We start from the raw sequence: 243,793 nt of genomic DNA, 5'->3' as shown, positions 1-243,793 counted from the left end.
GGGAGGGCACAAGGGAGGGGACAACCATTGTGTCTCCATGTTCTTTAGCTACCTTGTAAAACCCAAACTTTGGGCCAGAGAGATGGCTCAGCCGGTAAGGCGCCTGCTGCCAAGCCTGATGACTTGATTTTGACCTTTGGAACCTACATAGTAGGAGAGAACTGACTGCTACAAGCTCTTCTCTGACCTCCACACGTGCACTGTGCCCATTACCCAAAACAGGCAACTATAATAAGTAAATTAAAAATTACAGAAAACAAACAAACCATAAAAAATAGTGCTAGCAAATGTACAAAGGTAGCCACTTATTAATTTACTTATTTATTGTTTTTTGTGGGAAGAGGGCATTGAGACAGGATTTTTTAAAAAAGATTTATTTATTTATTATTACTTATACAGTGCTCTGCCTGCATGTACATCTGCAGGCCAGAAGAGGGCATCAGATCACATTATTGATGATTGTGAGCCACCACGTGGTTGCTGGGAATTGAACTCAGGACCTCTGGAGGAGCAGTCAGTGCCCTTAACCTCTGAGCCATCTCTCCAGCCCCAGGATTTTTCTGTGTAGCTTTGGCTGTCCTGGACTCGATTTGTAGACCAGGCTAGCCTCCAAGTCACAGAGATCCGCCTGCCTCTGCCTCCCGGGGTGCTGGGATTACAGGCACGCGCCACTGTGCCCAGCTTTGTATTTTTGTGTGTACAGCATGCATGTGTGTGTGTGCATGTTTGCATGTGTAGGTGTGTCTGCATGTATGTACATATGCGTGGAGGCTTGAGATGGAAGCTGGGTATTTTTCTCATTTGCTTTCCACTTTGTTTACTGGGGCAGGGTCTCTTGGTGAACCAGGGGCTTGCCAATTTAACCAGTCTAGCTAGACTGCTTGCCCTGGGGAATCTACTATTTCTGCCTCCCAAATGCTGGGATTGCAAGTGGGCCAGTAGGCATGCCCATCTCTTTTTATGTGCATACTCCCCACGCACACCACCAACCGAGCCACCTGCCCAGCCTGCAATCTTACTATTACCATACTGAGTCCTGGGGTTGGAACCTGCAGCCTCACAGGCTAGGCAAGCACTCCCCATCTGAGCTTGAATCTGTAATTTTAGCTGGGCCTGGAAGGAACTGTTCATTTCCACCAGGTTGAATTTTTTTTTTTTTTTTTTTTTTTTTTTTAAGATTTATTCACTTATTATATATACATCGCTTCAACTGCATGTACACCTGTGCGCCAGAAGAGGGCACCAGATCTCATTATAGATGGTTGTGAGCCACCACCGTGTGGTTGCTGGGAATTGAACTCAGGATCTTTGGAAGAGCAGACAGTTGTCTGAACCTCTGAGTCATCTCTTCAGCTCCAGACCGAAATCTTAAAACACATACATCTAGCAAATTGTTACTAGCTGGCGGTTGCAAACTAAGGCAAATGGCTGGCCAGGTTGGCTCCCGTCCACAGGGGCTTCTCCACGGAGATGCTGGATGCACGGGGCTGTAGAGCTTGGTGGCCAGGCTCCAGCAGCAAGAACCCAATCAGCTCCGCGGCACTCGCTGAACACTCTCACGGTGTTGTGCTGGCAGCAGCCTCACCCAGTTCCGTGGCATCTTCTTCACCCCAAAGGAAACTCATAACCTGACCTGCTCCTCCCCAGCCCCTTGTACTGCCCCCTGCTGCTCCCGTTTCTCTGGGAATGTCTCTTCTAGACAGTCTGTATAGCTCCTACTGTGTGCACTCTGTCTACTTTCCCATAGCATAGTGTGGCTCTGGGGCTGTTCACTGGGTTATAGCTCCTCTTAGCTTGCTTTCCATTGCTCTGACAAACACTACGATCAAAAGCAATTTGGTGATGGCACGGTTTAGTCTATTCGTCTTAGAGTTTACAGGCTGTCGGGAAGGAGAGTCAGGGCAGGAACTTAACGAAGAAACATGGAGGCAGAAGCTGAAGTGGACGCCATGGAGGAGTGCTGCTTCCTGACTCCCTGTAGCTCACTCAGCCTGTTTTCTCATTCAACCAGGACCACCTGGCCAGAGGTGGCATGGTCAACAAAGGACTGGGCCCTCCCACGTCAATCATTAATTGAGAAAAGGCCCCACAATCTTGCCTGTAGACCAGTCTGATGGAGGCATTTTCTCAACTGACATTCCCTCCTCTCAGATCATTCTAGCTTGTATGAAGCGTGTAAGAACCAGCACAGAGCATGCGCTGTATTTTTTATGGCTCGACATCGGCCCGTTATACATCATAACTTGCTTATCCATCCATCCATTGGTGGGTGGTTGAAAATATTGACTCTGGCAGTTTTATTTGAATTTTTAGCATTTCAGGGGACTGAGGGATGGGTCATTGCATCTACTTTTGCTGGCAAGGACCATCAATCTTACACATATAGTCATATGTATATATATATATATATATATATACTGATTGCATTATATTAACATTTCTCTACTTATGTCCTGACTATCTGAACTTATTGTTTAGTAGATTATTAAAATATTTCCTAATATGATAGTTAACCCAGAGATAGCAGTGCCCACCTATAATCCCAGCACTATGGGATAAGTGACAGGAAGACAAGACAAGTAGTGCAAAGTTAATTATACTATGAATTGAAGGGTAGTCTGAGATGCGAGCGACCATGTCTCTCATATATATATATATATAAAATGTAAGCGTACAAAACCTTTGCACATTGATATTCTTAAGTATTTGTGTGGGAGTGAAGGGCGGTGCTGGGGATTGCCCCTATTGCTCCATACATGCACTCTACCACAGAGTGAACGCCCAGTTCTAGGTGGTGCTTTGCATAATAAGTCATTTGGCTGGATATTAAATCATATAGTGATTTCTTTATACTATGTATGGCATGCTGCTGTCTTTTGGCATAATGTGTGGTGTATAAAAATTTCAACAATTCAATTTCTTTGCCTTAAAATCATCAGACACTTCAAAGCATTCCTCTTTCTTTCTTTCTTTCCTTAAGTAATAGATTTGGAAGATACTTCTCAGTTTGGCTTTTCTAGTGGCTCAATTTCACCAGCTACACAGGGGTGCCTTTCTGCTATGTGACTTCAAGTGTTACATCTCAGTAAAATATCATTGAATTACCATTTTGGTGTTTGTTCTTCCTTGGTTTTCTTCTTTGGTCACTCATGTAATATTGATGATGATCTCTTTACTTGGCTCTGTATTTAATACTTAATTTTTCCTTTTTTATGAGATTCCCTTAATTTTATTCTATTGCATCTCTCTCTTCTGCTGTTGCACCATATTTGATCTTCATCTTAAAATTTTTGTTTTGTTTTCTCTGTGTAGCTTTGGCTGTCCTGGGCTCACTTTGTAGACTAGGCTGGCCTTGAACTCAGAGATCCACCTGCCTCTGCCTCTGCCCTCTACATGTGCTGTGGCATAAACGGTGTGTGCGTGTACGCACACACACATATACACACACACGTGTAGAAACTGTCAAATTCTGTTGTTGTGATAAAACTGGCACACTTTTGGTTTGGCTCTCTTCTGGTTTTACTTGAAAATCTTAGAAGGCAATCCACTCTTGGGGGCCAATCCTTAGTACCACTGAGTATGGTATGGAGAAAGCAAACTATTAAATAGTAACGGAGCCAAACAGACACACTTGAACGACATTAAAGTCCATTAATGTATCACCTTTGACCATTAAACAGAGAATGACAACAAGTAGTATAGAATGTTATGAACTTAAAATTTATTTAGGATGCCAGCCAGGCACACCTGTAATCCCAGCATTCAGGGAGGCAGAGGCAGGCCGACCACTGTGAATTCAAAGCCAGCCTGGTCTACAATAGAATCTAAGACAGCCAAGAAAAAACCAAATAAAAATATTTAGGGTAAATGTGGCAACAGCAGGTAGATGAGATGAAGTAAGAAGGCAGGGGAGATGGGAAAGTGGAAGTGACATTAAATGAACGGAAATCAAAAGAGGAATTGAGAAGAATGTTGTGGAAGGGAAAAGAGAAAGATTAAATAGAAAAAAAATAAATAATAATAAAAATGCCAGATTTTCCCAATTATGATAAAGTTCAAAAACAAAATTAGCTAAGTGTTAAGAAGTCCGTCTGGGCATGGTGAGACCACCTGCCAGCATCCTGGAGGCAGATCTCTGGTTCAAGGCCGGCTTGGTCTGCATAGGGCTAAATAGAGAGGCCCTGTCCCAACCTTCCCTCTCAAAAAAAGGGAGGACAAAAAGCGTGAGTTTCTAAACCAACAACAAACCAAAGACTTTACCAAGTAAAACAAAGTCAAATACTTCTGAAAGTTTAGTTCAGAGGAACAAAAGAAGAAACAAGGAGGGGAAAAAAGATTGCCTAATAGTGAAAAAAATGTATAATCAAAAGTAGATGATTCCATAAGGAGCTGAACAGACTAAAGTAAAAGACTATAAGCCGAGCAAAAAGTAAATACAGGGGAGGGCCACGTTAAAAAAAGGACAGTGTGTGTGTGTGTGTGTGTGTGTGTGTGTGTGTGTGTGTGTGTGTGTGTATGTGTTGTGTTGAGGGTGGGGGGCGTTCAGGGTCAGAGAACTGGAGCCTGACATGCATGTGTGGGGATGAGGGCTATTAAACCCCAGGGCTCTTTTCTAGGTTAAACCTGTAGGGCAAGTGTCAGGTGTCCACAGGACCTGGCTCCACTCTAGCAGCGTCCCTTGTGTAGTAGGGCCCTCTACCGGCCACACTTAGCATTGCAGTCTTTGGATTGGACAGTCTCTCACTGCTGACACTCCCAGAACCTATCCTCAGGAGTGGCTAAGGTGAAGCCTTCCAAGGGCACTGGGACTGTGGAAGCAACGAAACCATCACGTTCTTTCTCTGTACTTTTACTGTCTTGCTGGGAGGATGCAGCTGTGGGAGCTGGCCTGCCGGAGCCCCACTCTCTAGGCTCAGTAGTACTGCTACCTAGGCAGCATCAGTGGCTGGTCCACGTGCAGGGTTCCACATTTGCTCTCCATTGATGTGACCAGGAACCAGGGCAGGGCTTTTTTTTTCCTGTGCACTGTTAGCTGTCAGCAATGTAAGCCTCGCACTCCCCAAAATCACCTCCCAAGGTGTGTCTGTCCTGGAACCTCGGCTGACTGAACTTCGGCTCAACATCACATGGTGCTCCTCCATTCTCCGGCTCCCAGTGTAGCTCGGTGTCTCCGCAGGTGGTGCCTGGACACTGCCTTCTGAACCACGCGGTAACACACGGGATTCCTCTCTACTGCAGACTTATCTGCTGGTGGAATCAGTCTCATCAAAGCCCACAAAATGGGGCTTCCCCGAAGGTAGGGCTGACTGTCCGGCAAACCTGACACAAGCCGTCACCATTGCGTCAAGAGCCTGCGCACGGCTGGGATAATCCGCGCCTCCCTAGACTGTTTCTCCACACTTTTTGACCTCTGTGGATCTCTGAACCGCTTCCCGTCGCTCTCACTTTAGAATGCACACTACTTTTCTCATTCTCTGGTCTGCTGAGTCACAAAGGCAGCTTTGGATTTACCACGTGACCTGGAAGCCTTCTGTGAACTTGCCTGGCTTTGCTTTAGTTCAGCATTGTCAGGGTAATGGTTCCCACTCGTTTTTCGATTGTAGCTGGAGGATAAACTGCATGATTTAAAATTTTCTTTTCCTTTGCGTATTATCACCAGGCAGTCTCAACCCCATAGGGGCCCAAGCAACGACACGGAAACTTTTTATTATTAATGTATGAAAGCTTGGCTTTAGGCTTGTTTCCAACTAGTTCACATAACTTAACCCATTCATTCTAATCTAAGATCTGCCACGTGGTTCAGTACCTTTCCTCAGTCTCAGCATCCCCCATGCTTGATTCTTTCCCAGAGTCCCTCTCTCTGGCCAAAGCTCCTCTCTTGCCTGCTTTAGGCCATTCAGCTCTTTATTAAACCAATCAGAAGGCAATGGCGATGTGTACAAAACACCTAGACAGACAAGTGATGCTTCAGAAAAAATAACAATGCCAAGTCCGTCTGTTCTCGACTCTGCCTGTACAGAAGTCAGCATCTGAATAACATAAAGACAACCTTTATACAGCGCACAAGGAGATCATCCCCCCAGTGCATGTCTACGTCTGACTCCATGCGTGCAGGTGCCTGCCGAGGCCACCAGAGCGCGAGAGCCAAAGTTACAGGTAGTTGTGAGCTCCCACCTGATACGGGTGCTAGGAACCGAACTTGGGTCCTTGTAAGAGCAGTGTGTGTGCTCTTAGCCACTGAGCCACCTCTAGACCCCTGCTCAAACTTCTTGTTTCTTGCTTTTGTAGTTGGTCTTACTAGGGATTTTCCTACTTTTATAAATTTATCAGTATACATATGTATGTATGTTTTGTCTGCACCTATGTAAATACCATGTGCGTCTGGTGCCCTCAGAGGCCAGAGGAAGGCATTAGAGTCCCCAGAACCGGAACTAGTGGGTGGCTGTGACCCTCCATATCGATGCTAGGAATCAAACCCCAGTGCTCCTAACTGCTGAGCCATCCCCCCAGCTCCTTTCTGCTTGTTCTACTTACTGTTCTTTCCTGTTTAGATGGTTTTCAAACCCCAAGTCACCTCTAGTTCAGCTCACCTGTATTTCCTGTGCTGTGTGTGTATGCTCACTGACAACTTGCAGCAATTACTTCTCCCCTTCCACCGGTGGGTCCTGGAGTTGGACTTGAACTCAGGTCCTCAGGTTTTGTGGCAAGCGCCTTTGTACACTGAGCCGTCTCACTAGATAACATTACACTCACTCTGCTTACCAAGAGGTTCTTATTAGTTCACGCTAAGTACAAGATCTACCACTGAGCTACACCCTTACCTCTAGAGTTTTTTTTTTTTTTAATCTTTTTGTTTGCTGTATGCTGTTACCAAATACCATAGTTTTCAGACTTATACTTTTAATAATTTTCACTTATGCTAAAATTGTTTTACTGAGCAGCCAATGGAGTGCCTTATGCTGCTACTCCAAAAGTGTTGTTACTTTTTAACGCATGTCTCAGCACGCAAGCAATGAGGCAGTGTGCTCAGAGCTGAGTCTCACTGGTCCAACACGCCGCATCCGGAGTACACGGGCAAGTCTTTAATAGTTCCTGAAGCACATTCTATGAATGAAGTGAGGGTTCACTGACAGTGCATGTGACCCAACCTGTTGTAGAGACAGCACTCGAGCCCTGGAGCAGTTGGTTAAATTTCTATTTCTAATGCAATAGATTAAAAACACAAGCGTGACTGGTATAAAGATAGAAGAATTACGTTATGATAAAATCAATCAGAAAAATAGAGAATCCAGACCCTTCCCAGGTAATTTAAAATATCTGTTTCTCTCAAGTTACACATGATAGCCACAGACAAATCATAAGAATGTCCTTCCACATGGTGAACAGTGTACGCGCTGGGTTAGAGTATCAGATGGTGAATGGGCTGAAACCAGTAGAATTTAAAAAACACACTTAACGCTGAAGGAAACACACAGACGGTTTACAAAGTATGGCACAGTCTAATCATCATCAGAATCAGAATCATATTTCTTTCCTCGGATAGTTTTCTTTTCCAGCTTTGTGAAGTTTGTCCCAAATTTCTTTTGGCTCTGAAATGGTGGCTCCATTAAATTTCCACTAAAAGTGAAACAAAGTTTAAAAGCATTTTATTCTTTATGACTTAATACACTCAGGATGCTATTCTGTAAAAAGCATTAATATCAATGGTTGATGTTCATACCTCATCTGACTTTAGCACATCAAAGGTGATTTTGTGATCATGATCATTATTATAAACATCTTTTAGGGTGATGGAGATGGAATCCTGGTGATCTGCACTGAGGCAGGGAGGAGTCTGGGACACCTGAGCCTGTGCCTAGCCCATGTTAATGACTGGCAGCACTGCTAAGCTCCTGAGGTCCTGCCCTGACTCTTCTTGTGCAGCACCCAGTGTTTACATTCCCACACATTAGCAGAACTCACGGAATGCACCATCATCAGCTGGAATTGGTAAAACGATGCCAGAGAAATAAATGATATGAGGCAGTTTTGTGTGTGTGTTTAGGGAGTGTCCCTGGCACCCAGGATGCAGGTTTTGGAACATCATTTGCAGGCAGGCACGGTGGCCACATGCCTGTAACTCCAGTGGCCAGCAGGCTGAAGGAGACGGACTATGAGTTCTAGGACCATATGGGTTATATAGTGAGAGACTGTTCTAAATAAGCGGTTAAAAAAATCAAATGAAAAAAAGGAGAAATGCCAGGTGTGACGGCACACGCCTTTAATCCCAGCACTCAGGATGCAGAGGCAGGTGGATTCCTGTGAGTTTGAGGCCAGCCTGGACTACAAAGTGGGTCCAGGACAGGCAGGGATACACACAGAGAAACCCTGTCTCAAAAAACAAAACCAAAACCAAACTGCCACTGAAAGGAAGCATAACTTCTTAGAAACACAGCTAACTGTAGGCAGAGTGCAGAGCAAGCTTTCCTAGAGCAGCTGTCTGGTTCCTCCTGGGAGGCTTCAGAGGATGGTGTTTATAGACTAACCCTGAGAGAAACCACCACAGCCCAGACCAGTCACTAAATGGACAAGAAAGCACACGCAAGCGATGCAAAAGTTCCTTGTCAAATTACCATGGGGTTCGATGGTGCTCTAGCACTAAACAGAGACAAGCCATCCGATGACATCAGCACTAAGAATGACGTGTGACATCCGATGACATCAGCACTAAGAATGATGTGTGACATCCAATGACATCAGCACTAAGAATGACGTGTGACCTCCGATGACATCAGCACTAAGAATGATGTGTGACATCCGATGACATCAGCACTAAGAATGACGTGTGACCGTGTGACATCCGATGACATCAGCACTAAGAATGACATGTGACATCCACCTGTAGCAACTAACCCTGACAGGAGACTAGAGTCTGATGCTGAGAAAGACAAACTCCAATCTTGGGAACATCTGAGAAATTAACTAGCTTATACTTCTCAGAACTGCCAGTCTTGGAAATTAAGTTACAAGTTGTCACAGAAGCTAACTGAACGTGACACACTTTCCAGACATGGTGAACACTAAAGGGTGGCGGTACCTTGAATAGGTTCTATAAAATACAGCACTGCTGTTCAGTGCCTGCACTGGGGGAGGCAAGAAACAAACATCGCTAAAACTACCACCTAGAAATGGTTAAGCAATATTTTTTGTTTGTTTTTGCTCAAGGTTACCTGTAATTGATAACATCAGAACAACCAAGTCTCCATTCTAAAGTTTCCGTAGTGAAGTCATCTGTATTTCCTAGGTCGGTGAACCCAACAACGTAGTCTTGCGTCTTGCCGTCCCTCAGCAGTGCCAGCGTTGGGAGGACTTTGACCCGCAGCCTCTCGCAGAGGAACGGCGCCTTTTCCACATTCAGCTTCAAAAACTTGGTTTCAAGATGCTTTTTGGACAGAATTGCCAAATGTCTGTCTAGTATTTTACACCTGTAAGAGCAGAAAATCAAAAGCTAAAGGAAGCATCAGTGTGCACCGAATTTTACAGCTTTTCTGTTTGCGCCTATAATTTCATAAATTGTAATATTTAGGATAAAAACCAAAAAACAAGGTCTTTGTTTCCATACGCATGCCTGTTTCCTGGTGTCTTCGTAAGGACAGAGGAGGACAGATCTGAAGCAGAAGGAATTCACAAGAGGCAAAAACCCAGCTGCTGTCACATGTGGGATTTAGGACTAAAACTGGGAGTCACCAAAAGCTCCTGCCTGAAGCTCCTCAGTTGAAGCCCACTCTGTACACACAACCCAACCAACTGCACCTCCAGCTCTGCAGTTATTTTGTGTGTTTGTTTTTTTGAGACAGGGTTTCTTTGTATAGTCCTGCCTGTCCTGCACTCGCTTTGTAGACCAGGCTGTTCTCGAACTCAGAGATCCGCCTGCCTCTGCCTCCCAGTGCTGGGATTAAGGGTGCGTGCCATCATGCCTGGCATCTGCAGTCATTTTTAATTAAACCTTCTACTGAAAAGTGACATTTTCTTTAAATTAAAAATTTTCTCCCCCCCCCCCTTTGTTCTTTTTGAGAGAGGGCTTCTCTGTGTATTCTTGGCTGTCCTAGATTCACTTTATAGACCAGGCTGGCCTCGAACTCATAGAGATCCACCTGCCTCTGCCCCCCAACTTCTGGGATTAAGGCCGTGCGCCACCATGCCCCCAGTTTAAAATCTATTTTAAACAAACCAAGCTCCTAGTGTTTTTGAAACCAACTACCAATCTTTTAGGCTCAGTAGTTTTTATTTATTTGTTTTTTGAGACAGGATTCTTCTATGTAGGCCTGGCTGTCTTGGAACTGACTCTAGAACAGGCTGGCCTCCAAGTCAGACATCCACTCCCTTCTGCCTCCTGAATGCTGGGATTACAGAAGTGTACCACCGTGCCTGGTTTTTAATAGTTCACTTTTTTTGTTGTTGTTTGTTTTCGGTTTTTTCGAGACAGGGTTTCTCTGTGTAGTCCCGGATTCTGTTTGTAGACCAGGCTGGCCTTCATCTCACATCAACCCGCCTGCCTCTGCCTCCTGAGTGCTGGGATTAAAGATGTGTGCCACCACGCCAGGCAAAATCTGGCTAATTCTTAAACTGTCAATTTTTAAAGGTTGGTAACTAATCCATTTTGAAGGCATGTGTGGACAGAGTCCTCTGTCTTGAAGACACAGCCTATGGGGCTGAGGCTGGCGATCACTTAGTTGTGGAGCAGTTGCCTACAGCAGAAGAGTTGTAGACCAGCAGCACATATATGTCCTTAGTTCTCTCTCCCTCTCAAAATATATAACCTGGTAGCTGGGTGCAGTGGCGCACGCCTTTAATCCCAGCACTGGGAGGCAGAGACAGGTGGAGCTCTGTGAGTTCAAGACCAGCCTGGTCTACAAATTGAGTCCAGGATAGTCAAGGCTACACAGAGAAACCCTGTCTTGAACAAAAAACCAAAAACAAACAAACCCCCCCCAAAAAACAAAAACCTGGGGGAGGGATGCTACTTTAGCTTTTAGGGACCCCACTAAGACTCACACATTGGGAAATTACTTCTAGCCAGCGTGGCAGTTCCAACTACGGTTCTGAAAGGCTTGGTCAAGTCACTGTCCCCTTACCAAGAGGACAAAGGCTGAATGGATAAACAGCAGTTGTGAGAGCTGCTGGCCTCCAAGTCCCAGCATCCTGAGAACACAGCATCGCTTTGGTGAGACCTGTAAGCATGAACTTTAGGATATCTTTAGTTACATGGTGAAACACCCGAGGACAATGACCACTTACCCAGAAACACCGACTCTCAGGAAGGCCGGCTTATCTGTCTGCATGTGGCTGCTTTTAAGGTAATCTTCATAGTAAGGAAAACACTGTGATGACATCACCATGAGACAACCAGGGCAGCTGTTCCTTTCAGCATCCTCAATTGTTCTAGGTCAGTAGTGTGTCTCTATGCAAATGTCTCACCACAGTGGAGACCAATCAACAGAAGCAATCTTACCTGAACGTGGTGTCTCTGTAGAAATGGCAAACCACTTTCTCACTCTCCTTGACTTCTTGAAAGAAGTCTCTCTCGCTGACAATTTCTCTGTACTCTCCATGTCCCTTAGAAAGCCATTCCTAAGTTCAAGAGAAGCAAGATTAGACCCAGCTGAAATGTCTTTGAGTGCTTCTTGGTATTGTTGATGTCTTAATCACTAAATAATCTGTAATGAAATCAATTCTATCGCATAGCAGAAAGCAGTCCTTTTAGCAATGAGCTTTCCTATAATTCTAGTGGCCATTGGTGCAAAACTATCCTGCGGGCAGGAGTGACTCCCTATCACATGGGCTGAATTAAGACAATTTCCTGTCTTGGAAATTTACTTGTGTCATCAGAAGTTTCACAGTAAGAATTTAGGTTTGAGAGACAGAAAATGAAAATACCCATTTAACTTTCGTGTGTGTGCTCTTTAAACTCTTAAAATTCATTTGATCCAAATTATTACAAAAGTGTTTTTCTGTTTATTTTTGTGATGTTAAGGACAGATCCAGGAAAAACAGCAGGCTAGGCAAGAGCTGTACATTGAGACACACACACACGCGCGCGCAGCTCTACACTTACAAACATAATGTTCTTACAGGCAACTGAGGAATGCTGACCCAACACTAAATGGTTAGTTGTGAAAATGTACATACAAGTAACATTACAGACTGAGCAGGTTATATTTAATAATATGTATGTATATGCACACACATACAAGTATATGAGAGAGGCCATGAACTTGAGAGAGAGGAAGGACATTGTATGGAGAACTGACGTCATTATAATCTCAAAAGTAAGAACTAAACAGACAAGACAGAAGAAAGCACCTCAGGAAACAGACCCATCAACCCGGAGGACAGTGCAGTTACAGCAGCTCAGGAGCTTAGGAACCATCTGCTTCTGATGACAATCGCAAACTCCAGCCAACAGGAAGCAGAGTCCTCACAAGGACAGGTATCCTGCCCACGTGGTGTCCAGAAGAGCCAGGGAGAACCTCTCATACATCTAATTCAGGCTCCCCAGCCCAGGCAGGGCCCTTAACAACCAAGCCTGGGAAACCCTTCCAGCGCCTTCCACCTTTCCTGTGGCAGAAAGGATGTCACCTCAATTGATGCTCTCCCTTTCAGGCAGTTGATTAAAAAAAAAAGGGGGGGGGGGCTGGAGAGATGGCTCAGAGGGTAAGAGCACTGTCTGCTCTTCCAGAGGTCCTGAGTTCAATTCCCAGCAACCACATGGTGGCTCACAACCATCTATACTGGGATCTGATGCCCTCTTCTGGCCTGCAGGTGTACATGCAGATAGAGCACACACGCATAAAATAAATAAATAAAATATTTTTTAAAAAGCAACAAGGATGACAGAAGTTGTAATGCTCTTCCCACCATTTACTGAATTAGGGTTTATTGGTCTTTCTGAGCCTTCGTTTGCGACAGAGCAACCATCTCACCGAGCATTCATGACAATGACAAGACAGAACTGGGTATGGTGGCGCATGCCTTTGATCCCAGCACTTTGGAGGTAGAAGGAGAGGGATGTCTGTGAGTTCTAGGCTAGACATGGCTACACTGTCAGATCCTAACTCCCCATCGCCCCTGAAAGGACAAGACAATCTAATAAAAATGTACACAAGCACCAGGCGTGGTGGCACACGCCTTTAATCCCACCAGGGAGGCAGAGGCAGGGGAATCGCTGTGAGTTCAAGGCCAGCCTGATCTATAAAGTGAGTCCAGGACAGCCAGGACTACACAGAGAAACCCTGTCTCAGAAAACCAACCAACCACACAAGCTTAACACTTAGCAATATCTTCTCACATGGAACCACGGTATGTCTTCAATTTTGACATGTGGGCCCTAAGCTTGGTCTAAGAGGCAAGTTTTAATCTCTTTTTTGCACCCCAGTGCCTCAATCAAATGCTACATCTTGCCTAAGTCTCCCCTTGATGTTTCACTCCTGGGAAAATACGTAACAGAGGCGGGGACTTGGATTCAGAGCACCCTGCCCCTGAGGAGCTAAAGCACCGAGGCGGCAGCGCATGTGCAGTCAGGAGCGTGGTGCTACCGCGCTGTCAGGGTGCAGGCGCGGGATATTACTTGTTTCTGTTGCTGTGCCTTCCTGAGGGCCGCCAGTCTCCTCTCTTTGAGGAGTTCTAGTTCATCTTCACCGATCTGGTCCAGTTTCTGGATTTCAGAGTCTAAGTGGCTCTCCACCAGCTTGGCAGCCTGGAGGAACTGGTTCTCTAGGACTTCTGAGAGCATGTCGACGGATCCGTTACCTTCCATTCTCCTAAACGGCTCGGTGCTGGGAGGGTCACAAAAAATAAGCATTAAGTTCACACTTTTGGGGTTTTGTTGTTGTTTTTTAAAAGACAGGGCTTCTGTAACAGGGCCGGAGACCTTAACCCTACAGACGCTATGTCAGAGACACCATTTAACCTCAGAGCCCAGCACACAGGCCCCAACACCTGCCAAAACAGTAATAAAAGGCGTAAACCATCTAAGACCTCATCCACAGTTCCAGGATCCAGTGACGCCCCTAAATGCACTAACGTGCTTTTTGCCTTCTGTAAAAGCCTGCCCCCTTCGCCCTGGCCTCCCCCCCCCACCCCCCCCCCATGCACGCTGCCTTAAGGAGTTTCACTTCCATACTTGCTCAGAAATATCTCTACAAGAACAACATTACAAATGCAGGTTACACTCCTGCACTTCAAGGACTTAAGGCAGGAACTTGAAGCAGAAGACATTCCATCCAGTCATAAGCAGAGAGAAATGAAGACACACACGCAACCTCCTTACGACACTTAGTCTAGGATTCAAGTTCAAGCAACAGAATGGTGCTTTGATAATGGGTGGGGCTCCTCAACTTAATTAAAGCAATCAAGACAATCCCAACACCCGAGCCATGCTCACAGGCCAACCTGAGCTAGCCAATCTCTCATTGGGTCTCTCTGCCCAGGCAATTCAGACTGTATCAAATTGACAGCTAAAACAAACCATCTCACAAGCAAAATCAGCCTGGGCATGGTGGCTTATGACTGTAACCTTGGTTATCAAGGGCAATGGCACAAGGACCATCCCTGGATACATATAGAGCTATAGGGGCTAGCCTGGGCTACGTAAGACCTTTTTTTTTTTTTTTTAAATTTAATCCTAAACCGTCTAAATTCCAACTGTAAGCTCCTCATCGATTCTATACAGCTGAAACGAAGCCGTATTTCTACGATCCCTTACCCCCTGCAAGAGAAATCTGCCATTATCTGGGCATAGCGTTCGCTTATCCCTGGCGTTTTCACAGGACACCTTTAAATTTAAATTCAGAGTTTCGTGAGAACACAGGCGACCAACAAGAGCTGCGCTGGGTTAGGTGGTGGTGGTCACTCTCTTTAGACTTGACTTTGTACTTACTGAACCAGCTCGAATATTATTACTCTTACCGAGGAACTGGAGGGCCGACACCTATTTAATTCCCCTACAAACAACCATCCGAAGCCCATGTACCTGTCAGTAGATTCTTTGCCACTCCCTGATCTCGAAGGACTGGTGGAGCAGTTCCGAGGGGGAGAAGACGCGATCTCGCACTACCTGGGGCGCATGCGCCACAGCCTCTCCGGCCGCAAACCCGGGGCCCTCCCTCCCTCCCTCCCAGCCGCCGCCCGCCACACCCCGCCCCGCCCCGCCGCAGCCGGATGTGCAGCCGTGATATGTTCTTCGTCCCACACTGCAACGAGCCGAATCCTTTGCCGCACCTGGACTGTGGGCGACGCCTACGGAGAGAGGGAGCTGCACATCAGAAACACCGACCAGGCTCACGCAGGTTTCGGCCTCACAGTAGTAGCTAAGGGCGACGGCGGAGCTGTCACTCCCGCTTTTTTCATTGGCCACAGCCCTCTCGCGACACAGTATGAGAAGGGGCGGTGACGGATGACGGAAGCCTCGGCGAGTGCGCCACCCGGAACTACTGGATTCGGCGTCAACGCTTCGAGTGGGCGGATGGCTGGTGGAATGGTCGCTGAGGACGCTGGGAATTGTAGCCTTTCTGGCGCACGGGCTGCGCGTCAGGCCTCGCAAAGCTGTTGCTCTTGAGTGACCGAGGGGCTTCATTTCCGTTGTGTTTAATAGTTTCTAAAGCGTACCTTACAGTGTATTGTAAATTTGTTCATAGATGACGTCAATAACATCACGCAAAAACAGATGGAGGATAACTAAACAACGCCAGGGTTTTCCCTCCTGACTTTCTTAAACAGATGAATTTTTAGAACTTGCTCATATGAAGATTCATATTAGGGGATCGGCTCGCTGTACCTCTGTGTCTTTTTCCCTTTAATAAATATACACAGTTGATAATTCATGAGTGCTATTTTACGTCCTGGGTGTATCTCCCTAACGAACTCTGGAAGGCTCATCACTGGCTCCTTGTGGTCCCGTACTGGACTCCCTGCGGCTGAGGCCATATAAAGGCAGGAGGGAGAGTTTTCGGTCCCTCTTCTGCATCGAATGCCAGCCCCCGGGGGACAGGAAGGGTGTCTCGATTGTCGCTCCCCAGGTTCTAGAATCCCGGAGCCGCCGGGCGTCGGTGCGCGGCGGCCGCTGGCCGCTAGGGGGCGCTCGGGTTCCCACCTGGCCGGCGGCTCAACTGAAGACGCTCTATCCGCAGTGCCGCTCTCGATGAGCCGCGCCCTGCGTCCCCACGCCGAGGCGGCGGGGCGATGCGCTTGCGTGCTGAGGGCTCACACCATATGTGCCCTGTCCCGGCGCGCGCGTCTGTGGAGGAGAAGCCGGGTGCGAGAGGCGGCGGCGCGAGGGGGACCGAACCGAGCGGGCATTGGAGTCAGCGGGGAGGCAGTGGGTCTGTGAGACGCCGAACCGAGGGGCCGGCTCTACGAGCGCCGCTGACAAGCCATGGGGAAGAAACAGAAAAACAAGAGCGAAGACAGGTATAGGCAGCCGGGCTCGGGCCGGGGGGGGGGGGTGGGGGGTCCTCGGGGAGTCGCGCGGGGCTCGGGGTCCTGGGTGGGCGAGCCTCGACGGGGCGGGTCCCGCGGCCGGGGCTCGGGCTGTCGCCGGCGTCTCGGTGCCGGAGGGGAGGCTCGGCAGTCGTTTGGGCGCCCCGGGCTCTGCTCGCTCAGGCCTACGGGCCCAGGTGGGTGCGAGCCGGGCGGGCCCTGCGAGCTCGGGTGGGGCGGCCCGGGGAGCCCCGTGAACGCCTCCCGGGGCTCTGCTCGGGAACTTCGCAGTCGCGGAGAGGTAGCCCAGCGGCCCCTCCTCCTGTGTGCCAACTTGGAGAGACTTCCGAGGGCTATTTAAAGTGCGGGTTGCCCGGACTCCAAGCCTTCTGGCTTTCCATCTTCCGGCCTCCCTTAAGGACGGAGGAGGGAAGAAACCAGTCGGGGACGCTGCTTTCTAGTCTTTTCAAAAGCCTTTTTTTTTTTTTTTTTTTTTTTTTTTTTTTTTAAAGGGGAGGGAGTGTGTTATAACTCGGGCGGAGACTTGGGAAGCATGTCTGTGTCACGTTCGATTACATTCTTTCACCCTTTTCAGTTGAGTTTACTTCCTGGGAGTCTTGCGACCATCTGTTCCTTTTCATCTTTGCGCAGGAGCCATTTAACTTAGGTTAAAACCCTAGAGGTAGACTGAACTCAGAACCAAGCCCGGGACGCTTCATCGTCGTGGCTCACGCAGACGTGGTTTTGAAGTTAAAGTGATTAACTGTACTTTGGAATGCTAAGGCTGTTTAACTCACAGCTGGCTAGCTGACGAGTAGAATTAAAAGACAAGCCTCGTATTTTTGGTTGTCGGTCTGTTGGAGACTAGAACTTGGGCTTCTTTGTGACATAGTTGTAGTTTGTGAAGAATAGATTGTTATTACAGATTTAAGTATGGCCATTAATCTGGACAGAGCAGAGAGGAAGCTGGACAGGAAGTTACTGTTGGTCAAATCAAAAGAATAGAGATAAACAGGAGTTTATGAACATTTTTATAAGATTTTGGGATACAGGAGCTACATTTTATGTCAGTCACCTGTCTTCACTCTGTATTGTAAGTCGCAGTGTTAAAGCTTCACAAAGCTCTTACGTGTCTGCAAATGTTGCCCTCACGTTGCCAGTTCTAAATTACCCACTTGTTGGATATGCTGAACCAAATCTGCGAGCCCTTTCATTTGTCACCTCATCAGGTGTATCTGAAAGATAAACGTTTGGGCTGGGGCCCCCTGGAAATGAGACGGAACACAACCACCCTTTGGATAGGAGTGAGGAGTAGGAACTAGTTTCTTACTTATCCAGCTGGTAAAGTTGTTAAACAGTATCGCACACAACTCTCTGTGGCCAAGGGGGATACCTTGAACCGCCCGATTCCCAATCACCTCCTAAATTCTGAAGTTAGGGGGATGGTTTTTATTCTTTTCAAGAAATTTTTTTTTTTTCAGTTTATTTATTGGGTTCAGGATTATACCATGCTTGAATTTAAAAATATTTATTTATGTTATTCAGTTTCCAGTTTTGACTTACTTGTGAGGCTCTTTAGCGGTGGAGGAGGGGAGATAGTAATTTTTGTCTATAATTTAGTCAAGGGGTCAGTTTGTTGGTATACAAAGAGTGGAGCTGGAGCCCCCTCCCCTGCAAGTAGTCTGTGCTTTACTTTGCCTCATCTGAAGGGAAATGATAAGAGCAATTTCAAAACATTAATTTCCTCTTGTACCAGTGTGCAGCTTATGATGTATTGCTTTTACCAGCTCTTTGCTTAGGTTCCTTTCAGCTTGTACTTAAAAATATGATGCTTTGTCCTCATGACTAAAATTGCCTGAATTTTGATATCTCATAGGAGGTATTAGGTTGGGGAAGGGACTTCACAGCTTTGTGAGTTTGTTTGTTTGCTTTTTTTCTTTTCGTATATTTAAATTATATATATTATATGTATATATATTTAAAACCTATTATAAAATTTTTTTTTTAAGGGATAGGAACAAGTGTAGGAAGAAAGTATAAAATGAATATGCCCCTTTTGGGAGTGGTCTTTTATAAAACGACACCTTTCTGGTCTTATGTTGTCCTCTGAGGCTCACTGGTCTGGAGATGTTTTTCTGCTGTCACACTTCTGGCTTCCAGGCGCTGTCAAGCCAGCACATTCTGTCCAGGTGGAAGTGGGTGAGAAGTCGGCAGCTCCTTGGAGGGGGAAAGATGAGGTCGGGAGACAATGTCTAATTCTTGCAGAGAACACAGCTTACCTGATTGGTCTTGTCCATGACCTACATTTAATCCTTATTTTAACTTTTAAGCCTTTCAGTATTGGGTTCTAATTAATTTTACCTGCCCGGTTTTCACATGGATGGCATTTGCTCTATTGTATGAGTAGCTGAGACAGTTAGACTGTTTCATCTGTAGTTTAGAACTCTGGAATTCGATTTAATCTTTTACAGTCCTGAGAATGAGCTTTCCCATCAGCTGTGTAGCAAGTTTCTTCGTTTTTTGTTTGTTTTGTGTTTTTTTTTTTGACTGAGGAAGTGTGCTGAGGTAGAAGGTAGGATTCTGTATATGCCAGTGAAGCAAAATATGAGGCAGTATTTTCATTTATTCCCATAGCCTTCCCTGTCTCCAGTTTGCACTTTGTTAGTGTATGGGGTGGTGCGTACTTTAATGATAACCTGCTGTTTCTGTGTGCAGTACACTGGACGGCCACTCACTGATTACAGGCAAGGGGAACGAGGGTCCAGAGCACCCATTTTTTACTTTCATTCATCTTTTCTCCCCAAGTCTATTTCAAGGTAATAGCTAAGTATTGTGGATCTTTTACTTTAGAAGAATCTTGTCTGTACCTTAATTAATGGAATCAAAACAACCTCTTCCCAAATACAACCCCTCCCAAATACAGGGGGAAAGAAAAAAATTCTCCCATTTATCTGGAAAACATCTATCCCGGAAGTTAGGTGTTTGGGAGCCAGCGTGTTAAGCAGCCATTCTTTGCTTTTAACTACAGATGTTGCTCTGTAATTATCGACAGATTTCTCCCTGTGGGTGCTCTGCCTATCGTGCAGAGTGTCTAACGTAGATGATGCTTTAGTGCCAGCCGTTTATTCAGCCAGTATAATCAGGTTAACAAGCTATGTGGTAGAAAGTGTGATTTGTGCAGCTGGAGAGATGGCTCAGTGGTTAGTTAAGAAGAGCCTACTGTTTGGCCGACAGCCCTAGTTCAGTTCCCAGTGCTTATGACTAGGTGGCTTACCATTGCCTGTAACTCCAGCTCCCGGGGATCAAACCCACTGCTGACTCCCTGGGGCAAGGCACTTCACTCATGTGCATGTAACACGCATGCGCACGCGCACACATGCATGCACTTACACCTGTATAAAACTAAAAGTAAAATAAAGCAAGAAATGTGAATTGTAAGCAGTTTGTTCGAGGAAGACTGTGGCTGTGAAGCATTGTTGGTACAACGCCTCCTCCAAAAGAAGCTGGAAGATTCAAGTTGAATATCTTTAAATGGAAAAAAACCTGAAATCCCAGGTACTTAAAAAATCCAAAGTTTTCAGTACCAGCATACCACAGGTAGAAAGTTCCACACTTGGTCTTATGTAATGTGTTATAGTCAAAATGAAAGTGTGGCTAAAACAGTATATAAAGTTGTGTTCATGCTGTTTGTTTAAGATACACTGAAACAGCTGGATGGTGGTGGAACACCATATTTAATCCCAGCATTCAGGAGGCAGAGGCAGGTGGATCTGCGATCAAGGCCAGCCAGGTCTATAGAAGTAGTGCTGGGGCAACACAGAGAAACCTTGTGTCAAAACCAAACAAAACAAGACAATATATATGAAACATTACTGGCTTTGGTGTTTAGATTTGTGTTGCCCCCCCCCGCCCCTTTGAGCATATTCAGATATTGTAAAATCTGAAATTTAAAATATTTCTGGCCCCTAGTGTTTTGGATAAAGAGACGAGTAGCCCCCGTAATCAAATTCACAATCTAGTCTCACTTGCATATATTTGAACTGGTTTTTAATCATTTATATTTGTTTAGATGGTAATAAGGAAAACATGCATAATCTAATAATTCTCTTGGCTTTGCTTTACATTTTTTTTCTCCATGGGTGCGTGAGTGAGAATGTGCACCTCAGAGGACAGTGCATTGGATGTACTGAAAGTTGGAATTACAGGTGCTTGTGATCTGCCTGACTTTTGTGCTAGGAAGTGAATTCTGGACCTCTGCAAGAGCAGCAAGCTCTCTTAAACCCTGAGCCACCTTGCTAGCCTCTCAAGTATTTAGTGACATGCAAAGGATCTAACTTGTGCCTTGTAACAGATAGGTTCTTTTAAGAGATTACAGTAAAGATGTCTGGCCCGGTGCCTTATGCCTTTAATCCTAGCATTTGAGACAGGGCAGGCTGTTGTAGGCTGAGATTAAAACTTTATTTAGGGTTCTTCCACATTCAACTTCACTTCTAGAATGTTAGTAGGAAAAAGGGGTGGTGGGCCTGTTTAGTATAGTATAGTCCAGTCCAGTAGCCAACACCAAGCACACGAATCCGTAGAGGTGGCACAATCCAGCAGAAACTGCAAGGCTCCGCTGAGTCGGCACGTTTCTCTTGAAACGAAGTGTTGCATGGCGTAGAAATGCTGAAAGCCTCACCTCACTGTCCATGGTTCTTTTTATACTGCTTCCCACCTCCACACACCTCTCATGTGCTCCCAACAAAACATCACATGCCCTCTTACAAGACATCTTCCAGAAAAATAGCACATGACACAACTGAGTCTTTAAAGAAATCAGAAACTTCCACTTCACTCCTGGTCTACATAGTAGATTCCAGGCCAGTTAGAACTACAGTTGAGACCCTGTCTACAAAAGAATAGTAAATAAAAATAATAAAAGATTATAGTTAAAAAAATATACTGGATTTTATTAAGCAGTGTCTACTGAAATCAGCCCTTACTATTTGCCTTAGTATAATTTTAATAACACACTCAATGTAGAACCTATGCTGTAAATAGAAAGAGATAAGTAGGTGTAAGAGCTGAACCATCTCTTGCCCTCCTTTTGTGGTGCTAGGGCTTGAACCTAGGACCTGGCCGTACTAGGTAAGTGCTCTACCACTGATCCTTAGCTCTATTTTTTTGATACTATCCCTTGTAACAGAAAAGTGGGGCATGGCATGCGTCATGTTGGAGTAGTAGATGAGAGCTTACATGTTAAGAACCCCAGATGTGGAGAGAGACAGAGACACACACACACACAGACAGACATGGATCTGGTGTAAAACCTCAAAGTCCACTGCCAGTGACACACCACATCCAAGACGGCCACGCCTCTGACAGAGCCTAATGTGAAACCACCAAGTCCACTCCTGACACATCTCCATCAAGGCCACACCTCCAAATCCTTCCCAAACAGTTCCACCAACTGGTGACCAACCCTTCAAATCTGTGAGCCTGTGGGGGCCGTGCTCATTCAGACCACCTCACTGATGAACACATCTTTTACTTTTAACCTTTATATAGTTTGCTTAACTCTGTCATTTGGTAAATAAAGTTGGATTAAAAAATATTTTTGACATTGTGTCTCTGTTGTTACTGTTTGTTTTGAGATAGGCTCTTCCTACTTAGGGCTAGCCAGGTACTGCTGTGCAGCTCAAGCCTGACTAATTTGCAGGAGTCCTCTTGCCTCAGCTCTGGGCTGCTGGGATGTAGACCTGCATCGCCATGTCCAGCCGACAACTCTAGAGTGTATAGTCACTTAGTGCCACTTGTGGCAGATGATAGGAAGTCATGAGTCCTTGCATTTTGACCAGCAGTGTACTTAACTGCATATACAACTGTGGTCCTTTAAAATCGCAACAGGACAGAAAAGTTCTTTTCTCTCAAGAGCTCTTAATATGGTGCCTTATATGATACCTCAGAATGTCTTATATGGTACCTAATGTGGCACTCTTAATATGTGCTTATAAATACCACTGGTGAGCGCTACAGTGCTGCCAGTCATACAAAGAGCATGTACAGTGTGTACTATTGTGTGATAAATGCTCTATGTACATGTGGATTCCATCCAGTGGCGGGCATTCTTTTGGTTATTGTACATAATGTTGCTGTGAGCATTTGGTTATAGATGCTTCTCTGAACACCTGTTTTTAGGTTGAATATGAACTTTATAGGTTTAATGATAATTTTTTCAGTCTCCAGTTGCTTTCTTAGCACTTGTACCATCAACAGCTATGTGTAAGAGTTCCAGTTTTTTTAATATCCTGACAGAGATCCGCCTGCCTCTGCCTTCTGCAAACTGAGATTAAAAATGTGTGCCATCACCCGGCTCTGAATTTCTTATTCTTCCTCCTCTTCCTCCTCCTTCTCCCTTTTGTGTAAAGGCCAGACGTGGTGTCTGTTGCCTCTTCTCCATAGTTTGCAACAAAATGGAAAAAAAATGGGAGGAGGCAGGTGGAGCATATTTTAATATATCATATAGACATATATGCATAGACACTGGGATCTTCTGTTAAGCATGGGAATCAAATCCCTGATTTCAATTATGCATTTAAAGTTGTTAAATATCTTAAAAATAACAAGTAATTAAAATTTGCCGTCACGAGTGCGTACTAGATTAGAAGACAAGGAGCACGTGTGTTCCCACCCCCTGAGTGCTAAGGGACGGTGATAAAGAATGCCTAAAGCTTTCAGTTGCTACTGCATTGCCAGTAATTCTGTGAACAGCTCCAGCCAGGCCTGCGTGATGCTGGTGGCTTGATGAGCTGGTTGTTCAGAAACATCCTCTCCTGACACTGAAGTGTCTGCATCAAACGTTTTGCTGCTGTCTATTTTGCCTATTCAGAGTTTGTTTTATTCTTATCCCTCACCCTTTCTCTCACCTGCTTGTTTCTAATGAGAAAGAAAGGGTATGGATTTGGGGAGGATCTCGAAGGAGTTGAGGGAGGGGAAACCTTAATCAGGATATATTGTATGAAAAAATGTATTTTCAGCCAGGCCTGGTGGCACAAACCTTTAATCCCAGCACTTGGGAGGCACAAGCAAGTGGATTGCTGTGAGTTCGAGGCCAGCCTGGTCTACAAAGTGAGTCCAGGACAGCTAAGGCTACACAGAGAAACCCTGGCTTGAAAAACAAAACAAACCCCAAAAGCAAAATTAAAAGAAAATGTATTTTCAGTTAAAAAAATAAAGTAAAATAAAAAATTACTAACATTTATTTGGTTATACTTGGCAGTATACGACGTAATTTAGGTGGTGGTAATGACAAGGACAGTGACCGTCCATTAGCAGTAAGCACCAGCTCAATGCTGTGAGCTACAAAGACACTGAGCTTACTTTTCAATGAGCACTTAACAAAGGTGGCCGGTTATTTCAGGACATAAGATGCATTGCTTATTCATTTACTATTTTTCATTTAGTTTTGTTTTTTTGAGACTGGGTTTCTCTGTGTAGCCTTGGCTGTCCTGGTCTACTCGCTTTGTAGACCAAGCAGTCCTTGAACTCCCAGTGATCTGTCTGCCTCTGCCTCCCTGAGTGCTTAATTACTTTTCTTTTTTTCTGACAGTCTTACTGTGTTGCCCAAGCCAGAATGTCATCTAGGGATTAAGTGTTCTCCCTGCCTCAGCCTTCTGCTTATCTGGAGCTATAGGTGTGTGTCATCATAGCCTGCCTTAAAATGCTGTTTCAGATACTAGCAGATAGATATATGGACTCCATGGGGACATACACTCAAACAGATAAATATACATACAAACAAAACTTTAAAAATTAAAAATATGTAATAAAAAGAGTTAAGTTTGTTTTGTGCAGGGAATAAGGATACTTTCTCTGCATTGCACTGTACATTGTAATGGTGATGGGGTTTCTGATTCTTATAAAAGGTGTCAAGGACATTGTTAAGTTGGGAGAGAGTGTGCGTGTGTGCGTGTGTGTGTGTAAACTCTAGCATTACTTCTGTCATGTTCTGTTGGTAATCAATCAGCAAACTTTTACCTCATAGCGTGGATCAGCTACTGTCCCATCGCTGTGAACAGACAGCACAGCGAAGGCAACTTTTATAACAGAAAGCATACTTGGGGGCTTGTTTATAGCTTCAGAGGGTTAGTCCATTAGCATCATGGTGGGAAGCAGACAGATAGGGCACTGGAGCGGTAGTTGGGAGATTTATATTCTGACCCACAAGCAGTAGGAGCGAGACAGACAGACAGACAGACAGACAGACAGACAGACAAAGAAGGCTGGGCATGGGCTTTTGAAACCTGAAAGCCTACTCACAGTGACACCTCTTTCAAAAGGCCACACCTCTTCCAACAGGGCTACATCTCCTAACCTTTACCAAGCAGTTCACCTAACTGGGAGTAAGCATTCAAATATATGAGCCTATGGGGTCATTCTTGTTCAAACCACCATAGAGCATCAGAAAAAAATTGAGCATTGTTGTCCTTTTGGTTTTGAACTCCAAAATTGTTCCAAGTGCTAGGATAAGAGATGTATACTACTGTGCCTTGCTTTTGAACCAGATTTTAAAACATCTGCAGTGTACACAGCAGTAGCAGAGAAGAGGGGCTGAGGTGAGAGTCTTAGAAATTGTAGGAGTTTGGATAAAGTTGAGAATTTGTAAATTGCATCTCTTGTGTCTTGTATAGCTTCACATTCATTAGGCAATAGGTCAGTATAAAGTGCACATCATAAAATGAATTAAATACCAAGTTTGGAATTGGCAGAAGACATAGATGAAGTTATTTTGCTTTTACTACTTTGCATTAAATATTATTTGTAATGTTTGTGTTTAAAAAGCTTTATACCAGGCTAGGTGTGGTGGTGCACACCTTTAATTCTATCATTCAGGAGGCAGAAGCAGGCAGTCTCTGAAACTTTCAGGTCAGCCAGTGAGACCTTGGTTCCATAAAAGAGGAAGATTTTATATTATACAAGTCTCTAAATGTGATATATGTCTTAATTGCAATATTGTTATATTATTATTATTACTAGTACTTTTGCTTATTAGTAATAGCTCCTATGGAGACTTATAATGAAAAAGATCAAGCAGGCCAAAGAGAAATACCAAATACCAAAGTTGGGTGCATACTTGAACACATTATTAAGAAATATCATATATTGGGGCTGGAGAGATGCCTCAGCAGTTAAGAGCATTGTCTGCTCTTCCAGAGGATCCAGGTTTGATTCCTAGCACCCACTTGGAAGCTCACACCTGTCTCTAACTCCAGTTTGAGGACATCTGGCATCCTCACACAGACAGACATGCAAGTGATAGACATAAAATTAAAATAAATTATAATTTTATCTTAAAAAAGTTTTCATAGTAACATGATTTTAACTACATATTACATTGTTAATGCAAAAGATAAGGTATTAAAATAACTTACAGACGTGGATCTATCGTTCTTAGGCTTATAATTATAGTTTTTACTGTTTTAAATAAATTGAGCATACATTTTTTGAGGTATAAGTGACATGAAATGCACAAATATCAAATGTACAATCAGTGGGTTAAGTATATGTCCTTTTGAGTAAAATAGACCATTTCTGTTGCCCAAATCATTGTCTTAGACCCTTTGGTAGGTGATCATTTCTCCCTACAAAAGACTTGCCTAGGAGTCACTGTAGTTTTTGTTGTTTATCTCAAGTCCTAGGAATCACAGTTGGAGCCCCACACGTGCCCGTGCTCCTCTCACTGAGCTGCTCCTGTGAGTTTACTGTCATCATAGTTTTACCTTTCTAGAGATGCATGTAAGTCGAGTGATACTTTGTAGGCTGTATTACCTGACTAGGTTTTATTATTATAGTGACTTTGAGATACTTCTATGTTAGAGCACATAAATCATTCTTGCCCCCCTTTCAGTATTCAGTTGTGCAGTTGTGTGTGTGTGTGTCTTGGTTTTCCGAGACAGGGTTTTCTGTGTAGCCTTGGCTGTCTTGGACTTGCTTTGTAGACCAGGCTAGTCTGGAACTCAAAGAAATCCGACGGCCTCTGCCTCCCTGAGTGCTGGGATTAAAGGCGTATGCTACCATGCCCAGCATATTGGTTGCTTTTAAACTATCTTATAGACCCTTGGATTGTTGGCACCTTTTCATGATTATGAATAAAATTGCTCTAAACATTTGAGTACATGTCTTGGTATGGAAATAAGTTATTTCTCTGAGGTGAATACCTAGGAGTAAGTTTGCTTGGTCATGTGGTAAGGGGTGGGGAGGGGAGGAAGACATCTTGGAAGGGACGGTGAGAGAGGAGAGTGTGTGCTTGCTTGCATGTAACTTTAAGAGGTTACCAAACTGTTTCTTCTGTGACTGTGTCACTCACTGTGCCACGCTGCTTTGCCTATGGGGACATGTGGATTGCAGTTGCTCCCTATCCTCTCAGTGCTTGGTTTTCCCAGTCCTCAACTTTTCTTAGTTACTCTAGTAGCTAGGCAGTGAAACCTCAATGTAGTTTTAGTTTATATGTCATTATTTAGTAATCTTGTCATTGTTATCTTTTTTTTTATTTTTTCCAAGACAGGGTTTCTCTGTGTATCCTTGACTATTCTGGACTTGCTTTGTAGACCAGGCTGGCCTCGAACTCACAGCGATCTACCTGCCTCTGCCTCTCAAATGCTGGGATTAAAGGCGTGTGCCACCACCACCTGGCCAATTTTGCATCTTAATGGTTGTATCTCTTCAGATTTTCTCACTTAATTGTGTTGCTTCTTGATAAAGGCTTGTGGGAAGCTCAGTTATTCTAGGGCAATCCTTCATGTACTTACGCTGCAAATAATTTTTTTAGACTTTCATTTTGTTAGTAGTGTTAATCCTTTTTAAGAATTAATCTCTTATTTGGAGATTGTTACAGTCATGTACACTTGTAAGAAATAATAGAATGAATCTGTCTGTAAGCTCGGTAGTAATTTTAAACTGAACTGCAATGCCATGACTCAGACGTTGATACTGATTAAAGCTATTGGTCATAATCATACATGCTTGGCTGCATTTACACTCTTGCGTGTGTGTACTGTCATATGCATTATCATTACACCTGTAGCTGTGGTAATGGGTACAAATGCTAATGTATACAGTTCAGAGAGTGATGTGCTACCTTAAAATGCCGCAGGTTGAAATCTCAAGCCTGCCCCCACTGACATGCCTCCTCCAGCAATGCCTAGTCTTTGCCAAACAGTTCTGTTAATTGGGGACCAGGTATTCAAAGAAGTGTGTAGTGGAAGTTTTGGTTTCCTTAAAATCTCAGTTATGTTATGTAAACAGGTTTTTGTTTTAATCCCAAGTGTGGGATATGGGACTGCCTTAGTTTGTCCACAGCTGTTAACAGCCTCACGTTGCTCCAAGAAGAGTGTGGTCCTTGCCAGCTGCAGTGAGTTTAATTCTGAGGACTCTGAGAAGGTGTAACTATCAGAGCACACAGAGAGAAAGGACTCTGAGAGAGACAGGGAGGCTTTGAGGGGACAGACAAAGAAGAAGCCTACTGGTTCTGCTGGGCTGCTGGATATCCTGACAGCTGAGATTTAACCAGCTGGAGCTAAGTCTAAAAAGACCTACATCCCCTGTCCCTTCTAACCTTCTTTCTCTCCTACCTACGGTTGGGGGGTTGGAAGGGAGGCAGAGGCTTAAGGAACGCCAAATAAAATAGTCAAAAGTAGTGCTTGCATATGTGAGTCTTTGGGGCCCTTCTCATTCAAACCACACACTCCATTAACATATCAGCGTGATATACTTGTTACATTTCAGAAACTGGTATGAATTAATTCTAATGCTGAATTTGTTTAGATTTCTTTTGATTTTACTAACTGTATTAAATCTGTACCACATGTTTGTGGTAATAGGCTTATTTTATCTGTGATAATTGATCAGCTCTCACAGTGTCTTGTTGATGTTGGTGATTGACTGAGGCCATGTTTATCAGGCCTCTCCTCTGTGGAGTCCTATTGTCCTTCCCACATTTAGTCTTTGGAAGGCTGTCACTGTGCACAGCCCACAGTATCAGGAGTGGGAAATTGTGCTCTACCTGTGGAATGTGGAGTTTTGTATACTTTATTTAGCCTTTGCTTTTTACTCATTTGCCCTTTTGCTTATCTCTCAGCATGAACTAGTGACTATTATTTTATTACTTTGTCTTGTAAGTCAGGTTTCTTTACTGTTTTGTAGTTCCGGGCATCAAATGTAAGGGCAAGCATGCTAGCAACCACTGAACTATCCCACCTCCCTTGACTTATAATTTAATACCGTGTTTAACTCATTGCTCCAATTAACGGATGTACTATTTTTATTGGACATTGGAATTTGAGGCCAGCCTGAACTATACACAGCAAATCCAAAGTCTTAAGAGTACAAATAATGCTGGCGATGCATGGCATTATGTTTAATCTTCATTATACGCTCAAAGAACACTTTAAAAAACATTCAAGTTAAGGCTTATCATATTATACTTGGTGGATGGATGTGGCTGTGTTTGAGTTTACTAAAAAGTCAGAAGCGAAGTGATTTCCTATTACATCAGCGTTACGAGCGATGTGCGCTTTAGTCACGTAGCCTTTTGTTGCTCCATTCTATGCTTCACTTCCTAACATTGTTAGTAGTGTTGAGAGAGTGTCTATCAGTGGGCACCACAGTGCTTGACTTGGTAAGCATTCAGCAACTCTCAGCTTTTTGTTACTAGCCAGAAGTATTTCAGACTTGATATCATGCAAATGCAGTCATGTGTTCTATGATTGTCGGCTATTTGTTGCTGAATACAAAGACGACCCCTCACCGTCTTCTGATGAGACAAGTACAGTTTATGTGAGGGGCGGCGTGCCAGACTTCAACCTCCTCTTCTCTTAGTTTTCAGAAACTGTTTTAGTATAAGATTTTGGCAGGGATTCCCTTAGAGCTGCTCTTGGTTGGTCCGAGGCTGGCCTTAGGATCTTATTATCTGATGTGACCTAAACATCTTTGGTTATTCCCTATTCCTTTTTGTATAGGTCTGTTTTAAGTGCTGCTGATTTGGTGCCCCTACGTTTATCTGACACAACTCTTCATCCTGCTTGTGTGGGTTCAAGTCAGGTGCCCATTGTGTTCTTACCACAGTTACAGATTCTCCCTCACTGGGCCCTGCTTCCTGGTACTCAGAACCGTGCTGTACCATCCATTCTTTCTACCACATTAATACCTTTCCCCACTGTACTGCTTGTTTTCAACCTGCTTTACCAGGAAGCTTTTCACTTCCCCATTTTATAAGTATTTAGTGGGACATAGTTTAATTCTGTTTAACTCTTCATAAAAGTATTAAGTTCCTTTATTTCTTGATTTACACACACACACACACACTTAAACACACACGTGTTTTTATTTAGTGAACCATACTTAACTCACGTAGATTTATGGGTATAGTCATGCTTTCCTCAAGGCATTCAGATCTTATGTGTTCCAGTTTTCTCAACTCGTAAAATTAGGTAATAGATTAGTTTCTAAAGTTCTTCCAAACTCTCTAATTTTTGATGTTTTAAGTGAAAAAAGTTTAAAGTTACAAATATTTAGGTGTTGTAACTGATAGCTTGTTTGATACTTTGATTCTTTTGTGTTTTATAAAAATAACTCCATTTAGGTGTGCAAGCACACATACACACACACACACACACACACACACACTTATTATCTACATAAGTTATTTCTTTCCCTTCACAAACAGCCTAGGCTGTGTGCTTGGTATTTTAGAGCTAGGGCTCCTGATTCACACCTTTCTGGTTTTGCTATCAGTGACCTTTACAAAAGAAGACAGAGATCTGGTAAGTATGTGCCGTGCTGTCGTGAGAGCTGGCTGAGCTTTCTCTGTGCGGCCAACATGTCTGCTGTGTGCGTGAACTGTAGATTGCTGGCTTTTGAGTAACTTTTTGGTCTTTGTTTTAAGTACCAAGGATGATATCGATGTTGGCGCCTTGGCTGCAGAAATAGAAGGAGCTGGTGCTGCCAAGGAGCAGGAGCCTCAGAAGTCAAAGGGGAAGAAGAAAAAGAAGCCAGAGTTTGAGTACGTTTTAAAAGCATTCAGTGTCTCCTAGCTTGAGTATTGGAGTCATCTAATGATTCGAGTGCTTCAAAATGTATTTTACTTGTTTTGTAGTGAGAACGATATTCTGAAAGAATTGGAAGAGCTGTCCCTGGAAGCCCAGGGCATCAGAGCTGACAGAGAAGCTGCTACGGTCAAGGTGAAAGAGGCACCTGCAGTCTCCTGCTGACCCTTCTTCTAGTGATGCTTTGGCAGCTGCCTGGTTTGCAGCCCTGTGGTTGTAGATATGTAGAGAGCTTCTATAAAACAGGTTAAAGGGAGGAACCAAGCTTTTAGAAAAAGCAATATTCTTTGAAGCCTTTGACAAATAGAGAATCTAGAGGTTCTTAATGTTGTGTTGCCTGTTCATAAAATCGGTACATTTGGGGCCAACGATGAAATTTCCCAATTCCACCTTCAATTGTGTATGTATTTTTTTCATTATTGTTTTGATTTTGAGATGTATGGTAAACGTGAGTTGTACACCTAGTGTCTTTTGTGGGGTTGGATTTTTTTTCCTTTTTTAAAAAATATTTTATCTTACGTGTATGAGCATTTTGGCTGCATATATGTGTTGTACACCATGTGTGCCTAGTGCTCACAGAGGTCAGAAGAGAGGGCATTAGATCCCGTGGAGCTGAACTTACAGATGGTTGTAAACTGACCTGTGGGTGCAGGAACCAAACCTGAGTTCTGTGCAAGAGCAGCCATTGCTCCGGCTACCAGCTGTCTTTCCACCCCATCCCCACACTTCTTACAGTGTGTGAAACAAGGCTAAAGAAATCATGCTTGCATGAAAGGTGCTGAGTAGTGTGCACTGCCAAAAGCACCTGCCCCTGAAGAGGCCCCCTTACTTGTAAGGGGCGACAGCCTATTGGTAGCTCTAACAAGGGATGCTTTTCAGTCTACAGAGAACAATGAGGAGGAGTCTGCCTCAAAACAAGATAAAAAGAAGAAAGGACAAAAAGGCAAAAAAACAAGTTTTGATGACAATGATAGCGAAGAATTGGAAGATAAAGATTCAAAATCAAAGAAGAGTGCAAAACCTAAAGTAGAAATATTCTCTGGGAGTGATGATGATAATGATTCTAACAAACTGTCTAAAAAAGCCAAAAAGGCTCAGAAGTCAGTTAAGAAACGGGATGGGTCCGAAGAGGATGAAGACAACAGCAAAAGAAGTAAAGAGCGCTCTAGAGCAGACTCTTCTGGTGAAAGTGGCGCTGAGTCGGATGAATTTTTGCAGTCCAGAAAAGGACAGAAAAAACCCCAGAAAACCAAGTCGGTTCCTAACATAGAGAGTGGGAATGAAGATGACTCCTCCTTCAAAATCAAGACAGTGGCCCAGAAGAAGGCAGAAAAGAAAGAGCGGGAGAAAAAAAAGAGAGACGAAGAAAAAGCAAAATTGCGGAAGCTGAAAGAGAAGGAAGAGCTAGAGAAAGGCAAGAAGGATCAGAGTAAACAGAAGGAGCCTCAGAAGAAGGCCGAGGAGGAAGCTGGGAAATCCAAGGCCACTCCTGATGCCGGCGCTGCCTCTGAAGAAAGAGGAGACATTCCTACAGCTGTGGAAGGTTGGTGAGCACCACAAGTCTCTGGCTCATATCTGCTCTAAGTTGTGATTCTCATGTTGTTGTATTGTTCTGTGGTTTGTCCTTATGTGCATGCATGTGTGTGTACACTCTCCTGTGCACATGTGTGTGTGTGCATTCTTCTGTACACATGCGTGTGGGTGTACTCTCCTGTGCTCATGTGTGTGGGTGGGTGCACTCTCCTGTGCATATGTGTGTGTGGGTGCACTCTCTTGTGCATATGCATGTGTGTGTACACTTTCCTGTACATATATGTGTGTGTACACTCTCCTGTGCACATGCGTGTATGGGTACACTCTCCTGTGTACATGCGTGTGTGGGTGTACTCCCCTGTGCATATGCATGTGTGGGTGTACTCCTGTGCATTTGCGTGTGTGGGTGTACTCTCCTGTGCACATGCGTATATAGGTGTACTCTCCTGTGTACATGCGTATGTGGGTGTACTCTCCTGTACACATGCATATATGGGTGTACTCTCCTGTGTACATGCATGTGTGGGTGTACTCTCCTGTGCACATTCGTGTATAGGTACACTCTCCTGTGTACATGCGTGCATGGGTGTACTCTCCTGTGCATATGCGTGTGTGGGTATACTCTCCTGTGCACATGCGTATGTGGGTGTACTCTCCTGTGTACATGCGTATGTGGGTGTACTCTCCTGTGCACATGCATGTGTGGGTGTACTCTCCTGTGCACATGCGTATGTGGGTGTACTCTCCTGTGCATATGCATGTGTGGGTATACTCTCCTGTGCACATGCGTATATGGGTGTACTCTCCTGTGTACATGCGTGTGTGGGTGTACTCTCCTGTGCACATGCATGTGTGGGTGTACTCTCCTGTGCACATGCGTGTGTGGGTGTACTCTCCTGTGCACATGCGTATGTGGGTGTACTCTCTGTGCATATGCGTATGTGTGTACTCTCCTGTGCACATGCGTGTATGGGTACACTCTCCTGTGTACATGTGTGTGTGTGGGTGTACTCTCCTGTGCATATGCATGTGTGGGTGTACTCTCCTGTGCACATGCGTGTGTGGGTGTACTCTCCTGTGCACATGCGTATGTGGGTGTACTCTCCTGTGTACATGCGTGTGTGGGTGTACTCTCCTGTGCACATGCGTGTATGGGTACACTCTCCTGTGTACATGCGTGTGTGGGTGCACTTTTCTGTGCACATGCATATGTGGGTGTACTCTCTGTGCATATGCATGCGTTGGTGTACTCTCCTGTGCACATGCGTGTATGGGTACACTCTCCTATGCATATGCGTATGTGGGCACACTCTCCTGTGTACATGCCTGTGTGGGTGTACTCTCCTGTGCACATGCGTATGTGGGTGTACTCTCCTGTGCATATGCATGTGTGGGTGTACTCTCCTGTGCACATGCGTATATGGGTGTACTCTCCTGTGCATATGCTTGTGTGGGCACACTCTCCTGTGCGTGTGTGTGTGTGTGTGTGCGCGCGGCTCTTGTGCTTATGGATATGGAGGCTGATTTAGGTCTCTACTGCCATCACTCTCCATCTTACATTAAAAAAATATTTTTTTATTTTTTGATATTATAATATCACATCATTTCTCCATTCCCTTTCCTGTTTTCAAACCTTCCTATACACCCCTCTTTGCTCTCTTTCAAGTTCATGGCCTCGTTTTTACCATTAATTACTGGGAGACTCCCAGCAATGTCAGAAACTACACTCCTAAAGTCTCACCAAGATGACTGTCTAATGTGAGTTGAATAGGGACGGCTGCAGACCGACATACTGAAGTGGACAGGACAGGCCCAGGCCTCAGCCTGCACAGCACAGGGCAGGCTCTTATGGAGCATAGGTTTACTGATACCACCAGGCTGGCTGGTCAGTCAGCGCCAGGATCGCTGCCTCTCTCTCCTCCCCTGTATCAGATTACAAATGTGTCTTGCCATGTCTGGCTTTCTGTGTGGTTGCTGGGGATATGATTGAATTCCCCATGTTTGCATGGCAAAGCACTTTACTCATGAAGCCATTTCTCCAAGCTATTTACTGTTACATTACAAATTTAATAAAATTTTATTACGACTACTAGTTTTGTTATTAATGATGATGAAGTGGCCAAAGGAAAAAAATTCCCTCCCAAAATTCACATCAGATGATAACTCTTAACTTCTTATCTTTCAGTTAAAAAAAAAACAAACAAAAAACAAACCTAGCTTAACCTGAGAAATATTAAAGTAAAAAGTAAATTAAGAGACTTAAATTAGTTAAATCACTTAAATGACAATGAAGATGTTTTTGTTTCTCATTTAAAAAAAAAAAAAGCAAATTTATTTCATTTGTTTTTATGTGTGGACATGTGTGTGCCATCATGTGGGTAGAGGTCAGAGGACCTTCAGGAATCAGTCCTCTATTTACCGTGCCAGTTTCAGGGATCAGGCATGGTATCTTTCACCTTCCCCTGCTGAGTCATATTACTGGCCCCTGTTGTTCTTTTTGGTAATTGAAACCAAAAAATTGAAATAAATTGATCAGTAATTGAAATCTGAAGTATGCTAGCTGATTGCTTTCTCAGAAAAAAAATAAGGTTTTCTTTAGACTAGAAAGCTTTTAGTTAAAAAAAAATTGACCTACATTTTTAACCACTGAACTTTTATTATCTGAATTTTGAGGAGGGACACCATCCCAGGAGTATCACAGATTTTTATGTCCTCATATCCTCATATCATTTTCATCACCCTCATCTGACAGAATGGAATGGCTGTAATGGGCATAAGCTAATTGGAGCCTTTAGGATTTCAGACATGTGCTGTGGTTTCCAGACAGAGACACCTGACATGCAGTGCTGACAGCGCCTGTTTGTCATCTTGTGTTCATCAGGATGACTCAAACCAATACTAGCGTTGGCAAGTGCCCCAGGGGCCAACCGTGATGTCTGGTGAGGTGTTGTAGGTGCCTGGGTGTCAGGGTGCCATGATACATGACATTCTAGAGAGCTGGTGACAGAAGCCTGTCCCACAGTGGTCCTTGAATTCTGGCTAGCATTTATTCATTGTCATAGAAATCAACTTGAGTGCTTTGGTTTTATTCTTTTTGGTAGATGACAATGAAGGAGACAAAAAGAAGAAAGATAAGAAGAAAAAGAAAACAGAAAAAGATGAAAAAGAGAAAGAGAAAAAGAAAGGCCCTAGCAAGTCCACTGTTAAAGCTATACAGGAAGCTTTGGCTAAGCTTAAAGAGGAGGAGGAGAGACAGAAGAGAGAAGAGGAAGAGAGGATTAAGCGGCTTGAAGAACTAGAAGCCAAACGAAAAGAAGAGGTATGTTTTCATGAAATTGCAGATACAGACGGTGCGTTTTACCTGAACCCTGTTCCCTGTAAAAAGTCTCTAATGTACATCTAAAAAATGAATAGTTACACGGGCATTTTAGCTATACTAACTACACTGATGTAAATAAGATAGAAGAGGTACAGGAAAGCCTTGCTTACCTCCCTCCCATGCAGACGCTAAGTTAGGCATGTGTTCTGGCCCTAGGGCTAGTTAAGAACAGTGCCCAACGTTTAAACTTTCTCGTTTGTAACCGTCCAACATATTTTGCATGCATTTTAAAATTTGTGTTGCTTATTTTAAATTTTATGGTTCATTCAGCTAGTATGTTTTTTATATGCCATATTCTCTTGCTTAGGAACGATTAGAACAAGAAAAAAGAGAAAGGAAAAAGCAAAAAGAAAAAGAAAGAAAAGAGCGCTTAAAAAAAGAAGGGAAACTGTTAACCAAGTCCCAGAGAGAAGCCCGAGCCAGAGCTGAAGTGACCCTTAGACACCTCCAAGCTCAGGGTAAGTAAGTAGAGCCCTTACACTGACCCGCTCGCAGCTTCTCGCAGGCGCTTAGACCTCTGGTGCAGGAGCTTTGTAGTACAGGGCTGTGGGGTTGAATCTGGGAAGCTGGGAAAAACTGTAAGGAATAGGTGTTAAGTGCCATTTTTTAGGAGAAGGATTTCAGTACTGTGATGGAATTTGTGTGCAAATAACATATTTCTGTGAATTAAACCAAAAGTGAGAACTTGTAACCAGTTCCAACCCTTTTTCATTTTTTTTTTAAACCCCTTTATCTTCTGATCATTTTTTTCCTGGGATTCTTTGAAGTGAGTCATAGATACCTTTTTTTCCTCCCAGGTTATTTGTATATCTAGCAAATAAGATTATTATAATTAACATAAGTAGAATATATATATTTTGTAGATGCATGTGTTTGTGTATGCACATGGAGGTCAGAGGTCAACACTGAATGTCTCAATTGCTTTTCCACCTTGTGTTTTTGAAACAGCATCTTTGCCTGAACTTGGAGTGTAGTGGTTGACTGGGGTGGGTGTGCTGTTGCTGGCATTTTTGTTTGCTTGCTTTTCACTGTGGGTGCTGGGGCCTGAGTACACATCCTCATGATTGCCCGGCTGCAGTCTGTTTACCTAGTGAGCCAAGTGCTTAGCTCATGAGTTACTTTATTTTTGATTTCTTTGAGTTTTCAATATTTTCCTCTGTCTTGAAGTCCGATTTAAATGGGCTGGCTTAAATATGGATCCAGATGTGAGCCACAGATTGCATTTGGTTGGTAGGTTTCTCTTTCAGTAGTTCCACCGTGTGGCAGTGTCAGGGTTGATGAGCAGCCCTGCTTACCGTAAATAAAGACTCCCCCCAACCCAGCTTTCTTAAAGGAATCTCAAGCTAAGTGCTTACTTCTTTTCCCCTCCCAACATTTCAAAATACTCAGTGTCTGACAACCTTCAAAGGTGTCCCTTGAGCTTAGTTTGGGTTTTTTGTTTTTGTGAATGTATTAATTAAATTTAGTGGACATAGTTGATTTTATCTCTTGAAGCCATAGTGCATTTGATACTCATTATATCATCTCCTCCACCCCAAGTGGAAGTGCCCAGTGTTAATTGATTTCTTCCTTCCAGGTTTACTCATGTTTTTGTTGTAGGTTTGGAGTCAGCTATTTATTCAGAGAGCCTTGGTTCCTGTCCTAGTTGATGGTGTTTAAAGATGGCAAATTGGTCAATTGTGTTTCTAATTGATAAGACTAAAAGTAGTGTTTTTGCTCTATTGAGAAGACTTCTTTCTGGGTGGTCCCTTAATTTCTTCCTTATATGCCTTAAACTTTTATGTAGTAGTCCTGTAAGAGATTTAGTTAGAATTATATCAGTAGTTACTGATGCTATGCTGACCTTTGACAACGCTTTCCCCCACAGAAATCTTATCCTTTGAATCCTGTCAGACAGGAAATAGTGATACATTGAGCTTAAGCATTATGCTGAACATTCAGAATTTAAATTTTTTAAATGAACTCTTTATTATGTTTGTTCCTAGATTTTAGAAAATATATCATTAGCTGAGGATATAGCTTTAAAACCGGTGGTGTTAGAGGGTATATTTGCACATCAAAAATGAGATGTTACTGGTGGTTATCTAGAAAGCTGAAGGCCCTTAGAAGATATTTAAGTGGAACAGGAAGAGAATAATTTTCCAGACTCAGAAATGGTGTTTTATTGGAGTAGCTAGAGATGTAATTAGATGGAAATTAAGGTTTTAATCTAATGATGTGAATCTTTGCAATAAAAGACCCATCAGTGTTGTCTCACCATATTCTTGAAAGGCAGCTCGCTAATAGAGATGAGTCGCCACACCCATTACCCAGAACAATACAGAACTCATTAAATCAGAATGTGCTCTTGGATATCTGTGGGGAGTGGGGTCAGGTGTGTTCTGATAATATCTATGAAAATTGCTCCAGGTTGTGAGTCAACTGCTGAGCTCACATAGGAAAGAACTCTTGGAGAGCTTGTGTGTGATGTCTTGGTTTGGTGGCACAGCTGAGTGCATAGAAGATCTGGGTTGATCACAAGTGTAGTAATTAAAAGCCCTATCTAAAGAGCAGTCAGTTCAGTAAGTCTAGGGTGGTATTGCACCTGCAGTTTTCTCCTTTGGCCTAAGCTGTTTACCTGGTGTATACGGGCTGCTAGGCAGGAAGGCTGTACTATGTACTTTATGTGGTCTCTTCTTTGTTATCAGGGTTTCAACACTAATCTTTGCAATCCTAGCCTGTATCAGTACCTACATATGTAAACATAGTCATACTTTTTTTTTTCTTTTTCTTTTTTGAGACAGGATTTCTCTATGAGACAGGCTTTCCTGGACTCGTTTAGTGGATTAGGCTGCCCTCAAACTCACAGAGATCCACCTGCCTCCCGAGTGCTGGAATTAAAAGGCACAGTGCCACCGCGCGAGGCTACATATTCATGCTTTGAAAGTTAAAAACATTGTTACTTTTGTATTTTTATTTCATTCAAAATCTATGCTATACAATCCTGCTGCTGTTTGTATCATAAAACTCTGAGAGGGATACTGTCTGTTTTACAGGAGTAGAGAAGAGACTTGTAACATGGAAGCATTTGTAGGTCTGTACCAGTAATTGTAAACTGAGAGGGGTGTATTCCCTCATGTAATGTTACAAATGAGATTTGCCTGTGGTCTCAACTTAACAGTACGTCTTTACTTCCTTTATTTGGGAGGCAACATTAGAACAATACAAATGATAACCACAGCAGTCCTGCTCTAATCTTCTGGCTGCTTCTCTTTCTGTGGCTCGTTCATCTTCACCTGAGCTCTCTCTATTACTGTCCTGGTAAAACTGCCTCCTCTCTCTGAAAAACTGCCTCTTAAGTAGCTTTGTTTTCGACTGTCTTCTTGTAAGAGTTGGGTGTATCCTATTTTGTCAAGACATCTCTGATTTGTTACTTTTTCTGCTATTCAATTAGATATCACTTTCAAACATGAATGATTCCTTCTACCAACTAACTTTACCTTTATTTGGGTATCACCATCCCTGGATCCAAGCTTTCCTTTACCTGATACTTGCTCTATACCATGCTGTCCTTGAACCTCAGGTGTGTTTGCCTCTGTCTCCTGGATTGAAGGGGTGTTTGTGTTCCAGCTGGATCACAGAGACCTAGAAGGTCTTTGGATGTGATCTTTTGCCAGAACAGCCATGTTCTGAATTAATATTCCTCTACACCTCCACGTGTGTCCTGTGGCATTGTAGACACCTACATACATACAAATTAATATAAAGGAACCCATAAAAGGAAGGAGAATTCACAAACACCTTCCTCTCTTCATATTTTATAAAAACCATTCAAGTTATATAAAGATCTCTTATTTAGCAGTTGGAAGCATATTCCTTTTTAACAATAAATTGTAAATAGGAAAAGAATTCCCAGTCTAAGTCCACTTGAGAGAGCAACTGACAGTTTTAAACAAAATTAAGCACATACTTAACTTCTGTCTCATTCAAGAGAAATAACTCAGGAAGAAGCCTGTGGGAGATATTTACCTCTGTGTGGGTAGTGAGCCGGTACAGTACAGGAACCTGGCAATTAAAAGGTGGAATGCTGGGCCATGGTTGGTGGCAGTCACTTTAAGCCCCAGCAGTCTTGAGGCAGAGGTTGTTGATCTTTGTGAGTAGGCTAGCCTGGCCTACTCAGTGTAAAACCCTGTGTAAAATAGAATAAATTAAAAAGATGAAGTGCTAACGATTCACATATCCGTGCTGATGACAAGAGCCAGACTGAAGATGTTACTTATTATTTGACATTTTGGGAAAAGCTGAGCAGGATGGTTTAGAGCAGATGAGTGAGCTGAGGCTGAGGAGGTCTGACTGAGACAGTGCACGGTGCCAGAGCTGTGTTGTCCCTTCATGGCAATGCTGTTTGCAAGGCCTGTGCTCTGGTTGGCTCTTAGTGTGTTTAAATGTGAATATGCAGACACCCTATGCAGAATCCAGGTTTGTCTAGGATGCTCTTTTGTAGTCGAACGTGTGTGTCTTTGAATTTAATAAAATAATGTCTTTTAAAATCCTTTCCTTTTGGAAGTGCTGAGATAAACCAGGGTCTCACCATGAGGTCCACGTTGACCTTGCACACAACAGGTGGGGTCCTTCCCCTCCCAGGTGCTGCCTTGCCTCCTACTTTATATACTGTCCCTCCAGTATCAAGTAAAACGTAACAGTGCAAACCTTACATTTTCCTCTTTTTACTCCCTCAGGCGTTGAAGTGCCATCAAAAGACTCATTGCCAAAGAAAAGGCCAATTTATGAAGATAAAAAGAAGAGGAAAACACAACAGCCAGAAAATAAAGAAGGTTTGTATATGAACTAGCCTTTGTTTTAGAAAAGATTACATATGCCTTTTCCTCACAGCTTTCAACATTAACTATCATGCATATATGTAGGGTGCTAGGGACCGAGGCCAGCACCGTGCTGAGCCAAAGGGGCTCTGTTACTTGGCTTTATTCCCAGCCCTGGAACTACATTTTCCTGCCTGCTGTTTGTTACCATCTTATCATTCTCACTTGATTCTTATGAGAGACAAAAGAAAAGGCACTTTAAAGGTTAGAGAAGAGGGCTCAGTAGCTAGCTGTAAGAGTACTTGCTGCCTCCTCATGAGGACCACAGTTGGCATCCTAACACTGGGCAGCCACGCTGGGAACCCCACAGATGCTCATAACCCCAGCTCCCAGGGATCCGGTGCCTTCTCTGGCCCACACATGGGTGTGCATTGTTACTCACACACATCAGCTAGATCTTCAAAAAATACTGCAGGCTTTGTTTTTTTAGTTTTTTTGTTTTTTTTAAAGACAAGGTTTCTCTTTGTAGCCTTTGGCTGTCCGAGACTGGCTTTGCAGACTCAGTTGGCCTTGAACTCCCAGAGATTTGCCTTCCTCTCTCTTCTCAAGTGCTGGGGTTGATTACAGGCCTGGACTACCGTGCCCGGCTTGTCTATGTCTTATTATGTGAGTAGGTACTGTTGAATCTGAAGAACAAAGTATAAATTATTTTTCTTCTTGCTCTGTGATTCTACTTTCTGCTTGAGCTGAAACTGATTTCCTTTATAAGTGCTATCAAATGTTTCCCAGACTTAGGAAGACACATCAGGGAGTCTTACACTGTACAGAGTAGAATATTCGAAGAGAAATTACAGACTACACTTTCTGCTCCTATTTAGCATCTGAAGCTTTGGAAGTAAGTGCTCCTGTGGAAGCTGTGGAACAAGGAGTACCAGACAAAGAGGAGACACCACCTCCTGTTGAAGCAGGCCAGTAGCATCAGGTTTTCATTAATTCCTATTAGACAGCGCTCTTGTCTTATAAGTTGTCGTCACTGAGTAGTTTGGAGCCAACTAAATTACTTGCTTAAGTGGTTTTCTTTGTCAATCATTTTTTGAGTCCATTTCTTTTCATTTCTACTTTGACAAAATATCCAAGCAATACTTGAGTCAGTTTGGTTTCTTTTTAGTAGTGTCAGTAAAATGTCTGTAAAAGACAATGAAGGGTTTTGAGATTTCTTTAATTTATGGATCAAATATCTCTTAAGCCTTAAGTTTTTATATTTATTCTTTAAAACAAATTGGAAGTACCTTAGAACACTTTAAGAACCACAAAAAAATACATTTTGAAACCCTGGCGGTTGGTTCCTACTTATTAATCTAAATGTGTTCAGCTTATTCATTTGCATGTGTGTGTTTATGTTCATGTGTACATACAGCTTGTACAGGCTGGCAAATTTTTTTTGGCATTTTTCTTTTTTAGCTAAATATTGTTGACGTTTCTAATTTAATTTATTCAAATATAAAATGTGGTTTAAAATTAATAATGCATATTGATACTATATTAAAAATAGTAAAATGGGGCTGGAGAGATGGCTCAGCAGCTAAGAGCACTGTCTGCTCTTCCAAAGGTCCTGAATTCAATTGCCAGCAACCACATGGTGGCTCACAACCATCTACAATGTGATCTGATGCCCTCTTCTGGTCTGCAGGGGTACAAACAGGCAGAGTACTGTATACATAATAAATAAATCTCTTATAAATAGTAAAATGTTGAGTCATAGTCAGTTACAGCATACTAGGTATATTGAAATGATAATGCCAAATAAAACAGTCAGATAACCTTTTTTCATAATTGAACACTCCTGAAAGCAGCTGCTTGCTTTCCAGCCCTCTCTTGTCTGAAATAGCAACTTGTACTTACAGAGGAAGAAGAAGAAACTGAGGATCCTGGGTTAGATGACTGGGAAGCGATGGCCAGCGACGAGGAGCGAGAGAAAGGTAGCTCATGAGTTCATATTAATAGGCCCACTGATCACACACCATGCGTGTCCTGAGTTCTGAATGCATGTTGAGAAGGCCATCTCTAAGGGGGTAACTGCCGAGAACACACCCGACAGTGTAGTGTGAGTGCCGTGTCACCAGAGCTCAGCGACACAGCCAGCAACACAGGCGCACATTGCCGCGGTTCCTGTTCAACGCTGAGTAAGATGTGAACTGTTGTCTTCTATGACTAAAGCCCCCCTCCCTTTTTTTTAAACTAAAATTTTTAGTTAACCACGGTCTTCAAAGTCTGTTAAGTTTTGATATTAATATATTTTAGTTTCCAGTATTATATATTATATATTTTACCAAATTTATTTATTGTGTTTTTTAACCTGTAGAATGTGGTGACCAGAGAATACCCACGATTGACTGATTGTGCCCCCCGTGTCCCCCCCCCCCCCCCCGTGTATGTGTGTGTGTGTGTGTGTGTGTGTACACGTGCCTGCATGTGTGTGCATTGAACTCAGGGCTTTGCATTAACTAGGAGTTCTCCTACCACTGAGTTAGTTCTCTATAGAACACGGTGCTTGTGCTTTACAAGCCAATGTACCCTTATATATTTTGTTTTCAAATGTGATAAGAAGCCAGTCTGTAGAAGTTTGTTGTCTTGGTTTTTGTATTGATATTAATAGTTGCTGATTATTTTGCTCAAGACTTTATTATTCTGAGAGTTTTTGTGTTTAAGTATGAGCACACACATGCATGCATGCTCTCCTGCTACCCTACGTGTTGAAAGGGCTCCCGTAGTGAGTATAGATGGTCTGCTTTCAGAGTTAATTTTTACTTTATGTATTTTGATTCTGTTTTCAGGTGAATACAGTCTTAGATTTTTCTGATGGATTGGGCCTTCTATTAATATTTCCAAGTAGTGGCTATTGCCATCTGAAGTATGTGAGCTAAGCCACTCTCAACTTACATAACTGTTTTCTGTCTGTAGTATTCTCCTTATGGCTTTAAATGGCTTTGCCCTAGTACATTATTATGACTTATCAAAAATAGAGGTGTATTTCCCAGGTTTGGAATCTGAGAATTCAAGATCATGGAACTGACAGTGGTGGTGGCATGGAGGGCCCTCTTCTCTCCAGGGAGGTGCTGTATTGTTGCCCCCTTCAGGGGGAGGAGCACTGCTGTCACTTGGTGGGAGAGTTGAGTAAAGTGTTTGCATTAGTCACCTCAGCAGTACAGAGCGCTGATGACTTTGCTTTCCCTCTCAATAGCACTGCATTTAGCCCATAGCTAGCACAGTTTCTCAGTACAGTTTACCTGACTGACTATGTTGCAGCGGTGCCATTAACACTTGTAATTAAAGAAGTACATTGGCCTTTAAGCTTTTCATTTTCATTCCTGCATCTGTTTCTAACAAAGTAGTTTTATAACCATCTTGTGGATTGCTGGATTTTGTTATTCCTCCTAGTTCATTCCCAGCTCCTGTGCTTTTCTAATTCTCTGTTTTACACAACTTTTGAGATGCAATCCTATTATCCACGTCAGGTGTTCTAGAACTTGCTGTGAGCCAAGGTCTTTCTGCTTCTACTTCTCAGGGCATAAATTTTTCATTAAAATTTTTTTTTAGACAGAATCTGTACCTAGTCTGGCCTCAAATGTGAGATTCCTTCCCTCTGCCTTGGCCTCTGAACGCTGGGATTATAGGAGTGTGCTATCCTGACTGGCTTAATTTTAAAAAATATGCTATTAGAGGTTTAAAAAAAAGATTTATTTATATATATGAGTGCTCTATCTGCATGTATGCATGTATGCTAGAAGAGGGCGTTAGATCCTGGTATAGGTGGTTGTGAGCTATCGTGTGGTTGCTGGGAACTGAACTCAGGACCTTTAGAAGAGCAAACAATGCTCTTAGCCACTGAGCCATCTCCGCAGCTGCTATTAGAGACTTTCAACTTGCACATTTCAACTAACAGTGCCACCTTCTTTCCATACAACTTTAGAGTACTTGAGCATTTATGCGACTACCAATATGTATACCATTGCTTTTTTTCTTTCCAAATTCTGTTGTTGTTGTTGTTTTTAACCTGTTATTTGTTCTTCCTCTTTATGACATAGTAGATTATTTCTCTGGCTAGAAGAAACGTTTATTGTCTTTTCATTTTTCTTCCTGCTCCTTTAATATCACCCTTTAATTTTGCATCGTTTTTCCTTTTTGACACAGGATCTTAGGTGTTTCTGGTTTGTCTTGAACCATAGAAAACTGAGGCCCTGTGTCAAAAGGGCCAATTTCAGATGTGGAGATTCTCAAATTAAGGGTACTCAGTCTGTACACCAGCATTCTGTATAACAAATGCATGGGCTCATTTCATTTTAGATGATCAGTCAGTGGGCAGTATGTTTATATTTTACTCACTGTTACTTCTAAGGTATAGGATTTTATCCCACAGTAACAGCATTAGAACCCAGTGTTGGCCACTTAACCCTTCCTCTCCCTCCCCACTTCAGTCTTGGCAGGTCTGGACTTCTAATGTCTGGCTGTTAGCACTGCAGCAACTCCAGATTTTTTTTTAATCAATTAAACTTTTTATTTTTTACATATACATTTATATTATTATACATATATACAATAAACTACCTATAGCAAGAAGAACCATGACACAATAGGAACTATATAAATGTTACATTCTTAGGGTTTTGGCTCTTTGTATTTGGCAACTCCAGATTTTAGCTGCTGCCTCCAGATTCATCAAAGCAGCCCAAGGAGAAAGCAGTGGTCAGCACTGTACTCAGCTGTGCATGGTGTCCTGCTGTGGGTCCTGGCATATTGCTGCCTCAGACTTCATTATAGTAAAGATAAATATTTGGTATTTATGATATACGAAGCGTATGTAAGGCAACTGCTGTAATTAGTGTCTTTTCACTTATTTTTCCTCATACGTAGTCTCTCTTCTTTTGATATAAATCTGATGTTAACTTTCATTTATTTTGAAATCAATTTATTTTTCTCAAAGAAGGAAATACGATTCACATAGAAGTAAAAGAAAACCCTGAAGAAGAGGAGGAGGAAGATGAAGAAGAGGAGGAGGAAGAGAGTGAGGAAGAGGAAGAGGAAGGAGAAAGTGAAGGCAGTGAAGGTGATGAGGAAGAAGAAAAGATGTCAGATGAAAAAGATTCAGGGAAAACGTTAGATAAAAAGCCAAGCAAAGATGTCAGCTCAGAATCTGAATATGACTCTGATGACGACCGAACTAAAGAAGAGCGGGCTTATGACAAAGCGAAACGGAGAATTGAGGTGCTTGTCTCTGCTCTCTTCCCCTTCAGTCCTCTGTGGTCATTGGGTTGTAGCTGAAGGCTCTGAGTCAGTGCTTTAAGAAAGTACCAGTATCTCTAGTTCTGTAATGTTGGACCAAGGTGTGTTTTTGACGTTGGTCTAACCCAGGAGCTTCCCTTCCTTACTTAGGCAAGATGTAGCGTGTTTCATCAAAATCGTTTTCATTTATTCCAAATGTCAATGTCCTGTGTGCGTGGTTGCTTACAGATGCTTGGTGTCTTGAGTATTGCCGTCCTATCAGGCAGATGCTTGCCTGGAGTGTCTAGCTGGTCAGTGTAAGCAGCTGATCTCAGTTGTTGAAATCTGGAGTGCTGATGAAGCTTCTTTGCTTAGTTGGTTTTTTGTTGTTGTTGTTGTTGTTGTTGTTGTTTTACTTTTTCGTTCTTTGAAGACAGGGACTTGCTAGGTAGCCTAGCCTTCTGAGTGTGAGGATTACAGGATATGCCATCACATCCAGTGTAGCTTCTGTTTAGAAAAGTACATGTGCCTAGTTAGCCTTTTGTATTTTTTTCTAGTTAATACAGGGACTGGAGATGTGATTTAGTAGGTTAGGTGCTTGCTGCACAGACGTAGGATTGAATTCCACTCTCCTCCCCTGAGTGAAGTCGGGGCACAGTGGAATGCACCCGTAGTGTAGTGCTCCGGTGCTTAGAGGGTCGTGAACTCAGGTCACCTTCCACTGCACAGCAAGGTCGAGGTCAGTCTGGGCTTGTAGGAGCCCTGTCTCTCAAAAAGAGACAGATCAGTAAAAAGCAGTTTTGTGTGGTCTATAACCAGAGTGCAGGGATAGAATAGCCTGTAACATCTTTGAGCCACAGGAAAGTAGAAGAGATGAGCCTAGGGGAGGACTTGAAGCAAGATGTAATTTGTGATTTCCTCCCACTTCTAGAAACGACGACTTGAACATAGTAAAAATGTAAATACAGAAAAGTTAAGAGCCCCCATCATCTGTGTGCTTGGACATGTAGACACAGGGAAGACAAAAATTCTAGATAAGGTAAGAAAATATGTTCATTAATATTACTTGAAAAATCAGTAGTGCCCTGAAAAGCTTTAATGTCACAGAGCACGGAGGGCCTATAAATCTGCTCTCTGTTTCCTTGCATGTCAGAGGGATTAGGAAATAGAAGTTGATATAGGAAAATGGCTTATAGATCTCTACAAGTTGGCCAAATGGGATCATGGGGAGGAAAATGGGGGCCATTTTTGAAAGAGGGAAGTGGTTTTGTGTGATGCCATGTAATTCCCACTTTTTTCCAGGCCTTGAAAAGTTCTTTGTTCCTGGCCTCTTCCTTTGATAGGTACAGATTGGGGAGCCTTGTGTTCTTTTAAGGTCAGCTTCAAGGTCAGAGACAGGAGGGCCACACATGTTCTCTTCTCTCAGAGCTTTGGTCACTGGAATACAAGAACTGTCTACAAAGAATGAGTTGCCAGTTCCTTACTCATTGTCCTTTCATCTTCTTCCATGCCAAAATACCAATCTCAGTTTGTTGTCTTCTCATAGCTCCGTCACACGCATGTCCAAGATGGTGAAGCGGGTGGTATTACACAGCAGATTGGTGCCACCAATGTTCCTCTTGAAGCTATTAATGAACAAACTAAGATGATTAAAAATGTGAGTTGCTTTACATGTTATTGTTTTGTTGACATAAGAAACAGCTCTCACTTCAAAAAGCACAAGATAGTTTATTTTGAAACCGATTCTTAGTGAGCATGGCCCAGGAACACAGCTTCAGGTTACACTGAATGTCAGGTTCCAGCTCGGTCGCATTTAATGAAGTTTTTATAGTAATCGAATGAAGTCATGAATCAAATGCTTTTCAAATACACTGGTAGAAGAACTATGTATGAGAAACGCCTCCTATAAACCCCAGGCTCTCTGATGACTTTGGAAGCTTTGGGCACATTCCCAAAGGATTTACTTAATAGTCAACTTTGAGCCCCCTCTGTTGGCCATTCTCACCTAGATCCCGCACTGCCCCTTCTCACCTAGATCCCGCACTGCCCCTTCTCACCTAGATCCCGCACTGCCCCTTCTCACCTAGATCCCGCACTGCCCCCTTCTCACCTAGATCCCGCACTGCCCCCGTCTCACCTAGATCCCGCATTGCCCCTTCTCGTCTAGATCCCGCACTGCCCCTTCTCGTCTAGATCCCGCACTGCCCCTTCTCACCTAGATCCCGCACTGCCCCTTCTCACCTAGATCCCGCACTGCCCCTTCTCACCTAGATCCCCGCACTGCCCCCGTCTCACCTAGATCCCGCACTGCCCCTTCTCACCTAGATCCCACACTGCCCCCGTCTCACCTAGATCCCGCACTGCCCCTTCTCACCTAGATCCCGCACTGCCTCTTCTCACCTAGATCCCGCACTGCCCCTTCTCACCTAGATCCCGCACTGCCCCCGTCTCACCTAGATCCCGCACTGCCCCTTCTCACCTAGATCCCGCACTGCCCCTTCTCACCTAGATCCCGCACTGCCCCTTCTCACCTAGATCCCGCACTACCCCTTCTCACCTAGATCCCGCACTGCCCCTTCTCACCTAGATCCCTCACTGCCCCTTCTCACCTAGATCCCGCACTGCCTCTTCTCACCTAGATCCCACACTGCCCCTTCTCACCTAGATCCCACACTGCCCCCTTCTCACCTAGATCCCGCACTGCCCCCGCCTCACCTAGATCCCGCACTGCCCCTTCTCACCTAGATCCCGCACTGCCCCTGTCTCACCTAGATCCCGCACTGCCCCTTCTCACCTAGATCCCGCACTGCCCCTTCTCACCTAGATCCCGCACTGCCCCGTCTCACCTAGATCCCGCACTGCCCCCATCTCAGGGCACCATTGTTCTGAAGTCACTGTGTCCTGCCCTTGCACGGGATCCTCATAGTTAAAAGCTGATCTCTACACATATGTGAAAGGGCTTAAGGGGACTGCTGAGGTAGATCTTTTTAAATAGAAGATATGTAAGAAGAGTCATGGCTACATAGAGAGGCCCTGTTTGAGGAACCAAGGGTGCTCAGTGAGGGGCGCAAAGATCTGGTTTCAGTTATCTAAGGCTCAAAACCAAAAGATTGTAAATAAACACGGAAATAAATAAAAGCTGAAGAAACAGCAGCATATAGTACGTGCAGGATTTATAATCCTAATATTTTGATGTCTGAGTCAGGAGGATTACTGCTCGTTGAAACTGACCCTGTGTGTCCAGGGCCAGCTCACCACCTACCACTGTAGAGTGAGTGAGTCAATCAATGGATACTTATATTCAGGTACATTGTCCAGGTAATCAAATGCTTATGTTTAAAGCAGGATGTACATTTATTTACAGTTTTTATCCATTTGGTTAATATTATTAAAATACTATTTTGAGATAGTTTTGGTACTTTAGATTTGCTTAAAAATGGACTAGATTTTTTTTTTTAAATGTGTGTCTGTATGCAGGTGTGCTGCACATGCCATGTGGGGACAACTTTCAGTTGATCTGGTGGTCAAAGTCAGTAGTTCAACAGGCTTGTGTTGCAAATGCCTCTAGCCGCTAAACCATCCAGCCCCAGATAAATTCTGTAGATTCTGAGTCTTTTTGTTATTGTTGTTTGTGATAGGGTTTTCCTGTGTAGCTATCCTGGAACTCACTCTGTGGACCAGGCTGTCCTTGACCTCAGAGACCTGCCTAAGTGTTGGGATTAAAGGCATGCGCCACCATCGCCTGGCTAAGTCAGCTTTTGTAGATACTGCAGGTGCCGGCTGCACTCTGCCGTTTGTATCAGATTTTCTTAAGCTACTTAGACTTACATACAACTTCCAACAAAAATTATTTTCTTTTCTGTGAACCCTATTTTACTATGTATGTGCATTTGTATGTATATGGCTGCCCATGGAGGCTGAAGGGCCCTGGGTCCTCTGGAGCTGCTGCCACAGGGGTGTGAGTTGTGTGGTGTGACTGCTGGGGTCAAACTGGAATTTTCTGCATCAGCGAGTGATCTAAAGACTGTGCTGTCTCCATCCCTACTAACCACTGTGCTGTTTGGGTCTCTTTTAAGATTATTCCTTTGGAAGAAGGAAGTCGTAATGCTTTCAAGTTTTGGGAATTGTTTTGTAAAGAAGCTTTCATTGTTTTGACTTTCTTTAAACTCTACATTTTTCTCTACCTTTTTAGTTTGACAGAGAGAATGTCCGGATCCCAGGAATGCTGATTATTGACACTCCAGGCCATGAGTCTTTCAGGTAGGATGTGACACACCTTTTGTTAACACAGACACTACATCGCCAGTGACCCTAAACATTAACTTTGAATAGTTCCTTCGTATCTGTAGTGTCATCATTAACCTTTTCATCATCATTGATTTTATAGTGTTTCATGTGTTTTCTTGGCTTTTACAAAAGAAAATGTTTTATAGTTAGTGTCCCTTTTTGTGAATTCCTGCTCTAATTTCTGCAGACCACTACAAAGGGTATGTTGTTTTCACTTCATTATGTACATACGTAAGTACACACACAGACACACACACAGACACACACACACATACCCGACACAAACCCCTCTCTCAGATGAATTTATAGCACTAATTTATCCCAGCAGACTCAGTTTTTGTATCTGTCAGGTGAGTGTTGGGCAAATTAAGGAATGATGCATCTCTCTATAATGCACACACGCTGGCCGCATCTCCTGGCCCGCATCTCCTGGCCTGCATCTCCTGGCCCGCATCTCCTGGCCCGCATCTCCTGGCCCGCATCTCCGGGGATAGATGAGGAAGATCGGGTTCATGCCAGGTATAGCCAGACTCTCCCGTGCTCGTCACCTTTGACAGTGTGGTATAGCAGCTGCTCACAGAGCACTCACACTGCTGGTGTTCCAGTGAGTCACCTTTCCTGGTGTGCCTGACAGTGGTCATCTGTTACATTTCCATGTACTTTCCAGTTAAACATTCTAAAAGTCTGAGGTTCAAAATGTCCCAAATCTGAAACTTATGGTGAGCATCATATCTGCTCTTAGAAGGGTTTGATTTGGCTTTTTAGGTCAGAGATGGTTGTCCTGTGTATATATCCTAGAAGTGATGCTGTGTGTCCAAGAGGATTGTGTGACCTGCATTGCCAATGCTGTGCTGTTCTCTGCGGCCAGACCGTCCTCAGTTCTGCACTGTGTGGTGCTCACAGTCAGCCACTCCCCTGCAGAGCCAGAGGCTGTGCTGCTTCTCTTCTGTCTCCTTAGGATTTACACGGAATTTAAACTTAATTTTAAGGAAAATCTTGCACGGATCTCCACTCACCTGCCTTTTTCTTTTCTGACAGTAACCTGAGGAACAGAGGAAGCTCCCTTTGTGACATTGCCATTTTAGTTGTTGACATCATGCATGGGCTAGAGCCCCAGACAATTGAATCTATCAGCCTCCTCAAATCTAAAAAATGTCCCTTCATTGTTGCACTTAATAAGGTAAACCCTCATTTGAAAATAATTTTTTCTAAGGTTTTATTTTTAATTAGAGTGTGTGTCTGTGTGTGCGTTTGTACGTATGTGAATGCTGGTGTCCAAGGGTTCCAGACAAGAGTGACTCCCGTGGGGCTGGAGTCGCAGGTGATCGTGACTTACCTGACATGGCTGCTGGGGACTGTGTTGGTTCCTCTTGCAAGGCAGTGAGCTTTTAACTGCTGAGCCATCTCTATCCCATGTTCTGACTAGAAAGATCTAAAAGAACATTTCATATTACGTATCTGCCCACTCATATTTATCACAGAACTATTTGTAGCCATCCATGGATGAATAGATAAATAAAATACGCCATATGTACAAAATGGAATATTGCTCAGTCACGAGGAAGAATGAACTGGCGATGGAGCTCGATGGTAGAATGCTTGCATGACATACATAGCCACCCCATCACTCAGTGCTAAGAATGAAAAGATTCCATTTTCAGGAGAATGGATTAGAGTGATAGAGCTGAATAGTATCATGTTAGGAAGACAGACCCATAGAAATGCTACTTTTTTTTTTCGTTTACAGATTCTAGATTATTCATTTATTCATTTAATGTAATTTTTATTTTTGGTTTTTCAAGACAGAGTTTCTCTGTGTAGCCCAGGCTGTCCTGGAACTCACTTGGTAGATCAGGCTGGCCTTGAACTCCCGAGTCCCACCTGCCTCCTGGGTGCTAGGATTAATGGCATGTACCACTACCACCCTGCTTAGATTTAATTATGAAAAAGCAAAAATAGAAGAGGAACTGTTTAGGAAAAAGAATAGAATCAAGTGAGAAGAGAGACGACAAGGACATAGGGAATGGAGAATTTGTTTAAAGTATATTATATACTTGTATGAAAATAAGATACTCATTGTATGCATTAAGACTTAATTCTCGTTAATATATGCTATTTTTAAAAACAAGATAGAAATCTAGCATAACATGTAAGAAATGCTGACTTAAAAAAAACCCTTGTGTCTGTACCAGCTTTGACAGGACTGCAGTGTGTGGTGTGTGGTCTTCTTGGTTGTTAGTTTATTGTTCCATTAGTACAGCTGCCCCCTCCCCCATGGTGTTAGCTGGGCTATAACTTTGGTTTTAAAAAAAAGTTTGTTTTTTTTTTTTTTACTCAGGATAATAGGGTCATATTCTATTATCTGGCAATACCACACTTGATCAGTTACTACTGTAGCATGTATGGCTTCTCGTTCCCAGTTACTTATTAGTGAGGTAGATATGGTCATTTGTGTATAGTCATTTATTTTTGTTTTAAGTAAATACTTAGGAATAGAATTGCTGCATCATACATATGGATGGATGTTCAATCTGTGAGAAACCAGTTCTTCCAAACAGTATCATTTTGCATTTCAACAGGGTTGTATCTGCTCTAGAGTCTCTAGACAGCCTGCTGGCAGCGCTGTGGGGCTGCTTGTGGGTTTTGCCTGTTTTGAGATATGATCTCATCTGAGTTTGTGACTCTTCTGTCTCAGCCTCAGCGTGTCATCACATCTTGCTGTCAGTTTGTGAATTTGTGCCTCTCAGAGAACTACCTTTTAAAAAAACAACCCCCCACACCTTTAAAGATTTAGTGTGAGGTGTGTGAGTGTACCCGAGTACAGGAATCCTAAGGCACTGGCTACTCTGGAGCTGCATGTACTGGCACTTGTGAGCTGGGAACTGAACTCAGGTTCTGCAAGAGCAATAGGTGCTCCTTACATCTGAGGAGTCCCCCTCCCCCTTTCTTTTTTTAAGATAAAATTTCCCTTCAGTAGCCCCAGGCGCTTTGTGCGCAAGTGCTGCTATGCCCAACTTCCACAGTAAGCGATGCTGGTATGATGTTGTTACTTTCATTTGGGAAAAGAAAATACTAATTTATTCATCTTGTGTTTGTCCTTGATCTGCTCATTATACAGAAGAATGTTGTTGAACATGTGTGTGGGACATGTGTGTGGGGATTTCCCAGATCCTATTGAATTGCCTTTGATCAGAGGACACGCACAGTAGAAGGAGCCATTATTCTGGCTCTGTCAGTGTTCTCCTGTGGCTGGCTTTGATGCGCACTGTTACATTTGACCATCATTTCTCTGTTGTCACTGATCTGTGGGACTGTTGCAGGGGGCCTTCCATTTGTCTCCTAAAGTTCTGTGCATTTTCACTTAGTGTATTTTGAAGGTATCTAAGGTACAAATAAGATTATTGAGTCTTGGTAACATGTTGCTTTTATGCTTTTATGAGGTCTTTTACCCTCAAGTCTTTTGTAATAGTAGTGTGGCTACTTCCCTTTCCTTAGGATTGCATGCATAAATCTTTATTGCCTTCCTTGTTTTACATTTGAGATGCCTTCTTTGTACACAGCGTGTTTGTCTTACTTGTCCAAAGTAGTAATCTTTCCCTCTAAGTATCTCAGTCGTCTGCATCCATTGCACCTGTCGGCACAGTGCTATCTCACATGAGCTTGTTTTCTTTTCCACATTTCCTCCCCTTTAAACATTTGACTGTTTCTTAGTATCATATCTTATTGTCAACACTGGGATACCAAGCTCTTTGTGTAGTTTGCCACAAAGTTGCCTTAGGCTTGCTTTTTAAACTTGACTGCTGGTCTACATTCCTTTTGAGGTTGTAAAAACCTTACAGCCCTTCCCTTTTTCCTGTCCTTTTTGCTGTTGCTTTTTTTTTTTTTTTTTTTTTTTTCTCTCTTGAGACAGAATTTCTCTGTGTAGCCTTGGCTGTCCTGGACTAACTTTGTAGACCAGGCTGGCCTCGAACTCACAGTGATCCACCCGCTTGCCTCTGCCTCCTTGAGTGCTGGGATCACAGGTATGCACCACTCTGTAGCTCCTTTTTTATTTACTGTAAACCCACAATTTATTATTTTCAATTTAATTGCTCAGTTCAGTCTTTTAAAATTGCAAAACAGGGCCTCAAGAGATGACCAAGTAGTTGGTCTCTTGCACAGGACCCAAGTTCGGCTGCCAGCACCTGTAGTCCCAGCTCCAGGGGTTCTGTGAAAACCTCTGCCCTCCTCAGGCCCTTGCATTCATGCGCACACCCCCTCACAGACAGACACAATAAGAGTAAATGTTAAGACAATAGAACAACAGACTCAGTCTTGATGTTTAATACCCACAGTTACTGCGGGGCTGTTTTAAGATATTCTTCCATATCTCAGTTTCCTGCCATGTCATTTGGTGTTTCCCCCTTACTGTATTTTAAGCTTTAAACATTGTAACTCACTGATAACAAGTTCTGTTACCATTCTTTTTTTAATGTGTTATTTCAGATATTCTCCGCTGAATTTTCTTGATTCTGTTCCTTTAATTATTTGGTATTCTAGGACAATCCTGGTATGTCAGCTACTTTTCTTAATCTTGTCATATGACAAGCCTTCTAAAGTGATGAGAGTATTTTTCTCCCCTCTCCCATCATATTTTTCTGTATACTTCAGTTTTGCTAGCTCTTAATGGTCTTCAAGGTCATTAATCCTCCTCCTCCTCCTTCAATAAAATGGGGTTTAAGCTCATCCCATGGCTTTCCTTTCAGCTCTACAATCATTACAACTTGTTCTGTTTTTCAAGGTTAGAACTTGATGTTGAGTATATTTTTAGAAATTATTTTAAAAGCATCAAGCAGTAACTCGATCCTACTGATCATCTCAGGTGTGTTCCTCCTTACTGGGTTTTCTCTTAGTAACAGACGAATCTGTCTCTTCACATCGTCAACATAGGCTGAGCTCAGGTGCCAACATTGTCAATGATTTGGTGATTATTTTATTGTGCTTACCACTCATGGAGAAGATAAAGATTATGAAAAATTAGTATCTTTTAAACTGATGCATAACTGGATAGGTTATGGGGTTCGGTGTATTTTGATACTGTTTGTAACTAGCATTTCCTTCACCTGAAACATCCACAGGTTGACAACCGCGGGAAAATGGTCTCTTATTATTACCTGACCACTTATTCCTAGTTTGCGCAAGAAAATAATTGTTATGTAATCTTCCTGACAGTGGCACTTGCTGTAGTTTTAGTCCTTGCCTATCTGATAGCTTACCAACTCATTTTGGAATTTTCAAACAGTACATGTTAATGGTCACAGGATAATTCTAGAACCTTCCGTTTGCAAAGAGCAGTTTTATACAAACTCATTAGACAGCATGTCACTTCAGCACTTCTCATTCAAGAACTCATTTGCACAGTCTCTGATGGGGCCTTTTGTACAATAAAATGGCTGAGTACATTCCACTGTGTGTGAGAGACGAAGAGAAACATTAGGAATTTTTTGGACCTTATACCCTTTAATGTTGTTGATTTTTGAAATATTTCTGACACCTGTTTTTCAGATTGACAGGTTATATGACTGGAAGAAGAGTCCTGATTCAGATGTGGCTGTTACGTTAAAAAAGCAGAAGAAGAATACAAAGGATGAGTTTGAGGAGCGTGCAAAGGCCATTATTGTAGAATTTGCCCAGCAGGTAGGGAGAATTTTATTTTATTTTTCCTTTTTTGTTGTTTTTTTTGTTTTTTCCAAGACAGGTTTTCTCTGTGTAGCCCTGGCTGTCCTGGACTCGCTTTGTGGCCTCAAACTAAGAGATCCTCTTGCCTCTGCCTCGAGTGCTGGGATTAGATGTGCAGGTGTGCAGGAGGATTTCTTTCTGAAGAACCCATCAGAATGTTTTGTTGTCTGTTCGTTGAGGTCACTATTTTCATTAATGCAGATTTGTTTCCCGTGCACCTGGGCAATTTTTTCATGCATTATTTTGGTGTTTTGTTGTTGGTTACTCTAAGATGGTATAAAACTCCAGGGCTTTTGATCTTCTTTTCCTCGGCCTCCTATCTGACAGGGTAGTGTGTGTACAACTCTGTGCTCATCCCATTTTAACATCAGAAACTGGTGCTTGACAGCTCTCTGTAGCCTGAGCATTCTGATAAACTGTATTGACTTAGAAACTGCTCCCCCCCCCCTCACCAAACATCTATACAATTATCTCTAAATTGTGCATATTCAGGAATTGTTTGTTTTTAATGCTGTGCATGGGAGATAGGGTCTCATGTCTGCTTAGGTCAGCACTTTACCTCAGTTCTCTGGGTGTCTTTGTGGAGTTTCAAAATGGCCAGTCATCTGCCTTCTGTTAAGTTAACCCTCTTCCAGGTGCCTCTCCTTACACAGCGTTTTGGGCTGACTTTGCTTCTAGGGCTTGAATGCTGCTCTGTTTTATGAGAATAAAGATCCCCGCACTTTTGTGTCCCTGGTACCTACCTCTGCACATACTGGCGATGGCATGGGAAGTCTTATCTACCTTCTTGTGGAGTTGACTCAGACCATGCTGAGCAAGAGGCTTGCACACTGTGAAGAGCTGAGAGCACAAGTCATGGAGGTAACCACCAGGCCTCCCTCTTTGCCCTGCTTCTCGCGCACCCCTTAACAGTGCTTTGGGTTGTGGGTGCATCCTGCTCTATATTTAGTGGTATGTATATGTTTTGTTCCATTTGAAAACATGTGTGTTAGGTGAAAGCTCTCCCAGGAATGGGCACCACAATAGATGTCATACTGATCAATGGACGTTTGAAGGAAGGGGACACAATCATTGTCCCTGGAGTAGAAGGGCCCATTGTCACTCAGATCCGAGGCCTCCTTTTACCACCTCCTATGAAGGAACTACGTGTGAAGGTAAGCCAACATAATGTGTGTGGACAGAGGACTTCACAGTGTTTATTTCTGCTGATTTTCTGAGGGGTTATTAGGATTTGTTATGGACAGCCAGCCTTGGTGCTTTGCGGGTGGTCATGATTAACAGAGTTTCACCGTGGACAGTATGAAAGTGGAGCCGTCCTTGGCACTTGCCCTTGCACCTGGCCCTTCTGAACTGAAAAACACTTCAGATTGACATTACACTGTGTCACTGTGTTGTGCTGCCCATTGCTCTGGGCGTGAATGTGTGTGCTGTCAGGCTGTGGCGTTGGCTTCCCTTTTGCACCTTCTGCTGAACTTGAGCCCATGTTCCCAGCGTGTGTAGGACCCGCTTCACCGTTGCCTCGGCAGTTCTAAGCCACACTCTCTCGCACCTTCACCCTTTCACATCGCTGCCTGCACTGTGGCGCCATTGCGGTGAAACCCTTCCATTCTAGTTGACGGCTGTGGCTTACACGTGCCTGTATGCTGTAGCCGTGGCTTTGTGTCCGTGCCCCCCCCCCATTATCCCTGTTTTCACAGATTTCACTGCTCTGAGTGCTGCCTGTTTCTGCTTTATGTGTTGCAGTGTCTTCTGTTCTGACCTGTTTTGCTGTGTTATTTTGAGAAGCATAAAGACTTGAGCTGAGTGTTGAATTTACTGATTGCTCTAAAGTTGTCGGTCTTGTTTTGTGCAGGGTTTGAGAACTGCCTTCCCATTCTGAGGTCATAAAATAGAGCAGTGCTACCACTATTGAGACACATTCAGTGGAAATTTTTTTATCTCTAGAACCAATATGAAAAGCATAAAGAAGTGGAAGCAGCTCAGGGAGTGAAGATTCTCGGGAAAGACCTTGAGAAAACCCTGGCCGGTTTGCCTCTCCTGGTGGCCTACAAGGACGATGAAGTCCCCGTTCTCAAGGTAAGGTCATTAGCTTAGATTAGTTTCTTTTCCTTCCAGTGCTATTGGACTACCCAGTGCCCACACGACCCTTGAACTCATGATTTTCCTGCTTCAGCCTTCATCTATTTTTCTCATTTACTATGTTTTTTATTTTAATTAAGATATTACATCCCTTCCTTTTCCTCCCTCTAGGCCACTCCATGTCCTGCCCCCTAACCTTCCTACACAGCTCTCCCCCTTCACCCCCTCATGTTGATGGGCTTTATTTCACATGTGCATACATGCGTGCGCACACACACGCATAAACACATATAAATACAACCTTCTGAATCCACTTAATGTTGGTTGTATATATGATCTCAGGACTGACCATTTTGTGTTGGATAACCAGTGTGGGGCTTGTCCCTAGAGGAGTCTAATCCCCCTTCTCGGCTGTCATTAGTTCGCTGTCTAGAGGTAGGAACCCTTGAGTTTGCCCCCTTCCTTGTTAACAAGTCTTTGATATTGGGGTTGTTCAGGTTCTTACGCAGCCATACTATTGAGATATCGTGGGTATAACTTCCTGTCATTTATAGGAGACACAGCAGATTTCCTGGTCCCCTTACTCTTGCCCTTGTCCCGTGATGTTCCCAGTGCTCGGGTGTAGGCAGGAACTATGTGTAGATGTATCTATCCATTGAGGCTGGGCACCCCATGACCCCTGATTTCTCAGTTATGACTGACTGCTTTTCTGTTTACTATAAAATTGTGAACATATGCTCTAGTATGCTGTTAGGGTATCTGGTACCAGGCCTGAGCTCCCTACCAGGCCTTAAGTCTACCTAGACAGCATTTGTTTGCCATCAATTTGTGAACATCACATATCATCATGCTGGTCTCTGTCGGTTGCTTCCCGCTCTTGGCAGCTTGCATAGCACCCTCCGTACCATGAAAGCTAGACCTCATGGAGGCTCTTCCGTTAGATTCAGCTCAACTTTTCCACGTCCTGGGTCATAAGTGTATGGTCCCTTCAGCAATAATGGCTCACCCTCAGCCCTTGGTCGACAACAAAGCATATACTGTTCAGGGAGCTTCTTGTACCATCTTGACTAGCAACTCAAACACAAGCTTCTCCAGCCTCAGACTAGAGCTTTGTTAGTCTGTGCTCTTGTGGGGAGTGTTGTCAGCCCATGGGGCATAATTTCATGTGTGTGATTACTGTGAGGGTCATGTTTAGGTAGTCATACTGTTCAGGTATCATGAGTGTGACCTGATTATGCCACTAAAGGTGGCCTAGAGGGCTTTAGGAGGGATGGTTTGTTGGCTTATGAGCTCTTGCAGAGGACCCAGGTTTGATTTTCAACACCCATGTGGTGGCTCAGAACCATCTATAACTCTAGTTCCAGGGATCTGACCCCTTTCTTCTTACCTCCAAGGGCATCACGCATTTAAAGGTATATATACTTACATGTATGATATAGGTCAATATGAAATATTCCTTGAGGCTTTATGCAACTTCTGCATGCCCCCTCCTGTTGTTTTGACCTCCCTCCTGATTCCTAACTACAGTCCACGCCCATTTCCCCAGCTCTTCAGATCACCTGTGCCCTGCTGTTCTCCTTTTCTCCGTATGGCCCACATACTTTAGGGATGCTCACTAAATGGGCACCTTGTAAAAGGCATCATCTCCTGTCCTAGTTCAGGAAATAGTTGCTTTCAAATGACTTGTGATATCATATGAAGTTGTATAAATGTATATGCCTGATTCCAAATGTTCATTTTATCCTAATAATAAAAAGGCCAATGACTCAGCTAGTGTACGTGCACACAGGAAGCTGTCAGTGGGATCTTAGCACTATATAGAAACAAGTAGAGGGGTGCATGGAAGACCCAGACCTAGCAGGTGGAGGAAGTTAGATCAGAGGCTCATGGCTGTCACTGGTAGTTCAAGGTAACCTCAGGCTTCATAGAATCCTGTTTCAAAAATGGGCGGAAAGGAGGCCACAAATCCTTTAAAAGTAAAATGGTTTGGAGAGATGGCTTAGCAGTTAGGGGCACACTGGATCCAAGCATCCACATCTGGTAGCTCTAGGAGGACCCACTGCCTCTGCCCTCCATGGGTACCAGCACTTACATGTATGTATCCAAATACAGGCATACACATGCTTTTTTGGAGGCGGGGCATGTTTAATTTTTGCATTATAAGTCTTGCTATGTCTTGAAAGTTTGGTTTCCTTCCCTCAACCTTGTATGTGCTAGGGACATGCCACTGGCTGTTCTTAATTTAGATATCTTAACACAGGCATCTTTCTTTGGTACCAGGAGTCATTTTTAAAGCCTATTTATCTGATGGGAAGATCAGTTGGCCCATATCCAGTGAAAAGCAGGCTTTAGTCATAGCTTTTTTTGCTCCCAAAGAGAAAGGAGAACTGCTGCTGCTAGCCAGGCAGGCAGAATCGGGCCACATCATGAGCGAATACACTACCTCAGGTAGGACAGGACAGGCCCAAGTGTGGAGTGGATCTGCCTTTAGAAAGGTGATGATTTGGATAATTTCAGTTAAGCCTTACGGCTGCCGCTCATATGTGTGGTCCTCACAAAGGATGACATTCTGCTCTGTAGAAATGTAGCTTAAGGCAGAGAGGTGCAGTGGTTAGTACAGAGCGAGGTAGGCTACAGCCATAGACTCTCTTCTAGAACAGACTGTCATGCTTTAATTCCGCATTTTAAGGTGAATGTTTAGCCAGAGGGAAAAGTTAATTCTAGGTTGCTGAAACTCGAGGTGTGCCTTGTCACATTTGATTTCTTTTCAAGGATGAATTGATCCACGAGTTAAAGCAGACACTAAATGCTATCAAATTAGAAGAAAAAGGAGTTTATGTCCAGGCTTCTACATTGGGCTCTTTGGAAGCTCTTCTTGAATTTCTGAAAACATCAGAGGTGCCAGTAAGTAACTAACTACCCAGTTTTGTAAGCGTGGTGGTCATGTGCTACCATTACCTGCTGCATGCACGTGAACCTGGACACTTTCCTTTACAGTATGCAGGGATTAACATTGGCCCAGTCCATAAAAAGGACGTCATGAAGGCCTCCGTGATGCTGGAACATGATCCTCAGTAAGTACTTGGCTCCTGATTGTCTCAGGCTGGTCAGTGTGACTCTAACCTAGCGCTGAGTGACTTTGATGTTTCTGTGTTTCAGGTATGCAGTAATTTTGGCCTTTGATGTAAGAATTGAACGGGATGCACAAGAGATGGCTGATAGTTTGGGAGTTAGAATTTTTAGTGCAGAAATTATTTATCATTTATTTGATTCCTTTACAAAATACAGACAAGACTACAAGAAACAGAAACAGGAAGAATTTAAGTAAGTTGACCTTTCTGTTTGAGTCTTTGGTGGTGGATTTCAAAATACTGACAAAGAAAGCAAGACAACAAAAAAGTGTGGCATTTGTGTCCTCAGATGCTGCATCCTTTAGTGTTATGTTATAACCCAGGAACTGCAGTCTGTCTGGGCAAACACCCCAGTGTGCGAGTGCATGTGTCTGATTGGGGCAGGGTAAGATAACAAGCAGGTCCTCTCTGGGACCTCAGTTTATTAAGTTTCAATTTGGCAGGCTCAGGTTGCCTCTGTGTAAACTGGGAAGTGGGCCAAAGGATTCTGAGGGAGACGAAGCCCTTCCTGTACAGACCTTCCAAGTTGGTTGTGTCTGCGTGGCCTCCCCATGAGTGAGAGCAGAGAAGAGTGCTCTGAAGCAGATGCAGAAAATGCACTGCCCCTAGCGTAGCAGTCTGAAGCTGACTGAGTCTTCAGGAGTGTGAGGTGCACAACGACACAGGGCTCTCATATCGTAAGAATAACCTCATTAGGCCACAAGAGAGATGGAAATTTTGGAGGCTTATTTTTCCTTTTTTCCCCTGCCAAGCTGTGCAGTAGCAATTACATTTGTGGGGCGGGGGGCGGGGGGGGGGGGGGGGGGGCACGGTTACTCAAGTTACATGGACCTGGGTGGTTTAGGGAGTCAGTGGCAGGAATCTACGAAAGAGATTATCATCAGCGTTGCCTAGGGGATGCTAACTCATGTGCTTCCAGCATGTGACTGACAAGGACACTAGGAATATGATGAAGAAAATCAGATTATTACTTGTGACAGACATATCAGCAAGTTCTGCCCATGTTCCAAACATCAGGATATGGCTGGCAAAATGTCATCTTTGGGGACGGGGCACCCGTCATTTACTTTGAGCAAAATGTTCCTTAACGTAGCTTTGAACTGGGTTAGAGCTTTGTAGTGATCATCTAGCAAACCTCACGCCCATCTACATATGCTTTCTGTTCAATAAATTTGTGAGCTTGAGATGTTTGCTTTCTCTTTACTTTCAGGCACATAGCAGTGTTTCCCTGCAAGATGAAAATCCTCCCTCAGTACGTTTTCAATTCTCGAGATCCAATAGTAATAGGGGTCATTGTGGAAGCTGGTCAAGTGAAGCAAGGAACACCTCTGTGCGTACCGAGCAAAAATGTAAGTTCCAGTTCTTATCTTAGGTACCTGCCTGTTGATCCTGTGTCTTGTCTTCCCTTGACAGTGCCAACTCAGTAATGCCTATTTACAGTCGTCTCTGGTTTGCTCACTGTACTCCTGGGCGGAGAGTCCAGCTCAAACATGTTACTGACTTATTCCTTTGGGTTTGTCTGTTCCTTCAACAGACAGACTTACTGAGAAGAAGTCTACAAGGGGCTCTTAATACTTGGATATCATGTAAACATTGTCTCTATGTAAATAGATGGCTACAAACGTGTTCTCCTCCTACCTCCCAGTCTTGCTGCAGAGCGTTCTCACAGCCCTTGGAAGGCACATCATATTTAACGCTTAGTGCTCAGCTTGCCCAGTTTGGCCAGTGGGTCATGTGTTACCTGTTGTTGAGACATGGCTTCCTTAAGCACTGGCAGTCAGTGGCTCTGTAAATCAAATGCCTCCTGTGCCTTCCGTAAGGCAGCCAAGCTTCCACCTTTTTTGTCTGTTCAAAGCTTATTTTCAAACTCCATCGTTACCTTTCTGACTTGTTGATTTGTATGACTAGGATCACAAAATGATACCAGGTCAACAGATGTCTTCAGAACATGAAGGATCTTTGCCACCATTAACCCTGCAGTGTCCACAGTAGAATTTCTCAGCATCACCCAAGTTCAGCTGTCATGGGGGCCTATGGAGAGCATGACTCCCTGACACTCATCTTTCTCTTACAGTTTGTTGACATTGGGATAGTAACAAGCATTGAAATAAACCACAAGCAGGTGGATGTTGCAAAAAAAGGTCAAGAGGTCTGTGTCAAAATAGAACCCATCCCTGGGGAGTCTCCCAAAATGTTCGGGAGACATTTTGAAGCTACGGACATCCTTGTCAGCAAGGTAAGTATTTTAGCAATACTGCCTACCATATTTCAGAAACTTTAGTCCTTTTACCCACCTGGATACCTCCTTTATCAGTAGCTTAGAACTGAAATGTGGCTCCGGGAACATCTGGTGGTTAGTGCTGCTGACAGTTCCTGGGACTCCAGGGCCACAGCTCCCTGGAGGAGCTTTCTGGGGCCACTGGCTTTCACTGGCTCACCCTGTCTGTGCCTGGGCTATTGCAGATCAGCCGGCAGTCCATCGATGCACTCAAAGACTGGTTCCGAGATGAGATGCAGAAGAGCGACTGGCAGCTTATTGTGGAGCTGAAGAAAGTATTTGAAATCATCTAATTTTTCCACATGGGACAGAATTTGGAGTAAATGTAATATTATGTTGTGATATTACCAACGGAACAGACATATTTGGACGCTGATGGACTTAGGTGTATAAAATGTTTTCCATGAGAAACCAAGCAACTTACACTGGTTTGACAGTGGTCACTTCCCCACCCAACAGTCCAGCGTGCCTGCACTCACCCTCCCTTCCCTCAAGACTTGGCTGCTGTTTTAAAGTTTGCCCTTCCTCAAATTTGGATTTTTATTACAAATCTAAATCTCTTTCAATTTTATACTGATTAAATCAGTCCTGCAGTATTTGATTAACCAAGCTTCTACAGATTTTGTGATTCTTTGGACTTTTTTGATGTAAGAAATATCTTTATGGGTATTCTTTCCACGGTGACTTCTGCACTCCCATCCTTAGCATTCTTTTGCCGTACACTTTGGGATTTCTCTGAGTAGAAAACTTAGGCATTCTACTATTTCCTTATCTGCTTTTGTGTGCAGCCTCAGTGGCTGCTGTTTACTGCTTGTACTAGTCATGAGAGCTCATTGTAACCAAGCTGCCAATAAAGACGAGACACTGCAGTCCAGTAAGCTCTGCTAGGCTTCCGTGTTAGTGTAGCTCTCACCTCAGCACCTGATAACACTTACCCTAGGAGGGGCCTTTTTTTGTTTTAGTACATTCCATCATTTTGTGTTAAAGTGGCAGTAAGTTATTGGAGGTCACTGCTTCCTCACAGTGATTTATTCACATGTCTCCAGACTATACCTCGCTGTAGTGAGCCATGAGGAACGTGGGTCTAAATGAGCCACCAACATCCTTTGAGAAAACCTGTTGTAGAAAAACTTGAAGTTCAGAGTATTCAATTTAAAGTGTCATGACATAACACATGAGGAGTCTGTATATTTAAGCATAAATAACATACGTACATGTATGTATGCTTGAAAAACTTATTTTAGCTATTTAAGTTTCTCAACACTGTCTTGGACATAGGTTGTTAGTATCTGGGCCTGCACTCCAGGTAATAAATCTCAGGTCAGAATTTTAATAGTCTTCCTGGTTTGGACAACTAGTAAAATCCTGGCCTGGGGTTGCTCAGCAATTTCAAAGCTTTTGTACATAGAGCCTGTGGCAGGCTGGCTCCTACAGCTGAGTTTTTTAAGGATTCACAAAAAAAGCCTGTACAAAATATACATACAGTTCTTTATTAAACAACTGTAAACACTTCACTGTAAAAATCCATAGAACTTTATAAACAGACGTTTTGTAAATAGAATCTATGCTACAAGTAAAAGAATTAACACATTATTTACATGCAATACTGACAAATTTGGCACTTTTTGAAAAGAAATGTACAAAAACACTTGCTTAAAAAGAAACCTGAAATTATAAAAACTCAGAGCATCACTATCATGCACTTTGCAAATACCTCACAAGCACTGCTGGCAGAGGGCACCAGGCTCTCTGGACACTTAGGTAACTTTGAGTGTGCTTCCATAAGTTTGTTGTAAAACCACCTGAACATTGTCAAGAATAAAGTCGAATGCCATGTTCCATACTGACTCCACCGACTGCTGCATCAACCTGAAGGTGAGAAAGAAGAACCATTAAAAACAAAGAGCTCCAACACACATATTTTTTCCCCCTTCAGACCTTGCTGGGTGTAAAAATAAACCAAACCCAACTAACTCTGACCTCAAGGCCAGCCTTGGCTACCAAGTAAAACTGAGTCTTAGGACAATAAACCTGGTATTGGGACATGCTTTATTTACTTTTAGTGAAAATAGTTAATAAACTTACCTTTTCATGTATTTTATAACTAGATCCAACTTTTCCAGATCTTTTTCTTCTATAAGGTCAGTGCAGTATTTCACAACTTGCAGAATGTCTTCTTCCATTGGGTCTAGGAAGGAAGAAAACCTAAAATGAGGGCCCCAGTGTCCTTCAGGAGAACGTCTGAAGCTAGCTACACCCCTGGTTTACAGCTCTCAAAGCAAGTCTTACGACTTAAGAGAGAAGTGGGCTAAATCTGCTGTCACCAGGTCACGGTCCTGACGCACTCAATACCATGCCAACCTGAGATGGTGGTTATCCATTCCTTGAGCAAGGTCTTCACATCACCGAACTCCACAGCTCCAGCTAAATTGGGTGCTGCTGGTCTAACACAACTGGCATGGCTGGGCTGCAAACTAGAGGGGTTCTGCACACCAGGGGTGGAAGTGGAGAAATCTTCCTGTTTAAAGTAGAGCAAAAATGCTGTATTCAGACAGGGCCAACTACATTAAAATCTAATAAAGGCCAGTCTTCCCCCCATAGTTACCAGGGGTCTCTCAGAAGCCATTCCTTCCTGTTTTAGAAAACCGTCCATTAGCTTTTGGGGGCTCCCACAGGCCCCTGGCAGAGGTTTTGCAGGGCTGCTCAGCAGCTTATTTTTCAAAGGACTCTGGATCTTTCTGGGAGAACCAATGGGGTTTTTCTTCTTGTTTCTCTTGTCTTTCACTGCTGGTGGCTTTAGCTGAAGTAAGGGATTCCTCGACACTAAAAGAGAAGAGGTACGAGATCCTCAAGTGAATCTAGACAACACCATAGGCTCTTTGTCCTCCCAGTACACCCTACCGCCAAGAGCGGGAGGTCAGGAATTTCAGCTTAAGCCTCGGCTCTGTCTACACTGCCTCCAGCTCAGCTGCAGACTCAGTACTCTGGATGTGTACTGGAGTGGCTCTAAGAAGTAAAGGAAACCTTGAGCAAGTACTCCGGCTTTGAAAACGTGTGTTCAGAGACCCATGCCCAGAAGCTTCCAGATTTCACGCTCTGAACCCACCTTTCAGAGAAGTCTCAAAGGACAGCTAGCTGGACACAGCCCCACAATACTGTGAGAGCTGAGATCAGCACAAGCACTAACCGGCAAGGACCAAGCAACACTCACTGCTGGTTTGACTCGATCTCTTGAGATACTCTCTAGAATGAAGAGTTAGAACTAACACAATGATGCTATCACCAGTCGTCCTTTGTGACATGTCAGTTCTCTGTCTTACCAGATGTGCTGGCTGGCTGCTGATGAGCAGTGTCCTCTCCCTGCTTTTGTCTTTGATCATATGCTGCTTTCAGCTCCTTCTGAAGCTCAGCAGGAAGGGCAGCGAAGACATCAGGGTCCACCTAATAGGAAGAACAGTCACACCTAAGTTATTCTACATGGTAGCTAGACTGTTCTGAAATGACTCTTAATAGCAAGCTAGGACAAAACCGTCCTAGAGACCGTGGAAATGAGCAACCAGGAGCAGGCACCCAGGTCAGGTTCCTGTCGCTTGTGCATCTTCACCCTCCCCCTCCTCAGGTGGTCCAGTGAGCTGCATGCCCTGTTTCCCACTTCTCTTCCCACTGGTGCTGACTTGCCTCCTTTCCAACAGGTTCGAGTGGCCAACCAGTGCCCGCAGGTGTTCTTGGTATATACAGTGCAGGGGGGCTCAAGAGCTGGGTGGGTACAGGGGTGGAAAGTGAGGACGGAGCTGAAAGTAGGACAGGAGAGAAGACTATGACAGGTCCCTGGCATTAACTTACTTGCGAAAATGCGGGAAGGGCTATGACATTGATTCCTGTGTCACTATTAGGTTCGTGAGACTCTGGTATTTGCAACAAAACTGTGCCGACAGGTTGAGGCAATGCCCCTGAACTGCAGCCATTTATTGGTTCTTTCTTCTTGGTGCCACGTGGTTCTCCTTGTTGAGCAGCATAAACTTGTTCTATTTGTTCCCGGAGATCAGGGGGGAGTGCTTCTAAAACAGACTGATCAATCTGTAAGACACCAAGGTTTGAGGAACAACAAAAGTAGAGCACCAAGCCTTCAAAAACCTTGGCCCTGCTCTCCTGACTGCTGCTGAAGTCTGAAGGTGAGTGTACTTTAGGAGCCAGCATGGCCACATAAGCGAGTCCACATACACTCACATAATACCTTGCAGTAAGAACTCACCCATGGAAAGGGAACATAAAAATTAACTTTTGGACGGGAGATTTCCCCCCAATTATAATTATGCTACAAGATAAAAGGTGACTACAGAAGCACTAGGCAACTCCTCGCTCTTGGCCTGTCCTTCCCTCCTTGTCACCAACAAGGAGCTCTAACTCGCGCATGAGTGAGAGCTGCCCCTTTCCCTAGATCTGGGGGCAGCATCTGCATCTCCATTTAGCTTTTCTCTGTGTGAAGAGCAGAGGTAGAAAAGGTGATGGGATACACATGAAAAGCACAAAGCAGCAGGACTAACAAGCAGACGATGGGCATAAGCGAGAACAGTGTATGGCACACGAGATGACTTTGTATGCCAACCTACAAAATAAAAAACAAGAGTTTTCCTTAAGCCAGCTTTGCACTTAGTACCAAAACACATACCTGGGATGGTGATGGGACCTCTATACTCAGGTTAAGTCTTGACTGTCCACTGATGGGAGAGTGCAGACCATTCCATTTCCTTGAGCACTCGCCTCTGTTTGTGTCAGGACTGACACTCGCTGCCAGATGTGCAGGAAAGGGTGACCGTAAACTACAAGTTTTAGAGGCAGAGGACACTTCCAGATCCATGGCAGCCAGAAGTACTACAATTTTAGAAAAAATAAAAATCAAATACCCTCTCTTTAGCTAATCTGAAGGGGAAAAAGCCACTGACCCGCCCCACCCTCATCACTGAATTCTCTGGTCCTTGCACATAGTTTTAGATTCTTAATTTAGAATGTAATTTTTACTTCTTAAAAACAAAAAGATTTAAAATGGAACTTCTTACTCCCAAAGGCCTTAGTGGGACAGAGACAAGTGCACATTAATGGCTACCCACCTTCCTTGTGCTCCTCTCCAGCGGGTTTCTTAGCTTTCTGGACTTGGAAGAGGTCACGGACAGAGTGTGGCCGACCAGGGAAGAGGCTTGACTGAACTGATGGGCGACTTGAACATGTGGAAGGATTTGGATTAGTAGGAACCAATTGATTCACTTGAATACCAACCTAGAGCCAAAATAAAGAGAATGCTTCTAAAAAATCAAAAGTGAAAGTAAGAATTCAACTAGACAAATTTCTTAGTCTGTCTTTTGGTGCTACAACCACAGAAAGATGAAGATGGCACACAAAGTCATCTCGTGTGTGTCATACACTGTTCTCACTCGTGCCCCTCATCTGCTAGTTAGTCCTGCTGCTTTGTCACGTGCATCCTCTCACCTTTTCTACTCTTTATTCTAGATCGTGTTTCTAGAATCAAGAGGGGGAATGAAACTCTGCAAACCAACAGTTTATGAGTTATCCCACAAATGAGCTTCTTTGTCTTCAGAGTATTGGGTTGTACCCAAACATGACAAGACTTTTAAAATTAGATATTCAAACAAGTGGATTTTGGTATTCCATAGGTTTTCTGGTTGGCTAAGGCTTTATTCCATTTATTAGAAGGGAGAGGATGGTACAGTGCACGTGTGGAGGTCCTGTGACAACTGGGCTTGGTGGCAAAGTCCTTGCACCTGCTGCCCTAGCCCAACTAAGGCTTGATATGGTCTAATTATTATTAGGGCCGTATAACAGCTGTTATATTAACTAAAGCCATTACCTGGGACAAGACAGATATTACCTTGTAAGCTACTACTGTCCAATAACTCCCAGTCTCTATCCCAGTCCATCTGCTTCTAACAATTTCTGTTTGTGCATTTTCCCCATCCATAATCCCAAAATACTTGCTATTGTTCGTTTTGGCTATCTCTTGCCATGAGAATTTCAGAGTCTCTTTTCTGGACACATCTGGGTCTTTTTCTATCCCATGGTGATTCCCTCCTTCCTCTTCCTTGGACCCATCTCCTCTCCTTCCCAAGATTCTCTCTGTGGGAAGCCCACAGAACCTTCACTCTGCCCCTTCTTTCTGCCTTGCCCAGGTATATTTATTCAGCCAGTCAGGAAGGCAAGGTTCAGGGCAGTAACAATATCTTGGGAGCCAGCAATTAGCATCAGAATCCATCAGACCAATCTCGAACACATGATCAGGGTGTGGAGTTTAACTTCTCCATACACTGTATGGTAATTACAGAGCTGAACAATAGCTCGGTGTTAAGAGTGCTTGTCCATTGCTGGGGATGTGGAGGGCAGGGGGAAAAATTCTATGCAGAGAAAAAAAATTCTAATAAATACAACCTCTCAAAACTAAGATGATCAGGCATCAGAAGACGCCCTGCCTCCCTCCTTGGACTGCACTGAAGAAGCTAAAGACCTGCACATACACTTGCTCCGCATCAGGACCCAAGCTCAGAGGAAGCCCAGGCCTCACACTACAGACAGGCGGCTCCAGTTGTAACACTCACCCCTCTCATATCCGATATATTCAGTTTCATTGTGTGGAACATGTTTAGAGTAGCTTTTCCAATTACTTTTGCACTATCTGTTGCCTGGTCCAGAGTTACAGTCCTGTAAGTATTAGAATTGCTTTCTTAAGCATACACGTACATTCTACATATATTCACTAAAAGACCAAAGAAGCATTGCAAAGAGTTATTGAGCTTACAAGTGAATGGAACAATAAGCCAGTAACACCACAAGCACAGAAAACATACACAGCACTGATAATTTAAACAGCCATGAAGACTTGATAAACCAAAAGCAGACAAATTTAGGAAAAGGAAACTATTAGTTAATGCACATAAAAATATACAACGTTGCAATTAAAACACTGCATGTTGGAAAGCCAGAATAGTTGGATTCCAAGGGAAGTTTTACTTCAAAAAAAGATACTGAGGTTACAATATTCAGAGGAGAAATGAATTAACTTGTTTTTAAAGATTTGTGGCTAAAGAAATGGTTCAGTGGTTAGAACCCATCACAAGGATTTGAGATCTGAGGACCTCTTTTTCTTGGAAACTCTCTTGCAGGCATCTGATGGAGTGTTGGAATTCATTTTACCAGTTCCCAGGGAATCACCCTCTTCTGGCCTCAGCAGCACCTGTATTCATGTGTGCGCATCCACCATTATGAATGTAATTGGCTCTTAACCCGTACACCATCTCTCCAGACCTCTGGTTTTTTGACTCTCCATTATATTAAAAGGAAAGCCACTGAATAGTTCCTACATCTACATATCATCACTCCAATGTTACTTTCTCTACGAATGTTTATAAATTCATTAAAAAAAACAAAAAACCCATGTAGTTCCTATGACAAAGACTGTTATAGCCTGGCCTAAAAGCTCTGAGGGACCTGTCATGCAGCAGCACCCTGACACCTTCGGGGCCACTGTGGTTCTTTTGCATTGGGCACACTGGCCCAGCGCAAACAGAATTATGGTGTCACTCCTAGTTCTTCCCAGAGACACACATCAACTGGACCTGGTTCTTGCCTCCCTCTCACTGCAGACAACTGCAGTTTGCTGAATACAAGATGCCTTTTAAAACGTGTTTTCATGTTGGTCACAAACCACACACGAATTCTAACACTGAGTGACTTACAAATCAAACATCAACATTTCTAAAAATTTGTTTTTATTTTATGTGCATTGCTGTTTTGCCTCCATGTATGTCTGTGTGAGGTCGTCAGATCTTGGGAGTTATAGTCAGTTGTGAGCTGCCATGTGGGTGCTTGGGAAGAGCAATCAGCACTCTTAACTACTGAGCCATCTTTCTAGTCCCAAACATGAAGGTTTTTAAAGGAAAAGCTTTCTGCAGCGTCCAGAGACAATTCTGATTGCTCTGCATGATTTACTGAGGGAGTCTGGAACATCTCAGTCAATCTTTCACAAACCGTATCAGTCTCCTTTGCCTGCTAACATGCAGCCCTTTTCCTTTCTACACACTCCAGTTAACCTGGAAAGCCCCCGAGGAGCCTAAGCTGCCACCTGGCTGTGACTTGGTGTGGTCTGTTTACACAGTCACATTGGGAGCCTGGTACTCAGTGTGGTGGTGGTGGTGGTGGTGGTGATTTGGACCTAAAGCGGCAGGGACAGGAACTGACTGGATCACTGCTCTAGGAAACAACTGGTGGTGGTGTCACTTGGTTAGAGAAGGTGGTTATGCAGAGAAAGCCTGGCCCTTGACACCCGCTTAGCCTCCGGTCTTACCTTGTGACTGTTATCTGGGCTATGTTCCTGCCACTGTGATGCCATTGGCTGATAGACAGTTGAGAGGGTTCAGAATAGTACCAGCCTCCTGAATAGCCGGAAGTTGAAACTAATACATTTTTTTCTTTAAAAATACCCATCAGCCTCCGGTATTTTGCAGTAGTTATTAAACCTAATAACTACTATGGGATATGGCCTGACTCTACAGGATATTTAAAAACACCAGGATAGGTAAGTTTTAACTAAAACTACTGCTACTGATTTTATTTTGTATGGCTCATCATAACTTGCACAGAATATAACTACTGACTTTTTAAGAAAAAGTTTACCTGGCAATGTTATCACAAATTCCATGGCCTCCAAACTTTGCAGTTTCTACGGGGGCCCCTGGCTTCCGTACCATGATTTTCAGAGTCAGGCGTTTGCCCTTCATGCTAGCAGCTTCAAGTCGTCTTTGAATTTCTTCTGAAAGACTCAGAAGGAAAGTTTCTGCCTCCTTTGGCTACAGAGAGACAAAGATGAAAAGACACTCCCATATTATCAACCTGATAGGCCATCTCAAGGGTCACAGCTCTTGACAACGAACCTATCTCATCTCATCGTAAGCACTGACCCACGCGAGCACTGTGCACACCCTGACCCGTGTGTGCGCTAACGTCAGAGCTCATGCTCGAGTGCACAGAGTGCTCTGTGAGCACTGACCCATGAGAGCGCTATGTAATTCTTAAAATCCCTGAGAAAATGAATTCCAACACTCTTACCAGATTCCTACAAGACAGCTCCAACAATAAGAACTTATCAGATTTCAAGTCCTCATCATGTGCAGTGTTTATGGAACTAAATTCCAGAGATGTACCCAAATCCAAGTGTCTGTTAAGGTAAGCCAATACCAGTTCCACCTGCACTACCACCATCCAGAGCAGTGGTTCTTAACCTGTGGGTCGCGACCCTCTGGGGCTGAACAACTCTTTTACAGGGGTCACCTAATACTACCCCAAACCACAGATTTATAACTGCAGCAAAATTAGTTATGACATACAAATGAAAATCATTTTATGACCTGGAGTGGTGGCGCACACCTTTAATCTCAGCACTCAGGAGGCAGAGACAGGCGGATTGCTGTGTGTTTGAGGCCAGCCTGGTCTATGAAGTGAGTTCCAGGACAGCCAAGGCTATACAGAAAAACTCTGTCAAAAGAAAGAAAGAAAGACAGAAAGAAAGAAAGAAAGAAAGAAAGAAAGAAAGAAAGAAAGAAAGAGAGAAAGAGAGAAAGAAAGGCTTTACGGTTGGGGGTCACCAAAACATGAAAAACTGTATTGCCGGGCTGCAGCCCTAGGAAGATGGAGAAGCACTGCTGCAGGGCATCAGGACTGAAGTAAAGGAGACCTGCCTCTGACTACAGTTTAAAAACATCCCCAAACCAAACATGTTTGTCATCTGACTCCAAAGCAGAGTTTTGTGTCTTCCTTAAGACCTGGGTTTTAGATTCAGGTTCTACCTTAACAGTCACCAAGGGCCTGCGAATACCAACAGTCTTAACGTCTATTTCAATCACCAAGAGCTCTGGAGCTCAGAAACAGGACATGTAAAGACACGTTACCTGGGTGAACCTTATTCCATAGTTGATCTCAGCGGAGACAGACTTCCTCTCCTTCTCTGTTCTAACTGGTCTATCGTCCAAGCCACGGCAGAACCTATACAGCATCTGACCTGTTTTGGGGCCAAATTCTTTCTGGAGTTTTGCCATGGTCATACACTGCAAATCTCCGCAAGTTCTAATTCCCAAAGATGCTAGCTTAGATTCCATTGAACGTCCAACTCCTAGAAAAAGGAATGCATACACAGCTGTTGGCAAACTATTAAAACTCTTGGTCATTTATTTATGCATGTATAAAACAAAACAAAACTTAATTTATACAAAAATTTCACAAATCATAATCAAGATTACAATCTTATCCACAAATCAGTAAGTAACAGGCTCTTGTTTTAAGAATTTTTTGGTCTGAACCTACAGACAGGGTACAACTGTGCTGTGAGGCTGATGATTACAGCTACCCCTGACTCTGGACTGGAACAACAAGAGGAACTGATGACAGACCTTGATCTCAAAGGAACAGAAGTAGTGTAGTAACAGTGCTTAGGGACTGAGGCTGCTAAGCAAGGAACTTGTTGTTGTGGCAAGGGAGAGAGAGCCATTTTATCAAAAGCTAACTGGCCATCTTGAAGAGGTGGCAGGGTCCTTCCTATAGTCGGGCCACCGTACAGCAGTCCCTGTGGCCTCCAATACAATGTACAAAAAGTTTCAGCGCTACCAGGTCATTGATGAGTTCTGCTGCCCTACACCAAATGCAAGACAGTAAAGAGAGATAGACATCTGGGCATGGTGGCTCAGACCTGTAATCCCAGCACTCGGGAGGCAGAGGCAGGCAGATTGCTGAGAGTTCGAGGCCAGCCTGGTCTACAAAGCAAGTCCAGGGCTACACAGAGAAACCAAAGGGGGTGCGTGGGGGTGGGAACTTGAGAAAACAGTGTAGAATAACTCAGGTAAACTATATTCTTATTTAAATGACTTTAAATCATAAAATAGTTACTAACAGTAAAAAAACAAAACAAAACAAAACCATGTGTCTTGTGCTTTCTGTATGCTATAAAAAAAAAAAAGAGCAAAGTCTGCTGCTATCTTGTGTTCAATGTGGCCATGTAACTTTTGATTCTATCCTGAGAGGTCTTCAATGGCAGAAGTACCTCAGTCTATGGTCTGCCAAGAGAAGCCCTGGATACAGTGAGATAGGACACAGGCGAGGAGCTGACAGACTTCTTTGGCATGGAAGCAGGCCAGACAAGTTGAAAGCATGAGAATCTATGTAAGTGGTTCTCAACCTTCCCAATGCTTTTGACCCCACTGCTATTTCCTAACTATAATTTTGCTACTGTTATGAATCGTGATGTAATTGGAGACAGAGGCTTGCCAAAGGGGTCATGACCCACAGGTTGACAACTGGTGATCTATATCCTAGTGGGAAGGATGTGGGTTCCCACTTGTGACATTTACAGTCCGAGTCAGAACAAAGGGCAAGCAAGAGTCAATCCTGACCCTGTGCTGTGTGTATGTGAACGTGATGGTGTGGGAACAGAAGAGCTTGGAAACTATCAGCCACTGACAGGTGCGAAGGTCATTCACTTAAAACTCCCCAAATTAGGCAAAATCCACCTGGTCTAATGGAATCATTGTCTCTATATGGAAAGCTGACCTGGAGGGATGAGAGGGTCCTGCAGTGGAGGGGGAGGCAACGACAGACTTCGCGATAGGGCCAAAACAATTGCTAATTTAATGCAATGCAGCTCAGAGTTCATAAGGAAAGGGGCATCTGGAGAAAGTAAACAGGGCTCCAGGTCTAACTGGCACAGCCAACCAAGAAGGAAGAAAAACAAAAAGGGAATGTGCTGGCTTAGAATCTACTTTCTAAGAAGAGAAAAGCTGTTTAAGCTCCTGGCCAAGCAGCTGGGGGATCATCTGTACCTGCCCTGGAGGGGAACCGTGCTAAGCAATGATCTCTGCTGACACAGCCAGGCATTGGCAGTCAGTCCACTTGATACAGGAGAAAAAAAACCTCAAAGAACAGTCTTAGTCATCCACGTTACGGGTGTTCAATGAAATGTCAGTGGGGATGGAATGTTTGTGCCTGTGCTGTCCAATCCAGTAGGTACTTGCTTGAGGCTTCTGACTACAGGAAACATGGCCAAGCCAAATGAGGAGCCTGTTAACTGTTAACTGCATATGCTGGGAGGCTGCAGAGCTTTTTGAACAACTGTAGCCTTGTGTCCAGCTGGAAGTCACAAACCCTCGCCCTGACCCTGTGTGCAAGCCCGTAATAGAAGATTATACCCACAGGGTTTACAGCTTTGCAAAGACCCAATAGTCCTTACTACGGAAAGCGTTCTCAGGAATAATCTTTTCCTTCACTGGGTAAGGCCTCACTGAACAGGGATGACATGCAGAAGACTAAGTAAGTGTGTAACAAAAATATTCAAGTCAATTCAAACTTTGGGAATTTTATAAGAACCATTTTGAGTGGTAAGGACCTGAACAGAAAGCCAATCTTTTGTTTGTTTGTTTGTTTGTTTTTGGTTTTTCAAGACAGGGCTTCTCAACTTAAAACTATAAAATGTGCTACCACACTGTTTACATTGTGTCAAGAAGGTAATTTGCTATTTGATCTTATAAAGGTAAGTATTATTCAAATTAAATCTCAAACTGAACATCAGAAACAGACCACACATTTCTAACAGCATTACATCATTTTAAGTTACTTACGGGGGCTACAGAAATCTTCTGCAACAAAACTAGCCCATCATAAAATGGCATTTAGGTCATTTACAATCTGGCTATAACAAACTTCTAAGTAGTTTATATATGTTTTTATTAGTTTTATAAATATACATTTGAACATTCTACTAATCTACTTGTTCACAGACATGGAGAAAAGTGCTGGTCTCCATCTCCTTGTAAGTTAAAAAAAAAAACAACAAAAACAAACAAACAAACAAAAAACCCCTCATAAAATGAATCCCTACTTTTGGCAAAATAAACAAACCAACATATGAAATGGAAGTTTTTTGTTTTGTTTTGTTTTGTTTTTTGTCAAGGTCCTGAATTAATGAAAACAGGTTGAATGTTCCCTAATACGGTTCATTCATTTTCTACTTTTGAAATGATTTAAATCAACTATAAACTCAGAAATCCATCACTAACTCTGCCGGTTGAATTTGTATTTTTAATGTCATTCCTGGTTCCCTATTTTTTCCTTCTGGAGTTTCCTTTTGTAAGGCCAGTGTTAAGTGGGGCTAGAGACAGGATCAACGGTTAAGAGCACTTACTGCTCTTGCAGAGGACCTGAGTTTGGTTCCCAGGACCCAAGTCAGGCAGCTCAAAATCACCTCTAATTCCAGCTCCAGGGAGATCCAAGACCTCTGGCCTTCAGGGGCAACCTCACTCACATGTACACATCCCCACACAGATACACATTCCTAAGTACATTTAAAGTACAGAGAATCAACTTTTAAAACCAGTGCTAGAGGCTGGAGAGATCGCTCAGAGGTTAAGAACACTGTCTGTTCTTCCAAAGGTCCTGAGTTCAATTCCCAGCAACCACATAAATGGCTCACAACCATCTATAGTGAGATTTGGTGCCCTCTTCTGGCTTGCAGGAACATATACAGGCAGAATACTGTATAAATAATAAAGTAAATCTTACAAACAAACAAAACAAAACAACCAGTGCTAGGAATCAAACTCAAGGCATCACTCATATACCGTTGAGTGCCTCACCACTTAATTCTACCTGCACTTCAGAAGCATCATCTCGCAAAACAGATGAGCACTTTTGTAAACCTTTGTTTTCAGCTTAGAAATACACTACTTGATTATGAATCTAAAAAAATGAAAGCTGAGATGATGGTTCACTGGAAAAACGTACTTGCCTGACAAGCCCGATAACCTGAGTTCAGTCCCTAGAATGCATAGCTAACGGAAAGAATTGATTCCACAAAGCTGTCCTCTGGCCTCCATACAGAATGACATATATGTGCACGAACACAAAGTCAATAAAATAAAAAAATAGCTTTTAAAAGACTAAGTTAATTTCATATTTCCTTTAAAATTATTTCTGAGAATCCTTAATCTTGTTACTTAAGAAATTCCGTCACTGTTCTTTGCATTTGCCCAGGGTGTTCTCCCAGCTTACACCGCTAGAATGTCTAGACTACAGGTCTCTGTGCTAACACCTAGATTATGAATGTGGTGCTGGGGATGGAACCCAGGGCCTCTGGCATGCTAGGGTGGCTGCCTACCAACTTAGTCACATCAGTGAGAACCTGCAAAGTAGAACTCACTAGGGGAAAACTAAAATATGTAACAAATTTATTGACAGGATGTTCAATGTAGTATTTAATTTTCTTTTTCATGACCCTTAATATTGTATTTACAGAGACGGGAAAGTTGAGCATGGCAGCACATGCACTTGGGTGCTGAGGCAGGGTGATCCAGTCTGAGGCAGCCTCAAGCCACGTATCAAGACCCTCCCTGGACAAAACAAAACAAAACAGCCTCACAAGAACAGAAACAAAGGCACAAGAAGCACTTATGGATGCCTATAACGCATTACAGGCAAATGCTTAGTAAGACTTGTACTTACCCGGTAGGTTGGTAACGAGCTGACCTCTGATGAAATCATCAACTTCGTCTGGTTGCAGGTGGTACTGGCCATCTGGCTTTGCCTTTCTAGTTGCCATTCTAGCAAGGAGAATATTAGAACCTAAGGAATTGAAAAGGAAAAACATGCTCAAGAAATACCCATAATCATTTCTTAAATTTTCATGAAAAAGACACATGTGAATTGAGTGATTCAAGTATCTGTAAATAATAAACTAATGCAGTTTTGATAATTTTCAAGCAAGGCGCGCGTGCACACACACACACGTATATATATTTGGTAGTTTCATTTAATATTCCAGAATATGGCCAATATGCTATCTGATAGAGGTTTTCCTTTATTTTAAAACAAGTATTATTTCAGTGTTTATTCCTGACGGATGCACAACAGAACACACAGGGAGGGGTAAGCTGGGTGTGGTGGCTCAGTAAGCAATCTTAACACTCAGGAGGCTTAACTAGCCCATTGGCTATGAATCTGAAGCCAGCCTGGGCTACAGTGTGAGGTCTGATCTCAAGTTCCCTCCTCTCCCACACTCAAAACAGTTGTAGATTTATAGAAAACCAAAGCAAAAATAAAAACCGGTTAATTTTCCAACCCCAAGGTCCAGCATATGTGGGGACAACAGGTCAACAAAGCTCCCAAGTCAGAACAGGGGAAGAAGTGAGAAAAGGCTTTTAAGGTCTTCAAAGAACGGGGGAAGGCCAGCAGGGAATCAAAACAGCAGGCGGCCTGGCCTACGGGGACGGCTGTCAGGCACTGAGCTGACTGTTACGGCAACTTTTCTATGACGACAGACACATCAAGACATCAGTAAAGTCGTGTTCTAACAGCATGCAGAAGCGTCATGGAACGACATACCATAAGTATGGATTTCCTATAAGGAGTTCAAGTTTAGAAAAGTTATTATCAAAATGATTAAAGTGTACGTCTAGGGAATTAAAAGGAAAAAGAGCGAGGAATGGACGTACCAAGTGGAATTCTAGTTTTAACTCCATTCTTAAACTGAAAGTGTATTTATACTACCACTTGTAGATTAAAAGTATGATTAAAAGCAAAAACTCAAAACTGTGTCTGATACTGAAATACAGAGATTGAGAGGAAAAGACAGACTGATAGGGACCCACAGGCTAACAATATGGGGTGAAAAGGCAGGCTAGACAGTAACTATAAACAATACCAACGCAGTCACCATGTTTTTAGTTTCCAGTGTGCTACGGTGTTTCAGATGCCCTCTATTGGTGCGATATCGGGAATGACTGTTACGGAGACTGTCAGAAAATGCCCTCTCATCACATGGAAAGCCTGCTCCATGGGACACAATGCTGCAGCCTCACTACAATCCCATGGCTGGGGAGGTTACTGACCAGGCTGGGGGTGTGAGGCAGACCTGGTAGTGTCACTTTGCTAAATGGACATGTTGTCATATTACCTGCCACAAATATTGATGTTTATGGCCATAAAGTATTTGTGCTACTCTCACCCTTGGTCAAGTAAGCGTCTTTCTAAGAATCCTAAATGGTCAAAGACTGTTGAGTTCTCAGCCCTAGATGGCTCTGGGAACATCCTAGAAAACGGGGTGGGGAGGCTTAAGTGCTAAAGAACAGTGAGGAGGGCTGACAAGTGCACAGTGCATTCAAGGACTCACAGCGACTCCAGAAGGGATGGTTTCTAGTCAGGAGGCCTGGCTGTTGAGGAAGTAACTTATTTCAGGGGTTTGGGGTGCTGCTAGGTTTTATACGCAGGTGGATGCTCCCACAGTCATGAGCATGGCAGAACAAGTGTGTGAAACCAGTGACCATTAAAACAAAAAGAAACAGAAGCAGGACCTGAAAGTGAGAGGGAACCCGGAAGTACTATATGATCAAAATACACTGCAGATATGTATGAACTCGTCAAAGGAATAAACAGAGAATATTGCTAAAAACAAAAAACAAAAATCCAAAACCCAACAACCACGCTTGGGTGAGATCAAAGCCCCTTCTGGGCTGCCTACTTTTCAGAGAACCTTCCAGGGAAGGCAGTCTCTCCTACGCACACAGGAGACAGCTCTAACTCTCTAACTACACCCTCATCAGAGAACCTTCCAGGGAAGGCAGTCTCTCTGACTCTCCAACCACATCCTCATCAAAACGTCAGACAGCAAGTGTGGTGGCCAGGCACTGCCCGTGCAGGAGACCTGCGTCACCGGGCCACATGTCAGTGCTGGGCAGCAGGCAGCTCAGATCCCTGGGGTGCTTCAGCAGCATATTTGTCGCAGACCTCCGGGAATGTCAGTCACGGAGCCTTTCTCTCCCAAACCCCCATTTTGAGATAGGGTCTCAGCACAAATCCAGGTTGGTCTGTATTCTGCAGGCCTCTTCCCTCAGCCTCCTGAGTGCTGGGACAACCAGTGTGTCATCACACCTGCAGTCTCGTTCTCTAATCAATGGAGTAGTAGCCTATCTATGATGTCACAGAGATACCAAGATAAATCTTACTGCTTCTGAACACAAGAATCTGAGGAAAAGGGTTTATGAATGAGAATACAGTGATGAGACTAGAAACGAGAACAGTGACAAGCACAGCTTTACGACCACTTCTCAAGCCTGCAGGACGAGGTGTGGCTCTCTGTGCTTGAGAGGCCAGCAAGACAAGAGTTTCTTGGTGCACAGCTGAGTGGGCTGCGGTACGCAGGAAAAGGTGCCACAGAGAGCCTATGCTTTTCAGCTCTGTAAAGGTCATAGTCTAAAGTCAACATGAAGAGCACAGGTGGAAGCAACAGCTGAATAAACGAAAGACAGAATGGAGAGGTGAGGTGGAGGAGCCTTGCAGAGAGCACCGTGATTCCAGGAAAGCAAAAGGCAGAGGAGGAGACTCAAACTTTACTTCAAGTTCCATGCAGCTTTTAAGTTTCTGTTCAAATTTGAAAAAAGCCAAAAATTTTAATTTAACTCCCCCCCCCCTTTTTTTTGAACAAGAAAGAAATCATACTAACTCCCTTACTGCAAAAATATTCTATCACCAACCACTTACTTGCATTTTCAACATTTTTTTTCCACTGCACAGCTGTAAGTAATGCTAAAAGTACAGGAAAGACCACTTCTGCAACAAGTAGTTAAGCTATTAAAATTCCTTTAAATTAGGGGATATTCAAGGATTCCAAACTTTGGGTAAATCAAATACATGATAAGCCATATACTAACCAATTCCAACAGAGGCAGGACATTTAGTCTTGTCTTTGATTTCCATACGGAGGGCTGCTGCAAATTCATCAGGAGTAAGTTTAGTCTCTGCAAGGATGTCAGCGATGTCTACCAGTGCTTCATCGCAGCTGACAGCTTCAATGCTGTGTGTGTAGCTAACAACACAAAACAGAGGCAAAGGGTGAGTCATACCTATGGCCTGCTCTGGGGCATATTTAAAGGCAGAAATAATCAGAAAGCAGAAATGGCATTTTTTTTTCTTTGTTTTTTTCAAGACAGGGCTTCTCTGTGTAACTGAGCCCTGGCTGTCCTGGACTCACTTTGTAGCCTGGTCTCGAACTCACAGAGATTCCACTTACCTTAGACTCCTAAGTGCTGGGACTAAAGGTGTGCGCTACCATACCCAGCAAGACAAGGAATTTTTAAATACTGAAAACAACGACAAACTAAACTTCTAAACTTAAATAACCCGTCCAAGGTGCCACTATTTAGTTATCTAATTTTTTACTACAAAGCTAGTATTCTAACTACACAGCAAATACTCCTACAGCAGGAGTGACTGTGCTGAGGCTGCCCTTGCCCATGTGAATGACTACACAGTGGTAAACGGATCACAATGACCAACCGTCTAAGAAAACATCAAGCGTGGCTTATCAGAAACCAGCTTACACACATTAGTTCAGTAAGTGCTGTTCATCTAAAAGCAAAATACAACTTTAAACTATCTAATAGCTATTAAATCCCTGAGACTCTATAGGACAAAGGGCCAGTCAGCCTAACCCTGGCTAGAAGAAACACACCTGTATTTTCAAGTGGAAATGCTGCTCCTTTTTACAACCTTGTGTGATCTCCCTATATAAAAGACTACTTGTTTTTACAGAAGAGACCATGCAACAGGCCAGAAATGACAGACAGCCAAAGAGGCCTCACAATCAAGTACTGTCTCAATACACACTTTTTGTAGGTTACAAACCATATAAAGATCTACTTATTCAATAAATAAATGCTACTTAGGCTAAAAATGTAAGAATGAATGTTTTTGTTTTGTTTTTTAATAAAGACAATGAGGTTTTGTTTTGTTGCTGTTGTCTCCAATTCTTATGCCTGCTCCTCAGCTCTTTTCCTTGTGTTAGTTTGCTTTAGCCAATTTTGATGTGATAGTTTTATTATATTTTATTTTGTTGTATTTGTTGTTAGCTCTTAGAAGCCTATTCTTTACTTATGAGAGACAGAGAGGGAGAAGATCTGGATGGGAGGGGAGGTGGGGAGGAACTGGTCTTGTAGAAACTATTTTTAATATGGGGGAGGCGCAGAAGTGAAGACAGAGGCAAGCACACGTCCCAGATGTCAACACAGCTGTACAAACCTTGGACCAATACCTTTATACTGTACTGAAGCAGGCCTCAGTCAGTACTTACATCACTTCTAAGTTTTTTCAATTACAGAGACTTAAGCAGTTGTGAGCAGGACCTCATGTAGCCCTCTACACAGAAACTACGTAACTCTGGCATTAGAGCATGTTAAGTTTTTACGTAATTCTTTTCCTCAAGCTAATTAATTAGCCATTTTAAAACAAGTACAAGAGACTTGCGTCTATAAAAACTAATTTTTTGGCATGCTTAACGATTTTAAGATAAAAAAATATTTTGAACTGTCTCTCCGTGCTACTGACTCAGCAGTTTTAACCATACTCAGTTACAATGCAGGGTCTCCTCCACGACCCTGGCTGGTACTGAAAGGCAGGGACACAGCACATACTACTGCACCTTGCCTGTGAATTCTAATTTTAAACAAATAATTCAAATGTGATAAAAGAGAAGACCCAAGTGAAACAAAAACACAGCAACAACAAAATAGCTGACTTCTTTGTCCATCTGGTTTCATGGGAAAGAAAAACAGGTCCACATATACTGGTAGATTTCACATCACGATCAGTAGCATTTGAACAGTGATACGGTGCACACTTTTCCTTGAGACTGAACTACCAACTACTGAAGTTACATTAAAAAGGAGAGAGGGGCAGGCTAAGAAAAAGGCTCGCAGGAGAGACAAAAACCTAGTGACTCTCATAGTGCTAGCAAAAAGAAGACTCTAAGAATACATCAAGAGGAGGAGTAAAGCACACTGCACACAGTACCTTGCCAACGTTTCATACATTGCTTGAGCAACTTCCCTGCATGCATGAAAATCATATGGAACAGCTTGCAGATTAGGACATAGCTGTTTAGCATGCCCGAAAAACATTCCGTTCTTAATGCCAACTTGTCTAGAAAGAAAAGAAAACACAGTGGAGATTACATCTAGGTCTTTGACTGACAAGCAAACACCAAGTGTGTTATTATCGCCCCATGCCACTAATACACAATTTCCATGTAACTCCCCCTCTCATTAGGGGTTAACAATAGGCATTAGGAAAATTTACAAGTCCCCCCAACAAAAAATAATACAATTGTCTCACTAGAGTAAATGACATCTCTTTTGTTTATAGCTAAACACTTCTAAAACTTGACCTCTGGCCCCTTTGCAGAGATGCCAGCATGCCATACGCTGGTGATATCACAACCACCACAGAGCAGGAATGTGCTGTGAAAACAATTTTCTTCTCCTAATACGTGGCACAGTGTAGCCAGGCTCATCCCCCAAAGACAAAGCATATGAACGAAAGAACTACACAGAACAGTGCTGGGCGACAAACAGACAAAGTGTACTCATCCTATTACCACCCAATTCCCAATTGACCAATTCCAATGCTCCTCAAGTGGCTCCACAGTGGTTGAGATGCCAACAGCATTGTATGGTAGGACATCACTCTGGGCAGGAGCCAGGGTTCCACAACTTTGAGGGACCTAATTGAAAATGGTAAATTTTAAATCTATTTTGTGTCTCAATGCCCCACATTACCTTTGATATTTGGAGCATTCAGCATAAAACTATAATTATGGAATTATACATAATTAGATAAATTCCATTTTATCACTCTGTAAAGAATCAAGAAAAACAATATCACAGTAAAAACATAAGCAAAATAAATCAACGTTTCACCAGATTACATAATACTGCATAGAATGATCACAGTTATTCTGTACATCCACTCAGTCATGTTTACCAAGTATGGACTTAGTTGGAGGTGTGCCCGCTTTAGAAGCAGGTCCAACTGTCTCTTGGCCTCTTGCCTAAGATCAGGTGAATAATTAGTCCTCTACTGTTATTCAGAGGCTTTGGGACTCTCCTAATATTCAGATCACCACAGAGAACTACAAAGAATTAAAAAGCCTCTCAAGTTACTCAGAATCAAATCCAAAACTACATCGATTATTCATGTAAATAAAAGTAATAAACGACTTCAGTATCAAGTTTCAAGTGGACAGAGGACCTAGTGAGAAGCAAACAAAGACAGGAAAGGAAGCAAAGGTAGCTGTTAACAGCTGCGTGCAGCTATGTGATAAGGTGCTGAGTGTGCCCTACTAACAGACCCCAAGATGTTTGTGAGCATGTTCCTGTATCTACCCTGCTTGATCTGAGTTAGAGTCAGGAGCCCTTAATAAACCAACATGCTTATCAACACAGAGAAGTGCAAATACAATAGTTCAGATAGGTACACAAAATTATTAGCAGAAAAGACATGGTGGCACAAATGCTGTCACCACACCCAGGTTTGCTGTGTTTTAGGATCTGACCCAGGGCCTCGTGCTGGGCAAGCATTCTTCCAACTGAGTGTGAAGCCACTGCACACTAAGAAGAAGCAAACCCAGGTTTCCCCATAACTCAGGGGACACAGATTCCCCTGGAGTAGATGTTCAGGATATTACGATTTGTTCACAGAAAGGAAACCAGTAATGGCAATGGCAAAGGAGTCTGCCAGGCAGGTGTGATGCATGCTGGAACTGCAGCACTTAGGTGGTGGCAGAAGCACAATTTTGAGTCTGAGGGCAGGCTGGGATACAGAAAAAGTTCCAAGCTAGCTGAGTGGCACAATGATTACCCTGTCATAGAACAAACAACAAAGCCTGAGGTGGCTCTAACAGAATGACCCATATGCTCCTCCTCACTAAAATCCATGCAGAGTAAGTTACCAAAGCTGTGCATTAATGTATGTGGTGCAAAGTAGAATTTATGTCCCATTTTAAACTATGTAGCACACATTCTTACTGCAATAGGCTTGGGTAAGACAAAGCTCTCTGGAGTTGAATTAGGCAATATAAAAAGAGGAAAGTATCAAATCACTATCGATGCTCTTTCAATATACTACAGCCCACAAATCCCTATCATTAAATAACTGTAAAATGTTTTTATAAAAGCACGTGAAATCAACAAAGAGGCTAATAATGTCTATTTTCTTACTTGAGAGGTATACTTCTTTAAGGCACAGCCTTAAATTTGCCATGCAGCAGAAAATGACCCCGAGCTCCTCCTATTGCCACCTCTGGCTCCAAGTGTTGGCATTACCATCATGCACCACCATGTCTGTTGCTGAGGTCAGAAGTAACACCTAACACTTCCTTCAGCACTATCTACTGCGTCCTCATGCACACACTTGCTCTTTACAGTGCACACAACAGTTAATCTCCACATACACACCCACTGTCTAGGGTTGTTCACCACCTCGTCACACTTCTCTCTCAAAAATATTTCTCTGACAAAATCATAAGATTTGTTTAGAATAAAAGGGGTTATGAAATTGTTTTGGATACCTTCATGAGGAAAAGCATTTTAGAAAATAAAAAATTACAATAAAAGTAAAAAACTCCAAGCAGGCTACCTACCAAGAAGAGACCTGATACCTTATGAACATATATAGGGGGAGGAGGTCCCCCTCAGTCACAGTCACAGGGGAGGGGAGTAAGGGGAAAATGGGCGGGAGGGAGGAATGGGGGGATACAAGGGATGGGATAACCATTGAGATGTAATATGAATAAATTAATAAAATATCTTTTAAAAAAAGTAAAAAATTCCAAAGATGTGGGCTTACTTGGTTTTGTTTTTCAAACTCATTTTCATCTCGTTAGTCAAATCTGAAATAAACACTCGCTATTAACTAGCACTTACGTGCCTGGTCACACACTACGACACTCATCTACCATCTCCCCAATTATTCTGGCCTTCAGCTTGGTATTCATCACCTGTGGGTCAATACAAACAGACCACCCAACACAGAGGCCCATGAGTGCAGAGCTAACAGGACCAACAACACAACTACCCCTGGCAAAAGCTTGGAAGGTCCACCCAGCACTCATCTTTCATCTGGCTGGTGTTGACCAAGACCTGAGACCCGAAAGGGGGTGTGGTAAGGCCTGAGTTCTCACTTTACGAACTAGCAAGGACGTCCTTTGTATCCTCCAAACACCGGTCACAACTGTCTACCTATTAGTAGCCAGGTTACCATCCCACCCACTGTATACTAAGGTCTAAATTCCCTAATGCACTTCTATTTTACCTAGTAGTTATCTTTAGTAAAGTAAGTTCCAAAGTTTTGACCACATTATCAATTGACAATAGATTAGGTTTTATTCAAGATAAAAGTAAACTTAGTGAGCATAAATTTGGCATATCACGAAATGCATACTTATTATATTTATGCATGCTTAAATATAATGTATTTTATTAATATAACACTTTAAGAAAATTACCAGAATATTAAACAAACTACTGATTATACTATGTAGAGCTCAGACATTTTACCAGATCAGACTTCCTTAATTGTCCCAAATTTAAAATACAACTAATTTAGCTTTCTTCTATAATTATTGAATTCTTCAACATGCATTAATGATATGAGTGCTCACTGTGTTATAAAGGCAATAATGTCTGAGTTCACTTATTAAAAAGAAAAAGAAAAGATTTTTCTAATGAGTAATTATCACTTCTACTTTTATAACTGTTACAATTTTTTAAAACTCCAGTTATTACTATTATGTGTATGATGGCACACAAGCCTCAGCATATTTGTAGAGGCCAGGAAACAACCCTGGAGTCGATCATCTCTTTTTATCTTTATCTGTTTCTAGGCACCGAAGTTAGGTCATCTTGTTTGCGTGGCCTTTTTAACCGCTGAGCTCTCACTGGGCCTACATTAATTTCCTAACATATAAGGCAGATTATATTTATGGCTTCTGATTATTGTACAGTAACTGCTTATACAAAAATTAGTGGTAACAAGTTTGTATGTTCTTATTAATTTGAAGTGAGAATAGGTCTGATGGCAGAAAGTAATTTATTTATGATTTAAAAGGCAAACAAGTTCCAGCTTGATTTTCTGTGTGCATGTTTTCTTGAACGCATGTCTGTGCACTGACAGAAGAGTTGGACTCCTTGGACCCAGAGGCATGAGCAGCTGTGAAGCACTATGTGGGGGCAAGAAACTGACCCTTCATCTTCTGCAAGAACTGCCCTTCACTGTTGAGTAGTTCTCCAGCCCAAGTTCAACTTAAAAAAAGAAGTTTTTATTTATAAGAAGACTGAATAAATAAGGCCCCACCAACTCCATTCAAAAATATATATGCAACTTTCAGTTTTATGCCTGAAAGACAATGAACATGACAATGCAGGATCTATCATGAGGAACTACTATGTTATTTTAAATTATCAACATGGTAATGTAGATCAAAGACTCGGGCTAAAAATATTTCTTTTTCACAGTATGTATTTAATATGTTGAACTCACAGAGAGTTGCATTGCAAGACTTAATCTTCCTATAAGCATATAAAAAGCCAACTATCCAAGAATTAGAACTCACTTAGCTTCTACATACCTGGCTTCATAACTACAAGAAGCAATTTCAGCTTTTGACAAAACAGAATCAATTCCATTTGTTTGTGCAGAATCTTGATTCTCCCACAGTGATGAATCTGGTATATCTGCTTTAAAATAAAATTTAATCATTATGTTAAATTTTATCTCCCTTAACTTTTATTAAAGAAATGTTTCTATTATTTTCAGATGCAAATGTTTAAGTTCCAAACACCTGAGTTAGGTATTATTTCTATATTTAGTACAACAAAACTAATGAAATTATTCTTTCATTATATTCTTTAGCAACAGTCAGATAAAAACATCTAATAAATTCAAAGTATCCTGCACCACATGGTCTCTCAGGGTAGCCCAGGAAGATGAGCTCCCTGCCCTCGCCCTAAGAGGACTATGCAGCTCACTGTGATGGAAAGAAGCCAGTGGGAAAAAATGGTTCTTGGGATGCTTTTTCTTGTTATTTCCTTAAAAAAGGTCCCTAGAGATCTTAAAACTAATATGTTAAAAGTCAAATTTCTGCCAGCCATTTGATTAAACAGTAACTTAGTAAGTAATCTTTTTTAGAAATGTTGGTTTCTTGTTCCTCATATTCAAAGTTAAGCCAGTGTAACTAGATGACCTCATCTAAACACTACATACATACATGCACACACATGTAATATGTATGTATATTATGTAACTATATCTTCATACACTCTAAGACATTTCATCCTAAACTTGAGGGTTTTGCTTTATACACATCAGGTAAAAACAGCCTAACAGCATTATTTTCTACTTTTTATTTAACAATTGCACTCTCAATTAAAAAACTTGAGCTCAATGACAATCAGTAGGAACTGCTTTACAGAATGTCATTCTAGTCTCCATAGAACAACAGCTCACCAGCATTTCTAATATTCTAAACAAATCTGCAATTGTCACCAAAGCATATAAAAGTCCCTGGCCTACAGAGTACATGGCTGCATGATACCTGAGATTCACTAATAATTGAGTAGTCAAGTAAAGTTTTGGTCATAGTCTCAGGATAATACAAATTCAGTTAAAAATAAAGCGTGCTTTTACAGAACTTTCAATAAAAAACATACTACGTTTTTAAAAACACAATCTCAGTCCTATCTACTCCATAAACAACACTGTTAGTAAAGCAAGACCCAAACATATCACTTTAGCTAATCCCCAACAAACCTACCCTGAACACATTGTAACACACACAGCTAACAAACCTACCCTGAACACACTGTAACACACACAGCTAACAAATCTACCCTGAACACACTGTAACACACACAGCTAACAAACCTACCCTGAACACACTGTAACACACACAGCTAACAAACCTACCCTGAACACACTGTAACACACACAGCTAACAAACTCAACACCTTTTCTACTAAAAGCCTCAATGTTCCATGAAAAAACAGCCAAGTTATTTTACCACCAGAAAACAACACACAGTATCTGGCTTCACGTGTACAATAACTCTTATCTGATCAATATCCATCAACACCTCTGCCTAATATACAACCCATGCAAGTATTTCCAAATCCTAGCACCCATACATGAACACCACAAATAGAAGCCAAACTCAGACCTGGTATCTTGGTGGGAGTTGAAATGCTACTTGCATCTAAAAATAAAAACAAGAGTATACAATGTGAGCTATGATCTCTGGTAAAATGTAAATATATGCCACACCCTGACAAACAAGACAGAAATGAACAGATTGTTCAGTGCTTCTGACAGTCCACTATCTAATCTGTAAGAATTTAAGGGCTGCAGTAACAGACCAACAGAGGTGCCACTAAACAAACAAAAGACCACAGCCACAGTGTGCTACCTTCCAGAGGTATAACGGAATCAGGCTTTAAAAGAAGTTACATGACCTTTGTGTTCGAAGGACTATTTAAATAAGAGTCTCATTTGGAAGTTATAGAAAGTTCATGTTTGAAGTGAAAACAGAGTGTGGTCCATGCGCCCCCAATGCCCTGGCCTGAGAGGCAGCACCGTGGTGTTCCTCTTCCCTGGGCTGGCTGACCTGTTCCACAGTGCAGCAGACTGCGTGCGTCTCTCCACCAGCGGAGTGAGTTGCTTCGTGTGAGACTCGGGGAAATGCAGGGGCACACTGTCCTCACTGGAGGGCAAGGTAGAGAACTGCTCATCAAAACTTGACAAACTAGACGGGCACATGGAGAGTGTGGAGGGACGCTTGGAGGAATCAGAGGCCAGGACACAGTCTGTGAAAAAGAAATCGCTGAGAATAAATCTATGACTAACACGAAGTTTTAAACTGTTGCTCTTTAGAATGAAATTGAAGGTGTTGAAGGGAGAAAAGCATCTGCACCCTGGGAATCCAGGGAGGGGTAAAAGGCCCCAACCACGAAGTGTAGAGGTTAAATGGTTCTGAACGGAATCATCAGTGAGATGATTCCAGGAAACAGCTCGGCAAAGGAAGTCACAGACAGATGAGATGCCCTGGTTACGTTGACCTAATTTCTGAATACAAGGAACAAGAAATGAGTTTCCAAAAAGACTAAAGATGCTTTTTCTGGCCTAATGTTCTGACTCATCTAACCACACAAGTGAAAATATTAGGACTGCTTTCTATAAAGCTAGTGTGTATAAGTCAAAGATCCTGACTTCTAAACTGACCTGTGGTACTTTTAATTTGGGGTGCTATGTTTAGTAATGACCCAGAGAAAGTGAGATCAGGAAGACTGGAACAAGGGCACTGGGAAACAAGCTCTGGGCACAGGCTTGGCTGTAAACTTAATAAAAGACAGCTTAGTCCTTATGTATAGCAAATATTTTTGTAAGCTCTAATGGGTCAAAGGACTTAAGACACAAATGAATGTCATCAAGGTAAAAGAGTGTAGGTCAAGGCTCACTGCCACTTTTTGTAAGGAGAGGAAAATCTGGTTTTATCAATTTTCAATGGCAAATGGAACATGTCCTCTAACATCTGGCTTCTGGTGTATCACCCACAGAAGTGAAGAAGACACAAATTATAAAAGGCTGTTAAAATATTATGAAAATCCAGTGGCTACAAAGACGAAGATAATTAAGTAACCAAAGAAAACATTCTGCTGCAAAACCATGTATGGCCAGATGGTGAGGGAAAGCAAGACAAAAGAACATCAGCTCTCTGCTCCCTTCAAAGACCTAGCACCTGCCAAGGTCTGAATCTAGATGCAGACTGCTCAAACCAGCAGCCAACTTCGACTGTACCCACCAGACAGCGACAAACAACTTAGAGACGCCACCAAATATCATTTACATCTGGTATTTTTTTTCCTTATTTTGATAGTTGTTTGGCGAGTATTCACTTAATATTCGCTATGTGGCAAGTCCTGAGCACTTCCCTCAGCTACATACTTCCTGCTTTCTAGAACTTCAGTTTTTATAATGGTCTTCATAATACCATGTAGAAAATACAGAAAGAAAAAAACAACTCTGTATAAAACTACACTTAAGAAACTAACCCTAGACCATAAAGCAAAACCTCTACAAGCTCAGAAGTCACCCCACGATCTGCTGACACCAAGAACTAGAATCTCAAAAGTCTCTGAAAACATTTAACAACTAATAAGCCTAAGAAACCTTGAGAAATGGACACACTCATAAAGTACAAATGTGTGTTTACAACTACTCTTTCCAACGTACACTGTGTAAGCAGGTGATTAACCGACAAAAAGACTAATTCCAGAAAAAAAAAAAAAAATTCAAATGTCCGGACTCTCCTTTTGTCTCATTAGAGTCTTTTCTGAAATAAGCCCAATGTTTTATATCTGATAAAACAGGGAACTGAAGTGACTGGGGTAAAACAAAATTAAATTCTTTCTACTATGTCATATGTCTTTCTTCTAATTAATGTTTTTCTAAGAGAATGATCTTTTAAAATATTTCTGGTTTTACAAGATATTTCACAGGGAAACCAAAGACGTTCTAGGTAAGTATTTCTTTGGAACTTTAAAGCAGGGCAATAAAAACACAGGAAGATCTTATTGTGAATAGAGCAGTTTTCTAAGACAGTTATGAAAACACTTCTTCTAAGAAACAAGTTCACTAAAAGTCACTAAAAGCAGGCATGTCATAATCCTGGCATTTAGACTCTGGATGCAATAGAGGCTGTCTCCTTTCCTGAGCCAGGGTCTCCCTGGTCTCTAGGCTTCCCTTGACAGTACCGTCCTCCTGCTGCCATGCCCAAAGGCTGGGCTTAGTTAGGTACTATTATGTCTAGCTTTAAATTCTTTCTTTTTAAAATTTATTTATTATGTACACAGTGTTTTGCCTGCATGTACACCAGAGAGCACCAGATCTCATTCTAGATGGTTGTGAGCCACCGTGTGGTTGCTGGGAATTGAACTCAGGACCTCTGAAGAGCGGACAGTGCTCTTAACCTCTGAGCCATCTCCCCAGCTCTAACTTTAAATTCTTAAGAACACTGAAGAACACAAACTTCAGTGTCTTCACTGTGGTATAAGCAAAATGACTAATAAAGTAATCTACATCAATGTTTCTATAAAATGATCATGTGTTTCATTCTCAATCTAAATGTATAAGAAGCAGATTAGCCAATGTTTAAAGATCAGACTTCACTGAGTTCCAGGAAAACAGCGTCATTCAATTCCGGAAAGCACTAAGTGGAAAGCAGATCCAGACTCTGTTTTGATTGGAGTTCTCCCTAGCATCTTTAAAGCCTTCAACCTGAAAGAGCTAACGACGCTAATTCTGCTTGTACTTGTCAAACACCAGCACCACAGCAGCATCCAGGCCACCACAGAAGCACTGCGGCGTCACAGAGCTCGTCTGTACCTGCTTTTCCTCTCAGGACTTTATTCTGGTAAAACTGCCACTCCAGCTGGGGGTTAGCACCAGGACGTAGAGGTGCCCTCCCGGTGCCTCTGTTACTTGTAACGGCCACTGGTTTTCCTGTCAGAAAAAGATTAAATTGTTCCTCTAAGTACAAAAGGATGTTAAAAACATGTAATAGAATTTTTTCATGGGATTTTAATTAATTAACATTGTTCTTTAATCACACAGTCACTAAATCTTAAATAAGGCAAACACCCAATACCTTATAACATCACCTAAGGTTTTCAGTTAACCCCCAAAAGCTCGGTGACTTTTTTTTTAAAGAGAGGGTCTAAGTTCTGGAATTCTCTACACAGACCAGGTTGGCCACAAATTCAGGTATCAGCCTGCCTCTGGAGTGCTGGGGTTAAAGTACATGCCACCAAGCATGGCTCTAGTGACATTTCAGATAAACTGACTCAATACAAAAGCAGCAGAGTTAAGTTTCTCATGGCTTTTGATTCCTTAAAATGAAAAACAGGAAACTCAGATACCAGGTTCTGATTGTAGGAGTCGACTATTAAAGAAAAATTATAAACAGACTTTTCTAGCTCTTGTAAAAAGAGGTTCAACATCTATTCTTACAGTTTTAATTTTATAGCAAGAAAAATAAATTAGAGATTCATGTATAGTAATCAAAATCTGATTTAACATATAACCAAATGCGAATTTTCGGACCCCTAGTTTCTGCTTTAGTTAAGAACATCACTTTTTATTTGTGTATTAAGTTACAAGACAGCTATAATGTTGTAAAATTGGCTTGCAAGTGGTATAACACAGGCCAGAGGGCAGGAGGCTCAGAATAAAGAAACACACACTCATAACCTCCCCGTCCCTCCACTCAAGCAAAACAAAAACCACAAAATACTAAATAGTAGGTTGTCCACAGCTAAAACTGATCCTTTTGCACTCTAAATGCCCCTTTCAGGGCTGAGGAGCAACTACCTGGGACAAAAGCAAAGTTCTGTTGGGAGTCTAGACTTTTCTAGGACTTTCAGTGCCCTAACTACAGTATGTTTACATAAGAGAAAAACTGACTTTAAAAAGAAAATGCTTATGTAGCTGTCTCATCCAGAAAGAACTAAGCAGCACATAAATAACCCTGAAGTGTCATTAGAACAGACAGCTTGCCTGGTGACTCAACTCGGTACCAAATTATTAGAGGCCAAAAGTAAGGGTGCCTGTCCACTTTAGGGAGGAGAGCTATTTGGACATGAAAAAGAGCAAAGTCTGAAGACACAAGAAACCACGAGGTTCCCTTAGCAAACAGTAAAGAGAGATAGAAAATACCCAGAAGCCCTCATCTATGAGAGACCTTAATTTAAGACATCATCTGTTGATCTGAAATCACATCAAGCAGTAGTTTTCTCATTTGCCTACGCCTCTGGTTACGGAGTCTAGACAATTTGAAGAAAGGAACCAATGTGACCAAGGAAACCCTCCCCCCAAAAAACCTTTTCAATTAGGATATATAACAATGTATCAATTTTCTTAAAACAAGAATACAGACCTTTGAGATCTGGTCTGTTTCGTATACCCACTGATACAAAGAAGCAATCCATATCAACATGCATCACACAGCTCTCATGTCTGGGTGAGCTCAATACTGACATTCTGCCTAGAAGGAAAAAGAGAACATTCAAACCCAAACTAATTATTCTCATTAAAAACAGGTTTAGTTAATTTTAAAAATCATATTTAAGAAGAATGGTGTCAACACAATATGCAATGTATTGTGGACTATGCACCACCATGACAAAGTTCAGTTTCTTCAGTTTTCTGATAGAATTTTAAATCCATTCTAACAATACCATGTTATCATTTCCTAGTCTACTTTCCAACAGTCTTAAGATTCTGATTTTATTAGATAATGTTATGATTACTTATAACAATTTTGATATCTGCAGATTCACATCCTTAGTTTCGTGGAACTAAGGAATCTTTGATGAGCTCCATTCCCAACATTCTACAAACCTTCTTTAAAGAAACAACAGTTATAATGGCTACTACTGCGCAGTGCTCCTGGTACGTGTATTTGTATATCTATATACAAATTGGATTTTTCTTACACCGTTAGATGTTAACTACTTCTGCAGCATGTTTATTACATTTATGGAAATGAAAGTCAATATTATCTTTGAATAACCCAGATGTATTTTATAGGGGTTACTATGACCCAAGCATTGGGACAATGTTATTTTATAATGACACTGCTATTACTCCTCCTGGTGTTCCAAAATGTAGTAGTATATAGGTCCCTAAATTTAAAAACCTAAAATCTAAGAGTTTTTAAGCTTGTAAAAGTTCTGATCTCAGAGAATATTCTTGCATATCACCTTTATGGTGAGTTTAAAAACAAAAAAAATCTTACTCCCTAACAAATAGGCTACTTCATGTAATAACTGTGAGGCATTTGCGTAGTCTCACTCTGTGCAAGGCACTGACTCTTTCTTCATCTTATCCTTAAGTGGACAACCCATAAGCTGGACAACACTGACTACTATTATTCCTCTTGCAGAGAGGAAACAGGCAAGAAGGGAAAATACCCATTCATGTTCTTGCTGCAGAAACTGGCAGAGCAAGGACTGGAATTCGGGCTACGTTATTTAATTCAAACTTTTGTTATTCTCTACGCTACCTTCAGAAAGATTTGTCAAGTAAATTTTAATAACCATAATCTTTCCTTCTCTGGCAGTGCTAGATATTAAACTCAGGGCCTTGCACACGTCAGGCAAACAACAATCACAATTCTACTGTACAAAAGTAGTATAAAACTCAAAATACTATTAAATATGTAAGGGGTACAGAATATGTAAATCAAGTACCTACCAAATGCTTTCTTACCACATTAAAATTTATGAATTTATTCCCATTCATGGACCTAATTCATAATAGTATTTTAAAGCTTTCAAAGTTAAGTGACCTTCAGGTTAAAAGGACCAAGACATAACATTATCTAACATCTATGGCATTACTCTGAACTATTTCAGAAATACTTAAAAAGCATTTTGAGTAAAAGCATGTTGGAATGTATCAGACAATATAACAGCAACAAAAACTCTCATGGAAAGGCCCCACAACTTTCCAAAACACCATTAGCATTAGATATGCCTCCCTTTCCACAGTATAAAGATTACTGTCACATAATCTTAGAATTCTCTTTTTGCCACATGCCAACAAAAGAAAAAAGCCAAGCCCTTTGTCAAAAACAACTGAACCTTCAAACTGGGGCTAAACTAGAATTTAGTTTAAGTAACAACTGTCACAAAACAGCTTCTTTTTGGATTGAGTGACAAATATTAAGCACACACGCAAATTAAACAATCTGTGTAGATATAAAAACAATCTAAGTTTACCACTATAAATACAACAGTTATATGTCAGTGTTTAATTTTTAAAAGTGCATTATGAAGCAAGCATCTAGAAATCCAGTTACCCATACCAATCAATTTCATTCTCACAGGTTAGGCATGGATTATAAAACGTAATATACAGTTCAAAACTTCAACAATTTATAAAGTCTACATGGGGAAGGAATGCTTGGGATCCCAGTTCTGACAGTGTTGAAGTAATCCGACATTTTCGGTTAGCCACAGTTAAATCTAATATAAAAAATAGGAATAAAGTTTTCAGTCATACTTACTGTAACTTAATATAACCTGGCATTCCTGGAGGCTTTTATATTAAGAAGTTTATAATGATTAGAATATCAATGTAAACATCAGAACAAAATCATCAAATATAACTGTTTTGAAGAAAACAATTTTAGTATCTACCTGTGTCAGTTACAACAAGGGAAGACCTGCCTGTTTTCATTTTTTTTAACTTTTCCCTTCCTGGAAAGATACCACTACTTTGTCTTTGTAGGGTATTGACAAACTCAGTCAATTCACACTTCCATGTTGAGATGTGATGCAGCCTTGAACGAGAATAGAAATCTGAAATAAAGTTGTAGTCTGATGGTTTGGATGGCACTGAAGGTGCTACCTTACTAAGAGTCAGAACAGAAGTGCTTTTTGTGCTTGAAGGCCCCTGAACAGTGGAGTGGTGAGCACCATTGATTTTAGGGTTACTGTGCAAAGATGGGGAGAGAGAATGAGTTCTGTGTGGACTCCGCAAAGCATCTGCATTTCTGGTGCTGTGCTGCAGCTGCGGCACTGTGCAGTCTCTGAAGTCAGTGTTGCTCTTCTCTGTCCTCTCCTCCTCCCGGGTGGAGTCTGAAGAAAGCTTGCTGGCAACACTGTTGCCCACAGGCACCAAGCAATCCTGTGTCTTTAAGGCACCATTAGAGCTGTGAGTATGTCCATTAAAAATGACAGCGGTGTCTCTGGGATGTGTTATTCCATTTTGCTTCCTTCCTGTAAATGTGTGTTCCAGATCCTCAAAACTAAAGTCACCTGCATCTTCCTCATCCCAGCTGCTCACTCCATTGGCTTTTACTTCAGTTTCTGTCTCAATCTTCGTAATTATGTGATTTCTAAAGTATAAGAACAATTTAAGTTAATGTATCTGACTTGAAAACTTAAAATATAAATTCTTTGTGACTTACTGCTTCCCTCTTAAATATTGAAAAGTTAAACCATAAACACTATATTTTTGTTTGAACAAAGGGTAAATCTTACCCAAACTAAAGAAACATGAACATTTTTTTCCTTGTTTTCAAACTTTTTTTTTTCTTTTTTGAAAACAGGGTTGCCTACTCCCTAAGTGGCTTTTTACTTAAGGTTAACAAATACTGAAATTACAGGCATGCGCAGGCACGTCCAGTAGTGTTCTGCAACTTTTTCTAAAAGAACAAAACAAAACAAAACTAACTAGAACCTATTATCTCTAAACTGTAAAGCACAGCACTGTAGTTTCTTCACTATGTGAACGGCATCTATTTCCATAAAATGCCCGTGAGTGTGCCCGTGAGTGTGCCCTGAGTCCTTGCTGCTGGCTTACACCTGACTTTCATGCCAGCCACTCTCTAACTCATTACACCCAGCACAACACATGGGACTCTAGGCGGCTCCCAGCAGCATGAGAGCTGCTGAGACTGCATTCAGCCACACACTCACTGCCTTACCATATCCCAGGAGCCATATCAGAATCAAGTGCGCAGTATTAACTCAGTAAAATTTGTAACAAGAAAAATGACGACACTTGAACAAATAACCAAGAAAAGTATATTTAGATGCCCCAGATATCCAAAGGCAACCTGGATCACATAATGGTCACAGGCTTACAAACACATAATCTCTGAAAGATGTGATACTAAATTCACATCCCGGCTACTCTGTGTTGTTGTTGTTTTTTAATCCCCACCCATTTCTACTTGTCTCAGGCTCTGGCTAAATCTTTCATAGACATTGATAGGCAATCTGAGTACATCCAACTGTCACAGAGGAACAACAAACTGGAAACAATGGGAAAAAAGCCTACTCAGTACCAAATCAGAGGAGCTTGCCCCTGAGGTTAAGGAAAGAGAAGAAGGAAGTGAAGAGCCACCTACAACATTTAAAATGTAAACTACAGCTAGCCCTCACCAAACTCCCATAAGTTTAACAAAAGTGATATAAATTTTTTTTCTTTTTTCTTTTAAAATCTAGCACAGGACTTAAACCCCAGCCCTAGGGGAGGCAGAGGCAGACAGATCTCTGTGAGTCCACGGCCAGCCTGGTCTACAAGGGGAAATCGATGAAAGCCAAGGCTGCTATACAGAGAAACCCTATCTCAAAAACAAAACAAAGCAAAAAATCTGACAATTATCTTTTTATGTCAAAACATTACGACTCTTTAAATGAATAATAGCAGCACATTCAACAGCAATACATATGTTATTGGCAAGAAAATATGCCACTAATAATAGAAACTCTTTCTATGCTGGTACCTCAGACAAAGACACATTTGGACAACAGCTGTGTAAGAAATATAGCAAACCATACATCTAAGCAATCAAAATTATTGTTATTTGTATTGAGAAGTCAGATCATGAAAGCAAATTCTTTCTAAAACTATCAACACAAATAAAATGGAGAAGAATCCATTAAAGAAGACACACATTTTGTGCACTTTCCTCAGGTTATTAGTGTATTTTTGACAGTGGTTTGAAGACTAATAGTTTGAAGCATATTAAAAAATTTTGGGGTAGACTTCTAAGTGAGTATGTTAAGTAGCAAGTGATGAGAACAACAACAACAGCAGCAAAATCACAGAAGGCAGTGACACCAAATCCTCCCAAATTAGATTCCTGGTCTTTTGGAAAAAATAGACTCAACTCCCCAAGCAAGCAATTTAGTGGCAAAGGAGAAGGCTGGTGGTGACGAATCACCTGAGGTGAGGCGACACATCACTTTAACTGTGAAAGGATGCACTCAGGATTTCTGCAATTAAAACTTAAATCAATGTATTTTTTTAAACACCACATAATAAAGTCCAGATTCACCCACATCTATAAACATCAACAGGTAATATATCTACAGACTTAAAGTTACAAATGTTTAGTTTTTCAAAAATATCTTGCAAATATAAGCATTTTAATTATTTTTCTATGCATGGAGCATAAATACAGTTGGAAGTTAGTTGATTTTTTAAAGAAAGTAACATTCTGCAGAAAATTCTTGAGAATATTTTCATGAAAATCCACAAAAATATTAAAAGATCAGCCAACAAGAGAATTTAGTATTATTAGAAATTAGAAGTGTACTTCCCAAATTTTATTACAAAACTGATTAATTTATAGGAAACATAGCCTTACACATATTTTAATATGCTTACGAAAGTTGAATGCCCAGCTTTTAAAATATTTGCTTCTATATTCAGTAGAACAAGGACCATACTCAATACTAAAGCATTTTTTTGTTGTTTTCCAGTCTACACAGACTTACACCCTGCTGTTGAGCTGTTTAGCTGTATTGCTTGGACCTGGCACAGGGTCCTCAGGCTTGCATACAGGACTGAAGTTGAGACTCTTCTGTGCACTGGATGGCTTGGTGTATAGCTGATACGGGATGCAGGACAAGAGTCTCCCAGCTTTGATGCTGAAACAAAAAGGCGGTAACCAATTCAGAGTTTCAGACTAGGTGAAAATGAGCTTTAAGAAAAGTCAATTTAACAAGCCACCTGCTTCCTAGCTTATTTCTTCTTATCTGTTTTAGTGGTCTTAATACACTATTAAATACATTAAAAGTAAAAAACTAAAGTTAAAGAATATAGGACAAAATAAAGAATTTCCATATTAAAATAATTAATAACTTAGAGATTTTTGTGTATCAGAGACATATGTAATCCCAAATGTCCATCCAGCTCAAACACCGTGACTAAAATCTAAATGAACTCTAATACTCCAATATTAAGTGATGCTGGCACAGCCCTTTTATACTTCATAGCTAAAACTGATTTAACAGCTTGTTTCTATAAGCAGTGAGAGTCCCATGTAACTGAGGGCTGGCCTTAAACCCCCTGCCTGTACCTCTCAAGTGCTGGGATTACAGGCATATGCCACCCTGTTTTCATTAAGGTGTCTAAAATTGATTTTCGCTTGCTAATAAGTTAGGCGCTTTAGTGACTATCTTTTCAAATATCATCTTACTTTTAAATTTTCAAATAACTGACTTAGAATGTTTAGGCCAATAACCAAAATTTAAAGCAGGTAGATCTTTCAGTATAAGGAAATGTTTTCCTTTCTTTTTGTAGCATCACATTTGAAGGGGAGGGAGAAGAGGAAGGAGGGAGAGAGGGAGGGACAGCGACAAGGACGGATGGAGGCTCAATGACCCAGTGGAAGTAAGTCAGACAGCAGCCTATGAGAGCCATGTTTTGACCTTCATTCACCATGTGGTCCTGGGGGATCAGACTCAAGGCTGTCAGACTTAGTACCTAGAGTCTTATCACAGGAGACCTCACTGCAGCTCAGTCGATGTTTTTTCATTTAGTCTCTGGTTTATAAACATACTAAAATTTTGTTTTAAAATTATTCAGGTAAATAATAAAAACCTAAATAAACTTTTATCTCACGAATCAGGAAGCCTCAACATTTTTATTTTCTTACAATTTTTTCTACCTTTTGCATAACTTGAGAGAAAGAAAGAAAGAAAGAAAGAAAGAAAGAAAGAAAGAAAGAAAGAAAGAAACAAACTGTTGGAAATAACTGAGCTGCCTTATAAACAACCAATTTAAAAATATTTTATTTATTTTATGTATATGAGTGCTCTGTCTGCATATGTGCCTGCACACCAGAAGAGGGCACCAGATCTCACTATAGAAGGTTATGAGCCACCGTGTGGTTGCTGGGAATTGAACTCAGGACCTCTAGAAGAATAGACAGTGCTCTTAACCGCTGAGGCATCTCTCTAGCCCCCTAAGACAACCAATTTTAAACTTGAGTCAACATTTATAATGTAGGAAAATATCCTCGCGAGATTCTCTAAAAATAAAGTCGCACAGCTTTTTGTACCCTTTGTGTAATTATACTGGTATATATTTAAGAATCCTACTGAATAAATGTACCTTACACTATATCTAAATGCTGAAACTACTAAAATATAACAGTAAAGAACATACAAGCTATAAAACATTTTAATTTTTATTTACCTAATGGAATATCAAGGTATACCAAAATTATGTTAAATTATAAGAATAAAAATCCTGAAGTTAGACTTTTATTAGTTTATTCTTTGTCACACCAATTCCCCACTCCCCTTTAACTGCCAAACTCTGGATCTGCCCTCTTAGAGTTTCATTCGTGACAGCTCACCTGCTCCCTGCACCCTCCAGCAGAGATACTTAACACTTAAATGAATCCACGGTCACTCTCCACCCTTTTCATCATGGATGAGAGGAAGGGACAGCACAAAAACACACCACATACACCACTTGCACATATTAAATAAAACCAAAAGGCAAAGAACAATAAAATGCTGACCCTTGTGCTTACTTGTCTACCTTAATGACAGCAGGCAGAGTGACACAGATCCTAAGGTCAGTGAGCACTCAAGGGTATAAGAGCATGTTCAACTCCTAAGTAATGTGGCCCAGCAGAATTAGTCTTATAAGTCCATGGAGTGTTAGAATGGGAGACAGCCAACTGAAATACTACATGTCTCAAGCTACAAATCCTTAGAGAGTATTAGTAAAAGGAGGCCATTGCACGATTGTGTATCAGAATGTTAGCCAAAACAAACAAACAAACAAACAAACAAAAAACTTCATAATTTGAAACCAAGCAATTATATATCACACCATTAATTAGGAATTCAGGCATTTGGGGTAAAACGTTGTATGATTTTGATGTAGCCAGGGAAGTGGTTCACTCGTTAGTGGTGGCCACTGTGAGTGTGAGGACAGCATGGGGTCCCTGGCACCTGCATGAACAGTCAGTTATTGGTGGTGCACGCCTGTAACCCTAGCTCTAGGGAAGCAGTCTAGCTGAAGGGGTGAGCTCAGGCTCAATCAAAGACCCTGCCTTTAAAATATTAAATAAAACATAAAGGCTGTCTTTCCTCTAATGTTCTCCACCTAACGTCAGCCTCAGCCATTACACATGCAGGCGTGCACACACACATGAACAAAGAGCATGTACTAAAAACACAGTGTCTTCCACATTTTTCTCAGAGATTAATTTCTAATCTTTACTAAGATTTTGCTTAACCTAAACACAAGGAACCCTACATTATCAACTATTATTATAAAAATAAAAAAGGAAGGAAAATCTAAATACTAAAACCAGAAGAGATAACGTATTCCTCACTTTCCCGGAAAATGCTAGTGTGTGGTTTCCTTACAGCAGTGAGTTTCTCGTGTCAGTGTCTTCTAACTGAGCATGCCTGGTCTGCGCCAAGAGATGTTATGAATCATGTCACAGAGCATAACTTCTATACATCATACACACACTGCACAACTTAAATACTCATCTACTTAGGTGAGGTGGTTTTTTAATCCTACTTAGCACAGGCTAGCCTAGAATTAATTAAAACCCTCCTGAACACTGGGTTTGAGGAGCAGGCAACCTTGCCGGCCTGCCTGTACTGAGTCTAGATTTCCACTTTATCTTCCATGCAGTCCAGGTAAAACTCTCTCAGCCAGTGCACTGACTCATCTCTCCAGCTCCAAGAGCACAGTTTCTCATACCGTACCGCCTGTAACTACTTGAGACACAGATGGCCTAAAACGCTGGTGTCAGCTGGAATTAGTCTACTGAAAATAATCTCAGAATGTGTACCAGTGTAAGAGAACACTGTAAGCATCACAGTTAATCGTGGAGTATATATTTATAGTTACACTGGATGTAGTTGGGAACCCAAGTTTTAGTTTGTGTCAATATAATCTAAAGATTGTTAAGTACATTATAAATAAGCTGATGTACTGTTTGGGAATTAGGTGGGGGGGGGGGGATCAACTCTGGGAATCAGTCCCACTAGCACACTAGTGAACTGGTGTAACTTGAAACAAACACAATGCCTTCATCTGCCCCCACTCACATTTAATCTATGCTGAACTTACCCACAGGAGGCTGAGTCCCATGGTGCAAGACTGAACACAAAGACCTGCTAAGAAAGCCAGAAGCAACCAGTAAAAACTGAGGACAGAATTCTTGACTCGTGCTCCCATGCACAGGACAGGGTAGATGGGCCAATAGAGTGATGTCATAAGAGCATTTCTACACCACGTATCAAGGTTCACATTAAGTTTGTCTCAGGGCAATATCAAGACAAATATTTTAGTGAAATAATTTTATTCTTTAAACTAATGTACACAGACTACTCATTAACAGTCCCCTGCCTCTTGGAAGTCAGGGCTTTCTAATCGTGCCTCTATTAGCTTAGGTTTAATGGCACACTTAGGGACTTCTAATGAAAGCAGCACTCTAAACACCTTTAAACTCCTCAAAGGAAAAGAGAAAAACCAATTATAGAAAAGAATAGTATGTACCAGCTGTTAAGTAACAAATACGTGTAACAAAAACCTCATTTAAATGCTGCTGAGAAGAGACCAACATGACTAGTGTAAAAAACCAAAGTCCTATGATTTAAATAAAACTACTTCATGCTGTAAAGACATAACAGACATTTGGCATTTGTTTTATATATTAAGATTTATGCCCCCACAAAAGATGGAAAAAATCCATTTACACCTGAGTCTACTCCTCTATACCAACCTAAACAAATGGTACAGATTAGACACACATGAGTCACAACATCTAAAGTCTAAGTCTAGCTGTGTCTAGGACAGAGCAGCTAGTTACTGACTTTATCTTCTCATCCAAAACTGAGGCCAACAGGCCATCTAAGTAACTTATACTCTCTTAAGAAATGGTTGAACACCAAACTCTGAACTTTAATAAAATTTTGTTTTAAAATGTGTAACATCTCAGCTGTTTTACATATTATGTTATCTTCTAAGCTGTACTCAGTAAGGACTGGAGAAATGAAAATAACTGTAATAAACAGTATCACGGTAAGCAGATAAAGCCCCACTTAAAAGCCCTGTTTCTTACTGTCAAGTTTCCCGCAATCTTTCCAAACGGAAGAACCACAAACTCAGATCCAAGTTCTAGCCCTGGAGAACTGGCAAAACTGACCACACACTTCTTCTCTGGAATGAGGCTACTCCTTACCCAGAGAACTTCACACAAGTCTCCTACGGAGACACATGGCTAAAAGGCACGATTATTAACCCTACACAACAGAACACAGCACAAGAGGAGACACTGGCGGGATGGTCTAGGAATGGACCTTTACATTTCATCTCCCCAAAGTTTATAGGTCTTTTAGTCTGTTAGATATGTCTGAACTTGTAAGCAGTAAGATGGTTTTCAGCGCTGAGAGTTAAGATTTACTGAGCAACAGTTAACGACAATAGCTTCTTGGACAGTATGTCTCTACAACATGTCCATTATGCTTAGTCTGCACCAATGATTTCTAGTTTTCACATAATCACAGCAGATGCAGATATTCACATTAGTTTTTTACATTAATTAACTTTGCTAGTGTGCACATGTGTGTGTTTAAACATGCCACAACACACACATAAAAGTCAAAAAACAATTTGCAGCCGTCAGTTCTACCATGTAGATCCATAGGGACCAAACTTGGGTCCTCAGACTTGGCAATGAGTAGATTTATCTGCTGAGCCATCTCTCTGGAACACACATTCTTTTACAAGAGGAAGCAAAGGTTTCAGGTAAACATAAAAAGTTTCTAAATCCAGATTATATGGGTAGAGTTATTAAATTTGGACATGAACCCAAACTTAGCCCCAGAGCCTAAGGTCAGTGTTTTCTACTATCAAGTTGCTCCTCATTTTTATCAATTTATGTGACTTCGTTCACTATACAGTGATGAATGAACTCTGTGAAGTACATTCACAGATGGTGTTAGAATTAATTAAAGCTACAATTACCAAAAGGAGAAAAAGAATTTGGGGCTGGAAATGTTTTGTTTTGTTTTGTTTTGTTTTTTTTGGTTAAGAGCATGTACTGGTCTTGCAGAGGATCTGATGCCTTCTTCTGGTCTCCAGGGGCACCTGTATGCACATGGTTGTGAGAGACACACACACACACACACACACACACACACACACGAGCAATTGACTTAGAAAGGTGCTAAGTTTGTTTCATTAGTACCCCATTAAACCATCTGACTGTGTTCTTTTTTTAAATGTTTTTAAAAGATTTGTTTCTTTTTTTTTTTTTTAAAGATTTATTGTTTATCATCATGCATACAGTGCTCTGCCTGCATGTACACCTGCAGGCCAGTAGGGGGCACCAGATCACGTTACAGATGGTTGTGAGCCACCATGTGGTTGCTGGGAATTGAACTCAGGACCTCTGGAGGAGCAGTCAGTGCCCTTAATCTCTGAGCCATCTCTCCAGCCCTTGTTTCTTTATTTTATGTATGAGTGCTCTATCTGCATGTACACCTGCAGGCCAGAAGAGGGCATGAGATACCTGTACAGATGGCTGTGAGCCACTATGTAGTTGCCGGGAATTGAACTCAGGACCTCTCAAAGAGCAGACAGTGCTCTTAACCGCTGAGCCATCTCTCCAGCCGCTTGACTGTGTGTTCTTACACACTAAAGAGAGTGTTTCTGTGCAAGCATTCGTGCCATGTGAGCAGCAGGCAGCCTTGGTTATCAGTCCTCACTTTCCATCTTCTCTGAGGCAAAGTCTCTTTTATATGCTGCTGCTGTGCAGCATACATAAAACTGGCTGGCCCACAAGCTTCTAGGTCTCCAACCCCTGCAGGCCATCTTAACTACAGGTGTTGGCAGCTCTGGCTTTGTAAGGGAAGGCTTTCATACTTCTCCTGCAAGCACATTACCTACTGAGCCGCATCTTAAGCACCTCATAGTACCTTCGTAAATCATAAAAATTTATATAAGGGTTACATGTATAAAATTTCAAGTAATTTTGTTGTTGTTTGTTTGTTTGTTTTTGGAGACAGGGTGTCTCTGTGTAGCCCTGGCTGTCCTGGGCTTGCTTTGTAGACCAGGCTGGCTCCCAGCTCACTGCAACCCACCTGACTCTGCCTCCTGAGTGTTGGGACTACAGGTGTGAGCCACCACATCCGGCACAATAAATCTTTTAAAGTTTGGTTCATCCCCAAAGTTCCAGAAGACATATTTAAGTTAAAAACTGACTGTAACTAAATTTGCTCACTAGTTACATGTTATCATTTCTAAACTAATAGCAGAGAAAAGTAAGGTCAATAAAAATTAACAGCATCCAAGTGTCATAATTCCTAGCATCCAAAAGACTGATACAGGAGGACTGCGATGAGGTCGCCAGCCTACGCTACCAAGACTCCGCCTCCAAAACCCAACAACTAGTAAGGACATTGCTAACAAGAAGAAACTGAGGGATGTGGTTTTGAGAACAACCTGTATAATGCCCTACTAAAACAAAACAAAGTAACAGAACTGACTGCCAACTGGTCTCCTCTGAACCCCACTCTCAGAAATTCAGGTCTACATTAGCACGCTATATTAACATACCAAGGGTTTTAGTTTGTTTGTGTTTTAAGTCATATACTGCTTATTTTGCTTTCTATTGCTTTGAGAAACACCATGACCAAAAGCACGTTGGTGAGAAAGGGGTTATTTCACCATATAGTTAAGTCAGGGCATGAACTCAAGACAGAAACATGGAAGCAGAAACGGAAGCAGAGCCCACACAGAAATGCTACTTGATGGCTTGCCTTCCAGGAGTGACAGAGCTGACATTAGGCTGAGACATCCTACAAATCATTAATCAAGAAAATGTTCCAGATTTGCCATTGCCAATCTGATGGAGGAAATGTCTCAACTGAGGTTCCTTCATCCCAGCTGACTAGTGTATGTCAAGTTAACAAAAACTGACGAGCATCAACTCATTATTTTAAAAAGGTGCAACTTACTCTGTATAAAGCTTACTGTTTTGTCTCTCCCAATAGAATGAAAACTCCATGAAGTAGTGCAAGGAGTTTTGTTAACTGGTACGTGCCAAGCACTAACAACTCCGCCTAGCACCTAAGTACATAAATATTTGCTAAGCAGGTAACACAGCCTGTACAACTGCCTGTTTGTATCACCTCCTCGGTGTTCTGGCAGCTCAAGCTGCAGCACCGTTTGCTGTATTTCTGTATCTGAAATGGCCTCCAAGGCTTTCTCACGTGTTTAGACTTAGCAGGCACACACTATTTGAAGGTAGAGCTGGTTTTACAACACAAATAAAAGCACTGTAATTTTTAAAGAACTTACTGGTTAAAATTTAACCAAGAGTTAAAACTTACCTTTCCACAATCCATTCAGGTCGAATTACTTTTTCCCCCTTTAATTCTTTAATTTTGGCATTAGGAAGGTTCGTAGCAATAATGTGTGTTGTTTTGGATCTAGAATAATACACATGGTATTGACCTCCATGCAACATCATTAGATTTCTCAATTCCTCAGCAGAAGGATCTGTAAGAATCAGTATTGAAATACATTAATAGTTTAATGTACAAGGCAGAGAATGTTAGGTTGTAATACTCCTTTAAATAGGACTTATACCCAATACTAGTGCACTTTCTCCTTGGCCATTAAACAAAACTGAAAGGCAAATAACCATGATGAAGCTATGCTGCCTTGGCACATGATTCCTGGCTATAAGAGACACTAAAACAAAATATCTACTGCTAGGTGACATCTAGCAGAGCAAACAAGGACCCAAAACAAGAACCAAATACTAATATATCAAATGTTTAAAACTTTTCAGCACACTTAGCATTTTTTATGTTGAGATTTCACGTTTTAAAAAACTAACAAACTAGTCATGGCCCTGTCTTCTCTACCCTGGGAGCAGCTCTCTCCCCTTGGTTCCTTACCCCTGAAAACATGCCTGCTCCAAGTTGTCTCTACCAGTTGCTTCAGCAGCAGCACTTCTCAGCTGCTGCGCTGTCCGCTGTCAGCTGTGAAGCTGAACTGACCATGGGTGGACACTGACTGACAGACAACTGAGGGTCTCAGCAGCTTGGCAGTCCCGCATCCTCTGACCTCACTCATGCCTAGCCACAGCTTCTAAACCAGCACCACTTCAAGGGACACTGACACAGCCACCAAGTTCACTTGGGCTAGGGCTATTACAGCTGGGGTGGCTGGCTCCGGCTGTGGGTTTGAGGCTGTTTTGGGAAGTCTCACTCATAATTGGCTATGCAACAGCTCTTATCCTACTTGATTCTGGGCTTGCCCACTCAGGCTCCTTTGCCCAATGGTGGCCTTTCTCGTCCTCTTCAGTATGTGAAACAGCTGTCTGCAGTTCAATCTCTCATAGTTCTTTTGTGTCCTGTCTGCCATGTATGCTCTATTTCCTGTACTTCCCCAGGAAGTCTAGGGGAAGTGCTTGGCTTAGGGTTAATCAGAAAGAAGACAAATAAATACTGTACTAATAGGTACAACAAAAAATTAACAACTTAAATCCATGGTTTACTTTCCAGGTTTTAATCCATTAACTACTCCAGAGTAATATATGAGAAGATTTAGATAATTACTCATATTTACTATAAACAGACTCACTATGGGGCTTGTTAATATATTTACCTCTGTGAAAGCTTAATAAAATTTTAAAAATATTTTAAAAATTAACAATTAGTTAATAGCAAAGGCAAGCAATACATCTATGCAAAAACAGTAAACTAAGAAACATAACTTTTATTTATTTATTGCTGTTACATGTGTGTACAGGATGCATGTGAGCGCATGGTATATAGATAGCCTCTGCGCCTAACTACCACCATCTTGCTGAGTTACCGTATTTTTCAGATCATAAGACGCACCCAGTTTTTAGAGCAGGAAAACAAGAAAAACAGTAAAAACAGCAATCAGACCATTAAGGAGCACCCTAATTCCCACCCCCTACTTTTAGTGGGGAAAGAGTGTCTTATGGTCCAAAAAGTACGGTAAGCTGTGCTTGTGGTCACCACAGCTGAGCCTGCTGGCTGCTGATGTGAGCACCCAGCCACGCTTCCCAGCTAGTACCTGCAAGCGGCCACAGGCACTCTGGGAAGGACGAATGTCAACAGGATGGAAAGGCTGCGGGAAGGGGGCTCCCTCCACACAGCCATGGGACATCACTCTCTCCCGAGTGTGCAGGCCTTCCAGGGCCGCTCCTACAAGGCCATCCACATTTCTGCCTGAAACCCTCCACCCACTGCTATGCACATAAGCCTAATAAACTCATTCATTCTTTAGGGCAATGGTTCTCAACCTGGATGCTGCAAACACAATGGGGGGGGGTGAGTGTCAAAAGACCCTTTCACAGGGGTCACCTGTGACAACTGCAGAACAGGGCATTTACATTATGATTCATAACAACAGCAAACTTACAGTTATGATAATGTTATGGTTGGGGTCACCACATCGTGAGGACCTATATTAGAGGGCTGCGGCATTAGGAAGGCTCAGAAGCACTGGCTTATGGTAAACTGGTTTATCATGGGACCTGGTGAGGAGGAAAAGAGACCATTCCTTATGTTCTGTGTCTCCCACGTACTGGGAGAAAATTCTTCCAAAAGCAAGCATCCCATAGCATTTGTTTTTTCAGGTTAATAGGGCAACTTTGTGAAACTGGTTCTCTCTTTCCACCTTTTTGTGGATTATGGTTCAAAATGAGGTCACCCGGTTGGTGAGGCAAGCATCTTTACCCAATGAGCTATCTCACTGGCCCCAAGAAATATTCCTTTTTCAATTTTGCTTCATATTCTTAAGTATAGAAAGCATCTTAAATACCTGAAACTTTAAAAGATAAAAATTAATGTGGCTTACACTTTCCAATAAAAGCAGCATGTGTGGCTCACTAACCTGTGGCTTGTATTGCTAGTGTCACATTAAACTAGTTCTTTTCAAAGACTTTATGCTTCTTTCATCTATTACCCTAATGAACGCCCTAGTTCACCCCTGCCCCAGCAGCAGCTGTTCTCTGGAGGGAATGTTTACACCAGAGCCTTTGTATCCACCTTGTATTCCAGCAATGTGTTTTTTTAGGTCTCAATTTTAAATAAATGCTTTTTAATGTAGCAACTGTCTAATTAGGTTAAGTGTCGATCTTTAGGAGAAAAATTGAGGGAGGTGCATACCCATTTAGAAGTGTGGGGTTTATCTAATTTTCAGGAAATTCTTGTAGCATACATAACTCATGCGACATTAATGACAAATACTAGCACTATTCTATGAGGTGTGCCACAATGCAAGCTACAGATAATTTAAAACTTACTAGCAACCTTAGTAAAAAAAAAAAATCAGCAAGGTGAATACAGCAAATATTATTTTGAAATTTAATAGATATAAAAAAAAAATGGACCTTGTTGATGGCACAGGATTTTAATCCCAACACTTGGGAAGTAGAGGCAGGTGATCTCTCTGAGTTTGGGGATAGACTGTTTTACAGAGCAAGGCTTAGGCAAGGCAAAGCTATATAATGGGACCCCCTTCTCTAAACCAACATCAAAAAAGGGGCATTTTTGTATTTTCTACATTAAGATCCTAGAGTCCAGAACAAATTTTGTATTTAAGACATAATTTAGAGTAGCCAAATTAATACATGTAACTAAGGACCAGTAAGATGGACAATGTTAATAGAAAAAAAAAAACTGGAAGCATAATATGCTTTTGAATAAAATTAATTTAAAAATCACAAAAACTAAACTATGGCAACGTGACTTAGTGTAAGAATAGTGAGGTGGCATGGCTACAGGCAGCATGTTGTGCTTTGTTTTCTGTTTAAGATTAAAGAACCTGACTAAATTTACACTAGTGAGCCTAGGATCCCAGCACTGGGGATGCCAAGGAAGGAAGAATCTAAGTATAATGCAAGCCTAGAATACATTATCTCAAAACTCAATAAATAAATCAAAATATACCAAGTGACTAGATTACAATATCCTGACAAGAAAAGCAAATCCAATAAGGAGTGCAGCGGTCAGAAGCAGGATCATGCATTAATCTATTACTTTCCAAAACCACTTTTCTTAAAAGATTAAACTAGACACTGGGCGGTGAGATGGCTCTCAATGGATAAGGTACTTATTACCAAGCCCAAGGGCCTGCGCTTCATCACCAAACCCACAGGAGGAAAAGAGAACTGGCCCCACACTGCCTTCTGACCTCCACAGGAGCGCCATGACATGTATGTGAGCGTGCACACACTCTGGCAGGCACTAAGACACAAGTCTTTTTTAGACAGAAAACACCTGGCAGACGTCTAGTCACAAGGTTTGTCAGGAACACATTAACAACAATAAAGCACTCCTCTTTACTAGTTACTGCCTGACATCTAATTGTTCCAGCAATTTAAAACTTGGAAATCTACAGATCTCACTGTCTTTGACTGAGTGAAATTAAGAGAGCTCTCTGGGGTTCAAATTTGAAAGATCTTGCAAATTCTTGAGTGTAAAGTGAACTGTGGAATATTACATCAACTATTATGTCTGACTGACTTGGGTTTAATCTTGGCTTTAACGCTATTTTTGCTGTTGTTTTGTTTTGTTTTTCAAGACAGGGTTTCTCTGTGTACCCTTGGCTGTCCTGGACTCTCCTGTAGATCAGGCTGGCCTTGAACCCACAGAGGTTCCTGTCTCTGCTGGGGTTACAGGCTTGAGCCACTACTGCCTAGCTGGCTTTAACACTTTTTGTTTGCAGCCACAGATATGTCACACTAGGCTTTCTCTTATTTCTTCATGAATGAGTAGAGTTGTTATAAACAAGTCCAGCACATAGGAAGCACATGGCACAACATATTACTATAAACTGTGATGACACTAGAACCTCTCCCAAGTTTTGCATGTGTACTAAGCTGAGGCTCTTGTCCCAGACCGTAAGAAAAATGACAAGATACATAAGTGGCTCTGATTTTCACACAACAATTGAACTGCCAATAACTGCACTGCAGGTAATAAGCCAGGAACTACCACTCCATCAGCCTAACTGCCTGATATCCATAATAGCTATTGGCTGTCCTTAATTTTTCTAAAACTTTTCAAAAAAGTAGTTTTCATTCATTCTATTTTTTAATAAAACATTCCCACATAATAATTGAAGATTTACATAAGTTCAGTTTTACATTCAATACTGCACTTTGATTCAATAAATGTGGAGGTCTTTAGGAAAAAATAGAATGGTTGGAAACCCTAACCATGAATCCACATGGCATTAACACAAACAGGGCCTTTCTCGGGCAGCGCCTGTGCCTTCCTTCACTGCGCTGACACCGCCCTCTCTGTCTACTTGGCACTGACCCAATCCCCAGCCCCTGTGAGTGTGCTTCCTGGAGGCAGCAAGCTTGCCCTCCAGCCTTCAGATCACTATACAGCAAAGCAAGTGCTCACTAAATGTTTATTTAATTCATTAATGTCCTTAACGCGTCACAGGCTCCATCCTGGAATCCAGCATTCGACAGAGCACTTCAGCTCTCAGAAGGCTTACACAGCCATATACTAGTGAGGCCACAGCGAAGCCCTGTGGGGGACTGGGGGGGACTGATGAGACTTACATCCTAGCTCTCACTTGTTAGCTGTGTGGATCTGAGGAATGCTGCTTAAATTTCACTTGTGTCGGCCACTACAGTGTTACAGAACTACTTTTATTATCATCTGTTTCTTACCCTAACGCAGGATGTTGGAAAGAGCACAAAATTGAGGCTGTTCTCCTCAAACAAACCATCAACATTGTTTTCAATCCACAATCCTGTACCTACAAATCTTTTTCTTGGTGGCCAGCTTGAGTATGTTTTATTCAGAGATGCCCCTGATAGCCAGGCATAATAATAGTCCACGCCTTTAATCCCAGCACTCGGAAGGCAGAGGCAGGAAGGAGATTTCTGAGTTTAAGCCTAGCTTAATCTACACAGTAGTGAGTTCCAGGATAGCCAGAGCTATCCTGTCTCAAAAATACAGACAGACAAGCAGACAGACAGAATAGTATGGATAGAAAATGTAAAGTCAAAACAAACCCAGATTGAGAGACGCTGTCTTCCCCAAGTCTTATCATGGTATCACACATCAAGATATCACCCCCCACATTAGCACACACCAGCCTGATCGGGGTGAACAGCAGACCATCTCAAGCATCTAGCAAAACAGCTAACACCCCATTCCCCACTACTAACCTGATTAGGGTGAACAGCACTGTCGCAAACGTCTAGCAAAGCTAACACCTTAGACCCTACTACAAACCTCCTTGAATATGTTAATTTAAGAAAATCGGAGGATTAAAAAAACAACAACAAAATTGTTACCTACAAATCGCTACTGACATTTTAGTGAAGGTCGGTTAAATTACTGTTTCTGAGATTCAGCAGCTCCACACAGGTCTTTAGCAGAAGGAAAAACAGCACTCATTCTAACAAGAAATTTTATAAGGCAATATGTCAAAAATAGTTTCTAAAAGTTCAGATTCTACAGTTCTAAACAAGCAAGTTATTCACTGGATTCATACAATAAAGTTTTTTTATAACTAGTATCAATTCTAAGCCTATTAATTGTATAACAATCCTTATGTTGACATAATGGAACACTTTCAAATCAAAGTCGTTGTACCCCCCTTTGCTCCCAACCGAGACAGGATTTCTCTTATGTAGACCTGTCTGTCCTGGAACTTGCTATGTAGACCAGGCTGGCCTCAGATCCACCTGTCTCTGCCTCCAAAATGCCGGGATTAAAGGCATTTACCACCATTAGCCAGTGAATGTGCATTTTTTTAAAAATGTAACTTATTTATGTGTATGAGTTGGCTTATATGTATGTCGGTACACAACATGCAAGCCTGGTGCCCAGAAAAGGGCACTGAACACCCTAGCCCTGGAGTCACAGACAGTTGTGAGCTGCTACATGGGGGCCAGGAGCTGAACATGGGTACTCTGAAAGAGCAGCCAGTGCTCTTAACTGCCCCTCAGTGGGTACTGTTATACCCCATATGAAGTAGACAGGACTACGAATGTATGGTAAGAAGAACTGTAAGAACTGGAAACACCTGGCTGTTTTCCTATTACATTCTGTATGTACTTTCTCTAATACAGCAATGCCAGGAAGGAGTATGTTGGTTTTACAGAAAAACTAACATTAGAATATGTTAAGCTAATTATCTACAGTGGTACACAGCTAGTGGAAGACTCACAACTCAACTTTGGACTTATGCCTCAAGAAACTCCAAACCTTAACACACACACACACACACACACACACACACACACACACACACACACACACCATGTGCAATATGCTGTCCACACACACACACACACACACACACACACACACACACACCATGTGCAATATGCTGTCCTCAACAACAAAATCTATCAGTTGTGTAAAATTTGTGATTTTTTTTACAGCAATAATTCTAAAATTTTATGCAGGAACTTAAGATTGGGTGCTAATTTCTATAAACCATTATATCAAACAATGTTTCTAAATTTTTTTTTTAAAGTGTGTTGTGTGTGTGTGTGTGTGTGTGTGTGTGTGTGTGTGTGTGTGTGTAGGTAGGTAGGTCGACAAAAGAAGGGTACCATGGATTGCATATAGCACCCAGAGGACAGCTTTTAGAAGTCTGGTCTCTAGTCTAGGAATCAGAACTCAGGTCATCACGTTTGGTGGCAAAAGCATCCTTACCTACCTTACCTTAAAATACTGCACCAGCCCCAAACAATGTATAATCTTTAAAGACAATATACATGGCATCCTAGTATAAAGTGGTTTCAGTAAGTGTCTGATAAGGGATAGTTCAGTGTAAAGTGCTTGCCTAATATGGCTAAGGTCCTCAGTTCAATCACCAGTACTGGCTCCCAATATAAAATAAGTATTTACTAAGAAAAGGTAAAATTTTCTGTCTCCAATGATAGGAAAACTCAGGTTTTTTTTTTTTTTCCCTTTCCTATCAATGAACACTTACTGGGCTGAGCAGTGGTAGTGCACTCAACACTCAGGAGACATAGGCAGGTGGATCTCTGCCTGGTCTGGTCCTCAGAGTAAGTTCAAGGCCAGCCTGGTCTACAGAGAAACCCTGTCTTGGAAAGCCAAAAATAAGCAAACAAATAAATACTTATTGGTATGTCCATTTTAATTGCATCAACATATATGTCAATTTTCAAACAAGCATTCACCTCTCTGGAGTGCAAAATAAAACTATTTTGGAGTCATAACCAAGAAATAGTAATTCAGGAAAGAAAACTAGCTTTTAGTGGATATTCCAGTTAGCCACTTTTTATACTCAGAACAATTACTTTGAGGCTACTATTATGAAAAGGTATTGATTGCTCATCTGGGTCCTCAAGGTAACTAGAATGAGGTTAATAATCTGCCTGAATCTTCTATGTCTCCTGCTCAGCTCTGTGTAGGTATGACAATGATTCGTTTGAGGAGCATTTGGGAAAAGCTGTGACATGTAACCTTTAGTTAGGTTTAGCCCCTTCAAGGCTACCTGAATCCTCTAAGATGCCTACTAGAGGAAACAATCATCTTATAGAATTACCATTCCTCTCAAGCAATGACAGTTAATATCTTATGAACCTAAACTATCTTGTAAGGCCAGACCTAAGACAATAGGCACGCTGACTGCTGGCCTGGAACTCACTACGTGCCCCTGTGGTCATCATTCTGCCATTTTCACAGGAGCTGAGACTCCAGGAGTGAGTATCCACAGCTGGCAGCTCTGGTTGATATATCTCGCCCTAAATCTTCCTCTCCCTAACCCAAATGCTTGCAATACTACAACACCTGACTTGGGGTCTTCCTAGTAGACACTGATGAAATCCCCTTTTCCTGGTTCTACCAATTACTCAGCTCCAAACTGTGTATGGCAACAGGTGGCTGAGCCTAGCCAGTTGGAACTCCCAGAGCCCAGGCTTCTGGCCTAAAAAAGCAAAAGTTACAAATTTGCTTAACCATCATTATTATAATTTCTCAGTTGAACCTCAGTATTTTCAATTCTCCAAGATCAGTAGTTCTTAACAAAAACAATACACACAAAGCCACAACTGAGGCTTTCCTCAACACTGCAGTGTGATTTCCGAGCTCAGAACCTGCTAATGCTGATGTAAGGAATATGCCTGAATGTCACTGACTACTGGAAAGAGCAGAAATTCATGTAAGAGGTAAACTGATACATTTTTATCAAGTGAAGGCCAAAATATGTCATAATTCCCTGTCCCTATGAAGATGTTATATAAAGTCAATATAGGAAAGCACTATTAAAAACAAAACAAAATCCAAAGTAGCCATTGTCTATAATCCTAACAACTGAGGCAGAAAGAATGTCAAGATCTCAAAGGTAACCTGGGCTACCTGGTAAAACTATGCTACAAAACAACAACAAAAAATGGGCTGGAGCGATGGCTCAGAGGTTAAGAGCACTCACTGGCTACTCTTCCAAAGGTCCTGAGTTCAATTCCCAGAAACCACAGGGTGACTCACAACCATCTATAATGAGATCTGGTGCCCTCTTCTGGAGTGCAGATGTACATGCAGGCAGAACACTGTATGCATAACAAATCTTAAAAAGAAAACAAAAATGCCTTTATAAGGCTGGCCTATAGGAAAGTCTGTCAGGGACTTTATTGACTAATGACTGATGTAAGAGAGCTCAGCCCACTGGTGTGGGGGGACCCCCCCCAAGACAGATAGTCCTGGGTTATATTAGAAAACAAGCTAAACAAGCCAATGAACACAGCTTCAGTCCCCTGCCTTGCCTTCTTTCAGTGATAAGACTGTTGCCTGAAAGTATAAGCGAAATAAACCCCTTTTCCTTTAAGCTGTTTTATAACAGCTATAGAAACCCTAAGACACCTGTCATGCAAGAAAAGGTCTTTGGTCCAAACCACCCCCACCAGTACAATAATAATAAAATTTAAAAACTAAGTCCCACATTGCTAAATTGTCTGATTTAAATTCAAACCACTTTCAACTTTTTATTTACTTCATACACAGAAGTTAACTCTGGATCAAATACCTTATCTAACAAGACACAATTCATGACAAAACAATGGAAAATCTGTCCTAGTTTTTCAGATGCCAGAATTGAATGATTTTCTCATTTTTCTTTCCAAGGTAGACTACTGGAGAGGAAATACAATGTGAACAAAATGTTTCTATAGCAAAAATGTTAGTAACAAATAGTTACTGACAAGAATCATGATTTGGAAACCTGCTACCACAAAAATAAAGATTCTGATACTCTCTAAACTCATACTAAGGTTGGAGAGATGGCCCAAAGGTCAGGAGCATTGGCTGCTCTTCCAGAGAACCTGGCTTCATATGGTCACAACCATCCTAACTCTAGTCCTAGGGATGCAACGCCCTCTGCTGGCCTTTGTGAGCACTGAATGCGTATGATGTGCAGGCATACATGTAGGAGGGGAAAAAAGTAAACTATTTAGCAGCATTTCTTAGGCAAAATGTTGTTGTGTTCCTAATGAGAATAAAGGCACTCTAGGACAGACTATCTTCTGAATCAAAGCTTAAGTTATAACTCACAAATCTCTTTAGTTTACAAAACATCTTAAATTTCAGGGTTAACTGATAGCAGTCATAGTAAGTACTTAACATATCACTTACAGTACAAGCAGAGTGTATACACCATAAAAGGGCAGCACATAAGGGGGGCATCTAGGCCTAAAGCTGGCATCCAACCACAGTACATGCCATCTCCTGATACTGCAACAGCTATATGTAAGTAAGGCTTATGGAAGGTTTTGTTCATCTAGTTAAAACAGTTCTGTAAATGAAACACGAATCTTGTATAACAGGTTTCCTAGCTATATAGGTATGGAAGACACTTTGTGCACTATTTCACCCTTCATGTCCAAAGAACTTAATTCTGATTGTTTTATGTTACACAGATGGTTAAAGATGTAAAGTCAACAACTAGTTATCTGCATTCTCACTCTGACCCAACCATAGAACTTATAATTTGAGTCTCACAATCTTATCAATTAAGAAATAATGTAGCATAAAAAATAATGAAAATAAGGTAGCAGTCACCAAGGGGCAGCGGCAGGGTGGGGGTAGGCGGTGATGAGTGTTGAGGGCTTTCCCTGAGGATCTAATGTATGGAGAAGGAACACAGCTCCTTCTTTAAAACCAAGTATAAGCACACCTGTAATCCCAGCACCTCAGAGGCAGAGGCAGGTGGATCTCTATGAGTTTAAGGCCGGCCTGGTCTACAAAGTGAGGTATAGGACAGCAAGGGCTACACAGAGAAACCCTGTCTCAAAACAAAACAAAACAAAACAAAACCCAAGTACATACTTGGGCAAGGCCCAGTAATGGCCTGGGGCCAGAGCCTTGGGAGCAGTAGCTCCCAGATCCTGAGAACCCAACTCCTTCCACCTTAAGGCTTGGTCATGGTTAGCAAAGCTGCTGTGTGCTAGGTCTGAGAGGCACTTGAGATGCCCTGTGCTCCCTTTGTGCAGCACTGCTAGATAAGCTCCATGCTAACTTCCTCCCATTGTGATCATTTCTACTGACACTGTCCTGTTTTTTTCCTTTTATGAATTCTGTACAGAAGATGCTGTATTTCTTATTAATCTTATCTGGGAGATCTCCTGATCATAAACTTTCCTATCATCCCCTGGTCATCTCTCTCTCTCTCTGCTGTTCCAGGTCAACTGGAGTCCGTTATCCGAGGGACAGCATGAACACACCCTTCTCCTTGTCACTCCCGCCCAAGATGCCAACAGCTATTCTTCCTCTTCTTTTGACAAAAACCACTGCTCAAAAATGTCAGAGAGATCCAACCAAATAAAGTTCTAAATGTCTGGAGAACGGCTTCGTAGTACCTATTAGGTGTAAACGTCCCATCAGGCACCAGCGTAACTACAGAACACAGCAGAAGCAGTACAGAAGATCCCCTCTGACAGCACTTACATTCCTTCATCTCTGATACACAGGAAAGGGAGACGTATACAGTCAGACCAAGTAGTTTCTGGCAGGCATCCACATAGGAAAATTAGCTTCGTCAACATTAAATGGACTCCTCTCCTTCACCACCATAGTCACAAGCTCAGACAGCACCAGCGTCTGCACTTAAGTTCAGCTCCCCCCCTTGCATGGACAGCAGCTTCACTGCACAAGCCATGCCTGTCCACTGCCTGTTGACCAACGTCAGCAGTGCTGAGGCCACTGGGCCTGGATTTTATCCTTGTGTTGTGAAGAGTCAAAGTAACTTGCCGCATCTTTCTACATCAACTGTCCTGCCCAACAGAAGAGTGCAATTACTGTCGCTCAAGATTAAAGCATAGACTCACGTAGAAAAGATAGAGTGTTTTAGGTTGAAAAAAAATAGGTGTGAGTGGACCTGGATACACTAAGCATTAGCAGATGCCTGCACCTGCGACTGCTTGTACAGCCTAACAGCTAGTCAGACTCTGGTCCCGTCTTTCATGATAAAGCCTCAATTTAAAATTTTTTTTAAATAATGCAAAATCTTAACTTTAGGACAACAAAATGTCTCAATTAATACATAATATCAGCCAGCAGGCCTTATACATCTACTGAGAAAGGAGATTTTGAAATAACCAAAAAAATTTGTAGCTATCTCTCACTCCTGCCAGCCAGAATGTTCTTTGTGTTGAAATGTCCTTAAGGCTTCAAATAGGTTACTCTGTGTCCTCCAGGGCATTCCCTGCAAATGTACACGGAAACAGGATCTGCTTCCTCAAAAGCCCAGCTTAATTACAGTACTATTTACATTTTGGAACTGGAATCACCATCACCACTTCCTGTGGGCTGTTCCACAGGATCCTGGAAAGGCATTCCACATCATGAATGAAGAAAAAAAGGACCATCTTAACCCATGAATGTGTTACCCACCTTAGGAATACAAAAAGTTCCTAAGTTCCACATTACAGAATTCACTGTACTGCTGCCCTCTGCCCTCAAGGGAGCCCTCTCCAATCTCTTTTGGGAGTGTATACTTAAGACACACCCTTCAGGTATCAACTAATTTTTTTTCTTTGTTTCACATTTCTTCCCTTGTCATATAACTTAGACCAGCACGAAGTTTTAATAATCATAGTATGATGTAGTTTTATAAAGGGGTAATCTTAAAATGTTTAGTTTTGTACTACAAAAAAATTAATAAAATTTTAAAGTATGTGCTAACTTCAATAAATAATAGGAACAGAGAATGAAAAATGACCATTCATATAAGCATATTATTGAAAATATTTTAACATTCTAATATACAAATACAAAACCATTTTTACAAATAGTTCATTCAACAAATACTAATTAAACATAAATATGATGGTGAGTATTGAGTATTAACTTGACTACAGGAGGATGAGCATGCGTGCAGCAGCCTGGGTGTGGAGGTCAGGGGCCAGCCATTGAGTTGGTTCTCTCCTTTCACCTATCCATGGGCCCCAGGGGTAAAGCTCAGTGTATCAGGCTTGCACAGCGAGCACTTTACCCAAGGAGTCATCTTGCCAGTCACCAAACAATTTCTGCCAAAAGTGCCAGAGTAATTCAAGAGGAAACAGACAATTTAACACTGGGCTGTCCATGGGGAGAGAGATTATGGGGAGAGAGGATATCGGATCACACCAAACCTGAAAATGGGCCACAAAACTATAAACTCTTAAGAGAGGAAATCTGAAAGCACAATTCATGAAACAAATTAGCCATTAAGGATTGCAGAGATGGTGGCTGCTGGGTAAATAAAGGTGCTTGCTCCCGAGCCTGGCAAGCTGACTTCAATGTCTGGGTCCCACTGGATAGTAAGATGATGAATAACTGTTTCCTACAAGCTGCCCTCTGGCCTCCATGTAATGTGAACTCCTCCCCCAACCACCAAGTGCACATAAATGTAAAGGAAAAAAAACTTTTAAATTAAAAAAGTAGTTAAATTTTAACTTATTATTCATTAAAATTACACTTTTGGCCAAGTAAAACAGTAAGATGAAAAAAAGATAAAGGAAACTTGAAAAATGTGAAAAACCACATGCACAGTAGACCTAGAATATATTATATATATTTTAAAAAGCACTCCTAAATAATGGGGAAATGCTCAATACTTCAAAACTGACAATAACAAAAAATAAGAAGATGGCGTAGGGAAGACAAGAAAATAGTAAACAAATACATAACAGGTTGCTTACTGCTGACATCTGTAATAATCTGTGTATGAAACATTCTCCCCTCCCCCCCAAAAGAGCCAAGTGCTGAAACCTTGATGGCCATGGGTAGGGCTGCTTGGGGACACTGGAAGCTTTATTAGACAGAGTATACCTGGATGTATCACTGGGAAGGGGCCACGCCCTTCCTATTCCTTCTCCATTTCCTGTCCTTCATAAGAGGAGCAGCTCCTCGCCTGCACCATTCTACTGTCATGTTTCTGCCGAAGCTTCTAAATCCATGAACCAACAACAATTTTTCTTCCTTAAAACTGTTACTTTCTGGCATTTCGTCGTATGAGTGAAAGTGTAACACACTAACCACAAGTGAACACAAATTAAAGCCACAGCGAGGGCCTGGGAGATAGCTCAGTAACATGCCTGCCATGAAAGGGCAAAGATCTAAGCTCCATCTCTAGAACCCATGGGGGTAAAAAAAGCAAAGAGCCAGTCCTCATGCATGCACTTTTAACCCAAGCACTGGGAAGGCCAGGGAGATAGCCTGGGCTCTCTGGCCAACCAGCCTCTCTATTTAGCAGCTGGAGCACAAGACATTTCCTCAAAGAGCTTTTGAGGAATACCTGAGACTGTCTTCTGACCATGGCATGCACATAAGCACAGACCAAATAAAGCAGCCACAGTGAAATAACATAACACATTTCTAAAACCATATCAACAAAAATTTTAAAAACCTAGCCTCACCAAGGATGGTGAAAATATGGAGCAAATGGTATATAAGCTAAAATCACAGAGAACGATTAATGATACTGACTGAGCTGGATACGTGACTGGCAAGGATGCAAATCAGAGTATTCATACTGCTAGTGAGAATGTGAATATTATAACTTAGGAAAGTCGTATTTTCACAAGAACTAAATATACAAGTACTTTTGTGTTCATGCAAAAACTTATACACATTTATAGCAAAAACTAAAAATTACTCTGATGTTCTTAAGTAGGCAAATGTTACACCGTGGCACATTTATAATATGAAATACAACTATATGATACAAAGGAGGAAAAGACTGCTGATGGATTTAACAATTTTGACACATTACCAAAGAACTAAACTGAGTAAAAAAGGTCATCATCACAGAAGAATGCAGACTGTGTCCTATGTGTGTAACATTATTGAGCAAGAATACTCTAGCCAGTGGCTGCCCAGAGCTGTGGAAAGAGAAGTGGGCACAGCTATGGAAGGGCAGCCTGCAGCGTCACACGGCAGCAACGCCACGTCCTGGCTGTGGTCTCACTCTACTCTGCTGAGATCTCTGCAACTTCTCAAAAGTGCTTCGGGTTCGGTGGCAGACTGACTCTACCTCAGGAAAATAAGATGGAATGGAATGGAGGGTGATACCCAGTGTTGGCCCTGTCCTCCACGCGTGTACACAGACCTTCATGAGCACACATGTACACATCAAGGGAGACAAAATAAGCTGGCAAAGACAAAGAGGATCTTTGTAAGCTCAAGTTATTCAACTAACTGGATCAAAGGAATGAGTATGAAAAAGGCACAGCTAGGTCAGCTGGGAGCTCTACTTGGAACACGAATAGAAGCATGTGGGGACACAACTTGGATAAACAGGACCTCAGCACCTCTGAAGCGAGGCGGCGGGTCAGAGTGGTTGCGGAGGGCTCTGTTAGCATACCTGCGCACTGTCGGGATTGCCCACCTCAGCCTCCTGAGTGCTAGAACCACAGGTGTGCAGCACTTCATCCAGCCTAAAGCAACACATTATTTTAACATCTACTTATTATTTTATGTAGAAATATTTTTCCTAGCTGGGCGTGGTGGCGCACGCCTTTAATCCCAGCACTCGAGAAGCAGAGGCAGGTGAATTGCTGTGAGTTCGAGGCCAGCCTGGTCTACAAGTGAGTCCAGGACAGCCAAGACTAAAAAAGAAAAAAAAAAAAAAAGAAAGAAAAAAGATAGATAGATAGATTTTTTCCTGTGTGTATGTATGTGTACCAAGTATGTGGCTGGTTCCCAGAGTCCAGGAAGGGGAGTGTCATATCCCTTGGGATTGGAGTTGATGATTGTGACCCATCAAAGAGGTGTGGGAATCAAACTTGGGTCTTCTGTACAAGCAATAAGTGCTTTTTTTTTTTTTTTCCTTTACTTTTTGCTTGTTTGGTTTTTTAAAATTAATTATTTGGGAATCTTGCATCATGCACCCGATCCTGCTCAACTCCCAGTCCTTCCATGTCCACTCCCCCAGTAAAGAAAAGGAAAAAGTCCATTTTGTGTTGTCCATGCCCTCACTGGCATGTGGTCTAGTGGCAGGCCCAGAAAAGAAGACAAATCTTCCTCCACCTGCACCCCTACCAGACAACATCAATTGAAGAGACTTGCAGTACTCAGGGAGGGGCAGCAACAAGTCCTCTTAACTGCTGACCCAACTCTATTGACCCCTAAAATACTATTTATTGGCTAACTCAGTACACAGAATCTGTTGTTTTATTTGTAAAACTACACAAAGTACTAAATCAGCACTTTTCCCCTAAAAACATCATCACTTTATATCACAACCTCCGTCCCCCTGACTGGTTCCTCTGTGTAGCCCTGGCTGTGCTGGACTCATTTTCTAGACCAGGCTGGCCTCAAACTCACAGAGATTTGCCTGCCTCTGCCTCCCGAGTGCTGGGATTAAGGCGTGCGCCACCATACCCGGCTTGTATCACAATTTATATCATAGTAAAATTCAGTCTAACTGTAGAATTATTGTATAATACTAACAAGAACAAAAAATTACTATCATTATCTTAAAGGCAAGAGACAAAATAGTGAATCCTAGCAAAACTGTTTTATATACCATACAAAACTTAGTGACATAAAAATGGGATCAGAGTTCCAACCATATCATCAACATAGTGGCAATTACTGCAATCTTGCTCTCCTTCACTTCCTCCCACATAAATAAGGATGCTCTAGTGAGTTAAGGACTTGATTAACTTGTGATTTCAAAAACTACTGATTTTGTTTTGTTTGTTTTGTTTTAACATTTTTAGTCTTTCCATGTACATATGACCAAAGTCTAAGGAACTTAAGTTTGCTAAGGTACACTCAAGAAACTTTCCTATTTTCTACAGGTGAACTGTGGAAGCTGTACCAGCATCCACTCTGAGGTAACACTTTACCAGCAAAACTTACAATGACAACCAACACGCTCTGCCCTTACCAGCCCAGCAAATAATCCGACTGATTAATACTTAATTTTAACTCAGCAAACCTTTTCTGAATAGTTAGGCTCATTCACCACAAAGACAACAGTACAATACAACAGTAATGAAAACGTAGCTCTTGCTTCTGTCTATACGACAGGCAACTACACTGAGGTCTAATGAGTGCTGATGTGCAAATACATGAAGAGCCACAGCCCTAGAGGAACAATGCAGAACCATCTAAGCCAGTGTGAAGACAAACAGGCAATCAAGCAAAGTGACGCATGAGCAGAGATCTTAAACGATAGACAGGTACCGGCCAGCTGCGCAGCAGATTAAAACCATCATACTGACACACATACTGAGAGCTAGTCACTGGGGGAACATACACAAGAACGACCATAGTAAGATTAAGAATTAAGAAAAACTTGGGAGTAATTCCTAATCAACAAAGACAAGAACTAAATGATCAGAAAGAAAAAAAAAAAGCTAGGCTGGGTAAATGAAAACACAGAAAGAAGTTACTTGGTGTCAAGATAAAGAAAAATAAAGTTACATAAAAAATAACTAATGAGCGATGGGGAGAGAAGAGCTGATGGACACACTAGACACAAAGTGGGCACGCAGGGACGTTTATATATAGCAAGTTCATAGCTGAAACTGTAAAAACTACATTTCCAGCTGCCTTGTCCCACCAGCTATTACACTCAGTAAGAGTAAAGACAGCTGGTAGAAGAGACAACAACAACAAAAGGATAAGTAAATGATGCCATGCTTCCAGACTGGGAATCATGGCCCCTGCCTGACCTTCTTTGGCAAATAAAATGTTCTCAGTTACATGCATACCCTTCACAGGCACAAAAGAACATTAAATTCTTTCTCTGGGAAATCACAAGCATGCACCCCAAAGGACTTCAGGGCCAACCCTAATGCTGAGTCCCTGCATGAAGGCCCTGAGAGGCCATGAAACTATAAAAGTGACACACTCCAAGACACTGGAGGTGCTAAAGCTGCGACATCTGCTATGGGGAGTTGCTTACATGAAGTGGAACCGCCTGAGAGAGATATTTTGCAGGCAGAAAAGCTAGAGGGGTGAAGCCATCTAGGCCCTCTGATATCAGGTATGAAGCTAGGGCAGTGGTTCTAAACCTTCCTAATGCTGCGACACTTTAATACAGTTCCTCGTGTTATGGTAACCCCAACCATAAGATTATTTTCATGGGCAGGGCATGGTTGTGCACGCCTTTCATCCCAGTACTCAGGAGGCAAAGGCAGGTGGATCACTGTGAGTCCCAGGCCAGCCTGATCTACAAAGTGAGTCCAGGACAGCCAAGGCTCCGTGGAGAAACCCTGTCTCAATAAATAAATAAACAAACAAATAAATAAATAAATAAATTTTTTCATTGCTACTTCATAACTGTAATTTTGCTAGTTATGAATTTAATGTCAGTGTCTGTCTTCTGATGGCCTTAGGCAAACCCTGTGAAAGGGTCATGACCCACAGGTTGGAACTGCTGAGACAGAGGATTTAGTATTTGCCTTTTGTGTATCAGTCCTGCTTGGTCCAGCATCTCCTGACTATGCCCCCATTCCTCTTTTTAGGAATGGTAATGTATATTCTGTACCATGTATGTTGAAAGTAATTTGCTTTTAGAATTCACAGGGTTTTACTGAGACCGTGGAAGACTATGGGGGCTTTTAATGTTGGATTAATGCACTTGGCATTATAAGACCACTGAGCCTGTGAGGCCTGGCAGTGCAATGTGGTGGTTTGAATGAGAATGTCTGCCATGGTGAGGTTACCGGGCATGCCTTGCTGGGACAGGCTCTGAGAATATGTAGACTCTCCCTACCAGTTCACTCTCTCTGCTTCATGTTTGGGGTTGAAGATGAGACCTCTTAGCTTCCTACCAGGATGTCTCATCCGTCTGGAACCGCAAGCAAAAATAAACTCATTTGGCGCGGGAGAGATGGCTCAGTGGTTAAGAGCACTGCCTAGTCTTCTAGAGGACCCAGGTTTAATTTCCAGCACTCACATGGCAGCTCACATCTATTTGTAACTCCAGTTCCACAGAATCTAACACCCTCACACAGACATACATACAGGCATAACACCAGTGCACATGAAATGAAAATAAATAAGTAAATAATAAATAAACCAAACTCTTTCTTCCATAAGTTACCTTGGTCATGGTTTGTTTTTGTTGTTGTTTTGTTTTTTTGTTTTTCAAGACAGGTTTCTCTGAATAGCCTTGGCTGTCCTAGACTTACTTTGTAGACCAGGTTGGCCTTGAACTCACAGCAAACCGCCTGCCTCTGGGATTAAAGGCGTGTGCCACCACACCAGGCTTGGTCATGGTCTTTTATTACAGCAACAGACAGTAGTTAACACAGATGATAAATAACTTAAGATTAAAAAACAAAACAAAACAAAAACCAATTCTCAGCCCTAAAAAGTTCATGATAAAATTGGGCACCAAAAAAGTAAAAAGTACTCAACCTGTATATCCATTAACATAGATGGCAACTCCACTAAATATTGCAGACGGTGTCCCCTCCTTCTGCTTAGCAGCATCTGAGCGAAACTGCTCCTCCAGCTTCTGGACCTTGGCAGCCATGTACCCACCCTACAACCAAGAGAAGCAATGACAGTCAACCAGTTACAGCTGCCCTGCTACACATTTTTAACTCCCTGCCAGACTTACAAATAGAGTCTCATGTTTTTAACCTTAAAATTAGCTTGACTATTTTGATTATTATGTCTTTAATAATAGTGGTACACATTTATCCAAACTTCAAGCGATTTGTTATTACTGATTATTAAAACTCTGTATGTTCATTATAATTTTTTTCTAGAAAATAGAAATATTAAAAGAAAATTTAAATTGACACAACCCCAGTCACTAACAATTTGGGAAGCTAATTTCAAGCCTTTCTATGTCTCTCGATACTAATTAGAATCATAGGTAATATTCTTTTATTCCCACTATTTGAATATAGGCTATCATAACATATAAAGCTAAGCAATAACTGCAGTGTTTTACTATATACAGATGATTAAGTGACAACACCTGTTTACTGGATACCTGTGTATTTTTTCTATTTCTCAGTTTTATTAGCAATGCTGAGATAAAATATATTAAAGTGGAATATCTACTTCTTCAGGGCAAAATTCTTGACAGTAAATAAAGTTTAAGGGTTAGCATTTATGAACAGTGTTAAGGTTTTCAATGCATTGTGAAAACCACAAAGAGTTGGTGTATAAAGTTACATGTTATACCTTAAGCCACACTATAACCTAAAAAGAACGAGCCCTATCTAGACAGTTAAACACATCATCCATTACAACACACCCATTTTTCCCAGCCATCATTTTCAGTTCGCTTCCTCCATCCACCTCGCCTCATGGTGGAGCTTCTGTGTGGAGAGAAAAAATAAGTTAGTTTTATACCATAATGTACTCTTCACTGATATTTTATCAAGGAAAAACAGAAATTTGAAAATTCAAATGTCCAATTAATGTAAGACAAAAGTATAATGCCAAGTAAACTTTCCTAAAATGTATCACTTCCATGTTGCTCTGTAAGTGAAATCTGCCCACAGAATATCGTGCTTACAGCATAAGCCTCATATTTAAGCAATTTTCAGCTGGGTGTGAGGGGGTAGGGTGAGGGAAGGATCTATGCACTCCCGAATAACAACATTTAACATTCACTTTGCATAAAACATCAATAAATCCAACTAACAGTCACACTTACTTGTTACCACTAGTTAAACAATCTACTAGGATATTCCCTTCACCATGTGTCCTAGGATGGCTCTTAAACTGTGTCAAGAATGCACACAGAGTCTAAGGCATCTGTCCTATAAAATGCACCTTCCCGAAGTTCACTACAAAAGTACAGCATAGAGGAATGATTATCTTGATACCAAATAACTATGACATTGTTAAGGCAACACTTAATCAACTGTACCATACAACACCAAGACTACCATATGATGGCTTCAGTTAAGGCATTCATAGGTCAACAGAGACTCTAAATGAATCCTTACAAAGTCAAATTCTTCTAGCCACAAGGTGAGCCATCACTGCATCTTTCATAAATTAATATAATATTTATATTTTTTCTGTAATTACATAGGTTTATATTAAAGATTATTATTTGAAGCTTTATGAACACTGCCACAGTCAAATTAGCTTTTGGTATGACTTATAAGAATCTTTAACATTTAAAATATAAAATCTTATACACACATTAGCAGATAACTGTTTCAAATGCTCCTGGTTTTTTAAATGCCCTTTGATTTGGTTTCTCTTCCTGACATTTGTATTAACAACACACTGGACAGATAAAATATGACTAAAAGACACACAGAAATTGTCAGCTAAGTCCCAATATTGAGACAAGACAATATAAATGTTTTAGGGGTATATTTAAAGGAGCCTGAGAACAAATTACTACTAACTCTGTGGACAGCGTAAGTTTGGTGTAAGTTTGCTCTAGGTGGTGCATGTGTGTTCAATGTATTCATTATCAAGCTCAGAACTGCACTGTGTGTGTTTCTTTAAATGTTTCAGCTTACTTTGCCAGTCCTAAAGACATCATCCCTTAAGAGTCTAAGAAATTCCTAATACAAAATTCCTGGTATCAGATAAACTCTGAATCTATACACCTACTTTAATGAGAATCCTGGTAATTTGTATGTCACAGCCAGTAAATGTAACTATTTGCTGTCAGACACTTCAACACTTAGCCCCCAGCGGGCTACACTGTTTAGAAATATGGCCTTGCTGGCGGAAGTATGTCACTGTAGGCAAGTGTGACCAGCTAAAGACTGCTGCCATTCCCAGTTGGCGCTCTTTGTCTGCTTCATGCTTTGTGGTTGAAGATGTAGGCTCTCAGCACTCTGCTCAGCTGCCATGCTTCCAGTCAGGATAGACAGTTATTCTCCTGGAAGCATAAGCCCAAATAAACTCTTCCTTTTGTAAGCTGCCTTGGTCATGGTGCGTGTGTGTGGCGTGTGTGTGTGTGTGTGTGTGTGTGTGTCTGTCTGTCTGTCTGTCTGTCTCCCCCCCCCCCCCTTTTCCCGGAAATAGGGTCTGTGTAGCCCTGGCTGTCCTGAACTCACTTTGTAGACCATACTGGCCTGGAACTCATAGAGATTCCCCTACCTCTGCCTCCCAAGTGCTAGGATTAAAGGCATGCGCCACCACCACCTGGCTGATGGTCTCTTATCGTAACAGAAAATAAACTACCAAATAGTGGAAACTAGTCGAAAGTGAGAAGGGAACAACAATTTACAAGATCTGCCACTTCACCCCTCTGATCATCTGTCAACTCCAGAGCAGTGGGCTATGTTTTTAACAGACACCACACTACATGATGAGAACATGACTCTTACAAGTCTTCCAAGAATACTGATCTCCACATTTGGGGTTAGGATCTCAGAAATAAGAACAAACTAAAAAGTAAGCAATCTAAACTTCCCAGAAATTGACCCCACCTCACATTAGCTTATCTGTGAAATGGACTGAGGCAACCCTGGGAAGAGGCACCTGAACAGAGCAGCTATAACCCACCATGATAGCACTTTTGTTTACTTGTCTCTACAACCAATTTACAAATATGACTGTGACACAAAGAAATAAACTATACAGCTGGGCATGGTGGCACTCACCTTTAATCCCAGCACTCAAGGAGGCAGAGGCAGGTGGCTCACTGTGTGTTCAAGGCCAGCCTGGTCTACAAAGTGAGTCCAGGACAGGCAAGACCGCACAGAGAAATCCTGTCTCGCAAAACAAAACAACAATAACAAGAAAAAGAAAAAAGAAAAGACAAAGAAATAAACTACACAAATGAGAACCCACAAAAATCTTAGTGAGTAGTGAGCTTTAGACTTTTGAATAACCATGCTATGTTCAAGGAGATAAAACAGAGCTATAAAAGTTTTTAGCCTTAAAACAAATTACTGATATGGTGGATCACGCCTGTAGTTCAAGAGTCAGAGACAGGAGGAGAGCCCAAAGGTCAAGGCCAGCTTGGGCTACACAGGAGTTCAAGGTTCCAGGCCAGCCTAAGCTACAGAATAATAAATTCGCTTTTTTATGGGAGAGGAGAGCAAAGCAAAGAAATACTAGTGTGATAAATGAACTCAAGGTGAAGATTTTCAGCAGCATGAGCAATGGGACATCCTTAAGCACAGAGTTAGCAATAGGTGCCCCGGCCACTTAGCAACCTCTACTATAAGGCCAAATACAAGGCAAGTGACAGAATCAGACAACAGCACACTTATCCACACCTCCATTGACACTCACTGTCCTACTTAGGGTTATTACCACTGTAACGAAACAGTGACTAAAAGCAAGTTGAGGAGGAAAAAGTATGTTTGTCTCACACTTCCACTTTGTAGTCCATCACTGAAGGAAGTTGTGACCGGAACTCAAACAGGGCAGGAATCTAAAGGCAGGAGCTGATGCAGAGGCCATGGAGGGTGCTGCTTACTACCTTGCTCATCATGCCTTCCTAGCTCAGCCTACTTCCTAATACAATCAAGGACCACCTGCCCAGGGTGGCCCCACCCACAATGGGCTGAGACCTCCTGCATCAATCACTAATTAAGAAAATGCCAGATAGGCTTGTGTACAGCCTAATCTTATGGAGGGAGGCATTTTCTTAATTGAGGTTCTCTCCTCTCTGATGACTGTACCTTATGAGCTGACATAAAACTAGCGAGCACATTTGTAAATATACGTTCTCATTTCACTGAGACCAACAAAAATCTTGTTTCACATTCTCAAATACTATAATGGAAAAATATGAAATTGCCATTAATTGTACATGTTATTGGGTAGCCAGAGTGTTTCAGGCCAGCTAGGGCTACATAGTGAGAGCCGGTTTCCAAACAAAACAAAACAATTTTCCCAAGACTAGAAAGATGGTTCAGGGGCCAAGAGAAGCAGAGGACCAGAGTTTGGCTCAAACAACCACATCTAACAACCAGCTCTAACTCCAGCTCCAAGAGACCTGACACACTCTGCATGCCACCAGCCCCTGCATTCACATACCCCCCCACCAAGCACCTGCCATGCACACATACTTATACACATAAAAACATGAATATTTAACAAAAAATTTCTGAAAATTCAGAATCAAATGCTGTGGTGTTTAACAAATAGGATTATCAAAAACATCTCTTGAAAGTAGTACAGACAAAACCAGCACTTGGACCACATATGATAGCAACAAGAACCACACAATATATGGGAATTAAGTATACATCATTTTAGGACTGGTAATACAGTATTAAGTAAGGAAAGAGCTAAGTAAAACTCTATTCTTATAAATTATAATGTCATGATATAAACGCATAAATTTCTGTTAATCCATAAAGATCACCCAAAAGGAAATGGTTTATCAGTGTCTCTGCAGTCTTGCCTATACAAAGGATCTCTACTCCAAGAGACTGGTCTACTTAATTAAATAAGACTGTCCCTGAAGGGAGGAGGGCAATGAATTAGGATACAAATAACCTCACAGAGGAGTCCTTAAAAAAAAAAAAAAAGAGCTGTTTTCATTTTCTGTTCTGAGCAACCTTTTTAATTACAATGTGTCTTCTTTACTACACCCGACTCATTAAGAAGCAATGGTCCTGATCAATTATCAAGACAGACTTGTAAATAATAATCACCTTGTTTTGAGGTCACTGGATTTTCCAAACTAATTTCTTGGTGCTTGATGATCTCAGGTAAAATGAGAAAGTTTCTAAAACTCCATTCACAAACTGAAATAGCCTACAACTTCTCTGTACCCTGCAACATTAACAGAGAAGCTTCAATGAAGATGTCAAAAATTAAGTTTAAAAAAGCATGATAAAGGGAGCTGGGTGTGATGGCGCTTGCCTGTAACCCCAGCACTTGGGAGGCGGAGGCAGAGGCAGGCAGATCGCTGTGAGTTCAAGGCCAGCCTGGTCTACAAAGTAGTCCAGGACAGCCAAGGCTACACAGGGAAACCCTGTCTTGGGGGAAGGGGGAGAAGGGTTAGGGTTGGAATATCCTTTTCCCAACATTTAGGGTATGTCTTCAGAAAACTTTATAGTCATTTATTACAGTATTCTACCCTGCCAAGACAGAGTAAAATCAAATTAGAACTGACTTAGAAACCCCCTGAAACTATAGAAAACATGTTACTTAAAACAAGCACCCAACCTCTATAACACAATCGAAATGAATGATGTAAGCTCCAAGCCCAGCTTAGGAACTACCACCTAGCTATGGTACAGGGTGACCTCACGAGCACCAAGTCTCAATCTCTTCACCTATTAACAGGAAATGTGACTGACTAGTGCTCAGAAAATTCCCTTATAGGGCCTGTGGAGGAATGCTAAGTGAATGTATCAACTGGCAAAAAAGCGCTGTTTAGCCAATCAGCTGGGCAGAAGGACAGGAAGTAGAAGGCGGGACTTCCTGGACGGGGGGGGGGGGGGGGGGAGTTTGAAGGTTGGAGAGGGAGGTGGTTTTCTGACTGTTGGAGGAGGACTGTGGGGACTTGACCAAGACCAGCCCATGGGTCATAGCGGCAAGTGCTTGGAATATATGTATGTTATAAGGTTTAGAGTAGTTTGTTTAGTTTAAATTAGAATCAGTTCGGACTCTGCCCAGCAAAGTGCTGGCAGCTTTAAGGTACGTTTCAGTCTCCCTGTGTCAGTTATTTGCTTTGTAGGCAGAACGGATACAGAATACAGATGTAAGGTAGAAAAGTGACCAGAGTAAAGAAAGAGAACTGGAGGTAAAAAAGCAACCAATCCAACTTTAGAATAAAGAGTCTTCTCAAAGGTTAACACAAAACAAAAGAAAACTTTGGGACAGACTACTGATTTAAACTAATCAGCAAACAATAAGTTTTCTTACTTCTTGTTTTCACGCGACAGGGGCCAGATATGCCTCAACCACTGAAAGGTTCTGCAAGCTAAAATTGCAAGGATATATTTAGGTAAAAAATATTGAAGACCAGCCAAATTAGTGACTATCAAATATAGCTATGCCCAGGCCCATTCAACATGCAGTAACAGCTAGTCAGGCGAGGTAAATGGAAGGGAAACGGTAGAGCAGCTGGGACCTGCAATGTTTACAGTAGGCTTCCTGACCTATCTTACCCCAACCTAGGAAAAGTCTCGCCAGAGCCTGCTTGCTTCATCGGTATGTAGCAGGATTACTTAAGCATGTGTCCTCGCTAGGCACATCAACAGCAACCCATCCCAGACTTGGATGTACATGTTAAGAGGCTGCTCACACCCCATCAGTAAGCTGTATTTGCCTGCTTCCCATGGTTGTTGGTAAGTTTCATTTATTTTTACTTATTTTTAGTTTTCTCACATAAGGTCTCTATAGCCCAGGATGGCTTGGAACTCACAGCTATCTTCCTGACTCAGCCTGAGCCCTGGCATTAGGCACCACATTTGTCTCTTAATTTTAAGATTATTATCAAAGGAACAATCGTCACCAGTAACAATCATTTTTATGCAAAAGTGTTATTTCACCTATTGACTAAAAAAGAATTACTAATACCATAAATTATAAACAGTTCATCACACTGACAAAACTCTCCCAAATACACAGTGATCATTAATTAATCTGGTATTTGTAACCCCTAAATATATGGACTACTAATAAATGAAACTCATGCTCGATGGAACACACCTGTAATTTCAACACTCAGAAGATCGAGGCTGAAGTGTTATAGCCAGAATGGTCTGCCTAGTAGTAGTCTTGGTGGGCTGGGGAGGGGGAAAGGAAGAGCAGGCCAGGTACAGTAAGTCATATTTGTAATCACAGTACTCTGTTAAGGAAGGAGGATTTTGAGTTCAAGCCAACAGAGGCTAGCTATGTAGCCAGACCCTGTCCCAAACAAACCAGTAATCAAAGTAAGTATAACAGCCTTCTAGTGACTTTTAATCAGTCTCATTATTATAGTCATATCTACTTGTAAATCACTATCTTGCTTTCATTTAAATAGTTATAAGAAATATTTGCTGACTAAGATGAATATACAATGAATAATGTGCACATTTTAGTAACATGACATTAATTCATAATGTGACACAACACAAAGAAAGCCACCTGTAGCCACCCCATTTCTAGGAAAGGCTGAAATAAGTTTGGTTTGGACGCAGTCCCATGTCTCTACTCAATACTGTGTTCCCCTGACCTCAGCCATCACTCGCCCAGAGACTTACTGCGCACGGAGTGGTACTGATGACACCCAGACTTGCAGCTGGCTTTAGAAATGAGGACGATCCACCCCTTCCATCCCCACTCCAGCCATAAACAAACAAACAGCAACAAATGAAGGCTGTCTAGGCCAAAAAAAAAAAAAAAAAAAAAGGCATTTGGTTCTAATTTTTCAATCTTTCACATTTCCTGTACTTTAATGGGATACAAAGTTGGCAACTGTAAATTACATTTCCTAGGTGTCTCCTCTAAGGTCAAGAGTGTGTTATGTGACTACGCCTTGGCCAGCGAGGCCTGGGCAAGCATGACGTCTGCCGTGTTCCCTAGCACTGGGGTCAAATGTCCTGCAGTTCTGGAAGCTGCCTAACTCTTTACCAAGGACGCAGTGTGAAGTAAGAGAGGTTCAACTGTAACCCCTACAAAATGGCTGAGCGAACAGGGGAGCCTGTGGCCCTGGGTAGCAATGAGAACAGCTTGCCCTCTGTGGGTTAGCTGCCTACCTCTGTACTGTCACAGGCAGGAGAAAGCCTCAATATTGTTGGCTGAATTCAAAGTCTTTTCCAGCACCTTAGTCTGTGCCCTAATAAACTTAAGAACACTGAAATATTTTAGTGTTAGTAATCTGTTCCACATTTAAATTAACTATACATAGATTTTAAAAGACAGTAAGGTATATAATAAAACTATCAGGATGCAGTTAAGGAAAATGCCAAGCAATATTTCTACTGTCCTTGTCCTACTTAGCTTTGTCAACTTAGCTTAGCTTAGAATCGTCTAAGAGGAAAGCCTCCACTAAGGAACTGCCTAGATCAGACTGACCTGTGACAGGTCTCTGAAGGATCATCTCCACTGTTAATATAAGAGGGCCCAATCTCCTGTGGGAGGCACCGTCACTAGGCAGGTGGTCCTGAGCTGGGTAAGAAAGCTAGCTAAGCATAAGGTTATCAATAGGCAATAGAGCAAGACAAAGAGTCCAAAGAAGTAAAATACCATTAGCCATGCCTGTGTAAAAACAGCAAATAAATACCTGTAGGAAATTACACAGTTGCAGTAAATCAGAGTAAAGTTTGAAATCACAAGATTTCAAAGGTCACACATACATAATGATAGGGACACAAGTCTAATGAGGAACACAAGGAATGTCAAGGAGGGGATTTTTCTCTGGAGCAGTGGGTCTCATACCTGAGCACCAGAATCCCACTGTGCCCCATCACCATAAACACAGGCCACTGCGCCCCAACTGAAACGATTCTGATTCAGAGGTTATGGGTTATTTGGGTAGGGCGGGAATTTTTATATATTCTAAAAAGCTCCCAGGTAACTCAGAAAGTGCTGGTCATGGGCTGGGTTTGCTGCTATTTAAAGTGTACACAGAGGGAAATGCAGACAGACTGGAGCAGGAGCTCAGAAGAAAAGAGGCATGTGCCACACGGTGCTCTGCCTGAGGAATTCCACAGGATGCGTACTACAGGGGACAGCCTTTCCTGTCTGTTCTCCCATTCTCCTCCCATCTAATTCCAGATCGGATTAATAGTTTCCTTCAAATGCACTTTCATATGCAGCTTTCAAGGTAAGTAAAGTATAAGCCAAAATGCAAGATTATCAGAGATAAAAGTCCTACACAAAACTGAATACTAGACCCCACCTTAGAGGCACTAACAGAATGCAATCAATGCACAGAGAAAGCAACCAAACTCAGGTTGGAGAGGAAAGCCAAGAAAGCAAAACGAGATATATGCTGAGGACAATAATGAAACAGAGGCCTGGAGTAGCAACCTATGCCCTTAAATCTTACTTTATTTTTAGGAAGGGCAGTACAAATATCTACGCACACACTGCAGGGCGCGGGGGCAGGAATGGTCATCTCATGCACTCCACTGCACAATTTACTGCCTCGCTAAAACTCGCAAGGTAAATGAACATCAATAGCGCGCAACTAAAAGTAAATTCCTTGGAGAAACTGAAGTTCAAAAATATCATCTAACTTGGTGTTGGACAGATGGCTCGGGAGCAAAATAACTTCCCTTCAAGTATGATACCAGAGTTGGGGTCCCCAGCATCCATATAGTAAAAGCCAGGCATGGCGGCATGCACCTTTAATCTCTGGAACTCACTGGGCGTCTGGCCAGCCAGCCTAGCTGAATGAATGAGCTACTGATTAAGTGAGCATCTAGCTCAGAAAAGTAAGGTAGTGAGCAATTGAGGAGGACATCTAGCTGACCTCTAGCCTTCACATGCACAGACCACACAAATACATGCGTACCCTACACGCATGCACACACGCACCCTCCTACCCTATTTTCTCCAAGACTCTTTTCTCACTACTCTTTAGATTCAGTGTAACTGCAAATGAACATAAAAAAAGGAACATTTACATCACGAAAATTTCTGGACTCTTCCCTCGCCTTCATGCTGAGACTCCTCACATATAGAAAGAAAATCACTGCCTTTAAAGATGAGATGCTGTATTCTTCAAGATCCTCCAAGTGTAATGCGGTTTAATTTAAGTTCAGTCAGTACACTCTGCTCATTTTGGAGTCTGTCTGGTTTTGAGACTGGATCTCATGTAACCAGTCTGGCCTTAAACTCACTAGGTAGCTGAGGATGACCTTGACCATGACGCTGCTGCCTCTACCTCCCAGGTGCTGGGATTACAGACGTCATGCTACATTGGCCACTACTATACCGTAGCTAACAGATTCTGAGAAAGTTAGTTTCAAGTGAATTTAATATGACCTTTAAGTAACAATTAGAAGTACGTTTTTTATTGGCCATAAAGGGCATGCAGAACATTAGCCTCCACTATCGCAGCTTTGAACAGTGTCAGCGCTCCCTCTTTAAACACTGGAATTCCAATTGGCGACATTTTACAAGTCTCTGGAACATTTTACAACTCTAACAAATAGATTAGCAATACTTCCATCTCAACCACAAAAATCTCAGTTTTTTCACTAAGTAGCAGTAAATTATACACACACACACACACACACACACACACACACCTGTGTGTGTGTGATTAAAAATTATGATTCAAAGAAATTCCAAAAACCAAAATTTTCAGACAAGTGAGCTTTTAAAACCCAGAAAGTATCTATAAACCCAACTTATAACTATGTAAATAAATGTTTGCCTGAAACAAACATCAGCCTGGGTTTTAGATTCTATACATCAATAGAAATGTTACAATCCTCAACAGAAAGCAACCCCTTCAGATTAGACATAAGGCAGGGGATAGCTATTTCCTCTGAACTTAAATAGTCCTTTTTGGAAAGGACAGAAGGCCCTTGAAACCCAGGAAGTAAGGCTAAAACTTGGAAGTTTCCTGGGGCCTTGCCCGAAGGCTGCACAGCAGTTAATGACTTACTAGGATGCAGCTCCGTGGAAGAACAGTTGTTTCCTCCTACGCTTCACACTTCAATCCCCAGCACACGGGGATCTTGCACCCAAAGAATCTAAACAAAAATCTCAACACATAATTCTGTGTCTAAGAGGCAGAAATGAAGTTAAGCCCATTCTTAGTAATCTCAGATGTAAGAATGATGGAGTTTAGAGAATTAGCTGAACCTTCAAGAAGCTCCTCTAAAACTCTGAGTGTGATCAAGGAAGACTTAGCCAGAGAGCAACAAGCTGGTTCACTTTCACACGCTCACATCAATCACAGACAAATTTTGTCCACCCTGCTCATAGAGAGCCATGGGGCCAGACACTCAGATGATAAACTTCAGTCCAAACACCAGAACTCAAGTAAAGTAAGAGCAACAACAGTAACAAAGCCTGGGTTGTGGCACATACGTGTGCTAGGAAAACAGGCTCCATGTTCTGCCTAGCCAGCCAGTCCAATTCCAGGGCAGTGAAACCCCTTTTATCAAATGGGTGGACGGCACCTGAGGACCATCCCCAAGGTTGCCCTCTGGCTTCCACATATGCAAGCTCACACACAGACACACGGGACTAAACTACACTTTAAAAAGGGTTTTCATGAGCCAGTAAGACAGCTCAGTGAGTAAAGGTTCTTGCAGCCAAGCCTGATGTACTGAGTTCAATACCTGGGACCTACACAGGAGCAGGAACCTGACTCTGACAAGATGTCCTCTGACCTCCACACAGACAGCATCCCACCCTGACACAGATACAGAAATGTAATTTTTTAAAGAGGGTTAAAGCATTTGTTATTAAGCATCAGGATCCGAGTCTGATCACCAGAACCCATGTGGTAGGAGGGCCTAAGTCACACATATAAACACATGTACACAAAATAAACGGATGTAATTCAAAAAAACAAATAAAAGGTGTTCCAAATCATCTTCCTGGGCAAAAAAGAAAGCGCAAATTTTAACTATATTATATGACATTTTTTTTTTTGGTTGGTTTTTGTTGTTTGTTTTTTCTATGTAATCTTGGCTGTCCTGGATTCACTTTGTAGACCATGCTGGCCTCAAACTCATAGCGATCTGCCTACCTCTGCCTTCGCAAGTGCTGAGATTAAAGGTGTGTGCCACCACACCTGGCTTATGACATTATTTTTAACTATTCCCAGTATCAATTTTCTATGAATATATTACTCAGAACAATGTAACTTGAAAAGCCACAAAATCATCCATATAACTGTTAACATATTTAAATGTTGACATTCTCTCTTGAGAAGCCCAGACTCACTTTTCTCTTAGGTTTACAAAACTTGCTTGTGCACCTCTACCCCTCTCTCATGCTTGTGTGTGTGTGTTTCCCTTCCCTTAATTTCCACACTTAAGTCTGTATTAAACTCTTTATAGATATAGTTCTGGGGACTGGGGAGATGACTCCACTAAAAAAAGAGAGGGAGGGAGGGAGGGAGGGACGGAGGGAGGGAGACAAAGGTAGGTATGTAGAATACTGACTGCTAGGTTGTTTTAAGCTCCAACTTGAAAACCAAAATACTACATGTAGGGAAAACTCATGATGGCAGAAAACATCACACTAAAAATGATAAAACATCTCTCCTTTCTAAAGGCTAGGGAAAAAACAAAAACAAAACAAAAAAAACAAAAACAAAAAAAACAACCAGACTTCCATGAGATCTTCAAGCATTTTCCTGTCAGAAGACAGGAAGCCTCCAACAAGTTTCATCACCACAATCATATTTCCAGTAAAACCTCAAAGCAAAACCTATGAAAGCTACTCTGGTATGTGGCTATTGGGACAATCACTTAGCATCTTCTTTAGATTGAAAAATAAAAATAAATCTTACACACTAAGACTACAGAGAGGCCACCACTCTCAGTTTATTGTATATTAGACATATAGAGAAAGTATTTAAAAAGTCAAAGCCAACAAAATTTCTTTCAAAAAAATGTAAAAACTAATTCAATTTTATCTCCCGCTAACAATTAAAAAAAAAAAAATGTTAGAAGCTGGGCAGTGGTGGCACAGCCTTTAGTCCAAGCACTTGGGAGGCAGAGGCAGGCAGATTTCTTGAGTTTAAGGCCAGCCTGGTCTACAGGCTGATCCAGAACAGCCAAGGCTACACAGAGAAACCATCTCCAAAAAACAAAAATATGTTAGTATGTGAAACTAGATTTTTAAAGTTATTTGTTTTTCAGGCTGGGGAGAAGGCTCAGTAAGTAAAGTGCCCGCTTTGTAAGCATGAGGACCTAAATTCAGATCCTATCCACATAACATCTGTGCAGCACTGCACACTTCTTTCCAACTCTGCACGTTGGGGTGTTAAGAGCCAGCCAGCCTAGTCACAATGGCAGTCTCCATGTTCAGTGGGATTGTGACTCAAAAGCTAAGGTGGAGAGCAACTGGAAGACGTCAGACATAGACCTCTGGCCTCCACACAAAGTATAGAAAACTCACACCTATGCACTTTGACATGTATTCAATTGCTCACTGTAATGCTGTAAGCTAGATAATACTGTAATCACCATGTACAGCTGAATAAAATGAAGCAACAAAAATCATTAACCTGTGTAGGGTCCCAGACTCAGTAAATGGCAGCAGACAAGATCTTGACTGAAGTTGTCAAATATTCAAATCAACTACAGCATTCATTTAGTTAACAATTTTTACTAAGAGTCTATTAGGTACCAGGAACAGCCTGGGATAAAATAACAAATAAACTTAGTTTGATCTCTACACTGTAGTTAGGAAGAGAGAGCCAACAAATCTAATGGGATTAAGTGAAACGTGTATTTGATAATAATTAAAAAAGAATGAAATAAAAAATTATATTTAAGAGCAAACAACAACAAAAAGTCACACAACTGGAAGAGAGAAACCTGCTTCTGTTTTAGGAACCATGAGAAGCTCCCTCCAGTAAAGAACAGCAATAGAGACCAGATCACCCGCCGTCACCCAGAAGAGGTGTCCAGGGTAAGGGTCTGGGGAGCATCCTGAATAGAGACCAGATCACCCACCGTCACCCAGAAGAGGTGTCCAGGGTAACGGTCTGGGGAGCATCCTGAAGCTCAAAAGAGAAAAGTCACAGGGTAAAACTAAGGTGAAGTTGGCAGCCACCCTGAGGGCAGAGAGAAGGCGCTTAGATGCAATTCTGTACATAACCCAGAGCTTTTGGAGGATTTTAGGCAAAAAAAAAAAAAAAAAAAAAAAAAAGTCTATCAAATCTTTCTCAAAAGCTCATTCTAACTGTTATGTGAGGAACGGCACGTGAGATAAGGATAGCAGTGAGGGCGCCACTCCAACCACGTAAGGAAGGTAACACAGAACTTGAGACTTGGATGTGTGCATGGTTCATAAGGAGACGAGATACTAAAAGAACCTGCAACTTGTCTCTTAAAAAGACTGAAATTATCACTCTTCTCACGCTCTCAAGCTGTGTTCAAAGAAAATTAAAATGTTAATTCCACATTAATGTTTCAGTTGCTGTTTTTACAAGAAAGAAAATTCACATAAATTAGGTCATTTTTGCTTGTTTGCTTTTCAATATTCTGTCTAACTTACCCTGTGATTTATTCTGCTTTTGTTTCAGGTAGGGTCTAATTATGCAGGCCCTAACTGGCCTAGGCCTCACTATGTAGATCAAGTTGGCTTCAGACCAGCAGAGAACCACCTCCTCCGCCTGTCCAGCGCTGGGATTACACAACCATTTACAAGCCCTTACCTTCTAATGAAGCGCAGAGAAAACACACCAACCTTCAGGGTCTGTTCACTGTAGACAACAGGTACCTAAGGGTCCTGTGATTGATTAGTTTTCTCCTCGTGGGTTATCTCTAGCATGCCAGGCCCTATTCAGTACACTGCCACAAGAGGAAACACTTACTGAGTACCTGCTCGAGACTCACTGTCTCATCAAATGCCTTCCATGTAAGAACTAAATTATTAGCTACCCCAGCTGGAAAATGATGTCTTCACGGTGGCGCCCACCTGTAATCCCAACCCCGGATGCAGGGGCATGCGGATCACTGTGAGTTCAAGGCTAACCTGGTCTACAAAGTGAGACCAGGACAGCCAATACTACACAGAGAAAAACCCTGTCTCGAAAAAACCAAAACCAAAAATAAAAAATAAAAAAGAAAAGAAAAGAAAAAAAAGAAAAAAGCTTGTCCAAGGTCACACAGCTGGTAGAGACAAAATCCAAACCCATAGCTAAATGCTCTGATCTTTCCATTTCAGAGGCCACTACAGACTGTGTTTGGCTGCTATAGACATATGTAGTCCTTGGAACTTATTAACAGTTTTTGGTTTTTTTTCTGTTCAGTATCTTAGTTTTCAGTTGGGGTTAAGGGAATGAAGTTACATATTTAAGCACACAGAAATTAATCTCAAAATGATTCCCACATTTTAAAAAAATTGACAAATAGGAATTATTTACCATAAAAAGGAGTGACGTTTCATGATATGATACACGAATTGATACAGACTGACCTCAGAGGACCTACAAAACACAAACAAGAAAACAGTAATTAAAGAAAAATGGCAAATAACTAGGCTAAGCAGTGTTACACTATTGCAGACTGCATTCCTGGATGGACAGCCTCAGACAAACTCAAGTTAAGTGTCCAGCACCAGGTAGCACCAGGAGGGCGGGAGGGGCATACTAGCGGCATCTGCCTAGGCAAAGCCCGGTCAATGTGGGAAAGCAGACTCCAACTTTTGGAAAACCCATCTAAGGTAACATTAAGCTGAGCGCCACAGGAACAAGATTCCCGTAGGTCTTAATTCCACCTGAAGGCGGAACTGACATTGTCCGGGACAGGAGGAGCCAGAGACCAGGCAGATAATTTAAGAGTTGCTACATAGTCCTTAGTAGTTACAAATCCTTTTTATGACGCATCTCTATTTTTATCTACACACCATTTCTCCTTTATACCTGACCCAAGAAAAAGAAGAGTTAAAAAAAAAATCCTAATTAGTCATTTATCACCTGTAGTGTTTTTATTAAACAATTAAGGAACGCCACTACAGGAAAGTCGGGGCTTTCCAAACCGGGCATAGGAAGAGCCTCCAAACACAGACCAGAGCCCTTCCCTTGTCTATACCTCCACTGTTATTTTAACAGCGCATACAAGTGAGAGGAGAGCCCTGTGAAGACACTTGGGGACAGGTGTCCTGCATAGGACGGGGACACATAAGTGACAAGGAAAAAGGAGAGAGGAAAACACTGCCTCCGGGATTGCCAGAGAGCACCGGAGAGGCGGAAGCCGGTGCACCGGGGGCCAGCGGCAAGCGGAGGCCGGAGGACCGCGGCGCCGGCGCCGGGCGCCCCTGCCACCTTCTGCAAACACTGGTGGAACGGACGCTCGAACGCGCGGGTGAATGAATGGCCGGCCGGGCGCCGGCGTAGGACGAGTGAGTTGCGACGCTGGTGGCGGGACTCGGACGCAGGACGGGGGGGCGGGGAGGGGTAGGCGGGCGAGGGAGCGCGGGAGGCAGCAGCGCCGGGGTGGCCGCGCCATGGCGGAGAGGGAACGGGAGGTCACGCGTTACATAACCCGGCGGCCTGAGGCGCAAGGACGGCGCGGCGCGCAAGAGGCCTCGGAGCAGCGCCCCGGGGCTCCCCGGGCCTCGGCGCCTCAGGCTGCGCGGGCGGCGGCCGCGGCAGCGGCGGCTCGGCGCCCCTCCCCCCCCGTCCGCCGGCCCGGGGGTCGCTCACCTTCCGCGCAGCTCCAGGCCACCATGCCCGGGCCCAGCCGCCTCCTCGGGCCTCTCGGGCGCCGCCGTCGCCGCCACACTGCGCCCTCGCCGCGGCCGGGAGGGACGCCGGGGAAGGCGGTCGGTCAGCCGGCCCGCCGAGCCGCACCGCGCGGCCCACGCCCCTCCCCCCGCGCCGCCGCCGCCGCCGTCGTCGTCGTCGCTCCCGCGCGCGCCCGGCTCCCCCCACCTCCCGCTCCTGCCGCGGCCCGCCGGCCGGGATCCGCTCGCACTCACCGGGCGCGGCGCACGCGCGCTGCTCGCGCCCGGCCCGAGGCGACCCGGGCCCCGCCCTCCTCTCGCGCCGGCGCCCGCGGGGGGGTGTGGGGTGGGCGGGGAGGGTTAGCGCCTCGGCGGCACGTGACCGCGTGGCTGCCTGGCCGGCCGGGCGGGGGAGGCGCGGCCCGGGAGCGGCCGCATCACCGTGCGCCGCCTCTGCGCCTCCCGCCGGGGTCGGGGCACCGGGGTCGGGCTGGTCGATCTAGCCGCAGCGACGCGCAGCCCCGCCCCCTCCCCGCCGTGCCCCGCCCGGGCTCCCCCAGCCGCCGCGGAGGGCGCCGGGGCGGGGACTAACCCGTTCCCGGCCGCACTTGGGTCCGCACCAGCAGCCGTCGTACAGCGCCCCCCAGTGGCGGCCAGGACGCTCGCAGACCCGCACGCGCTCCGTCCGCCGGCGGAGAACCGCGGCCAACACAGTTCAGCGGGAAGGCGCGCCGCGCCGTGGGGTCGCCTGCTGGCTGCTAGCTCCGGCTGCGCCCGGGTACGACGTCCCCACCCCAGTCTTTCCACTGCGGGTCCCGCGTTCCACCTGCGGCTAGTAGCCTTTCCCACGTGCAAAACACACACCCGAAGAAAATTGCTTTCCCCTGTAATGTTTTTTTTTTTAAAGGTACACACGCATTTATTCGTGTGTGCTTAAATACAATTCCATCTTCCAGAAAAAAAAAAATCGTCTCATAAGCATCATTTCCCCCGCCTCTGTGCCGTCTGTTCGGTGGGAGACTGCATGGGTTACTATGATGGTCTTTATTGTTGGACCGCTCAACATGAAGCCAAACAACTCCTCCCCCAAGGTTCAACACTTTCTGTTTCTCCAACTTCGACATTTGAAAAGAGTTTGCAAGCATTTAGGAAACCATCAGTACTCTATTGCAAACTGACATTGCAAACCTGAGGTTTCCTTCCTATAGAGACAGCAGACATTCAAATAAAATCAGCACACACACACACACACACACTTCAATTTTATGGACATATATGTATATAAATAGATCAGTGATATACATGTCAATATCTGTCTCAATTTTAATTTCTCTTCCACTTTCCCTTTGTTCCGCTTGCTCACTCTCCTTTATGAACTCAACTTCTCCTCCCTACCCCTAGAAAGTTGCGTGTTTCTCTGGACCCACAACTCACCAGAAAGACATAGGGTAATTTCATACATTTCAGACTGCGCTCCTATCTGCAACACCAGCAGGTCCTGTATTGAAGAGCCACTGGAGAAAAAAACAAACAACAACAATGAGGCTTATGAGCAATTAAAAAAAAAAAAAAAGGCTCTACAGTAGTTATTTCCACTAAGGAAAATGACAAAACTTTATTTTTTTAAGACTGAAAAATGACCTGTGAACTCTATAAGGAATGGGCCATTGTATTTCAATTTTAGTTTTGTTCCTATTCTTTCATAACCAAAAATTACTTTTTTTTTTCTCAAGCAAATAAATAAACATAAATAAACAAACTGGCTATCCTAGTTTGCTTTCTACTGCTGTGACAAACATTATGCTCAAAAGCAACTTAGGGAGAAAAGGGTTTATTTCATCTGACAACTTACAGTCCACCAGGAAGGGAAGTCTGGACAGGAACCCGGAGGCAGGAACTGAAGCAGAGACTATGGAGGAGCCCTACTTACTGGCTAACTCATTTCCTTTCTTCTACCACCAAGGCCCCCCCACACTCCCCACCCCCGCCCAGGGTGGTACCACCCACAGTGGGCTGGACCATCCCTCATCAATTATCAATCAAGAAAATGTCCCACAGACTTGCCCACAGGCCAATCTGATAAAGTCATTTTCTCAGCTGAGGTTCCCACTTCTTAGATGACCCTCACTCGCCTCAAGGTGACACAAAGTAACCGGTGCAGCTGGGCAGTGCAGAACAGTATCAACTGCACCAAGTAAGTACTGGTGTGCAGGAGAGGAAAGGAAATGTCTTTCTCTGTAAAAGAAACAGGATGAAAAAGCCATGAACAGAAGTAATATGTATACAAACTTTGGAGCCCAGGGTTTTGTTCTTCATTTTTTAATCTATTTCAGAATGTCCCTATTTCAACTTTAGCCCATCATCTACGCTCATTCACCCATCTATTTATTTATTTTTATTTTAAGTGTAATAGTGCTTTGGCTGCATGTGTGAGGGAATCGGTGACCCTGGGGACAGCTGTGAGCTGCCCTGTGGGTGCTGGGAATTAACCCCTGGGTTCTCTGGGTTCTCCACTGAGCCATCTCTCCAGCTCCCCCACCCCCACCCCCAGTTTATGTTATCTTATTGAGACTATTTTTCTTCTATAAGGTGAGCTGGGCTTTGGAGACAGCACTGAGATCTGGACCGCCACACTTGGGAGTCCTTTGGGAAACCATGTTTCTTCAGTCTTTTTCTAAAGCTTCATTAAAATTGATTTTAAAAAGTTCAATCATTACTAACACCTTAAGAGGCCTGTAGGAATGCAGGCCAGTGACCCTTTTAGGGTCGTGGATAAAAGGACATGACTTTTACCATTCATTCACTTTGTCTCTGGCAGTAAATTCCTTGGAAAATGCACAGCTCACCTCTCAAATATGAATGAACACACACACACACACTCACACACACACATAAGCATGAAGCTTTTTTTTAGGTTTGCACTCAAGCCCCTGGAGTGTTTTGCTCACGGGGACTGTGTGGTCATAGGCTATGCTGATTATTACAAAGCATTCCATCCATTATGGTGAAAGATGAAATAACAAGAGGGCGTGGCCCAAGCCCACATGAATGGAGGATTTTGGACGCAGCTGGTTTGCCAGGATTTAATTCTTTCAAACACGCACACATGTTTGTATCTAACCAACACAGTTCACAAAATTCATTGCGACCCAACAATTACTCATAGTGTGCATTCTGTATGTCACGTAGTGTACCACACCGTTTGGGCCAATGGACAGACACATCGATTTCCTGTCTTCAAAAAGCTTTTACTGTGGTGAGAGAGAGGCAACAGCTACCATCTGAGAGCATTCTCTGGGGCACAGCAGGAACCTGTCAGGAAAGTCACAGTGTGGACTGAGAGATTAGTTCTGTTAGGGAAGCCCCAGAGCAGCGTGTGCAGGGACAGATAACGGAGAACTGTGAAGCCGGGAGCGAGAGCGGCATGGGCTGCAGGAACCAATGTGTCCCAGCGAAGGAAGCCAGGAGGGAAGGCGGGGGATGGTGAGGCATTGTGCCTATACTCAGGACAAGGAAGCAATGAAAGGAATAAGCCATAAAAGTGACTTTGGAAAGTCACTGTGGCTGCAGCCATGAGAGGCAGCCTGGTTTATAATAGCCCAGGTGAGCCAGCAGGTGGGATGTGGCCAGGACATGAGATTCTGCAAAGTGTTATAACGAAAGGGAGAGAGACAAGGATGCTGAGGGTGGAGGCATAGACTCATCATAGGACCTAAGCTGAGCAAGGAGGAAGACGTGCTTGGGGTGGTGGGACAGTCAGATGATCGTTCAGGAGTCAGGGCTGAGGGGAAGGCTTAGGCGCACAAGAACTTGCTACACAATCATGAGGAGCTGAGTTCGGGTCCCTGGCACCCACGTAAATGCAGGGCAGGGCTGGGGCTTGCCTGTAGGCCCAGCACTCAGAGAAGCTGAGCAGTTTAACTGCCAAATAAGTGAGGGACCTGGTGGGTCTCTAGGACAGCCAGGGCCACCCAGAGAAACCCTGTCTCAAAAAATAAAATAAAATAAAATAAAAATCCTTTAATTCTAGCACTCAGGAGGCAGAGGCAGGAAGATCTCTGTAAATTCAAAGCCAGCTTAGTCTACAAATTGACTTCTGAGAAACCCAGGGTTGTAATACAGAGAAACCCTGACTTGAAAAGCCAAAGTGGGAGGAAAAGAATCCATCTCTATCTTTATCTGCTGGAATAAAGGATGATTTCTCCTAAGAATAAGGGCAAATGCTTGGTGCTTTCCAGTTTTCACACTCATGTAAAGGAGCTGCCTAGCCATAACCTCCAGTGGTGCAAAGGAGTTTGCTTGCCTTTCCTTCCTTCCTTCCTTCTTTTCCTTGAATACCCAAGTGGATTTATAGATTTTTTTTATTTATTATAATCTATAATCTAGTATAAATTTTGGTGCACAAATTGTCCCAGATTTGGCCAGTGGCCCTTCAACCTGGTCAAGAGGCCATGCAGGTCTCTCAGACAAGCGCATTCTAGGCACATGGCCAAGTTAGACATGTATCAGAGTATTCAAGGACAATGATATTGGAAAGAGTGACAAGGAGAAACATAGTTGCATAGTTAAAATCAGGACAGGGATGGGGTAGATGGCAGAGAGCCAATCCCAGCATGCCCTGTATCCTTATGCCAAGAAGATCAAATCACAAGGCTTTGAACAGAGAGTGCATTAACATAATCTGACTCGGTTTCCAAGTAATCCCGGTGACTAGCGAGTGGGGAAGATTGAGGAAAGAGCAATAGGAGGCCCAGGACTTCCTGGATTGTGGTAAGTTTGAGATGTTGTGAGCCACACATGTAGAAACACTCCAGGGACAAGTGTGGAGTTCGGAGAGATGCCCACACTGGGAGTGTGCATTTGGGGTTGTTAGTTTATAGGATTTGTTTGTTTTAATTTTATTTTGATTTTTTTTTTTTTTTAAGACAGGGTTTCTCTGGGTGGCCCTGGCTGTCTACATCATAATTTCTTCTGCAAGTTTTACCTTTATTGCTGCTTATGTGTTGAATGCTCTTGAGACAAGAACATCTGGGCTTGGCGCCTTGCTTAGTTGCCAGTTAGCAATCATTTCTACCAGTGCACTCCTGTAATTCTGCCTCCTGAACATCCAGTGCTTCCCACACAAGGCTCTTCATTAGGCCATGTGCCACACTCTCCCTTTGTGAGGAATGAATCTGCTTTTTCAAAACCTTTCCTTGTTTGCCCTTTGTACTCTGAACCCTTTTTCCTCCTATGTGATGCATTTGGTGCTTGTGTGCATGGTTTAAAAGCTTACTGTTATGGATGCTGCCTGCAATATTGAGCCTCTTGGTTTTTTTAATCTTCTCCTGATTAAATTCATATAATGATTAATTCTGCTTGTCTTTTATAATTCCCTTATCTTTATTCTTACTAGTTTCCCCAGGATTTTTTTTTTTTCAAAGGCCAGAAAACAAAATTCCTTCTATTGTTCTAGCTATCTTTAATGTGACCATTTTGGTGTTAAATATATTATTTGGGCAATTTCAGTACTACATGATATAACCATCATTTTGATTCATTTAATTCACTTTTAAAACTTTAAGCTCTCATAGAATTTTACAACTGGGGAAGACACTGTTGATAACAATGTTTCATTCTACAGACCAGGACCGGGGATACAGAGAAGTAAATCAAAGTATTTGTCCAAAAAATAAGCAGCTTATTAGCAGCAGAGTCAGAACTGGAAGCCTGGTTGCTGACTTCCTGTCTGATGCTCTTCCTACAACAGAACTGCACTTTCATTTAAAGTGTGATTTGTATTTTCTGGGCATCTGTATGCCATTTTCATATGATGTGCATCCCTCCCCTGTCTCCTTTAGTATTTGAGCTCGAAATACCCACAAAAGAGAAATCTTCCAATAAAAAACAGAAATAGACTCCAAAGGCCCCTGGAGTTATTATTGACAGCATGAGCAATAAGTCCCTGGGTTTTATTTCTAGTTCTTCCTTCATTTGGTGTATAACTTCAGGAATATTTGCCCCTTGGGCTTTTCTTTTGTGTAGGATCACAGTTATAGAAAGACTCTGAGAAAGATGTCCACATATCTAGAAGCAGGTATTTGGCATCATTAGGACATCCAATAAGAGGAGATATACTTACATTTAGTCCACACATTTGATCCTTATGTCTCTCCTTCATTCATGGTGGATTTTTAACCTCATCAATAACCTCGGAACTTAGAGAACTTTAGTCTTTTCCTTCCTTTAATCATTTTCCTCTTCTACCACCCTCTACAGTTTTGATGAAGAAAGGAAAAGAAAATGCTGATAACCCAGGCCTCTGGCCCTGTGTGACTCTTCTCTGTGAGGTAGGACAGCCAGACTCTGAGATCAGATGAGTGGTCCAGGGCCATGAAGATGCGCTTGCGCCCAGAGAAAGCTGAGATGAGAGCTGTCAGTCTTAACCTTAGGCCGATGTCAGCAGAGAATAAGAGGGGGCATCAACTCTCCACATGAAGGTTGATTGGCTCCCTGATTGATGAAATACACATCTTTGATATTTGTCTTGACTGTCAGTGATTGAAATCAACTCAAGTCAGCTCAGGCAGGAAGGGGGCATCTGCCCCAAGGACATAGGCCTTAGCATAGACACAAATCTGGCCTAAGATAAGGGGCCAGAGCCTAGGAAGCTCCCGGGAGGAAATAAAGAGAGATTTTGCTCCCCTTTAACTGCTTTGATACAAGAAATTCCAAGAATAGTTTTCTTAGATTCTCTAACCCCCGACCCCGATTCACACAGAGGTTCCAAGTTTACAGGCCACAAAGAGATGCCCTATCTGTTTTAGTTTCAAATTCCCTGGAAAGAGAGTCCTAAGAAAGTTAGGTACCCATCCAACTGAGACTTCAGAGAAATGAAAGTAGAATGTTAGCAAATGTTCATAGGTGTAGGTGTGTGTGTGTGTGTGTGTGTGTGTGTGTGTGTGTGTGTGTGTGCCTGTGTGTGTGTGCCTGTGTGTGTAACTCTACTCTCACCAAAGAACACTTTTTACAAGGGTATTGGCTCAAATTCAAACATGCCCACTGTGGTGGTTTCAATAGGAATGGGTCTCAGAGACTCAAGTGTTTGAATGCTTGGCCCATAAGGGCAGCGGGCAGTGGGCAGTGGGAAGCAGACATGGCGGCTGCAACTGTAAGCTGAATGAATGCTGAGGGCTCACATCTTAAATACCAAGCGGGAACAGAGAGGGCAAACTAACAGTAGCAGGACTCTTTAAACTTTGAAGGCCCACCCCTAATGACACACTTCCTCCAGCAAGGCCAGATTCCTCCTAAACCATCCAAACAGACCTACCAACTAGGGACCAAGTATTCAAATGCCCGAGACTATGGGGGACATCTCACCCTGCCTGCAGTTGCCACTGCCTTTTGTTTGCCTTCTGCCTGATTATCATCTATGGGACCTCGCTTCTCAGGGTTACACATACAGGCCTCAGCATTGTTTGGCATTTCCCTGCCCCTTTCTCTGGTCCTTCCCACACACTATTTCCAAACGATTCGTCCTCATGCGCTCTTTGCCACAATTTTCCCTCCGATGGCTTTGTTGATGCCCCCTGTTCAGAGAGCACCAGGGACACGTCTATAGATGAGCAATCTGGGTTTAATACTTACTGCAGTGAGGAAGAACACATGCCACGGAGAATCCTGGGCTGTCTCAGCCACACAGAGAGAAAACGTCTTGTCTTGTTTGTCTTTGTTTGGGTAATTTCAGGGAGAGCTTAAAGAACTGAGTTACACCCCAGATTGGATGTAGTCACAAGCCAGAGCAAAGATCATGTTCTAGTTGGTAAATAACCATCCCATCCCCTTTGGCTTGTAAAGAAAGCGCTTGGTATTTTGTGAGTTGACAGAGTAACTTGTTTCTATCCATGCTTAGATAGCGTTATGAAATGACTTCTATTTTTCACACTTTACTATTGTCTTAGAGTTGCCTTGTCTGAGACTGGGGGTCCTGCGAGATATTTTATGTCTAACAGAAGAATGGTGTGCCTCCCTGCCTGGCCTCCTTCTGACTGCCAGGGGCCAGTTCTCCCCAACCCCCCTCCCCGTTTCTTTTCTTTCTTGTTTCTCCCGTTTTGGTCAGGCCATTGGACATTAATCATAATGTACGTATTTTTCTACTCTCAAGATGCTATTGATTTTTTTAAAGTTATGGTTGTGTGGTTTTGTTGATGTTATTGTTTTAACATAAGATCTGTCTATATAGCCCAAGGCTGGCCTGGGTGTTATAGTTCTTCTGCCTTGGTCTTTCCCCTTCCCCCAAAAGAGCCAAGATGCTAGTGATTAACATGGGAACGTGTCCTCACTGCAGCCTGTGGTTGGTCCAGCACGTCTCTTCTTCTCCTGTTGCGGTAACAGTTGTTAAAACTCTGATGTGACAATGGCTGCAAAGAAGCATTTGAGATTTGGTTAGAACACATCAGCCAACTGCAATGCAGACGATTATCAGGACAAAATGACAATTCTTCTTTGTAATAGAGCTGGAAGCCATCAGTCTAGATTATGAAACCCAGGCAGTAAAGACATATCCCATAATATACTTGAGCAAGACAGATGCCTTTTTCTTTTAGCATTGGTATAGGCTGTACTCTGACCCTCTAGGACTCACGTGGGTGATGGGAGTGTTTGCTACAGCCCAAGTGTCCTGCTTGGTTTCTTAAGAAGACAAAATAAAGGACTATATAAGTGCCAGTGACAACTGTAGCCAATGAATTTAGACTGGTTCTTTGGGCTTGCAGAGCCTGGATGTCATTCATGACTTCTGTTAAAATCTGACAGGTTTCACCTCAGCTTCCTCCTTGCTCTATTCCCATGGTGGGAATCATAGCTGACAGTATCTGTCTGAAAAAGGAATGGTCTCTACTCCTCCCCGAGCTCTCCAGTGGGTTCTAACTGACCTTCTTTGTGGGATACAGGGGTGGGGGCGGGGGCGGGGCTTCTGGATATTCTGGATGAGAAAGAGTAGAAGAACGGCAGTGTAGATGCTGTACATCCTAACAATTGATGATGGAGAAGAGGTAAGAGTTAGTGTCCTACAGATGGACAGATGCCACAAGTGGAATCACACAGGTCCATCAAAACAGCCTAAGGTGTCTGGGAAAGCAACACCATGCCATAGCCAGGCACCCCTGCCCCAGGTCTTATTCCTGATCAAATAGATTGGGCTGATGGCACTGTCTGTGAAATTAGTAGTTGTGACTGATGATTTGAAGGAAATCTGAGCTCCTTAAAGAGAATTTTCCTTTTGAAGTATTACAACAACAACAAAGTTTTTCTTTGCAGCATCAATTAAGGGATTAAAGATTTATAGATGCATTGATATTGGAGCCACAGCTGCAGTCTGGGCAAAAAACCAAAGAGAGTTTTGTTTTGCTTTAGGGACAGGAGACCAGGGGTATCTGAAATAAAGGGATAAAGATAAGAGAGACTTGTATAAAGATGCCTCAGTATTAATGGAGAACCACTGACAACATGGTGCACAAAGGGAAATCAGAAAATGGTTGAAGAATTTGAAAAATGTACCTTGTTTCATCACCAGGGATGATGAAACCTGTCCACCCTCTTTGTTCCACCATCTTGGGAAGCCGCTGTCCATCTCTGATGTTGGAAATTTGGCAGACTCCTGAAACCCTCAGTTTCATGCCTCAGATGGAATGGACACTTGGTCGTCAGAAGGGAGTGGCATCTATCTTTTGAGAAGGGGATTACTTCCAAGTTTGACTGCTGTGATGTTTATTAACTACGTCTTCTTCAGATCCTTTCTGAGGTGCAATGACAATTTTTCTCGGCTGCTTTTTCCAGAAGTCTAACTCTGTGATGTCAGAGGCCATTTAGGAAGAGCAGCACCTGTCTATGGATATAACAGGCCCCAAGATATTAGCATGACACCATGTTAGAGGTACCATTCTGACTTAGTCCCCAGCACATAGCCTCCAATACCTGTAAAAAGTGGCTAGTCCATAGGTCCAGGATCAAGGAAAGTCTTAAATGTAATAATAATCTTGTCCTTTGGCTTCTGTAATTTCACTTTCAATAACTAAATGTTCTTGCTAACTAAAGTGTCAATCAGGATGTGATTTTTATTCATAAAAGAAAAAGAATTGTGAAGCTTGGGGCTCTATGTTCTGGGCAAGTTCCCCATCCAGTGGCCAGATGGCAATACAGGCTTTCTATCTGGCTTTAAGAGTGTCTGTGTGCTCTCTAGTGAAATTACCACGCAACACTTTCATATGTGAGTTTCTCACAGTAATTAATTATATCTGCTTGCAAGAAGGTAGTTATTAACTTCTTAGGGTTATCATAACACAATGTCACAGACTACATGACTGAAAACAACAAAAGGTTATTTCTTACACTGAATCCTCAGGTCACAATGGCACAGAGCCATGTGGTATCTGAAGGCTCTACAGAGGAATCTGCCCTTGCTGCTCCCTAATTTCCAGTAGGTTCCTGGGAGCCACTGGTGCTCCTGAGCCTTCTTAATTCCTATGTGTGCCTTGGTGTGCAAATGTATAAGTGTGCCTGTGGTGGGGTTTTGCGCCAGCTACAACCCAGTGTGACCTAATATTAACTTGATTGCATCTGGAAAATTCCCATTTCTATGAAGGTCACACTAACAGGTTTGGGTTTGAATATATCATTTCAGGGGAAACAATTCAACTTGGAATAGGTAGGATATAAGATTAGGAGCAACTTTCCAAACACAGAGCACTATGTTACTAATTAATACGGGGTGCTCTGAGGGTATTTGGGGCGCTCACAACCATTAGAGGAGGTGGGAATACTTAAGGTTTGCTGAATAAAGGGTACTGTGGATGTAGAAAAAGCTCTTTGGAGTCTTTAATCCCCGCACTCAGGAGGCAGAGGAAGGCAGATCTCTGAATTTGAGGCCATCTTGGTCTACAGAGTGAGTGCCGGGACAGACAGGGCTACATAGAGAAGCCCTGTTTCAAAAGAAAAACGAACAAACAACAACAAAATCCTCTTTGTTACCAGCATCTAGACTTCCTGGAAAAATACATCAAAGGGTTGGTGTGGTGGCTCACTTCCATAATTCCAGCACTTGGATGTGGAGGCAGGAGTGTGGTTAAGGTCCAGGCCAGCCTGGGCTGCATTAAAAAAACAAAAAACAAAAAACAAAAAACAAAAAACAAAACCCCCCCCCAAAAAAAAACAAAAACAAAAACAAAAAAAAACCAAAAAACAAAAAACAAAAAAAAAAACCTTATCTAAAATCAACAAACAGCAATCAACTCTTAGCTTAAATCATTGTTCTTTTCTTCTTTCCTGGTTAGTCTATCTAGGCATGCACAGTTAATCTAGTTGTTTGAGTTGATTTCTAGAAGTAGCTTATATTTCAAAGGCCAATTTGGATTTGTATCAGCATAACCTGCCTAATAACTTCCAGTTTCTACTTTTAAAAAGAAACTATTCATCTGGGCATGGTGGCACACGCCTTTAATCCCAGTGCTGGGGAGGCAGAAGCATGTGGATTGCTGCGAGTTTGAGGCCAGCCTAGTCTACACAGAGAAGCCCTGTCTTGAAAAAGCAAATGAAAGAAAAGAAAGAAAGAAACTACAGCAGATAAAGTCAGGCCAGGTTTGTGTAAGGAGCACGGTAACAGATCTGCATAGGACACAGAGCAGAGGCGACTATAATACAGACTCGAGCAAATGTGCAGCCCCTTTGGGTAAAGTATCGCAGAGACTGATATTTGATAGGAAAATCACACTGTTGCCTGGTGCCGGTCAGCTAGCTGAGAGAGGCTTCATTCCCTCCATCAACACAGCAGTCTGTACATGAGGTCCCATTCAATGGCATGGAGACCCTGAGACCAGCCAGCCGAAACTTCCAGAACTTTGCTGCATGGCCACTGATGCCAAGTTCTTAAGTGAGGTAGGTGACTGTGTCTTAGTTACTGAACCGAAGGAAAAGACTAAGCATTGCAATAGTCCTTTGAGAAAAGGCTGATTTCATAGGAGTAGAACAGCGGTATCCAGAAACTGGGGAGGACACGGGGAGGGGGGTAGGGGGAGGGGAAAGAGGGGGGTCGCAGGAAAGAGAGGGAAGGCAGGGCATAGAAAGATCAAGGCATACAAACTAATAGCCCAGAGAAGTAAATTCTGCGGTTCTATTACAGCTGCACACTAGAGTGGGTAACAGCAATCCATTCTAAACTTCAAAATACCTAGAAGAGTGGATTTCAAATGTTCCCATCACTGAGAAACGATAAATAGGGGGGCGGGCTGCAGAAATGACTGAGCAGTTAAGAGCAAGGGCTGCTCTGGCAAAGGACCTGGGTTTGCGTCCCAGCACCCACATTGGGCAGCATCCACATGGCTGCCTGCAGCTTCAGCTCAACAAGTCTGATACTGTCTTCTGGTTTCCCACACTACCTGCCGTCATATATATATATGTCCCTGCCACACACCTACATGTAGTTAAACATGAAATAAATTTTAAAAGGGGAAATCATAAATGTTGGAGGTGCCTGATATGCTAAATACTCAGTCTTGATCATTTTACAATGTATACACGTGTGCAAACGTCACTCTGTACTTCATTAATACCTGTGGTTGTGCCAATTAAAAACAGGCTAAAAGAAAAGCAAGTGGGCCTCAGATGAGTCTCATGTAATTGATCAACGCCCCCTGAGTTCAGATTGTTCATGAGCAACAGGGGAAAAGGGCTTATGTTAATTAGGTGCCCCTGTGTGGGTGCCATGGCAGAGCGGTACTTAGGTCCCAGAAGGCCTTGTGTTTATTTTCCTAGGGTAGTGGTCCAGGAACTATGGACATAAATAATGGAAAGAGGATTTGATGTGAGAAAGGTTAATACCAACTTCCTGTGACACAGAGCCCTTCTCGGAATGCTCAGTCATTTTGTAATCTTGGGAAATTCTGCAGGTTTGTCCTTTTCACATCATGAGATTTGCCTTCTTGTCCAGGTCCAGCATGCCAGAAGCAAGGAGGCTTTTGTTGTTGCTGCAGCAGATTTTAGTTCCTCTTTGAAGGTTTCATGTCTCTTCTGAGCTTAGGTCTTTAATAAATACGCAAAACCTTTACTCATTTTTTTTTTTTTTAAATAGCAAAGCATCATCTTCACTTACTAGAATAGGCTCCCGAGGAATCTCAACTCCTTGGGTTCCCAATTAAGAACATGAGAGAAATACACCGTCTGAGGAACTTCACTCAATGTCAGAGCAAAAGGCCAGGTGCATTGTTGGGTTTCCTATGAGAAGGGAAATAAATATTGCCCACCTGGATCCAATGGGGTGCTAACAGACATAAACCCATCTCAGTGAAGAGAGTGGCTTCGGGTGATACTGAGGACAAAATGGAATTTGGGTTAAGTATCATTGGAAAAAAGGAACCACAGCTTTATTTGCTGTCTGTGGTTTTGCATGAATGAGTGTCCAAGCCCATGAGGCTTTTTTTCCTGGACAACAGCAGAGTACCACACGGGCGGGTGCAAGGAATAATGAGTCCCTGGTTTATACAATCCACAGCGGGCCGCATCCCTTTCTGAACTCTGTGTTCTCAAAGGCACTGAACAGGAACAGGTGAAGATTTAGAAAAGTCAACTCACACCTTGAGGGGTTTGGGCCTTATAATTATTTCTCAGCAGAACTCTTGTCCAGGGGTCATCAAAGGCCTGACGTAGCCTCTCAGGTTGAGATTGGCTAAACTGTTCCTGACTAGCAAAGTACCATCTAAATTACGCTAGTGAGAGCATGAGGGTGTGGCTCAGAGGGAAAGCACTTGCCTGGCAGACACGAACTCCCAGGTTCCAACTTCAGCCTGATAAATAAATTGCATTACTGGAGAGAAAGCAAGGATGCAGCCTGGTGCTAGAGCCTTGCCTAGCATAGATGAATATATGGCTTTGGTCTCAGTACTACCAAACACATAAGCAAATTCACAGAAAAGTAAGCAAGGCAGAAAACAAGCTGCACTACTGAAGGCCCCTGCATGGTCGAGTTCCCAGATGTTTTCTGAAACAGTCCATTGGGAGATCACTGACGTAGCCACACTGTTTACATGGAGAACCCTACCTCATGAAACACAGTGGAGTGGTGCCATAGAGAGGTTTGTGTTGGTTGGCAGAGGGTCGGGAGTTACAGCCATAGACGAGGAGAGGGGAGAGACTGCGCCCTGTTTGAAATCCCTGGACAACTCAATGGCTCCAAGGAAGGTGTTGTGAAGATCATAGTCGAGTTGAAAGCAGACAGCACTTCCACCTACGGGAAAGGTCTGCTGCTGCTGCTGCTGCTGCTGCTTTGTTACTGAGGCCAGTTCTCCTCCATGACTTAACAGGATCATTGGATATTAGCCCCAGGGTCTCTTCTTTATTTTGTTTTGGAATAACAAGAAGGATGTGGTAGCTTTTTTATTCTTTCTTTTTCTTTTCCCTCTCTTCTCTCTCCTCTCCTTCTTTCTATTCCGTTCTTTATAGAGTCCCACTGTATAGCCTAGGCTAGCCCCAAACTCCCGATCACCCTGCCCCAGCCTCCTCACCGTTGCCCACAGTACAGTCTTATCCCACCACACTCAGCATTTCTTCATTTCCCCAAAGGGGAAAACCAAAAGGTACTCGTGACTGTCAAAAGAGGAGGGCTGCAACCTCTCCTAGCCCCTCTGGCAACAAATACTTTGTTCCCCCTTCCTCCCTCCTTCCCTTCCTTTCTTCCTTTTAAAAATTTTTTTAATTTTTTTTTTTAGTTTTTGAGATAAGGCTTCTCTGTGCAGCCTTAGCTGTCCTGGACTCACTTTGTAGACCAGGCTGGCCTCAAACTCACAGAGATCCACCTGCCTCTGCCTCCTGAAGGCTGGGGTTACAGGTGTGTGCCACCACACCCAACTTGTCCCCCTTCCCCCTCCTGTTTCTAAAACTTAATCTTTTAAGAAACAAGTGAGCCAGGTGTGGTGGCATATGTCTGTAATCCTGGCACTCTGTGAGTTCGAGGCCAGCCTAGTCTACAAAGTAAGTCTATGACAGACAAGGCTACACAGAGAAACCCTGTCTCAAAAACAAACCAAAACCAAACAAACCAAAAAGGAACCCACTCCAAACAAAAACAAACAAGCAAAAAACAAATGGACTTATATATGTGTAAATGTTTGAGATCAGTGGTTCTTTATTCAGCATAATTCTCTGGAGACTTATCAGCTGAAGCTTCTATCAATGGTTGGTTCCTTCTTATTGATGAGTAATTTTCCATAGTTTTAATTTTTTGACATTATTATTACATCATTTCCCTCTTTGGTTTCATCCCTCCAAACCTACCCCATCTAGGTAGCCAGTTAAGCAGGAAAGTAAACAATTCAAAATAGCTCCAGCAGCGGGGAGGTAGCACAGGCCTGTGAGCCCAGCACTTGGGAGGCAATGGAAGGTAGATCTCTGTGAGTTCGAGGCCAGCCTAGTCTACAAAGTAAGTCCAGGACAGCCAAGGCTACACAAAGAATGCCTGTCTCGAAAAACCAAAAAAACCAAGCCAAACCAAACCAAATCAAAATAGCTCTAGGAAGTCCCTGAAACTGATCAGATTTACCTGCCAGGTACAGTAAGTAGTAAAAGCCTCTAGTTCCTCCGAGACTAGAGGAACAGAGCTGCAAAGACTCTGAGACTAGACCAACTGCCTGAACAAAGCAGAGACAAACTGCATAGAAGAAGACTGAGTCGGGCTGGAGAGATGGCTCAGAGGTTAAGAGCACTGGCTGTTCTTCCAAAGGTCCTGAGTTCAATTCCCAGCAACCACATGGTGGCTCACAACCATCTATAGTGAGATCTGGTGCACGCTTCTGGCTGCAGGCGCTCTTGCAGGCAAAACACTGTGTATAAATAATAAATAAATAAATTAAAAAAAAAAAAAAAAAGAAGAAGAAGACTGAGTCATTTGGAGGAGATACTCTCCAACCTGTTGAGCTGCCTGCAGATTGTGCAGTGTGCTCCAGGTTTCTGGCTTTATGCTGTCACCCATGCTGGGTGGCTTTAGTGATGTGGCTGTCTGTGAGTCACTTCTAATCCTGTAAGTAACCCCTCACCCATATTCCTGTAAGGAACCCCAATAAAACTCACTGTTGGACCTGGGCGTGGTGGTGTACACCTTTAATCCCAGAACTCAGGAGGCAGAGGCAAGTGGATCGATGTGAGTTCAAGGCCAGCCTGGTCTACAAAGTGAGTCTAGGCCAGCCAAGGCTACACAGAGAAACCCTGTCTTGAAAAACAAACAAACAAACAAACAAACAAACTTCACTGTTGGACTGGGGTGGTACTCAGACTTTGGTCATCATGGGTTGCCTATCTGGGGTGAGTAGACATGTATGTGTGGCTCCCCAGGAAGTTTTGCCACACACACCCTCTTTCAAATTCAAGGCCTCTTTTTCTTTTTCTTTCTTTCTTTTTCTTTCCTCTTCTTTTTTCGTTTTCTGAGACAAGGTTTCTCTGTGTAGCCTTGGCTGTCCTGGACTCACTTTGTAGACCAGGCTGGCCTCAAGCTCACAGCAATCCACCTGCCTCTGCCTCCTGAGTGCTGGGATTAAAGGCATGCACCACCTTGCCTGGTTTCTCTTTTTCTTTAAGTACACACACACACACACACACACACACACACACACACACACACACACGATATATATGTGTATATATGTATTCATAAATACACACATAGAACCTGTTCAGTTTGGGGAATCTTACTTGTATGCATGTTTTCAGGGCTGACCGTTTGGTACTGGACAATCACTTTGTGTGCTCTGTCCTGAGGAAGGCCATTTCTCCTGCTCTGAGCATTCCTTAGTGGCCTGTAGTTCTCTGTATAGGATTGAGACCTATTTTTATTTCTTTACTCATTTATTTATTGAAGGGCATGTAGGCCATTTCTAGTTGTTTGTATGACAAAAATTGGGTATGAACAATAATACATAGATTCTCATGAAAACATATTTTCACTTAACTGGAACAAGGCCCAAGGGTGCAATTATAGAATCATGTGGAAGTTATGTGACTAGTTTTTAAGTGAACTAATTAGGGTGTGTGTGCGTGTCTCAGGTGCATGCATGGCACAGAGTGCATGTGGAAAGCTGAGGACAGCCACGTGGAGTTGGGTCTTTCCTTCGGCTTTACTTAGATTCCATGGGTGACATCTTTACCCACTGAGCTATTTTCTAGATTTGATGTCCCGTTTTCTATTGCCATCAGCAATATGTGCGTAATGTTTCTTCACCGGTGTTCTTGTTTGGTGTTTGTTTTAGTTTTCTGATATGTGTATAGTTGTATATCACTGTGATTTTGATTTCTGAGGAAGACTGCTGGAGATTTCTGGAACCTTCCATATATTAAGCATTTCCATATCCCTAAGCTATTCTGTGGAGCTGATTGTGGTACCCAGACCCTCACTAGATAAGTCAAGAGTCACTGTAGCTCCAGCTCCAGGGAGATGCGATGCTTCTGGCCTCCTAAGGTAACTGCACTCCTGTGCGCATACTCATGAAGACACACATACGCATAATTAAAAATAAATCTTAGGGGGCTGGAGAGATGGCTCAGTGGTTGGTTAAAAGCTCTGCTCTTCCAAAGGACCTGGGTTCAATTCTCAGCACCCACATGGCAGGTCACACCTGTCTATAACTCTAGTCCTCAGGGATCTGACACATTCACACTAATGCACATAAAAAATTTTTAAAGTAAATAAATTATTTTTTTAAAGTAAATCTTTGAAAAAGAAAGACTCTGATTAGATGAAAAGACTAGTTATATACTGGAAGAAAATATTTGTTAAAGAAAGAAAAAGAAAGAAAAAAGAAAAAGAAAATGGGCCCAGTGTGGTGGCATATGCCTTTAATCCCAGCACTAGGAAGCAGAGGCGGGTGGATGTCTGTGAGTTCAAGGTCAGCCTGGTTTACAAAGTGAGTCCAGGACAGCCAGAGCTACACAGAGAAACCTTGTCTCAAAAAGAAAGAAAGAAGAAAGAAAGAAAGAAAACCAAAAAAGAAAAAGAAAGTATTTGTAAGCTCTGACAGAAGTCTACAACCTAGACACATGAACATAGCACACAACTACACACCACACAACCACCCATTACACAACCACACATCACACATACACACACCTCTATGGTAACTTCTTTATATGTAGGTTCTAAAGATCTCCTTCAATGTTTGCTTCTGAGACTTAATTGTCTTATGTTTTACATTTAAGCTCTTGATCTGTTTGCGACAACCGCTCATGTTGAGCTTGAACAAGGTTGAGCTTGAAATGTTCCATTTTGTTTCCCTGTGGACCATCTGTTGTAAATGCTAGATTTCCTCTGCTGAATAGCTTTTGTGGAACATTAGTTGAATAGGCTTATGACCTGGAGAGAGTACACAAGCAGTAAGTAGAACTCACCACTGCTTGAATGAAATTACTTTTATCTCCAACTGCCCACTTCGGGACCAAAAGGAAACTCCTCTTTGGTCATTATTGCAAACCCCTTTCCCTCCTAGGGTTGTCCCAGACTCCAAGACTCTTATGACTGGAGGGTCTGTAACCCCAGCTCTAGACCCAAGGCTTCAGGCTCAGTTGTTGCCTGCTCCATGCCCACCCAGCCTGTAGCTTGCTGGGACACTGGATGGACAGCGTTATGAAAAGCAAGCATGCTGACACCGTATATATTGGTTGTGGAAGAGTTTCCTTTGAGATGGAAACATTCCATGCCCCCAGGGAAATGCTTTAAGCTGGGAGCTGAAGAACTCAAGAAAGCTTCAGGAAGTCCCTGAAACTGACCACATTCACCAGATTCACTAGGCCCCCCGCCTGCCTGAGTAAGTAATAAAGAAGAGTATAGGTCACTCTCAGACAAGCCAAGCTGGGAAGCAGACTGAGGCCAGACCAGCTGCCTGGTAGAAGCAGACACTAGCCAAGCTGCCTAGAAGAGGTTTAGAAGACCACTGAGTCACATGGAAAGGACGCTCTTCAACCCATTGTGCTGAGCTGCCTGCAGGTTGTGCAGTATGCTACAGGTTCCTAGCTCTTGTGAGCTGTCACCAAACTCTGGTGGGCTTTGCTGATAGAGCTGTCTGCGCGTCATTCTATACCTGTGAGTAACCCGTCACCAGTGTTCCTGTAAAGAACCCCAGTAAAACTCACTGGTTCACCAAGTTTGATTTTTGATGGTACCCATATTTTGATCTGTTGGTGGCCTCCCTATCTGGGGTAAATAGACACATCTCCCCCAAAATGTTTGTCACACAACTTGTACTACACCCTTCTTAAACCATGAGGCAAAATAAACACTTCTTGAGACTGGAGAAAGGGGTCAACAGTTACAATGCTTGCTTGCTCTTGCAGAGGACCCAAGCTCAGTTGCTAGCACACACATCAGACAGATTACAACCACTTGCAACTCTAGCTCAAGGGGATCCAACTTTAGGTCTAGTGGACTCCCGCACATGAACACACACACACACACACACACACACACACACACACACACACACTTTAAGAAGAACATCTCTCTATAAGTTGGTTTTGTTAGGTATTTGTCTCGGCAATGAGAAATGTAATTAAATGTAATTAGTAGACACAGCAGTTGAGGAAGGTTGGGTTGAGTGTGGGTTTGGGGCATAAGGAGTTCCCAGAGTGAAGCTGGAGAAAGGAGATCTAGGGACTAGGAAGAGGGTGTCTGGAGGCCAGGAAGCTCAAGTGTTGGTTGTTTAAGGGACCTCAAGCAAGCTCAGCACGATTGTTGCACTCTGAGGGAAGGAGTGGAGTGAGATCTATGGGTAAGGGCTAGGTTGCTAGGAGTCCACAAATTAATAGAGTCAGAGTTTCCTTCTAAAGCAGGAGTTCTCCTTGGGTGGGTGTGGGGCACAGGTCAACGTTGCTGCTATATGTTCTACAGTGGATAGGGCAGACTAGGGTTGACTGCTGAATTTACAAGATGTAGCACAGGCTGGGCATGGTGGTGCACGCCTTTAATCCCAGCACTTGGGAGGCAGAGCAGGTGGATCTCTGTAAGTTCGAGGCCAGCCTGGTCTACACAGTGAGTCCAGGATAGCCAGGGCTACATAGAGAAACCCTGTCTTGAAAAAACAAACAAACAAACAACAAAACAGCAAAACAAACAAACAAACAAACAAGATGTAGCACAGAATGAAATGGTGGGTCGCATTGTTCAAGGAGCAGTTACTAAAATATATGCCTCTAATCCAATGCAGCACTGAGGAGGCTGAGGCAGGAAGATGGCAAGTTCAAGGCCAGCTCGGGTTATATAAAAAGACCCAGTCTTCCCAAACCAAACCAAAAGAGTAAAAATACAACATATGATCATTTCCTTTCCCCCACATTCTAATTATTTGTCATGGTTTTTATTTGATACCTAGCGTTGTTCTAAATAGAGAAAAGTTAGAAATTTTAAATTATCTGCAGATGGTGCCCACTTTATCTTCATATTGTACAGAGCTGGTTTTTGACCTACAAATATAAAGAGACTTAATTCACACACAGAACCCCCCCAAAACCACATTGTCCATCCTTCCTAGCTGGCCTGTGCGTACTCAGAGAGTAGGCACGCTGCACAGAGCTCACGTGCCTGCTGTTCCTCTACCTCACGGTGGCACACTGTCCCGGTAGCTACCGTGAGGAGGAACGAGTTAAGGAAAGGGAGCTGTGAGCTGTCCTGTCTTTCCCATCCCTGCCAGGTCGGATCAGATACAGGACAAGACGAACTGTTTAATTTGAATTCTGAAAACAATTAAAAAACTTTTCATATAAGTACATCCCATGTTGCTTATCTGAAGTTCAAATTTTAACAGGCAACCTACACTTACTAATAAGACACCCCCCACCCCCCGACCCAACCCCCCATCCTCCACTCCACCCTCCACCCCAACCCCACCCCCGACCCCACCCCTGACCCCACCCCATGGCCCCACCCCAACCCCCACCCCAACCCCACCCAACCCCACCCCGACCCCACCCCATGGCCCCACCCCGACCCCACCCCAACCCCACCCAACCCCACCCCTGACCCCACCCCATGGCCCCACCCCAACCACACCCCAACCCCAACCCCACCCCAACTTCACCCCGACCCCACCCCTGACCCCACCCCCACTGTTTTCTTAGATCCTGGGCATCAAATTCAGAACGTTGCACATCCTAGAAACTCTATCTCTGCTACATCATCATTTTCAGTAGTTGGCAAGTTCAGGGGTGAAACATGAATGATAGAAGATACATTAGTGTCTTGATAATTTGCATGTTTTGGTGGCCAGCCCCTCCTTTCTTCATGCAAAGCAAGTTTTGGGTCGGAAAGCATCTTGGAGCTACAAATGACTCTGCTTACTGTGTAAGACAAGCACTTCTCAACCTTTGGGTCGCGACCCCTTTCCTAGCGGTTGCCTTAAGACCATCAGAAAATACAGATATTTACATCATGATTCATAACTGTAAGACAATTATACTCACTAAGTAGCAATGAAGATAAGTTTATGGTTGGTGGGGGGGGTCACCACTACATGAGGAACTATATTAAAGGGTCACAACATTAGGAAGGTTGAGAGCCACTGGCTTTCTCAGTCACGAATGTAGCACATTAGCTTTTTTTTCCCCCCATTCTGATTGTCACCGAACTTTCATGCATCATGAGTCCACTAGAATTCTGCGCTCATAGGGCATTGGAATGCTCACCAGTCTTTTTAAACGGGGCAGCAAGGACCATGGCAGTGACTATCAGGCGTGTGCCCTGCTCACAGACATACTCTTTCGCCCTCGTATATTTCTCTTTCAAGTTTAAAAATCATTAGGAACTTCAGGTTGATGATAGAGGAGGCTGGAAGCAAGTGTTAGGGCCTCCTCTGAGCGCATCTTGCCATGGGTCAGACGAAGGTTGTCCTTTTTTTCATTTGAGATGGTGTGTGGTGAAGTTGGCGGCTTGTGTTCAGCATCCATGTTGCATGGGAAATGTTTCAATAACTGGAATAGTATTCAGTATGGGGAAATGCCCACATGATAATAACCCACAGGCACCGTGACTGACTGAGATAAAAGCAGTCCTGTCTATGTTACCAAGATTCTTCAAGGTGGGTGTTCACTGTAGTGACATTTAAGCTCCTGCCCCAACATCCATCAACTCTCCTCCCACTGGAACTGACCCTAGCCCCAGCCCTGGAGATGAGAAAACTCATTAGTCTAAGCCAGCAAGGCCAATCTGTGTCTAGGTGCCTCGGGCCTAAGCAATTAAGCAGTGACATTCCTATGGCCAGGGGAAAAAGTAACCAATGGATTTGGAACTGGGATGTCTGCTCAGTGCTCTGGACCGTCTTGCTCTCTCCTCTTCTATGAAAATAGGAAGGCCTAGTTGCCACAAGCAGCCATATTGTCACCATAGAGAAAGTGTACTAGGTAAAAAAAAGCCAACACAAGAAGGAAGTCAGAGTTGTGAGTACTGCATGGAAATGGAGCCACGTCAGTGGCACAATTAGGTCTAAACCTTTCTCCAATGAGTTCTTTGCTGCTTTATGGCTTCCTCTAGTTTTTAAATCATCTCAACCAAAGGCATTCCACAAAAAAAAAAAAAAAAAAAAAAAAAAAAAAAAAAAATCAGTGACTTCACTGTTCAGAAGAAAGGAAAGCTATGCTCCAATCTTGCTAAGGAACAGGAAAACACTATTAGAAACCAGGGAAGGGTGTGTCTTGCCATTTTCAGTTGATACGCACTGCAGCTGTCTCTGGAGCTGTAATGTCACAATTACACCCAGTGTGTGTGTGTGTGTGTGTGTGTTTGTGTGTGTGTATGTGTGTAGTTGGTATGGTGTACCTGCCTTAATAATATGAGGGGCTAAAGTTATGCCGAGGTGACTTCATCACTGTGTGCAGATGCTGGAGAGTCAGTGACCCTTAGGGCACACAGAGAAGCAGACTGGGATGCGTAGGGAGCCTCTGAACTGGAAGGTTGTATGTAGTGAGCCACCACACCCTCAGGGTGTGATCTGTTTGAATAGTCAGAACGTTTCTGTGCGCTGTCTCTCTTCCAGCTTTGGCTTTGTGCACAGCCAGCCAGTAGCCAATGCCCCAAGACTTTACCTGGATGAGTCACGTTTTCCTTAGGCCTGGGTTTTTTTTTATAATATATTTATAATATAACATATTATGTTGCTGTCATGGGAAATTTTGAAGAAGTAATTAAAAATAACACTGGCTTGACTTTGAGATCATCATAAGGAGCTCATGCAGGTGGGCTCGGCCCCATCACACTCCTTTAAAGCAGAGCATTCTCTGGCTGGTGCCAGATGCAGAGACCAGAGAGATTCAAAGCATAAGAAGGATTTGAAGTGCCCTTGCTGACTTTGAAGATGAGCTTGAGCGAAGCCTTTCCACGCTGAGTCTGACCTCTGATCAACAGCCAGCAAGGACATGAGGCCTCTGCCTATAGCTGCATGAAGAGGATTGCTGCCAACAACCGGAAACAACTTAGAAGTGGCGTCTCCAGCCCTGCTGAGCTGACTCTGCATTCCAGATCATGAGTAAGGAAGCCAGTCAACTCTAAAGACTGCTGACCCACAGAGGCATGAAGCGATAGAGGGGGGCTGGCCCACAGAGGCATGAGACAATAGAGGGGGGCTGACCATAGAGGAATGAGACGATAGAGGAGGGCCAGAGGAATGAGGTGATAGAGCAGGGCTGACCATAGAGGAATGAGACGATAGAGGAGGGCCAGAGGAATGAGATGATAGAGCGGGGCTGACCATAGAGGAATGAGATGATAGAGGGGGCCTGACCATAGAGGCATGAGACGATAGAGGGGGCCTGACCACAGAGGCATGAGACGATAGAGGGGGCTGACCCACAGAGGCATGAGATGATAGAGGGGGCCTGACCCACAGAGGCATGAGACGATAGAGGGGGGCTGACCACAGAGGCATGAGACGATAGAGGGGGCCTGACCACAGAGGCATGAGACGATAGAGGGGGCCTGACCACAGAGGCATGAGACGATAGAGGGGGCTGATCCACAGAGGCATGAGACGATAGAGGGGGGCTGACCATAGAGGCATGAGACGATAGAGGAGGGCCAGAGGAATGAGGTGATAGAGTGGGGCTGACCATAGAGGAATGAGACGATAGAGGAGGGCCAGAGGCATGAGATGATAGAGCGGGGCTGACCATAGAGGCATGAGACGATAGAGGGGGCCTGACCACAGAGGCATGAGACGATAGAGGGGGCCTGACCACAGAGGCATGAGACGATAGAGGGGGCTGATCCACAGAGGCATGAGACGATAGAGGGGGGCTGACCATAGAGGAATGAGACGATAGAGGAGGGCCAGAGGAATGAGATGATAGAGCGGGGCTGACCATAGAGGCATGAGACGATAGAGGGGGCTGACCCACAGAGGCATGAGACGATAGAGGGGGCCTGACCACAGAGGCATGAGACGATAGAGGGGGCTGACCCACAGAGGCATGAGACGATAGAGGGGGGCTGACCACAGAGGCATGAGACGATAGAGGGGGCTGATCCACAGAGGCGTGAGACGATAGAGGGGGCCTGACCACAGAGGCGTGAGACGATAGAGGGGGGCTATTTAAAACCCGTCCATTTGTAGTAATTCATTAGCTAGAATTAACAAACTGATATAGCCCACTAAGGTGTCAGCTAGTAATTCCTTAAGCAGTTTAAAATTAGGACCTGGGAGGTAGAGGAAGCCAAGCATGCAAATATATGAGTGATGTGAGTGTACGTGAGGGAGCTGGTGGGAGAGGAAGGTGACTTGGCTTGGGGATATGCTTAGCACTCTTTTCTGGTGGTCTCAGGAGAGGTCGGATGCCTCCTATACATACAAAAAAGCAGCGGGGGATTAAAAAAATGTGTCCAGTTGTGACCACTGTTTAGGTTTTAAAAGATAATCTTTACATTTAACTTTTTGCTTTATGTTGCAAGTTCTGGGAATTCTCCGTGCTCAATTTGAAACAGGTGTGAACACTCACAAGCTGTTAAGGGTTGCTTTGTTAACAGGCACACACACCCCCCATACGCAAAGGGACTTGCAGAAAGATGTCAGTAGAAAAAATTGCCCTGAGCTACCCAATGACCCTGTAAGTGACAAAATACTACACTAGAAGCTGAGTAAATTCAATATGAAAAGTGTACTTCAATTTATACTTTTTACAGTCACATGACTGAAAACAAGACACATGTAGAGGAACGACTGCAGTATTGTGCTGTGCCTGCAAGGCTTCTGACCCACAATACCCTAGAGTCCAGGCCAGTCATGAGTGTTGCAAACCACGTGCTCTAGCTAGCTTTCCTATACTAAACACAAAAAAGCAACTTGAGGAGGAGCAGGTTAACATGGTGTACATGTCTCCATCACTCAGGCTCATGAAGGAAAGTCGGGCAGGAACTCCAACAGAGCAGGAACCTGGAGGCAGGCACTGGAGCAGAGACTACAGAGGAGTGCTGCTTACTGGCTGGCTCCTCATGGCTTGCTTCCTCACACAACTCAGGACGACCTGCCCAGAGTAGCACCTCCCACAGTGGGATGAGCCCTCCTACATCAATTAACAGTTCAGGAAATGCCTCACAGATGTGCTCACAGGCCAGTCTGACTGAAGCACTGTTTGGGGGTGAGGTTGCCTCTTCCCAGGAGACTCTAGGTTTTCTGTCATGTTGACAGCTGAAGGTAACTATGACACCAGCCGTCAGCCCTGTCTTCGTCTAAGTCTGTACAAAAGCAAGAGTGTGTGGCTTTTTTCTTCTGATTGACCACCCAGTGGTGTGTGCAGATATCATTAGGCTGCGGAGTTGGAATGCAAGACCAACAGCAGAGCAAGGAGGATTTTTATGTGTAGTAGTTCCGCTCTCATCCTTGAGGAATTGTGTTCTAATCGGGTTGTCTGAGCCTGCAGACAGTAGCATATCTCATCTGTATATGGAGTACTTTCTCCTTATACCTATGACACACTTGACTTCATAATCTAAGCATAGTCAGAACTTAATAATAACTAACAACAATAGAATTATTTTAACAATATGCTATAATAAAGTTATGTGAACTTATGGTGTCTCTCAAAACATCTTTGTGTGTCGTATGTGTATTTATGTGTTCATGTGTCTGGGAGGTGCAGGCATTTGTGTGTTTGCACATGTAGAGGGCATAGGTCAACACTGGGTGCTTTTCTTAATTGCTTTCTACTTATTGTTTTTGAGTCAGGGTCTCTCATTGAACCTGGAGCTTGTCCCTTCAGCTTGACTAGCTGCCCAGCAAAGCCTCCCGCCTCTGCCTCCCCAGCAGGAGGATTCCAGACGCACACTACCGTGCATGGCTGTTATGTGGGTGCTGGCAATCCAAACTCAGGTCTCCGTGTCTTAGCGTACTGTACTCTCCTCTCTTCTTGTGAGGGTGTGAGGTCGCGGGATGGCTACATGACCAGAGGAAACAAGTTGAATGACACAGGCATTGTGATGTGCTGTTAGGTGCCAATCAGCTTTCTGGTTCTGTACAAGGAGGTTCATTGGGCCACAACTGTGCAGTTGGTCTCAGGTAACTGGAACTGTACAAGTAGAACTGGGAGAGGGGGACGGTGGTGCTCCATATCACACTTCAGTGGGGTCATATAGACCACAAGACGCAGACAGCGGTCCCTATGGCCTATGTGTCATGTAGGCTCCTTGTTCACACCAATGCGGGCTCTGATGGAGCCTGCATGCTCTTTGGTTGTTGGTTCAGTCTCTGTGAGCCCCCATGGGCCTAGGTTAGTACTCCCCACTTCTAATGACACTCTGTGGTGGTTTGACTAGGAATGGCCCCCATAGGCTCATAGATTTGACTGCTTGGTCACCAAGGAGTGACACTAGCAGGAGGTGTGGCCTTGTTGGAAGAAGTGTCTCACTGGGGGTAGGCTTTGAGGTTTCATATTCCCAAGCCAGGCCTAGTGTCTCTCTCTTCCTCCTGGTCCAGATTTAGAACTCTCGGCCTCTCCAGCACCCATACCCGTCTGCATGCCGCCATGCTTCCTGCCATGATAATAATGGACTAGTCTGAACCTGTAATCCCGCCCTCATTAAATGTTTTCCTCTATAAGAGTTTCTGTGGTTCGCCCCCTGGATGGGGAGGCCTGGTGGCACTCAGAGGAAGGATAGTAGGCTACCAAGAAGAGACTTGATACCCTATGAGCACATACAGTCACAGTCATAGGGGAGGGGAGTAGGGGGAAAGCAGGAGGGAGGGAGGGAGGAATGGGAGGATACAAGGGATAGGATAGCAATTGAGATGTAATATAAATAAATTAATAAAAAATATTTTTAAAAGTTTCTGTGGTCATGGTGTCTCTTCACAGCAATAGAACATTGACTATGGCATGCTTCCCACTTAAAAAAAAAATTATTATTAGCTGGGTATGGGAGCTCACACCTTTAATCCCAGCGCTCAGGAGGCAGAGGCAGGCGGATCGCTGTGAGTTCGAGGCCAGCCTGGTCTACAAAGCGAGTCCCCAGGACTGCCAAGGCTACACAGAGAAACCCTGTCTCAAAACAACAACAAAATTATTATTACAATTTTACGTGTGTGTATGCTATGGGCATGCCTCACACATATGTAGAAGTCAGAGAGCAACTTTTTGAGTGTTAGTTCTTTCCTTCCTCCATGGGTTCTAGGAATGGAACTGAAACTGGACTTCCATAGCAAGCACTTCTAACTAGGGAGCCATCTCTCTGGTCGGCCAGCTTCAAACAGTTCAGCAATGGCTAAGACACATAACACAGAAAATAAGCAAGCACTACTAACGTGGGCACGCCAATGATTTTTATTTATTCACTCCCCTTCCTCCTGGACTTTGGAGGCATTGAGAATTGCGGGGAAAGAATCTGATGTTCCTCTCAGTACTAATGAATCCATATGAATGAAAGAAAATCAGAGAGAAGCAAACTATTCAGCTGTGCTCCCTTTCCTCCTGGCTACCTTCCTCTTCTCCCTTCACCCTCCAGGGCTCAGGTGTCCTGACCAAATACCCAGCAAAAAGCACCCTTCAGGGGAGAGGACTGATTCTGGGTTCCTGCTTAAGAAGTAGAGTCCATCGTGGTAGGGAGGGCATGACCAAACTCTTGGCAGCAGAAGCCGGGGGCTGGGACTGCACACATCTGGGCAGACCAGGACTCAGAGAAGGGGAGTCTGGGCACTAGGCTGGCTTCTTCCTTTCTCTTTTATCCAGCCTGGGTCCCCCAGCCTATGGGATGGCGCCCCTCACAATCAGGGTGGGTCTTCCCTCTTTGGCTAACCTTCTCAGAACACACTCTCACAGACAAGCCCAGGGGTGTGACCTCTGGGCCATTTCAAATCCAGTCAAGTTGGCAGCGAAGAGGAACCACCACAGCCAATAATCCCAAACATTTGAAGACAGCCATAAAAGAGAATCATCAACCTCAACTAATAGGAAAGCTTACACCAAAGGGACGGAGTTAATAGAGCAGACAACAGGAATTTGGCACACACATAATTAGACTCTTTGGAGAAAAATAAAATGATATTACCCCCATAAAAAGGAAGGTTTTGAGAGAGCTTGGAAATGAAATTTTTGATGATTGAAATAAAGATCGCTATAAATGTGCAGAGGCACTGAAGTCGAGAGGGGTGTGAGTGCAAAGACTGAGGCAGGGAATTTTCTGATCTGCAAAGGAGTCCCAAGTTAAGAGAATCAGAAGCTGAGCACCCAAGTCCTTGGCTTTGTTCAACAGCGCTTTAGAAAGCTCGCAGTGGGAGGAGCGTGCACTGACGGTGGGCCCAGAGGGAGCATCTATCTGAGCCCCCACTGAGGACACGCCCACAGACAGCAAACAAACACTCTTATTAAACAGCCACGTCACAGTGATGTTTCTGACCTCAAGGATGTGTTTTCATCCTCTTTGCGTTGGTGGGGATCAAAACGGAAAACTTAAAGAGAATTTCATTTTAGTTTATGATTTCAGAGATTTTTAGTTCAGCGTAGGCCAACTCGGTTGTTTCTAGGCGCATGGTGAGGCAGAACATCGCGGCGGTGGGAGCACATGGTGGAGGCGTTTCTTAAATGGACCTCCAGGAAAGGACCAGAGTAGGACAGAACCCCAAGGACCACTTTCACCAATTAGAAATAATATCGTGTTGTGTGGGAGGGGCTAAGCCATCCATTAGACTCAGGGTCCAATCACCGTTGGGGAACCATCTCCTTACCGACATGCTCAGGTGGTCTTACTCATCGCCTAGGTATCCCTTAGTTTAATCAAGTTGAAAATCCAAGCTAATGATACCGTGAAGAGCAGGAAGAAAACTGCAAACGAAAGTGTGGGTGGGAGGGGCTGCATTGCTGCGCAGATAGTGAGGATGGCGAGGATTTCCACGGTGATCATCTCTAAGGTAGAATTCCAGCTGGTGGTGTGAGTGTGCAGGGTCCCTAGTGCCTGGGAGGCTGAGGCAGGAGGATCGCTTGACCCCAGGAGCTTGAGACTAACCTGAACAACATGGGGAGAGCACTGGTTAACTGAAAATATCCATAGCAAACGGAGTTAAGGTGTGCGAGCATGTGCCGCTTGTGGGCATGCAAATGACGTATTTTCACACACGCGAGGGTTCAAAATCTTTCCATCCTCGGATCTGTTCTGACAGAAAAGTATTGTTGTTAAATTACAAATAGGGCCTAGTAATTTTTACCATCAGGCCTATAATTATTATTATGTCAGTATAACCCGCTAGCAATCAATCAAGATACAGGCACTTGTTATATTTTAAAATAGTCTTAGTTAACCTGGGGCAGGGCAGTTTTCAATCCCCAAAACTATTTCCCATAGTGAGGCAGGTAAAGCTGCCCCAATCCCATGCCATCTGCTTCTAATAATGTCTATCAAGCTACCTCCCATCCATAATCCCATATACTTGCTAATGTTCTCTATCTGGGCCAAATCCCCACCCACGCCGGCCATGTGCTTCTCTTCCATCTAACCCATGATGGCACAACCTCCTTCTCCTCTCGTTTCCTCTCCTTCTCGGGTCTCTCTTCTTTCCAAGATCCTCTCTGTCTCTCAAGCCCGGGAACCTTAGCCCAAGCCTATCCCATTTGCCCTACCCAGGTGCAATGGATTTTTATTAATTATCATCAAAATACACCAGACCAACCCCCAACAGAAAAGCTAACAAGGAAGCATTACACACAAGAACGGAACGACTGGGAAGTCCTGTTGGGTCTGAAGACGTGCTGGCTACCTTTTAGATTGCATCCACAAGAGTCACCACTTGGAAGCAGAGAGACATCAATGTCTTTCAGTGAATGCACAGGACCACACCTCCACCACCAGAACATTTCCATTGCCCAACAAAGAAAATGTGTGTCTGCTGACAGCTGTTGCCTGTTCGCTTTGTCTTCTCAGCTCCAAGTCACCACATCCTCTCTCTCTCTCTCTCTCTCTCTCTCTCTCTCTCTCTCTCTCTCTCTCTCTCTCTCTCTCTCCTTACTCACTGTGGACATTTAATATAAATGGAATTCTACAGTGTGGCCTTGTGTCTGGCTTCCTGTATTGAATACAGTGCTGTAAAGATCCATCTGTACCGTGGTATGTTAGGATTCTTTGCGGGGGTCAGGGGGACCCATAGGTAGAGATATGTATGTTTGCCTATCTGTATGTCTGTTGCTGGACATTTGTAGGATGGTATGAATGATTGTGCTATGAAAATTTATGTACATGTTTTTGTATGGATTATTTCCCAATTCTCTCGGATAGGTGTGGAATTTCTAGGGCACATGGAATCTCTGTGTTTAACTTTTTGAGGACCTAGAAAACTATTTTTGCAGATCTTACACCATTTTGCATGCCTGGCACTTGGCACATTCTCTGCTTGAAGAGTAGCTACCTTGCTGGCCACTGCTCAAATTACATCTTGGTCAAAACTACCAAGGTCTTAATTCTAGTCAAATAAGAGTTAGAAATAGGGTTGTTGCTTTTTCTTTTTCTTTTTCCTTCCTATTCTGAAATGCCTATCTTCTTCTGAGTCTTGGAGAGGAGGCTGGAGTCAAGACAAGGAAGGGTTAATATGCACTAACCCCTACCACAGGAATTTCTGCAGCAGCTTGAAGCTCATGGGAGGTGGGCATAAAACAATCTAGACTTGCGTTTCTGTATTGGGAAGCACAATAGTTTTTCAAACTTACAGGCGTATGTATGTCAGGAAGAGTGTGTCAAAGCTGCTAACAGCGGCAGGGGTGGGACCATATTTGGGAGGTGACCATTGTCCTCCTATGTCTTGGTCAAAGACATGTTCTCCTGCGGATCAGATGGGGCTTTGTGCCAGAGATGCTTGATCTGAGCTTATCCTCCCATGAATTTCTAGTCCTACCTGAGGACCACTGGAGGGATGAGGAGCCTCAGTGCAGGAGGCTGTGATCCCCTGGATGCCCAGATGCTGAGGAGGGTTGCTACCCACTTCCTACGGGGCCCACAATGAAGACCACAGACCAGGGGCTTAACTACCTTGAATTTTGCCGCATCACAGGTCTGGAGGATGTAAGGCCAGGATGAAGGTGGCAGTAGCCTTGCTTCCTTATGAGGGTTGTGAGGGAAGGGGCTGCTCCAGGCTGTTCCTTGCTTGCAGATGGTTGCTGGTTTGCCATCTTTTCACATGCCCAACCCCCTGAGCATTCCAACTCAGGCAGCCCTCTGTGTCCTAATTGTCTTTTCTTAAAAGGACACTAAGCACATGGGGCCTTTACCATGTTAAGAGGCAGGCTTGGGCTCCAGAGTGAGTTTGAAGCCAGCCCAGGCAGCTAGCTCAGTGAGATCTTGTCCGCAAAGCAGAAAAGGAAAAGGGAAAATAGGTCTTGGGGTAGAACACAGAAGCAGACTGCTTGAGGGAGGCCCTGGGTTTAATCCCTAGAAGTTCAGAACAAAGACGAAAAATAAAACCAACTCTGAACTGATTTGGACAAGTGCACTCAGACAATTCAAAGAGGAAAGAAGAGTCTTGTAGTAAATGCTGTTGAGACGAGTGTACATTCACGCAAGAGGGTGGACAGCCATATGCAGATTAAAACCAATGATATACCCAGGGCCAGAACTCTCCAAGCCCATCAAAATGATGTAAGAGCATCCTCGTTATCCTGAGTTTGAAAAAGCCTTCTTCGACATGGCACAAAAATATAAGAAATAGAACTTCAAAAACACTTCATGAAAGTTCAAAATGCTTGCAACACACACACACACACACACACACACACACACACACACACACACACGAGTAAACATGGCCAGGCCTACCCAGTTGACAAGACAGCTATCTTTGGGTAAAACTGAGAGGCAATTAAGGAGAAGTCTTACCTATCTATATTGTATATACTTATAAACAAAAGCAATTTTGTTAAAAAAATGTTGAAAAAGGAAAAACCCAATGGCGGTTAATATTAGCCCAACTGAGAATCACGCAGGGGACAAGCCTCTGGCACATCCGTGAGGGATGAGGTAGGGTTGCTCAGCTGCTAGGCATTGACCCACTGGGTGTGGGTGTTACCATTCCATGGGCTGAAGCTCTGACCTCACAGAAAGGCGGAGGTGGCTGAGCACAGCATTCGCCTCTTGCTGCTTCCTGACTGTGGATGCAGTGCCACCTGCTGCCCCAAGCTCCTGTGGATGACCTGCAACGGAGAGCCAAGGCAGACCTTGCTCCCTTAGGTTGGCTTTTGTCGGGGTATTTTATCACAGCCACAGAAAAGGAAGCTAACAACAGTGACCAGCGAGCCGTTTGCACTGACTGTTTTAAATGTTTGTACTGTAGAATAGTAACAGTTTACACTCAAGTACTGCATTATGTGAGCCACGCTTTGACATGCAAAGAAAGAAAACATCTCTTAGTAAGAATGTCCCAGGCCCTCCAAATGTTGCTTCATTTCATTTTGATTTTAAAGTGACACTATTTCTAGCCGAGAACGTTCTCAGACTGGCTGTGTTTCTTTAAAAAAAAAAAAAAAAATCTGGCATCTGCTGTAGAAGTTTACATGGATTCATACTTTTTTTTTTTTCTGGTGAAAAGGTAATTTATTTGGCTGGTTGACTGTATTTAAAGCAAAATGCCGTGCCATACGGAAACAAATACCTTACTTGAAAGAAGTTGGAGACGCTGCAATGTGTTTGAGACAGAATGCCAACTTCAAGGTTTATTAAGACGCCAAACAAGTAATTTTGATGGTGAGTTAACATTTGCCTTTAAATATAAAAACTTCTCTTTAACAAATCCCTAAGGCTTGCTCTGTTATAGTAAGGAGGAGGGTCCACTCCAGAAACCGTGCTGTTTGAGTTTCTTGTGAATTAAAGGAACAGTCCTGATGTAGTCCAAATCGTGACAGGTGTGGCTGGTTCTCCATCGTCTTTGTTCCTGGAAATTTTGGACTCAGACAAAAGACGAGTTCCCAGCAGACAGAGCCTTAGCAGTAGACGTGTTGCTCCTCCATTCACCACCAGGCCACTCTTGATTTGGGAGAGGGGCTTTCCTTCCTCTGTATGGGAGCTTCTTTTATTGTAGGAGAAAATGGAAAAGGTTTAACATTTTGCCATTTTTACAAAGATATGAGTAGGCACCAAATGGAGACATCTTTGCACAGCGTGGGAGATGGGGAGCCCTCACAGGCGTGGACTGCTCGCTCGGGGTCCACTGGACGGTGCTTGGGAAGAGCAGTCACGTGGAAGCAAGGCCTTATTACGTTCTTGTGTTAAAGATTCATGTTACACACTCAGACACAGGGAACCGCGCACAACTTCATCAGCGGTGTTTGAAAGGCGGATGCGTGACAGAGCCACTGCTTGGGTAATATAGTGACTATCAGCACAGATTCTGGAATTTATAACAATATCCAGACATACCAACAGGCAGCCCAAATGAATGTCACATAGCACAGGTGGATTTGAGTTATTTAGGGCAAGTGGACAAAATACAGATGATGCCAGACTATATAAGCACAGCATTTTTTTGTCGCTGCTATGTGTACATTTTCACAAGTCTCATCACTATGCGGAATCAACCCGTTTAAAATTCTCTTCAGTCCCTTAAGCCGTCTCCAGCCTGGTCCCCACAGGAGGCACTGATGCGGGCCTGTACCTTGCTTCTGTGGCTCTTAGAACTGCATCACTAGCAGAGTCTGGTGAGGTGTAGACAGGTGGCTGTGGACAGCTTTCCCAGGACTCGGATGCAGACTTGGAGCCGGTTTCTGGCCTGACAGCGCAGTCTTTTGATTTTGGAAGACTGAATCCGAGTTGTCGGCTCCAGGAACGACATGAATAATCGTCTCTCCAAGATAAGCAGCTACCCCCCCATAATAAGGGAAGCGGCTGAGTTTTACATCCCGTTGCTAAGGTCAACTTCAAAGGCACAATGGTAACCTTTTACAGAGCCGTGCAAACAAGTAATTGCTCCTCCTTCACAGGAGTATGTCCCCATGTCCTGCCTCAGAAAAGATGGAGGCCAACCAAGCCCCCAGCTGGTACAGCTCCTCCCAGTGAAAATGTGCTGATACCCAGCACGCCCCACACCCCAGCCACTGTCTGACGTTCACATTGGTGACATCTTGGCCTCTTGTGGAAAGAAAGCAGAGTTTATATGAGCTTAAATCAGGCCAAGACTCCAAGCAGTTCCAGCTACTGTTCTCACTGGGGAGAGAATGTAGAAGGGGTTTTTGGGAGTAGAAAATGGAGTTGTTTTTTTTGTTTTTTTTTTTTTAGCATTTCATGTTTATTTTGATTAAGCTCAAAGTGTTGGTTTAGAGATGCATGGGAGACACATTGGCCCTGAGTCTATTTAATAGTTGAGAAGAACTAAAACTCCTCACGTGTAGAGCTTCGACCCTAGTGGTGTGAAGGAGCGGTTGGGTCTGTGTGGGTCACCCAGATGCTGGGGCCACAATGTTTGGTGTCTCGTTGGGTGCCGTAAAAGGCAGTGAGTCCTCATGTATGTTGACAGTCCTCTTTCCTGCCTCTGACTAAGGTTTCACCTGCAATTAAGTGATTATGCCGAACAGCCACCAGCCCACTAGAGAAAACCACCTACTTTCCCCTGAGAGGTTTACTCTTTCCAAGTCCCCTGTGACAGATCTTCTTTCTGAAGGCCAGGCCTCCCAGAGCAGCTGCCCCCCATGACATGTAAGATACTCATAAAGAGAACTCAGTCTTCCCATCTCCGGGGGAAGAAGCCCAAGAGCACAGAGTACGTATGACACTGGCCTGTGGATCTTGGGCTCCGTCACGATTCCTCAACTGCACCATTGAGTGGCGATGGTAGTTTTCATGGCAGATGTCAGATCATGAACTCAAAATTGTTTCTTCCCATTTTTTTTATCCGGCTACCACTGATGACTGAAGCCAGAGCTGAGTGATGGAGAGGCTGGGGACTCAGGCGTGACACCTCTGACTGTTCTGGTAGAGCCCTGCCTACAACCAGGAAGGACTCCTAATCCTGACAACACGCATGCAGAGTTCCATAGCAACTGCCCTCCCTGGATGTCCTTGCTGTTTGCTTATGGGCTTGAGGGTGGGGTGGTGGCTACCCTGCTGTTAGCTCTTCATCCTACCAGAAAGTTCTATCTTCCACATCACACACCCGATGGCTGCCTCTTTGTATGATAACACTTTTGCTGTGTATCTGAGGTGACACTAAACTCACTGTGGAGCCCAAGTTGGTCTTGGACTCACGACTCTCTTCAGCTTTGCGAGTGATATGCCAGCATTTGTGGTACAAGGTGACACTTGAAGGCTGCCAAGTGACAGCAATGGACCTGAACACGAGCATCCGATCTATCGCTCCTCATGCTTATGAATCAGGGGAGTTGAAGTGCTGAGCCACACTTCACCGAGGCCAGCGAGGCGAGGAGGGCAGCTTTCCTCACAGGCTGTGTGGAGCGGAGGAAAGTGTTCAGGGACCCGGTAACTGCTCTTCTGTGGTCTCCGGCATCAGTGACTTCCAGCTTTGCAGTTTTGTTTCCTTAAGCCTCACTGTCTCTTAGAACTGTTCTACTAAAGGGACAAGGTACTAAATCTGACTTAGAGATTTTTGTTTGTTTGCTTTTTGAGACGGGGTTTCTGTGTAGCCCTGGATTCGACTGGCCTCGAACTCCCTAGTGCTGGTGGGATTAAAGGTGTGTGCCACCACACCTGGCTATATGATTTATAGAATTTTTACCTCAAAATAACAACAAAATCCAGTTCTCAAAAGGGGGCATTTTTGGAGTTAAACTGGAACCCCAAGGGACAAGTAGTCCCAGCATCCGCATTGTTGCTAGAAAGGGGCTTAGTAATGGCTGGTGGGGATGTACTGAAAAAAAAATCCATGGGGCTCTGTTTCAGGTCACGGATCTCTCAACGACATGACCTCATTTGTGGTACTCAGGCTCTCAGGTAAAGGAAGCAGAGGAGGCTCAAAGACCCTTATTTCAGACAGCGAGTGCCTTTGGCTACTGTGGGTGGAATGCCATTCCATCGAGTCACAAATATTCCTGGGCTGAGGATTTTCTCTTTGCTCATTTGGTTATCTTGAAATAAAGAGTTCATAAGTAGTGGTGAAAATTTTAGTTTTATGAAAAACTGAAAAAGCACTGAGGTATAACAAGGAAGTCGAATGCCATAGTGATTTTCATTAACAACAGTATTGTTTGAAAATCCCAAGCATGCATGATACTTTACATCTTGTCTGGGTACAAACCATTTCTCCATACGCTTTTCCTATTTCAAAAGCAAGAAGGGAAACAGGAGCTTGATTTGGCTTTTCAGACCCCGTCAACACTTCTGATGCCTGTGGGCCCCGTCTGTATCTTGGATGCGTAGTTCTGTTTTGACTTGGGATTAATACCTGAAATTCATCTTCCAGATCACTGTTTTTTAAAATTGGCTCTAAGAGACGAGCTTTCCAAATAATACACAGAGGGTTAATCCCTCGATCCCCATTACCACTGAAAGTTGTGACTGTAGGTCCCTCTGCAGCTGACCCCAAATTTACCCCTTGGTGTTGAAAGTGCCAATTAAGTAATAAAAACCAAAAACTGTGGTCAGACATCATTAGTTTGAGAACAGAGTTTTATAATGCGCCTCATGCCAAGCAAACAAATTGACCCTTCTGAAGATGCACACAGTGATGTGGGCAAGGAGAACAGGGTTCTCAGACTGGACCACCTCTGTGCTGTTTGTCAGGATGTGCTCTTCTAGGAACAGGAAACAGAGGAAACAAATTCTGGTTCCGAACTGTTGAGATGCAGTTTATGTGATCACCCTTCACCTCATTAGAAATGCCTCTAAAGACTCTGGTTGGCCTTGGCTTCATAGAAAGTGGGATACATTTGAAAAGACAATTCTGATAGGAATAGACTCCGAAGGCCTTTCTTGCTTGGAAGGTTGCTGGGCATTTCTCAGCCTACCTCTGAGAGAGCATCTCTCTCAGTAGTCCCTGGAACTACTAAGGACAAGCACCCTGTCCTTGCCACCTCTGGGGACCAGGTGGGCTCCTTCCCTGTAGCTCTCTGCTCAGTTTATGAGGACTGAACTCAACTGTCTAACCTTATCTGTTTTATCTCTAGACTATGTGCATGGTGTCAGATGGTCAGTGGGGAAAGATATCTGACCCTGAGGACACAGACTGCATCAGGTCAAGAAGTCATTTCACTTCTGTTATTTCTGCGTCTACAGCTTGGGAAGGAGAAGGAAGAGGGAGAGAGATAAGAATGACAATAAGGCTGACAGACCATCACCTACAGAAGCACTTGATCATGTCCTGGTCACTGCTCTAATATTTCTGCTCTTTGATCTAGACTTCTCTTACTTCCTTAAGCAAGTATTGCAAACATTATTCCAATATGTTGTAGCCACAATATGACTTGTGGCATTGAGGAATGTCCATTAGGGCAGCGCTTCAGGCCTACTACTTGAGTAGGCATCCATCTGTGTAGTTGTCAACAGGAGCCTCTCCAGTCTCCTCCTCCTCAGTCTTTGGAATATTAGAGAGATAAAGAGAGGAGGGAGGAGAGGAGAAAGTGTGTGTGTGTGTGTGTGTGTGTGTCTGTGTGTGTGCCCGCCCAGAAGGCCATATTTGGATATGGAAAACAGAAGTAGGAAACTACAGTTCTATTGAAAAATATCAGACGTAGCAATGATAGACCATGGGAGCTACATGGAACCATCTGTGAGGGCTGGGGATGTAGCTCAGTGGCAGAGAACTTGCATAGCATGTGCAAGGCCCTGACTTCAATGCCTAGGATAGAAGAAAGAAAGAAAGAAAGAAAGAAAGAAAGAAAGAAAGAGAAAGAAACAACAACAACAAAAAAAGAGAGACAGACAGAGAGAGAACAGTCATGAAATAAGAGATTCCAAGCTGGGAACCAAAATACTGCTTTGAAAAGATTTCAATTCTAAAGTTTCCTTGTAAAATATTAACAGAAACTGGTTAACTTTTTTTTTAAACGTACAACTCGATTTCTCTTGTGTACAACATAAATCATTTAATGCATCATTTGCAGCCTTAGAAAGGCAGACATATTTAATCCAAGTCCGTTTATAAACTCCAATTTTGTTGGGTTAAAAACTGCAGATAAATTAAGTCACAATAACATCCTGTACATGCATTAAGGCTGGTGACGGCTAAAGTCTCTTGAATATCTACAAACAAGGAATCACACGCAGATCACGGAGTCTGAAGGGTGTCTACATCATTAAAAAAAAATCTTGCATCTTTCTCTTTTCTTTCTTTTTTTTTTTTTTGGCAATACAGATTTCAACAGTAACTCTGGAAAACTGTGAAAATGCTATTTAAAAATATATATGCATATGTTACTGCACAGTTTCTAAGATGTGATTCATAAATAATGCCACTGTATTGATTAATTTTATAACAATGACTGCACTTCCAAGGTGATGTGAACACACAGTGACTGATGCTCAGTATTAGGCACTAGTAATATCTGTCAGGCATACTACAGTTTTATGTTAGCTGTATTGTACATATGTGTTTTTAAACGTATGCGTTCATACAACCTGTGTCTGTTCTGTATGGCTGTCAGAGACGTTATCAGCACACACACACCATTGTTGAGCAAACTGGAATATGTTTTAGTGCAGGAAGTCTCATTGCATTGCACTCCATGTGGTCAAGCTGGGATACAATTTGTCTCTTGTTTTGTATTTTTCCAGTACGTCCATCTTTAGACAGTGGGACAAGTTTCCATTTGTAATGTGAGCATTTCCAAAAGTCCCTGTTTTAACCGGTCCTCTCTCTCCAGGCACATCTGCATCAGAGACTGGTATGTGCAGAGTTGTTTGGTCAGGAATACCTTTAGGCTACTCCCTTTCAAAGGCAATTCTAACATTGTGACAAAGGCTGCCATCGACTCAGGTCACGGGACTCAGGTCACGGGAGACAAGACCAGTTGGACTTTGGTGGAACATCTAATAGAAACAAGTGGAAATAAATGTTATGTTTAAATGTAAAACTCTCTGGAAGGATACAGATCACTGAGCTGTGGTCTTCACGGGGTTGACGGCCTGAGGTAACCATAGGATTACATTTTTTACATTTCAGCATTATTCAAATGCCTATAATGATCATATAGGACTTTTACAGTCACAAAGCATAAGGAGCAACCCGACTTAAGCGAAGGACATGTTATGGATGACTTTCATGGTATTAAGTGGAAGATGGTCCCTTACCAGAATTGTCAGCATTGAACCCCACTAGGCGGAACATGGTTTCTTAGTAAAATTACCTATACTGGGCCTGACACATGCTCCCTGGATAAGGCAAGAGACAGGGCCTGCATCCTCCACTATGCCCATCCCCGACTCCCCGAGACCAGTTTCTACAAGTTTTCATTTTTACACAGGTCATCAGTGTATTCATCAAACCTGTGCTGGTACTACCAGCCAGAGGCTACCTTCGCAATTTGACAGGTTTCCCAGGGATGCGGATTGCATGGGTGTCACAACTAAGCTTACAACTTTAAAGAGAGGCAGGACCAGAAAAATCTCCCTAAGGCTGCACAGAGGCCCTGGAGGGTAGTCCTCTATGTGAGAGTGTGAACTTCTCACCAGAACTCAGCAAGAGTAACTAAAACAAAGTCTCACTCCTGCACAAAAGGAGGTTCAAAATTCTTATATTCAGACTTTAAACACAGGATAGGATCACAAACCTGCTATCAGTTAGAGAAAGGGATGCAAAAAGCATGTTGTATACGTAAGTACAAACATGGAAATGGAGGTGTAATGTTCTCATTTCAAGAATCTGAACCCTAAACTCCTCTTGAGCAGTGATAGGTCAGTGGCAAACCCCACACCTGACCCCATGGGATGGCTTACGACCAATACCTCAGATACTATCTTCAAGCATACAAGGGATCTGTACAATGTAATCCATTTCATGTTTAGACTTGTGTCCTCTCCCCCAAGATACCTTATTATTTAGTCACAAATATTGCAACACCTTCTAAAAAACATTTCTGGCCACAGACATTTGAAGTCAATGTACTGCTAAAAGTTTCAAGTGCTTGAGGTCAAAGCCAAGGGCAAACTCCACAGTTCAGTTTTAGAGCCAATCACTACACCTGTTCAACTGTTTGTCTAGTTTTGAATCCACACTTGGAGCTGGGGAATGAAAGTGATCTTATTTGTCACCTACTGACAAAGATGACAAAATGGCAGTGTGAACAGAAACAAGCTCCACCGGGAGACAGTGGAAGCATGGGACACACACTTTGTGATAATGCACCGCTCTGCAGGTGACCTTGTCTATCTCCCTCTGGCTGACCTGGTACAGTTCTGTCAAGTAACTCAAGGACATTAGCTTGTTTTTAAAAGTGTGGCAAGGTATGCCTTGTTTGCAGGACTTGTTTCTTTATACTAATATTTCAGATCCACATATATTTAACAAGGAGACTAAACCCAGGGAATGACGAAACACGAGAAAACAAACTTAAAACAAAAACTGTAAACAATATGCTGAAAAACTAAAACATAAACTCAATAAAAAAAAAATAAAGATGAGGGCCATGGTCAGGACATGAACACATCAGATGTCTAAGATACAAGCAGGACACTCCGTTGTTGCTACTCAGGGTTGTGGTCATCGCAGGGTTAACTTTCCCTGCCCTGTGAAGCAGCTTGTTAACAAAAGCTTGGAAAATATTCCACAAATCAAAATGCACTCAAGGCCTGAAGTTGCACACTGTGTGTGTGTGCAGAGCGAGAGTCAGGCAGCGTTACGGCGAGTGGCTCTCAGTCTGCTAAGCGACAGCCAGATCTGCGGAGGAGGGCACACTCCAGATGATGTCTTCGTTTGACTGAGAAAAGTTGCATGAAAGCTACTGCAGAAAGAAGAGACTTGAAATGTACTGGCTGACAGCAGCCTTCTGGCTCTAGGGCCACAGAGTCACAGTGGCAGGAAGAGGAAATGCACATGCCTAGAGGGCTTATTGCCACAGGTGCTGGACTGTCTTTCTGAACCAGAATGGTCACTGTCACTTTTGTGGTTGCTGAGTTTTTACTGAATCCTGGTGCCAATTTTATACTATGTGGGGACAAGGCAAGGGAAGCCTCTGTGACTCCACTGGCTTATAATGTGTTTGGGAGACGAGGGGTGGCAGGGGTGGGATGGGGTGGGATGGGGTATTAGGGGAGGGGCAAGGCATTTGATGTCATGCAACCTAGTGAACTTGTGGCACAAAAATAACTGACTTGTTGATTTCATTATTCAATTACTCATTAATATACAATAACCAAAAGTGACTGGGGAATTGTACATAATACTGAAAGTAATCAATAATAAGAGATAGGTTCGACTCATCCAGCAGTTAAGCTTTCGGTGTGCTGGATCGCACCAGGTTCAGCAACACATGAGATTTTGGTGGAACTTTCTAAGAAGGCAATGGCTTAGCACTGGGGGTAGATGTGGGATGTGTGTGGGTGTGTGAGCACATGTGTGCTGTGGGGATTTCCTTCGGTGAGGAGCCTCTAATCATTTGTCAAGCCCTGGATTATAGCAACTAGACAAAGGAAGAGCTTCGATCTTACACACACACACACACACACACACACTCAGGCAGCTTTGTACAAACCCACATCTAAGCACATACAACCCAGAAAAAGGTCATTGTTGGATTCTCAGGATCTGTCCGCCATGGTTTGGGAAAATGCCATGGGCTGGCAATGTCAGCAGCACAGTGTCCGGAAACATTGAGCCACCAAGGAGAAGAAAACACAGTCTGGCTCAAAAGTGTGGCCCCTAGGACAGGTGTGTGCTGCTCCGAAGCCAGTGCAGGCCTTGCTGGGAGTACTGGACCAGGTGTTCCATGCTGCTGTGCAGGGTGACAGGTCCCATGAGCAGATCCAAGTCATTGAAGAACTCTAGGGGACAGAGAGATGTGTGAGGAGGGGTTACTGCCCGGGGCCTGTATGACTCCAGAAACAATCTATGTGTGCTCTCAGTGCCCTCAAGCATTCTCCATTGTTTATTTGGCTTGGCATTTCCCTGGAACGAAATAAAACCTGACATCCAAATAAATGACTGTTATTTGCAGTATTTATGTACCCAAGTAGCAAAGGTAGAAAAATGCTTTTCACTCAATGTCAGCGCGATTCTCTCTCTCCATTATTTCACTATCAACTGGCATGGGCTGAGGCCCTGGCGGGGGTCCAAGGAGTGCAGCCCCAGGACAGTGGGTCTGCCAGAGGTCAGCACAGAGCTGATACCTCTGTTGATGTCACCTCCTGGCTGGGTGTTCTGTGTCTGCTTGCTCCTTTACTTTGTCCCTAGGTACTTTCTGGGAACAGTGTGCAGAGGGAGGGAAAGACCAGCCAGATGAATCACGTGCGTGGCGAACAGACACAAATTCCCATGGCAGCTCTGCTGTCATACGTGTCACTGAGTCGTGCTCTTCAGAAAGAAGTGGCTGAGACAGTGTTGTCAAAGTCTGTACCCTGCACATGTTATCGAGACCTCTGGTAGGAGGCACCTAGCAGGCTGTGGGCAGTGCCATCTGGAGCCTGGCTCGCTCATGGTCTCAGCCAGGGCAGGACTATCTCCATACACTTGTCTGCTTTACCTAACCCACGTGAGAGATCCACCTTGCCCCCACTTCAGCCACTGAACTATGCAGCTTTCAAAACCGTCTTCTGCACTAGTTCCTCTAATAAGCTTCCCCTGGTGGCCTGGTGGCCGCCTGTCATTCCCACTGGGTTTTCAAGGTGTACCACCATGGAACTTATATCAAGCATTTCCTATACTCGGGACCCATCTGTCCCATCCATTCCTCATCCCTGTGGGCACTCTTGTATGTACTTTGTAGGTTTGCACTGTCATAGGCTCAGAACTAAGTCTCATTGTCAGAAAATGAGCTTGATTGGCATTCTCACCTGTGTCTAGAGGGAGAGGAGCCAATTGTTCAATTTTTCAAGAGGGAAAAAAAAAAATCTCATATTAAGATACAATGGGGTATAGTGGCCTGTAATTCCAGGACTCGAAAAGCTGAGGCAGGAGGATCATCATGAGTTTTAGGCCAACCTGGGCTACATGGAGAGTTTGGAGCCAGCTTTGGCTACCTACTGAATTCCAGGCCAGCCTAGGCCTTGTTACAGAAAGCAAAACAAAAACAACAAAAAAGAATCTTTACTCACTGACACCCCCAACTTAACTCTCTCTTAGGAATGTAATCATAAAACAATGATTTATGTAAGAGTAATAACTGCAACATTATTTACCACAGTAGAAAAAACCCCTAGAAGTAACTTCAGTATCTGATAACAGAAGGATGGGCTGAGAAATCAACATTATTTGTCACAGTAGAAAAAACCCCTAGAAGTAACTTCAGTATCTGATAACAGAAGGATGGGCTGAGAAATCACGCTACCTCACTGTTCTATAAGCACTGTATCTCGCTCACTTGATACTGTCACCTGTATATCACAAAGGACATTCCACAATTACTGATGTGAGAAACACTTGATACAATGTAGCGAAAAGACAGACGCCAAAACTGCATACACACTGGGCGTGGTGGCGCACACCTTTAATCCCAGCACTCAGGAGGCAGAGGCAGGCGGATCGCTGTGAGTTTGAGGCCAGCCTGGTCTCTAAAGTGAGCCCAGGACAGCCAAGGCTACACAGAGAAATCCTGTTTCGAAAAACCAAACCAAACCAAAAAACCCCAAAACCCAAAAAACTGCACACACAGTTTCCCATGCTTTGCCAGGAACAGTGAACATTTGGGGAAGAAAGACTAGAAGAAACTCAGAACCTTGACAACAGTCAGTTCCCAGTGGTAAGATTACTCACCACCTGTTAATGTCCTAAAAATCTTTGCCTCTGTATCTTCCTATGTTCCACAAGTTATCCATTGCTCCATCAAAGTTTTATTATTGTACATGAGAGAGAGAGAGAGAGAGAGAGAGAGAGAGAGAGAGAGAGAGAGAGAGAGAGAGAACAAGAGAGGGAGTAGGAGAGGAGAGAGGCACTTAGGCATACATGTGGCGGCCAGAGGACAACTTTTGGGAGCTGGCTTTTTCCTTCTACTGTGGGTTCTCGGGAATGAACTCAGGCTGTAAGACTTGTGTCCACTGAGCCATCTCATTGATCTATAGTGCTTCTAGTATCAGCAAACTGATCAAACCAACCAACCAAACAACAACCACCCTAAAACCTAATCCCCTAAAAGACAAAAAAAAAAAAAAGTTTTTTAAAATAATTCACTACTACACGTAAGACAGTCTCTTCTGAATTGTAAGCAAATAACACTTTTTTTTTTTTTTGAGACAAGGTCTTATTTATGAAGCCCAGGCTATCTTGGAATCCCTTTGTCGCTCAAGCTGGACTCGAATTTGGTGGTCTTTCTGCCTCAACTTCTGAGTACCACGGCTATAGGATTGTACCACCAAGCCTGGCTAGCAGCTTAGACAGTGAAAAGCTGGTACATCGACATCTGTGTCTGCATCTCTCCCTGTGTCTGCACCTACATCTGCGTGTGTGTGCATCTAATTGATTCTACCTGTTCTTCCACAGCAAGGTTAAAAAGCAGGGCGTGCCGCAGGTGCCAGCTTTTTCTTTCTCCTTTCATAAACCATGAAACTTGATCGCCCACGCCCCTGGGGGCAGAGTTCTCCGTGCCTAGGGGGGTCCCCATTCCCCACGGGTTGTGCACACACCTCTGTTTTCCTTGGCCAGGTTGTCAGCCATCTCCCAGTAGTCATAGCTGTGGAGGATGCTGTTGGTGATGCTGACGTGATTGGCGGCCATCTGGTGAATGCGCTGGGGGATGCTGACGATGGTTGACGGGGACAGGGTGTTGGAGCTGGAGAGGCTGCCCTGAGACCCCACGGAGCTGGTGGGAGAAGGGTTGGGAGACATGGGGGATGGGATTCCAGTGCTCCTGGAAGAAGAGGGGTAGAAAAGCCAGAGTGGAGAGGTTGGGAGCAGGCAATGCGGGCAGCCCCTCGGGGCGGTGCATCATGCAATGCATCGTTTATTGCATTTGGGAAATGTGAACTTACTTGCCACTGGACCCCCATGGAGATGGGGCTTGGGTAGCAGCTTTCGATGAATTCTGCGGGGAAATAAAATAAAAGTGTGGACAGTGAGTGCCGTTGGCTAACTAGCCAGGGGACAGCAGCGTATTTTCAGGCTACTGACAATAATCACTAAAGATACTGTAGGTCAGTGCAGACTCACCGAAACCAGATCTGGGGAGTTACAATCACAGGCCATTTTCTCCTTCCGTGGAAGTTAGTGTGTATGAATGAGTGTGCACACGTGTGTGTGCCCACAAGTGCCTTAACCAGCAGAGGCTTTCACACTCAAATTTTAGGTACCACATTATCCACAATTGTAACGCTCCATTGAATGCTGAATCAATCCAGAGTTTTTCATTGGAAATCAGCCTAAATTTTCTGAATGGAGTGGGAACTTTTTCCCAGTTCAAGATGAGAAAGCCTTATATCTAAATTTAGGGATTATTTACAGAGGACTTTGAAGAAAGTATGCCATTAAATCCTATTGTTTTAAATTATGAAGTTTAAAATTATTCCTCTTAATGCTGGGTGTGGTGGTCCACGCCTTTAATCCCAGCACTCAGGAGGCAGAGGCAGGCGGATCTCTGAGTTTGAGACCAGCCTGGTCTATAGATTGAGTTCCAGGACAGCCAGGGCTACACAGAGAAACCCTGCTGTCGTCAAAAGCAGCAACAGCAACAAGAACAAGAACAAAAGATTTCTCAAAAAGGAATAAGAGAATATTCTTAAAGCGATAGCTTCAAATATTTCCTAACTTAAATTTTAAAAATTCTGACATTTACTGAGACAATATTATTAGCAAATTATTAGCAAAATTAATTAATTGTACTGAGAGGTTTCATTATGACATAATCTTTTTTTTTTTTTTGGTGGTGGTGGTGGTGGTGGTTTTGAGTACTGAGCCCAAGGTATAACAGGAAAGCGCCCTACCCTTTAGTTCTACTGTTAGCCCGTGACTTACTTAGATAGTCTTGTTTAGGATATTACATTTCATGTGCTAGGCATTTGCAGAAGGCATTTAAAGCTCTCCTGATTAGGAGTGTGGCTTAGTCACAGGTTGTTTGACTGGTATATGAAGTTCCTGGGTTTGAGCCCAGGTTCCTCAACAAAGCAGAGACAAACAAGCAATAAATACATGAATATAAACAAACAAAAGAGACTAAAATAATTTAAAAATATCTTACATGTGTATTCTATGAATGTGTGTGTATGTGAGTGTGAGTGTGTATGTGAGTGTGTGTGCGTGTATGCGTGTGTGTATGTGCGTGTGTGTACTTGAGCAGGAGAGCATGCCGTGAGTATGTAGAGGTCAGAGGACAACTTATGGGAGTCAGCTCTCTCCTTTCACCATGTAGGGCCTGGGGATTGAACATGAATCATCAGGCAGACTCGATGCCAAGTGTCTATCCACTGAGGAAGCACACCAGCCCAAACCAAAAAGCTTGGAAAGTGTTTTCTTAATCAAGAGAAGTTGCCAAGTGCAGTCAGCTTTCCTGTCTGAGAGCCTGATCTGCTTTCTTGGAGAGCACACACAAAAATTAGGGGAAGTGACAATCTTTATGAGGTGCTCGCATTTCTCCCTTCTAGGGACAAGAAACCATTCCTGGTGATTTCTAAGGACGTGCTTCTGGCAGAAGGAGTGTCATGAAGTCACTGGCTGTCCAGTTTCAGTGCAGAAGCTACCAAAATGGCAAGAACTGGCCTCTTAGGCTTGCAGTGAGCGTAGACACAGGATGGAATCACAAGTTGCCACTTTCACCTGACTCACAGAGAAAGTTACAATAAAAAGAATGCCATCCTGGGAGACCCCTCTCTTCGCCTGCCAGAATGGTTCTGACATGCCTAGCTCCTTCTAATCAACACTCTGGATAGGAGAAGACAATGTGGAAGAGAGGGAGAGGTCTGGGGTTTGCAGAGAGAGTTTAAGGAAGGATTCCAAATGGGACGGAAGTCTTCAGGCTCTTCCCGTACCTATGAGCACCATGACCAAAACACACTGGTAGATATGATGTCTCCTCAGAGGCATCACGTGCTGCTAAAGCATATTCTCCACAGACAATAATCACTGTCACCTGAAGGCTCCAGGCCCCAAACTGTATTTAAATGGTCCTTGACATCTGGCACAAAGGGCACCTACTAGGTACAAACCTTCAACAGGAAAGACAAGTTTTGGAGACCCACTAAAGGCGTGTGGTCAGAAGGGTTAGCTCTGAGGTGTCCTGTCACAAAGATGGTGGTGAATGCTTTCTCTAAGTGGTGGCATTTAACAGATGTGCAGTATACAAAAATCACCGTGTACGCTTCTGATAAAACCTGCCACTTAAAATATACTTAAAAACGTAGAATTGATGGAAAACAAACGCCAATTACTCCTGGAGGAGAAATTGATTTTCTGTTCTGTTCTCTGTCTATTTTGTTCATATTTTTAGACTTGATATAAACATTAAAAACTGCTTTTAATCCCTTAAAAGTTCATCAGAATTCACTAGGATCATAGAATCCAGCTTACTTATTTATTCAAGCATCTTTGTTTTTTACTTTGCTATAATATTTCATCTCTTAGGCTCTGATTTGCTGACAGTCACTGTCTTTGCCCCGACCCCATGTGTGAGTGTGTGTTTGAGACAGGTCTCACTACATAGATCTGATTGTCCTGGAACTTGCCATGTAGACCAAGTGGCCTGAAACTTGCAGTGATCCTCCTGCCTCTGCCTCCTGAGAGCTGGGATCACAGGCAAGCCCACCAGGCCTGGCAAAAAGACTGATTTTTGTGAAGGAAGATCTCCATGCAGGATCTCATGACCGCAGTGGTCAGTGGGCCAGGAAGGCCCCCTCACCGGTCCTCAGGGGTCATTGCATCTGCACAACTGGAAAGGCGGCAGTGCACTAGACACGGCCCAGCGCATCTCCACCATAGCCTGGACATCAGCTAGTCTCTCAGACGAGCAGGTTAACAAGAAGGGATTAAAACAGATGACTGTGTGTGTGTGTGTGTGTGTGTGTGTGTGTGTGTGTGTGTGCGCGCGTGTGCGTGTGTGTGTGTGTGTGACAAAGGAATGGGAGAGACAGCAATGTATGTTGTGATTTCAGACACACAGAGAAGAGGCCCACAAATTTTGAACAAATTGCTGACTTCAGGTCTGCTTTGCAACAGTGCATCAAAAAGGTGCTTTGCATTTGTTTTGCTAGCTTTGTATTCTTCTAGTGGAAATAATTTAATTTTCTGAGAGAAAACTTGTCATGGCTGTTACTCAATCTTAACCATCACACATTGCTACTGAGGGGCTCTGAGCTATAACAAGCCATTTCCTATCTTTAGCCTTTCAATCAAAGACTAGTTCAGCTACTAGAGACAAACCCAGGGGAGTGGCTCTAATTAGTTACCTCCAAGAATTCTACAAGGACATAGTAATTATGTTTGTTCTAAAGACGGATCCCCAGGACATCGGGGGCGGGGGTGGGGTGGGGTGTGAATAATTGGACATTCTTTGTTTAGAGGCTGTAAAATAAGGGCACAAAGGCAGGGGGGACAAGTGAACTGGGCTCTCAAGGCCCATTCTCTGGAGGCCCTACAAGTGTGCCATGGGGTGATTTTGGACAACAGAAAAGGCAGGCTTAGCCTCAAGGCAATGGACGGATGAGGCACCTCAGAGGCGCCTCTGTCAGGGAGGCAGCCCAGCACGAGGAGCCATGGCGCTCTTATTTGCTAGAAATAGTACCTTGAAATAGTCGATAAGTGCTTTCGAGTACTTTACAGCGTGGTCCCGTTTAAGTCGAAACATCCGCCAGTACAGGAGAGCCAGGCATCGGTAACTGCGTTAGAAGAGGAGAGACGTGCGTCCTTTACAGTGAGGCTTCAGAACAAATCCTGTCATCTCCGACTCAATGTTTTGATGACACTTATACCTCTAAAATGTTTCCATATTAAGTATATTTATGGGTATTTGCTGTTCCCTTTGTTCAAAAGCCATAAATCAGAATTCCAAGGAGGCACTCCATACTTGTATTTACCACCAGATGATGTGTAAGTAATAACAGCTTTGTTGGGAACAGGGTCCGGCTGCTTTCTTTTCCCACCACCAGAGGGCAGTGTCTCTCCATGAGAGGCCCAGGGAGCGCTAGCACACAGCCTGCACTGCTTTACTGGGTGAGCTATTGGCCTTGCAGACAGGACAGCAATTGCGTAGATTTTTATTACCCCTGCTTGTTAACGCCTTACTAGATTGTAATGAGTCCAAATAAAGTGCATTACAACCACAACAGAAATGCTAATCTGAGGCTAGTTACACTTGTTCATTTCCTACAGTGTTTTGTATAATTACTTATACATATATTCCAACATTAATTATTAATCACCATCAATTTATTAATCCCATCACGGTACGTCAATAAAGAAAAGGGCATATTTAGCATTTCCTCAGACCAATTCTCTCTTGCCTGGTGCTCCCCTCTCATAACTCTTCCCCAGCTGAGATCAGGTATTGAGATGCTAGGATCCCAACGTGCTCAGGACAACCTGACCCAGCTCTCTGGCACTTTAAACTCCAGACAGAATCATGTCAAAACAGCCCAAGCCTCTCTTGTGTCTACGGTGCTGTTGTGCCGTCTGAGATTCCATCTGATCTTCTGTGCCGCAGATTCGATCTAGAGCCTAGTGAACCTGCTGACAGCAAAGCACTCTGGACACCCAGATGTAAGAGAGACCAAGAGCGGGGCCTTGCAACATGAGGGACGGGACGAGGCAGCAGTGCAGATGCTGTGACGAGAGTTAGCTTTGCACAGTCCTTACTACTGTAATCCTAAATAGAGGACTATCGATTACCCATTAGCTAATATGAAAGATATGACTTGATTATCTAGGGATAATGAGCAGGCCCCTTGATTCAGCGTATTGATAACTCTAATGGATTGTGGGTTTCCATGCATACTAACTTGGTATGCAAAGTAGCTTGTCAATGACTTTGCTTCTAACATGCTAAATACAGGAAAATTCCATTTAGCACAGTTCATGTTGAAATGACTGGGGTGGGACCTCTTATTTTTACTTTGTTTGATTGTGTGTGTATGCACACACGTGTGTATGTGTGTGCTCATGCCTGTTCATGCATGTGTAGAGGCCAGAGGTCAACACTGGGTTTTCCATCTTATTTCTCCGAGACAGGGAGCTTGCTGGTTTTGGTTACCCTGACTGGCTGGTGGCACCACTGTCGCCCTGTGATCTTCCGGTCACCGTGAATTCAGGGAACCGTAGTGAAAAGTGGTCTGAACCTCTCGGCTGTTGGAGCAGCTTGGGATTAAGTGGGTCAGAGGTATCAGGCAGTACAAGGCAGCTCAGCACTGCATCTGCAGAGCTGGGGTCGTACTTACCAAAGTGCAGCGAGCTGCTTGTCCTCTGGTGTGGCATTGGGGCCTGAGTGGGTTTTTAGTCTCATAGCATACCTTTAAAAAAAGATAAATAAAAAATAAAAAAAAAGTGCTTTCTGAGTACCAACAGAATCTTTTCTATGGTGGTCCCCTCTTCACACTCAGGTAGTCTTTCTTTCTTTGGTTTTTCTTTTTATGTACACATGTGTATGTGCCTGTAAGTGGGCACGTATGGGTGTGGCTGCTCATGGAGAACTACTGGGTTTCCTGGATCCAGTTGTGGTTGTGAGCTTTGGGGCTCGAACTTGGGTTCTCCGTGCAAGCAGCGCATGTTCTTAACCACTGAGCCAGCTCTCCAGCTCCATCACGGACGTGTTCGTAGTGCTGACAATCCTGCCAGAAAAAGCTAGCTGATGGCATTTCTGTGATGACAAGAAGGAGGTGGCTTTTATGACGTTGCTCGGTTTTCTGCTCTTTAAGGACACAGAACTGACAGGAGTGCTGCAAGCTCGGGAGCGACTCACAAACATGGAGAAGTGCCTGTTTCCCCTACATTTTATCTGCAGAGTCCCTGAGAATGAAGGTGAAGCTCACCCAGGTACCTAGGTGGATGCTTAACCAACCTCTCTCTCGTTACATGTAACTCAGTATCTGACAACACTGTAGCCCTCCGGAATACACTTTAATGTCCGTCTTTCTGTCTCCTGACAAATGGGTCACTCTTACTTTGTCTTCTCTGAAGTAGAAGGACTGTGGCCGCTGCTTTCTCTCAATGTTAGACTTGGTCACCTGCTCAGCGTCTTGAGAGATGAGGCAGTGTGGGCGATGCAAGAGGGTCCCATGCTAGACTGCCAACTCGCTGCTCATTAGAGTTCAGACAAACGCCTCAACACCTCCAAGTGTCTATTTCCCAGTCTGTAAAGTGAGGCTAACACATCGTGACACAACGTGTTGAGGTCAGCCTGGCTTTTACTTTGTGATGCTCTTGGCACAGCCAGCAGCTTGCTGGAAATGGCTGGGACAGTAATGCTAGCCTCTTGCCACATGGCTGGGACAGTAATGCTAGTCTCTTGCCGCATGGCTGGGACAGTAATGCTAGTCTCTTGCCTCAGGTTTGCAGGTTCCCAGCGCAGCTTTCCCAGAGCTTGCCTTGGGTAAAACCCTGCCTGTATGACCTACAGTTTGATGGTATCAACACTTTACACAAACTGATGCCTTCCCTTCTAAGTAATGCGATCTTGAGATGGAGGTGTAAATTTTGTTTCAACCATCAGCTGTTTACAAAGCTCACTGGAAGGAATGGTTTACTGTGTACGCAGCTACATTTCTGTTCTTTCTTCCCTGATGTGCCAGCATCCCTTCCACCATTTCCTTTATTATGGAGAAAGTCCATTCAGTTGTTGTTGCTGTTTGTTGTTGGTTTTTTTTTTTTTTTTTTTTTTTTTTTTTTGGTTTTTGGAGACAGGGTTTCTCTGTGTATCCCTGGCTGCCCTAGACTCACTTTGTAGACCAGGCTGGCCTCAAACTTACAGAGATCCACCTGCCTCTGCCTCCCAAGTGCTGGGATTAAAGGCGTGTGCCACCATGCCTAGCTCCTTGAGTCTGAAAAATTTTTTTAAAAAAAAATTTTAGTTGTTTTTATTAGTTCACAAGTAATTCAATTATATTGTGGCATTTTCCAAATAAAATTTGTCTTTGTCATTTCTCCCTTCCAATCTTCTGTTGTCCTCTGAGAATCCGGGAGGGAACAAGGGACTTGCTCTCCCTCTTTCCTTGTGGATTGATTGTTTAGCCTGCCTCCAGCTCCTCTCTCTTTGCTTTCTGGCTGCTTTCAGGGTTTAAGGTTTTGTTGTCATGTTGTTACATGGGCCTTGCATGGATTGCTTTAGGTTTATTCTATTTGGGGTCTTCTTGGCTTTTTGAACCTGTCTCTTGAATAGTTCGGTGATTTCTAGCTATCATGTCTTCTGATAGTCTTTCTGCTCTATTCTTTTTTTCTTCTCAATCTGGGGGGTTTAGTGACCACACACACACACGCACATAAACACACATGAACACACACACACATACGAACACACACGCACAAACACACACATGCACACATATGCGCGCACACACATGCGCACACACACATGCACACACAAAGCACATGCACGAATACACACACATACACACACACACACACACACACACACACACGCACACGCACACACACACTTTTCCTGACTATGTATGCTGTAGTTTGACTGTGACTTGGAAATTCATTGCTCGGGAGGGAGGCATTCTCTCCCCTGTAGAGATGCTCCCACCCTGGCTCCCGAGTGTTCTTTAGGGAGAGGGGAGCCAGGTCTGGTGAGTAAGGCCCAGATTTAAGAGGCAAAATAGCCAGTGTTCCATTTACAGGTTCCGTCATCATGCAGTTTTGTTTTCATAACCAGCTCCACCTTTCTGGGGTACAGTTGACACTGTGATATATAGTCCCACTGTATACCGGTAAAGCCAGGGCTAATACATTGTCTTTTTATTCTTTTGTCTTTTTTTGGTGAGAACGTTAAAAACAAACAAAGCTCTCTTGAAGCTACTCTGAGGCACACTTTATCATTCACGGTAGTCATCATGCAGGTAAGAACACCTCTCGTCTCCATTTTCTGGGTGGTGAGGGGGTGCCTCTCACTCTGAGCTGTGCTCTCTCTCAGGGCACGGTGTCCTGCATCAGTGGGTGCAGTGGGTGGCACATCTGCTTCCTGTGTGTGTCTGATGGGCTTTGTTGTGGTCATGACTTACTTGTCCATTTTATAGCATGGATGTCTTTAAGCAGAACAGTGAAACTCATAGTAGGCCCATAGCTTGGCTATTTAGCCTAGCCTCAAGTATTTAATAAGCACAAACTACATGCCAGGTCTCTCCATGGTTTGAATTCCCTGTTGCTTAGTGATACACTGATTGTCCATTTATATGTTTTCTTTTGAGAAATGCCTACTTAGATATACTACACATTTTTAGAATGAGGTTTTACTACTGTTTTTTCTCATCACTTTTGAAAAGTAGAATGAATAAATACATTTATTCACCTAAGTGATGGAGACTGAACCCAGTGGCCTGTGCCCCCGCCCCCCCCATCCTGCCCAACGCCATCCTGCTGGAAGCAGAGCTCACCTGATGAGCTCCACCGTCTCTGAGTACATGGTGTATGGAGACTTGGATTCCATTGGCCCTTGTTCCATTGCATTTCCACACTCGATGAAGGACAAGGCTGCTTCGGCGTAGTTCAAGGCCTTGCCAAACTTCTCCACCTGGCCAAGAGAATCAGCGGTGTGTTCCTTAATAAGAGGGGTTTTTTTTAGGGGGGGGGTCACTGCCATAGTTTATATGCTTTGAGATGAGAGACCAAGCTTTTGAGCTCTAGAATCCTGTGAGATAAAGCTGAGAGGAAGAATAAAATAGATACATAGCTTTCCCTGACATCCACAGCTCATTTTCTATAGCTTCAGGTACCTGTGGTTGATATGGTCTGAAAATGTTATGAGGGGAAGTTTAGAAATAGACAGACAGCATGTACACTTTGTCATCACTTTCTATTATAATCTCCCTACATTATTATTGGTTACTAGTTACTGTTCATGTCTTCCTGTGCTTAAGTGCACATCAAAGACATGCCTTCATGTGACAAACAGTGTATATGAGGCTTTGAACAATCTGCAGCTTCAAGGAATGCCACGGGAGCTCGGAGCGTGCAGCCCACCTCCCGGAGAGAAGGGACCTAGTGCAAGCCTCTCTAGTCATTCTCTCAGCTTGCCACTGGCTTGAGGCAAGCGAGTGCTTACAAGTAGATTTCGTGTGACAACTGCCAACGTAGCTCTAAGCTCCACCTTTGCAAGCTTCTGTTTCCTTCTCCTTAGTGGGCTCACAAATTCATTCCCAGGTGGTGCTAAACACATGTCAAAGTTCACAGGTCTGATGTCAAACATGGGTCTTCATGCCTGCTTCTCTCTCTCTCTCTCTCTCTCTCTCTCATCCATCCATCCATCTATCCTCTATTTATTTATTTACTTTACAGCCTGATCACAGTCTCACCCTCACCTGTCCCCTTCCCCCCTCTCCTCCTCCTCAGAGAAGGGGAGGCCTCCAAGGGTCCCTTGACTCTCATGCCTGGTTTTCAACCTCAACATTGCTAGTTGAAGGCCTTGATTCTACCTCTTACATTATTTGTGGCTTTATCCCCCTAAATGTCCACCCTCTTCTGTTTCACTGTTGACAGGGCCTCACTAAAGGGAAGGCTGAGGAGGGGAGGGAAGGGGAGGGAAACTCAAGGCTCTGGTTCACCTTCACAAAAGGAGGCCCAAAGCTGAGAATCAATCAGAACAACAGCTCTGGGGGTTGTGCACTTGTGTGTGTTTATGTTAATCAGCACAGATGCTCTAGCACTGACCGTTTGGCTGAACGTACCTGGAAAGCCCAGGGCTCCTTACAGCCTCTGCGGCAGCCATGGCTCAGCTTTACAGCCCTGAGCTCTCCCAGTCTAGAACTATGTATTAAGGTTCTGGTTCTAGACCCTGACTGCCGCTCCAGAAAAATCACATAGTCTCACCTTGCAACAAAACAAAACAAACAAACAAACAAACAAACAAACAAACAAAAAACCACCTCTGTTTTCCCATGATTTATTAACCAAAGAAAAATTGACAGTCATACTTTTAAGTACTCTCAGCCCTACCATTAAAAATAAATAAATAAATCCCAACTTTCATTAACAATGATAGCTGTGAAAATGAACACAGGACAAAATTCTTACTCATTAAATAAGTCAAAAATTTCATACACTAGAATTCAAACAGGCAGCTGGGTGCAGCGGTGCGCACTTTAATCCTAGGACTTGGGAGGTAGAGCCAGGTGTGTCTGGATCCCTGGGTTTGAGGCCAGCCTGGTCTACAGAGTGAGTTCCAGGACAGCCAGGACTACACAGAGAAAACCTGTACCAAAAAACCAAAAGCCAAAAACCAAAAACCAAACCCAACCAACCAAAACCAAACGACAAAAAAAATGTTATGATTTTCTTTCTTTTTTTCTTCTTGTCCAGTAGTGGGCATGTGTGACTCAGTATCCCTTCTTTCCTTCTTTTCTCTTTAAGCACTACAGAAAGGGCGATCCACACATCAGTTTCTGCAGATGACCTAAACTCTCCACCAAACCTCAGGATCATGGGGGCTCTGTGGACAAGAACGGTTCCTTGCAACAGTCTCTATTTTCTGATGCTCATCGAATACTCCGCATTACCCAGTGCTCCTTGGCAGTTGACGTCAGATAATAACTGTGTGGTGGGCATCGTGAGGCACAAGTGGGAGCAGCTGTTGGATTTACGTATCTTTCCCACTGGAATCACACACTCTGAAAAGTATCTGAGATGCCACCTTTATCTCCAGCCCTGACTGATCTTATTACGAACTCCGGACGGGAAGAAAACCAAAAGTTTTCTTACTTATTGTCTGAAAGCTTTAAGATCTCCAAAACTGGAGATCGCCCAAGTCAGAAAAGTAATTCTTTGGAAAGATCAAAGAATGGCGACTTGAGGTGTTAAGTGTGGGTGACCATTTCTATGTTGTAAACTTCAGGGGACACGTTCCTTTTTGGCATACACATTAGGAACAACAATCTTCCTGAAAAGAGACTTGATTGTGGGCCTGAGCCAAGGAAGAGCCAGTCAGACTAGCCAGAGAGGAAAATGCAAATTTAATTTTTTTCTAATAGCTCCACCCACTGACTGCGTTGGCTCTAGTTACTACTCAGATCTTAAGTCTAAACTGAAATATTCATTTATCCAGGGCTCTCTTCCAGTTAGACATTACTGAGTGAAGCCATAATTTATTGTGCTATGAGCCTTTGATTATATAAACATTTTTCCATTTAGCAGGCCCAGCCATCCTTGTAATAGATTTTATAATTACCCCGGCTATATTGCCCCAGCGATGAAGCTGCAGTACAGACACAATTTGGATGAACAAATCTGGAAAGAAAAGGGTCTCACCATTGCATCTGCTTTATGCTTCATCCGTTTAGCTTCTTGCATAAAATAATCTGCACTACGAGGCCTACAAGAAGAGATTATTAGACGGCATTAGTGCTCAAGCACAAGATCAGTTGAAAACACGTTTTCCTTTCATTCAAGCATAAAGCACAATTTAAAGACTCGGCTTAATATGCAATCATGTATACTTTTTGCACTTTCAAATTACAGCCTGTACATAAAATATACTATTTTTCTCCTAAGTTAGCAATTCAAAGCCCACTCAATACACGCAGATAGCCTATACTTACAGGTGCTTTTATGTGGTCCCTCGGTGCCTAATTAGTGAATAAGGTTTTTTGTATGGATTAAAAAATATTAAAAATCTTATTTCATAGTATCTGCAGAAACATCTCCTTTAACTTAAAAAAAAAACTGTAAATATATCTGATAATAATTGTATGGATATGTATAGATATTTATTTGTTCTTGTGAGTGTGTTGCCATCTACAGAAATGGTACCTAGAGTTGCATTCATATACATTTAATTATCCTAAAGCCTCACAGCGAACACTAAAGAACTGTGATGCAGTATGGTTATGCTCCAGTTGTAACACAGTTAATTGCAAAATGATGTTTGCTTTGTAACAATGCACACACGCCATGTATACTCTGGAGTGCTGACTAGCTACTCGGTAAACAGAAGCATTAGACATGTGTATTATTAAGGCAATAACCCTGGCTAGTGCCAATTCTCCTGAGAGATGAAGGTAATTTGTCCTGACACTGATCTGAGTGTGCATAACAGCCCTGAGTCACATTAAGCTATGCATCGGATGGCGCCTTTAAAAATGCTTAGTCTAACAGATTAAAACAACAACAACAACAACAACAACAACAACAACAACAACAACAACACATCCTTTAAATGCCATCAACATAAATTTCTTTACATTATGTGATCAATAAACCAGCCAGGGTATATGATGTCAGCAGAGACATTAGTCATGGAATGTTTAACAACCCATTATGATATGCTTATTTGTAATGTCTTGTTTTAGATTCTGATGGGTCTTTTACCTCATTGCAATACCAGGTAGTTATAGCATTCCTTTATTCAAAGAGATCAGAATGCTTAGAAAACCAGTACGTACTATGATAAGGAACATAAGTTGATTAAAACATCACATTAATTAACCAAACTAAGAAGCAAAATCAGAATCAAAGCCAATAACTAGTTTTGGGTCAAAAACCATGGGAACAAAAACAAAGCCAAAAAACTATGTGGCAGTGTTGGGGCTGACATGTTGATTTGTTATCACAGAAACGTGACAATGTAGCTGCAGAATTTCCTGAACGTTAACTGCCTGTCTTTCAGCAATTGCTCCTTCACCATTGTGGCTCCCATCCGGGTTTGAAGCCTTCTCTTCCCCTTGATGGGTCTCTGGTATGGGTAAAGTTTTCCTTAGTAAAAAGGGCCTGCTCCTATCACTTCTGCTTTTCTCGTTCATCTCCTAGGGTCCCACACCCGAACGGGTTTTCAGTTGCCTTAACAGAGTGGTCCCCCTTTGGCTACCTTTTGACTGATTCAAACTTTGGCAATTTCCATCGTTACTACTTGTTTGCTTTTGCTTTCAAACAAACCATTTTTTTTTTTAGGGCATTTTTAGATTCACAGTAAAACTGAGAAGAAATTCTGTAGTTTCCATGTACTCTTTGCCCCCCCTATGTACAATCTCTTTGCTTCCAACCTCATGAAGTAAAGTGAGTGTATTGCTCCAAGTGACAAGCCAGTGCTGACAATCTGAAGTCTACGGATTAGATATCATTTCATGGTGGTTCAGATCCTGTGGGTTTGGACCACTGGGTCATGACATGTACTTGCTGCTACACCATCAGAAGGAGCAGAGCCACTTCCCTGATTGGTCTTTGGCTTCACATCCCAACGACACGATTAGAACTCACCTTCAGCCCAGCCCAGACTGACCGCTGAGCTTCAGACCCCGGTCCCACAGTTTGAAGTGAGTTTACAGTTTTCACTAGTTCCCTCTTGCTGCCGGATGTGCACACAATTTCCTTCTTAGCACTCTTCTTCTGTTAAGGACGAATCATCTGAGTTGACTTTTATCTTCTTTGGTTTTGGGGTCTGTGGTTCAGTTCCCTTTACTCCTTGATCAGCATTTCTAGTTGTGTCACCATCTTGCTCCCATTCTTAAAATCAATCTTTGGGGTCTCCGAGGACAAATCTTTGTTCAGGTTAGGTATTCATGAGGGACTTTAGTCAAAGTCTAAGCAAGGCCCCATCGGTTTTGATGCCTGCCATCTCTGTTTTGAAGCTCTGTTCTTTTCTTTCCCCTGAGTGGAATATTCTGCTTTCTGCTCACTCAGTGGATGTTCACCAAACCCTATCATGAACCAAAGGTTACTCACCTTGGAGTCTGACTACTGCCAGCAACTATTCCTGGTAGCGTTGCCCATGCTTCTGTCATCTTTCCCACGACCACAGAGAACTTGTGATACTGTACTTTGCGGTAATTAATTACCTCCCAGGTTTACAGGGCTACAGTTACTGCATGCGTGCAGTTAGGCCGCTGGGACATTTCAGCAGGAGTCAAGCTGTTGGCCTGCTTGGTCTTCTCCAGCCTACGTTAATCCTTGAATTGTACTGAATTTCTTCTGAGCTTAGGGAAGAGTGGTGCCTTCTGAGAGGATGCAGCATCACAGCCAATGAGCCAGAGAGTGTCTCCATGGCAACTTGAAATTCTCCACATCATTATCTGCTCCACGCTCTAGTATCTAAGTTTGGTCATTTTCTTTGTGTCCTGTTTTGTAGACCTCACCACTAAAAGATTGTCATTTAAAATGCATTTTGTTCCCATGGGGGGGGGGGCCTCTCTTGGTCATAAGCTATGGCATCATCTTAGATTTCACAGGCTTTCTAAGCTACCCTTATAGATGGCAGTAGCTGAAAGCCCCTAATATGGGTTCTTCAATCAGTGCTGTTTTTATCTGCAACACATGAATGCATTTTTCAAACCTGATACGGAGGCCGAGCCACTGACACACAGCAGTGCCAGTGGGTAAGTAACACACCCACTTGTGTGACTGGATCCTGGCAGCTACAACAGCAACCTGCCGTGCTAAAAGGAAACCTGGTGCCATCTACGGGCCATTTACAAACACGCTTGTTAGACTTCTCTTTGCTTGTAATGGAGGGCTCGCTATACTAGGCACTGGAAATTGCATGAAGATTGGCCTGTTTTCTCCTCGCAGGTGATTTCTACTGCTATGCTCTTAAATCAGGCCATTATAAAGACATCGCGACTAATGGGACGTCACTCAGACTGTCCGGCATGGACTCAAAGTAACCTGAAGGTATTGCTTTCCACAGCCATATACCTGTCAATAAGGAAAATGAAATTACCCTGAGCACTGTCACAGGTACAGCATCTGATATACCAAAGGTTCTGAAATCAAACCTAATCATCTCAATGTAAAGTAGATTTTCATTGAGTCTGTTTTTAAGTAGAAAATCTAGAGTTTTTAAGCTCCTATAATACCCTGCACGTTATTTTTCATATTATTTTATGATGATCATGAACACACCAAAAAAGTGCAATTGAACAACGTAAACAGAGCTGCATCCAATGCTCCACAGAAGCCAGGATTGGCTGATGACAGAGTCGGAACTCAGCCAACGTGCATCTTTGTTCTAAGAGTTGTCTGTAACAAAAGCGACTGGTGACCTTGATCCAGACGGAAAGCTTTCATTTCTTTTCTGTTCCACCGTCATCACCCACAAACACACAGCCATGGCCCTGAGCCGCTGCGGGTGCTGGTGACCTGACATTCGCAGGCACAGGGGCTTTAAAGCAGCCTTTGCTCTTTGTTCTCCTTCATGGCCAAGGAAGAGAGAGAGAGACAGAGAGATGAATGACCTCGCAGGGAGAGGCTGGCGCACTGCTTTCTGTAATTCCCACCTCTCTGAAAGGCCATGCTTCCACATAGCAAGCAAGCATGTTTTGTGCAAGCCAGCAGGGATAAGAGCTCACTGTGTTTGAACAAGCGGGTTCCTGGGTGTGGAAAAACGAGGATGGTTGGCTTGGAGAAAGTGAAACCCACATCAGACAGAGGAAAGCGACAATGACAGCACATGGATTTCTCTCTCATGGGACACCCCCCCCCCCCAGTGTCATTTGATGTGCCCTTGCTGTGTCCCCATCCTTCAGGTGCTTGTTCCGGAAGGAGCCAGAGCTTGTAAGAGGTTAAATGCTTCTTTTTCACACATGAACTGTTTTGTGGCACTAGCTTTGCAGAACTGGGTGACACACTGGGCGAGTGTCCTACCGCCCTGCTTCCCTCCAGTAGTCACTGTTGGCGTTTGGAGACTGGGGCTCCAGGTGCTGCTCCTGGCTGCCTGCACACACTGCGGTGGATGCCGGTAGCCGGTGTTTAAGCAGCAAGGATTCAAATGCAGCTTGTGTTTCTTGATGATGACTGGAATCCTAAAGTGTCCGGAACCTGGCTTTTCGGGATGGGGGGAGGGAGGGAGGGGAAAGGGGGAGGGAAGGGAGGGGAAAGGGGGAGGGGAAGGGGGAAGAGGGAGGGGAGGGCAGGGGGAAGGGGGCCATCCTCCCTCCTGTCCCTGGCAGCACTCACAGTACATTTCTCAGGCTGTGCTGGCTCATGGAGTCAAGTTTTTAATCACGGAAGCAACTTTTAATGAAATGGAAAAATCATCATCGGTCGATCTGCTGTTGCTCTCTGGCGTCTAAATGACTGATTTGAGCAGAGCCTAAGGGTTTCGGTGAGAGATAATCCGTCTTTATCCTTCCCCCTCAGGCTTCTCCTTCATTCATCAGAACACAGCAAGGACCCACTTGAGAAAGAGAACCCATTATGGAAACAGTTCCCTCAAAATAAGAAGGTGGGGTCCAGCTTTGTAGCCACGAGGGAAGGGTCTCCCTCAGGACAGCAATGGTGCAGAAAGGTCCCCAGAGTGCCCGGCCTATGACAATACGGCCTATGCAAGAATTCTAGCTGGCTTCCTTTGATTGAGTCACGTTGCAGGATATTCAACCTCTCACAGACGGGAATCTTCCCGTCCTCTATAAAATTAAAATCCTTTTAGCTAGAGGACTGCTACACGTAATTACATTACAAATGTAATTTGTAGGGAGTCCCCGTCCCTTCCTCCCACTCACATTTTACATGCCCCCACGGCCTTCAGTGCTCTGTGTCCCAGGGAGTTTTCACTCAGTGCAGTGGGGGGGGGGGGGTGGTTAGGTAGCTCTGCTCCTGTTACTGGCATCACGGGGACAGATGGGACATTTGGTGGATTGGCTGGGTGCTCTGGTCGTGACTGCCTCTTCCATGTGAAATATGGGCAGAGGGCAGCACATCTTTCAGCAAGCAGCAGGCAGTGCTGGCTTCCAGCCCTGCTGTCTTCCAACACAGCAATATGGCGAACAGGAGCTGGGCTTTACTCCTAGCCAAGCCTTTCGCCACATAGCTCCATGAATCTAGGACTTCTGGACCGAGGCTTCCCATGCCAGATCTATCTCAGATCTCCTTGGCCAAAGCTCCCTGTCACTAACTAGGACACCAGACAACACACAGCTCGTGCCTTTGTGCTAAGAAGACCCATATCTAAGCTGCGAGGTGAACCAAGCGCTGTCACTCCTTGACATAAATTCTCACACAATTTGTCTTTTAAAAGGAAAGTCTGCTAACCGTGCCACTGCCACCTCCCTACTGAGGCCATGGAGTAGTAACTGTAATGCCTTTCATGCGCTTGCTTGCCTAATGTCAGGGGGGTGGGGGCGGTGCCACATTGCCGCTAGTCTGAGCTTGCGGCTTACTGAGAGCAAGCTGACCTGGATCCCAGGTCTAACATGAGTGCTGGCCCCTTCAGTTCGTTTGCACCCCCAAAAGCACTAACTGCTGCTTCATGGGGAGGAAGCACAGGCAACAAGATGTGCATGACCATGAATTTAAATGTGTTTTCATGCAGGTTCACGGAGAGAGAAAGAAAGAAAAATCCAGGCCCTCCCCATGGGACGGGTATTTATAATTCAGCTGCAGTTATTCAGTGCTCACTCTTGACAGCCTGGCAGAGTCAGTTGTTGTCTGAATTGCATGTTTATTCAACCATTAACAAGTATTTATAATACAAAAGGATGAATTTCCCTTTTTGTTAAAAAAAAAAAAAAAAGACTACATGACGAAGCTTTAAAAACTAAATGACAGCCTGGCATCTGTTATTTTTTGGATCATGTGAACGGCTTTCCGTTGGCTTCTCAACTGCTCTGGTCCTAATGATCTGGCTCTTTCCTTTCTTCTCCTGGCAGCCTTCGCGTTCCTCTCAGTGCCTGTTGTCGCCCTCAGTGAAGAGAGTAAGCAAGCCAAGGAAAGGGGTAGGGGCTGAAGACTTTCTTGGTCAGGAAGCTGGCAGGGAGGAAGTTGTCAGGGTGAGAGAGGAGGAAAAGGAAGTGAGAGGATGGAAGGAAAGGAGGATTGAAAAAGCCAAAGGAAAAGGAGAAGCAAAGGAAGGGTTTATTTGCATCACCTGCCTAGGGATGGTACCGCCCACAGTGGGCTTGGCTCCTGCACCAAGTGGCACTCAAGAAAATGCCCCATAAACATCAGTTGCTTAATGGAGGTCTCCACGTTCCAGGTGTGTCAAGCTGAAGCTAGTAATGGCAGAAGGAAGGAAGGAAAGTGGGGTAGGAGGGAGAGTACAGGAAGGAGGAAGAAGAGGAAAAGAAGGGTGCCGAGAGAAAGAACTAAGAGGAAAGAGAGGAATGGAAGAAGAGGTGTGGCCACAGTAGTCACAGGAGTGGTGGCTGTGGTGGCCCCATCCATGTGCATCTCTCCCCAGCTCTACAGGATCACTGAAAATGAACTCATCACATATCCTAGCTTTGCTCTGTACCTGGCACTTAGTAGGTAGCAACAGACATGTGAGACATTTCGCATATCAGGTGACTCTGATCTTTTGACAGACAGCTGTTCTCTTCATTTAGAGGAAAAGACAATGTTGGGTCTTTGTCTTTTGGATTTTAAGAATCTTCCCATAGCTTTCTTAGATGAGTGGCTGTTTCAGTTGCATGTTTATTTTACTACTAGAGATCTCATAAGTAGGAAGGATGAGATGAGGCTGAAAGTAATTTAGTCTTCAAGGAGAAAGCCCGTGTCCTGGAGGCAGAAGATGGTATATTGAGCACCTCAGTGTCTGTTACTTCCATTACTAGCTGTCAACCCGAAACACAAATTCCATAATGACCTTAAGTATTATACCTTAAGCACTGTCTTCAGAAACAGTTGGCTTTCACAGGGATTCATAGCTCATAGCTAGTAACAAAAATATTAGACATTGAGGTGCTCAAATTATCAAAAGTATCCACCATAAAGTCCTAAAGAAACTATTGCTGACCACCTCTGCCCTCCTGAGAGCGTATGGCTCCTACCATCGTGCTCAGCAAAGGGGAAGTGAGTGAGGTGGGCGGCGCAGTTGAAGGGAGGGAGGGTGGCATGCGTGGAGCTGGCATGCAGCCACAGCGGCCACAGGAACAGGTGAGACCTCGTTCCCCAGATTTAGTTACCTTAGCATGTGCTTCCTAAATGACACAAAGATGAGCATTTGGTTTTCAACCCCAAAACTCTGTGTCCTGGCTGATGTATAAAGTCCAGACCACACTTGAAAGATTACCGCTCACTCTGGGTGTGGGTCAGCTAAACAACGGATTCAGGCCGGATTCAGGCCGAACTCATGAGCCCCATCTTCTGCCTCCTGGACACTGGCTTCCTCCCTGGAAGACTACACTGTCTCCAGCCTCATCTCATCATTTCTCCTTGTGACTTTCAGTCTCACCAGAGCATGGCTGGGTGGTCTCTGTATTCACCTTCCTCCCCTTTCAACTTGTGAACTGTCGCTGGCTATGGAAGATGCACTCGGGTTCCAGCAGTGCAAGTGGACAAAGGATCAAAGGAAGTCAAACTGTTTTGTTTTGTTTTTTTCCCCCTATATAAGGCTTGTTTACGACGTTACAAAGAACCCATGTCTTGGAAGAAAAGAGCCTTCAGGAGCAAGTCACTATTATTCTTTGGCCATTATAATTAACAAAACCAAAAGTGCTTCTTTCTGATAGCATACCTCACCAACACCCCTTAATCCACATCCTTAGAAATAACACTCACTGGAGGGAGGGAGAGAGAGAGAGAGAGAGAGAGAGAGAGAGAGAGAGAGAGAGAGAGAGAGAGAGAGAGAGCGCACTTAGCGGTTAAGAGCATGCTCTGTTCTTGCAGGGGACTTGCGTTTGGTCCCAGCACCCACAGTGGGCTGTTGAAACCTAAAGACCATGGCCTGTAGCTACAGGGGATCCACGAGCACACACATTCATGTACACATACCAGACAGGTACATACATAATTAAAAAGAGAAATAAGACCCATTAGTGCAGCTTGCCTCAGTATTCTGAGGTCTTGAGTGCCAACCCCATTAGCCTGGTTATCCCGAGTACCCAGGCGTGCACACATTGGAGCTTCCTGTGAGAGGCACATTTAAGTGACCATACTGTGCCAGGGCAAACAGGCACATTGCGTAAATGAGAGGCGACGGTATTTTTACTACTTTCTCCACCCTCACCATATGAAGAAGGTTTAAACTTACATGTCATCGAAGATCAACTTCTGTCTCTTGCAGTCCCTGAGGCCGTTGGAACCTGGAGACCATGGCTCAGTCTGCGGCCGTGACTTACTATGGAGGATGCCATTTTCGGAACTGTTCTGAGAGGCCTTCTAAACAACACAGAAGACAGAGGCCACTGAGACATAGGCCACCTGGTTCAGAGAGCCACTAGACAGCACAACCTTTCACCTACACAGTACTGCTCTGTTCTATACTAGAAATGATGGTGATTTTGTTTCAACAAAGATAACGTAGTGTAGGCTGTGCATTCTTTATCCTGGGGACCACAAGGGACTGAATATTTGGTCAGCGAGACCCAGGCCTAAGTAGGAAACTGTTTCTCCTCATACGTGTATTAATTATATACACATTAAAGCAACTGCATACCGTATACTTTAAAACAGTGCTGTAATTCTTTTTTTTTTTTGCCCTGACCTATCCTAGGAGGAGGTCAGGTGTGGAGTCATCCATCTGCAGAACTAGGATGCTGTTCAGCAAGACTCAGCTCTTGGAGCCTGTGCATGCCTGGGTGGCAAGCTGAGGACTTCTGCACCTGTTGTCACACGCTGTGCTTGCAACAGTATCAAAAAGGAGGCTCCACGCCTTTCATGGATGGGGGAACTGAGACTGGGCAGGCTAGGCAACGTTCTCAAGGTCAGGCAGTAACCACCGGTGAAGGCCCTGAGCTTCTATTTTTCCCAATTTTGACATAGATCAGAATCACATGGAAGCCTAAAGCTAAAACACAGATTGTGGGCTTCATTTCTGATTTAGTAGATACAGGGTGCAGTTTGGGGATTTATCTCTTTCTGTCTCTCTGTCCCTCTGTCTCTGTCTCCTAAGATAAGGTTTTGATTTGTAGCTCAGGCTGGCTCTGAGCTGTCTCCTCCTGCTGACTGTGAGGGTTACAGGTGTTTGCTCTCACACGTCTTGTGGAAATCTGTATTTCTATCATGTTCTCATATAGAGGCCAAGCTTTCACCTCTGTCTCACTGTAACTGTGACATAATGTGGAGGAACATCAGTGGTGTACAGAGGGGCTGGGGTAAAGAAATGGCTCAGAGAGAGTAAGCAAAAGATCACACTGCAGCTAAAACACCTCTCCTCTAACCCTAGGGACATATAAGAACCACCCTGGGATGGATGGTTAAGGGTGGCATCAGAAACCTCCCCACTCTGGACATTCCAAATGGTAGGCAAGAGTGGGCCGAGAGACTTGCAATGCTGGCATGTGTTTCAGCCCCAAACACAAGCGAGTCATGTATGGGTAGGGTTTTCCTCAACACAGAAATTGGCTGGTTTAAAACTCCCAGTTTTTCTTGGGATGGTGTTACTATGGGGTCGGAAACAGTGCCAAGGGGCAAGGCTTTGAATGTCCACTGGGCAGCCTTCTTCCTTCATGTTCCACTGAAGAGAGGAGGAGTACTTTTTCTCCATGAGATCTCCCCAAAAGATGCCTTCAGGGGTTCACCATGGGACCTCCAGCATGAGTATAAAGTATGCCTAGCCAGGGCCCACAATTTCACTGAGTTTAGTTAGAAAAGAAAGTCTCCATGTCCCCTGGATGGGGATGCCTGGTGGCACTCAGAGGAAGGCAGGCTACCAAGAAGAGACTCGATACCCTAAGAGCATATATAGGGGGAGGAGGTCCCCCTCAGTTACAGACAGAGGGAAGTAAGGGGGAAGCAGGAGGGAGGGAGGAATAGGAGGATACAAGGGATGGGCTAACAATTTAGATGTAATATGAATAAATTAATAAAATAAAATATTTTTAAAAAAAGAAAAGAAAAGAAGGTCTCCAACAAACCGTGAGGTCTCCGGCATGCGGCTGCAGCTGGCTGTCAGCCTTGGGCTTCTTGTTGGAAGACGCAGAAGCCAACACGCCGTTGCCATGAGGCCGGCTGGAAGACGTCAACTCCTCGCTGGAGTACTTGTGTTTGCAAGTGTCAGGGAGTGGGGAAGCGGGTGACCGCAGCAGCTTCTCATTTTTGTTTATTGGTATTGCCAGGCTGAAAAGAAAAACAGCAACGGAGTGTCACAGTCTGCACAGGAAAAAAGGGCCATGCTTCTTGTACAGCCCAGCCTCCCATTTAAAACCTGCTGTCAGGAAGAAGCTTCTTGGAAATTATTATGGCAGAAGTGATTTTATGGCATCAGGGACACAGTAAACAACAACCAAATGTTATGCATTGTGTTTTTGTTTTTTACTCTATCAGAATACACAGTAATCTTGAGTCCCTGACAATGTGGGACTCAGAAGAGTAACTTGTCTCTGCCCTCAGTTCTTCATCCAGGTCAAGCTTTTCCTCACAAGCCTCAGCAAGCTGGGAAAAACCAACCAACAACCAACAGCAGTAACTGAGCTCTCAGTTTCTGGGAGGGCACCAGCCCGGGGCTGAGCCTGTAGGATACAGTCACGGAAGGGCTGGGTGACGCCAAGGCCTGGAGTCGCCTTCCAGGTGCTGATCAGAATCAACATAGAACAAAGCAACTGGGACCTGAAACCACAGTTTCTCATCCTTAGCTCTTACTTTCCCCTTAAAGACTACTGTCTATTCTTCAACGGAATTCTCCCAACACCAGCCTCCGAGAAGACAGGTTCACGTACACTAAAGTCTTACAGTGTGTATGGCGATGCTTATCGCTAGGGATCTATGCGTTTTGCATTAGGAAAAAGAATTGTTTGTGGAGGATATGTTATCCTGAAACAGTTGTTGATCACTGCAAACTAAAGATGCATAAGTCACCTACTACAATTTTCACAACAACAACAAGGCAGTAAATCCAATAAAGATTTAGTTGCGACTCCTGGGGTTATGATGGGTTAATTGTATGTGTTGGTTATCAGAGCAAACAAGTCATTAAAGTCACTTCAAAAGCAATTTCCTTAGCTGGTAGTCACAGTGGGAATCTCAAGCACTGGCCTCTAAACCAAAGTTGTTAACATCATGCAAGCAGAATCATGTGGAGACAGAATTTCTGGTTACAAAAGTAGTGAGTGGCGTGTTATAGACAATCGTTCTGGATGAGTCTGATGCTGTGTCTCCTGAAGGGAAGGACTGCCGATGTTAAGGATGGATGTGAAAAGCCTGAGAGCAAACAATTTCTTGACATATGAGAAAAAAAAAAAAAAAAAAAAAAAAAAAAAAAGCCCGGCTTCTAGGTATCTATTGCTTTACATTCTTTATGTGCAATGAAATATAAATTATGACATTAAATATAAGCACAGGTACATGGGATTGTTCCTTCTTCGTTGCTGCAAGTTTACATCGTCAAGAGGACCAAAGAAGCTTCCTCTGAAGAGCCTCCGAGCTGCACGATCAGCCCTGTGTTCTGAGGAGGTAACACTTGGCAGGAGAATCACACTTCCGGAGGTTCATGGACCACCTTTCCCAGAAGAAACTCTACCTAGTGTCAGCAAAACAATCAGATCTCGGAGGCTCTGCCAGACATTTGTGAGAGGAAGAGATTTTAAATTTGAGATCCATGAATTTAGATGAAAAAAAAAAAAAAAAAAAGTTCCCTCTTCACTCTCACCCAGGCTCAGCTCTCATTGGAAGGGTTAGGGCCAGAAGAACCGTTAAGCTGGAGTCACCCTAGCAATACCCACACTTGTGTCTCAGCAGAAAGCACCAGTACTTTCTTGTCTTACTATGGTTGTTTCAGACACCTTGAAATATCATTTGAGATCATTGATATGCAGCAGTTCTGATTGTCACTAGATGGGAAGGTTATTTAAGGCATCGACAAATGCGCACAAAACACACTGTACATTAAAGAAAAATACTTGGGGGTGGGGGCAAAATCCCTTCATTCCCATTTCCCTAGTCCTTGGGAATGCACAGAGCGCTGTGGGAGCCCCAAGCATCTGCTCCCTCCTGTGCATCCTCAAGGTGATCCGCACAGCACCGTGGCTCTGTGTGCCTCTGCTCTCCAATTTCGTCTTCAACTTTCAGCGCTGCTCTCCATCTTTCCCCGACCTTTCAGCTTACATTTTATGTGCTGTGCGGAACCATTAATCTCCCCTTAAAAATCCTCTGCGTATAGTCAGGGGGAGTGAGAAGTGTCTCGGAAGAGGAAAAGCGGGGTCTGCACTGAAGTGCTTCTAAACAGAAAAGCCTCTATGACTGATGCTAAGCTACTTGCTTTAATGAATACCTGGGACCTTGCCTTGCTGGAGAACCATTTATCACAGAGGGAGGTGGTGTGTGGTGGCCCTGTGCTGCTCCTTTAGAGGGATTACTGGGTGGCAGTTTGACCTTGGAAGCACAGTTCCTTTTCAAGTCTACAATTTGTCTACACCCAAGAGCTTATGTGTATCACCTGCAGACTCAAAGTGTACATTTCCTTAGTCCTTGTAATTTTATGTTCTTATGTGCTTAGCGGCTACTATTAAAATACTAGCTTTTAAGGTTTGGTTATTACGCTTGGGGGTAGAGGTCATCTTTGGGGAGTACAGAGCTCAGAGTGGTGCTGCCTTGTTACTACTGGTCTCTGGTTACATGCAAGGACCTGACACATCTATCAAAAGAGGAGCCGGAGGCTCACATTAGACATCATTATAAGCCTTTGGTTGATTTGAGGGAAGCAAGCCCGCAGACTCCAATTAGAACAATCTAAAGGATCTTCTGTTTCCTCAACACAGTATGTGACTTTCAGACCCAGGTCCCCTCCAGCTCACCCCTGCCTTCTGGGCTTACCTGTTGATGTTCATGGTGCAGTGGGTGCCGGCGGACAGGGTGTTATTAGCGGAGGTGGCCAGGCGCGTGGCACTCTCCTTCTCGACTTGGGCCTTCTTCACCTCCCTGTAGTCATCTTCGTTGTCGCACTGGTGGTAAGAAGCAGAAGCCAGTCAGCTTGGGGCTCTGAGGGGTGCCGCCCAGCGAGCAGCAGCAGGGCACCGCCTGCCACGCAGCAAGGCCTGGTCAAATCGTGGATGCTGAAAGCTGCTTAGTGGTTAGCTTTGCAAAGCAGATCTGGCCGAGTTATCTGTAGCATTACTATCCCCCATGCCTGCCTTGTTGGTATCAGAATAGAGTATATGAAGCAGGCTTTGTCCAGGCTTATTGGAGTGACAGTGGTGAGAGACCACAGCTTTGCCTCTTTAAAGTCATGCCTTTAGTGAACGGCACGCAGAGGCCGCTCCCTAGCATGTTTTACCTCTGCCTTGCAATGTCCAGCCCCAAACACCTTAAAGCTCTTTTTGAGAAGATAGGACTTGTTTTGGGTTCTTACTGCACAAATAGACAAGGGAAGTAACACTCCCCAAAGTGCTGCTCCTGAGGAGGCAAGAGCTTACTCCATGTGGCATCCTCAGGGCTGCAGGGGGCATTTTTCCAGGAGGAAATGTAAGTGTGAAAGACAGAAGAGAACTTGATTGCTTTTAGCTAGGATTGTGTCACATAGCCTCTGTGAAGGAGGACCCTAGAAGCTCATGTTGGTATAACGGGCCCAAAGGTCCAAAGCAAGTGTTAAGTCCTTGGTTGTCAGTTATGGGGCTTCAGGAGGCTGAGAGGCTGTGTTGGTCTGTGGAGGGAGTCTGGTTAGTCATCTGCTCTTTCCAAGGTTCAAATTCTACTTTATAGAAATAAGCTGTTTAATGTTACTGTGTGAAGAAACCCATTCTGAGCCTGTATAATAAATCCCCCTGCTGGTAATAGAGATGACTGTCACCAGGAAACAACTATACCTTTGACATACACCCTTTGGAAATGAGGAATATTTTTACCTTGGCCAGGAAAATTGCCTAATAAACATGACTCCCAAGTCACCTCATTTAATCACTGTGTCTGTGCATGTGCTTGCATGTGTGCATACGTGTGTGCATATGTGTGCGTGTGCATGTGTGCGCGTGCCTGTGTGTGTGTGTGTGTGTGTGTAGGCCAGAGGAAAGGTTTAGCAAGTTTGCTCTTCCTTCCATGGTGAGTCTGGGATTGAACTCAGATCATTTCAGTTTTGCATTGTCCAAGAGCTTATACTTGCTGAGTCATTTTGCACCCTCCCTTCCCCGCCCCCTCAAAAAAGGGTTCAAAACAGCTGTAAAGCCCACGTGTGCAGTCTCTTTTCTTGTTGACAGACAGAACAGATCGTTGTGTGGAAACTGGAAGATGGCTACTTCCATTACTTAGTGGGAGAATCTGGGGCCCAACAGTGCCTGGGTCCCCTGGACTGACATGACCTTGGGAAAGTCCTTCAGGCTTTCTCATCTTCACTTTCTCACCCTTAAAATGTGCATGAAAAACAAAGGTGTAAGGACTAAATGCTTAAACATGTATGAAGTATTCAACAGCACCCCTCCCAGGGACACCTGTGTGTAATAACTGCTGTTAGTAAAGGTGGCATTTCAAAGCATTGGGAATACTGCAAAGCCCTTAGTTTGTTATGTGCCCTTTATGTTTGTATGTATGTGTGTTATGTGTGTGCGTGCATGGAAGCCAGAGTTTGACTTCGGATGATAGCGATCTTCTTTAGGAAACAAGATCTCTGACTGAGAACTTGGGCACACTGAAGAATTCCCAGGGGTCTGCCGTGTCCACCGATTCAGTGCTGGGACTACAAGCATGCACCCCCTGCCCAGGGTTTTACAGGAGCACTGGGGGATCAAACTCAGGTCCTCCTGCTTGCCCGTAAGTACCTTACCAATGGAGCTGTCCCTCCAGTCCTCCAAGCTAGTTTTGAAACACAGCAATTTGTAAACCTTCAAGACTGGCTGTGTACCTGAGTCACTGCCAGAGGCGGCCCCTGCTCTCCAACCCTAGGGTCACCTCAGTCAATCCATGCTTTACCCATTCCCCCTGCTCAGTCCTGCAGTGCCACCACACCCAAAGACCACTGTGCCTACAAGCATCCTTCCTCCTCAGAGTCTGATTCTCCACCCTTCTCCAGCGTGAAGCTTTTCCTCATCGCCACTGGAAGCAACTGCCAGCTCTGACGCCACTGCGGATGACCTCGGAGGCCTCAGCAATCACCGTCCACCTCCACCACCATCAACAGCACCGTCTGCCTCAGCAAAGGACGGGTCCACCCTTGTGCTGAGGCTCCCTTGTGGGCGGCATTTGGCCTGCATCTGCACACTCATTTCTTCGGGCCAGGGCAGTTAAGTATCCACAACCACAAGGTGTGGTGGGACGCCTACATTACCATGTGTGGATACCAATTACTTATGCAATTGTTGGTGGCCACCCAAGCACAGCCACTGGAGTGCAGACCAGCGGCTCACTCTCTGTGACAAAGAGACAAAGAGAGTCTGCCCCACCCAACTCTAGGCCTACCTTGCGTTTCCTCTTGGATTTTGGCAAAGTCTTTTCAGCGGGTGTGTCTAACGCATGGCCGGCTGGGGCGCTATCGATGTCCTTGGCTGCAGGAGCACTCAAGACCCCGGGCTCCTGGGACAGGTGTTCTGGGATCCTAGAAAGAAGGGTCAGGTCAATTTTGACCCAGAGAGACCTGACCTCATCGCTGTCCTTTAGTGGCGAGAGCAGTTCATTCCTGCCAAAGGGGACCAGCGTGTAGAACTGTTCCTCGAGCTCCTTAGCAATGTCACTACTGGTCCTGGCGTTGATGGAGCCCACAGAAGCCCGGGAGGTGCTGCTGCTGCTATTACTGGGAGCCTCCTTCAGCCGCTGCTCGCTCCCAGCGGTGGTCTGAGCCTTGGACAGGATGTACTCCTCTTGCTCCGACTCCAGGTCCGAGTCAGAGGAGGAAGAGGAAGACGAAGATTCTGTCTCAATAAACTCCTTGGATTTAGGAACGATTCTGCTCAGCCCCCTCGTGCGCCGTTTCTCACAGGTCACAGAGGAGCGCAGCTCTTTGCGATGGCTCGTCCTGCTGTTACCGCAGGGCCTGGTTTTGGGGGGCTCTGGGGGTCCCACCACGTTTGGCCCCAGTGCGTCTGGGGCCACGGGCTCTTCCGGCCGGTGGCAGTTGGCACCGTCCGCAGCTGAGGTCCTCTCTGTGCGCCGGGTGGGCTTCTTGCCTGCTGATCTCCGGGTGGGCGCTGGCGCGCTCTCCGTGGGTGCGCTGGACACCGCGGGTGGCGCGGCGGCTGCGGTCACAGCCACCGCAGCGGGTGGGGACTTCTGCTTTACACTTTTGCTTCCAGGGGCCTTGTTTGCGGTCCTCGGTCGCTGCTCCTCCTTGCAGGCAGTCTTGAGCTCCTTGTCCCTCAGGCTGGCTTGGCAGATCTCGGGAAGTTTCCCGCAGTCCTGCCCTTCATCTTTCACCGGAGTGTAGTATTGATTCCTTTCCGGGGGGCCGTGGCTTTCGTTTTGGATCAGAATCGGCGGCTTGTGAGGATTAACTTTGTTTAGCCATTTATCCAGCTGCCACTTGTTAGAAGACGCAGGTTCGGCCTGAAAACAGAAAACCCAGGACAATGCAAGCAGCTTTTATAACAGGCTCACTTAAAAGGGGCCCTGGCTGTTTTGATCTTGACATTCTCTGTTAAGCAAAAGAAAACTGAATGGGCTGGCAACAAACAAAGTGGAAGGCCAGGTATGTGGGGCAGCTCTCTGCTGGTACAGAGGATACCCAGCTGGCCCCTGGCATCTCAGTATCCATGAAACAATTTCAAGTCCACTTAATAAAATGACAGGACAGCACCACACCTCCCCAGCTCATGCCTAGAACTTTAGGGCATTAAACAGTTACCTGTGTGCAGACGTATCAGTCCATAAATATTTGTATTTGTACACAGACACCTGATTTTGAGATTAAATTTGAGACTCTGTGAACTTAACTGGGAAGTCATAGTTGGGAGAACCTGAGCATTAAAACTTTTTTTTTTTTTGACTGGTCACCTTTGGGAAAAATCTTTGAATCCAGAACCTGATCACCCTCTCCCATTAGCATATAATTTACATGGAGAAGCAATTATGCCACAGGTGTTTAATGACAAAAGCATCAATATCGGGAAACAGACAGGTGTGCCCTGTCTGCCTGGGCAGCCTGAGTCCTCCCTTGGCTTGCTTCTGCCATTTCTGCTGTGCTCTGCTAGAAATGTCTAGACACAGATGGCTTCAGAATCCATTCCTGAAGGCAGTTTTGCTAACTTAGATCAAATCATGGGTGTCACAGTTTTTAGACGCTGCCCTGAGGATAAACTCACGTGGAGGGTGCAGGGAATGCCAGGAAACAGAACAGGAAAGGCTGGGTTGATGCCCCTCCCCCATGCAGCCTATCGTTTTGAGTTAGCCTGTATGGATTTATGTTCCAAACAGGTTAAAAATTAAGATTTTACAGAGAATGTTGATTTCTAATAAAAGCTTTCCCTTTTGTAATACTAAGATTTAATAAAAGTAAATAGAAAAGGTGTCTTTTAAGACGCATGGAACTTCAGTCACAAATTAGAAATTTCTGTAATGACATAGGGCAAACTTTTGAAGAATCAGAGCAATTATTCCCTTAATATTCCTACATGGTCTCTTCTCTCTGAATCCATGGTGTCCACAACTTCAGGGACCAGACGTGAGCCTAGAGCAGCGGTTCTCAACCTTCCTAATGCTTTGACTCTTGCACACAGTTCCTCACGTTGTGGTGACCCAACCGTAAAACTATTTTAATTGCTACTCCATAATTGTAATTTTGCTACTGTTGTGAATCTGCATTTTCTGCTGGTCTTAGGCGATGCCTGTGAAAGGGTCATTTGATCCCCACAGGGGTCACGACCCACAGGTTGAGAACTGCCGGCCTAGAACAAGCATGCCTTTCTGACAGGTCTGTCGTCTCCCATCTACCTACCCCACTCACCATTACCTCCCTGTTACCTGTAAGTGCTGTGTGCAATTCTCTGCTTTCCTTGTGGCTTCTCATGAGAAAGGGAAGAGTGGAGGAGCCTGCAGAGGCTGCCTGGCTTAGGCTGCAATGGCAGCAAATGGGACCATAGGGACACAGAACAGCTTCTTGCTAAGGGGGCTCCTACACCTTCCCAGAGGCCAGCTGTGAGGGTCTGAATGCTATTATTTTCTTTTGGAGACAGAATCTGGCTGGCCTGGAGCTTAGCAAATAGCTTTGAATGGCCTTGAACTTGTGGCCCTGTCTTTCCCACCTCCCAAGGGCTAGGGTTCCCAGTGAGTACTGCCAGACCTGGTTTCTGCAGTCTCGGGAATTGAACCCAGGGCCATGAATGCCAGGCACGCAGTCTACAAATTGAGCTGCAGCTACAGCCTTCTGAAAGTTAGTTTGAAGACAGGCATCCATGGTTTCCAAGTTTGTCTCCCCTAAATGCTTTGGGTCACGCTTCAGTGTGTCCCCAAGGAAGTCGTGTGTGGAGGCAGTTGGGGCCTCGCGGAACAAACATGTTTAACGGAGAGGACTCAACCACCAGACAGAGCATAGACTCAAGCTACTTGCCGCTGCTTGACACGAGGTTCCCCATCTGCCCCATGCTTCCACAGCTGCCAGCTCTTGTGTGAGACAACACCGAAGTCTGTTTGTAGCCCAAACACGGCTGTGTATGGGAAGTGTTACCCTGAAACTTCAGAGTGGAACTACTGAGAGTGAATTGTAAAATTCTACACATTTAGGACAGACCCACTGCCAGGTGTACTCTAGGGTCAAGTTTTTTTTTTTCCCCCTTGAACTTCATAGCTGAATGAATCAGTCTGAAGTATCATTTTCAACACATCACTCAACCACATTCCCTTCCTCGAGGGTCTACAATGACCTCCTATGGCTTCTTAGACAAAATCCAAATTCCCAGACTGGCATTCAAGAGCAATCACCTTGGAGTCACTTATCACGGCTAGAGCACCTACAATATGCCTCCCACTTTGCATTTATTATCCAATTTAATCTTTACAGATAAGAAATGTTATCTCTAATTTGTAGGCGAGGCTTAGAATGGCTAAGTGATCCACCAGGGCTGCTCGCCTCCCAGGCAACACTGACCCTGTACCTGCCTACCAGGTGTTAGAGAGCAGGCTCTCTGCACAAGCTGCCTCCCCTCCTCCAGTACTCCCTGAGTAGCCATAGGAAAGGGATCTCATTCTTTTGTGAGACGGCAATCCTGAACGTAACACGAGAGCTTTCTATATGCTTTTGAGAGAAAACATGGCTCCTGCAAGCAAGCTCTGCTGGCCTCTGTTACACTCAATAGCACAGTCTACTGGTGTTTGTTTCGTGGGTATGTGACTTGTCGCTTCAACGCAGTCCACACTTCTCTTAGGCTAGGGCCAGGGCCTTTTTCCTGCCTTGCGACAGTCATGCCAGGTCTGGGAGCTCGATGGCTAAGCTTCTGCTCTCAGCAAAAGAACTGTCCTTCAGCCTGTAGCCTTTGTTCCTCGTGGATTAGGGCAGACTGCTATAGCTGTAGCTGTCACGGTGGGGGCTGGGGGTCATTCTGGTCATGGAAGCTCAAATGATAGGTGTGGGGGTGGGGTGGGGGGGGAGGGAAGCATAGAGCCTGAGACTTCAGATCCTATCCCACAACCGTGCGCTGGTGACACCCCATTTCCTGAGGTTTCGGCCCAGGGTTTGTGTCTGCCTCGTATGCATGGCCACAGCTCTCTCTTCCCTGATTAGCCTTCTGTCTGACTCACATACAGGCTGGCCACGCACATCCCCGCTTCATCTACAGCACACGCTGCCACCTGCCCCAGAGAAGGATGATTAAGAAGAGGCCGTGTATTTGTTAGCAGGAGTGATGTGCTTCATGTGTCTACTGACCATAAAGAGGAATATGGACTGTTCTTTTCTAACGTGTATTTTCTGTTCAGGACTTCCTTGAAGATCTGTCATGGTCAGATCCACAAAGGGAAAAAAAAAAAAAACCAGTTTACAAGAGCAATATCTAGGTCGTGACGTGTCCAAGATAAAGACAGAGAGTTAACTTCTTTTATTCTAGAACTCATATGATGTGACCAGGGTCTTTCTGTAGGGACTCGGGCAACCCTGGGCCAGGAAACCCTGTGTACTGTCAGCGTGGCAGCTGCTTGGAAAGGCAGCTTCCAACCCTGAGAAGCATTGGCAGCCAAGAGTGTATTCTCAATGTCAGGAAAATCCATGAGAGAAAAAACAAGTGAAAAAAAAAAAAAAAAAAAATGAGGCTGAGAAGTGTCCAGCATAGGGCAGCCCAGAGGGGAGTCATGTCTTTGTGCGTGTTGACAGGCTCCTCTGTGCTAGCTCTGCAACCTGGCCTGGCCATGCTGGGGTGATTCATACACGATGACACGGCTTTCAGCACTCAGGTCCATAAAGGGCTTAGGAGCTTCCGTGGGGCATGAGGTGGGGGTGGGGTTCTAAGCACTGGCATAGTGGAAAAAGAACGTAAATACACCAGAACACAAATGCTCCTCTTCCTCTACTCCCATGAAACGATGGTCTGGAAGAGAAGTGAGGGCCAAGGCTGTTTGCTTTGAGGCAGCGTAAGTGGGTCTGAGCAGTGGCTTAAGAAGTGTGGCTATCAGGAGCTGGCCTATCAGGTGAGGCTTGTAATACAGGGCTCTGTGCTGTCTGACCTCTAAGAAAAGCAGTCTTGCTGCTACCTAGAACTGTGATGTTCATCTACCTACAAACTGTCTGTTCCTACAGGCCATGTGTCTGCGAGAACCTCGGGTGGGGGGGGGGGGAAAGGCTCGAGGCATCTGACTCTTATTCCAACAAGTACATACGCCCCTTGCCAGCAGAAAGGAACACTGGGTAATGTGGCTAAGGCATTACTCAGCCTCTGCCTTCCCTCCACACAGAGAAGGAAGTGGAAACCTCATATGCTCTCCAAGGACTTAAAATACAGAGGTCCTCGCTCTTTAGCTAGGGACCTCTGAGATTTCTAGAAAGAAATGACAAGAGCCTCTATCCATCACCCAGAATTCCAGGCTTGATGCTGTTAGAAATTGCCATGGTATTCTCAAGCAAAACTCCAGGCAACCTAGGAGCCCCAGGATTCGTGTTTCAGTGTGAAAACAAGACTCCACACTTGTGATTTGAACTGGTAAAGTCACAAAGAGGACCCTGGGTAGGAGGCGCTTCATAGGCCCCAGCCCTTTCAGTTCCCTCTTGCCCTGTCCTGGGACACCCCTTCTTTTTTCTCCCTCCCCCCTCTTCCTTTTCCTCCCTGGCAATGGGAACTGAACCAAGGGCTTGTGGTTGCCAGGCAAGTACTTTAGTACTGACTATAATCCTAGCTCTGTTATTTCTTATATAACTCAATATTCTGGACTTTCTCAACGAATTAGAGTATAAGGTGGGCACTAATAAAGTTTAGTTACCGCCTGTATTTTATTCTCTTTAATTTCTTATATTTTTTTCTATTTCAAATAACCCCCCATTGGAATGTTAGCTCTGGACAGACAGGACATTTTCTGTTGTGTAACTGCTCCATTCCCAGGCCAACCACCAAGCACTGTGGTAGATGGTCAACAAATGTTTATTGAGTGGATACTGAATGCATAAATGAGTAATGAGGGATGGGTAGTGGCTTAGTTTCTAGGAAGAGTCAGATTAAAATAAATAGGTTAGTGCTGCTAAGGCCTTTGCTCTTATGTATATGGATAGAGGCGCATACAGAGACGCACAGATAGCAGGGCGGACAGGTGCAAATTTTGTGGAAAGGAGAAAAAACACTGGTGAGAAGGCGTAGTTTAGGATGAGTAGAGAGCTTTGCCATGAAGCAGAAAGGTGCTGAAGGGGGAAGAAGGGTTGTGGAGTCATAAAACGAAAGCACGCAGGGCTGTGCGGAGCCCTCTGTGAACTTGGAATTGGAACATGACTATTTCCGGGTGTGGCACAGGTGTGATGCCAGGTGTGCATGCCCTACAATGTGCTCCCTTTTCACAGCTGGGCTTTTCATGAGTGGGTCTGCATATTTAGGAATTTGGGCTGATAGATGTCACAGAGAGTTGTAAGCAAAGCCTTTCACCCCACAATCCATGGTGATGCCAACTGTTTATATTCTCAGGAGGAAACTGTTTTATTCACTATTTAGAAACCAAAGCCCACCATTTCGGCTCCACGGGCCTAAAGACCTGGTTCTCAGCCGTCACCCAAGAACCTCTGGGCTCTGAATCGCTGTTTAATTTCCCCCTTTCCACTCAGTAGAAACAACAATGGTTTTTATTGGCACTTATAATGTTTTTATATGAGGCACCTAAATCTTCCCTTTAATACCGATCACAGCTGTAAAAGTTTCATTATTTGTAGGTGGATGCTAATTTTTCCCTTTATATTTTCACAAAGAAAACACAGTAAAGGAGGTTTTATTAATATTTATAGCCCTTGTTCTTCTGATCCTTGACAAACTGCAGAAAGGTAAGATTCTAAGCATGCCTAACACATAAAACTCTTTGGCCTGTGATTTACGGGTGGCCACACTTCCCAAGTGACAAACTTCTCTGTCTGGTTATTGCCTGGGATGACCCTGAGGGGAGAGACCCCAGCCATAGGTTGTTTCCTGACAGTGATGTTTATAGCATATGTAGAAACTGTTGGAAGCCAAACAGATTTCTAGATAGTAAAAGCTGATGCTTTGTGTTTAAAAGGAAGCAGTGTCATCATGAGACAGGGAGGAGGGAACCCAGTGGGAAACAGAGCTGAGCCCCAGAGCCCAATAGCTTGTTCCAGGCTGGGGACAGCAGGAGGCTGGGTAGGGCAGAAGCCAGGGCTGGGGACTCGGTTGGCCAGAGCATGGGCCGGCAGCTGCCTACCTCGGGGCTGGAGCAGTGGGGCGGCTTGCTGCCCTCGCTCTCGCTGGAGCTGCTCTCCGTCTCTGAGTCGGAGCCTGAGCTGCTTTCCGAGTCGCTGGAGGAGCTGCTGCTGCCACTGCTGCTGCTGCTGCCGCCTTTGCTGGATGGCACGGAACCTCTGCAGTTGGTCTGCTGGACCACGGAGCTGCCAGTCCACCAGGCCCCCCAGGAAGGAAAGGGAAAAAAAACCAAGTGAGCAAACAGGAAACACCAGCGAGCTGCCATCCTGGCAAAGGAAGGGGGAGGCACAGACTGTACACATCTGTCAAACAGGATCTGGACTCACAAGACAACTGCCGAAGCCCAAGGCAGCCTAAATCAGACAAAATTACACCCAGAAATAAACCGAGAGCAAACAGTGCCCTTTCGTCACTGGGCACTGGCTTGCTGGGTGGCTATTAGAGGAAGGTGGTGTGCTAGCCACATGCTTATTTCAACGCTGCTGCTGCTCTGAGGATGGCTTTTCAAATGCATCCCCGACTCTAAAAACCTATACAAATTCAAGAAAACCCAGAAACCTCAAAATATTTTGCAAACTGTCAAAAATAACTTTATCTCTGCTTTAGAGGAAAGCGTCTGATGGCAAGCAGGCTGCAGAAGGGTTCTGAGTAAACCCTCATGACCTGCTGGAAGCTTCCACAGAATCTGGAACTGTCAGAAATTAAACATCTTGCTTCGTTCTTTTTTTCCACGGTAGAGTCCAGTGCTGTGGTCACTACGGATGCTGGAATGGTGTGTGCACAGTAGCCTTTGAGTCCTTCACCAAAGAACTGATTTTCCTTCACAATACGTTTATATAGTCTACATTTATAAAAAATCACTCCCATAACAGCATCTTCAGCTGACACCTGATAACTACACGTGTGTTGCCATTATATGCCCAACAGGAAAATCTGATCCATACTTTCAGATGGTAATTCATTAACCACAAAACCTCCGATACCACGCACCCATCAAAGAGTGCTGAAGTCAGGAAGGAAATGTCAGTCCTCACATACTGCTCAACCCTTACCAGTCTTTGCAAATGAATGGAAACATTCCTGGATGTGTCCCTCTCAGGTCAAATTCTAACCTCACAAAACGCTGGTCACCTTTGAAGTATGCCAAGGTCTTTTTGTCACTCCCCAACTGTAACCATGGCTTCAACAGGACTTTACTTCCAGAAAGGAGGTGGCTTGCGAGCTCCTTAGGGCTTATGGTTCCCAGTGTGGAGGAGCCCGGACATGGTACAGGGTTTTCTCACCATCCCTTAAACCTCAGGATGCTTTGCCTAAGGGTAACCTCATAAACTCCCCTTGTGGGGGCTGGGAGGAGGGAGACACTGGTGTGTCTCTGTGTCTCTTATAGAAGCCACAAGGAAAGCAATCACCCCAGGGAGTGTGGCTATAGAAAGCATCTTTCTGAATGGCAGAGTTAGGGGAGCCTGGGGTTTGAACATAAACACCTGCCAATGTCATGCACAGGCCACACATGCTATCTGCCTGAATGCTTCAACACCGGACAACATCTGCAGGTGCATGTTTTGTCTCAGCCGCAGAGACTTTGTTTCCATCTCTCACTGGTGTCTAGCACCGAGGAAGGAATCTGGGATTTGGAGAAGGATAGTCCATGCTCAAAGGAATAAAATACATCCTTTCCTCATGATGAAAATCTACATTCCAGTTGGCTGAATGGCGATTTCAATCAATGGAATTACTGCCTGGAGTGGGGGCTACTATCTAAGGAATTATTGAGGGGTGGGAGGACTCATATTCAGTTGAACATGAGCATCTGGGATCCACATTAATATTTTTTTTTTGGTTGGACCCTAAAACATTGGGATGGACAGATAGACAGATAGATAGACAGACAGACGCACATACACATGCACCATCAGAAACAAGAACCAAAGCAAAGCTACACAGGTCTAGAAGCTCTTTTTTCTCATTAAGAAGATGGTTGAAGCCTGGCATGGTGGCACATACCTTTAACCCCAGCATTTGGGAGGCAGAGGATCTCTAAATTCAAGGCCAGCCTGGTCTACAAAGCAAGTCCAGGACAGCCAAGGCTACACAGAGAAACCCTGTCTCAAAAAAGAAAAAAGAAAAAAGAAAAAAAAAAAAAAAAGATGACTGAAACAGAGAGCTACCAAGAGATGTGCCTCCTTGCTATACTCTAGAACAGCGATTCCCAACCTGTGGTTTGTGACCCCTTTTGGGGGTGTCAAACAACCCTTCTACAGGGGTTGCCTAAGGCCATCAGGGAACTCAGATATTTACATTAGAGCTGCTCACAACAGAAGCAAAATTACAGTTATGAAGCAACAATGAAATAATTTTGTGGTGGGGCGGGGTTTACCACAACATGAGGAACTGTAGTAAAGGGCCGCAGTATCAGGAAGGCTGAAGACCACTGCTCTAGAGGATGACATTTGATCAAGATCAGAAAGTAAAGATGAGCAAAGATAATTTTGATCAGGTTTATAAAGCCATGGACAATGGCCTCAATACTACACGCTACTTGTTTGAATTCACATTGCATAGAATCCTCAGTGCGGGCTGAGCTGCTTGTGGCCCGCACCACAGGGTGAAGGGCTGTCTTTTGAGAAGAGGGGCTTTTTCATTTTCAGAGATGTGCCCATTACACAGTTACGCACTGCCTTCCTTCCTCACCACTCTTCTGCAAGGATGAGACAACACCAGGCGGGAGAATGATGACACATCACTGATCTAAAATGTCTCTTTACCTTAAGCGAGGAAACTGATTTAAAATGGCAGTTTTACTGGCATAACTATTTTTTGTGTTTTTAAAAAGCATCTGGGAAGACCAAAGACTCAGATTTTTTTCTTCACACTTGGCTTGTAAGAGCTGAGAGGCTCACAATGCCTCTGGGATCAGGAATGAATACATGGACAGCCCTTTTATGATGGGTGTTTGACTCCAGAGTTTGGATTTAATGGTGGTGCGACAGCAGTATGCACTCAGTAGAAACTACAAGTGGAATGCTGAGTTTGGTTCTTTCCCTGGGCCTGTGATTTGTCCTCTTGTCCTTGTGATGCTGGGTGCCAGTGGTGACATCATCACATGGGGAGACAACCAAGGCTCTACAGTTTAGTAGTGTTTGTAGAATTAGTATGTTAGCAATCTATACTGCTTTCAACTTATGACGTGTTTATCTGGCTATTAACACCAGAGGTAGAAAAACAGCATTTTGGTATCCATGTTCCTCCGATCTGAGCAGAGAATGGATAGCCAGAAAGCACCCATGTCTCAGCAGGGCTTGAAATGACTCGGCTGAGACATCTATCCATCTAATTCTGTTCCCCGGAGAAGGCTCTTCTAAGTGGCCTTTTGCAAGCATCCCTGGGGAAAAACTGGTCACCCTGGCCAGCTGCCAGTGACTTCTCTGGCCCTGAGTGAATGCAGCTGCTTTGCCTGTGCTGGGTGACAGTGGGGGTGACAGAATAAGTGATGGTCACTCCTACAGATGGGCTCTGAAAGAAGAATTGGCTCAGAATAGCCAGAAAGGATTTGGAGTCACACAATTCAGAAAAAAAACCTTCTTGGAAAGCAACGATAGGCTTGAAAGTCCCAACTTTTAAAATCCCCAAAATGAAGATGCCAGCTCTCAACTGGCTGTTACGTTTCTCAGGGGTAATAAAAGTAGAGAAAAGGACCCAAACTTGAGCACTCATATAAAAGCAGGTGTGATGGCTTACTCGTAATCTCAGCAGCTGGGAGGCAGAGCTGGCATCCTTTAGCAAGTTAGATGAGCCAAACTAGCAAGTCCTACGTTCAGTGAGGGACCCTACCTCAGCAAATAAAGTAAGAGCCATCAAGGAAGCTACCTGATGTCAACCGTGGCCTCCACAAGCATGCACACACATGTGTGCCCACATATATGTAAGCACACATACACACGAAAAAAGGGTGACTTGGAGTTTCCTGAACCGATCACACAGACTGGTTGGCATGACAACACAACTTTGCATGATTCTTATCATACTGCTACTAAGGTCTGGACCCTTCAAGGCTGTGGAGCTACTGACTCTGAAGACAGGAAAATGTATCTGAGATCATGGAATCAGCTTTGTATTAGCTGGATGAGTGATACACACCTGTAACCCAACCCTCAGGAGGAGGAGGCAGGAGGATCACAAGTTTAAGACTGGCTTGGGTCTCAAACGAAACAAAAAAACCCAAACAGTCTCTTCCCTAAACAAAACAAAGCAAAAACAAAAATGCAAACAAAGCCCCTCAAAATTAAAAGCAAGGTCTCTGGGTCATCAAAGCTTAGCAGCAACCGTGCTGCATGTCTAAACGCAGGGTTTTGTCTTTTGCTGTTGAAAGTTTGATGGTGCTGGGCTGTGACTGACTGTCGCTGTGTCCACATCTCTGGGCATGTGCTAAGGTGTCCCCGGAAAGGCAGAGGAGAGAAGGCGCACACAGAATGTGGGCCTTGGGTTGAATAAAAGGCTTTCGCCCACTTTCCTGACTATGGACATACGGTGAGCAGCGCCTCATCTTTCTGCTTCCATAGTTAGAGCTGATCTCGCCACCACACCTTCCCTGCTACCCATGGATGGCTGGTTCCTTAAGCTACCAGCCCACATGAGCCTTCCCGTCTTGTGTTTTTGGTTGTAAGCCTAGCCTTTATTGGCTGAACCATCTTTCCAGCCCGAGCCTTCCCTTCTTAAGCTCATTTTGTCAAGTACTTTGTCACAGCAGTGGAGACAGTAGCCAAGCCATGTGCCTCCACCTGGATCTCTTTGACTTCATCCTACCTGGGGTTTGTTTAGCCGCTGGGACCTATAGGTTCATTTTCATTTTGAATACTTTCTGCACCAGTATTTTTTTTTTTTTTTTTTTTTTAGTTCCACACTCTTTCTCCCTTACTTCTGGTACTCTCATGACATGACTTATTTTATTTTTTAAATTATAGTCCTATGGATCCCTGTCTGGCCCTCTATTCCTCAGTGTACATTTTTTTCTCTGCTGGCATTGAATTTTTAGCAATCCTCCTGCCTCAGCACTCCTAATTCTGGGCCTGCAGGAATGTGACACCTACCATGGCTAGGTTTGCTGATTTTATTTTTTGAAGATGTAGATATTAATCTAGAATATATTAATTCTAATATTTTAGGGCTTTGCTTCTGTCTACATTTCCAGGTTTTATGATGCTGTTACAAACTTCCTGAGTTTAAGGCTAACCTCAGCTATTTTTTTATTAGTAGTGGAACCACCTGGGACGATCATTTTACCTCTTAGCACAGCATACCACACCACACTGTGCGGCGATCAGCAGGGTTTTCATTTGCTTTACTTTCTAACTATATAGCTGTGATAGCTTTTAAACAAAATCTTTGATCAAATACTTATTTAGATTGCTTTTTTACTACAAGATGATGCTACACTGAAGTAAAAAAAAAAAAAAAAAAAAGTAGGATGGGGATGTGGGTTAGCATGTGAGAATGCAGAATCCTGGAGGAGACCCTGGGAGCTCTTGTGAGAAGACGTGGAAACGGTGACATGTAGTGGCAGCAGCCTGGAGTGCGAGCTGTTTATGGCTTGAGTGGAGGTGAAGACCATAAAGAAGACTTATATAGCACTGTGCATGTCCCAAAGGACCCCAGAACCTTCTGCTGGCCTCAGGGAAGGATAAAAGCTGACAGGAGAGAAATTCAGTTAATATAAAAGGCCTGTAACCTTGGACACATTATACGTCTTTTACTTCTGACACTATTGTAGCAGCTGGGACATTCCTTTTTTTTTTTTTTTTGACATAAACCACAGAATGCAGAGATGTGACTAAGGCCATTGAGGCAAGCACACAATCCTGCTGGGAACAAGAGGCCGTGTCCAGAGGCCAGTGTGAAAAGAGCTTGGAGACTAAAGGCCTGACCACTGGTTTCAGATAGTAGAGAGAAGAGATGTCGCATCTGGAGGTCCCCAGTCACTTCCTGGCTTTATATCCTTTATAATGCTTTGCTCTTCCAGCTGAGATGGGTGCCAGGGCTTGGGAAACCAACAGTGCCAAATGATTCTTGAGTTTAAGAGCCTTGAGTTTATGGCGTCACTACCTGACTACTGACATTTGTTAAGAAATACACATTACTGTGTCTAGGATAGCCCTACACTGTTGCTGTGTTTGGGATAGCCCTGTATTGTTACTGTGTCTGGGATAGCCCTGCACTGTTACTGTGTCTGGGATAGCCCTGTACTGTTACTGTGTCTGAGATAGCCCTGCACTGTTACTGTGTCTGGGATAGCCCTGCACTGTTACTGTGTCTGGGATAGCCCTGCACTGTTACTGTGTCTGGGATAGCCCTGCATTGTTACTGTGTCTGGGATAGCCCTGCACTGTTACTGTGTCTGGGATAGCCCTGCATTTGGATTCATGGGCTTTTCTTTTTAGGACTTGGTGAAGGACGCTGTCATTCTGATGGACAAAGGTACAAAAACTATTGTCTGGTGCTCTGGCTTATATTTAAAGTATACTTTTACCTTCATTTGGGTAAATGCCCATATCTAGTCTAGTCAAGAAGAAAAGCACTTCATAAATAAAGAGAAAAATACAATATGCAAACATTCCTTGGCACTCTCCCCAAATATCCCCGGGCTTGTTGACAGTTTTTATGAATAATATACTATATTAAATATACTACAGTATATATTAAATATACTATATACATAAATATACTAAATATATATATATTGTTATATATATTAAGTAAGGCCTGTCTGTGAAGTCTCCAGGGAACTACTTTCTGTGACTACATTGAGGTGAGGCTGCTGGTCTGCCTTCAGGACGGTGTGTCCTGGGATGGGTTCCTGTACTTACTACCCGGAAGCAGAGCATGGTGGACATACTTTGAAGTGGGATTCAAGATGGGGAAGGGCCCTTAAGGAAGTTGGGGATAGCTTCTTCAGACTACAACTCTGAGTGCCCTAGGCTGGTTAAGGCCAGGGCACCTCTTCATGACTTGGCTAAACAAGGCCAGTGGGGCTATCTCCTCCTCCTGTCCTAGGCACTATTTGAGAGACGGGGCCCAGAAGCAGAAGCTGTCTTTGGTGACACACATTTGTACCCCTTGTGTTAGGCGACAGTATGTTAAAAAGCATGTCTTGGTCTAGTGAGCACTGTAAGGGGAAACTCAGTCTTCTGACTGTGGTGGCAGGAGCTGTGATGTGGCCTGGGACCTGTGTGGTATCAGAGAGCTGGGACCTGCTACTACAACTCATCCCCTAGCAGAGAAGGCTGAAGATGTGTGAAACCCACGTGTAAGGATAAGCAGGGGTGAGAGAGGAGGCCTGGGCTGGGCCACCTTCTAGCTACCCAGTGGCTGCCCCACATGCACAGACAACCTTAACGTGTCTCACCTGACCTACTCATAAGAACAAGATGGCCGTCTGCTTTCACCCACCCATTTGCCCTCAACCTCCACAGCTGTTAGATGTGGCACGCTGAAGGATATCTTCAAGATGGGTCTTGTCAGTCCCATGGCCAGTACAGTGGTCCATGAGGACAGGGGCTGTCCCTTGAGGAAGAACAGCTCACGTGCCTTCCACCAGCCATCAAATGCCCCATTAGATACTCTGTAACTCCTGATCTATGTATAGAGTTCTGATATTCACTCCTGGATATTTTCAGCTTCTGAGACAGTGCAGTCCCAGACTGCTGCCCCACGGGAAATCTAGAATCCATGTGGAAGTAAAAATGTACTCAATCTCTTTGACTATATTTAAAGTATAGCTTCTCTGGGATACAATACTCTTTGCAGACCATGCCACCCAGTTTCTATTTTTCCCTTCTAACTTGTTTTCTACTACTTCTGATAGAAAGTGTGCTTACATTCGTATGGCTATTTTAAAATATGTTCAAGCCTCTCACTTGACTCTCTCAATGAACCTATGACTTAGGAGGCCGCAGGGCCTGTTCCATTGTTAGGTAGAAGACAGGGGCTGGAACCTGATCGGTGGGCATCTGGCACCATGTGTTCCCCGGGGAGTGGACTGGTCTCCACAGATGGGAGTAAACAATAGCCTTTCTGGTCCCAGTCAGGGATATTTTAGATAATTTTGCCACATGGAAAGGGTGGGTATGCAGCCTTTAAAATCGGACCTGGATGAACATTTTCTTACTTTGCTTAATAGCTAGGTGACTTTGGGGGAAGTTAATTATAGCTTTGAGCTAGATTTTTCATGAGTATGAAAGGGATAATAATTGAACAAGCTCCATAGGGTTGCTGGGTAGCCCAAATGAGAAAATGCTGAGCGCTCATAGCATGGTGCCTAGTATACAGTTAAAGTTATTCTTTAGTTTTAAATAAAGCTAGGGTTATTTCTTCCATCACGGTAGCCTAACCAAGTAGGCCTTTCTATAGTTTATTTGAATTCTTTTTTAAACATTTGCTTTCCTTTTGATGGTTCTGGTGTTAGGGATTGATCCAGAGCCCCCTCTCAGTGAGCTGCATCCCCAGCCTGAGTTGACCGGTTCTTCCCCGTATGACTTGTCCAGTTGGTAATTCCATGGAATGCCTCCATGTCTGATCAGGAAGGGACCTGGGAGCATGACTAGCATGGTGTGAATGTTTGCAGCACCAGGCAAATGAGGCGGTGACAGCGCTTCTCGGGGCGCCATGCTGTTTTGATTTTTTTACTGACCAGAACCTTGAGGCACACAAACCTCTTCTCATGATAAGGAACCCAAACTCAGAAATTCTGGTATAGCAACAACAAACAAACTAAGACAACAACTGACTAGGTAAGCTTGACAGGCTAACCCGGCTAAGATCACCGCAGAGCCATTCCAACCAATCACAGGGGACTCCGATTCTACAGATCCAATCAATCACAGGGGACGCCATATCCACAGATCCAACCAATCACAGGAGACTCTGTATTCACAGATCCAACCAATCACAGGGGACTCAACATCTACAGATCCAACCAATGAGTGATCACGAAATGTTCACCCAAACCCTGCGTGTGTCCTGAACATGTAGAGTCACTTTCCTTTGCTCCCTAGTGATTTTAGTGTGAAATACTTATCAGCACCACTATGCTATAAATCACAAGTAATGCAGGGGTGTAAAGAGCACAGGGGAGTGGACAGTTCTATACCGCACTGTTGTCAGACGTGAGGGACTGGGAATCAGTAGGTGTAGGTTACCGCAGGTGGCATCCTGGAGACTGTCCCTGTGGACGCTGATGGATACCTTGCTCTGCCTCCTAGATTTGGTAAAGTGTCTTTAGGATCCGAGGTTGGGCTTTGTGGCACCCAGCTCCACTGTCACAGAGAATGGAAGCAACATGGTTCACAGAAATGACATCGCCCACTGAGAGTCACCATTACATAAAGCTCTCAGCACAGCCCCGCCTTCTCCGATGGAGCCCTTCCGGCAGGGCTGAGCCCACGCAAGAGGGCTAGGTCCAGCCAGGCTGCCCAGCTGCGGCCTGCTTTCCCTGTGAACATGCACCCAGAGGCAGGAAACACAGCCAGGCTGCGCCTGCGCACCTGACTCAGAAGCATGGAGAAAAGTCCTCGTGGACAGGGGTGCCCTCGGGGAAACGTAGCTCTGCCATTCTGATCAGAATTTTTCTTCAAAGGGAGGCTCTCTTTCTCAGTGGAAGAAAGCTAAGTTAGAGGCTCCCAGGGAGGCGGGCCATTCATTAGATACTAGCACACAGAACAGTGTTCCGGGTTAGCACCGAGGAACAAAATGTACTTAGGACCTTGGAATGACAAAAGAGATTAACTTTTTGCTGCTGTTGTTTCACACCAGGCCTGGTGGTACACACCTATAATCCCAGCACTTGGGGAGGTAGATGTAAGTGTATCTCTTTGAGTTCGAGGACAGCCTGGTCTACAAAGTGAGTCCAGGACAGCCAGGGCTATACAGAGAAACTCAGTCTTGAAAAACCAAACCAAACCAAAGGGGGAAAAAAAAAAAAACTTGCCGGGCATGATGGCCTACACCTTTAATCCCAGCACTCAGGAGGCAGAGGCATGTAGAACACTGTGAGTTCGAGACCAGCCTGGTCTACAAAGCAAGTCCAGGACAGCCAAGGCGACACAGAGAGACCCTGTCTCGAAAAACCAAAGAAACAAAGCAAAGACGATGACGACGACGACGACAACCACCACCACCACCACAACAACAACCAAACAACAACAACAACAAACTTAAAAGGCAGACTGTTCCTGGTGGCCAGTCAGTTTAACCGCCATCTTCCTCGTCCCTAGGATAAGAATGACCACCAGTACTCAGAACAAAACGTAAACGTGAGGCCCTTGTCCAACAGCAGGATGAAGGCGAGCATTACAGCCACTGAGATGTACATTTGCCTCTTGCCTGGCCTCTCAGTTGGGCATGGCATTTTTAATCCTATTTCATGCTGCTCTCTCTGGGTACCCTAGAGGTACCGTGACCCTCACAGGGTGATACACGTGGCTCCTAGGACAGAGTGGGGAGAAGCTCAGTCCCACCCAGTCACCCACTGGACATCCCATCGTGCAGATGGCAGCAACCACTGTGTAGGACGGCCAGGGGAAGGCCAGGTGGGTCAGGAGGCTGAGCAGGGGAGTTGGTGGCCGAGAGGGATGTATGTGAGAAGAGGCGAGACGCTGAGGGATATGCTCCGCTGTTGTGCTGGACCTCACTTACAAACCTAAGACAAAATGTTTAAGACTTTCAAGATGGCAACCATGGCACTCCAGTCAGGGGTGTGAGACTGTGTGTGTGGAGAGAGGGCATAGACTGATGTCTGAGCGCAGGGCCCTGTAGCACTGCCCAGGTATCTAGCCATTCCTTATGGGAGTCACAGGTTGCTTCTGTCTTTGTCTTTTTTTTTAAAAGTCAGGCTCCTGAGATCCCAGCCTTCCAAAGGCCCTTGTCCTGTCTATTATCTTCCAGCTACCCAGCTGCCTGGATACCTCTGGCTGCTCGTTATGCAGAAGTGGGAGAGAATTTCCCAGACTATCCACAAGTTGGAAACAGTTTTAGGAGCTCAAAAGAAGCTCTGTGGAGACAGGGCTTGAAAAACGCTGGCTCCCATGTAATTAAAATAATTATGAGTGAAAATTACTACTTTAGTAATTGCATTATATTATATTTACTACCATTTCCATTGTGTGACTTATTAATTACTGCTGGAAAAAGTTAGTCAATGAATAATTAATATGATGTGATATCCAAGGGAGTAACAGTGCTGAAGAAACAGACTTTGAAAGAAAGCATCACCCAAACAGTCCTACTAATGAGGACCCCTCAGAACCAAGACCTTGATTTGCATGGAAGGACCCTCTGCTTATAACCTGCTGGGATTAGAGGGCGGTCAATGGAAAGATCTCTTTAGCCTGAACACAACTGGAAACAGACCTGAAATTCTCAGTGGCTTCGGCTTTATCAAAAAGCAGGCAGTCCTTTGCACGGCTAACTTGGCAAGCAGACACATTAGAGTGACACTCAAAATGAAGACAAACCAGCAGTAGCTACACATCACAGATATGTTTCCTATCACATGCTGTAGGGGGGCGGGGGGAGAGGATGGGAGCTTAGCCGAGAGTTCCAACCGGCAACCTCCAGCCAGATTTCCACACACACGCGCACACACGCACACGCACACACGCACACACACACACACACGGAGTTCATTCTATTGCTTCTTCAGTTCTGGTTTTGCCTGGGCTGGAGATGGATCCTAGAGCCTCAGATGTACCAGACTTATGGGGTAATGTGGAGCCACGCCCCCTTTTCTTTGAAAAGGGAAATCAGCCATACAGGCAACCATGGAAACGCAGGGCATTCTGAAGTCACATTTCTGCTTTGCTATGTATCCCTTCAATATCTCAGCCTTTTCCTTTCCTTCCATTCCTTTTTTCAAAAGGCAAACATTTATTGTCTTGCTTTATTTTTTTTTAAGAAATTACGTGTATGTGTGTGGGTATGCACATATGAGGCACGTGCCCACAGAGACTATCGGGTCCCTTGACACTGGAGCCACAGGGAGTTGTAAGCCACCCTGCCCGGTGCTGGGAACTGAGTTCAGGTCCTCTGGAAGGGCAGCGTGCACTCTTAACTGTTGAGCCATCTCTCCAGGCCCTTGCCTTTTTCCTATGTAATTTCCACAAAAGATCAAACAGTTTTACAGAACACCTTCTTTTTGAGGGTATTTGAATTGAAACATGGTCAATATGGGATTGCCAGATGAAACGCAGGGCGCCTGTTGAGATTTAGTGGTTACACACTAGATAGTAGACAACTTTAAGAAGCTATTTATACTGTGAAGCTATCCACTCTTCATGGATTTTGATGGGCTAACTCTGGCAGTCTTGAGTCTGTGGCCTTTTCCCCATCCTATGTAGATGCACACGTGTGCATTCGGCAAAGCACATGCAGGGGATGAGCATGGATGACGCAGGGGGATGAGTGACAACCAGAAACCCCATCGCCACTAACGGCCGTGCACCCCGCTTGGATGTTTGCAAAACATCCTGTGGGCTGTATGGCAGGGTTCTAGAGGGAGTGACAGGTGAGGGGGTTAGTCACAATTAATCACAAAGAAAGTCTCATCCTTCACTTTGCTGCAGCTCTAGGTTAAGAGCAATTTAACACAGCCACTTGTTGGGGATGGGCGAACAGTCAGAAGATGAAAGCAGCACATCCCTGCTTGTCACGAGTCCACTCCACAGCCACAAAACTCAGGGTTAATGTGCTTCCCGGGGCTTCCTGTGAGCAGTGAGCCTTACGTGACCACCTTCCCGCTGAAATAAAACCTCTTCATGGCTTGATGACTGAAAACACCCTCTGGCTGCTTCAGATTTCAGAAGGGGGTCACAGGAAGAGGCTAGCGTGTCTATAAAAAGAGACAGTTGTGGCTCAGCCCAGGCGTATGGAATGCTGCAACCAAGGGGTCTCAGTGCGATGGCCACAGCCCCACCCACTCTAAGCTGTAGTCTTCGGCATCTGGACAGTAGGACAAGGGAGGATGCTAGCTTATTGGCAATGACGCTGGAATTTAATGAAAATCTCACTATAATATTTTTCTGAAAAGAAAGCTGGTTCCACAAGTCTAGGCTCCACCTCCCAAGTTCACGCTTCTTGTGGTATTTTATTCATATACCACAGAAGATAGGGAATTCCTTTGAAAAGCAAGCCGCCTTCCTTGGAGCGCATGCATTCATTTGTGTGCTGAGGACTGAGCCAGGCCTTGCACAAGCTAGGAAAGAGTGCTTTGCCTCTGAGTTCTACCCTTAGGCCATGCCCTGCCACTGCCCTCCATGCAGCTTGCCTTTAAAAATGTAAGGTGTAGGTGAGGGCACTGTTGCTGAGCTAGTCTGTATGAAAATGTAACAAAGATGCCTGTTTCTCTGTATGCTAACAAGAAATGAACTGCACATAGGATGCTATCTTAGTCTGTTCATAATGCTATAAGAAATATCACAGCCTGAGTGGCTTAAATAAGATACTCGCTTCTTACAGTTCTGAAGTCTGGAGAGTCCAAGATCAAGGCGCTGACATACTCATCTCTTGGTGAGCCATCTCGCTATGTTCCTACAAAACTTCTCCCCTGTGAGTGCTTTTATAATTGTATCATATTTATTTAAGTGTATTATATTATTTAATCATTAATATCAATTGTATCATATTTATTTAATTGTATTATTTATTAACTTAGTTAATGTATTAAATTATTAATTTAATTTGATTATTATTTAATTGTATGAAACCATGAGACTGTGGATTAGGGTTTTAATGGAAGAATTTGCAGGGCTGGGAGGGCATACAAGCCCTTAGTCCAGAACAGTTGTGGGACATGTACGGCTGCCTGTCAAACCAGGCTTCACTGTTGACTCCCTTTTGGAGGTTACCCATGGACACAAGTGGCCCACCACCCCAGAAAGTCCCCAAGTGGAGGATCTTTTGAGCATATCTGTCACCTGTTGAAGTTTGACACAAATCACTGAGAAGCTCACAAACGGAAGGTTAACACAGATAGGTTGATTACGAGCTAAAGCTCACTATGGCGCCAGGAAACACAAGGCCAGCTATAAGAACCGCTGAAGACCTGCCGCAAAACGAGTTAGGGCATGTTCTTTCTTCATTGTTCCTTCAAGAAGTGAACCATGGTGCTAGAAGAGAGATTTTTTTTTTTTTTTTTTAATTAGAGGCATGTCATACTTCAGCTGCCATACCACTGCGAGTACCTTGAATAATACACAAGGCTTTCGATTTCTCTACGGCCTTGCTAACAGTTGTGCATACTTTAAAAGAGCAAGAACTCCTCATAAGACGTGATCTCACGGTGGTTTAGGCTAGCGCAGGGCACGCCGTCTACACTTATAGGAGGGCAGAGCCTGTGGAGTCACGTGTGGCTACCACAGCCACGGGAGCCAAAGGTGCTGAGCTCCTGCCTGTAATCTATCAGCTATTGACCTGCTTGGCTGCTGCCGGAACAATTACAGGGGGAAAGAAATGTGCGGCGCAGCCTCCGAGGCACCAAGGCGGCAACAGCTGGAAGAGCAGAGAAGTCCCTGTGGAGGCGGGACTTCAAACGAGTTGGAGCTGCATGTAATTAGAGTAATTCTGCACGGAAATAGCCGCGCTGTAGTGATTTCTTTTACATGAGAATATTTACTACTGCGGCTGCGTCGAACCTTGTCTCGTTGCTGTTAGAGTGGCCCTAGGCTGCAGGTAAAGTGCTAAGAGTGGAGGAGAAGCAGGGTGCTTGATTCTGTCTTTCATCACCAGTCACGACTAAGAGCTCTTCACACAGCACTGCTCAGTAACAGCTGTATGACCAGGAGATGCCACTGTTTGTGATTAGCATTTGGTTTCACAAAAGCTCCCCCCCCCCCACCACCCCCAATAATCCCAAGAGCTCTGACCACGCTGCTGCAAGGTGGACAGAGGGAGGAATCAAGTCCGTCCATCAGCGGTCAGGCCACACGTCAGGCTGGCTCTGATGTGCCCAAATTTGACAGGTGTTTCCCGAAACCTGTCACGCATGCAAAGCTGCTCGACCCCACAAGGGTGGGTATCACCAAGGGTCAAGTGCGGCAGATGGCCAAAGAAGGGGGGCTGACTCTGAGAAGGGGTATCCAAGCTGCCGCCTGAGGCTTGGGAAGGTATCCAAGTAGGTTAGAGGGGAGCAGGAGAAGGGTGTCGGGGAAGGGAAAGGGGTCCAGGCTGAAGGAACGGAGTGTGTGTGCGCACGCACATATATGAAAGTATGAATAGTTCTGTGGCTGAAATCACAAAATGGGCCCATGACAGAGCTGAGGCTTGAAGGGGACCGAAGGAGCCATGCTGGCTGAGCTCATATTATGACATGATACCCAGGGTCTGCACCGCAGTGAAGCTTTGCCTCATTTCTCTAGGGCAGGAGGGTTGGCATGGCTGATGGTTGGTTGATTCATGGGTGGGTGCACATTTTGAAAATCAGATGCATAATTGAGTACATTTTGTCTTTCATTTCAAAGTACCAGTGAAGAGCTACTAGGTCCCTAGCCAGTTGGAAGAGGAAAATCCTCCAAAATACAGAAATCTTAGGAAACCGTATTGGCTTGTATCTTCTTTCTTCCTCATCTAAATCTTCCTAAGGCCAACCAATACACTTTCCAATTACTCTGTCATCTCCTATGTTATGTTTGGAGCATGGGAAGAGGGCTGAAATTCCTGGACCTGCTTGCTTGGGTGGAAAAAGGCTAGGTAAGGCATGTTATACAACACAAGTCTCCAGATGACTATTGTCTGGGGAGCAGGATGCAGCAGCTATGGTCCCTGGGTGTAGCACCCAGGCATGTGCTGCGTGTGATTCGGGGAGGGCTGAAGTATGTTCTGTCTTAAGGGGCTGAGGAAGGTAGAGATGGAGTCCTAGGCAACCAGCCTGTGGTGTGCCAGGTCTTCCCTGTCAAAGGCCACACAGTCCCTGCCAACCTTGGCTCCAGTGGGCACCACACCTTACAGTGTCTACTAACTTTGGGTGGCAAGTGAGTCAACAGTTTGAAACCTCAGTTTCCCATGTGCAAGACGAAGATACTAACTCATGCTCCTGTCTGTTGAAGACACGGCGTGGTGACAGGAAGGTCCCCAGCACAGAGTCTGAGCCAGCTAGCCAGTGTGCTACATCAGGAGGACAGGTATCCTGATAGCCAGAAGACACGTTGTCAGAGGGAGAGTTAACCACATGCTCTGTGTTCATCTCTCTACCGCACCGAGGGATGCTTGCTCTTCTACAGTCACATTAAACAGCTGGGATAGTGACTCTAAATAAAGCCTGACGCTCCTTCAAATCCCCACCAGATGACTGACGCCTCAGTCTGCCGTGTTTGTGCAGCATCTATTTATTTGCCTTGGCTTCTCGTAGCTCTAGGATTATGCGAGCTGAACAGGAGAAGAGGGTCCCCATTGTAAGATGAAGAGCTGTGACCCCAAGTGGCTTGCTGACTCACTGGCTGTGAACAGGGTCAACCAAGCCAAGAAGAGGCGGCGAGGGAGGAGCTGCAGGGCCTCAGACTCAACCCGGGCAGGGCTTCAGAAAGCCCTCGTTGATTTGCTACACCAGGGCCAGCAAGCAGGCCGACCTGGCGTGGCCTTGGTCTCCACGAGCTGGTTTCAACATTTTAGCTCAATTGACTGCGATGGGCACAGTTACAATAGATGCACAATTGACTACGATGATGGGCACAGTTACAGTGATACCCTTTCTCAGGGTGAGAGGGATAACAAAGCAGAAAACCATGAAAAAGGAAACTGGAAAAATCATAGTGGGGAAAGAGGGCAAGGCTGAGAAATCAACTTGGAATTTGGTAGACCAGATGGTTGTCACAACACATCTGGGATATACTCTGCAGGGCATATTCTACAGGGACATATGTTGCCAGGGACAGCAGAGGTGGGCACTGCCTGCCAGAAAGAGGACATGGTGTGGCTGCCAGACACTGGCCTAGGAACCCACAGGGCAGGAAGCTGGACAGAGTGAGAAAGGTCAGGCTGCTCCAGCCAGCAGGAACACATTAACCTTCCCTGGCAGCAGGGAGTGCAGTGGCTCCAAATCCCAGTCATCAAAGGCCAGCTAGGCAGTGCAAGTGGCCAACACTAGGCCAAGGCTGCCTCTGCGAGGGAGTAAAGGGAGCAGGTCACTGGGAGGGGAGGGCCTCTGGAGACCAGAGTTAGCAGCTGGCTGGGCAGTTAGGACTACCTGACTGTTCAGAGAGATGCTTGGCCAAAGGACTGTCTTGGGAGGGAAGGGCGGCTGTGGAGAGGGAGGTACTGACTGGGATGCTCGTAAAGGGGGGGGGGGGGGGGGGGGGGACTCTGGGCTTGGAGATTTAAAGCCAAACCAAACCAAACCAAAAGGAACTAGTGCTACGATTTAAATAAACGCCTATTATAAACAGCTAAGTAGTTTGAATTTTGAACAAAACAAACAAACAAACAAACCCAGACTATCAAATGGCTTAACACACCATTTTACATGGTTCTCTTGGTGCTGTCTTCTTGTGGTGCTGACAGGGACCGGAGTGTTCAGAAAACCACAGGTGCATCTGCAAAGTTTTTAAAAACGTCTCTTGTCAAATATATTATTGGTGGGCTAGGGCGATAGCTTAGTTGGTAAAGGACGTGAGTTCAATGCTGAGAACCCATTTAAAAAAAAAAAAAAGTCAGGGATAGCTGGTATTGCAGCACTGGAGGGACAGGAGTGAATAGATGAATAGAACCCCAGGCTGGTGAGAGACTCTCATCTCTCCTGAGAGTGTCCCCTGGCCTACACACACACACACACACACACACACACACACACACACACACACACACACCCGAACAAACACCCCACTCCCGCATGATTTATTACCCTGGGGTCTCTTCAGGTTCAGCTCAATTTACCAGACTATGGTCCCTGAGAATGGCAGCTACATACGCTGAAGTTCAAAGCAGACGGGAACTACATCTTAATATCTTCACCGGTGGTCAGTTCAGACATTCTAAAATAACTGATCAGTAATTACCAATTACTAACACATTCCCTGCAGGACAGTAAGCCTATAATCAAAGCAGTTTGTCAACAAGGTCCAGGTGAAGGTCTCTTGCAGGGACATGCAATTGTAAAAAGAATTTATTTTTAGTAGATAGCTGTGGCACAAACTATGCTAATTTATACAATAGCTTTTTTCTTAGCTGTTGCATTGAAATGCCACATTTTGTGTAAATTTATATAAATGTATTGTTTTGTGTAAATTTCAATAAAAATTAAATGAGCCACAAACAGTAGATACACAGAACATCTACTACACTTGGTTTAGGAGGGACAACTACACAGGTGTTCAAAGGCACAGGACTTGCTGACAAAATGACAAAGATTATGCAAGAATTAATGTTTAGGCCTGTGATTTAAATACCTTGCAGCCCCCCCCCCCGTAACTTTAGCAAAAGTCTGAGGATGCATTCGGTAGAAAGGGAACATAGCGTGGGACTATCGTTGGTAAAGGTGAGTCAAGTGCAATGCGTTTCAACTGTCCTGTCACTCAAGTGTGAGGGCCTGGCTCCCTCCGGCCTTCCCAGAGTCTACAGAGCACAGCCATACAGGTAAAGAACAAGAGGTGCCCCGATTAGCTGTGTCCCTTCACAGTCACAGTGGCTGGGGAAGCAGGGGAGGGGTGATCTAGGCTCCTCTGAGCCATCCCCACTGCAGAAGGCCAGGGTCACTCTAACTCTATCTGAAAAGGAGGTTGAGAGTGCTTCGGTGGGAACTCCAGCGCACCCACAAATCCTGCTGTATGTACGAGAAGGCTGCATTGGAACTCTTGGGACATAACATTTTCCCCAAATTCCTGACATTAGAGTACTTTCTGATTTCAGTTCTTTTTCAGATTTTTTTTTTTTTTTTTTTTTGGTGTGTGTGTGTGTGTGTGTGTGTGTGTGTGTGTGTGTGCGTGTGCGCATGCGCGCGCGCGCACTCCCAAGTCTACATGTAAAATCAATTGTTTCATATGTATGATTCACGCCTATTCTGAAGGTGATTTGGGATGGTGTTATAGGTAATGCTACACTTGAAACGAGGTCTCGCTTGTGTTAAATTGGTGCTCCTAAAATTTTGGATTTTGGAGTACTTTGAAACTGAGAATTTTTGGATTAAGGATCTCAGCTTGTATCTGAACTATTTTCTTTTCTAAATATAGATTTTTTTTTTTTTAACCACGTAAAATACATATCACTTCAGCGGTACTGCGTACACTCATGTTGTTACACAGACATTACCCCACTATTCTTTTGAAAGAAGCCAAAGTTCTTCTAAGTAGGCTTGGGCTTTATGTCACCCATGAGCTGGGGCTCACGGTAACTGTGGGCATTAACGAAACGGGTTAGAGCACTTTCACCCAGAGGATCCTCCTGCTGACCCCTCCCTGGGCAGACATCAGGTGCCAAGTCCACATTAACTCTCCGGCACGCTCAAACCCACTAAACTATTTTAAAGGGCAATTAGTGGCTTTATACAACCTGCTATTTATTTACTCAAAAGACTAACTTCTTCCTCGACACTCTTCTCTTGTGTGAAATACATGTTTGGGACCTTTTAAACTGTGTATTATTTACCTGATAGGACTCAATGGTTTCTCTGGAGCCATTTAGTTTTATTGTGGAAATTAGTACTGGGGCGGGTGTTAAAGCTGAGCTTTAGGCCTTCTAGCACAGTCTCGCCTCTTGTAAATGTAGTGTTAATGCAGCTGACTGCGCTAACGCCCTTGGGTGGCCGTGAGGGACAATTCCGTGGCATCCCTGTAGAAGCAGGGGGGGCAGGGTCTCTGCTTGTGAGTGCCGATGGATAGCGCAGACCAGAGAGACAGCACGTGCAGTGCTTTACCTGAGAACAGTGGCTTGGTTTAGAAATGAGGATTATTTGCTCTGCAGTAAGAAAGCCAGGGCCAGTCCTTTAGCAATCCATCCGGAAGAGTGCCTTTAAGTAGATGACCCAAATGGGTCTTCTACATGAATGAAGTGAGGAGATGACAGTAGAGTCACAAGATGTGGCCGGTCCATCAGAGGCATGCATGGACCTCATCCAGGACTCTGGGTTTGGTGTTTTAGGGGAGAACAGGCTGGAT

At 43.8% G+C, this 243,793-nt stretch overlaps 4 protein-coding genes across 10 annotated transcripts in view; 1 reads left to right on the top strand and 3 right to left on the bottom strand.

Annotated features, from left to right (window-relative positions):
• Window positions 1–6,854: 6,854 nt before the first annotated feature.
• On the bottom strand, window positions 6,855–13,831 carry Txndc9 (thioredoxin domain containing 9). Its single transcript, XM_051152761.1, has 4 exons — window positions 13,607–13,831; window positions 11,492–11,610; window positions 9,210–9,464; window positions 6,855–7,617 (listed from the first exon to the last, which is right to left on the bottom strand). The coding sequence occupies exons 1-4, from the start codon at window positions 13,793–13,795 to the stop codon at window positions 7,500–7,502; spliced, it is 681 nt and encodes a 226-aa protein (XP_051008718.1). The 5' UTR covers window positions 13,796–13,831; the 3' UTR covers window positions 6,855–7,499.
• Window positions 13,832–16,250: 2,419 nt separating this feature from the next.
• Eif5b (eukaryotic translation initiation factor 5B) lies at window positions 16,251–63,604 on the top strand. Its single transcript, XM_051152760.1, has 24 exons — window positions 16,251–16,446; window positions 30,377–30,493; window positions 30,587–30,671; window positions 31,416–32,079; window positions 35,171–35,388; window positions 35,756–35,906; window positions 40,167–40,262; window positions 41,126–41,215; window positions 42,152–42,226; window positions 45,229–45,509; window positions 46,438–46,545; window positions 47,053–47,163; window positions 49,699–49,766; window positions 50,832–50,973; window positions 55,338–55,469; window positions 56,190–56,372; window positions 56,504–56,665; window positions 57,456–57,587; window positions 60,363–60,494; window positions 60,588–60,664; window positions 60,750–60,914; window positions 61,932–62,070; window positions 62,796–62,957; window positions 63,185–63,604. Exons 1-24 carry the CDS (start codon window positions 16,412–16,414, stop codon window positions 63,290–63,292), a joined length of 3,633 nt encoding a protein of 1,210 aa, XP_051008717.1. The 5' UTR covers window positions 16,251–16,411; the 3' UTR covers window positions 63,293–63,604.
• A 630-nt stretch (window positions 63,605–64,234) lies between these two features.
• Window positions 64,235–142,254, bottom strand: Rev1 (REV1 DNA directed polymerase). Of its 7 annotated transcripts, XM_051152758.1 has the most exons (23): window positions 142,143–142,254; window positions 127,455–127,518; window positions 126,602–126,728; window positions 107,093–107,261; window positions 99,212–99,364; window positions 96,119–96,819; window positions 93,853–93,960; window positions 92,304–92,420; window positions 87,496–87,601; window positions 82,884–83,012; window positions 80,747–80,901; window positions 77,544–77,663; window positions 72,950–73,170; window positions 71,679–71,851; window positions 69,605–69,707; window positions 68,108–68,273; window positions 67,669–67,871; window positions 66,843–67,076; window positions 66,320–66,440; window positions 65,605–65,822; window positions 65,361–65,517; window positions 65,085–65,187; window positions 64,235–64,868 (listed from the first exon to the last, which is right to left on the bottom strand). In XM_051152758.1, exons 2-23 carry the CDS (start codon window positions 127,506–127,508, stop codon window positions 64,757–64,759), a joined length of 3,750 nt encoding a protein of 1,249 aa, XP_051008715.1. In that variant the 5' UTR covers window positions 127,509–127,518; window positions 142,143–142,254; the 3' UTR covers window positions 64,235–64,756. The 7 variants fall into 7 exon arrangements, with proteins under 7 accessions (XP_051008715.1, XP_051008709.1, XP_051008710.1 ...); XM_051152752.1 differs by lacking the exons at window positions 96,119–96,819; window positions 99,212–99,364; window positions 107,093–107,261; ... (1 more) ...; window positions 127,455–127,518; window positions 142,143–142,254 and adding an exon at window positions 89,527–89,725 and having other exon boundaries at window positions 87,496–87,604; window positions 93,853–93,870; XM_051152753.1 differs by lacking the exons at window positions 96,119–96,819; window positions 99,212–99,364; window positions 107,093–107,261; ... (1 more) ...; window positions 127,455–127,518; window positions 142,143–142,254 and adding an exon at window positions 89,527–89,725 and having other exon boundaries at window positions 93,853–93,870.
• A 42,654-nt stretch (window positions 142,255–184,908) lies between these two features.
• Aff3 (ALF transcription elongation factor 3) overlaps window positions 184,909–243,793 on the bottom strand; it is a 474,038-nt gene continuing 415,153 nt past the window's right edge. The window contains exons 12-23 of the mRNA XM_051152759.1: window positions 223,669–223,852; window positions 216,301–217,380; window positions 213,730–213,857; window positions 210,837–211,038; window positions 209,012–209,139; window positions 200,362–200,425; window positions 197,496–197,632; window positions 194,343–194,414; window positions 192,695–192,788; window positions 188,958–189,010; window positions 188,613–188,836; window positions 184,909–185,819 (exon numbers count right to left, since the gene is read on the bottom strand). Of these exons, the coding sequence (XP_051008716.1) occupies window positions 185,698–185,819; window positions 188,613–188,836; window positions 188,958–189,010; window positions 192,695–192,788; window positions 194,343–194,414; window positions 197,496–197,632; window positions 200,362–200,425; window positions 209,012–209,139; window positions 210,837–211,038; window positions 213,730–213,857; window positions 216,301–217,380; window positions 223,669–223,852 (2,488 nt within the window). The 3' untranslated portion in view covers window positions 184,909–185,697. The remainder of the gene's footprint in view (window positions 185,820–188,612; window positions 188,837–188,957; window positions 189,011–192,694; window positions 192,789–194,342; window positions 194,415–197,495; window positions 197,633–200,361; window positions 200,426–209,011; window positions 209,140–210,836; window positions 211,039–213,729; window positions 213,858–216,300; window positions 217,381–223,668; window positions 223,853–243,793) is intronic.

Source organism: Acomys russatus, chromosome 11 (genome assembly GCF_903995435.1).
Source record: "Acomys russatus chromosome 11, mAcoRus1.1, whole genome shotgun sequence".
NCBI classification, from domain to species: Eukaryota; Metazoa; Chordata; class Mammalia; order Rodentia; family Muridae; genus Acomys; species Acomys russatus.
Note: the sequence above shows the minus strand (reverse complement) of the source record. Positions and strands in the feature narration are given on the sequence as shown.

Excerpts from the sequence above, each read along its gene's own strand:
- Rev1 (XM_051152758.1), bottom strand. The coding sequence starts at position 127,508 with ATGAGGCGAGGTGGATGGAGGAAGCGAACTGAAAATGATGGCTGGGAA. Across the intron at positions 107,262-126,601 it reads CTATGTTAATGGATATACAG|ATCCTTCTGCTGAGGAATTG; the intron begins GTTGAGTACTTT and ends TGATTCTTACAG. Across the intron at positions 69,708-71,678 it reads ATTTGTGATAACATTGCCAG|GACTGTAACTCTGGACCAGG; the intron begins GTAAACTTTTTC and ends TAATACTTACAG.
- Txndc9 (XM_051152761.1), bottom strand. The coding sequence starts at position 13,795 with ATGGAAGGTAACGGATCCGTCGACATGCTCTCAGAAGTCCTAGAGAAC. Across the intron at positions 9,465-11,491 it reads TACAGAGACACCACGTTCAG|GTGTAAAATACTAGACAGAC; the intron begins GTAAGATTGCTT and ends CTGCTCTTACAG. Across the intron at positions 7,618-9,209 it reads TCTGATGTTATCAATTACAG|TGGAAATTTAATGGAGCCAC; the intron begins GTAACCTTGAGC and ends TTTCACTTTTAG.
- Eif5b (XM_051152760.1), top strand. The coding sequence starts at position 16,412 with ATGGGGAAGAAACAGAAAAACAAGAGCGAAGACAG. Across the intron at positions 62,071-62,795 it reads TGTGCGTACCGAGCAAAAAT|TTTGTTGACATTGGGATAGT; the intron begins GTAAGTTCCAGT and ends TTTCTCTTACAG. Across the intron at positions 62,958-63,184 it reads CGGACATCCTTGTCAGCAAG|ATCAGCCGGCAGTCCATCGA; the intron begins GTAAGTATTTTA and ends GGGCTATTGCAG.